The sequence below is a fragment of the Cucumis melo genome, chromosome 11, assembly GCF_025177605.1.
Source record: "Cucumis melo cultivar AY chromosome 11, USDA_Cmelo_AY_1.0, whole genome shotgun sequence".
NCBI classification, from domain to species: domain Eukaryota; kingdom Viridiplantae; phylum Streptophyta; class Magnoliopsida; order Cucurbitales; family Cucurbitaceae; genus Cucumis; species Cucumis melo.
Window position 1 is genome coordinate 30,242,637 of NC_066867.1, and position 280,625 is coordinate 30,523,261.

Genomic DNA, 280,625 nt, shown 5'->3' on the forward strand with positions numbered 1-280,625 from the left:
ACATTAAAAAAATAACATTATTTTTTTTTCCATTGAAGTGCAATTAGAGCTATTCAAACCCATGTCTAATTCAAACAACAACAACGATACGATGCTTTTATATACATTCCCTCTTTTCAACTCACAATTTTTCGGTATACGTAGGACAAATATTGCCTTCATATATACAAAAAACTTGTAAGCAATGAACTATAATAGGACATTTTAGGTAAATATAATTAATTATTATAATCTTAGGTTATTATAGTTTGTGTTTCGGGTGTAGATTAATTTAGTTTGAATTATAATAGTAAGTCTTATGTGTATAGATTATTTTAGTTTGATAAGAGAATAGCACGGTAACAAATAATAAAAAAAATGATAAATATCAAATAGTAAAAACTATAACAAATTACAAGTTTTGAAACCGTATTTATTATAGCTAATTTAAGTAGTCTTGTTGGTCATAGACCCGGGTATGTGGTTGTAAGGCATTCTCAACATTTTTCTCCATCTTTTTGCCACACACATACATATATATTCAATTTTCAAATTTTGTACTATATAAAATATATGTTGTCTTTTTTCTTCCCAACTTTCTCAATCTACAACCCCACCCCTCTCTCTCTCTCTCTCTCTTTCATGTTTGTATTATTTCACTTTTTTTTTCTTTTCGCTGTTGTGTTATGTAGTTCTCTTTTTTTTTTTTTTCACATTATTTTAATAACAAATTATTATCATAAATATTATAAAATAAATACCATTTATACTATTTGATAAAATCCGATCGACATTATCATAACACATGAAGATACCAATTTTTAGTGTCCATTTTGTGCTTGTCAAATTGCTTATAAATAGTGACATGTATTCGGTGAGACCTACGCATATCGGTGGAAATTCTAGAGAAATTAGAGATAAAAGAATATTTTAGAAGAATTTTTCTATTTTCATAATTTCACAATTCCTTACTTTTTTATTTTAATGTTATATTTTTTTTCAATTTCTATGTTTTCGTTGTGCCTCGTTTTTTTCAACATAAACCATAATTATTGTGGTTTTTTTTAACATACATGTTAATATATTCGTAAATTTGAAGATTAATGATTATACTAATATAAATATCATTATTGTTATCTTTATCGTTAATGTAATAAAATTTACATCCTATATTATTTCACGTAAGTATAAATAAATAACAAAAATACAAACTATGTGAATTTATTATATAAGTATGATAAATGCGTACCATTTTTTTCTCATTTTTAGTTTATCTTTAAGTAAAGAGTTACGTTTTTCAACATCTATTGTTGTTGCACTTTGGTCTTCAATGCAAAAAGTCGTCCAAGTCCGGCAAATAATGATGAAAGAAACGAGTCAGCAACTGAACGGATTGTTAAAAGGATCAAAGACTGCAAAACAGAAACTGGATTAAGGTTGAGTCGCGGAAAATGCTCTCGTTAAGATATTTCGCAGCTCTGCTCTAAATCGTGTAAACAAAAAAATGTCTCGTCATCCTCAGGATAAAACAGTCATTTTTCCGTCAATCAGTTTTGCACATAAACTAATTTGAACCAAAACACTCAAAAAAAAAAAAAAAACACAGCTCGAAAAACTTTTAAGAGAATGATAATTTGTGAGAAGATTGCTTTTTGTGTGTTGTGAGAATGAGAATGAGGGAACTATATATAGTATGGGGAGGATCGGCCAACAGTCAAATTCATTAAGGAAACGTTAAGAATTTAATTATTAAACGGTCAAAAATTAATAAAACGTCAACGGTCAACTAACGATCAACAATTAATTCAAAAAGCGTTTCCCAATTTCTTACAATATTTTCCTCCGATATATATATATATATATATATATATATATATATATCAAATTGAACATGTATGAGACTGTTAAATCCAACATAACTCAAGAAGCTCTGCCCACAATTGAATTTAGGAAATGGTATGAAAATCTTATAATATCTCAACAGTACTTTTCAATTTTATAATTGCACTTAACCCATGAAACATCTACGCAAATGCCCTAATTTGAATATGACTTTTCACAAATGCCTTTACTTCTCCTTTTCAGCCTTTTTTGACATATATCAAATTGCTGACATCATCCTTTGGAAAAAGATTTTATGGTTCCATTAATTTGCACCCTATATTTCTCAATTTCATTAATTTGTGGACCCTAAATTTGACGAAGCATAAAGAAGTTCTTAACTCGTGACCATTTTTTTTTTTTATTTTTAAATAGTTATCTTTATACAAATTAACTATGAAATAATTTTGCCAAAAATTGCAATATATATATATATATATATATATATATATATATATATACATACATATTCATTTTTCTCTACATTGTTATCAACTTAATATCGTATATAATGTTACATTGTCTAAGGCATGCATAAGCTATATTTTCTTTTAACAATATATATAGATAGTTATCTATAAGTTATTGGGAGGTTAAAGAAAATCTAAGATTAAAATTTCAATGTTTGTGTAAGTTTGATACATTTCCATGAAATTGAAAGTTTAATTAGAAATTAGACAACTTTGACAAAGGAAGAGGTCAAGATTGTGAAGTAACGTAAATGGTTCGACTTTTTTTATAAAATTGATGTTATTGTAATTTATTTATAATTAATGACTGTTGAATAAGAACTTTTGGAACCAATCACAAATTGCTACGTCATTTACTAAAATAATTGTATTTGGGATTAACTAAAAATTCACATGTGTCCCAAATTAAATAAAATTGGCATGTGTGCCAAATTAAATTTAAAAACCAATTTGACAATTCTAACGATGTCACGTGTCTTTATTATGTCAATTGGATCAAATTAATTATTTTGGTTCAATTAAATATCATTTAGTTGGGTTAAAATTCAATTGACCTAATTTAGCCCAAATCCATGCGATTGAGTGCATAGGTATGGTCCATGGACCAGACCAACCTAAGTCGCCTACCGGGAAATTCTCTTCGTTTGTAGGGGTTGGAAATTTTTGTCTAAAGAGAATTCTAGAAGCCTTTCAACTTCTGAAGTCATTCTTCCAAGACTCCAACTTCAAGAACACCCTCGAATATTGAAACTCCTTTGAAGATACAAGCTTTCTTCGAAAACTAAACTTCAAGAACACCTTCAAAGATTGAAGTTTTTTTGAAGATACAAACTTTCTTCCAAAACTACAACTTCAAGAACACCCTTGAAGATTGAAACTCCTTTTGAAGATCCAAGCATTCGTCCAAGACTCCAACTCCAAGAACATCACGCGCTTCCTTAAATCAAGCGTAAGCGTCTAGTCGAGAGAGAATCAGATGATCAAATTCTAGAGATCGGACCACATCGCATCAAATCAACGTAAATACAACATCAACACAAATTCAAGTCCACGAATCAAATTTCTTCGAAAATCTCGTGTGAAGAATGACCAATCAAACAGGATTTTAATTAAGTTCATCATTGTTATAATTTTACACGTACGTACATATGGAAGTTATGACACACCAACTTTTAAAGTTAAAAGAGTACTTAAACAATACATTATACATTTGTAATTGGCTTTTTAGTTTGGTGTATAATAAGCACCCAATCCTAAGAAGAAAAAAAGTCTAATAAATAATTGATCTATGTAACATTTTTCTAATCGACTGAATTGTGTACACTTTTTAAAATCAAAGAGGTTATATAGAAAAAACGATTTATTTATTTTTATTGAAAGACCATTATCTAAAGTTGTAATTAATAATGATGATAGATCATCCGTTTAAGCAAATTATTAGATAAAAAAGCGAATTACTATTTGACATGATTGATTTATCCTTATGATGAATCACTATTTATGCCTTTAAAAAGAAAAAGAAAATTTGTCAACGATAAAAAAGGTTTGACAAAATACTCGCACATAAAAATAAAATTGTGTGTAAATTAAATCATTTTTAACCGTAGTGATATTTTATTATTGTATAAATATTTTGTTACTTTTTATTATATATTTGAAACGAAGCTAAAACAATAGGTGACAAATAGTGTAGATTTAAATAAACTAAACAATGACAAATATCATTTTCTATTCCCCATATTTGATATCAATTTAAGAGACGAAATCAACAAAATTAATAAAATATAACCAAGATGACAATAAAAAATCCCTAATAAAAATTATTTGAAAGTGGCTAAATGTTTATTTTTCATTTTGAATATTTTAATGAGTTTTTTTTTCTTTCATATTTTTTTATATTTTGTTAGAAATATCCAGTGATGTGGATACCTTAGCCATATTTCTATTGACTCTTTTATAAAATTAGAATATCGAAATTTCCATTTAAATAATTTTTTTTTAAACAAATTTAAAATTTATCTTAAAGTATTTATTTCAAAATAGTTTAAAATTAATCAAGGTTTATTGAGTCTATTCATATTTGTATTTTTCCTTTTTATATATAGTTTTTTCCTTGATTGATTATGTCGTAGTCTATTTACAATTATTCAGTAATATACAAATTTACAAAATTAAAAGGATAACAGTAATAATAATTATTTAAAAATAACAAATCGTGAATAAATGATTTTTTATATTAAAATTTGTGAATATATTTCTTATTGTCGACGACGTGAACTCTTCATTTCTGAGAGGGAAACTCTAACGGAATTATGGGTTTCAAACTTAATTAATGAGTTCGTGGAAAATTAAAAAGAAAATAATAAATGTGATTAAGTGACTAAGTCTTCATTTCAAAAGAAAATAATAATAATAAAGATTGTGGCTGAATTAAGTGTAGAAGAAGAGGTAAAGTGAGGGATACACAAATCTCACGGCCCACAAACGGCAAGCTCTAGAAAAGCGTCCACTGTTAGATCCGTACGATGTAACCTTCCATTAAATTTCAATGTCTTTTTACAATCAATTCACACTTATACTCAACAAAAGAAAATAAATTTTTCCCATTAATACACTGACGTGTGTGTGTATATATATATATATATATGTAGAGAGATAATATGTATTTATTTTCTTACTTTTTTTTTTTTTTTATAGATTATTCGTTACTTCAAACTATACTTTTATGAGTCGACTCACATTTGAAGTTCTAACTATTAAAATTACTAATTTTTATGGGACGTTTGTAAAAATAGAAAAAAGAATTTTATGATAATAGAACCTATGTTACTGTATTTTCTAAATTTCAAAAGTAGTAAATTTAGAAGTAAATAGTCTTATGATATATCTAATTACTTGTCATGTTTGCAATATGCTAAAAAAAAGTGTTATGAGAATTTTTTTTTTTTTTTGTCATATGATGTAATTTTCTAATTTTTATTGTAAATGTTATTTTTCCAATTCTCAGTTAATTATACTTAATATTGTTTTGAAACATTTTTTATGTAATATTTACTATTTCTCAAAATACATCTCTTGTTTTGTAGGGTAGCTTTGCAACGTTTGTTTAAATTTTGAAAATAGTATTTGAATTGCCTTTGTTTAAAAGTACTATTGGTTTAAAAGTACATTGATTATTGTGATGGATATAAACCGAACAAAACTTAGGAATATAAAAACCAAAATTAATTCCAAAATGAACAAGTTTATTTACGAACATTTAAACCTTCAATCTTATAATGTTTGCAAATCAAATGTGTAGTTGAAACGTAAAGAAAAATATGAATCAATAAACAACACATATACAAGTTATAAAGAGGGAAAGCCTAAATGTTTTGATTTGAATTATGAATTACGAGTTCATTTGGTTGGAATATTTGCATTTTGAAAAGTACGAATTTTTCCGTTTCAATAAATTGTCGTTGTTTGATCGTTTAATCTAACTACAAACAAGCCTATTATTTGATCTCATGTGATGAGATCCGTTTTAGTCAAACAAATTGTTGGATTAATCGAAATTAGAAAGTTACTCAAGTTTTTCAAAAATTCTTTTAAATTGTATGTAGATTTTAAAATGACTTTAATATATTAAGTTTAACTACTTCAAGATCGAACTAATACACTTTTTAAATGATAATCGTTCACTACCTACCTAATTATGCTTGAATTGACAACTTTAATATATAATTTGATATGAGATCTCAATATTTTAATCAATATAGAATTTAAAGTTGAAGAATGCTTCATAACAGAAAGATAAACACACTTCTTATTAGACTTTCTAAAATAAAATTAAACTATAATTTAAGTATATTTTTTATTTTTTAATTCGATCACCATAAAATTGAAAATCGATATTCCACTTCTAAAACGATACTATCTATTTTTCAAATAATTATTAATTATAACTAAACAAGACAAACTTTATAACAATCTTAATTTTAAAATTTACTATTGACCTCTCGCAAATGCTATACCATCGTTTCATATTTCTCAAATAGACATTTGTTTTAAAAAACAACATCTATAATTTTAATTCTCAAAAAAATTAAGAAAAAGATATCTCCCTTTATGATTTCGTGATTTTGTAATTGTGTTCGGTAGGTGACATTTATTCATTTTAATCATTTTGTTTATTCCACTTTAAAAAGGTGATTAGAAATTTAGAAACGTGTTTGATCTCTTGTTTTCGTAGTTGTATTTTGAATGTAATTAAACTTTTCTCCTCCCTTGACTCGGGATTTTTTTTAATTATCTTTAAAAAAAAAAGAAGCTTAAATGTTTTTTTTTTTTAATAAAAAATAAAAAGTTAAAGGCTTAAAAGTTAAAGCAAATTTCCTTTGAAAAAAGAATAATAATAATTAAATAAAGATAAAGATACCTTTTACACCTTTAAAAATTAAGATTAAACCGAAGAAAAAAAAGAAAATCAAACAAAATCGAGGCCCCGCCAACCCGACCCAGGCTGACGGCAGTCACCGTCCATCGCTAAGTTTAGAGTACAGGAAAAAATTGGAAGAGAGAGAGATAGAGAGAACGGAAAGAACAAACAAACAAGGAGTCAAAAAGAAGATTATAATTGAGAGCTTCGATGAATTTCTTCCCTCTATTTCCTTACCAAATCAAATTTTGTTCATAATCAGGTAATCTTCCATCATCATCATCGTCGTCGTCATCAACATCGTCTTTCTTTGATTTTTGCTTCGCTTCACTCTTTGATTCATTCCTCGCAGTTTCGGTTTCAAGAATTCGATGCATTTTTAGTGTGGTTTAGCTTCTGTTAAGAATCATCGATGTCTCTCTCCATGAAAGCCGACGTTCAAGGAAGCCTTGTTGGCTCGGAGATTCATGGCTTCCATACATTGCAAGGTACTGTGTCAATGATCATAATCTGTTTACGAGTTCTGATTGGAGAGTATTTTGGTTTGCTGTCCGTTTATAGGTGTTGAGGTTTTGTGCTCTTGAACTGCGTTGGTGTTTTTGAGAACTTATGCTTGTCAGCTAGGCTGTGGTTTGGAGGAGTTTTTTTAGTTATCAGTGGGTTGATTGACAAAAACAAAATTGACTAACTGCTAACTGCTATGCTCAATGGCTTCATGCTGGAGTTTATGGAATTGATATATTACGAACAATTGTTTCAATTTGGTTTAAAATTTGAGTCGTGTAGGAGTTCAGTAGAAATGGGCAAGCAAGAGTGTACTTGGTTGTCGCGTCTTGGCTTAATTGTGTAATTTCGAAGAAAAATAGGTGCCAACACAGCATTGTAACCACCAACGAGAAGAATAGGAGAGAGGGGGAAGAATTGATTGATCTTCCCAGGAAGCTTAAAGTTTTGATGGGGAAGAAGGGAGTACTTGAAATTTCTGAAGTCAATTCTGAGAGACATTTGAGTTTTGATTTCTGAGTGCTGACATATATTGGCTAGGGGGTCTTAGAGAAATTATAGGAACAACTTTTGGGCTATTACAAGGATAGTAAAAACTAGTGCTTTAGGTTTACCATGCCTGATTACTAGAGAAGTAAAGAACATAGTAGCCAATTTAATTCCGGCCATTGGCAGAATCATCACCTCCCAACAGTGGGGGTCCTAATAACTATTATTGGATGGGACTTGAAGTTTCATCGAACAATTAATGAACTAGTTTGAACAATTATAGATTGTTCTAGTTAGCTTTAATGGTTCTCATTTAATATATGTTATCTGCTTTTTTAAAACCTAGTCTACAATTTCATCGGTTGTTTGATCTCCTGCGAGCAGATTTGGATGTTAAAAACATCAGGGAGGAAGCAAGTGCAAGATGGCTTCGCCCAAATGAAATCCATGCAATACTGTGTAACTATAAATATTTCATCATCCATGTCAAGCCAGTGAACTTGCCCAAAAGTAATTTTGCGAGCTTGTGCTCTGCCACCTTTCCCGACTCTATTTTACTAGTTATATATTGTACTCAGTAACTCAGAAATTCTAATGTTGGAAATGCACAACAGGTGGAACCATTGTATTATTTGACCGCAAGATGCTTAGGAATTTTCGCAAAGATGGACATAATTGGAAGAAAAAAAAGGATGGAAAGACAGTAAAAGAAGCACATGAACACCTAAAAGTGAGCGTCTTGTTTTATATGGCACTGTTTCATAATAAAAGAAAGCTGGTGGAGACCTCAGTTCTGTTTTCATTCTTTATGTAAACATTTTTCTGTCTCAAATAGTTGCATTTAAGGCATCTGGTTAATTCAGTCTCCCTCCTTTGAAAAATTCAACTAAGGAACATAACACCCAAAAGATTAGCTGAATATCTTGTAAAAATATGTTGCCGTAGGCTAAGTGATGACTGGTGAGAAACTAAGTTGTCTTTTTATGACTCTTAAACGTTGAAGTCAATCAATGAGTTCCAAATGCACTATTGGAACTTTTCTTAAATATTTTGATGCTTTTGCGTATTGTGAAAGAACTTGGTTAGATGTGACAAAGGGGTTTATGAGATTGGTTACTTACTATTCCCTTTATCATTGTCATTGCTAGTCAGTAGACATGCTATAGGCTCGTGTTTCTGTAGAATATAATGCAGATGCTCTTTTTCTAGAATATAATTTATATGTTCTCTCTACAAATTTGAAGTAATTTCTACGCCAATATTCTCTGAAGCATATTCAAAATGTAGTTGTTTAACGACTGTTCAGATTCAGAATATATTAAAGAGTTAAATTGAACACAGTTAATTAGCTTAAGCATTTGACTCTGGTGTTTTTAAGATATAAATTCAAATCCCTATAATTTTATTATGTTGATCTTTTCAATCTTCTCACATACCATCTTCATTTCATAAATCTTGCCTACTAGCTACGCATCATTAATCAAATTACCATACGAGTCCACACGTGGAGCAAGTTGTTGGAGATCATTTTAAATAATTAACCAGTCTATTCTTTTGAGTCTATTGGCGGTTTGAGTCTTTTCTTTGAATCTATTGGTTGTTCAATTGTCTAGTATTAACTATGTTTAGATTTGTGGTAATTTTCGTTCTTTTATAGCCTTAATCACCAAGAAAAAAGCGTGGTTGATAATCTTTTCTTTCTCTTCGGCAGGTTGGTAATGTAGAAAGAATACATGTATACTATGCCCATGGCCTAGATAGCCCAACCTTTGTTCGCCGGTGTTATTGGCTCCTTGATAAGTATGTTATGGTTGAAAGAACATTGTTAAATTGGTTGCTACCAGTTGTTTCAGTGGGGTCTATCCCCATCATGCCACAATCAAAGAAAAATGAAATTAGACAGTGGCACTATATTGTGTTCTACTTATATAATTAATGACTTGCTTATGCTTTTTGTTCAGGACTCTTGAACACATTGTCCTCGTTCATTACCGTGAAACACAAGAGGTTAGGTTCAGCATAATGCATCTGCAGTTAGTGAAATATTATCTTGAGATAAGCTTTTATCATTTGGAATGCTACATCTATTTAAGATCTGCTGACTTTTCCTCCTTAGTTGCGATATTAGAACTTCATTCAAAATAATGTTGTCATGCATGTCATTGAATTTTTACTGGTAGTCTGGCACCATATAGAACTAGCAGTTGTGCCTGTACGTCTTCCTCTCTATTCTCCGTTAAAAAACTGGATAATTATCTGTTTGTGTTTTATTTTGATGATTAAATCCAACATTTATTATGGATAAAGTCAGCCATAAAATACATATGTTTACTACTACTCTTTCTACATTTTAAATACCAGATTTCTTGATGTTTGTTGCCTTTAAGTTTCTCTTAATGCTATTGCATATCGAGAAATGCATTGTAATTTCTGTACCAATTCTATCACTGCTCTAACTAAATCCTCAAAAATCAAGGCACCACCTGGATGTAGAGTGCTATATGGTGATTCAAGTGATAAGGGTTCTCTTTCTTCTGTTATGCATAAATTTATGGAAGGAAAAGGCAATGATCATGGCACTATTTTTGTCAGATAAACACTGGTTTCATATGTTTCAACTCTGTGGTGCTTCACAGCACATGGATAAAACTTCAAAACATTCTGCACCCAATATCACCAGAATGCATTTGGACACTTCATGAACAACTTCTTACAATTAGTCTTTCTGTATCGAAAGTAAGTCGTTGTCTTAACCTCCTGTTGCTGCTAGTTTCAGATGTCTCCATCCACGTCGTTGAACTCAAATTCAGGTTCTGTCTCTAACCCACCAACTCCGTGGCTTTTATCAGAGGAACTTGATTCCAAGGCTGCTCATGTTTATTCTATTGGTGAAAACGAATTGTCAGGTGATAGTGGCTGAACCTGTCAAAAATAAATGAGCAGTAGTTTGTTTGATCATTCCTTTACTAATGTTTCTTCTTTATACCTTAGTTGTGGTAATTTATTTTAAAAAATTTATGGTTCATTTATAGTATATTTGGTAGTATGCATGCCTCAGCCCTTTTAATGCATGCCTCTTATAGTATATTTGGTAGTCTTTTAAGTGTTCTTTAATTTTTAAATGGTGGATTTGGTTAGTAATTTGCAAGCAAGGGATTCAAAGAAAATCTAGTATGTATTTGATAGCAAATTTAGAAATTGGATGTTAATTTTAATATTGGTTCATAAACATCAAGATAGTAGTAGTTACCAACTAAATATTTAGTTCAATCTAAATTATTATTAATTAATAAATTTATATATTTATGTTACATTATTTATTTATTTATTATTTTTTACATTTACCATACAATGTTATGCAATTTATAATTTATATATTATACATGTTTAATCTTTGAAAAACTAAAATGGGTTTATAATATGTCTTATTTCTCATACTTTCCCCTTTTTAGTTTAGCTTTGCTTCATCAAATTACTGAAAACATCATTGAAATTACTGAAAACATCATTGGTGTTCTCAGAATTTATATTGTTTAGTTTAGATCATGAAATCCAAAACTAGGTTAAAAAACTAATTCACTAAACAGATTTTCTTAGTGAATGCTTAACAAGAAATAGAATCCAAATTGCATACCAGATTGACCTTTATGATTGATAACCAAAAGCATTTTCTAATTGTGTTGAATTAAAAATTAGAAATAATTTTCAAAGAAGCGAAAAAAAAAAAAAAAAACACTGAATTGCTTTTCAAAGAAGCTGTTAATTGGTGTTTTATCAAAAGCTGTTGGGCTTGAAGCTTCATTTCAATTTCTCACAAGCACTTTAGTCCACTGAATACCCTGTACCCACTTTCTCTTACTAACACCTTTCTACGCCATTGCTTTAACTAGCTTTCCTTTACACGCTTTATCTCACTTATCTCGTTGACCATACTCTCGCCGATTTCCATGTTCTTTTCTCATTAGCTTTTTCCTATGCACACATTTTCTATTTAATCTCTCATTTCACTTGCAGTTCCTCTTAGCACTCTCTTTCGGCTCATATGCCCTCAGGCTAATCTCTCTGTGCACATACTGTCTCACTTGCTCAATTTTATTCTTTTATATATTGACAAGTTTTAAGAAATACTTATTCGAAACAGCTCATCTAACAAGATAAAATCATTTTTAAATTATTAGAACCAAACAAGAAAGTGATTGATTATCAGTTGTGCTTCAAAGTACCCGTAATAGAACTAACTTTGGTGAAGTTACTTTAAGAAACTTTTGGCTTTCTTGTTATTTCAAACGAGACTAAATTTTTATTTTGTTTTATTGCATGGATAATGAACAGAGCCTAGTGACACTACAACAGTCATGACTCATGAACAGCGGCTTCATGAGATCAACACACTTGAGTGGGATGACCTTCTTGTGAAGGACGAGCCTTTCAAACCTGCCATGCCTAAAGGAGGTAACAAAGAAAAAGTTCTGAATGAGGCTTGGGTAGATTACCAATTCTATTTCTATTAACTCTTCTCATCTCATTCACCAGACAAACTTTCATCCTTCGACCAACAGAACCAAGTCCCAATAAACGTGAGTTAGAATAATTTACTATTGAAATTTCAATTTCTGTTTGTTCCCTTGTGTTCCACCCTTTTGTATTCCACTTAAGGGAACATGTTACTCTCCATGGCTGGGCTTGATTTCTAATACCAATTAGATGGGAGGTAGAACGTGCTTCACTTTTTTGGAAGAAGGCTGATAGTGAATAGTGGTTAAGTTTGGTTTGCTTCGTTATCTAAACAATATTTTTTGTCAAACAATTAACTATTTGTGTTAAACATCTTTATTTCTACATAATTTAATAGAAATGTTTCAAATTTCTGCTTCTCTAGTAGTTATTGCCTTATTTATGACTCTTACAGTCCATCTTTGCAGGCGACCAGCAATTTTGTGGGGGAGATGTCTTCATTTAGTAATCCAGTTGAGTCAACTGGGATGGCCAACGGCAATATCAGTTTCACTGGAAGTGCCAATCTGTTGTTACGTGGTCAAACAAATTTGAATGTGGAGAAGAGGGATTCCATTGCAATTAATTCTATGGACAATTTGTTAGATGAGAGACTGCAAAGTCAGGACAGCTTTGGGCGATGGATAAATGAAGTTATCATTGAGTCTCCTGGTTCAGTCATTGATCCCGCTATTGAACCATCCATTTCATCTGTTCACAATTCCTATCGTGATTCAACATTATATCACAGTCAAACTTTGGCTATGGAGCAAATTTTTAACATAACTGAAGTCTCACCTGCATGGGCCCTTTCAACAGAGAAAACAAAGGTCTCCTCTTTTACCAGTACCAACTCTTCACAATTTCTATACTTATCTTACATTACATCTCCATCATATTTTGGGTGTTTTAGGCTTTTATCTGTTTCTTCTTGTGCAGGCAAGGAACACATTCCCTTTTATGTTACTCTGTTAAATCCTATTTTGGTCCTTGCCTTATTTTGTTCGGTAAAATTTTAAACATCCTGCTTTAACATCTAAATAGACTTTGAACCAATATTTTGTCAAGGTGAACAATCAAAGCTTTGAACTGTGAAGTTATAAGTTTATTTGCAGAAACTCCATTGATAATGGATGGATCGAATTATTATTTGCTGCAACAAGGGAAAAGAATGTTATTATTAATGAGTTTATTGGAGTGCGAAACTAGTTTTGTTATCTAACTATAAAACTTATTACTGCTATTAGCTACTTTTTTACTGGTCTTGTCAATACTACTTTTTGCTAGCTAGTGCTTTTTCTAGTGGCATACTTTTTTCTTTTTCTTTGTTTAATTTAGTCTATAATCTCTTGTAAAAAGAAAGTCTATGATTGACCTATTTCGCGTAGCTACTCCTAATAAGTCCCATAATCATATTTTTAACTAATTGAAGCAGACGGTGAATTTAATAATGGAGACATCCTTTTGTTTTTTGAGCTGTAAGTTTGATTCTGTCGAGCAGTTTACTGTTCTGAGGAGGAAAGGTTTTGAATCTGTTTCCTTTTTTCTAAATATTGACATCCGCTGAGTAATTAATTTGGTAGATGCAAGATTTGCTCTTCCCTATGAATCTACATAGTTTTGACTGTAGACATAGACTAGGTCGGTTCATCCATTTCCCATTTATCCTTTTGAATATCTAAACAATGTTCATTTCTAATTTGTTACAATAAAATTTTGAATTTTATTGGAAATGTCAACATGTAAACCATTAGCTATCGGCCTCTGGTTGGGTATCTGCTCCTCCATGATCAGATTGTGAATACTTTATCTTGCTGCTAATTTACAACTTGCAAATATTCTAATGGCGTTTCTTTTTGTACTTATTGCAGATTCTAATTATTGGATATTTTCACAATGACTTTGTACATCTAGCAAAGTCCAACTTATTGGTTGTATGTGGTGATACCAGTGTTAATCTTGATTTTGTTCAACCTGGAGTTTATCGCTGTCTGGTACCACCACATTCACCTGGACTAGTACATTTATATGTGAGTGTAGATGGCCACAAACCTATTAGTCAAGCTCTGAATTTTGAGTATCGTGCACCAAATTTAGAAGTGCCTGTAGTTGCTTCAGAACAGATCCAAAAGTGGGAAGAGTTTCAAATCCAGATGCGGCTTGCTCATATGTTATTCTCTACATCCAAGATTCTGAGCATGATGTCAACTAAATTGTCGCCCAGTGCCCTGCAGGAGGCTAAGAAACTTGCTATAAAAACTTCTGACATTTCTGATAGTTGGATTTATTTGTTAAAGTCAATTACAGAAAATAGAACTCCGTTTCAACAAGCAAGGGAAGGTGTTCTTGAGATCATGCTGAGAAGCAGGTTAAGGGAATGGCTGATAGAAAGAGCTGCTGAAGGCTCAAAGAAAAGTACTGAGTTTGATGTAAATGGTCAAGGAGTAATCCATTTGTGTGCCATATTGGGATATACCTGGGCTGTACATCTATTTGACTGGGCGGGTTTGTCGATAAACTTCCGAGATAAATCTGGATGGACAGCTCTTCACTGGGCAGCTTATTATGGAAGGTACAATATTATTTGTCAAATTGATGGAAAAAGTAGTTAAGCCTTTCAGTTTCATGCAGTCCCCCTGAATGATTGAGGACCTTTTAATTGGGGTTCCCATCATGCAGATAACCATTCGTTTAATATGCTTGGTTGTTCTTGGTCATGGGAAGATAGCATAGTTATCCATAAATACACACCCACATGGGGGTTCTAGGTTCCCAAAACAATGTTTGTTTTTGCTTTTTTTTTTTTTTTTTTTTTTTTGGTTCTCAAAATGGGAATATGTTCATCTTCAACCATCGATTCTAATTATAGTCAATCTCCAGGGGATTTTGCATACCTTTTCAGTCTTATTCCTTTAATTTTCAACTTTATCATGCCATAGTTTAAATTAGGAGCATGATTTATTTTTTTCATATTGTGTTAATGCTATTGGAAGTTCTTAATCTTAATAGACAATTTGTCTATTGTATTGCCTGATTGACACACCCGCCCCCATTGATTCAAAATTTTAGCTTAGCCAATCTTTTCATGCATATGAACATATTTTTCTTCAATCTTCATCTATCTTAGTTGTAGTTATCTCACAATATCTTGAACCAAACAGATGTTGATTCTGTATTGTTGATTGGAATTTCAAGTGAGTCAGTATTTCATAAAAAAATAGATAAAAAGGGTGGTTTAAAAGTTCACCGATACTAGATGATGCTTCTCACCTATTTGACCACAAAAAGGTTTTTGGTTTAGGGAGAGAATGGTTGCCGTTCTTTTATCAGCGGGGGCAAAGCCAAACTTGGTCACTGATCCCTCATCTAAGAACCCTCTGGGATGTACAGCTGCAGATCTTGCATCTATGAATGGTTATGATGGCTTAGCTGCTTATCTTTCTGAAAAGGCTTTGGTATCACACTTCAAAGAGATGAGCTTGGCTGGAAATGTCAGTGGCTCGTTGGATACTGGTAGTACAATAACTGATGCCTCTGATTGCATCAGCGAGGAGCAGATGTATATGAAAGAAACATTAGCAGCTTACCGCACAGCAGCTGATGCAGCAGCACGTATACAAGCTGCATTTCGTGAACATTCTTTAAAGCAAAGATCTGATAGAATTGAATTATCCTCCCCAGAAGCTGAGGCACGTAGTATTATTGCAGCCATGAAAATTCAACATGCCTACCGCAATTTTGAGACACGAAAAAAAATGGCAGCTGCTGCTCGTATCCAATACAGATTCCGTACTTGGAAGATCCGCAAAGACTTCCTTAATATGCGTCGTCAAACTATTAGAATTCAAGTAAGTCAATACCCTTAGTTCTTGCCATTGCCTTCAATTAATTTGAGAACTGAATCTTTAAGTCTTGAAAAGTCTCCTCTTTATGCTGGTATTGTTTGCAGAAATCCAACAAAGTTGTTGACAATATAAATTATATAATAGACAAGATCGATCAACTTTATCTTTTTGGCTTGATGAGATTTGGATAGTGTTGATAGGCTTAAAAAAGGTGTTTTCACCCTTTGTCATATAAGCATTTTTGGAAGAAAAAAATGTAGTTAAATATTCTCTAAAAGCAATTTAAGTGCTTTTGTGTAATTTATCTTTAGAAATTCTTTATAAAATATTTTACAAAGCACTTTGAATTGGTTAAATCAATCTCTAAAATTTTAACCTAACGCTACAATTATAACAAGATCATTTTTATTCTTCAGTAAGCACTTTAAAAAGGCACGTCAAATGCACATTTATATCATTTTTAATAATTATGAATACTTAAGGAGACTAACTATTTGATCTATTCAAACCATTCCCACGGTCTTTTATGGCCCTTTGTTGTATGATTTGACTTGAAAGAAATCATTAAGCTTTAAGAGAAAATATTGAAGAGACTTATGTATGCTTGGTTTGTTGAGTTAATTGTTCCAGATACAACTTTTACTAAAAGTTTTTGTAATTTAACTTGCCCACTCTAATTTTCTTAATACCGATTGGAGTGCTGTTTTTGCGTTCATTTCCTAATAGAGAGTTTTACGTTATTCTTTCCATGTTAATTTGATGTTTTTGATCCAAGAATTTTATGAAGCACTCGGTTTTTCTTTAATTTCATTTACTTTTGTAGAAAAACTTTAATAGAAGAGAACTGAAGGTCCTTGTCAGAATGTAAACATCTTCCTGTCATTGAACTATTAATTTATCTATATTAATTGAAACACCTGTTTTGTTCTAAGTTCATGTGCTTTTGGACGTACAAGAACTTTGATGGAACTCAATTCTCTATCAAAACATGAAAATATTTTCCTGCGATCGAATTTTTAGTTTGTCTATGCTCACTGGGGTGAAATTTCATGTAATATTGCTAAGTGATCTTGTTGTGCTATCATTGTAAATCGTGATTTTTGTGTGCCTGGTGATTGTTGTGAAGTGTTCATAAATTTTCATGCAACTATTGTGAACTGACGTGAGTGCTAGAGCCTTGACTTCCAATTTATTTCTTTCCTCTTAGGCTGCATTTAGAGGCTTCCAAGTAAGGAGGCAGTATCGCAAGATTGTTTGGTCAGTAGGTGTACTTGAGAAAGCTATACTGCGCTGGCGTCATAAGAGAAAAGGTTTCCGTGGGCTTCAAGTTGCACCTACTGAAGTGGTGGAAAAGCAGGAAAGTGACGTAGAAGAGGACTTCTACCTTGTATCTCAAAAACAAGCAGAAGAGCGAGTTGAGAAAGCTGTTGTTCGTGTTCAGGCTATGTTTCGATCAAAGAAAGCACAAGAAGAGTATCGTAGGATGAGGTTAGCCTATGATGAAGCAGCGGTGAGTTAAACCCTCTCATTAAAGTTTCCTGTGTAAGTTAAAAGCAGTTGAAATTTTTTTTTACTGTGTTATCTTTTTGCGCTATTGCAGTTGGAATATGAAGTACTTTCGCATCCTGTTTATGGTAATCATTAATGGTCTACACTATACAACGAATGGTTAAAGACATGAGTTTCCTTAGCTTGGGCCAACACGAGGAACGACTGATACCATACCCGGTAGTCAAAGATGGGAAGGTATCAGTCCCGGTAGTCAAAGATGGGAGCTTTCGAGGTCAGCTCTTTAGTGTGGCAATGAGTTCAGAGACTAATGAACTTTTTAGGTAGGGGAAGAACTAATGCCGTTTGTGTCATAGAAATTGTTTTAGGTAGGAGATGCTTATACTTGTAGAATGTACATGTTGTAATTATATGAATAGTTCTGTTTGATTTGTACTTTTTACTACTTTAGAACTGTTTTGTGGAATTTGGTGGATATTTTAATGTCCATAGAATTTGTAGAATATGTGATTTTAGGATTTCGTCCCGCTACAAACTCGATTTGGAAGAACCAGTTATTTTCCAGTAGTTAAGACATTAGCAACGCAAACGAAACCTTTGATGCAGCAATGGTGAGTTAAACGGCCTCCCATTGAAGTTCCTGCATAAATTCTATTGATTTGATTTTGTCATGTTTTTGGGGTATTGCAGCGCTTACCTATGCTTGAGGTATTGATTAATGGTCTATGCTATGAATAGTCAAAGACATGAGACACATGTCAAAATAAGTATTGGTATCAACCTCGAAGTCATATATTTAATTCCCTCACCTTTGTATTATCGAAATGAAAAAAAACACAAGGCAATAATTTCTTCGAGCTTATACTGACATTAGATTACTCTTAAGTTGAAGATGGGAGCCTTCTAAGTTTTACTCTTTATTTTGTGGCATTGAGTTTAGAGAGTGATGAATGGGTAAGAATTAATGCCCTTTGAGTCAATTAATCTTGTAGCCTCTGTATTATATGGATATAAATAGTTCGATTACTTTTCTACTTTTGTTAACATGAGCTCGTCTCAAATGGTAGCTATATACATCCAAGAACAAAAGGTACAAGGTTCAAATCCTTCAGTCCTAAGTTGTAAGGTGTATTACAATATCTTTAAAGGAAAAAAGGACATTCTATGATTTACAGAATATGCAATTTTCATGTTTATGTTCCTATTCCAAAATTAAACTCGAAGAAATTCTATATTTTCACAAATTTAGTTCTTTAAAGTTCATCAATTTGTCTATTTAATTATACTTTTTAAATATTAACTTTCAATTTTGCGTCTAATTAGTTTAAATTTATGAGAATTAATTTTGAGCTTTTAATTTTGCGCAAATAGATTCATAAAATTTGACAAATTTTAAATTATAGAGACAAAATTTGCAGCTCTAAAGTTGAATGACAAAGCAAACACAAACCTAAGTTTTGAGCTTTGTAATTAAACCTGAAAATAGTTTTAACAAAATGGAACCCACGCCCTAGCAAAAATTGAATGAAAAAAAATTGTGATCCTCAAACTGAATTTGCATTACTATAAAAGTCGTTGATCTATGAACTTTATTGAGAGTTTAATGCAATAATAATGTTCACAAAACAAGTCAAAAACAATAACAAATCCTAGTTCCAATCCAACAGAACAAATCTCAAGTTGCCAAACTTGTAAACAAATTTTCACCTCAAACTAATTTCAGTCTGGCACAGAAGATAACCTATACGAGCACAATGGATGCTAATTACCCAATTGTTGATACTATTTGATATATTGTGAGAGCCATTTGAACCCGTCCCCATAACCCATCTTTCGGACGATGCTGCACATATAAACCTCGAGCGGTCGAACGTTGGTCTGAGTAAGATTAACCTTTCCCTTGCCAGTTGTGAAATTGCTCAAACCCAGATGAAATCTTAGCTCATCCTCAGAAGCAGCATAGGGGATGTCAATCTTGTTTCCGAGCACAAGGAATGGAACATCAGCCAGCGCTTCATCTGAAAGGAGAGCATCAAGCTCCTTTTTCGATTCGGTAAACCGCTCTTTGTCATAGGCATCAACCAGGTAAACTACTGCATCCACCTAATCATGAAATAGATGTTATTTCATGTAGACACCCTCATATTTACAGATCATTATGCTAAAAAGGGAATTCAGAAGCCATAAATTATGACAAACGCTGGATTAAAAGAAATTATTTAAATCCCAGCAGTTACAAGAGAATATTATTAACTTATCAGAACCAAGTAAGAAGGAGAGATCACGAGATAAGATCATATTTGGAAAAACGATTTCAGGTTTTCATCACACCAGGGGAATCTGAAAGGACATCAGCTTTCAATAGTAAAAAATATTTAAAAGGGTTAACCGATCATGACAGCACGGTTCCAAATGCACGATTTACACTTATGTCGAGGAATTTGTTACTCAGAAAGTTTCCTAATCCTAGTACGAACAAAGTTTCGGTGGCGTGACTTTATGGGTTTTGTTTGGGGAACTTTACAACCGCTTAAAAGCAGTTTTTCTGCCACTTACCAACACTTTTTTAAAGTACTTGAAAAGTCAGTTGAAACAGTCTCTAAAACTAAGAGCAACCTTAAAAAGCGTTGTTACAAGAAAAGAGAAAACATGCCAATAATGTTTAAGTTGACGAAAGCTATGGAGTGCGAGGGAAAGTGAGTAGACTTTTCCACATTCTCATATGCATTTTGAGTGGCAAATATGCTTGTAACTTCATTTGATGGTATAAAATTAGGATGCATTTGCAACTTCGTTTTTTCTTTCTTAATCAGAGACTGTTGACAGTGTAAGGATTAGTTATTGAAACATGAAAAAGAAAACTTCCATAGAACCTAACAGCTTCTATATTCATTGTAACTTCAGGTTGTAAAAATACTGTAATCAAAAAATGAAGGAATGTTCCTTCTTCAGAAAAGTTTTAGCTTAAAAGTCAACTGCTCGAGGAGATTGAAACCAAAGCCTAAATCCTACAATGAAGCACAGCAAAAGCATCTGGTGAGTTTGAAAAGAAGAAAACTCAAACAACCATCACATTCAAAATCCATAAGAAACAAAACCCATATCATATGTCCAATCAATTACCAATTTAAAACAACAGATTAAACACAACAGCCGTCGTTGAGGAAAATCTTATTGATTCGAGACAAATCAAAGAGGGAAACTGAACCTAATTGAAAAGATCAAAGTATCGACAAAATGCAATAAGAATTTGACTAAAAAGAATCACCTTAGCATAATAATCTTTCCAGACTCTGCGAGCGATCTGGTGGCCTCCAAGATCAAACGCCTTGAATTTGATTTTCCCAATACTCAACTCCTCTGAGGTCGGGTGTTGTGTGGGCTGATGTTGCACTAATCTCTACACGGAATCATAAGTTTCCTTTAGAATTTTTTTTTTTAAAAAAAAGGAGTGCAAACTAGAGGAAGAGATAAATAAATGAAACTGACCTCATCCTTCAACATGTGAAGCAGAGTGGTTTTGCCGGCATTGTCGAGGCCGAGAAAGAGAATTTTAGCCTCTTTTTGCCAGAGGCCGAGAGATGCTAAGACGCCGTAGAACCAATCGACGAGAAACATAATCGCCGATTGATGATAGAATGTGTAAGGAATGAAGCCGGAAAAATCACCGGAGAGTGGAATGAGAATGAAGTATGAAGAGGAATGTAGATTCAAAGGAAGAAGAAAGATGGAGATCTGAAAAAGTCATTTCACAATTTTGTTTTTAATAAGGAAAATAAAAACAAAAAGGATTTGGCGTTACAAACTGTTATGTGCTGCAACGAACCATATGGACTTATTGGGTTTTCTTCTTGCTTGCTTTGATGACTTGCGTTATTGTTAATAAAGTGATTGAATTCTTAGTCCTATTCTAAAAACAAAACCAATTTTTAAAAGTTGATTTATGTTTAGTTTTCTAATTTTTGTTTAATTTTATAAACTTCCTTTGTGTTTGCAATTTTCATGTTTCTATTTTGTTATTTGTTACAATTATCTAGTTTTAGACGTTTACCTATAAAGTCGTACATATTTACGATACGTATCAAAATGTCTCTCATTAAATAATTTTGATTTTATTATGTAATGTAATTTAATATATGAAAAATAGGATAACATTTTTGACTCATGTTCACAATTCAAACATATACAAAGAGGTTTATAGACATTAGTGGATTTAGTATAGGTCTATGGGTTCAAGTCCTTCCAATTTTATAATTTTTATATAATATATATAAATAAAACTATTTAATTTTTAATACTTATATTTTGTTTGTCGTTTTCCTTTCAATCTTTCAGTTTCCACCTACACTCAAGAAATAAAGCCTTTTGTCAATAGATTTTCTATATCCGTTGTTCTATGTAGATTCAAGGAAAAAAAAAGGATAATAAATCTTAATTAGTGTATGGTTAACATTGTATTTTCTTTATTAAAAATGATGGTGATGATTATATTATTTATCTAATTAAAGTTTATCCTCGAAATATAACGAGAACTAATTCTAAAAATTGTTGAAAAGTTGAGTATATGGAACTAAAATAAAATGATATATATTTACCATTATTATTTTTATTTACCTTGTATTTAGAAAGGATAACTATAAGTAACCAAAATTTTGAAATAATAATTAAACATAAACTAAAATTTAAAAAAATTACAAATATATTAAATATATCAAAAGACATCTTAATTATAAATTTTTTAATATGTCTATATATTTTTAATCTAATTACTTTAGAGTTTATCGTTTTAGAAATTAGGGTGTGAAAATAGCCGCAACCTACATTATCTTTAGAAGGAATTATGGGCCCAAAGTCCAAGCCCACTGTAGAATTTGTAGGCAACCCAAATTCAGCCCATGGTAACATTAAATTAGGTCCTCGCAAACCCTAGCTTCAAATCCTTCGTCTTCCTATCGATTACGACAGAGATCGGATTTCACTCTCTCCTCTGTGCTTTTCCGTTCAGAGATGGCGAAGTCGAAGAATCACACAGCTCACAATCAATCCTACAAAGCCCATAAGAACGGTATCAAGAAACCAAGGAAGCACCGCCACACTTCCACCAAAGGGGTATGTGATTTTCTCATACGAACTTCTGTTCTTATCGAAGCCGTTGTTTTCTTTTTAATTTGTTTTAATTCTCGTTGATTTGTGTGCAGATGGATCCGAAATTCCTTAGGAACCAGAGGTACGCGAAGAAACACAATAACAAGAGTGGGGAAAATGCTTCTGGGGAAGAGTAAAGTAGAACTCTATGTAGCCGACATGTTTAGGGTTTTTATGATATGAGATTGTCTTGTATGGAATCTTTTGGTATCGCACTTGTTTTTGTTTAGTAGCCTTGCTATTTTTGACTCAATGTGGAAACTGTTTCTTCTGAGATCTGATTTACATCAATATATTATCTGATTTCCCATTTTTTGTGGCTTGAACTATTGGTTACATCTCCATACATTATCAATCTGTGCCATTGCTTTTCTCTTCACTCAACCAAGACACTGTCTTTATTTTAATTGTGGGCTCGATTACAACATTAGTTCCTTCACTTTTGTGTCTATTTGATCATTAACTTTCAATTGTGTCTAATAGGTACTCTACATTGAAAGTTCTGTGATTAAATAAATACAAACTCAGTGCCAAATAGATACATAATTAACACTTTCAGAGACTACCTTTGAAATTTAACCTAATGGTTTGAATGTCTGCAAAGCATTTGTCTTATAGATTTAGAGTAGATTTCTATGGTATTGATGTGATGGGGGCTTGATTTACTGGGCAAAAAGCTTTACAAATTTGATTTGTGAGTGTTTGAATGGAACTAATAGAGCTGTCTTCTGAGATTATGGATGGAACTTCCCGGATTTTTGTGAGATTATAGATTATATGGTTTCATTTGAACCCACATCTGATGGATTTTTAGTATTATTCTCTTCTTCACGTTTAGGTGTTGGGGAACATGTAGGAAATTAATTTTTAGGTAGGTGTCAATATGAATTAAACCTACGACTTCTTAGTCATTTATTGAGATAGCCTCGATTTCTACCGCCAACCTATGAGGCTTTTGGCTTTTTGACTTGTGTTAATGGAATGTTCTTTTCCTACTAATTTTGGATCAATAGTTAACTTATGAAGTATGAGGTTAATATATTGGTGTTGGGAAGCTTATGTTTAGGGTGTATAACTGTTACACAGCTTAGAAGTGGGTGGGTCAAATATTTCCTTCCTTACATTTTTATTCGTGTCTCGTCTTATTGCATGCATAGTTGTTTTGATTGAATGTTTCTTGTCATCCTTGGTTATCATTAAGAACTAGATGTGAGAGATCATAGTTGCTAGAATGTTTGGCTATGAGATCAAAGTTTTTTATGCCTGAAAAGATGCTAAGAAGCTTGGTGATAACGTGCTTATGGTCATGATGGTCATATTTTGTTTTATTGCTTTATGCGATCTATATTTTATCTAGTTAGAATGTTGGTAAGGGAGCATTAGCATTAATGATATCAATTTGTTTTGCATACCAATAATTTGGAAGTCAATAATTTGGAAGTCATACTAAAGTTTTTTATATAATTCTATAAGCTATAACGGTACTTTTTGCACGCATGGTGAAACTTATAAGAAGGGCATGAAGGTAAAATTCTAAAGTTGGGAGAGACTAGAGAAGCAACACTTGCAAAACGGTTGAGGGTTATGTTTTTAAATTGGGGAAAATAGGTCATAATTCAAATTTCGAGTTACATTATGGACAATTGTGTCAAATTTAAGGCAGAAAAGGTTTCAAGAATGGAAATTGCGATGTACAATAAATAGAAGCAAACTACTATATTACGTACAATTGTTTTTCGTTATCTAAATCATCAATGGAAGGGTAAGAAATGTAGTGTGGTACTTAGGTATATTTATCCACAGCGAGAGGGTGAGGACGTAGGTAGCTTTCTCGTAAAGTTACGAAAGGTCGACATGGTTTCTTTGAAAGTGCCATGAAGAACCAGCACTTTGAACGTCAAGTTGCTTGATGTGCTAATTTGAGGTGACTATCAGGGGTCTTTAACAAATTACGAAAACTTAGATTTTGTGGACCGGTATTTGGTGTTTTCTTTTAGGAAATTGTTCATTGTTCAATTGTTTTTGGAAAGGGTTTATTTGATCTAATTGCATAATCCTTTAAAAGTTGTCATGAGTGAGTTATTTCAGCTCCACACTTTCTTTCACTTGTATCAAAGTTCACCCTTCCATTTATTGGCATACTTTTATTGCTTCACATTTCATAATTAGATTTTTTTAGTGAAAAAAAAAATACCCAAAGAAATTAAATTAAATTAAATTGTTTGTTCCTCCACAATTCTCATTTAAATTAATAACATTCTTCGTGTAATAAATTTCTTCCAACAAAATTCTTAAGCACCTTAAATAAAATAAAATCTTATTTTATGTTATTGAATTATTTATTTATAAGAGTTTAAAATGATTCAATAAACTAGGTGGTGATTCAATCTCTCACCTCATAGTTTACTTACTTTTAATTTTTAAAGTTGAGCTTCAAATTTAAGTTAAAATTGGATCAAATTAAACCTTTAAACTTATAGAATTATATAATTTTCACGAGTAATATAAGATTCTATATCCAATTTAACACTTATAGAAAAGCAAGGGTCAAAGTTTTACTATTAAAAATTTAAAGGTGTAATTGCAAAGTTCTTACTTATGGAATTTGGATGAAATAGTTCTCTCATAAAAATTTCCATCCAAATTCTCTAATAAATTATGGGCCCAAAACGAAGCCCATTAGAATTCGGCAAGCCCAAAATCGAGCCGCCCAAACATTAAATTAGGTCATCAAAAACCCTAGATTGAGCTCGTTCAAATTCCTCGCTTCTTCATCTTCTCTTCGATTTCTTCTCCAATCTCTGTTGTGCTTTCCGTTCAGAAATGGCGAAGTCGAAGAATCACACAGCTCACAATCAGTCCTACAAAGCCCATAAGAACGGCATCAAGAAACCAAGGAAGCACCGCCACACTTCCACAAAAGGGGTATGCGATTTTCTCTTACAATCACTTCTGTTCCTGTTGAATCCATTGTGTTTCATTTTAATTTGTTTTAAGTCTCGTCAATTTTTATAGATGGATCCGAAGTTCCTTAGGAACCAGAGGTACGCGAAGAAACACAATACCAAGAGTGGGGAAAATGCTTCTGGGGAAGAGTAAAGTAGCCGCCGCCAAGTTTAGGGTTTTTATTATTCAAATCTTTTGTTATTGCTCTTGTTTTTGTTCAGTAGTCTTGATATTTGACTCAATTTGGAGACTTTTGCGTCTGAGGCATATTTTACGAAAATACATTATCTGATTTGCAATTTTAAAGCTTCTACTGTTGATTACATCTTCATCCCTTATCATCTTGTTTAATGATGGGTTTAATTGCAACTTCATTTTCCATCATTGAATTTTCTATTTTGTATGTCTTGACAAGAGGACCAAATTTCCAAACTTCAAAGATTTGAAATTTGACACAATATTTTCAATGGTGTAAATCTTGCTACAAAGCATGTTATAATGGGATGTGGTTTTTGATTTATTGGGCAGCAAGCTTCATATAAATCAAGCAAACTAGTATAAACCTTGTATCATGAGTTGGTCCTATAGGGCGACGACTTTGATATTGTATTGTGGATTCTATGGTAGCCTTCAGTTACCTTAGAGTATCAAATGTGGCTGGGTCATGTGGTTGTTCTCGTTAAGATATTATAAAAGAATAGAGCTTCGTAAGTTGGACATCGTAGATGTTTGGATGGAACTGAGTCTGGGCGCTGAGCGAGAATTTCCATCAAGAAGATGCGACAGGACAGGGTATTGGACCTTGCTGCCAGTTCCACTAAGATTCAGTTTGCAATTCAACCCTCTAGGAAAGATGTTTGGGTGCAACTCTTAGAACTCTCTGTCGATGTTTGGATGAAACTTCCTTGTAACCTCTTTCTCTAATGGGTTTTTAGGACTAATTCTTGCTGTCTCGTGCTAATGGAATATGCTTTTCATGGTAAATTTGCTTCGAAATTTATATATAATTCTTATTTCTTTCTCATTCTTGTTCATGCTTCATTTACTTGGATGTTTCTTTGATAGCATATGTTATCCAGATTTTTATGCCCTCTTAACTGAAAAGAAGTAAAGAAGCTTTGAGAGATCATACTAATTTCTTATGCTTTGGATATTTCATCAATTTACCAAATAAAGTTTCTTTACAAAACATCTCTTCAGCCATTGTCCCTTCTTGTTTTATGTGATATGTAAGTTGGCCTGGATTGAAATAGGAATTGTAATGGTCTGAATCGAAACCTAATCAATACAATATTAGAAGTCATGATAAAACCAAAATATACCCTTTGTTTTTTCTTTTTTTTTAAGTGCGAGAATAAAGGAGATGTTTTTCTAAGAGTGTGACCAAAATAATATTTGAACTTATTTTAAATGAACAAATAAATACTTTTGACCTAATATTAGATTTGCTGCATTTATATTGTAATCATTTTTCTCATGCTCTATTGTTATTAGCGATTTTCCCAAATACAGATACTAGAAAATAGCTGTTCGAATCTATTTGATTTTCCAATTAATCCTCCACATTTCAGTGTTTTGCAAAATTCATCAGCTTTAAAAATTCCGTGGTTGTGGAGATTTTCGGTGATGGATTCTGGTTCACCTTTGAAAATTCATATGCCAATTGTATTATTTCACAAAAAACATGTGAGGTGAGTAGAATAGCTTTTATTCTTATAATAGGATAAAATGGGAAATTACACAACAGTGTCACTGAAGCAGTTTTAGTAAATAAGAAATTTATTACCGATTAAGATTGAATGTTCAACTCAACCTATATAAGAAAAACGTAAACGGGGGTCTAAATATGGACAAAATTATAACTTATATGGCTTTCTATTGATAAATTACTTTGTCCGAAACCACAGACCAAAAAGCATCTAAAAGAGGAAGCAACTGCCAATTTATGTTCCATTTGCAAGGGATGGATTAAATCAATAATGTAAGAATAAAAACGATATTAAAATATTTTGGACCAAACCAACTGCATGATATCGGCTAATTCTCTCAAGACTTGGTTGTTTCTTCCAGTTTTTTGATGTTCCTGCTGATCACTCCATCTAGAAATCATGTCATTTCTCGAAACTCCCTAACAAAAGTAAAAATCTTCAAAAAGGAAGGCTTTGAGCGTGGAAAAGCTTACACTGCGAGCGGTTCACTTACTGCGCTCGGAACATGAGCTTCGACCTGTCGAAAAGGCCTTTTTGTATGAAATAATGTTTAGCAAAAGAAGGGGAGGGATACTAGTTAATTTCTGAAATTAAATATCTCCGGTGAAAGGGGTTCGTATAATTCATAGATTTTCATTGCACCAACAATAAATGAACAAAATTGTTGTATATTTGAGTTGGATCCAATTGACGTAAGAAATGAAGTCTTGAAGGTCAAGCATGATCTATAGAAATGGTAAACTGACCTTAGCTGATTTAAATAGTTCATCAAGCACCTCAGACAGGGTTGGATGTGCATGAACCGCTAATTTAATATCCTGCACCAGTATATTGGATGTCAAGTATGATTGGAGAAAATTATGCAACTCAAATACTCGTGTTTGTAGGCTCTAGTTCTTTTTATCAATATGATTAAATCACATCTATTAACTAAATCATTGTAGATTTAAGGCATTCCGACTTCAGACGTGATGACAAAAGGATATTGGTTATCGCTGTGAAATTTACCTGAATACGTGTTCCTAGGGCTATTGCGTTTGATGCTTCGTGGATAAGATCGGCAGCGTGCAATCCAAAAATATGAACCCCAAGGATCTCTCCATTATCGGGTCTATATATTAGCTGGATGAGGTGAAAATAATGGAATTATCACCAACTGAAAACCATCGACAAAGTACCATTGGAGAAGGGAATGAATAAAGGTTTCAGAAATATAACCTTGGCTAGACCCTCTCCTTCATTTTCTGCAAGGGCCTTTGTGTTTGCCTTAAAACTCGTCTTGGCAACACTTACTTCAAATCCCTCCTTCTGACCTTTTTCCCTGGCTTGAGGCTGAAATAATTGTGCATTTAGTTGATCATTAGATATTGAAACTTAAAAGTGCATGTGATCAAGTGAGGAAAGAAGGCTTGATAAGAAGTAAATGCAAGAATGGAATGTGCTCATTGTTAACCCAATGATATGAACAAACATAATATAATGTAATCAGTATTAGTTAATGCAGATCAACACAAAGTCTCCACTGAATGTATTTTTACCTCTGTTAGCCCAACCATACTAATTTCAGGATGAGTGAAACAAGCTGCAGGGACGCTTAAATGATTGAGCACGTGATCCCTTCCAGTAACTTGTTCAACCACTGTCAAAAGGTAGGTGCTTAAATAGTTAATTGTTTAGTTTGAGTTTATGGCACAGATAATAATTGGTTGCCAACTACTGACCCGAAATGCCTTGTGCACTGGCTGCATGTGCAAGCATCATCTTCCCATTTGCATCACCAATGCAGTACACGTGAGGAACCTAGCATGTACAATACGTGCAAACTATGATTATGATGGTAAAAATAAAAGGTTAGCCAAAATAAATTCTATTTGCTATATACCAGTTTTCCACTTGCATCAATCACTCTCATGCGCTCGTCAACAGGAACGAAACCACGTTGTGTGACCACATTGATCTACAAATAAATTTAAGAAATAGATATCAAAATTGTTTAATATATAACTAGAGATGGTCTACAAAAAATCAGCACTTGAGGAGGCATACATTCTCTAACCCAAGACCGTTGGTGAATGGGGCCCTTCCAGTTGCAATCAATGCTGCATCTACCTGTTGAAAGCAAAAGAAAGGCACAACATGTCAAGACAGTATCAGCAATGCAACCAATGCCTTTAAAAGAGAGAACGGCATTTAAATTTTGAAACCAGTTGAAGATTTGACGTTAGTTTCTCATCTACCCTTGATTATCCCCGGAGGCCAGAGCCTACCAGTATTAGGGAAGACTATATAAAGCCATTTGAGCATCATCAGTTCTCCAGTAAAGACAGTTGCCAAAAATATTAGTTACCTCTAGAGTATCTTTAAGTTCCTTAGTTTTTGCATCTATAAGCTCTATAGTGACTGGCTTCCCATCCTTTGCTGGAGTGATCTTTATAAGAACATCAAGGAAAACACAAGCCAATTTAAAAAATGTGCAAAAGAGAAGGGAAAAAAGTCTACTGAAGTACAAAATAATGCATAACCTTAGATGCAAATACTCCAGTATGGTAATCAATTTTCCGTGGATTTATTAGAACCCTCTGGGCCAATTTTCCAATCTCGGGATCAAATCCAGGCATGAGTTGATCAAGTGCTTCAATAAAGGTAACCTGCAAAGAGGAACATTATGATGACATACGTAGCACAGGATATATTTATCGCTAGTAATTAGCTATTCCCTTTTAAAAATAAAATTAAGAATTACATCCCTACATGGTTCACTATTGGTTATAAATAAACTTAAAGAAAATCCATGCATCAGTATTCGTGTTCCTATATGTCTTAAATACCTGGCTGTCCTTTGAAAGAAAAAGTTCGTTAAACTTTTGTCCCTTCTATTTTTGTTTAACATCCAAAAGATCGCTTTCTTCATGCCCACCAGGCCTTTTTTCTTTAATTATTATCATTATTATTTTCTTTAATGAGAAATGACGAACTAGCTTTTCATTTTTGGTAAGGGATTACAGAAGGGCTAAGTAAGCCATGGAGATTACAGATGATTCCTCTGTGCCCACTAAATGGACAGCCTCATCAGAATGCTAGTCAAAAAGTTCCAAAACATAGTTGTGATCCCAAAAAAAAGAAGAAAAAAGCAAACCTCAAATAGGATTGTGTTGCTGTCTAGAGTATTTAAGAAATGCCCTGAAGCAAACCTCAAATCTATGTTCCTAACGGTTTAAATCCAAAAAACCCATACAACAAAGTACAGGAATTATGATACAGCAACAAATATTCGACCAAAAAATTATAGTAACAGCCTAACAGTTTTAGAAGAGCTTCGAGCAACTTCGCGTTTCTTTTTTATTTGTGTATGCATCATGCAACCAAGAAACAAATACAAAAAAGTAAAAATATTGGACAACACTGTGGGATTTAGGTCTTTTAATATGTAGAGAGGAAGACAAACCTCACTTCCAAGAGCAGTATACACATCGCTGAACTCAAGGCCAATATAGCCACTCCCGACAATGGCGATCCAGTCAGGAACAAATTCCAGTTTTAGTGCATGGTCACTGGTAATAACAGTCTTCCCTGTATGAAACCATCAATTGAGCACAATCCCACAAATAATTAAACTTGAGAAAATAAAATTAATCCAAAATAAAAAGATTATTCCCTTTTCTTAAAGTGAAAACACGACATGATATTCAATCAAAAGAAACAGAGGATGGCCTAGGAGTAGAGAGAACCCCCTTAAAAAAACAGTAAAGGAAAGCTTTCTAGTTGTTCGCAACCATGGAAAGGTTGTAGTTAAAAAGAATCTTGTGTGAGTATAACTCCAGCAAGCCTATGTCCACAGAGATGACTTGGCACTAAAAGAATGTGAAGTTTGTGAAGTGCTGTAATGCTGAATATAAAATGAAATTTTCAAGCTGTAAAACTACACTTAACTCATGAAAATAAAGTTGTACACATCCCCACTGCATCTACGTTTTTCAATTCACCAAGTTCTTTTTCCTTTCTTTTCTTTTTTATCCTTTTTTTTCTTTTTTCTTTTTTTATGAATTATTCACTACTGGCATTTGTTGTCGAAGAATTGTGTTCAATGAGTAGGAAGCTTTAAACATCTTAACTTGCAAGATAATACAGTCAGAAAGTGCCCATGCCATTAGTCAGAGTCAACAACTCCAAATTATATCTAAACGCACCAACTTTCTCCAAATTCTGAAAGTTCCAACTCAAAACCAAAGTGGGGTACCTAACTCCACCAAATTCTGAGAAAAACGACTAAGAAAATTATTTTCTCTACGAAAGAAAGAAAGGAGTTCATTCCATCATCTCACTGGAGGAGCACTGAAATTTAAGTTCGACACTTTTGATTTTAAAAACAAATCTAGCAATTGGCTACAGCTTCATATCCTTGAATTAAAAACTTTTTTCATGGACACAATGATGACATGAAATAAACATTTACCACCTCCATAAATGTGTTTGGAAATTTCTGACCTTATCTGGTCGTAAGGTTAAGTAGTTGAGTGATTATAAACCAAGGACTGAAAGGACAAGAATAAAAAACTTCATGCAATTTTGTGTCTTTTCCATGACTTTGTACCCCAAGATTTCAAGAACTAAAATAATTGATACACTTCAAAGTAGTTATATGGACGAGAAAAGGAGTAAGATTGATGTTTACCATCAATTTCAATGCCCTTAGGAACAAAAGGGACAGAACCGGTAGCAATGATTATGTCTTTTGCAGTAACTATTTTGTCAGAACCAACCTGCACCTTTTGAGGGCCCTAAAAAATTCAAAAAGTGGCATGAGATAAATTAGTGGAATGGACATCCGTGGAAAAATCAATCCCTTTATATTATACGGGGGAATCCATTGGAATGTGTAATCTTGATGGCTAACAATTTTCAGGAAGTATGTTCAAGATGAAAAATTCCAAGGAATGGACCAAGTGATCAAGTTCGAGACTTGTTTAGACAACATAGCCATCAATTTTATCAAATAGATCAGAAGGTTTAATTGTCCCAATTCTTAAAACATTTCAAATAAACTGGTGACATGAGAAACAATAGTAGGCTCAGATTTGTCTAAAGCTATCTAGGAAAGGAACTTTTTATTCATGAACACACAAGTAAACTTACCAAAATTGTACCAACGCCTGTCAATATATCCACTCCAAGGGCTTTCATTGAGTTGGTCAAGTTATTACGGATTTTTGAAGCAAGATTATTGGCATGATCAGCCACTCCTTGTCTATCATATCCAGCAGCTGATACCTATAGATAAGTTAAAATAAAGAATGGGAAGAAGTCCCAAGATTATTAGTGGTTAAACGACTCCAATCGACCAAACAGTAATCAAGCACACAACTTATTATCGGTAAGGGTAGAAAATGCAGTTGCAAATAAACACGTATGAATAGCAATGATCCTTCAAAAAATTACTGTATGTTCTCCTATGTCAAAACCTCTGATTCCCTAAAATCAGTACCTGCAAACCCAAAGCCTTCAAGTGATGTTCATTCTGAAGTTCCCGCATCCTACCACTTACAGCCAGAAGAGCTTTAGAAGGAACACATCCTCTGTTTACACAAGTTCCACCCACCACATCTCCCTCTACAATGGCAGTTTTCAGACCCTGCAATCACAGCATTCTACAGGATTATACCCATGTCGTATCATCTTCTGATCAACAATATGTACAATCATTTCTAGTGCCAGTCAGATGGAAAAACTGGATTAAAGTCAAATATCACGAACATCACCAAAATATCTAAAATTTTCGGCTAAAATCATTTACCATATTGTCATCAAACAGTGATAAAATGACAATGAATGTACTAAAGCGACAAAAACAGCAGTAGTAGATACAAGCAGAAACAGTTTGAGCTGGCAACGAAAAACAGAGTCGAGCTACATTTGCAGACCCTTTCCAATCGAATGAACCATAGATATAATTGAATAACAACGATCTGGGTTAACATAACTACGCAATAACCAATACACCCAAACCTTCTTCACTGACCTTCTCAACAGCATGAAGCGCAGCACCATGGCCACCAACACCAGCTCCAATAATAAGCAAATCGTAGTCAAATTTGGAGGGACTTCCATTGGCAGAGAGAGCAGCAGAAATCTTCCTACTGGAACTGGAAGCAACACAGACATGAAGTCTATTGAAATGAGAGCGTTTAAGGGATGAAAATCCAAAGGCTTCACGCCTGAGGCCGCAAAAACGGAGATTGATGGGGGCAAAATCAACGGGGGAATTTGATCTGATAGGAGCGAGTGAAGAGGATGAGACTGAGAGGGAGATTGAGGAGTGCATTTCGAGATTGAAATGGGAAAATGAGGAATTTGAGAAAGAAGAAGTGAGGATGAGAGATCTGAAGAAGGGAGTGGGAAATGGTTTTTCTTTGTCTGGAGGAAGAAAGAACAGTTGAAGAGAGTAAGCCTCGAAGAGTCCGTTGAGAGCGGGCGGATATAACTAAGTGCGGCGGATAGACATGGAGTTGTGTTTGCTGTCCTACGTGACCATCTTTTGCTACTATGCGCCTTTCTGGCCCTTGCGGAAATATTGGAGGGTATGATCAAAAGATTTCGGCCTTAGTTTGATTATTATTTTAGATTTTATTTGTAACGATTTTGCTTTTGTTTGATCATTATTTAGAGTATTTGAAGTGTTTAGAGTTATAGGTTCTGTAGTTATAAAATTTGTACATAGAGTGGTAGATTTTAATTATTGATTGATGTCCAAAAGATAAACAATTCATCGGTGAAGTTTATCCATAGATATATAAACAATAAACTTCAAAGGTAAATCCTATAAAATGATTTTCATCTAAACTCTTGATCGAAGTCTAATAACTTGTTTCTTGAAGTTATATTTTTAGACCCTATTTGATAATTGTAATGAAACTTGTTTCTCTCAATTTCTTAATGATATTTTTCATGTTTATTCGGTAAGAGACCGTCGTTCTTAACCAAATTCCGCTGAAGACAATATTTTAAAAAATAAATAACGATAATGATTTTTTTTTTTTAGTTTTCTAACACTTTGTTTCATATTTTGAAATGTTAATAGAAAATAGATAACAACTCGTAAATTTTTAGGTAGAATGAGTATCTATATGCTTTGTTTTAAAAAACAAACAACATGAAATTATTGAAGTTGAAGGTAAGATTTAAGTCTTCAAATCTTAGCTTAGTTCTTCTTTCAAACTTTCGTAGAAAATATATGATGTAACAAATGAACTATAAGATATAAGCAAGGTTCAAAATATCGATGTTGATAGGTATGTTGAGATCCCAATTTCATTGAAATATCAATGAAAAATTTTATAGAAATTGATGAAAATTGATTGAAATTATTATGGTTAGTTAATGAAATGTTGATTGTAGCTCGATTATACTATAATTGACTATTTTAAGAGTCATTTCTACAAAGTAAGCTAATATTTAGATACTAGTAAAAAATGATGTGCAACGCACGTAAAATGTTGTAGTTTCAATTAGTTTCTTATTAATATAAGTTAAATGTTGTAATACTTTCTTAATATTTTCATACTATCATCTTTAAAAAAAAATCTTCTATCTTGCTATGAGAAACAATGTAATGATGAGAAAGCATGAAGTGAAAGAAAAATAAGAAAATAACTACGTATACGAAACAAATGTAAATCGTTTATCGTAAAATGTACATACAAACCTATCTACTTTACATATATATATATATAATTAAATTCACAATCTTAATAATTCTTATGTGGAACGACGTTAAATTTAATAAAAATAGTTTAAGCGAAGCTTTCTTTAAAAAAAAAAAGTGGTTTCTTGAAAATAAAAGTTACAATTCATAAAATAAACAAAACTCAGGTCAAATTAATTTTAAGGAATAATTATTTACTAACGTATGAAGCCTTCCATTTTTCTTAATCAAATAGTATTCTAACAACTTATCGATTTTTTTTTTTTAATCTCAAGACAAAACAAAGACGAGAAGTTTGAACCGCATACTCTGTAGTTACTAACACGTATAATGTCAGTTGAATTATGTTATCTTTAATATTTTAATAAGCGTTCTAAGTGATATTTTTGTTTGTATCGGTGTTTTTCAAAAATTAAAATTGTGAGGGAAACTACTACGAGTATGGTGGTAGTTGTAATTACACATCATTAAATTTTAAATTGTAAAAGTCGAGTTCTCAAATTTATAAGGTGCTAGATTTGGAATCTCAAGCTCTATATATATATATATATATATATATATATATATATATATATATATATATATATATATATATATATATATATATATATATATATTATAACATTTGTATATGTTTGAGGTTTCAATATTCGTCAATTCGAAAATTTATAATTATTTGAAGTTTGATGGTCTAGTTTTTAACACCCGTACAAGTTTGACCACTCGTTTTTTACAGTTGAAGGTTTAAGGGTGTAGTCGCGATGACTATTGCCCCTACTTTACGATAATTTATTGCAATTTGCCAAAACTTGTAAATATTGAACATACCTTATATAACTTATTTGAGATCTGACATGTTTGTCTAAACACAATAAACTTTAAACAAGGGACCAATTATAGTTATAAAAAAATGGTTTGATCTCACTCCATAGCAATATTTAATTCATATTAGTGTAGTGTCATATAGAGTTATGCGGTGCTTCAACTAGTACACAAAGAAATCAGTTCGACTAGACACTTAGATCACATATGTAGTGCGGCAAAATGAGATTACTGTGAGATCCATCACATGACACTCATTTGGAATGTGTGAAATATGCAAGTGTCGACGCGAGTGAAGCTATTGATATTGCAAGGTATAATAGCATTGAGCTATAATGTTCCTTTTTGACATGTGCAGTCTTCCCATGATTTGATTGTAGTTGGGTTATCGTGAGAACTCCTAACAAACTCCTACAATTGCGTTCTAAAATTATTTTATTTCCATAAATAGCATTTAAAAAACATGTATAAGAATTTAATTGACGTTGCTGAATATGAGTATCTAGTTTGAAGGTTAAAACGTTAATCAAATGCTTTCTTACAGAACATTCAACGCTCTATTAAGATTTTCATCTAAGTAAAAACCATATTTAGAATAGGTAGTTGTGTGTATTTTTAAATATATTTTTGAAAGACATTCCATTTAAATCTACGTAACTTCAAATGTCCGAATTTTGATTTTTATGCTTTCAGTAAATGTAAACACGAATTAGTAATATTAGTACACGTTTAAGTGTTACCATTCTATCTAATTAGTTGATATTGATACCTATCTTGTTTCATTGTTAGTCTTTTTTTTTATTATTTTACAATTGAAACCATTATTGTAATTTTAACAAACTTGATAACAACTATTTTCGATCATAAGAGTCCGTTTGGGTTGACTTAAGAAAAAAAAAAGTTTTTTCAAGAAATTTATTTTTGTTTGATTTTTTTCCCAAAAAAATACATTTAAAAAATATAATTTGAGTTACTTCCAAAGACACTATAAATTTGGAATCCACTTAAATCATATAGACAAAACCAAACAATTAAAAGTTAATAAGCCAAAACAAAAAGATTACTCAAAACTAAGATCGTATTGTAGTTATTTTTTTGTCCACATATAAATGTTTGTTCGAAGCCCAATTTACCAAAAAAAGAAAAAAAAAAAAAGATAAAAGAAGTTATAACAATGTATTTGAAACTTGTTCACAAGTTCTCATATTTTCAATAAACCTTAAATAATTTTAATTTTTCTATCGAGTAGTTTTCTTTTCTAAAATATTTGTAATACTAACTCAAAATGTACCCACTAAATTATAGGTAGATTTTGACACATTATATTCTAAATGTACCCTCTAAATTATAGGTAGATTTTGACACATTATATTCTATCTTGCACAAAATTAACGTAGTATTAACAAAAGACCAAAATCGACTAAAATTGTAAAGTAGACGAATGAAAATCACACTAAAATAGAGAAAAAAGAGAAACAAGAAAATTATTTTAAACAACAAGTTAAAAATAGGAAATAACTAAAGAAGATACATATAAAGTATGAAAAATTGTCAAAAATAACAAAACGATCTAAATACTTATGCTCGATAACAAAATTTTGTTTTTTAGTAGTTTATTTGTACAATAGTAATTATAATATGTAGTAATTTTTAAAATATTATCAAATATGTAACAATATTTAAAAAAAACGGTAAACATAGCATAGTCTAACTTCTATCGCTAATAAACTTTTACGGTTTATTAGCGATAACATTTGCTACATGGTATTGATAGATTTTGACATATTTGCTACATTTACAATTTTTTAAAGGTAAATTTTCATAAATATAACAAACGATTAAAATATTTAGGTTAGTCATTTTTTATATATTAAGGTTTACCCTTTTATTTTTGTTCTCCTCGTGCAATTTTTTTATATTCGTACGTCTTTCTCCATTCCTTTTTTTTTTTGTTTTAATTTATTTCAATCGTTTTTTTCCCTTTTTTTACGTGGTTTAGATCAGGGTAACCAAATCAGTAACCAAATCAATTGTGTATTTTTGTATGTTGTTTAGATCAGGGTAACCAAATCTAAACGATCTAAATCTAAATGTGTACCAAATATATTAAGACGTGGTTGACAATTTGGTACATTGTGGTCTATGGAGCTGTGAGCTTTTTCTGTTTCCGAAATTGTTAAAATATTTTATTATACTTTTGTAAGACGTCTACGCAATTGGTTTGTTTGATTATTTTGAAAAACCCTAGTAGGATAAATAGTAAAAATAAATAAATAAATAAAGGATAGTATTTTACCATATACTAAATTTGAAGAGAGGTCGAAGAAAAAGGAAAACTAAACGGAAGGATGAATACGGCAATATAACTCTTTGGGCAACAAAAAGGCGCGTAAAATTGGGGGGTAAAGTGCAAAGGGAAAAAAAAAGAAAAAGAGCGCGTAAATTTACGCGATTATAATTGGGGGAGTGGGTCAGTTTGTTATTTTACAAAAAATGAATGGCATAACTGAAAATTGAGCTTTTTCCAATTCCAATATGCGGGATTAGATATTTTTCTTTTTTTTCTTTCTTTTTCCTTACAGCACGAAAAGTGGAAAGAAACACACCGGAGAAGAAGGAGGAGCGAACAAGAAACACGAAGAAATACCAAAGATTCGCCATTGAAAAGCCTTTCTCTGCCACGTCTGTGCCGTCTAGGGTTTCTCTTCTCAACTCTTACTGAAGTATCTTTCCTTCTTCTCTACTTACTTACTTTCTTCTTCTTCTTCTTCTTCTTCTTCTTCTTCTTCTTCTTCTTTTTCTTTTTATTCTCCTCCTCCTCCTTCTTCTTCCTGTTTCATCGTCTTGCAAAAACCCTAATTCTTCATGCACCTATTTCAACTCTTCTTCACTCCACTTCAAGATTGCCTTTGAAGTTGAGTCAATCTTGCCTCTGTTCTCATGGGTGCCCCAGATAGATCTCCGGCGACCTCCAATTCTATGCAGGTTAGTTCTTTGTTTTCTTTTGGGGATCTTTTTCGCTACTTTGACACTGGAAGCTACTAGGCGCTTCCTGACATTTAGTCTAGCCTTGTAATTTTGTGGCTGAGATTGGTTTCTGAATGTTGCTATTTAGTTTTTAAGTTGAGGTTTAGTATCGTACTCTTTTTGCTGTAATTTGCGTCCGTTAGAGAGGGAATTGCTTGATTTGATATTTATTGTAATTTAACTTGCTCTTCAACCCAGAATTTATTTCTTGAAGTCGTACCAACCAAGAAGTAAATGCTATCTTCTAATTACTCAATCTGCATTACGTTTTCAGTAAATTATTCTATGAGCTTTACTACTTGCGGCATAACTGTCGAGTTTGACAAGTTTGCAAAAGATTAAACCCTACAGTGTACTGAGAAGCTGTATTAGCTACTGAGAAACACTGGATACGGTATTTAGTCGAGTATTTTATACTTTAAAAGCTTACACCAAGAGTGTAACCTATGCAAAACTGAATTGGCTAAGACATATTCCCTTGGCTAAGAGGATACGGTAGAGTATCGAGTCCTCCCACCCCATATGCCGATGATATCTCAAAAATTTTACACTAAGAATTTGGTATCCTCAGTGTGAACTGGGGAGGACTTTAGAGTAGAATAACGCTTTTACTTAAAAGTATTTATCATGTGATTGTCAACACTTTTTGAAGAATTATTAATTAAATGCCTCAATTCAAAGCACTTTGAGCGTTTTGTGGCACTGCTTGGAGTTGCATCAAACGGCTTAAATATAATGCTAGAGCTATCACAGATTCACAACAAAGACTCCTAATGCACAGTACGTATTGTTAACTCAGTTTTCCAAAATAGCGAGCTAGCACTTAACTTGTAATGATGATCAAATTTATTGGTTAATTTAAAGGTTTAAAACTTCTCATTTACAACTCCACCAATAAAACAAACTGGCCACGGGTTTCATGGTTCCACATTCCTAGAAACAAAAGTTCTGTTTTTTTGAAACGCCCAACATATTTTAGTGAACATCCCCTTGTATTCAAGGGATACTTACATCACAATAGTTCAATAATTTCTCACCCATTTTGAGATTAGTGAAATATTCAGTTCCTCTTGAAGGTCTTAAGATCACATCTGCTGCTTTCGGATTAAGAGAGGCAACCTTACAGGTTATAAGGCAAATTCTACCTTCCCCTGCTCAATAAAAGTCTCTAACCTTTTGTTCTAATGTTTGGGGATCTGTGTTAGGTTGTCTTTTGAAAAGACAGAAAATATAGTGGGAGTCTAGGAAAAAATAATTGGACTGAGCTCGACTTGGCTTCTTTAGGCCAACGGGAAAATAGTTCAACTGGTTAAGACATTGATCCTTGATCAAAAGGTCCAATGTTTAAATCCCTTCTCCACATGTTGTGGAACTCACAACATGTTTTCATTAGATAGCTGCGTTTCTCTGCACTTCTTACAAGTTTCTTCCACTACTAAGTCCATGAATTCAACTTTATTTGGGTTTTTCTATTTGGCCTTCTTACAAAATAGGATGCGATCCACCCCCTAGTTGGATGCACTTGTGGTTCTCCTCCTGCCGGGTACTGGTCAATATGTTTCTTACAAAACTTCCCGGCTCATGTTTTTAGTTGACTGTTGCATGCATTCAAACTGTCTATTTATTGACTTGTTACAATTGAATGTGTTTGTGATGATCTTGGAGAAGTTCAAACTCACTTAATTATTATTTTTTCAATTTTGTTTGCTGTAAGATGCTGTACTTGATCCTCATTGTTTGTACCCTCAAATTTCAGCGTGTCAAAGTATATCGTTTGAATGACGATGGTAAATGGGATGATCAAGGAACTGGACATGTTACTGTTGACTATTTGGAGGTTTGTGACTGGCTTTTCCCCCTTTTATTTGTATTGGATTGGATAAGAAACATTGGACTATCCAGAAAGAGAAAACAATAGAATAGAGGTTGTGTTCAATCTCTCAATCAATTTTAGTTAACATGATCTTCAAAAATATGAACGGCTGAAAGCAAATTTAATTCTACTCAGAGATCAGAGGAATTAGGATTGTGTGTTGTTGATGAAGAGGACAACGAGACTCTACTTCTTCACCGTATTAGTTCAGATGACATTTACAGAAAGCAAGAAGGTTTTTCTTTCTTTTCTTACGTACTTTAACAGTATTGTTAGCATGAGGCTTCTTTAAAATGCGTGCCTGCACTATTTGAAATTCCTGGTTGGTTTTGATGGAGGCTTATATTGATGTTTGAAGTACTAACAAAAGTCAGCTCTTAATTACACAGATACTATAATCTCTTGGAGAGATCCAGAATATTCTACAGAGTTAGCTCTTAGCTTTCAAGAGACAACTGGATGTTCATACATATGGTAACTATCGAGTGTCCAACAGACACTCTTAACATTTTTTTCTCGTGATAGACTAGTTGAAAGTTGGTTTATCTTTTTCAGGGATCACATTTGCAATGCACAAAGGAATCTACATTTTAGTTCTCTCAACAGTAAGTACACAGTTAGTGGTCTTTCTTTCAATGTTTCTAATTTTGTTTTTTGCACTGTGTTTATCATGATAAGAACTTACTGTTGTAGATGTACTGGTATAGAGTGGAGGCTACATTTATTGAACTGAGGTGTTCTAGCTTTTGAGTGGGAAATTCCCTTTGAGCTTAGTTCGTAGTAGAGGCGAAAATAGGAACGGGCTATGTTCTTGTTGACACCGAAACTCAAACAAAAAACTCTGTTGTACCAAAACCTGCGATGGTTACTGGGACTTCAAAGTATGATGACCTTTGGCCTTTGTAGGATTGAAGAGAAAATAAAATCTTTTATCTGTTTAGTAGCGCATGTTTTACTCTTATCTACAGTATTGTATAATTTATGAGTGTCAATAGTTCAAGAGTTATATTCAAGTAAAAAGTTGAGTAGTTTTCTCATTCCATTTCATCTAAACCAAACATTAATTTGAATATATTTTTGTAATATGAATTAGAGCAGTGTTTCCCCTCAACATAGAATCTAAAAATTGAATATTGTTTGTAATATATATATATATTTGATGGGAAACAGTGCGCTAATACTGAATTAATTTTTATTATTCTTATTTTTGTCCTTGCTGGCTTCTGTTTTAACTCCTTGCTGTGAAATTAGAAGAATAGCCTGTAAATCTGTTGCAATCTCATAGAAGTAAGCAGAGTGGCGAACATGATAGATTTAAGGATTAAGACAGTATAGAGTGTGGAACATGGTTTGTTTCCTTGTAATCTCTTGTACTTGAGGCTTTGTCTCTTCTCACTATTTCAATAAAGATTGTGTTTTCTTTTGGAAAAAAAAAAACATGGATGAAAATGGGAAATCTTGGGAAAGTACCACAATAAATCTTAGTGTGAGAAGAGGTGGAGTTTGTGCTGTTAGATGGGAGATATGCTGGAAGTTGGGAAATTTTTGAATTCTCAATTACTTCCTATTTCTGTTTAGAATTGTGGTTTTGTTATGGAAAATCATTGAGCTTTCTCATGGGAAGGGATTGATGGGGAGGTTCAGGTGGTTTGTTAGTCACTGGAGCTCAGATGTTTGGCATTGGTAACCTAAGATTATGTAATGAAACTCTGTTGGCACAGTGATTGTAGTATTTCTTCTAAAGAGCGGAAATGCCCAGTTCATTAGATCATCGCTAGTAGGAGCGATCCACACCTTTTTGAATGGATTTCTAGTTGTGGAATTAATGATTTTAGTAATTTGCTCTTGGATTGCTGTTGCTTTGAGTTTCTCGTTGTTCTCCGAATTTCTATTTGTAGGAGGGTTGTTGGTTGTTCTTTATTTTTGTGGTTATGTCATTTGTTGAATAAAAATCTGCGTCAAGTGGCCTCTTCATTGCCATCTTTCAATCAATTTCATTTTTCTTTTGGGCTCCCATCATCCTCTTTTTGAGATGATGGAGGTCGTAACCTTCCTTTCTATCATTTTGATTGGTTCGTTTGTCTTGGAGGAGGGATTTAAGAATTTGGGCCCTCAATCCATTTGAGGGATTCAGGTGCAGTTCATTTTTTCCACATCTTATGTGCTCGACCTCCCTCATAGCCAAGACTTGGGCGCATGGTTTTTCCTCTCTTTGGAAGGTAAAAATCCTCAAGAAAGTTATATTCTTTGCTGGGAAGGTTTTGCATGAGATAATGAACAACCTTTTTGTTGTGTTGCATTCTTGATGAATGCCACTAGGAGGATACCGACAATGTATCATGGCCCATGGGGTTTCCAGAATGCTTCTGCTCTAGGGAGCCCGGAGTTTCTTTGGACTTGTTTTGGCTCATAGCACAAACGGCAATCTATAACTGAGGAAGTGCTTCAAAACCCTCCCTTTCTGAAAAAGGCAGGGCCGTGCGACATGATTGCCTTTTCTTGCTATTCTTTGAGGTGCTTGGTTGGAGAGAAACAATAAGTTTTTTAGAGGGTTTGAGTGATCTTGAGAGGAGTTTGAGTGGTTTCCCAGGTTTAATGCATCTTTATGGGCATTCATTAATCGGGCTTTCTGTACCATCTCGGTCTCTCTTTTGGATTGGAGTCCATTCTTGTAGTCAGTAATAGTGTAGGGAGGACTCCTTTTGTGGGTTTTTTTTTTTGTATGCTTTTATATTTTTTTTTCATTTTTCTGAATAAACCTTAAAATGGAGAAAGCCTAATTAGGTACCATCCTGTTCTTGCACTGTGATTTGCTATGAAGGGTTGAATTTTCTTGTCGAGAACTTTTGCTTTGAATTACTGCCTCCCCAGCAAGGTTGATAGTTGGATGATTGAAGAGCTTAATAGTAAAGCTTTTGTTCCAAAAGGAAATATCCCGTGGAGATGTGCTACTAAAGCTTTTTTGTCGTTCCCTTTGGAATGAGAGAAATAGTAGAATTTTCGAAGATAAGTCTGATTCTTTTGATTCCTTTTGGACTGTGGTTCAACACATAGCTTCTTGGTGGAGCACCAATTATACCAAACACTTTTTTGTCTCATTGACCCTTGCCCTTAGACGGTCTTCTTTTGCTTAATAATTTCTGTTTCTTATCAAAATAAATAAATAAATAAATAAAATAAAATAAACGAAAGTTACATTTATTTTGGCAAATACTAGTTTTGAATAATTCTTTGTCTTCATTTCTATATGGCCAGATGATACGTTCCACAGCATGAACAGTGAGTTGAGAGAGTTGCCTGCAATTGAGCTATCAACACTCCCCCTAATACACAAGGTTAGTATGAAGGTTTCTAAAAAGCAATTATCCAAAGCGAATTTGGTAGAGAACTTTGTGGAAACCACTCTCAAACATGTTTAGCCTTTAATAAGTATGATAGCATGCTTTATAGCTATACTAGATTACTAGTCTCCTTTCAAACTGGAAAGGTATTTTCTAATCTCTCTTTTGGGGCATCCCCTTCTTTTATAATTCATACTGTCGATGAAATTATCTCTTATAAAAAAAAGAGAGAGCGCATGCTTTGTGGATCCCCCCCCCCCCCCCCCCCCCCCACCCACCCCCACATAAAACGTATAAAAATTTAAAAATTGACACTCAAAGAATCCCCCCCTCTCTCTCTCTTTCTTACACTCTCTCTCCCTTCTTGCACCCTCATTTTGGATAAACAAACTCTAAGAAACTACATGAGGAATTTGTTATTCAAATTCTATAGAAGTTGCCGAAGAGTAAGCTTAATCATCAATCCTTTGCCGCTCATCCAACTGAGTCATATACAAATTTACATTCGGCAATTTTCTGTTGTCTTCTCTCCCCTTTTTATGTTCTCCTTCCCTACTCTTGCCTGTCATAGGCTGCTTATTCAGTTGAATCATATTCCGGTTAGACTCAACTACACATCTTGTAACATTGGCCGATCTATCCTCAAATGGATTATTCCTTTTGTGCCTTGCATTAGGTAGATGAATAATTGTCGCTTTCTAATAATAAGGAACTAATTGTGTATGGTGCTTCATGTATACCCATTGTGATGTAGTCTCTGCCAGAGTGGCATGAGTCTTTAATACTGTTTGCATCGCGGAAGTATGAGTGATTGGCTTCTTAAGATAAATATCCTCCTTGCCAGGTTTAGCTTTTCTTTTTCATTCTTTGAATGCGGACAACCCATCATATTGATTTATGCTTTTTGTTTAGATTGTTGTTGAAAGTGGCATTACGGATCAGATGCGGTTAGTGGAACTCATAGTTGCCAATGTAAGATTTGGACAACTTTGTGATTTTCCATGTATATTTGGGTTCTCTTACGTCTTCTCCATGAAATCCTTATATTGGATTAACAAGAACAAGTATTTTGACTGACAATTTTTGATAATGCAGCAAGATTTTTTCAAAAAGCTGATGGACATATTTCATATCTGTGAAGACTTGGAAAATCTTGATGGTCTTCACATGATATACAAAATAGTCAGAGGGATCAGTCAGTATCTCTTCTGTTTTCATTTACTATTATTGGCAGGAATTATTTTATGTTGTTTGATACTTATTATTATTACTACTATCATTTTTCAGTCATGCTGAATAGCTCTCAGATCTTTGAGAAAATTTTTGGAGATGAATTAATCATGGACATCATTGGTTCTCTAGAATGTAAGCTATCATATTTTTTCAATTAATGCTCATGTATAAATGTTTTGCTATATTTAAACTAGAAATACGTTGTGCTCTAGTGGATATTCTATGTTATCCTGGTTTTTGCTGCTCTTATTTGGTCTAATTTTTGCAAGATGTTTTGTGATTATGACTTCTCTAACCTTGGGCTTATTGGAAGGTGGGTTTTATGGCTCTCTTAACGTGGGATGAGAACTTCTATACTCTTTTATCTTCTTTTATGTCTCTGGTTTTGTTGCTGAAACCAGGCTTAGTATAAAGTTAGTTATCTACCTATATATATTGCTCCTTTTTTAAATAGGTTCTGGGGACTCTTATCCAAAAAAATAAATTGGTTCTGGCGACAACCCTCAATGACATTGTACTTCTATTTTTTATGTGATTGCCAGATGATCCAGAGTTGTCTCATGTCCAGCATCATCGTAACTATTTAAAAGAGCATGTCATTTTCAAAGAGGTAATGCTGTTACCTAGCTGTCTATGTTCAAAATCGAGGGCAAATGACAGTGGGCGAGGGGTCTTGTTATGTAGTCTTCTGTGGAGACTTTTACTTGTTTATCACACACGTATTCACTTTCATTTTTGTAGGCCATACGCATCAAGGATCCGTTGGTTTTGTCAAAGATACATCAAACATACAGAGTTGGCTATCTAAAGGTTTGGGTCTTTGATCGATGCGATTTCTCTATTGTTTGAGCTAGCTGTTAATGTGATTTTATCTTGGATTGTTTTGCCATAGGATGTTGTTTTGGCTAGAGTATTGGACGAGTCCACAATTGCAAATCTAAATTCCATTATCCATACAAACAATGCGCTGGTAGGTTCTTGGAACCACATGCTTGTTTTTGAGCTGATGCATAGACTCTAACATCAGGTTTCATTGTAGGTTATTTCATTGTTGAAGGATGACAATACATTTATTCAGGAGTTGTTTGTAAAGTTGAAATCGCCAACAACCTCTGAAGAATCTAAGAAGAATTTGGTACTATTGCTTCTAAGCATTATTTTTTCCCCTTGTTATGTTGTGGCTACATGTAATTTCTTGTGCTTTAGCTCAGTCTAATTTTCTCTCTACTGTTTTAACTTCCTATTCTCAATTTCGTGAGGAATATTTTGAATTCTTTTGAATGAATGTGATCATATAACTCATTATCTTGGTGCTAGGTACATTTTTTGCACGAGTTTTGCAGTTTAAGTAAAAACTTACAGATGGTTCAGCAGCTACGGCTATTTCGGTACCTTCTGAATGACATACTATTCTTTTTTTCTTTTAAAAATGTATTTTCTGTTTGAAAATATTCAAAGTCATGAAAATCTATAACTTTGATTCTTTGAATATTTTTCTATTTCAAATTAAGGCGCTGATAGCCAGTTGCTGATTTCTTAAGACCTCTGGCTGAGTTGTTTTAAATGAACTTACAAATTCTGCAGGGATCTTATGAATGAGGGTATTTTCGATGTCATTGCTGATGTTCTACAAAGTCCAGATAAAAAGTTTGTGTTAACTGGGTAATGTCTACTTTCTGATTAAATTTTGGTTTTGTTTTAGTGTATTTCCCTAAACTATAGTTTTTGAACCATAAACTGTTTTACGAACTTATGTTTAAGAAGAAACTTTTACATTGTTCACTTGTTCACCATTCATTGCAAGTTTCTTTGGTTCTTATGAAAAGAACAAGAGCTTTTATCTAAAAACGATATTTATGGTTTGTTTTTCTCTTGTTAAAAGAACCATTATGATTACGAGCTTTTATCTCTTGTTTTTCTCTTGTTTTTATCTGAAAACACAACCTTGAACTGGGTTTGTTTTATTTTGAGCAGCACACTTGCGTTATTCCATCTATTTTTATCTCACTCTTACTGTGCATCTCAGTAATGCATTGTTTGCATGGATGCAGGACAGATATCCTTATTCTTTTCTTGAACCAAGATCCAAATCTTCTACGTTCTTATGTTGTTAGGAAGGAAGGAATTCCACTCCTAGGACTGCTGGTACGAGATTCTTACCCGTTTTGTCTGATTTGAACTTTTTTGTTTCTAAATGAAAAGGAATACTTTCATTGAGGAAAGTGAAAAAAAAATACTCGCTGATACTAAAAAAATACTAAAAATTGAGAAAAAGGCCCCTAGAAAACATCAATAGGGGAGGAGCCCAACCAAAAATACGAAGAAACAAATATTTTAAGAAAGGGCTCCTGTTCTTATTTACACCCTTGTTTGGTTAGCGGCACCTTCATGGAATGGGAAATGTTGTGAAAAGTAATGCAAGTGAACTTGTGAACATAATTATATCCCTTTATTAAGGCAAATGTGCTGTTGTGTAGTAACCCCTTTTCAAGCTAAATTAGTAACAGAGGGTTAACTCGTGAGAAATTCACCAGCATTTTATTTAACTATAGGTTGAAGGCTTGACTACGGATTTTGGTGAGGAGATGCACTGTCAGTTTTTTGAAATCCTTCGATGTTTACTGGATTCCTACTCACTAGCAGGAGCAGCCCAGGTTTGCTTAGCCATCTATTTTTGTCCCTGTTTACTTTGGTTAAAACTTAAAAGATCTCTTCTAGTTGAGTTTTATCTATTAATTGGAATGTTGCTCCACTTCGGAGGCGTTTGAAACGTGAGTGAGTTGTGAAGTTTAGAGAGTTGTAAACTCCTTGTGCGTTAATTGCAAGGAGTTATTATAACACAAAATTAATGTTTTTTAGTCGTGAGCCTACAAACTCATTGGGTCTAACAAGAAGTGGAGAGTTCACAACTTCACCCTCCTCAACTCCTATTTTCCAAACTTCTTGGACTAAACACCCCTTAGGTCATATCTCACTCTATTTTGTTCAACTTAGGTTGTGCATTCTTAGTATTGGCCTTCATATTTTTTCATATTAGGCTGCATGTTAATGAAAATGCTGAAAATGCTGTGATTTCAAAGTTCTGAGCTGCATAACATTTACGAAAAGAACCTAACGTCCTTATCTTGAAAATTTATTTGATTCCTCAAAGTCAGAAAGTAGCTCTCGATGCCCAATTCTATAGGCCATTGGCTTGGCCTTCAGATTGGCAATTCATGAGGGCTTCTAAAAGCCAATTACACTGACCTCATCTATTCAGAGTATTTTTGCAAATACCTCACTTACCTATGCGACATTATATGATTTCTCACCTTTTGTCCGAGGCATTTGTACCAGGTTTTTGGAAATACTGTCATTGATTTTTCATATTAGATGCAATCTGTGCTTAGACTTGCATAATTTCCGCTGTATCCACTTTACATTGACTGCAATATTATGTACTTGGTGTTGCAGAGAGAAACTGCCATCGAGACATTCTATGAGAATCATTTCGGTCAATTAATTGATGTTATGGCAGTGTCATGCCCTTCAGAAGGGAGGGTAGTAAAGCCCGAAATACTATCCAACATTTGTGAAATGCTTTGCTTTTGTGTTCTGCACCATCCTTACAAAATAAAGTAATGTTTTGTCCCCATTTGGTTATTTTATAATTGAAGTTTATTTCAATCTTAAAAGTTACTATTTTTTGTTTTTTCTTTCTGTTTTCAGGAGCAACTTTCTAGTGAATAATGTTATAGATAAAGTGTTGTTACTGACTCATAGAAGGGAAAAATATTTGGTTGTTGCAGCTATTCGGTTTGTTCGAACTATTTTGTCTCGACATGTAAGTTGAATCAGCAATGATATGTTATTTTTTATTTCTTACATCATGGTTATTGAATTGATGACATTACAGTCATTTTCTTCTCTTCCTAGGGAATTAAAATTTGGATTATTATCACTGAAATCACCGTTAAGGGTTTATACTTGACATCAATTCCCTAGTTGCTAATTGGAGTATTTTACAATCTGCTCAACTCTGCTGTTTTAGATTACAATCCTCTGCTCTCTTCCCAGGGGGATTAAATTTTTATTGTAATTACTCAGAAATAACACTCTTGAGGGTTTATACTTGATATCTTGTCGTTCCCTTAGGTCTAAGGAATAATAGTTGGTGTTTTTAGTTTGATTTTCTATGTTTACAGATTGAAATTGGTAAATATACTGAATTATTTTCTTTGTCATGCAGGATGATGAATTGATAAGTCATTTTATAAAAAATAATCTTCTAAAACCAATTATAGATGCCTTTGTTGCTAATGGGAATCGTTACAATCTGCTCAACTCTTCTGTTCTAGATTTGTTCGATTATATCCGCAAGGTCTCCATCTTTCTTACCACACCTTTGTTCTTTGGTTATTCCGGTAGAATATTGATTCAGTGGTTTTGTGTTTCGTGCAGGAAAATCTAAAATCTTTAGTTAAGTACATAGTTGATTCATTCTGGAACCGGTTGGTCCAGTTTGAGTATTTGGCTGCAATTCAGTCTCTAAAAGTAAAATATGAACAGGTATTCTCAAAATTACATGAGATAGTGTCCTGTTCTGCCTTCCAAAAGCTGTACTATTTTGTATTTAACATCTCTATTTGCAGTGCCTAGAAGATTTTGGTACAAGAGGCACAACTACTAATGTGTTAGACCCTAGAAAAAGAATCGAGGAGCGTGCTTTGGAGAAAGAAGAAGAAGACTATTTTAATGAAGAGAGGTAAGCTTTGTTTCTATTTTCTAACCAACATGGTAAACTGAATTGGAAGTTTTAAGGTACAACAGTACCCAAAAGAAAAGCACTATAATTTGTTAATTAACAGCAGGGAACTTTTTATTTCATAGTGTGCTGCATATTTTAGCGTATTTCTTTAAGTAAAACATTGAATCTGGCTGTTATTAACTCCACTACCGATCAGTGATGAGGAGGATACTGCAACTGCATCTGCATCTGCAACTGCATCTGTTTCAAATGTACAGAGAGCGCAATCTCCATCTGTTCTATGTAATGGAGTTCCTGCAAGTTACCCTCCATCAAGGTACTTCGATTTGCTTTGAACAAAAAAATTTGATTGCAAAAGCAGTTTTTGATTGTCCTCAATTCTTACAGTCCTCGACCTGGTGGTGGACTTGTTGACTATGACGACGACGAGGATGATGATGACTTCAACTACAAGCCACCACCAAGAAAACAATCAGAAGCAGTGGAAGAAGATGATGGAGCATTCCTCAAGTTGAAACGGAAACCTTTTCAAAAGGAGAAGGATTCCGAGAAGATGAAAAAGCAGCGACCAGGTAAAAACTCTAAGACAAAAGATGGTGTATTTGCTGCCTTGTGTTCAACACTGAGCCAAGCGGTTCTTCCGAATAAGAATGCAGCAAGCTCTCATTCTAGGTCTCGTCCAATTGAAGGGAACACAAGTTCAGAACACGAGAGCCCAAAAGAGACAGATGAGAATGCTTCAAGAAGCTCAACCGATGATGGCAGTAGCAGTTTGGACGAGGGGAACCAGACAGAAAAGCAATCAATTTCTCCTAAGAAATGTTCTGATCCAATACATAAACCTTCAGATAATAGACAGTTGAGTGGAGACGACTGTTCATTGATTCCTCCAAACTCCTCTCCTGAAATGACTGTAAATGGATCGTAGGTTCTCTCTTCATTGCAGGTGATTGCAGTTCTTCATTGCAGGTGATTGCAGTTCTCTTCCATTTTCGTTTGCCTTGTGAATATGCTTTGGTGCGAAAAGGGACCTGGACTAGTCTTGGATCGACAACTTCAAAAGGATGCTAGTCTTGGAACAAATTAGCTTCGAGGCTTTCCATCAAAGGCAGTGGAGCTAATTGATGCCTGTATAATAATGTACTGACAAAGTGGTGGATTGGAAGCCTTGTGTTGCATTCGAGCGCCCAAACAACCTTCCACCAAACCGTTTTTTCTATCGCGAGTTTAGAGAACTGTTGCTTTAAGTTGAACAGTTGTTGGCATCAATTTTGTTATCTGATTTCAACCCCTTCCCCCCACTCCCACCCCAAACCTAAAAGAGATAGAGGGGGTGTATACAAATATTTATATCCCATGGGTTCAGCTGTGTAAAACTAATGTCATTCAGTAGATAGGGACGAGCAAGCCCCTACCAAAGAATATGGATTTTATTACTTACATTGCTCATTTAGTTAGGGTTGGGTTGGGCGGGGTCAAATTTTATCTTTACGCTCTACCAAGCTTGTCCATCTGAAATGTAGTCTAGACGTCTGTATAGCGGACTTTGAATTCAATTACTCTTTTATCTTTGCCTTTTGGAGAGTATTTTTTGGGGAGTTATGGATCTGTTTTGCTTTGGCAGGAATCACTTCTTACTGCTAGTATCGTTTTTCTTTTAGACTTCTGCTTCTTTTTATAGTCGATAACTTTTGAATTGGGTTCCACGTACGTAACATGATGGAGGTTTGACCAAGCTAGTATTGCTTTTTCGATGTTTGTGAAACAGTTATGCTGTTTTGGCATGTATGATGGTATCTAGAACGAATGACTGGTTTCATTTTAGATCTGCTGGATAAATATGCTCAAATTTGGAACAAACGTTTCAGATTTTGAGATCCGAATCTTGATTTCAATTGGGAATGAATGCCTTGTTCGTTTCTTGGGCTCTAATGGCATTGCGACATGGGCTGGTTGGTAGTAGGGCGATGAATCGAGAAGAGAACAAGAGGTAGGAGATGACTACTTTAGCATTTTAATTAGCAAAACTGTTATAACCACCAAATTAGCCTAAGCTGATAAAATTTGAGGGCCTATTTTGTGTGATTGTCATTTGAATTTGTTGGAAAAGTTACATGTATACACTAAAATCAATCATATATTGAGATTTAAATCCCAAATTGAGAGAATATTGCCTTCAACTAACTTAATTGCTAGGAGTTTTGATTGAATTGCTGGAGTTTTGATGTCACAATGAAATAATTATGTATCTATTGGTTATATTTCAAATGTGTACTTTTAAGTTCTGTGTCTATTTGGGTTCAAACTTTCAAAATATTTGGTAAACATATAAATTTTCAATTATGTGTTCGGTAAGTTCTTACATTTTAAATAGGTTCCTATTCCTAATTTTTGTATGTAATAAATTCTCAATAATTCATAATTAATTTACTAGACATAAAATTCAGATTCAATACAATATTTTTTAATACAAAATGGATAAATTTAGATCTATTCTACAAAATTAAAAGAACTTTGAAATTGTATTTGAACAAGTCAACCACTCGAGCTCTTTTTCTTTCCTCTTTTAATTTTCTCACATTCAAGGCATTATTTTAAAGTATGGTTTATTTTGAAAAGAATTTTAAAATAATATGCAAAAGTGTCACGGAACTGATTTCGAAAAAGAGAGCTTTTTCTAAATATTCCAAAACAGATCCAAACATTTATAAAGTATCCTAACTTAAAGGACTATACATTTAAATGTTATTCGTGTATGTATTATGCAGATACAAACAATAGTTCATAATTTTTTTTTTATAAACACGACATTTTCTTAAACAAATACCACAATTTAGTCTTCATTGTAAAGATTATAATAAAAAATTAAACGCCAGCTTTTATTACTAACAACAATTTAATTTTATAGTTCATCGAATAAATAATACTTAAAATTCATAAAATTTTAATGATGAGAACTAAATTACCACCGAGAAGTAAATGCCAAATACTGCGTCTCATGAAAAGCTTCTTCTTTAACCGAAGAAAAAAGAAAAGAGAAAAAGAAAACAACACTTATTATAGAAAGAGAAGTATTTTAGTGTACATAGTCCGAGGGAAATCCACGTAACGAAATTCATTTCGTAAAATTGCCACGTAGCCGTTCTTTTCGTAGTTCTAAAAAGCGACACGTCATCATATCGTAACACGTGTCATACCGTTCTTATTTCTCTATTTCTTCGGCTTCTTCGGTATATATTCTTCATCTTCCTCGGCCCGGGAAGCGCATGCGAACGTTTCTTCTCACTGACTTTGGCGATCAAATCGACAGAAGTTCCAGATTTTGCAGTTTCAATCTCTGATTCCATACAAGATTCCGAAGAAGAAATGGGGAGTAGGAGTATTGACAATCTCTCTTTGGTTGATGAAATTCGATGCACCCATAGTGGACCATTCTTGTATGACCTTGGCCATCCTCTTCTCAATCGCGTTGCTGATAGCTTCGTCAAGGCTGCTGGGGTTCGTAACCTTTTCCTATCGTATTTTCTGTTGATTTCTTGATTTGGTAGTGTTTTTGCCTTGGAACTCAAATGTGGTAAACCTAAGATGTGTATGGTTCGTTTTTCAGATAGGTGCATTGCAGTCTGTGTCTCGAGAGGCTTATTTTACGGTTGCAGGAAGTATGATTTGTTTTCATTGAGTATTTCAATTTGATCCTCTTGATTTTAATTTCATATCTCTGCATGTCTTGATTTCGTTTCACTTTAGGAGACGGTTGATATGCTAACATTAGTTAACAAAAACTTGTAACGCTTGACTTGAAGAACGTTATCGTCCGTACAGGTGTTGATTCGAACAGTGTACCACCGCCTGAATTATCGAGTATTAGAAAGCAACGTTTTCCAGGTCTTAAAGGTAATCATTCTTTGTTCGAAGTGAGCTTCTATAATCAACGTCGATCTTCATTTTGTCTGTTGTGTTTGATTTTGTTTTTCTTGCCTGGTGAAGATTGAACTAAGTTGAAAATTGAGTTCTAATAATTCTATTTGTTTCAGATTGACACCATCTAATTAGTTATGATTAATTATAAATTCTAATAATTCTTAGTCCGAAGTTAGTTTGTCCTTTGAGATGATTGAAGCTCGTTTCTTCATATAATGTTGCAGGCGAAACCAACAAAGAGTCCCTTGAAGCCATGGTGAGTGTTTGTAACGGGTGATTGAAATGTTGGATCTTTGATTAATTATATGCAGTGGTAGTGGCCGACGAATATCTTTCATAAATTTTCATTTTCTGGTATCTTTCAGGTGAAGAGCGTGGGAAAAGAATCTATCCAATGGGGTCGGTTTTACCATTCTCTCTGAATTAACTGTTCAGATATATCATTCTGGCTAAATGTATTTCTTGCTTATCTGGTTCATGTTTTTTTGCCACTAGTTACACGGGTCATTTGGTTGAATGCGATCTTTTGCTTTCATGTCCTATGCTTTTCGCAAATGGAAGTATTTGGTTCTTTTTAAGATTTTCCCAGGGTAGCCTCTGTTGATTCTTCCTTGCACGTTTGGAGGTTGTTAAATTTACTTCAAGGGGCCGTTGAGTTAGGTTAATTTATTGGGGTTGAAGTCAGTGAGTTGGTGTTTGGTGAGCTTTGTAAGATTTGAGTCCTCGATATTTGCCAAAAACTGGAGGATGAAGTTACTAAATGAACTGCAGCTGTTTACGCCCTATCGGCCAAATGGGCCAGTGTTTAAAAGAGCCCCTGGGCACCGCCATATCAAGGTGCAGGTCTGGCGCCCAACCCTGGAAGAGCGAGCCCCACAAAATAAGGCGCGCCTTCTGTAAGCCCAAAGGCTTAAAGCCCTGGGCCTACCTCGGGCCTTTTTTCCCTATTTTAGAAAAAAGTGATAATGAAGGGATTCTTTCCTTGTTGGTAGAATCAAGTGTACTATGTCTATTTTTCCAAGAGTGTTTTAATATTGAAAAAAAAAAGGGAGAATCCGCTCTTTTCTGTGCGCTCTACGCATAAGCTCTAAAGGACCATTGCACCCTGGCTGCCTTGGGCATTCCGGAACTTATAATATGTCACGTTGTCCAAGCTTTTGGTTTGCTGATATTGCTACTTTTTTCGGCTGTAGGATTAGCTGCTGGTGTTTACTCTGGTCTCACGTACGGTTTGAAGGAGGCTCGTGGAGCACATGACTGGGTAGACCTTACCTTCTACGATTCACTAAGAAACATTTTGATGTTTTGATTGAAGTATGGTATAGGATAATCTTTTTTCGTTGGCTGGTTTCTTCTAACTATTATAATATATATATTCAAAGCAAATTTAGAGAACATAGAGATATTAGGCTATATTGTCGAAAAAAAAATAAAAAATGTATAACTGAACTGGAACTGGGTCTAGAAAAATGAAATATATACACAGAAGAAATACAAGAACGGAAGTAATGAATTAGCCAAGAAAGATTCTAATGAATAACCTGTCGCTCAATATATACGAATTCTTACCTGAACAAGAGCGAGGAAAGATTGTTTGTCCTAAAATATTGAGTCTCCATTTCTTCATTCTGCTGCAGAAGAATAGTGCAATTGCAGGTGCAGTGACGGGCGTAGCCGTGGCTCTCACATCGGACGAGTCTTCCCACGAGCATATTGTGCAATATGCAATCACTGGCGCTGCTATGTCAACAGCTGCAAATATATTTGCCGGCATATTTTAGGCTGGTCACTATTAGGAGGAGGTATGTGTATATGGCCACTGTAGCCATTTCATAAAAACTGTGGATGTTGGTGACGTTCATTCCGTATTTTAATTAAGTTGACTACCTTGATGCTTGCTTCTCTTTTGAATTTTTGGTTCAATATTACACAAGTTGTTCCCAATGATGTTTCATATTTCCTTGGTTAGACCAACAAGAAAATGGGTTTTTTTTCTTTTATAACTAAGTACTTATTTTTTGAGGGTTAGGGCAGTACGATTATTTTGCTAGTTATAAATCCTACAATATTAAAAAGAGAAGGTCCATATTATTATATCATCGAAATAATGACTTGGAGAACTCAAAACGCACCAGCTTCTTTTTTGATTTGAGAAGCATTTTCATGTCCATGGCGAATTTTCCACTACACTTGTCTATCTTCACGTTATAACTTAGGCCAATATAATTTAAATATCAGATTTAATTTGCAAGTTTGCGACTGTCGCTCAACGTATAGGAGTTTCGGCCCGCCGATTAATTGTTTACTGTCGATGTGCGCGTGAATGTCTACGACATGAACTTTGATGCTGGGGTGGGCTAATTTGCAACTTCAATTTTAGGTTGACTCGCAGTATTTTACTTTGGAAATAAAATAGAAGTACCTGGTGGTTTTATGTAATTTGAGTAAGTTCTTCCCGTTTAGCCTCTGTCAGCTATTCTCTTGCTAGTGCCATACATAAATAAACTATTCTCTAGTAATGCTAAGTAGACGTTTCATCAAAATTATTGATTGAATAAAATAGACTATTCTCTCAGAGTCGCAGTTTTCAAAGCAAATTATTATCTTCGAAATTATCAGGTAATAGTAATCGATGAGATGTACATTCCAATGTATTCTTCAGAGAAAGAAAGTAGTAATCGATGAGATGTACATTCCAATGTATTCTTCAGAGAAAGAAAGAAAGAAAAATACAGTGCAGTCCAGTATTCTTCGAAGCCAATCCACTAAAAATATAGAGCTACAATTCTAGATTTAAAACTAACCTTAATGAAAGCATTCAGAGGAAACCTCCGACACTGTTTCATTCTGCTGCAGAAGAATAGTGCAATTCCACTGTTTCATTAGACCTTGTACACTGTACACTTAAACTAGGAATTGAAAGCATTCAGAGGCAACCTAAACTCAACCTTGGATTAATTAGAAACACTTCCATTTCAACCCCCATCTTCTTCAAGATGGATTGCCAATATACAGGATTGTATTAAATTGAATGTACTTAAGAAAAAATGCTCAAAACAAATAATTGTAAGATTGAGACAACGGAGAAAGAGACTATCAAAGAAAACGAAATGAAAAACCGACAATGATGAACACTGAGAAGGGGAAGCTAGGGAGGAAAAGAGTAATACCGACAACGTCATTGGATGAGAGATTAGAAGTTGTAGGAATATCATTACATGAGAGATTAGAAGTCGAGACGAGAGGAGATGAGAAGCCAGAGACAAGATGGAGAGTGTAACATCTAGATTCACTTTTACTAGATTAATCAATAATGAAATATAACATAAATATAAATATATAAACATAATACGTATATGATGTTGGGTTAATCAAAGAATTTTTTTTAACCCAACCTCACCTTAGTTTTAAAATACTGTCGGTTTATTCTTGCTCCATATGTAATCAAGTGTGCTCTATATGTACTTGGTGTGCTCTATATGTGTATATGTACTTAAGTGTGCCCTGAGGAGACAGGGTACGTATGTAATAAGAAGGACGACATATAAGGACAAGGCTGAGATGCCAATACATTATGAAAGTTAATACTCAAAAACCACCCAAATATATGCATCTAATCCTTCTTATTTTCTCATTTAGAAACCTCCGACACTGGAGCACTCAGCGGTCCGGTGCGACGGAGGACGGATCATATTCCAAAATCCAACTTCATATTCGAGAACTCTCAACAATCCCACTTCTGCCTTTTTATTAACCTCTCCACTCCCCATTTCCAATCTCCTATCCGCAATCTTCTTCAATGTACTGCAATACTTGTCAAATCCTTCACTCCCCCATCTTTCACAGGCTTCTCTCAATTCCAATGGCGTCTTTGTCCCTTCTTCCAAGCAGTACGCAAAGCTCTCATGGTACACCGCTTCTATCGCCCAAAGTGCCGTTATCGCCACCGTGTATTCCACCTCCGGTCTCATCAGACTCTCTAAAAACCTAAATCAATGTCAACAACAACAATACAATGAAATTCATGATGATGTTTTACTGTGATTCTGCGGGACTAAGCCTTGATCTATACCTTGAATAGCCGGCAGTGGCTTTCTGAGGAACTATTTCGGACAAATTGATGTCGCGTTTTAGGGCCTCTTTCTTGAACCAGGCGAATTCGTCGTTTAGAGCTGCTAAACTTCCAAGAATGACTTCCTCGTCTGCTCGATCGTCTGATTCTTTCCATGCTTTAACCAAAACACTTCCGACGAATGCAGCGAAAGATCTCAGAAATTCACATTCCTGTTCCTGAGATTTTGGTTTGGTTGAGAAATCGATCGTTTTCGAAGAGACCTGATTTGAGAATTCTGGAAACTTACCAGCCAGGTTTTGAAGGCGGAGAGATCGACGGTGCCGTCGCGAATGGTGAGGATGAAAGGATGACGTGTGGCCCCGGTGTAGATGAGACGGTGCTTTCTGAGCCATGAGTCGGTGGCGGTCATTGCTCCGGCGAGTTGAGCTCTGGCTTTGGTGTCCGCCATCTGTTGTGCGCTTCGAAATTTGGAATGGAAGGGAAGAGCTGAGTGAAATAGTTAAGGCGACGCTAAGGAGAGAAATTATACACGTGTGATTAGAAGAAGGGTTTTTGTTGTAGACGTGGACAATGCTTATGCACCGCCACCGCCACCGCCACCGCCACCGCCACATGCACCACCCTCCACTCCACAGATCGCGTCCATGAGAAAATATTTGTCGGATTCCTTTAATTATGGGTTTTGCACTAATTATGAATTTTAATGCATTTATCACTAGATCTCAGGTAGAATTAAAGGTAACAACAAATTAGATAAAATTTTTAATTTGAAGCAAACGTGATAAAAACTAATTTATTTATATCTGTGATTATAGTTTATTGCAATTGATCGAGCAATGGAATTTTATTATACCTTTTGAAACAATTTGGTAAATGTGGTTTAAAGGCCCATTAATTATATGGAGAATAACAAGTTTTAGAAAATGCATGAAACATTAAGAATGAGCTAAGAACGAGCTTAGAGAGCCGCTTAAAGAACTCTTAGTATGCTTTTGAGTGATTAAATTAGAGATTTTCTACATTTCTAATGTAAGAGCCATTTTGTTAAGAATTTGAGTACTTGAGTTGTCCATATTTTCAGTTAATCTTAAATTTAATCTCCCATACAATGTTTATTTGGTTCTATTTTAAAAATCTTTTGTTACATATTAACGACTTAACTACAAAATTTGAAAATATGTTAAACATATGTAATTTGAATAAAAAAGTCACTATTAGGAATTATCAAAGTTTCGATTTCTTTTTATGATTACTTTCATAAAGGTTCAAGTTTGCTCTATGTACGAACATAGATTAAAACAAACATAAAACTATTATGAAAGGTACACAGTATTTAATACAGTTTTGAAACAACCTATTCACCATAAAAATGTTGGTCAGTTTTATTCAACATCTTTTCTAGCTCCGTATGTTTTAAGGATGTTGATTTAAGATTGCGTACTGGGTAGTTAATAAATACATAGTTTAAAAAATATACTTCGATATACGTATTTCTAAATGTTAATTTTTGAATTATATAATCTTAATATTGAAGATTCTGAATCTTATAAAAGATATTGAAATTTCTGAAACCAATTTTTTTTAATGTTCTGCTTATCTAGATCTTGCTGTTTTGGTTCTACCTAGAATTTGAACTTGAAATTTAACTAACCAAACCTAGATTTTGTTTATTTCAATTAATATGCAATCAATTTTATCAAACACTAAAATTATTAAAACTTTCCCACAATAATTATTAACACCTACAAAATAAAAGTGCTCTAATTGGAAGGAATTTTGGCATTAACCAAATACAACCCACCTTCAATCATGTAGAAGCAACATAAAAGTGCTCTTGGAAAAGGAAAATGAAAATGCACCTTAAAATGCTTGATAGTGAGCATCTGAATAGTGCATTTGTCTCATGTGCTCAAGTCATAAGCACTTTCAAAATCACATGATCAAACATCAAAAGTCATATGTTGTTGTGGTTGTAATGAAAAAGAGAAACTACTAAAAGACGAAGATTCTAGAAGTATCTCCAAAAACACCTATTAGTTGAATAATACATCTTCGATTGCAAATCCAATTGCCTTTCATTCATCTCTCTTACGTCCATTACCATTGCTAGGATTGTTTTGAGTCAGAGCGTTATGCTCCGACAACATCTTCAGAACATTGACCAATGCTCTTAACCGATCCCATATGTTCAGCCCGTATGTCGCTTCAACAAGTGACATTTGAAACTCAAAAGCGTTGTCTGCAACAGGATACTAACCGAAAAAGAACACGTACCGTTTCAAATATAAACGAACAAAATAAAGAACAAAATTAAGCACTTGTCAAGATTCTTCTAATGGCTCACCGTAAGAAGCTTAGGGTGCTTGGTCTGAACGAACGGCCACCACCTATCCTCAACTACTGCTTTGACAAGACAACAAGCTCGTAATCCTTCAACGCCCGCAAATCGACCGAATCCACTCTCTTTTACGCCACCAAATGGCAAGGACTGAAAAGCAAGAGACCTTAGTATAAATGTGAAACAAACCCTAAATAGTAGAGGTAGCTACGATAGTAGAATAATCTAAAAAAAATGAAGTTTGAAGATTAAAGATCCAAATATTGATATAAGACTAACTTGGATCAGCTTTTGAGTTTCTCTAATCAAGGATGCATATTATAAAATCCAACACAAGCAATTGTCCTATAACACTAACAAATTCTTCCTAGAGTATAGATGGTTAACTAAACTAACAGTAGACAATGTCTCGAAAAATGAATCCCTTACTAAAGTGGCGCACAAATGAAACTTTCTATGCCAATTTGTAATACAGTTCGCAAAAGTATTATGCTAAATCCATTGACCAAACAAGAGAAATCTATCCCTAAGTTAGGATATTTTCTCTAAGAACAATGTCCTTTGTTCAAAACAATGTTTCAAAAAGCTCCTAGTACAAACTATTTATAGCTTTACAAGGAAATAAGACAACGGACCAATTAATTCTAAAATAAACATTAAAAAAAATAATATAAATTAATAACTAATCTAAATCTAATAATTCTTCTCATCCATTAGCTTTTCAAACAAACTAGAACAAATTGGTAAAACCAACAAATGCACAAGAATGTTAGCGCGGAGTCAGTATCAACATATGTTTGATAAGATAATTGTACCAACAAATGACCAAAAAGCGAGCAACAAGTAACAACCGTGTCAAGGATGAACTAGGAAAATACTAAAGCATCACATCCATGCTTGAAATGAATATTACCTGGCACAAATAATTTGTAGCGAAGTCGTTGATTGCAACACTTCCCGTATGAATCTGAGAAGCAATGAACTTGGCACGTTCCGGATGGCGAGAAAAGACAGCTAATCCAAGTCCAAATCTCGAGTCATTTGCAAGCTTCACGGCCTCACCATCTGTGCTGAATTTCATTATAGGCAGGATAGGTCCAAATGCCTGTATGCCACCACTATGTTGTTAGCACATTTGCTTAACTTTGAAAGTAAAGCAACAAGTTTTAGGTTAATTGGGAGCCAGAAGATATTTCCTTGAGATCAGTTTCTCCGCAAATTTAATATAAAATATGAGATGGCCACTCCAGTTATGCACATTGATCTTTTTAGAGATCAGTTTCACAAAACTAAAATTCAAAAACTGAAAAGGAAAGGAAAAAAAGAAGCTTAGACCCCATTTAATAATAATATTGTTTGCTTTTTTTTTTTTTTTTTTTTTTTCAAAATCAACTTTAAAGGGTAAATAACAAATCAAAGAACATTATAGGGGGAAGGATCGGTTATAAACTTAACTAGAAAAAACATTAAAAACCAAGACAACAATAAGTTCTTAAAACTATTTCTTTTTTTCAAAATCAATTCTTAAGAGTAAATAACAAATCAAAGAAACTAGGTGTCGGATTGGTTATAAACTTGATTAAAAAAAAAAAAAAAAAAACCCAAAACTAACCAAAAGGGTTTTAGCTGTTCTATATTTCGTTTTTATAAGAGCTGTTCATTGTTTCTAATTCTAAAAGGTCCTTCAGTAGTCAAATACAAAAAAGCACCAGAACGTTGTGAAGTAGGGTTCCAAAATCTATTTGAAGAATTATTCTAACAAAATATGATATAGGCCGATAGAAAAAAGGATAGGGACTACTAAAAAATCCATTGCACAAAAGAGGATGTCAAGTATTACTACCTCCTCTTGCATTAACTTCATTTTATGGTTGACGTCAACAATAACGGTAGGCGGGAAATATTGATCAACGGCACCTTCAGGTAAATGTCCAAAAGTTCCACGAGCAACAATTTTTGCCCCCCTGTCTAAGGCATCATTTACAAGGCTTTGAAGTTTCTCAGATTGCTCTTGCGTACAGATGGCACCCATATCATATTTCCCAGCTGACGGTGGACCCTGAAATACATTTACAAGAAGAAAGTCTCATCTTTCAATTATAAAATAAGATTTAAAGTTTGATCAAAATTTTGTTCCACAGTCGAAAGACTTGAATGAAACCAGAGTGCGGTGAGAACAAAAAACGCTGGCCACACCCTAAGAAGCAAAAAGAAACTACTAAGAACCTTAAAACTTTTATCCCTGTAGAAGATTACGTAACGAGTTCAGTTTCAGCTTCCACTCCTGATGTCCATTTTGCAAGAAACCACATACCTTCCAGATGACCCGTAGATGCAGAAAGTAAAATAGAAATTTGAAATTGAAAAACCACATAAACCCTATACCTCAGCAGAAAGATGGACAAAATTCTAATGCATTTGTGTAATAGTATATGAACTCATACTTACAACTGTAATAGCCTTCACACGTTCTGATATTTTATCCACAAACGAAGAATAAATGTCCTTGTGGACATAAAATCTCTCAGCTCCAGTACAATTATGTCCACTTGATGTAATAGAAGCCCGGAGAGCAACGTTTACAACCTATATTAAGTAAAGAAACTCCCATAAGTTCTCTATAACACGAAAGCTACTAAACTAGTACTAGTAGAGCTATTTGTATATAATAAAATTGGAGAGTATTCATACATGATCCAAATCATATACATCCTCACACACGATAAATGCATCCTTTCCACCCAACTCGAGAGTAACTGGAATAAGTGTGTCAGCAGCACTTTTCATTATCTGCAAAGAGTCATGCCAAATATTGAACATATTGAGTAGAGGTGGGTGCTAGATACCAAGTCACTTTTTCCATCTCTTTTATTTTAAAAGAATATAAATAAAAGCCCCGCTGTGCAATAACTAGCATTCAAGGGGATACAACAAATGAACTTTTAAGCAGAATGATTATTAGTCTATTTCCTAAAAATAAGCAAAATAATCAGTTTACAATACTCATACAGAATGGAAGCCACTTCCTAAAAGCCTTCTTTCCATTGCTTATAAAACGGAGATACCATGGGAAAAAAAATCCCTGCAGGCCCCACTCATTTTTCAGTGGAACATGTGTGATGAGTCCCAACACTTTTTGGTTTGATCTTCTCTTTATTTATTAAAAAAAGTCAGATATAATTCTCATTCTTTGTAAACATAACTCTCATCCGCACAACTTTTAATCCAATGGACATTTATTCTGACATGCGACTTCAGAGCGTGGATAACTGTAATTATAAATTTGGAAGACACCTAAACAACACCATCAACAAATGACAATAACCAAAAATATAGGAGGAGAAAATTATAAAATTCCAGACCAAGTATAGTTCATACCATCCTACCCACACCAGTTGATCCAACGAATATCATTTTGTCTACTGAAGATACTAGCGCTTCACCTGTTTCAGCAAACCTGATAATAGATCACATTAAAGTGGACAAACTAACAGAGCCTCGTGAAGATGGTTCAAATGAGAAGTTAAAATCTCTACCCTGTTATCACATCAACCAAACTCTCAGGAGCTCCAACGGCAGCAAGTGCAGCTTGGATAATCCTAACATAAAAGCATCCTGACCAACTTGCATGTTCTGAAACCTACAATTCAATCAATTGAACGACATTAACCAGTACATAACAAATTTGTTTCATTAAAGATCAGGATCATGACACTGAACCTTCGCGAAATCCTTAGTTGAAGTTATTTGCTTTGTTTTTCTTAAAGAAAAACAAGAAACCAACTTTTCACTTGTAGATGTAGAGGAGAAAAAAGTGCAAGGATGGAACTCCCAAAGGGTGAGAATACAAAAGAAAACAAGAACAAGAACATACCAAAAATACAAGAGTCTTAAAAAACAACTAAATGAGGACCAAAAACACCAATCCAAACTACAAACAAAAGCTATTTGAACTTTTTTCATGAATAAAACTCCGATTTCATTTTATTTATTATTACTCTTTTAAATTTTAACAGAGATTTCAATAAGAAATATGAAAAACAGTTCTACACTATTGAAATTCCTTAAGGATATGTATCTATGTATCCTAATGATGCATGGCACCTTAAGAGCAGGCTAGGAGACATGCAATGATTGGTTGGAATGGTAAGACCTGAAATTTGTTGCAATAAGTAGTTTCGACAGATCATCACATTAAAAAGATAATATATCTCAAAAGTAATAGAGTATTAAAGGAAACCTTTAAACTTTAATACCTTAACCACAATGCCGTTTCCTGCAAAGACTGCTGCAAGCACTGGATTTAAAAGGTTATGGAACGGATAGTTCCATGGGACTATCGCCCCAATAACTCCAAGGGGGTGAAATTCTACTCGGGCTTTCTTGTGAAGTGTTGCCCTTCCACATGATCTGCAGATTTAAATAAGTTGAGAGATCAAATGCATAGCAAATTTAACCATCCAGAATTTTAAGTGCTTTCGTTCAATCTTTCTTAATTAAAACATAATCCAAATCCAACGCAGCTTAAAGAAACTGGGACAATATCAGTCACAGAGACAGGTTGAATGTCCGGCCGGAATGCATCAAAGATGCTTGGTTACTATTACTAGTATATAAGAGAAATAGAGGAATGTATGCAGCTTTATAAGAACAACAGAGGAATGTATGCAGCTTCTGCAGTCCACTTTCATCTATGTTTTTTTTGGTGCTTTTTCTCAAGGTTTTGTTGGTCCTATTTCTTCCCTATCTTCAATATGAGTGGGTTTTAAATTTTTTAGCAATGATGTTCACGCAAATGTTTAGCAATTTTTTTGTGCTCCAAATCTTTCCATCAAAGCCAAATTATTATGAATTAAATATGAATACTTCAAAAGCCATACTTTCGATTTGGTTCAATAGAAATCAAAATTTTTAAGAAAAATTTTCCTCTTGGTTGGATTGTTACAAGAACCTCAAGATTAAGCCTTCTCTTTGGTGTTCCTTATCAAAGCCTTCTTCAGGTTGCTCTTTCTGTGCTATTTGCAACAACTTGGAAGCCTCCCCTCTCTCTACCCCCACCCAAAACCATTCCAAAAAAAAAAGAAAAGAAAAGAAAGAAAGAAAAACACCATAGAAATGACTAGATGAGCGTCTATGCTGGTGGTCACAGGGAAAAGAAACAATCAAGTGCTGAAGGAAGGTTATAGAAGTAGTAATTTAACCTGTCTTCAACATGAGAAAGGAATGTTATTGGCTGCAACATCATATTTTCAAGAGGGGAAAAGGAGTAGAAAAGAGAGTTACCGGCTCTCAGGCTTCAGCCATTTCTCACCCTCTGAAAGAAGCCAAGTAATCTTTTCACATGTCGCCATTACTTCTCCCATATTAGCATCGACTATTGTTTTTCCAGTGTCACGGGAGGAGATCCTATCCCACATGATAAATAATTAGGCTGACAGAAAATACCCGCCTGGCAGCTTTGCTTGCCTCCTTTTTTACTCTTGGAGAATATAAAAATAACAAAAATCTATAATATATTAAAATAATGGAACTTACTCGCAAATGAGCTCTTGATGTTCAATTATGTACTTCAAAAGTATCCGTAAAAGCAAACGCCTTTGCTTGAAGCTACTTTTGGCCCATTCTTTCTGCGCTTTCCTGGCTGAAGCAACACGCTCCTTGACCTAAGCATAGAGTTTAACATAATAAGTTTAATGAACCACCTCAATTTCTCTCTCCCTCTCATTTAGAGATGCGAACAACTAATGCCATCAATATGAGAAATACTATATAGAGATGACAATTTTTATTTTTTGAAGACGAAACAAATACAGAGAGATGACAACTAGATAGATGAAAGAAGGAAAGTTGAGGTAGTGTTCATATGAAGCAGAAAATTGCCGATCCTTCCACTACCATCAATTATCAAAAGATCGAGAGAAAAATCACAGGGGAGGGTTGTCATGAAAGATGTAACACTACAGCATGGAACGAGATGAAAAACCTACCATCCATCCAAATTCAACAGAACTAAAAACAATAGAAAGGGTAATTTTTAACTAGTTCACCAATGAAGCTATTGCCTGGCCAGAAATAAGTACTAACCTCGTCTCGTGACAATGCAGGAAAATAGCCAAGGTATTTCATAGTTGCAGGCTCGTAACACTGGACTCTCTTGTCCTGCTGTTGCGTCTTTATCCTAGGTGGAATCTGTTCAGTAATCACCAACCAAGATTATGAAATCAGATAGTTCTGCCTAAGACAATTTAAAACATAAGTCTTTGCCTTCTGCAAGCTTTGATATGTGAAAACGAATGGTTCGTATTAGCCAATAAATAATATTAGCCTGAGCCAGCAAAATTTTCAGAATAGAACTTAAAAGGATTTCTAATCATCGAAGTCGTATGAGTAAGCCAGTAATTTGCTTTAACCAGGTCCAACAACATCCTCTCAAATAGTATGGTTCCAAAATAGAATCAAAGCGTGAGATATAGTTCCCGAAAAGAAATTTCAAAAGGTTACTCATACTTGTATCACTACTAAACAGGGTATAGAATCTACGCTATTTCAAAGTACGAGAATGTCAACATAAAACAAAAAACATAATGCTAGAAATGAAGCAATGTATCATCGAAAACTATTATAGTTAAATCGATCATATAATCTGTTTGGCTCAGTAGCCTAAAAAATCAAATCCCGAGATAGTGGTTCCAGCATATAGATTTCAAGACGAAAATTCGTATAACTCGGTACTAGACACTAGACAGTGTAACTTAAATCAAATAAGAGAATTCAGCCTTATTACAAAAACAAACAGTAGTTTACATAAATAAAACGATAGTTCCGGAATACAAATTTCAAGAACATGCTCATATTTTACTCAAGTGTGCAGTTTATACAGAAGGAAGAAAATACGGACAGTATATTTTAAAGAACCACAGCCTGAGACATTACTTCCTGATTACGAATTTCAAAAAATTACTCATATTCACATACCTCAGTACCAAACAGTTCAGTTTACATCAAAGTATGATAATGCCGACTAATTCCAAACACCAGCACAGAATAATGTATCACCAAAACTAAGTACCGGTAAAATAAATTATAGAATCTTCGGAAATACTTACGTAGATGTAGCTATTCTCCTGCGTTTGATTCCCGTCGTCCATAACTGGAAGAATATAAGTCGGAATAAATGATCGAACACAAAATTAGACGGAGGCAGAAAGCAGTGGTAGTGCGAGTGTATTCAAAAGCATCCAAATGTAGAGATAGAAGGAGAGAGTAATGAATTTGTCACCGTCAGATGCGTCAACTTCAATTGAAGGCACGTTGGGAGGGATAAGCATCAAGAGCAACCTACAGATCGCGTAAGCAAATCCAAGAACAAGCACAGTCCACCAAAATGCCATGGCGTTCACGGACGGAGATGGAGAAGAGTTCTCCGATGACCACGAGGAATTCTCCGATCAAATTGATTGGAGCAGGTTGAAGAGTGAGAGTAGAGATCGCGGGAAAACCCGAGGAACACATAGAATTGGGCTTTAAACAGTACAATCCCACTTGATTTTCTTTTTTCATTTTTCTTTTTCGCTCCTGATATTTTTCCATATTGTTCGTAACAAATTTTGTGATACGCTAATTTGTCATAAATTATAGTTTAAAAACTAACAAATCCGTTTAAATATAAACAACTTTCGAAATTGTCGGAAAATTTGATGTAAATGAAATTAAAATAAATATATCATGAAAGTATATGAAAATCATTTTAATTAATAAATGACTTTAATTATGGTTTAATAAATCGCGACTTAATTGGACTATTATTCGCTATTTTTAGTTATTTCAATACAAATTGTTTGTAAATGACAGACCAACGTAAAATATTTCTACTATAAATGTTTATTTTGGTTAATACAATAGTTCAAAATCCTTTTATATTTTACAAATATTTTTTTGTTTATTATTGTATTTGAAAATCTATTAGTATTAATAACATGATAATAGCTTAAATTGAATAGGAAAGTTGTTTAAATGGAAAAACTTATATAAATAGCTTATATATATATATATATATATATATATATATATATATATATATATATATATATATATATATATATATATATATATATATATATATATTTTGTTCATTTACTGTATTCGGAAAATTAAACAATCACATTTATTATAAACCAAAAATAGTATATCTACAAAGAATAAAAAGAATAAATAATAAAATAAGCCAAAATCAGTATTCACATGTCACTTTGGAAGTTGGTGGTTTGATTTCTCTATTTTTAAGTATTGTGAAAAAAGAAAACTAAGTACTAATTAAATGGTTAAATTTATTGGCATGCACTTTCCCAAGTTGAATAATTAGGTAGACGTAGAGTGCACAAAAAAGAGTGTAATACGATATAGAGTACTAAACTATTTTTTCAATTCGAACCTCTAACTTCTTAATATTATTACTTGTTTATTTCATGTTTTTGTTCGACTCTTTTTGTGTTTAATTTTAAAAATAAATCATTTTGAAAAATAATTAAAATGGTTGACTATAGTTTGAAAATACGTTTAAAACATTTCAAGATTTATTTAGAACCCTAAAAGACCCAAATGATTTAAGAAAATATTTTTTATCCATCGATTCAAATAGACAATTAATAGGGCTAGTTGCAAATTTGATAAAACAAGCTGCTGTAGCCCAAACCTTTTGGTTTCGTAAAAATGGCATAAAAAGCATGCTCAACCCACCATTTAAAACAAAAAATATTAAAACGTACAAATACATATTATACACTCGATACATCTCATACACCTCAAATACACATTTGATACCACTTGATAGATGTACACTTGTATACTTGATGCTTTATAATACACCTAGACTTGATATCCATATACATCTATATTTGATAACCTCGATGCATTACTTGATATATTTGACACACTTCGATCACAAATAAAAAAGATGGAGTTCTTCATCCTAGCAACAAACACTCTAGTCTCCCAACATCACTCCTCCACTCCATATGTCGTCAACGACTGCTCTAACTCCTCGCCAATCTAAAATTCAAACTAAATTAAAACAACCCATAACTAAAACACCTCATCTTGGGGTCCAAAGAAAAAATAAATTCAAATCAAACTAAAACAACCAATAACTACAAAAAAAAAAAAAAAAAGGATAGTTGCAAATGTAACAATTATATTTAAAATAAAATATATAACAACATTTTTAAAAAATTGTAAATATAGCAAAATTTATCAAAATCTATCAATGATAGAAGTCTGATAGACCATGTAACAAATGTTGATTTATCACGGATAAACCATAAGAGTCTATCAACGATAGAACTCTATCACTGATAGACTTTGCTATATTTGCAATTTTTTAAAAATATTGTTACATACTTAATAATTATTTTAAAAGTTGCTACATATTATAATTTCCAAAAAAAATAGTGTCCGCGGATCTAGAGGTGCATTTTGAAAAATATCATTTTTGTACTTTTTGAGTGTTTGTTAACCAACTTTTTTGTTCGGTTAGTGTTTATGACAAAATCAACATCTCTTAAGAGGCTCGAAAGATGAGGTTTATATTGTCCGATTGTTGTTTACCACTTAATATATAGAGTAATTATAATGTGTAGCAATTTTTAGAATAATTATTAAGTATGCAGCAATATTTTAAAAAAATTGCAAATATAGCAAAATTTGTCAGTGATAGGCTTCTATCGGTTTATCAGTGATAGACCAACATTTGCTACATGGTCTATCAGTGATAGACTCCTATCATTGATAGATTTTGCTATATTTGCAATTTTTTTAAAATGTTGCTATATACTTAATTATTTTGAATATAATTGCTACATTTGCAACTATCCCTAATATATATACATATATACTTCCTATTACACCAACTAGCAATGCTCCACACTATCTTTTATGTGCACTCCAACTAGCAATGCTCCACACTATCTTTTATGTGCACTACTCTACTTCCTTATCGATTACCTTCATTGATCGCCACACATCCTTTCGTTGGTTGTTTCTTCTCTCTTTTATCAATTAATTGTTTAGAAAAATATAGAATAATAAAGAATTATAAATCAAGATTTGAAGCTTTTGCTGTATTTATAAAATATATATCAAATATTGACAACACATCTACACAATAACATGTACGAAGTAGTTGCAATTTGACAAATAAAGTTGAAGTTGCATACCAAATAAATATCACAAACTAAATCTATTATCAGTTGGACTTGAACATTGTGATTTATGCGTCATCCAAAGAAAGGAAGAAAAAAAGATAAATAAATAAAGACATTCCCGATTTATCTCGAGACATCATTCTCTCCTCAACGGAAGAACGGGAAAAATCAAAATCAAAATGGCTTTGAGCTTGTCCTGTTGCCATGCCACTCTTCACCTTCAACAACATCAAGGTTTCACTTCCAGCTCCTGAGCATCGATTAATATCCCTTTTCACTTCCCTTTTCGCTTAATCTAATCTTCTTTTTTCTTCTTCTCTTCCCCCGTATTCTCAGTGGCTTCCAGGAACAACAGCAGCAAGAACCTCGACAATGTAAGAAGCCTCGTTAATCGAATTGGAATTGCTTCAGTTCAATCTTCTTCTCTTCAATCCCTTCAAAATGGCAACTGGGTTAAGCTTATTTGCGGTGCAAGTTTCGAGGTTTAAAAAATCCTTCAATTTCCTATCCCCCCATCCCCCCCCCCCCCCCCCCCCCACCCACCCACCAAAAAAAAAAAAAAAAAAAAAAGATTCTTTATATTGAATAAAATGTTTGTTTTCTTTGTAGGATGTGGTTGATATTAGGAATCTCTCTCTTGTCTACACTCTTGCTGGGGGTAAGAATTACCCCATTTGTATCTTAATGGAATTTGCTCTGTTTATTTTTTGTTCATGCACATTCAAAATGTTTGGTTCTTGTGCTTTCGATTTTATTCGTTTTAGTCCATGTTTTTTCAAAACGTCTATTGACATGTTTGGGAGTTATCCTGGGATGATTAAAATTGTTTTTGTCATTTTCAAAATTATTCGCATTCAAACCTCATTTAATGGTATGAAAAATGTGTTTAAGAGTGTAAAATTGAACACTAATTGATTTGAACCATTAAAATGTGTTTGAAGTGATTTTAAACTCCAAAAAAGGGGTTTTAACAATTTCAAAACTACTCCAAACATGCACTGTATTAATCCTACTTTTAGAAGGTGACCAACTTTGTTCCTATTTACAAAATTTTAACACCACATGCATACACAAAGAAATACTTTTAGTATAAATTTAAGCTTAGTGAATGAAGTAGCATGCCAACATTTTGATTGAAATAATCGAGATGGAAATGAGAATGAAAGGACCAACATGTTTACTTTTTGAAAGTAGAGGAATCTAAACAGATGTTTTGAAGGTATAGCAACCAAAATAAACGAAAATCAAAAGTGCAGGATCAAAATAACATCTAAGCCTTTATTGTTTTGTTGATTTTGCCGAGGACTTGCAGTTGATTGTATTGATTGTGCTGCTGATGCATCGGTTGTTAGTGCTGTAAATGAGGGAATTCAAGCGGCAAGAGGGATTATTGGTGTTCGCAGGCCTTGGGTGATGATTAGTGTCAATGATGACCAAGATCTTCACTTCCGAAAAGCTGGTAATTTCTTATAGCTTATTTCAAAGAGAATGTTGGGAGTAAAGGTTTCAAAATGGATTTGTGTTTTAAGTGGTTTTTTTTAATACAACAATTGTGGATGGATCGAACCCCAACCTCTAGGTAAGATTGTAAGAAGACCATGTCAACTGCCATTGAGCTAAGCTCATTTTGACAGATATGTTTTTTAGGTGTGATGAGTTAATTGTTTTGTTGCCAGAGTTTGATCCTGGGAATTGTCCAATTGACTGTTCAAGACCTTGCGAAATCGTTTGCCCTGCCAATGCAATCTCACTTCAAGAAGAAGCATTGAAAGAACTTTCACAAGTGGCTGGTGTATCTGGAATATTGAAGGTTACCTTTCTTGTCCTTTTTCTCTTTATTTTTCCCAGACTGGTTGGTCCTAAATACTACTTTCACCTCGTGTTTCTTTGTTTTCTTTTTATATTCTTTTCTCAAATATTTTCAAAATCCAATCTGAACTTTCAAAACTAAAAAAATAGTATGTCTATTGTTGCTTTTCTTGTCCCCTTTCTCTACTTTTTTTCAGCTGGTTTGTTATGTCTTGCTTGACAAGTAAGGCCCTGTTTGGTAACTATTTCGTGTCTTGTTTTTTAGTTTTATAGTTTTGGCTTGGTTTTTTAAATCATTGATAAAATGTTGATAACAAAGAAAGAAATTTTGGAGGTGGAAATAGTGTCTATATGCTTAATTTTCAAAAACAAAATTGTTATCAAACGACGCCTAGTTTTTGGTTTTTCATTTTTGAAAATTAGACTTACAAACACTATTTTCACCTATAGTTTTGTTCGTTATGTTATCTATTCGTTACCAACGTTTTCCAAAATTTAAACAAAACTTCAAAATTAAGAAAAGAAGCCTCCAATTGATAACCATTTGTTTTTTTGAAAATTGTGTTTGTTTTATCTGAATTTATTTACAACATTTTTTCAGTTTTTTGTAGGTAACATTTGAATTGTTTGTCAAATTCCAAAAAGAAAAACAAGCTTTTTAAAAACTCACGTTTTTCAGTTTTCAGAACTTTGCAAAATTTAGAAAATTATGTTAAAAGTGTATAACTATACAAAATAATATTTATAGATAGAAGTTTGCGTAAAATGAAAATTTTAATGGTTATCAAATGGAGTAGTAGCTTTTAAAAAGTTGTTTTTGATTTTGAAATTAATGTTTCAAACTTTCAAAGATACCATTATAAAGAAATGGTAAGAAAACTAACACCATATTCCTAGCCCAACTCCAAGCAGTATTCAATGGTGACTCTGGAGGTGGCTTCAATACTTCTATTGAGATATGTGAGGTAGGAGTGGGATGTTAGTGTATGTGTAAGGAGTGGAACTCTTGATACTCATTTATCTTAAAAACCTGATAGAACCTGAGTATACTGAACTATTAAAGATAACAAAAATATAAGACAAATTAAGTGTTCGAGGTACTTGAACTCTTCCAATCTTGAGAATAATCTCAAGCCTTAGTTCATTTCACCTGGAAAAAGACCTCCCTCCCTCATGCTCTGCTCACTCTATTTATAAACAACAACAAGTCTAACAAACTCTCTAACAAATAACTAATATATCCTTATAATATCTCAATTAACAAACCTATCAAAAACCTTATCAGCCTTGTGAATTTCTGCTGCCCTTTTTACAGGGTGGAGTAATCACGGAGCGTTGTTATGGTTGTGGCCGTTGCTCTCCAGTTTGCCCATATGATAAAATAAGTATGACTAGTCACAGATTTAGTTGTTGATTTGGTCGGAACTGGAAGAATGTAGGCTTCATTTTGAGCTTTTCTTGCTCTGCTGCTGATTTCGTTAGCTTGTTTGAATTGGTGCAGATCTAGTCACATATGTAAGGGATGCAGCTACCACTGTCAAACTTATTAAACGGGGCGATGTCGATGCTTTGGAGATTCACACCAATGGAAGGTATATATAAAACTCAGAATTTGCACTTGGAATGTTTAGAGAATATTTGGAGTATTTCTAAGCACTTTGAAAGTCAATTCAAGCATTCCCTTTATGTGACACTTGGGAAAATTGTAAACTGACCTCTTTCTTCTAGGCAAACCACTTATTTTCAAGAACTTTGGGATAAATTAGGGGACTCATCCAAATATCTAAGGCTAGTTGCAGTAAGTGTATTGATTTTCAGCCTTTTCTCTCTTTTAGAATTTGACACTTGCTTAATTTACTTTAACTTTTTATACATGATGCAGGTAAGCCTACCTAATATTGGCCGGGATTTAACAGTATCTACGATGAAAACGATGTTCTCGATCATGGAATCGCAACTTCATTGTTTGAACTTATGGCAGGTCTGCCTCTAACTCATGAAGCAAAATGAATTACTTCCACGTAAAACCTATATTTGTTTACACAATTATCCTTTCGTTAAACTGTTAAATGAAGTTAGATGGACGACCAATGAGTGGAGATATTGGACGAGGCGCCACAAGGGAAACAATTGCTTTCGCTGCTCAATTAGCTCGTACCAATGACCGTCCTCCTGGTTTGCATACATCCCATCCCAGGAAGCTTATATTCACGTCACTTCACTAACTAGCTTCTCGTTTCTTTGCAGGCTTCCTTCAACTGGCTGGTGGCACAAATTTTCACACTGTTGATGGTTTGAAGAAAGAGAGACTTTTTCAATCGACATCAACTATTGGTAAGTTTTACCTTTCAATGTATTTCATTCCCATCAATATACAGTCTAGCAAGGCAGGAATCTAGAATCAAATACTTCTTGTGCTACATCTAGAAAATTCGACAAACGAAGAGTTATCAAGTTCATTAAACGCATTGATTGGTGGTATTGCTTATGGGGGATATGCTCGAAAAGTAAGTTCATTAACATTTGCATATAAAGTTTAGATTTTCGAATCCAAAACTCATCTCTATAATCTATGTTAAATATGTTGTTTAGATAGTTGGAAGGGTCTTGAGTTCAATGCAAACACAAAATGGAGATGCCAATATTGAAGACTATCCAGACTCTCTGTTGGCTGCACTTGTGGAAGCCTTGACTTTGGTAGGAACTGTCAAATGTTATGATCCTTCTCATATCAGCTCAGCAACAAGTTAACTGATTTCATTTCAAACCGCATTTCCGATACTCTTGTTACTGTAGTTGTCAGCTTTTTGTCGACTACTTTGGCAAACTAAGTTCGAGAAATCCTAAGGTAGACTTAGACCACTGTAACAAACTTAATATATCAGTTTTCTTTCATAGAAAATCAATTAGCCGAAGCAACAACCACATAGCATACTTAGAATTTCAAGAGATTGTAAGAGCCAAAGTCTTGCGAACTCGGTTTTAAATTTGACGAGATTTTTTTTTGAAGAATACAACATTTTAAACACTAAACTAGTACAGATTATCATGTCAATCCAATATCAACAGCAGCTACCATTACCAAATAATTGAAGATTAAAAATTAAGATAATTGAACCGTTGTGATTTAGAGCGGATTTAACACATCTAAGGATAAATCAACTTTAGATTTAATAGATTAATTAATTTTTAAAATGGTATTAAAAAATTTATTAAAATTAATAAACTTTAGAATTTATTAAAACACAAAATCGAAATTAGGTTCGAGAATTATATATCTAATAGAGAACTTATAACTTAATTAGAAATGAATCGAGTAAGTTATGGGTAGAGGTGCAAAGAATAATTGGTTTGGTTTCATTTAAATGTTCTACGAGATTAAGTATTAGGCGATATAAACATGACTTCCATGGATAAGATATTAATTGAAAATCGTTATTTTGTTGTTTGTGTCTTAAATTTTTATGAACTCGATCCATGTTTATCTTGTTCACGTTTACTCAAAATAACATTGAAATCTTAGTTTATTAGATGTAAGATTATAATATTCAATTTCACTAATAATTCAAATATAATTTTAAATTATAAAACTCAGAAGACATAAATTTTTTAAAAAATTAAATGACAAAAAAATATAATACAACTGTGAATTTAAACCACAGTTTCATAGTTATTAACACACATTATCTAAAAAATAATTGAAAAAATCATAGCTAGAAAAAATATACAAAGATAAAACACCAAAAAGTAAAAAAATAAAAGAATATTCAAAACCTATATTTCAATCAGTAATCTTCGGTGAGAATATTGGACACAGAAACAGCAATGTCACAAATATCACCAATATTTTTCGCCTTCTCCGGCAGCTTCGACGGCTCCGGCGGTCGTTTTTTAAACATATCTACACATCCATCCGCGTCGACCACGGCGGCGCCAGTAGCATGACTAAGCGGAATATACTCACCTTTAGCCAATGCCGCTATAGCTTCTTCTAAACCCTTCGTCATTGAATCAAACCGTCGCGAGCACTCGGAATATCGTTGTTTGAGCAATGGATCGGTGGCGTCGTTTGCAAGCCGCTGAGCGTGTTGGAGGCCTTCGACTGTGGTGGTATGGGCAAGGGTAAGGGAATAATTAGCGACTTTGAGAAGCGCGGCGTCGGATTTGCCGACGGGTTTCAACACGGTTTTACACAAAGTAGAGTTTCTTGTTTTGGGACAAATTGTTGATGTGATAACATTCGGAGAGCCTGTATCGGCATGTAGAAGAACTACACTAAAGAAAAATAAACCAAAGAGGAAGATTAAGATTGAACTAACAACTCCAAGGTTTGAATTGAAACTTGAATTGGGATTTAGATTACTCCCCATTTAGATTGGATTCTTTTTGTGGGCTTCGTTTTCAATTTTGAAATCTAATAAATGGGCTGTTGAAATGTATGTGTGTGTGAGTGTGTGTGTGTTTATGTATGAATGAAAATTTGGAGGATTTTTGTTTTTGTTTTATATATTTGTTTGGATTGGAAGTAGGAAAGGAAATTAATGGAGGGAGATCATGGGAGAAGTTGGAGAAGTGGTTTTTTAGGAGAAAGTTTGACCTTCTAATGTGAGTTGTGAAGTGGGTTTTATTTGTTATTTGTTTCTTAATTCTTTTCTATATCTTCCAAAAAAAAAAAAAAAAATACTTTTGTTTTTTTAAATTATTATAAAGGGTAAAAACGGTTGAAAATATTTATAAAATATATTAAAATTTCAAATTCTATCCATAATAGATACTAATAGTACATCTACAGCGTCTATCAAATTTATGTTCTTTATTTATTGTTTTTAATTTGTCTTATAGCTAGCTAGTATCAAATAATTGTGTTTATTAGTGATAAGTGTAACATTTTACTATATTTAATTCAAAATATTTTAAGTAATTTTGTCATTTATAATAACTAGTAAAAGACACGTGCATGACACGTATAATGTGTAGCTTTATATTATAGTAAATATTGCATGTATATGTTTAGGTTGTGTTAAATTTAAAGGTATAAAATTTAAAATCTAATAAAATTAGATGAATTAAATTAAAATATAATAGTTTAAATGTAAGACTTGTATACATCAAAAAAGGATTTCTTTATAAACAATTTTTTTTTTTTTTGTAAAATTGGAAGGTAGTTTATTGTCACCTATGAGCTTGATCCAAAATTTTGTTATCTTCATTGAAATTTCTCTAGATAGTGTAACATATAAAGTTGTCCATGAGAAAACACATTTTTCAAGAAGATATACTCCAACATTAGGAATTGTTTGTCCTTTGTGCTTTGTTAATTGTCATTGCAAAATATAAATGAGTTGGGAATTGTTTTTTCTTGAACTTGAATGAATATCCATTGTCATTTGGTGGGCTTAACGGTATTCGTGGAAGAAAAACTTGTTTTTTTCCATGATCACTCATTGTTATTTCAGCATGTATAATATTTTTGCTAAAGGATCCACATATCAATCTTGTCCCATTACACAATCCATTGGATGAATCCAAATTTCTCAACAACGTTGGTAGAAAAAAACAAGAAATCTTTTATATAGTAGAAAAAAATGTTACAAAAACTTTTCAACTTTCGAGTTTTTAAATTTGTATTGTTAATTAAAATTAATAAGATATTTAATTTGTAACTAATTTCTAAAATATAAATGAAAAATCATTTGCATTCCAACTCTTCACATCTTATATATTTTAGTTTCATTAACCTTAAGTATAATTAATTCAAAAAGTAGTGGAAGAGGGTGTGTATTTTATAATTATATATATTACAAAAAAAATAAAATTAAAAATGAATATTTTACCATAAAACCAAAGAGTCATTTGGAATATAAAACTAAACTCAAGGGTATAATGGAGACAAAAAAGTCTCTCCACATTGAGGCTTTTATATATACTATAGATAATTAACCTTTATCAATTATAAAAAATGACAAATAAAAATAACAAATTTAACAAAATATTTACAAAACATACTAAAATTTTAGATTCAATCAATGATAGATATCGATAGACAGTAACTTTTAGTTTATTTTACTATATTAAAAACTAAAGAAATTATTTTAAATAAAAAAAATTACTAAAATTATTTATAAATATAACAAAAATTGTATGTTACGATTATTAGTAATAGACCGTGATAGACTATTTTTTATGTGATGAATAGTCTAACGTTAATATTTTTCAACGAAATTTTACTACATTCATTGATATTTAATTAGTTAATTTTCGTATACTTGAGAACGATAAAACAAACAAAAATGGATTGCAATTGTTAATACAAGTACAAATACAACTCACATCAAAAGGTTAAAATCCACTTAATACTGTTTTTGCAATTTGTTTATCCTCCAAAATCTCTTCTAATAGTAACTTCTCCATTTCCTCCGTAGATTATACCTTTATACTCGGAGACAAAAACAAATCATTTCTCTAAATTTCATCTATATATAAATATGTCTATGCAATAGTGAAAAGGGAAAAAAATCTATCATTATTATTATCTTTTAAGAAAATGATCAATTCCAATTTGAATCTTGGAGTCTATAGCTCTATTATGGTTTTTCTATTTGGTCTTCTTTTGTCTAATGTTTATGCCATCCCTTTGAATGCTAATACGATACCATCGAACGGCGATACCTTAGTATCGAATATCTGTCCACAAACTAGTAATCCATCGTTTTGTGCCAGTATATTGGAATCTGCAAACAGCATAGACTTGAAAGCTTTGATCGCTTATGGCCTAAACCTTGCTCATACAAATGCAGGAAAATCTATGACTCTAGCCAAAGCACTAGCAGTATTGACAACCAATCCTCAGCTTAAGAAACAATATTTGTCTTGCTTTGAGAACTATGATGAAGCCATGTGTGACATTGAAAAAGCTAAAAGTGATTTGGCCTTTAATGACTATAATGGTGTTAATCTTGCGATTTCTGATGCAATGATGATAGCCGATGACTGTCATGATAACTTCGAACAATCGTTGAAAGACATGTCATTGCTTCCAAATAATACAAGGACTTTGAAAGACATTTATAGCATTATTTTAGTTATATCTAGTATTCTACCTAGGAATATATAATGAGAGAAACATAACTCATGTAAGCTCTTATTAACATTGTAATGTCATGTTTTTTAAAATTACAATATTCATCTTTTATTATTGGCTAGAAAATGTTAATGAATCTTCTCTCATTATTCATCAAATTCATGCACGAGAAATAGATAGTTTTTTTTTTTAATAATGTAAAAAATGATAGAGATTTATTGAACGAAAAATTTATAAAAAAAAAAATTACTTCATTCTCCAAAGCATTTCCACATTGATTATTTTGGAATGTGGAGGCTCCTTCATATACAATCAATGAGTTTTGGGCCCTATGGACACATACAATCAATGAGTTTGGGCCTTTAGGACACATACAATCAACGAGAAATATATATACTTTTACTAAAATTTCTTTTAATTTTCTAAAACGTTTTTTTAGAATTGTGAAACGTTATACCATTAAGATTTAACGTTGATAACGTTTACTTAATTAATTTGTGACCGTTCATGTAATTAAGTGAATAACGTTTACTTAATTAATTTGACCGTTTTCTGATTGTTGGTCGATCCTCTACTACTATATATATGCCTCGGTTTTCATCTCTAAACACACACAAAAAAAAAAAGATCATCTACTAATCTAGTTTTTGTTTTGCAGTTTTTGTTCCTATATCAATCTGTTTTGTTGCCATACAGTTGCTGACCTGTTTTTCTTAACTACTGTTTACCGGATCTTGGACGAGTTTTGTGTTGAAGACCGAAGTGCAACAACAAGATTTACTTTTTGAAGTGGTTATTAATGTTTTAATTTAAAGATTACTTGAGGCTAAGCATTGTACGTGGTGGGTGATACTGGGAATAGTGCTTTGAGAAAAAAATGATTTAGGTACAATTGATATCGTAAAATTGATATTTAAACATTTTAAAGTAATTTCTTTCCAATATTTAAAAATGATTTTGAATTATTATGTTGGGTTGCAAAACTGATTTTAAAATTACCAAATTATTAAGAGGGGTGTTTTATGTTTGATCAAATTATTTTAAAGTTATTACTATAAATGTAATTTAATTAATATATTTTTAATATTAGGGCTAAATTTTTTTTATAAAATTGTGATAATATTTTTGTTTCAAAATTATAATAGCATAGGAAAAATGTTGGAGGTGATTCCCACTCAATCACCAATATCATCCGATAAAGTCTCCCATCCAAATGAAAAATTCTGTCTCCTCCATTGATATCCTTTAAATTCGGAGAGAAAAAGGGAAAAAAGAAAACATTTCTCTAAATTTCTTCTATATATTGAAATGATCAATATCAACAGTGGAAAATAAAAAGAAAACGAAGGAAAAAAAAAGATATATATATATAAAAGAATGACCAATTCCAGTTTCGATCTTCGAATCTTTGGCTCTGTTGCCATTCTTGTTTTTGTTTGTTCTTTTCTTTTCTCCAATGTTGTTTCTTCTCGAGCTAACACAATAACACCATCAAACGATGTAGCATCGAGCATATGTCCGAAAACTAGAAATCCATCTTTTTGCGTAGACGTGTTGAAATCTGCAGGCAGCACAGACCTAAAAGTGTTAGCCACTTACACCCTCAACCTTACAAATACAAATGCAGAAAAATCTCTAAATTTAGCCAAGTCGCTTGCAGCAACGACGACCAATCCTCAGCTTAAGAATCAATATTTGTCTTGCTATGAGAGCTACGAGGAAGTCATGGGTGACATTGAAATTGCTAAAAGCAATTTGGCTTCTGGTGATTTCAATGGTGTTAACATTGCAACTTCGGGCATCATGACAGCGGTCGATGATTGTCAAGATAGCTTCAAACAACCACCGAAAGATACATCAATGCTTCTAAAGAATGGGAAGACTTTAAATGATGTATGTAGCATTATTTTAGTTATATCCAATCTTCTTCCATAGGCTCCATTTAATGAAAGGTATTTATAAGTATGTGTTGTACATTTATTGCAATTTGGCATGATCTTTACTACCAATTTTTTTTAAAGATTGGATACAATTTATGGATATACGAAAGTTTGTAAAACCATTAATATTTGAAAGTTAAATAATGTAACGCTCCAAAAATTTGGGATGATTTTTAGTTTTAATTATCTTAAGTGTAATTATTGAAAATTTTGGGTGTTTGGGAGTTGTGTTTTAATTTGATGTATTTGAGGAAACTTGATTAATTATATTTTAGTTGTGTAATTAATTAAGTTTTGAGGATAATATAATTATTTTATTTGGATAATGAAATTGGTAAAAATATTTGTTTGAAGATAAAAGGTGAATTGGTTGAGGAGAGAGAAAATTGGTTTATTTGGTTAAAGATAATGGTGATATTTTATTTAGGAGAAAAAAGGTTGATGTAATTGGTTGATTTTGAATTTAAAATGGAGATTTGATGGATTTAAATGAAGAAAGAGAACAAGTGGTTTTATTTGAAGTAAATTAGGGAAAAGATATATATATATATATATATATATATAAAATAATGTGATAAAAGAAAATGTGGGTCTACGCATTAAAGTCGTGGACCCCGTCTACGCCTTCCAAACAAAGTCGTGTAACAAAATCGCTCTATTTTTGTCAATAGTTTGCCTTCTACCATATTTTTTACAATATTTTTAAAAAATACATTATTAAAAATAAATCTCCGATCAATTTAATTTGAGACTAATGAGTTGAGTTCAATGTTTTGGGTTTAGGCAACTAGCCCAACTAACTGAAGGAATAATCAAGTTGATCTCTGATGGCACCCTACAATCTATTCATGCATTCTATCACAAGAACACACACGAACAAAATTCTACAATTTAGAATTTTTAAATTTCATTCATCTTAATTCTTATTTTAAATGTGGAAATTACAACCATATTTATACTAATTAAAATCTTAAATGAAATGTCACAATATTTAATTTTATGACCTTTGAGTTGTTCAAATAACTTTTCAACTTCCAAATATTGCATCTCTTCAACTTCTTCATTTGATTCAATTCTAATTTCTTGGTTTGTATCGTATTATGTACTTTGTTGTATATGTATATTGTTAACCGTCAACAAAAGTTACATTTTTTAAGGCTATAATATTTCTTCACTTAGATTGTGTATTTCTATTGACCAGGTAAATTTTCACTTAGAAATTCTTCATGGAAAATTTATTTTTGGATTTGGTGCTTAGACAATAATAGTTGTTTTCTTTTTTCTTATGTTTCATTATTTTAAAAAACACTGTCATCTAAATTTCATTCCTTAAATAAAATCCAAAAAGTTCTTGAATAGTTAGACTCAATTAGAACACTTTTTCTCTATAGAAGACGATAAATTACCATTTTACTACTTTATAATTAACTTGACGGGTATACTTACATTTTACACCAAGTTTTTGGCATCATACATGGTGAAAAAAAATTCAAATTTTAACATTCTAGCTGTTTCTTTTTAAAATAATAATAATAATAATAATAATAATAATAATAATAATAATAAATAAATAAATAAATAAATAAAACACATCTTAGTTGTAATTATGTCAAAAAAAAATTGACAACTGTGATTATTCATGAATTGATTTTGGTTATTTTTTTAAGATAAAAACAACAAATAGAAAAAAACAAACAATAGACTAAAATAGGCTTTAATTATGTAATTACAACTACCTTTTCTCCTCGGTAAGAAAAAAAAGACCATTTCTCTAAATTTCGTCTATATATATGTATTGATCAAATGACCCATAGGACACAATATTGAGTAAGAACAAAGAAATTAAAATGGTCAATAACTCTTGTCTCATTATTGTCTCTCTCATTGGAGTTCTTTTGTTCACTATCAATGTGGCATCATCTACTGATGTCGTTTCAACCATCTGTCCAAAAACCTCAAATCCACCATTTTGTTTGAGTGTGTTGAAATCTGCAGGCACTACAGATTTAAAAGGCTTGGCTGTATACACCTTAAACTTCGCCCATACAAATGCTCGCAAATCTTTGACCCTAGCCAACTCACTAGCAAAAACCACCCCCAATCCTCAACTTAAGCAACGATATTCGTCTTGTACTGAGAGCTATGATGAAGCTATTGGTGATATTGAAAATGCCCAAAAGGACTTGGCACTTGGTGACTTTAACGGTGTCAATATTGTAACTTCTGGTGCTATGACAGGGATTGATGACTGTCAAGATAAGTTGGCGCAACCACCAAAGGATACGTCGTTGCTTTTGAACAATGGCAAGACTCTAAATGATATATGCAACATTATTTTGGTTATATCCAATCTTCTTTGAGGGCTATGTACTTTTGAGATTTATGTACTCCCTACATTTAATACTTTTAAATTTTAATCTATAATTTCATAAGGTTTTCCTAATCAATCTTTTCTAATAACTTATACTGTTTTCCTTAAATAAAGTCCTACGACAGAATCTAGAAAATTTAGGAGTCCAATTTCCTATAATTCTTGAGGTGGGGGATCATATCTTTGGGAGTTCAAGATTTGATCCCAATCTTTGGAAATTGATTTTGGTTAAACTTTAGAAGAGAAAAAAAAAAAATCAATCAATAGATAATTCCAACAAATCAAAATAACTAAATAAAAAATCAGACTCGAAAGATAATATACCTAATAACATAGATAGACGTATATTAATAGATAATTCTAACAAAAAAAATTACTGAAATTTTATAAATATTTTGTTATATTTAAAAATAACCATTAAGATAATTCACATAATATAATCTCTTAAGGAATGAAGCATTTTAAATATGTGCAATGTATATATTATCGTTTAAATAAGATCGTTTAACGTATATATAATTAAAGTAATAATTTAATTAAAAAAATAAAAATAACCAAATCAAAAACATCAAATCAAACTTAAATAATGTAAAAATTGCCCTGAGATGATGGCAAATCCATATAAAAATGTCAGTGAAAATGTCCACGTGTCAATCAAAATTCAATATCATGCTCTTATTTGAAGAAAACTAGGAGAAATTTAATCTCCATTATTACCGTTAAAATTAAAATTAGAATTATGTCCTAATGGTTTTGGAAGGTTCAAACACAATAATTTTTTTTTAAAAAAAAGTTTAGATATGAGGCTAGAGAAAATTGGAAAAGAAAACAAAAAAAAAAAAAAAAAAAAAAAAAAAAACATTATCCCTACAAAGTTAATCCAAATGAACACGAACCAACTTTTACTTGTTTGGTAAGAATAATCTCTTTAGATGGAACAGAGAAGTTAGCTTGTTAATCTGATAACAACATATATGATCATACAACAAACAAAAATTTAATTAAATTTATTAATATTATGAATATTCTACTTATTATTAGATATATGTTTTTTAACTATTATTCGCACAACCTTATAAATAAAGGTTGTAGAGATCATTTGTATACACACTACAATTGAGTTTAATTGTATTTTATTCTTCTTTCTCTTTTCTATTCTTGGTTGTTTCTTTGTTCTTTATTTTATAACCATTAAAACATATAAAATAAATAAATTCTTGATAACGTAGTTTGATAAAAAAAAATAATAAAGCATAGTTAATCAATTGATGGAATGAATTGGCGGTGCGTTGACAATTTTTGTTCTTTAATTTCACCAAAAATTATGAAATCAACTATTCTTAAATATAACTAAAATAATTACAAAATATATCACTGTTGGAGGGTGATAAAACAAGATGATCATAGACGATTCATTTTGGTCTATCATAATCTTATCACACATATATCGTAATATTTCATAAATATTTTTAAAATTTTTGTTAATAAAATTATAATTTCCATTGTAAAATACTTAATCATCCATCAATTTTGCTCTAGTGTTAATTGTCTAGTTTTACTTTTTTTAAAAAAAAATTGTTCGTTATCTAGATTGCATCCGTCTTGTTTGACAATCGTATCTATCAATATATTTAAAAACCAAATCAAAGTTTTAAAACTACAAAAAGTAATTTTTAAGCTCAATTTAGTAATTATCATTTGACTTTTAGTTTTAGTTTTTTTCCTTTCTCAATAATCCTATAAATTCTTTCTTCTATATCTAAATTTATAAATTTATTACTTCCTTATTTTCATTTTACCAATATTCTAAAACAAACTTGTTTTGTTTTTGCATCTAATTCTGAAATCACAAAAAAAAAAAAAAAAAAAAAATTTAATATTTAGAAAGTAAAAACCAAAATAATTACCGAACACAACTTTTAAAAAAAACTTAATTTCATTTTTTGAAATTTAACCTAGAATTCAAAGTTTTTACTTCATAAATATGAAAACTATCCTAAGAAATAGAGTTTAAATTAAAAAAAAAAACATTTAACATTTGTATTTACCTTTGTCTTATTAATTCTGTCTATCTATATATAAACCAAAATTAAACGATCATTACTATGAAACATAAATAATATTAATAATATGCGAATACTTGTCATTAGTTTAAATTATATATATTTAACATAACATGTGTATATATGTTTAATCAACAAAAAAACAATGAATTTGAAAATATATAAATTTATGAAAAAAATTCAAATGACAAATTTTAATTTTTGATTATTTTGTTATAGAATATTAATTATGAATATAGGTTATAATTTATTAACTCTAAATAATATTTTTAATTTAATGAAATAATAAATATAATACAAACCATAATATAATTATAATCAACATAAAGATATGCTTTGTGGAATCTCAATAAATTATAAACTTTTTCTTTAAGTTGAAGTTTTGAATTCCCCACCCTCACTAGTTAACTATTGCACTTATAATCTAAAAGAATATTTTTTAAGTTTTTGAACTAATGATTTTTTTTAACATATAGTTTAGATTGAAATAAAGGGTTTTGTTGACACGTCTCTTAGTGAAAATTAAACTTTATTATATTAGAAAAGTAGGTGAACCCTAATAAACAAATTATATATTTCTTAACCAACTACTAAGGGTAGACCAATTCTATATTTTAGGTTATTCTTTTACGTTCAAATTTGAAACAATTTAATCCGAACATTTTTAATATTCAATCCTTTATTAATTCATTTTGAAATGTTTAACTATCGATTAAAATGATGTTTGAAGTGTATTTTATGAAAAAAAAAGTCATTCCAAATAGATTCTTAGTTCCATATATACTTTAGTGTTTCTCGATGTTTATTTTTCGTTTCTTAAATTTTAAAATAATTTAAAATCATGTATTTAGGAATGACATAGTTTTTCTTTTCTTTTTAAAATCTAGTTTATAAGCTCTCGTATTTTTCACAATTAGTTTAGAGAGATTTTTACGAATAGCTAAAAAAATTGAAATTATTTGCATTTATAAAAAAAAAAACAAACAAACAAAACTTAAATGAATTAACTATAAAAAATTTGATAGATTTTCATATCATATTTTTGGACTTTTTTTTTTATCTTACAAATTGAAATTGGTAAGAAATCTCTTGACATAAACAAAAATTGGTACAATTTTTTTACCATAACAGTCAAACTATTAGATAAATGAAAGTATGGCGATAACATAAAAGTAAAAAACTAAAATCTCGAATATCAAATCTAACATACCACTTTCGAATTTGAAAAGATCGGGTAGTTGAACCTCTAACTTCATCGACAAACACACGAATAAATAAACAAATTGTATTCCTTGTATATTTGAGTTAAACGCTTAAAAAAAAAAAAACTTTTTTTAAAATTGTTGTTTGAAATATTTAAAACATAGTCCAAAAAATAGTGGACCAAGTCTTAGGAAAATAAATTAATTAGAGAGGGGGAATATTAAATATTGTGTTGTTTGGTTTTATTTAATTAAATTGTTGAATAATCTTGAAGATCTTTTATTTAATTAATTGTCAACGTTGTGTAAAACCCTCCACCCCATCAATTAAGCCCTTTAAATTAAATACCGCAACTAATTAAATATTCAATCATCACCCTCGCGCTATTGGATAATTTAATATTTTTTTTTCGTATATTAATTTGTATTATTTGTCCTAAAATCTATTTCTTTTTTTTTTTTTTAAAAAAAAAAAAGAAAATTATTTGTTCATTTCCACCCAAAATATTTGACTTAGTCGAATTTTAATAATTTAATCTTTCACGAGATATGTAAATAAATCATATTTTGTTGTGCAAGGGTGTCTCTTAGATGTAATTATATATATTTTTAAATGCAAGATGTAATTAATTACTTCTTTAGTTTATAATTAATAATTGGAATCGTTAGTTTAAGATTCCACATGGTTTTACATGTTGTATACTATTCTTTATTAGTTACAAATAAAATGATAATTAGGTTGATTAGCAAAATCTAGCCAAAAATAATTAAATAAAGACTATATGAGATTATAACGTCTCGTTGACGATAAATTATATTTTGGTAAAAAATCACATGCAAAATAATCAAAATGACACACCAAGAAGTGTTGTGCTTGCCAAACATTCTAACACTACTTACGTTTGTTTCCAACACGAGGGTCAAAACAAACCTTTTAAGAGAAATATGAATTTATGAAACTATAATTTTTGTATATGTGTGTAGTGGGACTAAATTTAGGATTTTAATTAATTTCTTCCTCCCTTTAGGAAAATGATTCGGGATTATTTTATCTCTTTAGAAATAGGATTCTTCGTACAAACAGGTTTAATATAGAATAGAAAATTATTATAAATAACAAACTAAAAGTATTAGCAAAATTTTTCAACTATCAATTATTTTAGTGGTATCTATCAATGACACTGATATATTTTGTAAATATTTCGGTTTATTTTGCTGTAGTAAAAAATGTCCATTTTATAATTTTGTATTTCAATATATTCGATCAATTTATTAAATATTGAATATGTTAAGTATTTATGAAACACATAATTAAAATTTTAAAAACATATTTAAAATTTTTAAAGTGACCTACTAAACATAAAATTAAAATTTTCTATATTTATTACATATCTTCAAAAGTTTAAAGATTTATTAGATATTATAGTGCGATCTTTTCCAAAAGGACTAGTTTAACCCCACAAAAAAACTATGGTGATAAGTATATTAGTCGAAAACTAGTGGAAGAACGAAGGCTATAATAGACTAAATTTATTACAAAAATATCTTCTTTTTAAGAAAAAAAAACATTATAAATATTTATACATTGGAAGCCCGAAATAATTATTAATCATATAAGCACATGAAACATATCATAAATATTAATAATATATAATCATATACTAAGTCAATCTCTAATAAACTATGAAAATAACTACGACGACGGAGAGAATAAATTACAAATTTTTAATCATGTGAAAATTTATTGATATAGTCAATCTAAAAATGTCATATTGTGGTACAATACGACGGTTGAATTTTACTTTTACTTTTAATTTCTTTTCAATAATTTTTTTTTTTGTTGAGGTTCGATTCTCGTTCTCTATGTGTTGTTGAAAAGATTTATATACATCACTATATTAACTCATGTAAGAGACCACGAGATGTTGTATTATACTTTTTGGATATTTTCAAATATATCGTAATATTTGTAAAATATTATAAATTTCATATCGTTTCAAACTATTTACGTGAGTAAAGACTATTATTAACTCGTTACAAACCAATATCGTATTTCTAATTTGTTTTAAGAACCGATTTGTTTAAAGAGAATTGCTACAAAATTTAGAAAAACATTTTAATATTTTTATTTGTTTCACAAGATTTCACTGTTTAAAAATATATAGCATGAATAATCAACACATTAATATTATTTAAACTTCATAAATTTTAACTAATACATTTATAATCAATATTCTAATTAATTTATATAACAACATATTAAATAATGTTAAATTTAATTATGACCACAATAATGGTTCTCTTACATTTAATTTATCAATTATTTAACACAATTTCTATATATATAAAATTGGTAAATAAAGCATATAAATTTAATTTTCAAACATTAATTATCTTATTAGATATCTAAACATATTTGATATATATATATATATATTAAACAATATTTATAATCATAATGAATTCTAAGATTTTCTTAGAAATCAACGTGTATGCCTTATGACCTAATAAACACGTCATTGTTGTTTGTGCGCTTAATTTTGAAATTCAGATGTAATAATAACTATCGACTATTTTAATTCTTTTTTAAGCACAATTTCATATATTCAAGATCGGTCTTATTTTCAACTGACATTTATATATCATGTCAACGTTTATAATTAATTTTAAAAAGATTACTCAATAGTGATATCTTTTAATTTTGGTTTTTAAAAATTTGATGACTTAAAAAATATACTGTAAATTTCAAGGTTCGTAGATATTTGTTGCAAAATTTGAAACTAAACGAAATTCGTACGTATTTGAAAAAGAAGAGAGAGAATTGAGATTTACTCTAAAACTCATAAATTGAGATTTACTCTAAAACTCATAAAAAAAAAAAATTCATTGATTACATATTTGAATTGAATGGCCTTAGTCACCTAATGTAACCAAAACAAAAATAATTGCAAATTGGATTTTACTTGTTTTGTTTATATGTTTCTTTGAACATTACAAAAAATTCCAACAATTTTGATGTAACATAAAGCCAAATGACGTCCGTTTATACCTAACATTAATTTTTTTTTATCCAAATTCTTCAATATCCCATAAAATTGGCAAAACTATATATTTAGCCACTTAGTCAAATGCAAAAACAAATAATAATTAATAAATAATGTTTATAATGAGAATTTATTTTAATGCTTAGATTTATAATTATTTTAAGAAAATCCCAAAAATGTATTAGACTTAATTATAGTTGGTTAATAACTCATTTAATTCATTAATGATCATTTTTATTAATGAGTTATTTTAAATGTGAATACTTAACTATCTATCTATATATATATACTAATCTCATTTTAATAACACAAAGAAGAAAAGAAGTTAAAAAGTTTTTAAAAATATATTAATAAAGAGTTGTCCAAGTAAACTTGATAAATTGGCATGCATGATCTTTCTCTCTAGTGGTCAAAGCTTCAATCTCCCATCCACATGACAGTTGTTGTGCTGAAAAAATCATGTTTTTCTTTTTAAAATTAAAAAATATCATGTTTTAACGTTGATGTTGAACAAGGCATGTGAAAATATTGATAGAATAATTCAATATAATCACTACATGGATTGATTTTAAGATTTATTGACAATAACTTAAATCGACTTTTTAAAGTATAGAAACTAAAATCTAGTATAAAGAAAACATAGCGGTCTGAGGCCGAGTTCAGGATTCTTCCTTCTCAGAGGTAGGTTGCGGGAGAAACCTAAAATCTATACACTTTGAATAATATTGTGGTCAAGATTTGAAGTAGTTATCCCTTCCTCTTATGGTAGTCGATATCAAAATGTTTTAACATGTTCTCGAAGCATAAGTCTTTCCATCTTATTACCCTCTACTCGAACAATTTTCGACGCTTATGTTTCATGATCTAGTCTTAAAAAATTTTAAGTGGTAATTCGAAAAAAAAAAAAAGAAGATAAATTAAGGGGGGGAAAGGGAACTATGAAAAAGAAAGTAAATTACAATTATGTTTCCGCCCCAAACATGAGAATCACGTGCTAATGGTCGTGAGCTAACTAACAGACGCAACAGCGAGCACGTGCCCCGATCACCCTCTTCAACGTTCTTGAGATTTTACCATTTTCTCCTTCTCTATATAAAATCCCATTCCCATTTCTCAACTTCCAGTGTTCAGTTTCCCGTTAATCCCACCACCGCCGGATTCCCATCCCTCACTCTCCGTTCAGGTCCGTTTTCTCTTCTTCTTCTTCTTCAACTACTCGTCATTCTACATTCATAATCTTCTTCTCTTCCCGTTTTCTTGATCTGTTTCTCATTTCTCTTCGGTTTCAATTCCTCTTTACCTCTCTTATATTACTTTCCTTTCTCTCGTTTTTACTCATAATCTTCTAACCACTGCGTTTTCCGATCTCTTTACACCTTAATTTCTGTCTTTTGAAGAGTTTTTTTAGATTTGAAGATCGTGTTTCTCTGCATTTGATTTGCTGATCTGCTGGATTTGGTAGTCGTTTGTGTTTTTTGAGGCATTGAGCTTGTTGAAACGTTTGGTCAATTTGTGAGGGTTTAGCTCTGTTGTTTTTTTCTTTGGAGTTTGAATTTTTAGTAGATTTGTTGTGGTATGTAGTTGTTTGGATTTCTTTAATTTATTGTCTCGTTAGATCATAATGTGATTTGTTGGTTTCCTTTCTGTTTTCGGAGATAGATTTGTTGAATTGTGTATGGACTGAATGTAGAACTATTTAATTCTGTAGACGTTATTGGGTTTTTTTTTAAAAAAATTATTTCGCTTTCTCTACTTGTCAACTTTAGATCGATTCGGTGTTTGAAAAGGTGTATTTAATTCGCGAAGGGCTTTTAGTCTAAATATAATGAAACGGAAGAATTATTAAGCTAATTGGATTTTAGATAATCGGTATTTGTGGTGATGGAAGATGTATTGATTGAGGAAGTTCATTTTATCTTAATTTGTGTCTTGGTAACTGTGTTCACTGAATCATGTGTTGAAGAACTTAAAACCTAATTTCTTTTGTTGTAAGTTCATTTCTTTGCTTTTTGGGGCAAAAAAAGTTATGTATAAAGATCTTGTGAAAAGGTATGATGAAAGATTGTTCCTGTCCTCAGGTTCCTTTGGCGGTCACCATGGCTACTGGACAAATATTTTCTCGTACGACCCAAGCACTGTTCTATAACTACAAGCAACTACCCATCCAGCGTATGCTTGACTTTGACTTCCTTTGCGGTATGTTTAATTTCTTATAGTTTCCTCTTTTTGCATACGTTATCTTCTATTTTGAGCACCATATCAGTAGTACAGAACTAAAATTTCTGAGTATTTGAAATTGGTTATCGTTTTTGTTCACTGTGGATTGTGGTTATCTGCACGATTAACTTTTCATTTTGACTTGTTACTCAGGTAGGGAAACACCATCAGTTGCGGGAATAATCAATCCAGGTGCTGAAGGATTTCAGAAACTCTTTTTTGGTCAAGAGGAAATTGCCATCCCTGTGCATTCTACGTGCGTAACTAACTTACACATTCTCTTCTATTAACTATGTTTTTTCACATCTCACCATAATTTCCATCTAATTCCTAGATATGATTCTGTAGCCATTGATCAATGACTTCTTTGTTGGCTTTTAGTTCCAGAAGCCGCTTATATAGTTTGCCATTCCTCCAACTTGTGTTTTTTTACTGTACCATGACATGACATTTTCATGAAATTCAACAAATAGTTTAGAGTGGTAGTTTTATCAATCTTCTTAAATTGAATTAAGCATCATTGACCATTATTACTTCTTAAATAATGAATAGATCGATTGACTTCTGGCTTTCTGTTTGGTACATTTTCAGGATTGAAGCAGCTTGTGCAGCACATCCCACAGCCGATGTCTTCATCAACTTTGCATCCTTCAGAAGGTTAGTGTTCATTGTTGTAACTTTATTATGAGAGACATTGAGTTTTCTGTTTCCACTCATAACTAGTTTATGCACCATGTGTGCAGTGCTGCTGCATCATCATTGTCTGCCTTGAAACAGCCTACCATCAGAGTTATAGCTATCATAGCTGAAGGTGTTCCAGAGTCGGACACCAAACAGTTGATTGCATATGCACGGGCTAACAATAAGGTAAGAACAGACTTTATGTTTTTAGTAAAACGGAGCTTTAAGCATCAGTAACACACAGAAATACATACTCGAGGGCACATACATGCACCAAGTGACAAGTAAACTGAAACAGCAAAAAAGGAATAAAAATCTATAATACTTGGGGCCTATTGATGAAGTGGCACCTCTTCTCCCTGCTTAATCTAAATGCAGGTTGTTATAGGACCAGCTACTGTTGGTGGTATTCAAGCTGGAGCATTTAAGATCGGTGACACTGCTGGAACAATTGACAATATAGTACAGTGCAAGCTATACAGGCCTGGATCTGTGGGCTTCGTCTCCAAATCAGTATGTGACTGTTGCTGAACTCTTTGTGTAGTCTTTTCCTTACTTTTCAGTGACTTAGTGGTTCAAGTCTACCAAAAGTGTCTGCTTAAGATGGAAAAGATTGTTTGATAGATTTATCACGCACCAGTAATTTGTGTTTTTTTGGAATATGTCATCAATTTGTATGCTTGCTTGTTGAATAATGAAATGTGGAACCTCGTTGCCACCCTCTAAAGTAAGTGATTTACTGAGAAAATATACAAATATGATAATGTTTTATAATTTCACAGGGTGGAATGTCTAATGAGATGTACAACACTATTGCCCGTGTTACAGATGGAATTTACGAAGGTAAACTTCCTAACTTTTCACTGATCTTAGTCTAGGCAGTTTTGAAATATTCAATCTGTTTCACATTCTTTAATTGCACAGGTATTGCAATTGGAGGTGATGTGTTTCCAGGTTCCACTCTTTCAGACCATATTTTGCGGTTTAACAACATCCCACAGGTATTGTGATTGACACCTTTGTGTTGTTTATTGCCTTTCGCTTTATTTCTAGTCAGAATTCCTCCATTCACATATACAAAAATGCATACAAGAACAGAAACACACAAATGCGTGTAAAAATAAAATGCTGCATGGATGGCAGCGATGATAACACTTGAGGATCACTTCCACCCTTCACAAACACACAAATGTGTGTAAAAATAAAATGCCTTGCTTAAACTAGAGTACTTGCCTCCATAATCGTGGATGGCAGTGATGATATCACTTCAATGAAGTTATTGACCAATTGGCTTCTTTGAGTAATCTCTGCACTTAACATGCCTTTATCTTTCTATTTCTTAGGTTAAGATGATGGTTGTACTGGGAGAACTTGGTGGCAGGGATGAGTATTCTTTAGTTGAAGCCATGAAACAAGGAAAAGTTAACAAGCCAGTGGTTGCCTGGGTTAGCGGTACTTGCGCGACATTGTTTAAATCTGAAGTTCAATTTGGGCATGCTGTAAGTTTACAATGGAAATGGACTCGTCCTGCTTCCTGTATTTTAATTGTATGTGATAGGATTTGCAGACACGTTATTTACTCCTTGACCTTACCTGACATTGACTATAGGGAGCAAAAAGTGGTGGTGAGTTGGAGTCTGCACAAGCCAAAAACCAAGCTTTAAGGGATGCTGGAGCAATCGTTCCAACTTCATATGAAGCCCTTGAAGATGCAATTAAGGAAACATTTGCAAAATTGGTAATTCATTAAGAGCTATTTTATACTGTATTATCCAATTCTTCGTAGGGAGAGGGATGATGGTCATTAAAAATTTATCTCCGACTACCAGATAATTTTTCTTATCCATTTGATTTTATGCCTAGGTGGAAGAGGGTAAAATTACTCCAGTAAAGGAAGTGAAGCCTCCACAAATTCCTGAGGATCTTAACTCAGCAATTAAGAGTGGGAAAGTTCGGGCACCAACCCACATTATTTCCACCATTTCTGATGACAGAGGTTTGTTTTTTAAACTAGTGACAACATTTTCTTTCAGTGCCTTTTAGGCTTTAATTGCTTTAAATAAGTTATGATTGTTTTTTTGAAACAAAATAGGTGAGGAGCCCAGCTATGCTGGAATTCCAATGTCTTCCATTGTGGAGCAAGGTTATGGTGTTGGGGATGTTATCTCACTATTATGGTTCAAACGCAGCCTTCCTCGATACTGTACACATTTTATTGAGGTAAGTAGCTCACAGTATGGAACCAAAGATTTTAGTCAGATCCCCCAGAGAAAGAGTCGGATTTGTCTAGTAGTATTCACAGATATTAGATAAACATGAAGTTTCATCTCAAAATCAATTTGCTCTAATTGACAATTAAGAATACCTTATAAAAAGTGTGAGGTGGTTTGACAAGCTTCGTACTCTTTTCAGATATGCATCATGCTCTGTGCTGACCATGGTCCTTGTGTATCCGGAGCACACAACACCATAGTAACAGCTAGGGCTGGAAAAGACCTCGTGTCCAGCCTTGTCTCAGGTTGTAGTTCAACTTATTAATACAAGGATGTTATGAGGTCTGTATTTGATTTGCCTAATCAATGACTATGCATTCTGAAACAGGTTTGCTTACAATTGGCCCTCGATTTGGTGGTGCCATTGACGATGCTGCTCGGTATTTTAAGGATGCATATGACAGAGTAAGATTTGTTGATCGCTGAAATTTAAATTAAGTTGGTGCTTTCTGAACCGTTTTTCTCCAAGACTTTATGCGACTTCCTGACTTTTTCAGAACCTTACACCTTACGAATTTGTCGAAAGCATGAAAAAGAAAGGGATTCGTGTGCCTGGAATTGGCCACAGGTATGAGGACGATAGTCTCTTTACAAGTTGCAACATTTTATGTTGTTCACTTTGGATTTTCTTATTGACTATTCAAGTGGCTAATCGATTGTTTGATTTTGTGGAATAAGGATCAAGAGAGGCGACAACCGAGATAAGAGAGTGGAGCTACTGCAGCGGTTTGCTCGAACGCATTTCCCCTCTGTGAAGTACATGGAATATGCTGTGCAAGTTGAAACTTACACTCTCTCAAAGGCAAACAACTTGGTTCTTAATGTAGATGGTGCAATTGGATCCCTTTTCTTGGATCTTCTTGCTGGTAGTGGAATGTTCAGCAAACAAGAGATCGATGAGATTGTCGAGATCGGCTATTTGAACGGTCTGTTCGTGCTGGCTCGATCTATTGGTCTGATCGGGTGAGTATAAAACACTCCACTAACCATTATTATCCAAGCTTTTCTGCTTCCTTTTGAACTTAAAAGTATATCTATACATGAGACTACAAATACACTAAAACACGCTTATTATAACATAACAAGTGCCCAATACGAGTCTTAACAAACGTTGAACAAGTATCGGGCACGGACGCACTATGCAAACATAAAGCATCATATTTCTTTGTTTTTTGAAGTTTTAGTTATCATTAATTCTCAATCTTTTACCTAATCCACTTGTTGTAATTGAAATTTCCAGACACACCTTTGATCAGAAGAGACTTAAACAACCACTTTACCGTCATCCTTGGGAAGATGTTCTCTACACCAAATGATGATCAAATCACAAATAGCAAGAGTTACAAAATATCAATCTCAAGTAGTATGTTTCTTTGCAATATTATATTTATATTATTGGTGCTTCTATGATTTGGTGGAATGTCTCTTTTTCTTCTTACCTTTCCCTCTCCCTTTAGACCCAACTGTTTGTAAGGCCTTAGTTACTTCATATTTCTTTCAGGTTGTCTAGTTCATAAAAGGAAGAATTGTAGTTCATTTTTGAAATAAACCCAAAAAGAAAAAAAAAAAAAAAAATGTCATCAATTACTATCTTTATGTAAAATTATGTCTTCATTTGACCACTACAAGAAACGGAAATTCTGTTCTTTATTTTTTTGGTTTCCCATTCATAAATTAGTCAATATTTTACTGCTTCTTCTAGCTGGTTTGGGTTACCAATAAAATTCCTCTTTTTTTTTTTTTTCTTTTTTCCTTTTACATATAATTTTTATTTATTTATTTTCATTTTTGGTAAGAGGATAAATACATTCCTTAAAATAATATTTTTAAATATAGCAAAATAGCAAAATTTTGAATTTCATCAATGATAGAAACTGATAAACTTCTATCACTGTCTATCATTATTACTGATAGAAGCATATCAATGTCTATTATTGATAGAATCTGAAATTTTGTTATACTTTGTAAATAGTTTGTTAAATTTATTATTCTCGATAATTTTTCTTCCTAAAATGTTTAGTTTGAAGATGAACTTAAAAGGAAAATATAGAGTATAATTGAATAAACCAACCCTCTCATTCATAAATACATTAGTCATTAGTGAGGTCCCATTTGATAACCTTTTTTCATTAAGCTTATAAACATTACTTCTAACATAAATTTCTATATTTTCTTGTTCCGCTTCTATTTCTACTTGTTTTGACAAAAAAACTTTCAAAAAATCATATTTGTTTTAAGAATCGGAGAAAATCATAATAGAACAATTTGAAGAAAACAAACATAAATTTCAAACCAAAATGGTTGCAAAACAAAAACTTAATAAATGCATCTGAGTTAAGGCAGGATTCATAGTCAAACAAGAACAAAAGTTAAGCTTACAATTACCACCTAAAAGTATTAATTTAACCGTAATAAATCTAAATTAACAACTAAACAAATATTGAACTCAAATATTCTAATTAATTTACAGGTCTCATAGATATTAATATTTAAAATAATGTTGACAGAAGGCAAGCATGAATTTGAGTGCACTTTTTTTTTTTTCTTTTCTTTTTAGTACAATATTGAGATGTGAGTTGGAGAGTAGTTGTTTTTTGGTAAATTTGATATGGCAAATTGGAAGGTTGAGAGCAGGAAATTGATGGCATTTATATCCAAAGCTGATTGCTCAAAAGTGGAAACTTTGGAAAATTAATAAATGGTTGTTTGGTTGGTTGTATATGTTTATTTATTTATTATATTTATATTTTTAATTTCATGGAAGAAAAAGAAAAAGAAAAAGAAAAAGAAAAAGAGGGCATCACCATCCACAATTAAAACCCAAACTACGTACAATTCAACTTTACAACTCTATTATAAAACTAACGAATTTGATTGGACTTTTTCCACTCTCTCTCTCTCTCTCTCTATTGATGTCACATATAAGCAATTTGCCAAAATGTATATATAATAGCAATATTAATAATAAAGTGAAAACAACATTTTAGCCTTTTTATAAGCTTTTTTTTTTATATACAACGAAGATAATGGGAATTGAACCTTTAGAATTCTTTGGGTTCTGTTCATTTTAGTCTCTCTTAGTATTTTAATTTGTATGGTTTTAATCTTTATCTTCAATTTAGTTCATGTATATATTTTTAATGAATCTAAATTAATCTTTCATAAATAAAGTAAAAAACGTAAATAGTAAAGATCAATAAAGATATAGGTTTAGTTATGTCTAGAGATAAATAAAGTGAAAAACGTAAATAGTTAAAGAGAGAATAATTTGTTATTATGGAAAAATATCATGTATTGTAAAGATGTCTTTAGAGTCAAAAGGTTTATATATAATATGTCCGAATAAATCATAGGTCTAGTCCAAATTCATAAAAATGAACGCATATCCTTTTTAGCTTCCACTAGGGTATATGACACGAAAACTCTGACAATTGGAATTAAAAACCGTTTTGAATATGTAAACTCACAATTTTCCATCACTAAAAACTCAAATCTATTTGATTTCAACCCTAGAGATTGAGTTAGACACAGATTTCTTTAAGATCAAATATCTTGAAAAGAGAATAAATTCATTGCCCTAAAATTCAAACGCTCCACAAATACATAGGATGATCAATCCACTTGAATGTTATTGACTTGCAACTCGACATGTTCCAAATTCTAGAAGCTCATTTGGCTATACTTAAAAGAGAAAGCACCGAGTTGGATTCAATTCATCATGAAACTTAGCTTCGAAAACAACCTAATGCAAGACTTTAAATAACTTTCCAATAAAAACTCTATTGCATCATTGGTAAAATAACAAAACTAACCCTACTCAAATGTCATCAAAAGCATATAATTGGAAGGTTACTAAAATTACATTTAAATTATTAAATAAATTTTAAATAATAAATTGAATCTGGACGGTTCACATTGTCATGCCGCCCTTAAACGTCGAATCTCTATGCTCGACAATTTTGACAAATGCACGACATTCCAGTCGTACTTTTCATGTAAATGAGTTAAATAACAATAATAATTTCAACATGAAAAAACATCCCATGTAAACATAAACTACATTAACTAAAATTCAACATTTAGACAATTGTATGGAATGCACAATTATAGTCGTAGAACAAGTAAAAATGTTAAGGGTATATTAAATTTGCTATGGGGATCATGGTGATTGTGGTATCATTTACTTTAAATAATATAGATTAAAGTGTCACACATCATCCTTATGTCATTAATTTCACTATATATTATTGAGTAGTAATTTGTTTCAACTTTGAAGCTCGAGTACAAATTCCAATTTAAAATACAAATAATATAACTAAAAAAAATTCAATTTTTATTACAAACTTTTTATATCCTCAAGTTTATATATATATATATATATAATTATTGTTTTTTTGAATGAGTCTACGTTTACATCTCAACGATGCACAAAGTGGCAATGTTAACTTCAAGTAAATTTGAAAAATATGGCAATTTTTACCTTACGATAAGTTTGTTAGAATATAATTTTGTATAATTTAAACGAACTATAAAACATGTAAATGAAATTTGAAGAAGAAAAACACTGGAATTACTTTTTCTTGCATCTTGCGAAAGTCATTAATCGTTTATTTTCTACGTTAACCAAACTTAAACTCGTAAAAAATTTATTATCTTTCCAAATGCGTAAGTTTAGAAAGATTTTCCATAATACATTTTATTAAAATTATAGGATGAATCATCTAAAGTCAAATACATGACAAGATTTGTAAAAGTAAAAAAAAATTACATATGTATGAATGAAGATTAGTATGGCCTGTGAAATCTTCATCACTAAGAATTGAAATACTTCCTTACATTTTAGCATTGAAAAGCAACTCAAAATGAAATGATAAGTTTGACTAAAACATATATATATATATAGAAGATAGAGTTGAAATGTGGTGAAAACAGAGTATAAGAACAGTTGAAAAGAGGATGCTTCTTTAAGACCCATAATCATGAAAGGATAGGTATTGTCTTTATAAAGAAGCAAAGTGTACCCTTTTTCTTTTCTCTACTTTTTGCCATATTCCTCTTATTCAATCCTTTTCTTTCATATACCCAATTTTTACTAAATATACTAATAACCCAAAAAGAAAAAAACCCTCACAACTAGAGGAATAAAATAAATATTTATTTTAGGACAAATGTCAAAATACAAGAAGTTGTAAAAGTAATTAAGATTTTCGAACTAATTGTATAAATTTAAATCTAAACTTTTGTAAGTGACGAATCGGCATTGTTTATATTCCCCCCAAATAGCAAGAAAATCACTCGACAATTCTTTCTAAAGTCAACACATGCAAATAGAGGACAAGGGAAAGTATCGTATTTAAAGAAGTATTGTCCACGTGTACAAGTTATATATTAACAATATTAAAACAAAGTTCTAATGAACAACTTAAATTGATACGAACTAAAGTTTCTTTTTGTTTTTGAATATACGAAAGAGTACTAATTTCTCTTTTAATAATCATTTTTTTACTCTTACAAACACAATTTCAAACGAAACCTAACTTAACCTAACAATTTAATTATCGAATTTAGAAACAAATGAATTTCTTCCCTACGACTTTCTAATCAAATAATTACTCTCATGCAAATAATAAGTTATCTAACTTAAACTTTAATTATTCAAACTCATTTAAGAAAAAAAAACATAATTAAAAAGTCAATGGCATTAATTGGGCAGACTATAGATGAACTAATAGCAATTTCAACAAAAGGATATTTGACTCATAAAATCACATCCAAACTAAAATAAAAAATACTTTATCATAAAGTTATATGATATATATATATAAATTTTGTATTACATGATATATATATATATATATATTATATCCTCATACTTAAAATTTGAGATTTTGTTCAATTTTCTTGTGCTTTCAATCAAAAAAGAAAAAATAAATAAAAACTAAATTTTTATCAAAATTTATATATATACAAACACATGAGAGTATGTTTTCAAAATTTTAATAAAATTATTTTCGAATGGAATAAACAATTAATTACGAATTTTAGATTTTAAAAAGAAAGAAACCAAAATGTTATGTAGAAAAGAAAAAGGCAATGGGTAGTGACATTGAAGATTTGAAATCCATCTTTGTTGTACACAAAATTATTTTCAAAACAAAGTTTTTTACAACACAAATATTACTTGTGTTGTCCGTAATGGTTAGAAAACAAAAGAGTGGAAGTCGCCCACAATTGAAGGAACATTTAATATATTATTTTTGAGAGACAGAGAGAGAGAAAGAGAGATGAAAAAGAAAAGTTGGATGGAAATTCCGACCGGAGAAGTTTGCCGGCGTAATAAAAATAAAAAGTGAAAAATTGGAGGTGTGTGATTGGCCACGATACCTCACTCCCAATTGTCGCGTTTTTCTCTTATTTATACATTTCCCCTTTTCCTTCTTTTTCTCTTCCTTTTTTCTTTTTTAATAAATAACTTTTTTTTTTTTTTTTTTTTTTATTTTTATAGATTCAGATGATAATGATAAGATAGAAAAACAAAACCGCCCAAATTGAACGAATAAGAGTTTGAGAAAAAAAGGAAAAAAAAAAAATTCAACATTTATTAAAACCTACCTCACTAAAAAAATATATTTGAATTTCTATTTATATATTATTAATTTGGAGTAAAATTAAATTAATTTTAGTTATTAAAAAAAAAAAAAAAAAAAAAAAAAAAAAAAAAAAAAAAGAGGCGGAGGTCTGTAGGAAGGCTAAAAGTAAGAGGGTGAGAAGGTTCTTGACCCATCAAGAGGAAAAACCCTTTCATTCTCTATCAAAAATTTTAGTATCAAGCGATTGACTCTGCTCAACAACAACTGGGTTTCGATTGGATTACGTTTTATTCAATTGGGTTGGTTGCTTTTTTTTTTTTTTTCTCTTTTTCTTTTTCTCTTGAGATAATGATTTATCAGCTCTGAGTTCAATGGAATTTCTTGATTTTGATGCTTTTTTTCTTTTTTGGGTACAGATTGAAATCTTTCATTCATCTCTGTGTGTATTGATTTGATGGTCATTTTTGAAGAGGGAAGAGATTTGAAAGATCAGAGGTAGATTGAAGGAAGGAGAAGAGAGGGGAAAGAGTTTGAGAGCAGAGAATTAGATTGGAAAACAGAGCATTGTTTTTTTTTTTTTTCTTGTGTGTGTATTTTGTTTCTTTTTTCTTTTGGTTTTTGTTTTTAAAAATTGCGGCAGTGGGAGTGTTGAATATTGATCCGTTGTTGGTTTTTATGGGAACTCCACCAGCAGAGGAGCTTCTGAGGAAGGTCCAAGAGCTGGAGGAGGGTCAAGCGCATCTCAAGAAAGAGATGTCCAAACTTCTTATCTCTGGAGCTGTCGCCGATTCCAACTCCGACCACCAAATCCACCATCACCACCATCACCATCAACGTTCTCAATCCATATCACCTCAACGTTCTAGATTTGCTGCCACTCGTAGAAGAGGTGGCACTGCCGGAGGTTTAGACGGCGCTGCTGCAGCCTGGAAAAGAGGCTCTTCCTCGTTTCGACATTCTTCTCCTCTTCAGAGAGAGAGTAGAACTCGCGACACTATGAATGCCGCCGCCTCCGCCGCCGTCTGCGGCGGCGGTGGCTGCTCTGGCCCCGCCGCTGTGAATTTCACCAACAAACAGTATCTAAATATCTTACAGTCAATGGGACAGCCTGTTTATATTTTTGACCTTAATTATCACATAATTTACTGGTACGCTGCCTGTTTATTTTGTTTCAAGTTTTGGACTAGAACCCAGTTCGTAATTTTCTTTGGGATGTGACTTTTTTGAAAATTAAATCTTTGTAGGAACCGAGCTGCTGAAATTGTATATGGGTATTCTGCGGCGGAGGCTCTTGGTCAGGATGCCATTGAACTTCTAGTAGATCCTGAGGATTTCGCCATTGCAAACCATGTAGTTCTTCGTGTAATGGCGGGTGAGAATTGGACCGGTCATTTACCTGTAAAGAACAAGATTGGGCAAAAATTTGTAGTTGTTGCTACCAACACTCCATTCTACGACGATGGTGCATTGGTTGGGATTATATGTGTATCCACCGATTCCCGGCCATTTCAAGATTTGAAGATTCCTTTATCAGTAGGTTCTAAACAGCAGGATGCAGATTCAAGCATGGTTCGATCACGAGTCCCGGTTTCAGTTAAGCTTGGTCTTGATCCTCAGCAGCCTCTTCAAGTGGCAATCGCTTCGAAGTTATCGAATTTGGTTAGTATTTTTGTTTCATTTCCCTATGATTTCTTTTGTAGTGTGTGTATCTTGATAGTTTGTAGCCTTGACATAGGCATCAAAGGTAAGCAACAAAGTCAAGTCCAAAATCAGCTTGGATCGTGAAGGTGGAAGTGGAGATGGTTATCATTCTGATCATGGCCATCCAGATGCAGTTCTTTGTGATCATCGGGATGATGCAAATTCGAGTGGAGCTAGCACACCTCGAGGAGATTCCACGGCTCATGGTGCATTTTCCCAGGTTGAAGAGAAGTTATCTGGGAGACTGGTGAGGGATTCTAGTGATGAGGGTAAAGGAAAACCTACCATCCAGAAGATTTTGTCCTCGAAAGCAGAAGAATGGATTGCCAAGAAAGGCTTATCGTGGCCGTGGAAAGGGACTGAGCAAGAAGGAGGATCTGAAACAAGAGCAGCCCGTTTTGTTTGGCCTTGGGTACAAATTGATCAAGAAGCTGAACCAGCTAATCATAAGAGTTCATCTATATCTGGTAAACCAGAAATGCAGCAAAACGACGGTCATCGAGCAGTCAATAATGAGGCGTCGGGATCTTGGTCATCAATCAATATTAACAGCACTAGCAGTGTAAGTAGCTGTGGAAGTACCAGTAGTAGTGCTGTCAACAAGGTTGAATCGGACATGGACTGCTTGGATCATGAAATCTTGTGGGAAGACCTTACCATTGGGGAGCAAATAGGACAAGGTAAGTGATGACCGTTGGAATACATTAGTCTGTGTTTGCAACATTCAACATTTTGTTTCTGCTTTACCATTTATTTTCTGCTCATTTCTCATCTACTGTTGCATTACATGATCAACAAAATGCTGGAAATTTAGAGAATTTTTTTAACCTATTTTCACGATTCACCGCTATACCTGATTCTAATTCTCCATCTGTCTAAACTGAAGTAATTCAGGAACTCATGAAACTGTTCTTTACGTTTCGTTTAATACTTGTGCTAATCAATTTGATTTTAATCCGTGAATTGCTTTCATGTCTGCAGGTTCTTGTGGAACTGTCTATCATGCACTGTGGTATGGATCAGTATGTTCACTTATCCTTTCAATTGCTTCACTTATGCTGTTGTGCAAATAGGATTCTGAGATTCTTTAGGTTTTTTTACATTCTATAGAAGTACAAAACATAAAGTGTTTGAAAAATGATTTGAACTGTTCTTGTAGGATGTTGCCGTTAAAGTGTTCTCCAAACAAGAGTATTCAGATGATGTGATTCTCTCCTTCAAACAGGAGGTGTGTTTTCTTTCTGTTTCTCTCTTTACATCCATGTTCATCAAAACTTTCTGCCAATAAAAGCTTGATTCTTAGAGCTAAATTCAACTTTTTACTTTTTTTTTGGAAGGTATCCCTGATGAAAAAGCTTAGACATCCCAATATTCTTCTCTTTATGGGAGTAGTGACTTCACCTCAGCGTCTCTGCATTGTCACAGAATTCCTTCCACGGTTTGTTCTTGACTACTACTTTTGGTTTAAATTATTTTGTTTTTATGCTTCCAAAAGAAGCATTGTTCATAGGCTGATTGAAGTGTCTGGTACCTATAAAAAACAGTGGAAGTTTGTTTCGTTTACTACAGAGGAACACAGGCAAATTAGATTGGAGACGCCGTGTTCATATGGCTTTGGACATTGTGAGTTTTTCCATACATTTCACAATTTTCTGTTTTAGAAATGATGGTTCTGGATCAACTTTCTCTTCTTTCCATATTGATAACATTCAACTAATTCTTGATAATTCTTATGGATCTATTGTTATTTCATGCTTTTACATGTAATCTTTTAATAGGCACGAGGCATGAACTATCTTCACCATTGTAATCCACCCATTATTCACCGAGATTTGAAATCATCAAACCTCTTAATCGATAAAAACTGGACCGTGAAGGTATGTCGTTGATTCCTTGAATAAATATACATAATACAACTACGATTTAAAGTCCTCTAATCTTTATTACTTTTGCAGGTTGGAGATTTTGGTCTATCTCGACTTAAGCATGAGACTTATCTAACAACTAAGACCGGAAAGGGCACGGTAAAGCCCAACATTTCCTTGATTGCTAGTTCCATTGGCATTCAATTCTAGAATTTCTGCTTTGTGCTGCTGCAAACATTAATTACTCAGTTCATTTTCCTTTATGTAGCCTCAATGGATGGCCCCCGAAGTTCTTCGTAACGAGCCCTCGGATGAGAAGTATGTTCTTTTCCTTCTAGCAAGCAATAAGACGTTTCATACTTCATTCTATTCTGAATTGTGAAAACTCAAAGATCGGTATGTTGATTATGGTTGCAATATATACAGGTCTGACATATACAGTTTTGGAGTCATATTGTGGGAGCTTGCAACTGAGAAGATCCCTTGGGAAAATCTCAATTCAATGCAGGTACTAATTTCTTCAAGTGATACCTAAGAACGTACTTCCAATACAAGAAAGCAGCAAGTTTATTGTGTTTGTTCTTTGTCAAATGCTGGCATTGCATATTTGACCATTTTCAGAATTGGTAGGTTATTGGTGCTGTTGGTTTCATGAACCAACGTCTTGAAATCCCCAAGGACGTGGATCCGCAATGGACTTCAATTATTGAAAGCTGCTGGCACAGGTACTGAGTCTCAGCTTTATTCATGGTTTTTTAGATGGATAGTTGTTGAATTTATTTAGGGGTGTATTTGATCTATTGAGTGGCGTAAATAATTCAGAGCCTAATATGTGGAGATACTAAGCATGTGTTTGGGGTGTTGAGTTGTAAGATGGAGTTCATCGATAATTATAAAATTTAAATTAAGAGAAGAAAAATGGAGTTCTACGGTAAAAGTAAATAATATAAAAAAATGGAATATGGAGTTGCTCAATAAGTATGTCGTAAATTTATTTATTAACTTGAGAAGTTAGTGAACCAAACAACCCCTTTCATTACATGGTCATACCAGAAATAGAAACATAATTTAAAAGTAGCGGTCGTAAGATAAAAAAACTTGTTACATTTTTTCTTCATAGCATACAGCTGAATTAACAAAAACTACCTCATACCTTTGCTATTTGTTTTTAAGCTTACACATATTCTTTCAAAAAGTTGCAATATTACTCGTAACCTATCACCAATGTTAAAAAAAACTATACCTACGGATTAGAAATCACATTAGGACACTTGGACAAGTGATTGGAACAGTGTCTCAATTTCCACTCCATGTCACATTCACGCTGTTCCCAGGTCTCATTTCATCCAACATTCGAACAGATTTCTTCTCGTAGTGTGTAGTTGTAAAAGTGAAACATTTATGAAAGGTGAGTATTATTGCAACTTTTGATAATTTAGCCGAGTTTTTGCAGTAGCTCTTAGCATTATTCTATTTGTTTCATGTGGACAACAGTGAACCTTCAAACCGGCCATCATTCCAAGTTTTGATAGAAAAGCTGAGAGACTTGCAAAGGAAGTATGCTATTCAGTTACAAGCAGCTCGTTCTGGTGGAGATAACAACAACAATATCCCTCAAAAGGAAACATAATAATAAAATTTAAAAGAAAAACCCAACAATCAATTCTTATGGGTTTATTTTTTGTGTTGTCTTCTTCTAATTGATGAAGAAGGCAAAAGTCAAAACAAAAGGTGTATCAAAGTTTTGAAGAGGTTCACAAATGGTGGCAGTAGGATTTGGACTCTCAACATTATTTGAACCACAAAGTGGAATGTAAGTTAATGGCTGTGGATTGGCAGTGAAGGATTTTTTTTTTGCTTGGCATTTGAGAGGGAAAAAAAAAGAAAGAAAAGGAAAATGACTCCTCTAACATTGGTGGTAGTCTAGTGGGTGAGACAGACCCTCCCCATTTTATTTTTCCCTTTTTCTTTTAGTAAAGTGCCATAATAAAATACCTTTTTTTTTTTTTTTTAATTTAGTGGTGTTTGATTGGGGATGTTCAAGTGTAACCCATTTGCCTTTTCATTTGGTTGTAAATGAGTTTTTTTCTTTCCTGACCACTTGTCAAAAGTTGTACAAAGATGATGAAAGAAACACCAAATTAATTTTTTTTAGAGTTTAGAATTGTGAAACTTAAATGCTTCTTTTCTTTTCTTATTGTTTTGTTTCTTCCTCTATTTTTGAAGAAAACAGCCTTGTCTTTATCATCGTATTTGCTAATTACCTATTCGTAATCAGTATTATTGGAGAGATTTTGGTGGGATTATCACTTCTGATTTGATTTAATTGTTTGGTTCTGCCCTTTGTGTACTTCATTGGAAAGATTAAAATCAATCAAAATCATGTGAGTTATAAACTAATTGAAACAGTAAGGTGGACTTGAAAAACTGTACATATTAACATGTTAAATTAAATATTTATAGAAAGTGTGAGACAACAAACTTATTTGTTTGATGAATACCCAAAAGAGAAACATGAAGCTATTCCTAAAATAATATTGAAATATATTTGAGTTATTCAACACTAACTTATAAAATTAATTTTCAAACGCCAAGTTTGTCCATTTGGAACAGTGCATTTAGTTTCTAAATTTATCCCAATTTTGAATACGTGAAGTAGATCTCAATGTATTTAAAATCTACAAAGCAGATTTTATCTAATTTACTTTTTTCTAACAAAATTAGATACGTAATTATTCAAACTCAAAACCTATTAGTCATATTCAAAAGTTTAACTGACCGTTAAAGTAAAAATAAAAAATTCATAACATAATTTTTTGAGTCCTATGTATTGTTTTCCATCTACGAAGAGAACCATTTAGAGGGTACCCTACAAATCCCGTGAACACATAGAGACGTTTTCCAACACTTCTACCTAACAAAAGATCATTTGGCCCTCATCAAATGGCTTTTGATGGAATCCCCTCCTTCAACAAGAAGATGTGTGTACGGTCAGGATAAGAAATAGTGTTCAAGTTTTACAAACGAAGCGGAAAAAAAAAAAAAAAAAAAAAAAAAAAAAAAAAAAAAAGAAGAAACTTCCAGCAAAAAAAAAAAAAAAGGGTACATTTCCATACAATCTGAAGTTACAAAAGGCTTTGGGTCTCTTCAAAGTTAGAGACTCGCTTAATGTAGTAAATACCGTATAGCAGCAACAGCGTCGCCTTTGTGCTCTCGCAACGTTCTTTCGGCAACCTTCTTGTCCAACTGTAAACGGAATAAGAAAAGATTATGGAAATGAATTAGAATTTGAAGTTTATAAGATGTTATATACATTGAAGTTGTGAAACAAACCTCGAGTTCATTTGCGATTATGTCGACGTCAGCTGCATTTATCTTGACAGCAGCAAGCTCTTTCTCTCTGAAAGAAGCAAAATACGATGATTACTTAGTAAACAATTCATGCTAAAATTTATACCAAGCATTGTAGCTGGAAAAGCTTAGCAAAGAAGAAAAACATGTATAGTACAAAGGTCTACTATCTCAATGATGAAAATTAGTTGTCACAATTATTGGTTTTACTGGATAGCTAAAGATTATGATAAATACTCATTATACCCACACATACGAGAGATGTAGAGAACTCACAACTTGGCAGTTTTGTAGGTAACTATTGAAATTTGGGCAACAAAACGAGTAAGGTAAGACAAAATAACAATAGTGATAGTAATATAAAATGAAATTACCAAGATTGAATATTGACCACAAAGTTTATATGACCTACATAAAGTTTTGTAGCATCAATGACGCGAGTGGGAAAAGATATAATACAAGGTGCACTAAAGGAAGAAAACATTTCATTGAGACTACGTCGAACAAACATTTGGATTTTGAAAATCATTCATGTTTTCTCACAATTTCTTTACCATAGTTTTGATCTTTTTTCCTTGCTAAGGATTTGAATTCTTGTTCAACCTTCAAAAGCAAAAGACAAGTTTGTGCAAAAGCAATTATTTTTACTTGACTTGACAGATCGATAAGATAACAAAATAAAGAAATCAATTGGTAATAGTGGTGTTATAAGCTTAATCTTCAAAAGTAAAAAATACAAAATACAAAACAAAGTGTAGGCTTGAAAGAAACAGAAAATGGAGCAAAGTTCATCCAAAAAGAATCCCTATGATATAATGAAACTCATTATTTGCAACAATTCCAAGTCGCATACAAACAAAAAAATTTATCATACCATGATCTTCACCATTTCCTATAAATTAAAGGGGAAGATCCAGGATATCTATACACACCTCAACATCATAGCGTTCCAATCGGCTTCAGCCGATGCAGCAATAGATGCCATTGCCTGCCAGCGATCAAAAAATGAAAGAACATTCAATTGATAATTGTTTCCACTAATTTGTTCATGAGAATTTAAACAGAGACTGCTAGAACAAAATGACGATACGTATATAAAATAAAAGAGGATAAAAACTACAAAACCATCTCAACTTTGTAGTCAATATTGCTAGTAAATTGCTAAATTAACTCCTAACTTCAATCGTAGGTCAGCTAAATTGCTAGTAAATTCATTCATGTTCTAAACAAGAACCGAAAAGCAAAAAGAAGTAGTTGCAGAAGTAAATACCTCCTGAACACGAGTGGAATCGAGTTGACGGTCTTCAACCCGATCAGTGAGCTTATCGAAGGCTTTGCTCTGTTGTTGCATATCCTTCGAATCAACCAGCCTCTCAATTCCATCATCTCCAGCTTCCATTTTCTGTAAACGAACAACGCAACAGTAGTTTTGGTGATTTTGCAGTGAGAATCGAAAGAATTTGGGGCGTCTCTGTTGAGAATCGAAAGAAATCGGCGACGGCGATGAGCAAAGAACAGCAAAACCCTTACCTCCAATTTCCAGCTCGTCGTTCACCGAGACTAGAGAGGAAAGCGGAGCCTAGGCCCAAAATGCAAGCCCAAGCCCAAGTTTTAGGGTGTCATGACTCAAAAGCCCAATCATTAGAGCGAGCCCAAGAAAGAAGTTAGGGTTTTTGTGGTTTATAATTAGGTTTTAGTTCCTATAATTTATTCAAATCATTGTTTCTATTATTGTTTCATCTAAGAGATATAGAAGAAAAAAACCATAAAAAGATATCTCATATATCATATAGTAAAGCTATGAACTAGAGCTAACAATTCAGTAGTGAAAAAGTTAACATGGTTAAGTTACAATATTCAAATACGAAGTTAAAAAATGAAAATTAAGTTCTTAACAAAGTAAAATTAGGAAGGGTGACCAATAAACATATATCTTTTAATTAAAAAATATCAATTATTTATAAATGAAATGGTCATCTAACCTAACCAAAGAAAAGAAGGAAATGACTCAAAGTCTAAATGACAACTTAAGCAACTAACCTTTGAGGAAGGTTTCAGCGAGTCCTGACCTCAAAGTTTGCTATGTCAACTAAAATTTTTAGCTATTCAAACTTCTCTCATGCAAGTTGAGATATGAAGTTGAATTGGTAAATATAAATTTACTAATTTTCATTTTGCAATCAAACCTTGAAATGTGTGAAAATTTTCGGAAGCAGATAGAATTGAAAGTGCTTTTCGGTCTTATCCAACGTCAAAGATGAGATTTCGACGTTTCTCATGATTTGCTCGTTTTTCAATACGCAATTATCCACAAACTTCCCCATACCTTTCTCAATTTCAATGCGGGAACTCTTTTTAATTCAATTTTCATTACCCAATTTCATCATTTCTTCGCCGGAATGGATCGTTCTTCGCCGGAAAATCTCATCCTCGTCAACAGAGAATCAAATGGGATCGCATTCATTACAATCAACCGCCCCAAGTCGTTGAATTCGTTAACGAGACCGATGATGATAGATTTGGCTCGGGCGTTTAAGAGCTTAGACCGCGACGATTCCGTCCGGGTCATCATCCTCTCTGGATCAGGACGAGCCTTTTGCTCCGGTGTAGATCTAACTGCGGCGGAGGATGTTTTCAAAGGAGATGTGAAGGATGTTGAATCCGATCCGGTTGCGCAAATGGAACTTTGCCGGAAGCCGATCATCGGAGCGATTGCAGGTTTTGCTATCACCGCTGGATTTGAGATCGCTTTGGCTTGTGACATACTCATCGCTGCCAAAGGAGCCAAGTTCATCGACACTCATGCTAGGTTTTTTCCCCCTTTCTTTCAATTAATTGGTTAATTTACTAGGATTAGGGGAAACAAAGTGAATTTCTGAAATCTATTGGCGATGCGTTGCTGTTCTTTTATTGAAATTTCTGGAACCAAATACTGTTATGACAGATTTGGGATATTTCCTTCATGGGGATTATCTCAGAAGTTAGGAAGGATAATTGGAGTCAACAAAGCTCGTGAAGTATCGTTAACGGCGATGCCTCTAACAGCAGAGGAAGCAGAGAAAAGGGGATTGGTGAATCAGGTGGTTGAAGGAAGTGAATTGTTGAAGAAAGCTCGAGAGGTTGCGGAGGCAATTTTGAAGAACAATCAGGATTTGGTACTGAGATACAAGTCAGTCATTAACGATGGCTTGAAGCTTGATCTTGGCCAAGCTCTTGCGTTGGAAAAGGTAATTCATAACTATTTCGAATCTCTATTCATCATTAAATTATGATTTCTTGTTCATGAACTTTGCTTCGAATTTGTCTGGAATGCAAGGATTTGGACTGAAAATTGATTGAAATGGATTAATTTCAACTAAAATCTGTAAAAAAAAGTTATACAAAAGTGTTGAATTGGACTCTCCTAGGAATTAGATCCTCATTGATGAACATTGAATTCTCAGATTTATAGAATTGTTCACCTCAAGCCTTCAAACTTCTAAGCTAGTAGAAATTTTTGTCTCTTGAACAATGAATTTTGTAGGAATATTATTATGTTCTTTTAGATTCATATATTTGGGCAATGGGGATGGCATGGTCCTTTCATTGCTTATTTTAAGTTTTTAACAATTTTAATTTTTGTAGTAGATGTTAAAAAGGGTCGAATTGTGTAACTCGGATAGTAATATTAGTATGTTGGTATTAAGGAATATATTGAGTGGGGAGAGACTATTTTGTGGAGTAATCTAAGGCTTGGGTAGGAGCACCCAAAGGAGAGGGTTCAGATATTGATTCTTGTTAGATAGTATCCTAATAAATTTCTTCCATAAATTTTATCTATTTTATCATTTAGGCTTTAGGGTACGGTTGTTGGGACGTTGAATTGATTATTGACTTATTAGAGTTCTTGGTTCCTATAGTTTATGAGTTATAATAAACTATGTTTAGAATGCAAACCATTTTAGGTACGGGTAGAAAATAATATCAAGAAAGAAAAGATAACTTATGGCAAACATTAAGGGTGCGTTTGGGGGAAGGAAAGAGTTATGAGGGAAGAGGATCCTAGTATTATAATAACATGTGTTTGAGGGAAAAGTTATTATTGGAAGTGTTATGGTAATATGTGTTTGGGTGAAAGAATATAAAAGGTAGTGTAATGATAGTATGTATTTGGAGGAGGGATTATGATAGTAGTGTTATAATAATATGTGTTTGGGAGAAAGGTTATGATCGTAGTAATTTAAAAATAATAATGGAATTTAGATTGGGTTAGTTGGATATGGTAATGTAGGGTTGTAAAAAAGTAAAAGAGATGATAAATAGGTTTATTTAGGGATTAGGATAACTCTGATCTCCATTTATTATAATCCTTGGGCCAAACATTTCCTTATCTTTTTCCCTTAAAACCTCAACCCAAACACACCCTAAATAATAATGTAACAAATAGTATAGGTTGTAGTTAAAGAGGGATTTGAATAGTAATATAGTAATGAATGGTAAGTTATAATATTAGAAATACCAATTTGAAGTTCACAACTTAAACACCTCCTAAATGTTTGAGATCCAATTTTGACAATTATATGTAAGTTTGAATGAGCAACTTTAACATTTGATAAGAGCTCAATTTTTATTGTTAAGGAGACATTTTGGACAAGGAGTTGATTATTATAATCCTGCGTCGTTATTGTTGTTGAGTTTAGTTGTGTTTGAGGCATGAATTGTTTTAGTTTGAATTGTAATAGTATATGTTCGAAATAATAGATACCCTAACAAATAGGGGTTTTGAAATAGTATTGATGTAGCTAATTGGAGAGTCCAAAACATTATGATCCTGTAGCAAGATGTGGCTACTATAGTCTTAGAATAACCTTTGTTCCAAACGATCCCTAAATGTTTGAGTTTATAAATGTAATTAACATCATACTTCATAGTGCAATAGAAAAAAATCAAATAGTTGTTGAACACGATAAAGTATAGTAATTTTGAAACATAATGATCATCGGACGTGGTGTTTGTGTTAAAGTACTCGAGTTTATGTCCAAAAGTTACTTAGTAATTGAGTGATTGTGTTTTGTGAATGCAGGAGAGAGCCCATGCATATTACAATGGAATGACAAAAGAACAATTCCAGAAAATGCAAGAATTCATAGCTGGTCGGAGCTCCAAGAGACCTTCCAAGTTATAATTAATTTGTCTAAGCCCCTTTCTCTTTTTCAATAATAACGAATACAAACCCCTCATCTTTTTTTAGCTGTTTCCATATTCTAAATAAGAATTTCATCTTCATCTTCGTAGCGTTACCATAACTCTTTTAACTTTTCTGACCAAATTTATAAATTATTAGGTTAAAGTACTATTTAGTTTCTAGATTTTTGTTTAATTTTAGAAAATCTCAATAAGTTTTAAACTTAGTTCATTTATTTTGTTTGGTTGATTTTTCAAAGTTGTTTAGTTAAGATTAGAAAGTTGAGTAGAGGTAGAGTTTTGTGCACCAAACAAAATGGTGATCATCTTAACCAACCTGAATCAAAGTTGGTGGTTCACACACGCCACTCAGTGTATTCCTTTTTTTTAATGAAAAATTTAATAATATTATTTGATTCATTTTAATAAATTTAATATTTATTGTAAGTAGAAATTAATTCAAAAATATGAAAGTTAAATTTAAATAAAAGAATTTTTTTATCAAACTTCGATAAAATTATTTTAATTTCATACAACAAAATTATTAAAACACAAAATTTATCGAACTTTATTTTGTATAAATATTTTACATTTGATAATTTTTATTTAAAAATTTAGATAATATATATATATATATGATTAGTTTTATAGATAATTTCTTTTTACTTAAAATTTATTTTTAGTAATTTCAAATTTAATATAATCTATATATATATATGTGAATAATTTGATAGAGAATTCTTTTTCACTTTCGTTCTAATCCTACAAAAGTTACAAACATTCATAAAATATCGAAAAAATTCTATATCGTTAACTATGAATACTATTTTTTTTTGCAATAAATATAAATATAAATTAAAATTTTGATATATGGGTAAATATTTGGAAATAAAAATTTCAATTTACCATAATCTTTCAAAAAGTTTTAACCATTTATTTAAAAAGTGTTTGATAAAAGTGATTTGACAGAAAAAAAATCTTCACGAAAAACCGAATTCTGGCACTGTCCTCTCTCAGTCCTGTGAACATCTCTCTCCCTCTTTCTCTCTCAAAAGAAGAATGAAAGTTGTGAGTTTAGAAAGAGAAGAGAAGAGGCCAAGAGGTGGGGGGGAATGCGTAGTGCGTGCCGCGTTGTTCATTCCTTCATCACCCATTTCCCATAAAAACACATTTATTATTTTGGCCGAATCCCACACCAAATTCAAACGTACAACACTCTCCCTTTACATTCATTGGATCATTCAAGTTTTCAAAAACAAAAATCCTTTTTATTTTTATCCTTTTCCCTCTTTCTTCTTTTTTTTGTTTGAAATAAATATGCGTATTTATAAGTCCATCATTTGACACATTTATATGGTCGCGTGTGATGTTGGATATGTTACAGATTTTTACGGTTGTATGTGATGCTAGATATGTTAAAGATGCTTTTAGTGCTCAAGGTTATAGTGTGTACTAGCCGGCCGTTGACAACTCCACTTGTTTACTTTCAATTTGATAGAGGTTTACCAGCTAGCATGATTGATCAAATTCCGAGGTTCTGATATTTTTCTCTTAGAAAATGTGTTGTTCTATGTCTTTTCTCGGTAAGACATGTGTATGTCTATAGACTTTGGGTCTTGTCGTAAACAACCACCTCAACATTCTTGTACATAGATAAAACTTAGTTTATGGATTATATTTGTAAACTTTAGAGGCTAAATGAAAAATAATACCCTTAAAATTTCAAAAGTTATAGATAAACCCCTTAAAGAAAAAACGATTAATATATCAATGAACCCATTTAACTTCACCAATAAAATTTTGTATTAGCCCTTAGGCCAACCCATTTGTTTTCTGTTTTTTTAACTGATTAAAAGAAACATGTTTGTTCGGTAACTAATTTACTTTTTTGTTTTTTAAGCAAGATTTCTTTTTCTCAAAATTACGAAGAAAAATGAAAAAAAAAAAAACTTTCAAGAACTCGTTTGATATTTGGATATTGAACCGATAAGGTTAAAGACTTTGAACTAGTCCATAATTTCCCTTCAACCTCATCCAAGTCGACTTAGGTAAATAAATCAAAATAATTATGAAAAGAAACACAAACCATTATAAAAAGGAAGCAAACACAATTAAAAAGTCGAAACCGAACTTTAAGAAGAAAGAAAGAAAGAAGAAGAAGAAAAGAGAATTTGACCCATAAATGTGGCGAAGAGATTTGTACAAAGAAGCAGAGAGAGACGGAGTTGGCTTAAGGTGTGGTGGAAAGGGTACGGCTTTGCAATTAAATAAAATTCGACGTGTCTTTCTCCCAGAGGCCCCCCCAAAACAACCAATTTATAAAAATTGCCCTTCCCCCCTCTCCTCTCTCTCTCAAGCTTCCCAAGTGCCACGTCACCATTTCAATAACCCTTTTCTTTTTATCTACTCAATATTACTTTTATTAGCTCCTATTTTGTCCTCTCTTTTTTTCAACTTTTAAGTACCAAATCCATTCATTTGTTTTATAGATTATATTCTTACAATTAATTTCAATATTTAATTTTTTTGTATTTGTCGAAACGTTCGTTTACAGTACAACAATAATTGACATGTACGACATTTTTAGAGAATATTTAGTTCAATTTTGTATCTATTTGGTTTTCCTTTGAACTTTAATTGTTTGATGATTATTTGGTAACATCATTTTTATCTTTGGTTGTGTATATTAGAGATTTTTTAAAATCCAATTCTAATTTTAAAAACTTAATAATTAAATTTTTATTAAAAATTTGATTTCATTTTTAAATTTAAAAAATGTTGAAAAAGAAGATATGAACACAATCTTCAAAAAAAAAAAAAAAAAAAATCAAAAGGTCATGATGGACACCTCAAATTTCAAAAGTACAAATCTAGTCTATGATTTTGAATATTAAAAAAAAACCTAAGATAGACTAAATAGTACACACAATAAAATTATGGATTTTCAAGTCAAAATTCAAAATTTATAATTTTATAAAAACAAATACTCAAAGCACATTTTCAATATCATCTATTTTTATAATATATCCACCAAATTAATATTTTAATAAACTTTTTATGTTAGAGGGCGAGAGAGCAACTCCATCTCCCTCCAATTATGTTAATCTAATTTACAAATCAAAGTATTTCTATTTTTTAAAAGACCAATTAATATAACAATTAAACACAAATCTCAAAGTTTATGAACTAAAATTATAATTTAAGGTTATTAAAAAGATAAATAATTTTATATATACATTTCATAATCTCAACCAGTATTGTTAACTAGATCACATAAGCAACCATGGAATATGACAAATGATGTTTTTGTGGGGGATGATGCATAGGCTGCTAGATGCTCACTAACATTTAATTTATTATTCAACCCTACTTGATTTTGAATCACTAGACTTTTAATCAAACTATAAAAAGTTCTCATTTAATTTTATTGTAAATCATGTTCAGATTCAAAATTAGCCCCTTCCCAACGGTAAATTTATTTGTAGCTACAAACATCACAACATAATATATAGCTTCATTTAAAACATGTATCCTATTTTTAGACACAATCATTTCCTTATACCATAAAGTCTAAATGACATCTCATTACTTTTATCTATTGATCTTTTATTTTATATTTACTTTTAAACAATAACAATATAATTATATATAAAGGTAAACATTAAAACTCTAATTAAACTTTTAAAACTAAATGGGTCTAATAATCACTTCATTATTATTTGTTTTGAATCTGATGTTTTAAATTTAAACGAAACAATCAAGGTAAAATTAGAGAGAAAGTTAGAAGCAAAAGGATAGCAAGCATCCATTTTTTTTTTCATTGATTTTAATTTCTTTTCAAAATAAAAGTTGAATTTTTAGTTCTTTTTGGAATAAAAAACAAATGGAAGAATATATTAGAAAAAACCATAAAATTTACTGTTTTGTTTATTTTTTGAAAAATTGTGAAAAAACTTTTATTCTTGACAGATAAGCAAAAATTGACAAATATGAAAGGATAAATACTACACACCATTGTTTAGCATATAGCGAAAGAAAAGGGATTTTTTTTGTAACTTAGCAGAAAAGAACCTGTTTTTCAAAATAAAGAAAAACATTCCGTTTTTCTTCTATTATTTAATTTCGATTTTGGACCCATTTTTTGGTTTTTAAACAACAATAGTAATAATAAATAAATATCTAAAAAACAGTAAAAACAAATTTTAAAAAACGTCCCCGTGATTCCCTTTTAGCCCATAAATAGCCATTCGGCATTTGGTACTAAGCTGACTCCTTTTCAACGCACCGCCAAAAACGTTTAGTTTTCCCGTCACTATCTTAAAACGACACCTCCTCCGTCGTTTTGATACCAAAGGAATCAAATCTCTCATCTCTTTTTATTTGTTTTATTTTATTTTTATGTTTATTTATTTCTCTCCCTCAAGAAAATAAAAAATAAAGACACAAAAAATGGCTTCTCCATCTCCATCTCCATCTCCTCCTCTCGACGGCGAAGACAAACATCCGACCACCGTCGATGGCGGAGACGAACCAAACAGATCGCTTTCGTCTCCGTCTCCATCGCCACCGTCGTTCTCCTTCAAACGCTTCGACATCGTCAGCGACTACTCCGATCACCATTACGCCGATTCAAACCTCTTCCCGAACTGCATTGGATCAGACGTCTCGAAGAAGATCATGAGAGAATGGAAGATTCTCGAAAGAAATCTTCCGGAATCAATTTTCGTTCGCGCTTACGAAGAGCGAATCGATCTGTTAAGAGCAGTAATCGTCGGTCCATCCGGAACACCATATCACGACGGATTATTCTTCTTCGATTTAGCCTTCACTTCAGACTATCCAATTACTCCACCAATGGTGTATTACCATTCCTACGGATTGAGATTAAACCCTAACCTATACGAAGACGGTTACGTTTGCTTAAGTTTAATCAACACCTGGGATGGAAAAGAAGAAGAGAGATGGAATCCATCAATTTCAACAGTTCTACAGATTTTAATATCGATTCAAGCGCTGGTGTTGAATGAGAAGCCGTATTTCAACGAACCGGAGTTGGAAGAAGAAGAAGCGGATGATCAAGGGGAGATTTACTCAGATGCGTATAATAAGGAAGTGTATTTGTTGTGTTGTGAGATGATGATGAGATTGATGAAGAATCCGGTGAAGAATTATGAAGAATTTGTGAGGAATTACTTTGGGGAAAAAGGGGAAAGGATATTGGCGGCATGTGAAGCATATTCCGATGGAAGAGTTAGGGTTGGGAGATACAATGAAAATGAAAAAGAGAACAACAACATCAACAACAACAATAATAATAATGGTGAGACCTGTAAACGAGGGGATGTTTCTGCCATTTTCAAGGCGTTAATGGAGAAGACACATCGGGATCTGCACGCAGCTTTTCTCCATTTCTGCACCTCCTCGTAGACGGTACGAACTTCCAGCTTTTTTGCCTTTTTTTCTTTTTCTTTCTTTTTAAATTATACAGAAATATTTCGGGTTAATCATAAGAAAATTATTACTTTCTTTTTAGCCACAAAATTACTCTTAGATTAATTGGGACTTGGAATGGTGTGACAGACATGTTTAGAGAAGAAGTCTCGAGTAATTCGAGCAATATTGCAATTTGAAATAAATAAATAGTTTATGAGTGTTTTCTTTATTACTCCTAGTATGAAAGGTAATGGGGGCAACTTATTTTATTTTTAATATATAACACTATAATAACTTAATTAAGAGGTTAAGTGTGTGTCCAACTTAGAGATGCAAGGAATCTCTAACTTTTTCAAGAATATGATATTAAATTAGAAATAAATGGAAGATGAAGTACTAAAGTTATAAGTTTTTATATATATATAAATGTGTGTTTGTGTATGCATGCATATAAAAATGGGGAAGCAATGGGTTAGAAGTTATGGTTTCTAGAAGTGGTAAATTTTAGATGTATATAATGCAAAAATTAGATACTATTTCTTTAAAAAGGGTTACAAAGGACACTTTCTACTTTAAACAAAAGTATGTGCTAAACTTCCCATGTGATATTTATTTATATATATATTGAAGTTCATTTTAGTTCCTTGAAATATATATAATATGTGAATATTATTTTTAAATTTAATTTATGATAAAAGTACAATCAACAATAACTTTATAAAATGAACTAAATATAAGATTTATTAAAATTCATTCGATATGGAGACTAAAATAAAAATTAAGAAAACTCTAAAATATATATGAAAGTGATATTTTAGTTTATATTAAACAAATTTTTTTCTAAAATAAAATAAAATCTAAAGGGTATGTTGCGTCCAAAAATAAAATGATGAATGAGGGCAAATTGGTCAGATCCACATGGTCATTATCAAAATTATTATTGCTTTTTTTTTTTCTTTCTTTCTATTAAATTATTTATTATGGAAACCAAAAAAGAATATAATGAGCAAAAATATTATTGGTGTGTGATTGATATCAACATAAAAAGTGCAATTAGTTTCGGAGTGTTTGGTTTCGAATCTGTGACCTGAAATAAACAAATCTAAATGTCAAATGTTAATAAAGTTTCTTCCACTTTTATAATACCCTAACCTAACTTTCTAAAATTATATATTTCACGTTTAGTGGCATTTAAATAATGTTTTTCTTAACTTATTCTCAACGATATATGTATATATACACACACGATAGACATTACGGTCTATCGTTATATAAAAAATATATTTTTGTTATGTTTATAATATTTTCAACAGTTTTACTGTTTAAAACAAATTCACGTATATATCATAGTTCTTCTTTTATAGTTTTAAATAAATTTAATATTAGATGATCGGACATTTTTGTTCAAACTGCAAATGAATTTGAGACACGTCTCTCAATTTTCTTTTAAGGAAATGCTTTGAGAACTGTAATTTTAATTAAAATAATGTTTGTGTTTGGTATACTTTTCTTAGAAAGTGATATTGATCATGAGTTTGTTTGGATGCACTTTGACCTAAAAGTAATTCTCCAAATTAAATGCTAAATTAACATAAAAGTCATGAAACATCAATTTTTGGAGAATCTTCTCAGTAGTGATTTGACAGAAATGATTTAAAATGAAAGTAATTTATTTCAAATGTGATATTTATCGTCCAACGATCTCAGTTCTATTAATATTATCAATTATATTAATGTACAAAACTATACATGTTCGTTGGATGAATGATCCAAAATTTAAGAGAAAATATTGAATTTCTTCTTGTTCAACAAGAAACGACGAGCAATATAGAATTGACATGCATATTTATTGTAGTTCATTAATATGACAAAAGATGGAGGACGACAAAGCAGTTTGATTATTATTAGAGAAGACGAATTTAGGCTATAAATCATAATTGTCAATTCTAAAGCTACAAGCTTGCATTCGAACCCTCTTATTTTAAGAGTTTGAGGATATGTTTTTTAATTTTTTGCTAATGCCATATTCGAGGGAAATTATCAAAACGAAAATTTGTGTAGGAAGATTAAGTTCTCTTTAGCTTACTCTGCAACACAAAAAATTCCGTGAGCAAAAGAGAGACTAATAAAAACCCACAATGAATAAGACCCCTACAACACAAACCCAAGAAGAAGATATTTTACAACACCACGGAGCACAAGGATAATCCCTAGGGTTAAAGCGATAATCCCAAAAACACACCAAACCAAACGTATATGTTACTCTTTCATTCAAATTTAATTAAAGTGTGACTGAACTCATTCATCATTCAAGTCCCTTAAAAGGAATCGTCATCCAAAATTTCATTTGAAAATTTTAGTCTTTTATACAATTGTCTCCACAATATAATCTAATTAGAATATAAAAAAATCGATAGTGTTCGATCCCAAACGTACCCTTATAATCATTGAACTAACAAAATAAAAAAAAGATAAGTAAAGAGATGTAGGAGAGTGTAGGGAAGAAGGGGATAATAATAGAGAGGACCCAATTTGATTGAGATATGGATTGGCCACAGCCCCTTGCTTCCTTCACACCTTGCATTACCCAACAATGGGCGACCCCCACAATTTGCTCCCACTTTTTTCTTTTTCTTCTTTTACAAATTAATCATTATTTTTCCAACTCCTTTATTAATTAAATTTCAAAATCTTACTTCCTTAGTCTTCCAAAACCATATTCTTCTATTTAATCTTTAAAATTTTGAGTTTGATTTTTTTTTTTTACTTCATAAAATTTAACATTGAGCTTCAATTAAATTTGATGTTGTCTATTAATTAGTTTAAGATAATTATGAAATCAACATTTTTTAAAAAAAAAATTAATTTTAATACCAGTAAAATAATAGTGAAATTTAACTTATTATTATAATTGCATTAACCTAGGACAAAAAAAGTTGAACATATCCTTGAATGCTAATATTTATTTTTGTAGGTTTTTTATTTTGTAGTTTTTGAAATTACTTTTATAAACACTACTCGGTTAATATTTACAAATATTAAGTTTTGATATGACTTAACATATTTTTAAATATACGTCAATATAAAATCCAACTATGTGTCCAACAATACATTAATTTTCTTTTAAGTTTTGTATTGAATAAATTTTTGAATTACAAGTTTGATCTAATGTTGCCAAATTTTTTCATAAATGTCCTAATGGGCTTCAATTTTACACAAATGTAAAGCTCAAAAGACCAAACTTCTCATTGTTATTATTAAAAATATATTAAAATAATAAAATAAGGAAAGTGGAACAAGATTTATATTTATTAGATATTTTATGTAAATATGGTATGTGTTTAATTCATGGAACATTATAATCAAAATTACTTCATAATTTTTTTTCTTTTGGTGATTTTGTTAAAAAAAAATTCAGTCCGTTCGATCTATTTCTCCGTCCATTCTTTCTTATTTCGTTCATCTCTTCAAATTTTTCCAGTGAATAAGGATTTATGGTTATATACAAAATTTGTTAGAGTATATAAAAAAGATATAGTATAATATGTAGTTTATGCTTTGAAATTTTTTTATGATATATGAAAAATATATAGTATAATATGTAGTTCATGCTTTTAAAATTCTATATGAAAAATATATAATATATTATGTAAGTATATAAAAAATATAAAACATAAGAACGGAAATCTGAAAAAATTAATCGAAGAGAATTTTTTACTGATGAAATTGTATAAAGTCAATTTGCATAAATTATTTAATATAATCTTCCTATATTAGATTCAAATTTATACCATATTAAAATTACTTCTCCAATAAATGATATTCTAACGTTGAATGCAAATATAAATCTATAAATATTTATTATATTAATTATGAAATTTATAAAATAGTTAATAAATGTAGTAAAATATAATTATAGTATTATATTATATATTTTTTCAAAAATCAATTTTATTTATAATTGATGTCAATATTAAAATGGTCCAAAACTATCAATTTAGCCCACAAATTACTTTTTGAAAAAAAAAAAAAAAAGATTAGCCCAAATAAAATGATTGGATGGGTAAGAGGCCCAATTCAGAACCATATAGATTAGATGACCATTATGTCTATAAAATATAGCAAATGCTTTATTGCTGAGTTGATGGTTTGGTTTTAATTTACTTTTGTGTTTTATTTACTCTTTTTTTCTTTTTGTAATTATTTAATTTTTAAATCACGACTAAATTTTTTAAAAAAATATAAATGAAAAAATAGGCAACAAAAAAAAATAAATTTAGAGATATATAGATGTTTATTTTTAAAAAATTTAAACCATAAATCAAATAGTTGTTAAACGGACCTTAATTATTAATACTTATTCTAATCTTGTTTTTATATAGTTGAAGATTTTTCTGCTTATTAATTGTATTTCAAAACTCCTTGAATTTTAAAAATATTTATAAAAGATAAATAACAAAATAAATTTAGAGATGAAAATAGTATTTATAAAGTTAAATAGGTTGACTCAAAATGGTCCATGTCTTTAGAATTTCTTTCTGATTAGAAAATAAATTTTTGATTAATTTAAGATTTTTAGAATGCATTTACATAATAAAGAGTCTTTTTTTTTTAGAAAAAAAATGACTAGTGATCTAAAACATTAAAAACCTATATTGTTAATTATTTTTCTGTGGTGCTAATAAAAAAAAAAAAAAAAAACTATTATGTTGAAGGAATATTCTTCTCTATTCAACCATGGAATATTTATCAAATGTTGATTTGTAAAATTTTGTGTTAATTAATTTTATTAATTGGTACTTTTACAAAATTAACTTATAATCCAACAAAATTTTAAATAGGTGAATAAATTGAACTTTACAAATTTCCTTAGAAAAACAAGAAAAAAAAAACACTTGAATTTAGATGGGTATGATTTTTATTTGTTTATTTGAGGTTAATATATCATTTTGCTCTCCAAATTTTATTACTCGTGTTTTTAATTCAGTTTAAATTTTATCCATTCACATAAACTTTATCAAAAATTTTAAATAATAATAATAATTTTCATACCACACAGGTATTCTTTTGGGTGATTGACTTTAAGATTGATTAGGATCATAATAACTAAAATTAGACATTTGAAAATACATGAACTAAAATCTAAAAATTAATTGATCTTTTTATAAATACTAAAAATAATAATTTCTATTTATTTTATTTATTACCTACGACTTAAGATAAAACTATAACAAATATAGTCAAAATCCACAAACAAAGGCATAGTTCAACTAACATTTGTATGTAGAACCAAGAAGCATCGGTTTCAAAAAATCCGGATACCTATAGGTGAAGCACAATCAAAATCTATCTAAACTTGTATTCATAGGAGAAAAGGTCAATTCCAAAATCCAAGGAAGCTCGGAAGAAAAAAGTGGTGAGTCGACCACTTGGCTCTCAAATTTAGAGGTTGAGGCCAACCAATGACTGATTAACCCGATTTTGCAAATAACCACTTTTTTAGAATGTTTGTAGTAAGCAACAATCGACTATTTTTGCAAATATTTCATTATTATCGACACGTAAAAGTCAAATAAATTCATTTGTTGGATCTTGAAAATCAACGTACATCTAAGTTGAAAAGGTGGAGGTTTGTTACTTGATTTGTGAGGATGGAGTAAATGCAATAAATTATGTAAAACACAAAGTCAATAGTAAATAGTAACCGTTCATACCTTAGTTTCTATAATCAATACATCAATAATTTATTAGTTGAAAAGCCTTTTTAATCCACTAATAATGATCATGATTATCATTAAAAAAAATAAACCTTTAAATAAATAGATTTTGAAAATTTTATACTAATTACAAAGCAACATAAAATATAACAACAAAAGTTATAGAAGGAATCAAAGACGGCTATGTTTTTGTTTGCAATATGATAAACAATTGTAAGATTATAATTAAATTAGTATAATCTAACCTTCAATTTTAACTAACAAAAAGTTCATGTCAATTACTCGTTGTTGTGATTACATCTGTTTTGAGTATATTTTAAGAAACTATTTAAGATTTAATAAATGTCATTAATTTTTTTTTAGAAAAAGTTTGATTGGAAGATGGACTATAGGTTAATATAAAATACTCAAATAATGCATAAATCATTAGAAAAAAATTATCATTAATTCTCCATCGATGATATCGGAAAATGTAGAGAAAAAAATAAATAAAATAAGGTTGAGAATAAATAACAACTAAACTCACATGGGAATATAATATACTATTTTTCTTAATACTTTTACGTTTAAAATATTAAACATTTTCATGTTGAATTTTTTGTTCACCAGCTTTAACTTTAAATTTAGTAAAAGTATCTCTTTGTTGTAAGTTTAGTTTAAAATTGAGTTTATTTCAAAATACAGCAAAACGAATTAAAATATTTACGAAGTATAGTAAAATAGCATAATTTATTTACGATAGACGGCGATAGATTAATATGTATATCTAACTGTATTATGATAGATCAATATATCTTGGTCTAGTGGTGAATCAAGAAATTTTACAGCCATTATATAATAAACACAGTAAAAAATGTTTCAAAAGATATATTAACGTTTCGCTGATGCTTCAATAACATTCACTATATTTGTAGCAATAATAAAAAAAAAAAAACTAGCAATTTTCACATAATTTTTTTGAATGTAAATGTGAATTTAAAAATTGTATAAAAAATAATAATACTTTTTTCATTGAATATTATTGAGAGAGTGAAAATTTAGATTATCGACTTTGATGTATTTTTTTATAAATATTTGTTTGATAACAAACGACGACTAGAAAATAAGTTAGGGTTTTATCTTAGTTAAAACTAGTTGCAATAGGAAATAATCGACTTTTGACCTAATACTTATACGAGACACAACCACGGCACCAAAACCAAAATTTAGTTAAAATAAAACATTATTTAATATAGATTACAATCTAACACTTCAAAATTAATATTAAAATATAGAAATCGATAATGTGAGGGAGACATGTGCCCCCGACCTTTTAATAAATCCATCCCTATGATTTGGTCTATTGTGATTTTTTTTTTTTTTTAAAATACTTTTAGTTGGAAAAAATAAATATAAAAAAAAAAAAAAAAAAAAGAAGAAAGAAGAAGAAAAGGTGAGAATCATTACGTGGGCGCCAAATGGGGGTTTGCACGTGAAATATCCACATGCGTACGTATGCCCATACGCACCACTTCCATTTAACTACTAATTAATTTCCCCTAATTAACAAACTTTTAATTAATACTTTCCTTTCTTTTTTTTTTTTTTTTAAATATAAATACTTATATGTTTTTTAATTTTTACTTATATATTAATTAAAAGTATTAATTTTAATCACCTTCTAAGAAACAAAAGAAATAAATTTGAAGGTTGATAAATTAAAATGATATTTATGCCTTTCATATTAACTATGTTATAATAACCTAACCTTTAATTATTGGTTTCATATTCAATTTTTTTGGGTATTAAAAAATTCTAAACAATATAGTATTATTTGCAAAGGAACACATAGATAGGGGTGTAGGATTTTGCATTTGTTGTCCCTAATATATATTTACGTCTCTCTTCCACTCGTATGAAAATTCCTCTGAACCTATTCAACGTAGAATTGAACTCGTAGCTAGCTTTGAAGTTCATATAATTTAATCGTCGAGAAGAAATCTGTGTCTTGTTAATATTAAGTAGTGACATTAATTTTTTTTAAAACCTTTCTTAACCATACTTTTATGTTATCAAAATTCCTCTCATTCATGTTATATTTGTTCATTTATGTTCTTTTCTAAAATTAAGCGTGTTAACGATACTAGATTTCAAATATTGGGTTGATAAAGAGGTGTATATATATAAAGTTCAAAACACTTATTTTAAACGAGAAGTTTATTAATGGAATTGAAACTTTATGATAAAATTGATGCATTATTGTAACATCGTGTAGATTAATTTTCTCAATTTTAAATTACAATAAAGACAGTGGACAAACATATAAATTGTAATATTGAAAATAAATATAGAAAGAGCCACAGGTTTAGTACATAAAAGCACTAAACTATGATATATAGTTTTTGATCCCCCCCAACACATCACTATAACATTATCTAAATCAATACAAGTATTAAAATTATATCATAATTTTCACCTCCTATAGAGATATAAATTATTTGCTATATTTACAAAGAGCAAATAGCAAGATGGTAATGGGCCGAGAGAGAGGATGGGCTAAGCCCAAATAAAATGGGCTTCAGACAAGAGAGAAAGCCCAGCCCAGGAAGAGAAAACGTGTAATCTAACGTAGCAGTTAGAGGGAGGAGGGAGAGAAAACACGGCTGACTTTTTTTTTTTAGCTGTTTTTCCTTTTTTTGAGAAACGAGAAAAGGAAAATCAATTTCCAATACGCGCAAAATCAAAAGAGAGAAAAACACAAAAACTATATTGTAAAAAAGTACTTATGAATTTTGTTGTTTTTAGATACTATTCTTAAATCTTTTATATGACTTGGAATGATATATCAGTGTTTATTTTCTTTTTGAGTTGTTGACGTAATGCTTGAGTCCTCAAATTTCTAAAAACATATAGCAAATTTATAATTTAATAATTGCAAGATACTTATACAAATTATAAATGTTTGGAAGTAATATTGTAATTCTTAAAATAATATAAGTATTCTTAAAGTTCGGGTAAATTATAAAGATTAAAGTATTAAAATAATCTGTTTTTAAAAGTAAAATAACGAAAATAAGTTAAGGAGAGATAACATGTACTAAAACGAACAAAATAAAGGAAAATTGTAAAAAATAAAACATTTGATAAAATATTTATCTTTCATAACAAAAAATCAAGTATAATGAATTTTGTGTTTTAGTGGTTTTGATCAACAAAAGGTAAATAGATTGTTAATTTTTTCTACCATATGTATATATATTTCGATAAGTCGATAAAAAAATTAAAAAATCAATGAACTATTTAATCTGTGTCAATTTTATTTGAAGGCAGATATAATACATATAAATGAATTTATAAATATAATAAAATTTATATTCAAGTTTGAAAGTTTTTTTTTTTTTACAATAAGGTCTATAAAAGTCAACAAATTTGTTATATTTATAATTTTTTAAAAATGGTTGGTGGATTTATTGAATTATTGATAGTAGAAGTGCTAATTTGCAATTATCTCAAAATATATTATTGACCAAAAAGTTGGGATGTTAGAAATTTCCAAAACCTTAAAAAAAAAAAAAAAAAAAAAAGAGAAAGAAAAGAAGGGAAAAATTAAAGGAAAATATAGAGAAAAAGAGAGCGAAGTGAAGAAGAGGGATTCCCCACTGCACCTTCTCCTTCTCCTTCTTCTTCTTCCCCACAAGAGAATTGAGGCGAAGACCTTTTGTTCCTCTACAACCCAACACACTAATTTTCATCTTCTTAATTTTTCTAGGGTTTCATTTCTTTTTTTGTCTTCATTTCTTCGTCCCCATCATCATCAAACCTTCCTAGGGTTCTTACTTACTTGGGTGGAGGGGGTTTTCATCTCTCAGAGATGTGGGATGCTCCGGGGATTCATGAATCTGCTCTCTCTTTGTTGGAAGCCTTTTGGGCATCCTACTGATAATTTCACCTCTGTTGGTGTTATTGGGACCAATTGTGGTGCCAAAGACACCAAAGACACCTTACTTTGGTTCTATGATTATGGTCATTATGCTTCCGGTGATTTCTCCATGGCTGTTGTTCAAGCCAACCAAGTCCTTGAAGACCAGAGCCAAATTGAATCTGGCCCTTTTGGTACTTTCCTCGGTATCTACGATGGTCATGGCGGCCCTGACGCCGCTCGTTATGTTTGTGATAATTTGTTTAGACGTTTCCAAGGTTCATTTCTTTTTTTCATCTTTCTTCTTCCTTTCCTGTTGTTTTCAACGCCCTCATGTTTTGTTTTCCCCCCTTTTTTGGTTTGATTTCTTGCGTTTTTTTAATCATTGTCTCTACTGTTACCCATCTTTAGATCCGTTTTCTTTTTCTTTGTTATTTGATTGTGGGTTTTCGCCTTTTGCTATTTTTTTTCGTTGGAAATTATCAGTGTTTGTGATTGATTGCTGTTTTTGAGTTTAGTGTAATATAGTTTATGAAGTTGAAGGAGATTGAGGTAGCTAAATGGAATGTAATTGTGTATTGGGTTTTGTTTGAAGACAGTGGGTACACGTTTCCTCTGATTGGCTGATGATTCTATGTTTGAATACATAGTATAAATAATTTTACGCGTATGTTTTCAAGTGACACTCGTCGTTGTGTTCCTTCCACTCACGACTTATTAAAAGCTAAAATATTTTTGAATGCCAGAAATTTTCTTTTCGATCGTTTCCTTCTTAAATAGAATGGAGGGGATGGATAGGTTGACATTCTCGTTTACTTCTTTGATGCTTTAATTTCAGAAGAACATCAGGGAGTTGTGACTCGTGAAACCATTCTGAACGCTTTCCGTCGAACAGAAGAAGGGTTCACGGCTGTTGTGTCAGAGTTATGGAGTACTCGACCCCAGATAGCAACAGTTGGGACGTGCTGTCTAGTAGGGGTTATACACGAGCAGACACTCTACATTGCGAGCCTGGGGGACTCTCGTGCTGTGTTAGGGAAGAAAGTTGGCAACACCGGTGAGATTGCTGCCATTCAATTATCAACTGAGCATAATGCAAATCTTGAGGAAATCAGGCAAGAGTTAAGCGTGATGCATCCAAATGATCCGCAAATTGTGGTTCAAAGACATGGAGTTTGGAGAGTGAAAGGAATTATACAGGTAAAAATAACTGTCATTTTTGCAGTTCTCAGGCATATAGTATCTGGCCTACAACTTTAGAGTCTGTTTTCTTGTCTTGTAGCATACCGATCTTAATATAATCACTCGTATAGGATAATTTAAATTTCAGATTAGGTATCATGAAAGGGTCAAGATATTTCAACTCTTTCCCCCAGTCTTACATTAAAATTGTAGTGGAACGATACTTCCTGCACACTCTAATTTCAGTGTATAGTGGCGATATTTCAAAACTCTATCTAATTCCCAAAACTATCGAAGCTTCCATTATGCTACTTGCTATCGTTTTAGTGTAAAATCATTGAACTGGTGCTGTAATATGAAATAAAAATACTATAATCTTTCAAGGCAAAGGCATGTAGTCGAGTTTTCTTTATGTTAAAAGTTGATCCTTTTCTTTTTGTGTGTAAGCTGACATGGGACCTCAAGGATAATGAGTTAATTCTTTTTTGGGGTCGCTGTCGTGCATTTCTGTCGTATTGGATTTGTCATTTCGTTTGTGTAATTTTTTTATGTTTTTTTTTAGATAGATATTGGAAATTGTTTCCTGTAATGGAGGAACCATAATTCATTGTTTGCCGTTAGTTAATTGTTCTTGTTGGCAGAACAAAAAAATTGTGGAAACACCATATCTATCAAGGTTTGCAGTCGATTTTTTCTTTACTTTTGAAATTTATTTTCTTTCTCTTTCAAGCTGAAATCCAATTTTTTTGTCACTATATGTGGTTATTCCACTGGTGCCAAGCTTATTGATGTTATTTCTTTAGATAGTTTTAGAAAATGGTTTCATGTAATTTATTATTAATCAAGGAGACCGTGATGATGCATATTCATCCACTAATTGTTGGTGAGATCCTTCGCATCGGAATAATTACTCTGTTGCTTGCGGTTCTTGTAGGTTGTGACAGCGCTCTTTGAAGTTCTCTACTATCAGTTTATTTTTATTCAATTTCTTAACTGACCGTTATCTAGAAATTGCTATAGACATGTGGCAAAATCCTTTATATGTCCTCATTATTTCAAATCCATTTTTATCTGTGTGGATAATGATTAAACTTTCTTCTTTGTGATGGCAGGTTTCTAGATCCATTGGGGATGTCTATTTGAAGCATGCTCAGTATAATAATGAAAGAATCAATGCTAAATTTAGGCTTCCTGAGCCAATTGATATGCCTATATTGACTGCTGTACCTACAATTATTGCTCACCCTCTTCATCAAAACGATTCTTTTCTCATATTTGCATCCGATGGACTTTGGGAACACCTAACCAATGAAAAAGCAGTGGATATTGTTCATAATCATCCACGTGCAGTAAGTTTCCCTCCACATTCAATTCTTTAGTTGCTTTCATATCTAGAATGATAAAAAAGGGTCAAGTTCTTGAACTTTTTAAGTTTGTATATAATTTGGTCTATTCGATCCACGAGCTCTAAAATGTGTCAGTTTAATAGGTTCTATAACTTTCAAGTTTGTGTTTATTTGGTCTCTATTCTATAGTAAAAAAAATGTATGATATATTAGGCTTGAAACTTTCAATTTTGTGTTGGATCCTTTTCCTATACGATCTTTTCTAAAGCTCATGTACCTGCTAGATGGTGTAATAAAAATTCATCTCTCTTTGCCACTGGGTTGTTTTTATTGTGGTAAATACTGAGCATGATGCTTTAGGTTCGAGTTTCGAACTATCTGTAAATAAACATGTTGATTGCTTGCAAGCATTTTCTGATGCACATTTGATTTGGTTCTTTTTTGCCATTTGCTTGATTGGATGCAGGGAAGTGCAAAAAGGCTTGTGAAGGCAGCCCTTCAAGAAGCAGCTCGAAAAAGAGAAATGCGGTATTCAGATCTCCGAAAGATTGACAAGAAGGTTCGGCGTCATTTTCACGATGACATTAGTGTTATCGTTTTATTTTTCAACCACGATCTTATATCCAGAAACAATGTCCTCCTAGATCAACCATTATCAGTAAGAAGTGCTTATGATCATTGATTAAAATTTTTGTTCCTAAATATTAAAAAGAAATCAGATAGAGAAAAACGACTAAATTAAAAAAATTACCCGTATAACTTTGCTCTTTATTTCAAAAGTACACATATTCTTTCAAAACTTGTAATATTGCCCCTTGATCTTTTGTAAATGTTTCAAAACTATTGTTGGGGTAGACATCATTTAGAATTGTGAATGGAAATTGAGATCTGAAATGAGGTGTTGGTATTCCGGTCTCTAGTTTCAGGTTCAATTTTTTTTCAACATTCTAATGGTATTTTCTGAAACGTTTATGAAAGATAAGTGTAATATTGCAACCGTTGAAACAATAGAGACCTTTTTGAGATAAAGGAGCAGAGTTGTGGAGTACTTTTTATAATTTAGTTGACAAAGAAGGAAAAACATCCATGTAATTTGATTGTTAGATACATCCGGATCCATCATAGAGAGGTTCACTGATACGAAGAAACATATTGAAGACTCTTCAAAAGTTTTTTTCTTTTTTGGAAAGATTTGTATAACTTGTTGCACAAATATTTACACTGCAGACCCACCCATGTGTAGAACCCAGATTAGATATTTAAAGCTCATCTGGGGCTGTTCTTTGGATTCAAGTAAAAAATTCAGTAACCCAATTTTTCTGATATTTCCTTCTGTTTCTCTCTTTGTGTTAAAACCTTATTTGTTATTTTATTTAGCTTAGGACCATTCAAATATGTCTTTTTAGGTTAATCTTTGTTCTATGTATGTCTAACAAAGTGTTTGTTTTCGGGGAGGTTTAACATTTTCAGGTTTATGGACTTTCAATTCAGTATCTAATAGAATCTTGGTGTACATCTCTAATGACATGTACTGAGAAAGTCCAAAATAATTCATAAGTTAGAAAAAGAACCAAATTAGGTTTGTTCGATGAACCGAGCAAAATTGTTTGATAGTTTAATAAGATGAAAACTTAAGCGTGTTAGTTCGTACCATTTTCCTTTAAAAAATGAAAGTTTTAGAAATGCATATGGTCTTGCTTGGAAATTATATATTTGAAATCTACTGTTTGATGTAAAAGTTAGTTGGAGTCCTTTTGGTTTATAATTAGTCTCAATGACTTGCTAAAATCCTCATAATTTGTCGCTGTCTCGATGGTGGAGGCTTATGAGCGGTTTTATCTAACTATGTAGAATATTCATGAGGTTTATCAAGTCATAAGGACTAGTTATGAAGATTATATTTTAACTCTCAAGCTTTAAGAAGCAAAATTACACAACAGAAATAACAACCCCAAGTCTTTTACAAGTCAATTATTAAACTTTAATTTGTATTACACTGACTATTACAAATTGAAGTTTAATAGTTGACTATATATATATATATATATATAATAAAGTGTTGAATTTAGAAATAGAGAGGTGTTGAGATGGAAATCTCGTAGAGTATGATTTTGTTTCCCATGATATAATTTTTTTCTTAGAAGATATTGATTGATGATGCGTTACAGCTTTTATTGGATAATCATAATCATGTATTTGTAATTACCTATTTCTTTTATTATAATATATTCTTATGTACATTTAATTTAATTAATATAATACATTCGTGGTTTTATTTTAATATATTTTCTTTTTCATTCCTCGAGATGGCGTTACTGTTGCCAAGAACACGCCCACATGATTCACTTTTTTTAAATTAATTAGTGCTCAAGTTGTAGCAACATTTCTTCTTTCTTTTGTCCATTTCAAATTCAAAATTTAGATCATATACGCAAAATTAATATCATAATTTAACATTCTTTTTAGATTATATTGATACATTAAATGTTAATAATTTGGGTTTAATTATTAATTCATGTATTTTTAATATCTTTATATCTAAATTACAAAAACCCCATCTAGATAGGGTGGTAGTTGTAATTATATCTTTAAACTCATCTAAATTTCAAAATTAGATTCAAATTTACATAATTATATAAATTGTATTGGTTATATTAATTAAAAGGTTCAATTTTTATGAATTACATAATTATATAAATTGTATTGGCTATATTAGTTTAAAGGTTTAATTTTTATGAATCATAAAATATAATGATGTTTCATATTAAACTTTGAGAAGTGAGAAAGGTTTAAGGATTGAAGGTGTTTTTTACTCGTGCACAAGTCTAAAAACAAAAATATTATAAAACGATTTTGGAATTCAGCCAAAATTTCACTTAAAAAGTAAAAAATCATGGCATAAATTTGTAAAATAATATCATTTCCAACGAGCAACTACTACCCACAAGTCTACGACTATCAATATAACTTGCAATATTGATGAACATATTAACCAATTGAGTAGGTTAACACACATGAAAAATATTGATTTTAGTGAAAATTAAGATACATTACTTACCTATCTTCATTTTTTAAAGAAAATATTTTGCAATTCTCTTCTCTCTCTTAATATTATTAACAAATGATAATCAAACTTTTGACTTTGAAGTTGATAATAAATATTCGATATCGGTTGAATTAAATTTATTTTGACTTTCAACTTCGATTTTGTATTCTTCCTATGATATAGATATTAAATTAAGACCGATGAAACAAAGGACCAATATATATATATATATATATATTAAACCAAAAGGAAAATTAATTCTATATTAATTAGTTTCACTTAATGATTGTTGATAGTGATTTTTTATACCAAAAAGTGTTAATGAACTAATTTACTATAATTATGAACAATAATTAACAAATTATACATCTTTGCAAAATTTAAAAATCACAGCCCATCAACATTAATTAAAAATTCACCATAAATTTTGATTAATGCGTAATACTTTTAATACACACATAAATTAATATTCTATATTGCATGTGTGGAATAATATTATTGTTTGCTAATCTTATTAAAACCACATGATTAACCATATAAATGAACCGTAATCATATTATTGTTCTTTCAAAATGGAAGGTTTGATTAATCCACAATTAAATGAAAAGTTTAGCTTAGAAAACTATGGTGTATTCTACAAGATAATCAAAATGATATAAATTCAATGTTTAATAAACTATAAATCTAGTCTTTAAATTTTTATATATTTTTAAAAGTTATTAGTAATCTTGTAAATTTAACAAAATTTGATTTACAATTAACACACAAAATAAAACTTAAAATCAGTAGAACAAGAACTCACAAGTTTCTTTTTTATTACTAATAACAAGATTAAGATCATCACCAATTTTGTATATATTAATCATTTTCCCTTTCACAAAATAGTTACAAGACCCAAAATCATAACACACCATAGCATATAATTATGATACACATTAAATCTTGATTTCATCCACATTATTCAAAATATATTCTATTTTTCACAACACACAACAATCATCAAACTCTATGAAATGCCAAAAGCTTGCATGCTTAATAAAGCCAACCATCTCTACTTTCAACTTTAGGGCTTAGCTCTTAAGCAGGCATCCCATGCACATTTCATACTTTATTGCAATAAAGAAAAACACTTCATTTCTTTTACAATTGACTAGTCACCCTGGACGAAGACGAAGACGACAATGGTGATGGTGATGATCTTAGAAAGATTTTCTAGGGCCTATACGGCTTATCACTCGAGAAGTATCGGTGAGTTTCGGTGTCAGAGCCCTTTCCGTAATTTTTATAACCAAGATTTACATCGTCGTCTTCATTGTCATCATTATCGATGTTGTTAGCTACAACATCGTCAGGAGCAACATCAGTCTTCTTAAGTTCAGGCTCATTTGCATCATTGAACACTCCTGCTTTGGGGATTCTTCGGTCACCGCTGCCTTGAGCTAGCTTACGTGCACCCTTTTTTTCAACAACGTTGGACATCGCGGCGTCTGCCATGAGGAGCAACAACAAGGCAGCAAAGAGAAGAAGCACCCTCTTCATCATAATCATCACTACAAAACCCTAAACGCAGAAGACCAAAAACAGAGCTTGATTTCGATAAATAAAAGGCAAAAAATCAGGAAAGAATTTGATATTAAAAGAGTTACCTTGTGATTTGTTTGAGAATTGGAAGGATATAATATGGTATGAATTAGGGAAAAATGAAGCATATATATAAAGGGAAAATTCTGACCACTGTTTTGTACACTGCAAAGAGATAATATATATGCAGGGGGGAGAAAAAGCAATAAAGATTGCGAATAACTTCTTAAAGCACTTTGTAGAATTCATCATCATGCAAGAAAAATAAAAAAGTGGAGTTTTACTAACCGCAGTGGAGACACCATATATGTTTGTCGCTTCACTATTGGCCTCTCTTAAATTACAAATTATATGCATAAAATATTTAATATATCATTTTTAGGGTTTACAAGCATTTTTAAATCTTAGTTAATTATTAGTTAAAGTTATAAATTATTCTTATTACTAAATTGAGTTAAAATGTTTACCAAATATATCTTCGATAAATTGAGAGAAATAAAGACATACTATTATTTTTTCTATAAATTTTGATATTTTATTGGATTTGTAAAAAAGATAGCATAATTATTAAGATTTTTTTTAAAAAAAAAACAAACAAATTTGACAAATTATTTAAAAATAACTCAAAAACAAAATTTATTACATTTTATTTTTTCATGAAGTACAAATATTTTGTTAAATATTCAATTTTTGACAAATTTTTAATTAATTAACCATTAATAATATATTCTATTTCTAATCTATAATAGAATGAGACATCAAATATATATATACATAACCTTAGAAAAAATGTATGTCAATTATTATTGAGCTAAATTCATTCAATATCTATCGGTTTAATTCAATAATAAACTTTTTTTTTACCTAAATTTAAAATAATTTTCATAGTAATTATATGTTTTTCAAAATGAATTATTAGTATTATTGTGTTTTGAAAACAAAAAAGGAAAAAGGAAAAAGAAAAACTAACGTGGGGGCAAGGGATCCCTCACTTCCCACCGAGAGGTAATTATGATTAACGCAATTTCCATCAATTTAAGTTTCAACGATTTAATAATTAAATCACGAATTATGTATTGTTTAATATTTTTAGATTTTATCAATGTTGTTTAAATTCGTCATTTTCTTACTAAGCCCACCAATAATTATGAGTAGAATTCTCTTTATATATTAGGATTTTTTAGGTATCAATATCTCTATCGCAATCATCTTCATCAACTTGGACTCTAAAATCCTAATATAAGAAAATTATTTTGAAAATCCCATCCACGTGTACATTTGGAATGATATTTTCTTTTCCCTTTCTAATGTTGGGAAAAGAAAGAACAATGTTGTTGGTCAAACGTTGTATACGATATTTATGCCTAATTAAGTTCTGTTTTGATAATAATTTGATTTGAAGATTAAATTAATCGTTTCGAAGAAATTAAAGTCTAATTTCTTACCGTTTGTGGATCTAAGCAAAGCTACTAGCTCTCCGTGAATTATTAAGTATATAATTTCGTGACCAAATTGGAACAAAATGTGATTGCTTAAGATGTCTATTCTTATGTACAATGTTTTTTTTTTTTTTATCAATTTTAAAAACCTTTAAAATAAAATAATGTTTTGAATTTTCTCGATCATCTCAAACAAATAACTAAGGAAAAAAAATATTGATATGAGAATTTGTTGAATTATGTGAATTCTATATTTACATTAATTATAAAGTAACGTAGAGAAAGACATGTTATATGGGAGTGAAGTTTAATTTACATCCTCATTTGTTCTTATGTTTTTTTAATACTTATTTTATTTTTTATTATATATTTAGGTCGAGGTTGATAGATGAAAGTGGTGTACTATTTTATCGTATATATGAATGTGATTTAGATAATAGATATAAGATATCTCAATCTCATGGTGAAAGCAGATATATGTTTGCACAAACTATCACATATTTTTGCTTTAAAATTGTGATGTTTTTTATATATATTTTTTGTGAATGAACAGTCATTTATCTATAACTATTCGAGTCAAAGCAGCTTTCTACTCACGTCTTTTACTCTTTAAAATGTTATGAATTCATATCAAGGTTTTTTTTTTGTCCGTAAACACATTTAACCCACAAATACCATACATATTTGTTGTTAATCCAAAATTGATGATTGTAATGTCCATTGGGCCTTGTGATCGTAGGTGGAGGTCCCTTCTAAATTGCTCAAACCAAAACATCACCAACCCTTTCTATAATGTTCTTACTTTAGATTTTCCAACTTTCTTTTCTCGTAATTATGAGTCCGGCCATACGTCCGCTTTTTCATTGTCAATTGTCGGTGATATATCGATCCACCTGCCTTTTTCTTTGGATGAGTACTTTTTCCCTTCATATTTGAAGCGGAGCAGAGTAGCGTAGTGATAGCTTCAATGCCTTTGCTCTTTCTTTTCTCCAGTGGAGCGGACGCTAGATACATTCCTTTTCTTTTCTGTTTTCCAGCGTAGGTAGCCTAGCGGATTATAAGATAGCCTAGCGGATTGATGTTTTCTCAAATTCTTTGACCCTTCTCCCTTCATATTTGAATACAAACAATCATTAACTGTAATTAGTTTTATTTTATACACTAAGTTATGTTTAGGTTGATGATTCAAACATTTGATCTCTAACTTCCTTGTTAATCTATATAAGTTAGAAAATTTTATTAGATTTTAATAAATTGATACAAAGTTAAGAATACACAAGATAAGTTATCATTTAACCTTAAACACTTATATATATATTCAAACTTTATAATAATAATTGACATATTATCTATTCAAGTTATACTTGAAAGTAACAACTTAGGTTAAAGAGTCTATTTAAGAACCATTTTGTTTTTAAATTTTATCCTTGTTTTCTTTCAAACTTTCCACCATGATTCAATTTCAGTAAAAAAAAAAAAAAAAAAAAAACTAAAATCGTCAATTAAATTTGTTTAAATTTGGAGGAGAAAACAAATTTTTGAAAACTCTACGTATATATTATAGAGCAAACTATTCAAAATCAATAAAAGACAAAATTAATTATACTTGAAGTGAAAATATTTTGTCAATTGTTTTATTTTTTACGATTTTCTTATAATTTTATATGTTAGTTTTCAAAATATTAATAAAAAATAGATCTTAACAAGACACAAAACATGAAAATAGTATTTATAAACTAAACTTTTAATTTATAAACCAAACTTTAAAAATAAAAAATAGAATTTTAACGAGAATTGTCAATTAAAAAATTTGACAAAATATTTACAAAATATATCAAAATTTCAGATTTTAGCAATGATAGACAATGATTATCAGTTATATTGATAGACAATAATAAAATTAATCCAAAATTTTACTATAATATTATAAATATTATAATTTATTTTATTATTTAAAAAAAATGTCCCATTTAAAAATTTTAAAATTTAAAATTTTGGCCGATAATAAAAGCAAACCGTTAACTTTTCTGTTTCATATGTTAATATAATACTAGACAATATCCCTTGGCGCCAAAGCTTAATTTCAGAACTTCCCCAAAGTTTTCCCGCGATATCAAGAATGGAGAAAAGGATGAAAGACCATCAAACTCCACAGAGAGAACAAACCACAAATCGTAGATCAAGGAAGCCTCAGAAGGTACGATTTCTCTGCATATCTAATTTGTTGTTCTTTCTCAATCTCCCTCATTATTATTCTCTAGTTTGATTTCTTGTTCCTTCTACTTCCTTCTAGATCGCCAAATGCTTGACTGCCTCATTTTCATCACTTTCCGAAGACAAAATCCACTCAATTTCGAAAGAGAACTCCTCTCCGATCTCTGTTGTCTCAGACGTCAATCAGATTTCAGATATTGATAGTGTAAGTTCCGATTCGTTTGTTGTTTTTTGGTTTAACTTTTCATTTTGTTCTTCTATTTCTATTTTAGTTGATCTCTATTCGTGGAGTAGTAGATTTGGAATCTGTTATTTGCTCAAGTTTTATTCGTATGGAGATTCACTTGATGTATTTAACGTATGATTAAACGATGAGTGGAAGTATACGAGACATTTACGGCATTGATCTCGAATCGTGGAGCAGTAGGTTTGTAATTTATTCTATGCTCAAGTTGTATTCGTATGGAGATTCATTAGATGTATTTAACGGTTAAACGATGAAACGAAGTATATGAGAGATTTACGGCACTAAATTTTTTTAGCGATCTAAGTTGGTTTTTATCAATTTTCAGAGTTTCTTGCAAGGTGTTAATCCGGAATTTTCTGCTTGCTGCGATACCTCGCTTTTTCCCGATTTATCTCCATCTTCAGTCGTCAGTTTTGACAATGAACTGCTTGACAAGGTTTCAGTTGATTTTTCTGGATCTAATGATATGAATGAAGCAAGCGCGGGCTCATTAGAGGCAGAGATTGCTGTGAATTCTCTACGGCGTGCTTTAACTCAAGTCCTGCTATCTACGGATGTTGATCATCAGTCTAAGAAGCTTATAGATGCATCTATGCGTATCATTGTGGACGACTTCCTTGCTATACCTCAAGAGCGAGATCGGATTGCTCAACTTATTTCTGTCAAAAATTATGTTCTCTCTATGTGTGTATTTCTGTGGATCATCGTCTTGGCTATAGCTTTCTTTGTCGGTTCGGGAGTCAAGAGCTCTTTCACTGGACCATTGCCAACTTGAACTTGAGAAGCAATCCATTGTTTAAGCATCAAAGGTTAGATATTCAATTGATTTTGCTGTAACTTCTTACCTTTGAAATTGGAATTTGCCTCTTTCCTCTTCCTACATAAGAAATCTGCTGAACTTGTCGGTGATCAAAACGTAGGTTTAACGGTTAGCGTATTATGATTTAAAGCTATTTGACATTCTCATGAACTTGTTGGTGATCATTTAACTGCTAATTAGCGAGTTGCTCTGCTTTCTGGAAGATCTTCTTGCAACTTGCTGAATCATTTGCATACATATCATTTCCAGCATTAATGCATACTTTTTGCCACTACTTTTCCTTTTTCGTGCATCATATATATGCATATTATATATGCTATTATAAAATGCATTTGCGTCTAATAGACGCGATGACTCAAACAATGAAATCATATGAATGATTGTAGAGAAAATGTTTGTGGTTGGCACAACCTGATATTGACAATGAAAAAATTACTGCCATGCCAGCGCTTTGAATGTGAATTTAGAAAGAAAATGTTTTGGATTTTCCATGAAAGACATAGATTTTAATTATCTCTTTTAGATGGCACAAAAGCATTGTTGTTCGGATGGAGGGACACGGATCTTTCATATTATCGATTTTTGTATTTTAATATTAATTTTGAAGAGTCAAATTACATTATATGCTAAATAATGTTTTATTTTAAGCAAAACATTGATTTTACTGCAGTGGAATATAAAATTCCTAGATCCACCGGTGATTGTTGCATGTTTTTGTCAACTCCTTTCTGGTGCATCAACTCATCATATATGCTATTATAAAATATATTTTCTCTACCAAAAACAATAACCTAAACAATGAAATCATATCATATATGATTGATTGAAGAGATCATGTTAGTGGTTGGCAGGCATAACCTGACGGCAACGACAGAATTAGTGCCTAACTGACGGAATATGGTTGAAATATGTTTTGGAATTTTATGTAAGGAATGGACTGTAATTAGTTCTTTTAGATGGCTCCATATACATATACCTTGTATTGATTGATCCTTTGAGTAACTTGAAATCTGAGAGGAATGACTTGTTTATTACATTGAATAATCAAGGCTCTGCTTTGCTCTTTGATGCTGTTTAGTTTTAACTTAAACTAACAATTTGTTACATGAATTAATGGTTGAGATGCTTTAAATCTATTTTTCAGATGTTCTAAACTACCAAGCACATGGTCTTCACTGATTCTTCGAGAAGTGTGTGCTATATAATTCTGAATTTGTAATATGATATTTTCTCTAATAATAACTAGTTCATTCTTTTTACTTGTCCTCCTAGTAAAATACATTGTCAATGAACTATGCAAATCTTTTTTCTTATTATTATTATTGCTGATCTCTTTTTGTGAGTATTGTTTAAGATTCTAATAGATTTGGTGGTAGTTGATACATATGAAATGATGATGGTAAATCCCAGTGGCTAAAGTCACTATGAAAAAGCTACTGGCCGTTCTCTGAAAGGCAGGACATGTACATGTTACCTTCCTTGTGGTAAATAATTTTTCTTTTTATAGAAAGATATTTTTATATATTCCCTTTCTTTTTTTATAGACAGACATGCTTTTATAGAAAGAGATATATCGAGATTAGATAGACAAAGACTCGACTACACCCAAATATTATATTGAAATAATTTGAGTTAGTTCACCTGGAGGTAACCTTTGTCATCTACCATTTACTTATCATCACAAATACTTGTTCTGTCATACATATAGAAACAAGGGGGATTAGGTCAATTATCATAAGATCTCATAGTTAACATTTTAAATTTGTACTCTCTAACTATTTTTGTAATGAATTTGCAGGTTGTTTTATTGCAAATAAATGTGGAATCAAATGACAATAATCAAGCTGTGGGCTCCTAAATCACCAGGCTTTTTCTGATGCTAATTTGCAATATATACAAATTTTACAGACCTGCATGCATGCAACTGTGCCAGGTATTTGTATATGATCTCTCTCTCTCTCTCTCTCTCTCTCAATATTAAATCTTTAATTGATGTTTTTAAATTATTTTTTTCTTTCCCCAATGTTAATGTGACTGGCTTTGGCATCTTCTTCTTTTATGGTACTTTTGAAATCCTATTAAACCTTCCAGTCCCCTCTACTTTATTGTGTCTGACATGGAGGGGGCAACTTCTCCTCTTAATCATAATGGCACTTATAGTAAAATTAAAGTTTAGGTATAATTTAAGGTTTATTTTCGGTGGCTTGTTCTCTAGTGTATTGATTACACATGGTCTCAATGATTTATTTGAGAAAAGAGGATTAGGTTCATCATTATCTATTCTAATTCTATAATATTCTAGGCCTACCTCCTCATAGCTACCCTTATTAGGGCCTATAAACATTTTGTTGGTGGAATGCTGACATGTCCAAACAAAGCTTTGGCTCTTCTTGTGATTAGGGTTCAACTAACTATACATAATGTAGTCCTAATTACATTTATCTTTATATAATTTTAAAAAAAATGAAAAGTATAAATAATTATTTTTAATAACTTTTTTATACATACTTTATGATTCGATGCTTAACTTGAAATGTATCTAAATATCTTTTTATGTAAGTATCTTTTTATCTAGATATATTTTAGGCTTGAAATCACTAAAAAATAGAATTTAACATTTCTAATAATAATACTTAGTATTGATATTATAAAAAGATTCATTCATGCAATTTTAAGTTCTAAAGTTTGAGATCATAATAGTACTACTTGTCTTGACTTTGTAAAATAGCAAATGGATAATTATATGGAAGTAATTTCAGAGATAATAATCAAGTATCTAATAATATTTTGAAAAATTGTAAATATAACAAAATTTATCATAAGCATAATTTAGATAACAAAACAAAAAATTTAGAAGTAAAAGGTGTTACCATAGATATAATTTTAAAAAATAAAAAATTGAATAGTTATTAATAATAAAATTTAAAGTTTATAGAGTAGCTAGATAAATTCAATAATAATTCGAAGAGTAAAGTTAGTGAAGTTGTTTTGATTATTGTTCTAGTCGGTCAATCCCAAGGCCCAACAATAAATGTTTAATATATAGCATGTAACTAGACTATGTAAAAGGACGGGTTATAGACATTTGTTGATTTGGAGATTAAATAGTTGCTTTTTAGGTTGCAATTTTGGATTTTTACCTCTTTATTTGTATTGTAAAGTTAAAAGGTTATAAAAAGTTGTGTAAAGTGATAGGTTGTCAAAATTGGTTCAAATATTATTTTTAATTCATATTAGTATGAAGTTTGTAATAGATACGTTGAATTTTGATATTCAACTTTTGAGTTTTATTACGAATTTAATTTAAGTATTTTAAGTTAATAAATAATATACTTAACAAAATAAATAAATAAATAATTTGACAATCTCAATCCAATTGCATTGGATCGAGTTGAGTTAAAGATCTTATTTGGATTGTCAATTTAACCAATTGAAAATTTAGGTTGATTCAAAATATCTCCCTCATCCAACACACTTACATCCCTTGATTTTAAAATTGACATTTAATAATAAAAATCAATTTTAATGAAATAAAAATTGTAATTAAAAGTGAAAACTTAAATATTGTATTTATCTTTGGTGATTAAGTACATCTTTTAGAGTTATTTATCTTTAACCATTCAAAATTAATTTAATATTTTTAAATATAATTTTCATACTTTTAAAATAAGATAAGTTTAATCATATAAGAATATGTTTATGTTTAATATTAAAAATAAAGAATCTTGAAAAAAATTTCAAACTTTATTTCACACGCTTTTATCTATAAAGTTTAAACAAAAATCTCTTTTAGATTTTCTTTTTTAGAATTTTTATTGATGGTAAAAAATTTAAAAAATTTGAAAAAAAAGTTAATGATTTCGAGTAAATTTGATATAGTTTGTTATATTTGATAATTAGTTTCAAAATTTTTTTACTATATTTGACTTTTTTTTCTTTCTTTCTAATTAATTTAAACAAGTTGTCAAAGTTTTAATGTAATTTAAACGCGACAAGCAAAAGGAACAAAATCATTGCTAAGTATATATTAATTAGGGTGAAAAAGGATTTATGTGAAGGAAATTTTAAGGGTGGGGCATAGCTGAACAAAACAAAACAAAAAGGATTGGAGATAAAGACACGGCCAGATAGACGAAACCCACATACCACATGCACTTTTTAAATTTATTTTTCCCCCATTTTCTAAACTGTTTTTTAAATTATAATTTCAACATATTTCATGACTAACTTGACCTATTGATAAAGTTAAAACACATGTACTAAGAGGTCAAATTACATTTTCTTTTCTCTTTTAGTTGACGGTTAATTTTCTTCCTTTGATGTCTAGTTAATTTGAAGATTGTCTTCTAAATGATGATAGGATGTTTTTTTGATAGTTTGTTATTTTCTATTACTTAAAAAAAAAAAGAAGATTGAAATTTGAAAAAAGTGATGGTATGTAAGAGTGAAAGCATTAAAAACAAGTAAAATTACTTAAATTGATTGAAACGGTAAAAACTAATTTATTTTTATGGTTTTGATATGGGTATATAGCAAAACCATTTAAATTGGGTCATTTTAAAATTTTAGAAATAAAAGATCGAATATAATCAAACTTCTTAAAAATATCTTTATGTAAAAATTTGTAAATTTTGATGATTTAGTTTAGTTTAAAAAAATCCTTGTAATCATTGGTGGCTTATGTTTGAGCCCCATGAAATACCGCTCTTTTGGTTATAAGCAAATATGAAAGACAACCAATTCAAAAACACAATAACACAAAGTTAACAAATCCAATTTGTGTCTACCTTCACCTAACCTCTCTCATCTTGCCCTTAAAATGCAACTAAATAGCAACATGTAAATTTGAGTAATTTAGTTAGCTTTTGTCGCAGTTAGACTTAGTTCTCTATTTTATTTTATTTTATTTTTTTGACTCTGACATTAAAACAAAGTCAATTATTTGAGTACAATAAATACAAAAATACCCAATACGATTGAACAAAGCCCACAACTAGACTATTGTTGTTATCGAGCTTTAAAAAAAGTTGACCATAGCTAGAATTTAAAATCAGTATTTTGTGGGACCTACTACTATGTGAGTAAATTAAGTAGCCAAATTGTGAATTGGTCTACCCAATCACTAGATAACACGTCATCAAGGCATAAACTCTTTCATGACACATAGTATTTAGTGATTGGCTTTATGTCTTGTCACCAATAAATTATCAAAAACCACAAAAAGCTATCTACATCGGGTGGGACTAAACAAACTCAAATAAAGACATTGAGATCGAGAACACAATTTGAAACTACTAAGAATTGTCAATTGCAAGCAAACATATGTAAAATTACTCTCATAAAAAATTCCACATCATTTTATAACCTTTTCTTTCCATCATACTCTATTTTCTCGCTAGCTTCTTTCTTTTTAACACATTTTGATTTCGTTTATATTTTTGCCCCTAAATCTTAGAATATTATACTTTTAATCTTTAAATTTCATATAATTTTAATTTCTTGTTTTCTTTGAATTTGGTACTTATAGTTTCGAAATTTACACTTTTAACCTTTAACTTTTCAATTAATATTCATATTAGTTTTTCAAAATAAATGTTTATAAACTAATTTTAAAGTGTAGAGACTAAATTTAAATCAAAACAAAAATTTAGAGGGTATTTGACGTAAAGACTAATATAAGACTCTCCAATTTGCTATGGTCAACCTTATTTTAAACCTCCATTTGCTACGGTCTTTATTGTTTTACATTTATTAAAGTTTTATTATTTATGCCTTAAATCTATACTATTACAATTTGAACTAAAATAAATTTCGATCTCAAACACAAACTATTATAACTCAACTATAAGAACTTATAACTATAACAATCTTAATTGTGAACAATTTGAAAATTATTGATCAAATAAAATTACATCCAAAACATATTTATTTTCTCCCACTCTGAATCAATACATGTTTGGTCTCTAAACTAACTATTCACACAAATTTATTGTTAGGTTGTGAGGAATTAGTGAAGGAGTTTCGTGCAAAATTTTTTATAGAAAGGTTGAGATGATTTTTTTTTTTAATTTTAAAAAAATGGAGGAACCCAATTAAAACATTTTGAAAGTAAAAAATATTCCAAAATAATATTTCATTTTTTTTTTGTTAATTGTAAATTGATATATCAAGACCCCAATCTCTCACTCAATTATAGTAACAATAATTCCAATTTTTCTTTTCTTTTTTCTTTTTATTTTTTGTTTGTGATGTCTTTTCAAAAGTTGCAAATCTTACTTTGAAATGAGTAATTAATATAGAATAAATTAAAAGATACCATTCTAGATTTCATCAATAGTAACTTCTTGACTATTTTCCTACTACATACATACATACATATGCATATATATAATAGGAGTAAAGACATAATTGAAATTCTAAGGGAAGTTCTCCGGAGCTTAAAATTAAATAGTCAACTATTTAAAAGAGTTTTCTCGCTCTCTCTCTCTCTCTCTCTTTCAAATTTTTATTTTGGAAAAAAAGGAATAAATGAAATTGATTGATGCATTGAATATCCTTCCAAAGTTCGTAGGTCTCTTTAATGCACACGTGTATACTTTTAATTGGACCACGCTCCTTAATACCTATCATTTTCTATTAAAGCTTTCATGTTCCTTCCTGTGCTTTCTTCTTCTTTCTTCTTTTTCTGTAATTAATTTATTTATTTCTATTTAATCTTATTGATACATCTTTACATTAACACATATCTTTTAGCTTTGTTGCTTTTGTTTTCTCTTGATTATAATAGAATAGCTGCTTTTGTAGTCTTTTTCCTGGAGTAGAAGTATTCTTCGAGGGAGTAACCTTTCATAGAAGTTTATATTGATGAATTTTGACATAAATTCGACAAAATGTCAAAAGAATAGATTATCAATAATTTTCTACCAATGTCAGCCACGTGTAAAATTCCATTTAACTCCAAAACAAGTGTGAGGGTATGATGTTCCAATGAGATCTAGTTCCTTCCCCTTTCTTATCAAACAAAACTACAATTTTTTCCTTCATTCGAATTCCTCTCCTTTCTTCTTTGCTCTCCTTCTTACTTCTTCTTTTTGCTCCTTGGTCTTACTCTGATTTGTTATACATTTTCGAGCTTATCTGATTTCAAAGATATCAGAAGAAGTACGAGGAGGAAAAGCAGCAAAGCTGAAAAAACATTGTAGAATCAAAACCAAATGGAAGAAGAAAAATGAGTGGAAAAAATGTTGCTAAGAAGAGAAAAAAAGTTGCAAATCGAGGACCAAAAGAAAAGAGCAACAAGAGAAGAATAAATCGAGATGGTTTTGGCATTTTCATGAAGAGATTGCAAAGTAAAATGCCAACAAAACATATGTTTTCAAAATCAATCAAAAATTTCATTTTATCCTTTATTTTAACTGCTAATGTCATTTTATCCCATTTTTATTTTCTTCTTTCTCTTCCTTATTTGGATGAATTGTATTTGAGAAAAATTATTTTTTAATGTTTTATTAGACACAACATTCAATTATATATCTAATAAGTTTTTTTAATAAATAAAATTGAATATACCTTGAGTTGCTTAATGTCTAAAGAATTATTGTAAAAATCATGTCTAAAGAATTATTGTAAAAATCATTTGAGACAGATAAGAATCGTGATTCATAGTATTAAATTTTTATAGACATGTCAATATTTTGATTAACATAAAATATAAACATATTAAAAATAATAGATATATGAACCACTTTTTTGTTTACTAATTTAAATTGATTTTTATCATACTTGGAAAAATATTGATCCAAAATTATTCTCTCTCATCTCTTTACTTCTTCTCTCTCCTAAACACCATTTATCTTTCTTTCTTTTAACTAATCTAACTGTGTTCGATAGTTAAAATTCGGCCCAAACCAAAAGTGAATCAAAGTTTATTTTGTTAATGGGGATTCAATTTGGTCTTAAACAAAACAAAATCAAACCAAACTGAAAACTCTTTTATAGAAATAGCAAATATTTATAGTAACGTTCACTAGTCAGACCCCCAGTGTGGACCCACTCGAGTCATCACTGACCATGAGATGAGCCCCAAGCCATTGGCTATGATTATGGCTCCATAAAACACGAGTCACATGGTCCAACCTCAAAGCAATAAATCTTAGTTTTGGTTCATTTTAACATCCCACACTACAAATTTCCCTTCTTCATCTTCTTCCCCCCCCCTCTCTCTCTCTCTCTCTCTCACACCACTTGCAGAAGAAGACGCCATAAGAACGTGTTCCATTTATTTCTTCTTCAATTTCAACCATCTCTCTCTTTTCCCTCTCCTTAATCTCTAATTCAATCTTCTTCATAGTCTATCTCTTTCTCTTCATTCTACAAGGAATTCCCCTCAAGGTACACATCTTATTCTAAGTTTTTAATCTTCTTCTAATCATCTACAGCCATTTTCAATCAAGATTGTTGATGGGTTTTTCTTGTTTTTCCTGATTATATCAAATTCATCTCGATCTGGGATTTCCCGTTTTGTTACGGAGTTTTTCGCTTCTGCTTTGCTAAATCCGTCATACCCTGATGATCTTTTTTTCTTTGTTTGCTTAGGAATTCGTTGTGTTAATTTAGAGGAGGGAAATTGGATTATGGGTTTGATGATCTTTGAATCATTGATTTATTGAGGGAATCAATTTTTTGTTTTCTGAAGATCGGATCGGTGCGTCTTGATGGCGTCATCTGTTCTTTCGAACTCCGATCGTGCACGGGAGTCTTCTTCGAGGAAGCAAAAGAAGAAGAAAAGCCATGGCAATAGAGATCATCATCAAAGCCAGAATCATCATATTAAATGGAAATCTCAAGCTCAACAGGAAATTTACTCATCCAAGCTAGTGCGAGCATTGAATCAAGTCAGACTCAGTCCTTCAAACGAGGCGCCGCCACGCCGCGGCAGAGCTGTACGTGAAGCCGCCGATAGAGTCCTTGCCGTTGCCGCCAAGGGGAGAACTAGATGGAGTCGAGCCATATTAACGAACAGGTTGAAGCTGAAGTTTAGGAAGGCGCCAAGGAGACAGAGATCAACATCCAGCGCTGGAAACAACCGCTCAAAGAAACCTAGAGTCAGCGTATTGCGGTTGAGAGGGAAATCCTTGCCGGCGGTACAAAGGAAAGTTAGGGTCCTTGGTCGGCTGGTTCCCGGTTGCCGGAAAGAACCATTGCCGGTTATTCTGGAAGAAGCTACCGATTACATAGCTGCACTTGAAATGCAAGTTCGGGCCATGAGTGCCCTTGCTGAGTTGCTCTCGGCTTCAACTTCTGCTGCAGGCTCTAGTTCATCTCCTCCAAGCTGATTCCTCGCTTTTACCACTGGTGTTTACCTTTTCCCCATAAATCCTACCATTTTTCTGCTTCTTGTTTCTTTGCTTTGCTTGCTTCTATACAAGTGAAGCAATTATCTGTTAAATATGATTGCTGCGTATTTTCATCTTCCTCCATGATATTCTATTTTTTTTTTTCACTCTTCTTCTTCCCCATCCTCTTGAATAACTTCTTTGGAATCCTATGCCCATAAAGGAGGGAAAAAAAAAAGAAGTAAAGAACAACTTGGAATTCGTATATAATTTGTGCTGTAATCTTCAGCTTCCTCAAGTTGGTTTGTTGTTATAGGTTTACTGTTGTGAATTTATTAACTCTCTTAATAACACTCTTGATTCTACAGAGTTAAAGAGAAGAAGGAGAAGAAACAGAGTTTTGATGAATGTTAGGCAGTATTTTGCTTAGCTGATCAGGAAAAAGCAAAAAACAAAAGGGGTTGTCAAGTTTCTTTCCTTAGCTTTTAACATCTATTATTCCAATTCTTCCCACTGTGTGATTGGATTGTGTTCGATTTGGAAACTCAATGTTGATTTGTCTGAAAAAATTGGCTTCATTTATGTTCTGTTCATAAGAAGTCTATTTTTTGAGCTCTAGGATCAAATTCCTTACCTCCCTCCTCTTCTTTTAATTATTACAGTTGCTGTGCTGGTTTTGTTTTGTGGTGGGTAAAGTTTAGAAATGGGGAAACTGTTGTTCCAGTGGGGCTAAAACAACCCACGAAAGAGACAATGGAAAGAGAAGGGTCAGTGGTGGGAAGGATGTAGAAAGGATTTTGTCATGTCTGAGTTTAGTAAAGCGCTGTTTGTGGGGGCAGGGCAGTCCTAAATCTGGTGCTTGAGAATTGTGTTCAAGTAACACATCATGGATGTTTGAGGTCTCCAATTGAGTTCAGTTTTTGAAGTCTATGGTTAATATGTTAGAATTAGAAAGTTGTTTATGTGTGTTTTGGTCCTAAGTTTCATTCTCTTCATCTCTCCCCTTAATGTTTTCAAACTCTTGATGCCAAGAATTGTGTTCGGATTTGGAGTTGTTTATTTTGAAAACATTAGAGAGAGAGAGGGAGATGGAATTACCTTGAATAGTAAACACTGTTGAAGTTAATAGGGATGGAATTATTTGACACGATGATAGTAGATAGAGAGAGAGAGGGGGGAGAGGGTTGTTGTGGCAATGATGTGGGTTATAGTTGTTATAGTACCCACGCTGAACAGTGACAGCCCTAGATTTTTGGGGCATCCATGTGAGTTTTTCAGATATATTGTATTTATGTGAGAGGTAATTTTAGGTTCCACCTGCTCTATTTAATATCCAAAGGACCTTTGTGTTTTGTTTGGTTTGGCATTCAGATAGATACAGCTCATAGTCCTAGTGGTCTGCCACTTCTTCACCTCTTTGCTGGCTCCCACATCTCCCATTCTTCCCTTTTCTTTTTCTATCTCCTTTCCCTCCCCTCCCTCACCCACCTCTTCCTTTCTTTTCTCAATTTGACACGCATGTATTATTAAAAATTCATTTAAACTTTTCTTTTCGTATTCATCTATCTAGAAGATTTTGAAATTACTCTTTTCAAGTAGAAAGTCTTTATGATATCACATGGATATGGGAAGTTAGAACATTGTGACGGTGTGTTAAATTATCCTTTTAAGTTATGGTTTTTGTTTGAACCTCTATAGAATAGGTATCCCAATAGTGACGATTCAATCCTCCATTGGAAATTCTATAATCTTTCTACTGCTAACTGTAAGTAGTTTATTATCCCCCGTTGCTTGTCTAAGCTCACTTTCCTATTTATAAGACCATAACATTAACTTCTTTTAATATTATGTTATTGTCTACTTCAAGTTTAGTTTGATTCTTTTAAAATTTACCACAAAATTTCGATGACTATGGAGTCTTTACTTATCCATTGAAGAATTCGTTGTACTCTACTCTAATTAATGTGAGATTAGGTTCACATTTTTCAAACATTAACATCAAGAGATTAGTTAGTTGTTGTCATATTTTAAATGGTTAGTTAGTTCTTCCAATTAAATTGATAGCCTAACTAGAGAGTAGACCTTATTGAGATAATCTAAAGAATATATATTATATTAGGTGGAGAGTTAGACCAAAAATTGATCTTAATTGATCCCATCACTTAGTGATTGAGAGTGAAATGGAAAACATATAAAATTATACATAAAATTCTAATCAAATTGACCCCTTCCTTCTTTCTTCCATTACAATAGATTAATTTTGGAACACAACCACACACAATTTTGCCAATTCAACAAATCTAACACATCCATTTAACTTTACATCATCCATTTTCATCGTCTCTCTATTTTGACGTTTGTTCAACTTCAACCTTTTGTTAATTATCAATTTCTTTTTTACATATAAATAAATTTTGAAAATATATTCATACACTAATATCTACTTAGATCTCTCACGATCAATCACTAATAAATATTTGAAAATATTTTCAGTAATTTTATTATATTTAAACACAACATCTTTCTTGAATCAGTCGGTTAGAACTTAAATCTCAATTAAATACTAAATTTGTACATAATTGTATATTTTTTGAATAACACTTTATGTCCATATTGTAAAGATCTTTTGTTATTATTATTATTTTTAATATGGGGTATTTCTCATCACAATAATATTTAATAAATATGATGAGAATACATTATTTTATGTGGCCCACAGTCAACTAGAGAAGCCTTGCCTTCATGCCCAAGTTTGAGAACTTTGTTTCACCTAAACCAAAAAGGCACACCCTAACCCCAATTTAGAAAAAAAAAAAAAAAAAAAAACCTAATCATTCAAGTTGACGTGTTTATCCATTTTCTAAATGAATTATCGTCTTAACTAACGAATTGTTGATTCGTTCTAATAGATTTTTTTTTTTCATTTTTTCTATACTTAACAATGTGTGAGATGAGAGAATCGAACTTTTGACTTATCACTATTTTTAAAGTCGACAAAATTAAGTGAATAGTTACATTTGAATATAAAAGTGTCGAGTGTGATAGCAACGAAATATATTCTAAAATATAGTATACTTAGCTTAATTTAATTTATTAAATTTCGTATACATATATTTGAGTTTTAATATACAAAATGTTGTTCTCAATCATTCATCTAATCTTGTCTCCCACCTTCCACTACTTTTGTTCTCCCAAAGATTTCATTATTATTATTATTATTTAAAAAAAAAATTAATTTGGTTAATAAGGGATTGTAATGTAATTTAGGTATTTGTTAAATCAAACAGCTCAACACCTTCCCTTCCTCCCTAAGTTTTTCAAAAAAGTCTATGATTCTTTTTCATACAATTCTTTTCATTTGGTTATTTTTAGCTAAACAAATTCTTTCAAAATGATAATTACTCCCATCATATTTTAGGTCAAATATTTCCTTTTTTTTTCTTTCCTTTTTTTTCTTTACATATATAAATAATAATTTCAAAAATACATCTCTATGGAAATCGCGTCAAAAACATAATTTCTTGATTTAAACGTAATTTAAATGTGATTTAAACGTTATACATTTAGTCTTTAATTAGCTTCAACATATTACAAGTTTTATCCTTAAGAATTGAGTTTTGTTTCAATATGGTTTATATATTACAAGATTTATACTTTTGACTTTAATTTTTCAATAAAAACTTACGTTCAATTGTTGGCGTTATGACTATTAACCAATAATTATGAAATAAAATTTAAATATAACTTTAATAGTGATGAAAACTATATATATATATATATATACCACTTTTAAATTAATTAATAAACATTAACACTAAATACAACTAAAAATTTAAATTGAAATAAAGCTCAAATTTAAAAGAAAAAAAATTAAAATGACAAGATTTTAAAATCTAAAAATTAAATTAAAGCAAAACTCAAAACTCAAACGGGTTGGGACAAAATTAAAAAAAAAAAGTAAATAGGAAATGTAAGTTTTTCTTTTTTATACCTAAAATAGTTGAACATCTATAGTTTATATACATAATATATAAATTGGGGGTGGTGAGGTGGCATAAATTTGAACCACTAACAATGATAAGATGGAAAGATCATTAGACACACATTGTCACATCTCAATACCATACTCTAAACTCCTTAACACATTTCTCATTTTCCCCTTTTCTTTTTCTTTGACTTACAACCAACACACACCTATTTATTTTCTTTTCTTTCTTTTCCAGAAAATTGAGTTTCAATAATATCTTTCTAATGTGAAAAAAAATAATAAATCTTAAATTTATTTACACAAACATCTTTTAGTTTACAAATGTTATGGAATAAAAAAAACTAAGTAATATAGAATTTACATAATTCATTACCAATATGTTAGTTTACACTAAGTTCATAAAGAGAAGAAATTTAGAATTCGTATATATAATAAAGACCCGTTCTCGGGTTAAAGTTGGTTTGGTTTAGAGATGAAAAATGGTTTGGAGGATGTGATTGAATTAAAAGAAAAAAAGAAGGCAATAGAAAATAATATCTTTCTTTCTTTTAATGTTAAGGAAAGTTTTGGAGGACAGCACATTGCACATTGCACATTGCACATTTCACATTGCACATTTCACATTGCACATTTCACATTGCACATTTCACATTGCACCATTGCACATGCAAATGGCCAGTGGTGGGGTGTGCTCTCTCCCTTTTTCTTTATTTGCATTTAACTCCAACAATTACTTATAATATCATTCTTATACCCCCAGTTTTGATATAATTAACATCCTCTTCTCGATTTAGTATTAAAATATCGGACAAAACGTATAATTGTTTTAATTAAAGTCTAAAATTTTTATAAGTGAATCAATGTATACGTCATATTATTATTATAATTGAAACTTGTTTGTGAATTCAATTCTTATACATGTGTAAGATTTTTCAAATATTGGACGATTAGAATTGATGTGTGGATAAAAGATTCATGAAAAAGAAAAAAAAATCTTATTTGTAAGAGTTTTTAAATTGATTTATAGACTTTACTTGATAAAATGAACGTAGTAAAAGTGGGAGTATATTGATATATTTACGAAAGTACAATTCAAAGTTTAAATTTATACAATTTCTAGAGGATTGTATGATATCATTCTTTTTTCTTTTGCTCTTCTTCTTTTGTCATTCTTGTTAATTCTTTTTCTTAGGTTACCATTATTTATTTTTTTTGTTACTTGTATTCGTAAAAGTCTTCTAATCACAAAATCACTTCGTTTGAAATTGTTGTAACGATTATTTTGAAACGATTTTCTAACCACAAAAATTAAAATAAAGTGCTTCGTTTTTTTGAGGGTCAAAGAATGTAATTAGTATAGGAATGTTTAGGGTAATGTAAATGAAACCAATTATATAGAATTGGAAGATATTTTGATGATTTAAGGTTTTGAATAATAAATATATAGAATAAAAAGAGTGTGGAGAGGTGTTCACTTTTGATGGGTTGCATTTATTTGAATTGTTGAAGCAGATGAACATTGGCATTAATTGAATAAATTCAGTGATAATAATTAAAAGTACTTTGGAGGTATCACTCCCTCAACCCCATTTTTTTGATGTACACACTCATAAATTAGATAGGCCCCTCAATCTCTCATTTGTACGTTTTACCGTAAGCTCTGTCATTATAAAACAGAAAGATTTGTACAACTTATATCTTTCGTTGCTACTTTATAGAAAAACATTATATATATACATGTTAGATACTTGTGACTCGATTGATGAAATAGTATCTCTCTTAAAAAAACTTGTGTTTTTTACAGCCTCGTAGCGAAAAGAATTTTGTTGCGAATGAATAAGATATTGATAAATTGTCTATATGTAAAACCATAATTCATAATCCACATAAGAAAGAAAAGAAATATCTTTGTATGTCTCTTTTACCCCTACATTTTTCATAAAATTTTCATGATACTCTTTGTCGAGTGATTCTGATTTTTTGAGTTAAGTATTCGGTAATTTAGTGCATTTGATGTTGATGGGACATAACTCGTTGAGATAGTATGTGTCTGCTCAACAGAGATGGTTACATTAGTGTAGGCTATATAACTAGTGTATTCTTTCAATGTATATGTGAGATGGATGTGTAAAAGAGAAACAAAATAAATACATTCGTTTTTATATTTTTAAAAATAATTTAATTAATGAAATTCAAGATTTAAAGAAAACATTAAAAGAAAATTGATTGTAATAATTAATACGATAAAAAAAGTACATTATTTTGAGTTATTAAGAACATTAAAAAAAAAATTATTGCTAGAATATTTTATATGTGTTTCTCAACTAATATATATATATATATATTGTATTATAAAAAGAATAAAAGTTTTTTTTTTCATTTTAATAAGTTTATCCCTAATATATTAAGTTAATATTTAGATATATTATATAAAGCAATTAGAGATATTGTATAATATAATAAAGCATTTGAAAAACAATTAGAGGCATTTGTTCACAAATTACATCAATCAATCCTTTGCATTAACACCCCATTTTAAAACAATTTATATGACAAGATTGATGCCTACTTTTCCTTTTTATTTTCTTTTTTCTAAATAATATATATATATATATATATTATATTTTTGATTAATTAGGGAAAGTATCCATCAACCATTTGTTTGTGGAGAATCTGTCTACCATTCCCACATTTTCAATTGCATATATTTCACTAATAATCATAATTAAACCTGCCAATAAAATTGTACTATTGATTTATTTGTGTACTCACAATCAATTTTAAATTAAATAATTGCAAATTCATGTTTATTAACATTGTTTTCATATAAAAAAGATATATTATGATAATAATTTTAAAATATATGAACCAAAATTTATCGATAAGTATCAAAATGCATAAACAAAAACCATATTGTAACGTTTATTTATTTCATTTTATTTTATGAAAAAGCATTTATTTATTTATGTATAGAAGAGCACAACTTTGCTTTAACATATTCTCCCTCAATATATTATTAATTAGGTCTCTACTTTTATTAAAATAATGTTCTAACCAAATTAAATTTATTGTTAGAGAGTCCTTATCAATTTGATTCGACTAATAACAAAGTAATAACAAAGTGTATTGAGATCAAGTGGTACTATAAAAAAAAAAAGAGAGGATTTTCCGATAGATAAAAGAGTTTTCGAGAGAATAGATGTCTCTCTTAATAGACTACAAACAATGTTAAAAGTAGGCAACAAAATTTCGAAGACATGTTGGAATTTAGATATCTAAAATAAAAAAAGGTGAGGATAACTCTCGACGCCATACGTAGAAGGTGTCGAAAATTAGTGATAACTCCTAATGTGTCGGTTTGGAGAGATTAATAAATCCTCATGAAAAGAATACTGCATAACAACATGATTGCACAAATAACATATATAAAAACTATAATTTTAATTTTTTTAAACGAACATTTTGTCACTTCTTGATCGTGTAGCCATGGCAGAAGCTGATCTATGTAGGGTTGTTTCCAAAGGTTGAAGACGAGAAGGGTAAAGAATAAAATAATTACAGCGCAATAACAAAAAATAAGCATTTACAATTGTTTATAACAAAATAACTAAGCCATTAATAAATTAAAATATTTGAAACGATTGAAATTGGGAATAGAAATTAGAAAGAGAGAATGGAAGATTGATGGTATGGTGGGGCGGTGGCAGAGGCAGTGTCGCCACCGGCAATGGCGGCGTCTGTCTCCCAACCCCACGAAGTGCATTCTTCTCCCATTTCCATTCCCATACCCTTTCCCAAATTCCTTTCATTTTTTTTTTTTATATATTTTATTTTCTGAATAGTTAAATTATATATTCTCTAGAATATTTGACTACGAATATTTTTTTAAAAAATAAACAACATCTCTTTTTTTTTTTTTTTTAATGGGATATTTAAACTAAGAAACCCTTTGGTTATCACTTATCACTACAATTATATGCTCTAACCTAATTTCTTATTGGCATAAATCAAACTTCTTAAAGTGAATGAATCAATCAAAGCGTTTATTTAAAATATTATGCATTAAGTGAATAAGAAATGAAAATAATAAATAATAAAGATAAAGTCAAAATTCGAAAAAAGAAAATGAATTCCCAAAAGTTTTGCATGGGAAGGGTATTATCTTGATGTTTAAAGTCCGGCCCATTATTCCTTATTGTATCTAACCACTGGGCCCACATGGGTGGTGGATCACAGGCCCAATGGGCCTACGGATCAATGAGGAATAAGCTCCGCTAGACACTGCAATAAGTGAATTGTTGCAAAAGGGAAACATAAACGACTTTTTCTTCTTCTTCTTCTTCTTGAAGTACAATCACGGATTCAAGCCAACGGATATTTGAGGTTATTAACGTTATATCAATTGAGCTATACCGGGAACGTCGTGAGTTGTATTGTTGAAATTTTGCGTCAATGAAGGTTAGGTCATCGTCATAAAGTAAACGTTCTTAAATCACTAGTTGATCCTATAACTTAAGTTGATAGGTGAAGACAAATTTAATATAATATCTTACAAGTTTATTAAACTACAATATAAACGTCTCTACGTTTTTTAATTTCAATATCGTATCTAATAATATCCTAAACTTGTCGTATTTCACTGTTCGATCTATTTTAAAATAAATGAAAAGTTTTGAATTCTATTTGAATTTAAAATTAATCTAATAGATATATATTTTAGGAACCTATTCTATACAAAATATAAAATTTAATAACACAACAAACAAGTTAATACGACCCACAAATCACACACGAAACGACTTTTAAAGGGAGTTTTCTTTAGGCTAAAATAATGTTTTAAGTTAAATATACCCAAACTTCTCTACTAAACTTCTACGTTGACTATTACATTAAACTAAATACTAAAAATAATATTACAATGACAAACGCGACCTCTTTATTTCTTTTCTTCCATAACCGTCTATTTAAATTTTTTAGTAGGTTAGTAATTTAATCTAATATAAAAAAATTTTGAAAGTTGTATAAAGTTTCAAAATCGTGTAAAAATTAGATTTCATAGGATTCTAATACTATACGATAAAAGCATGAAGTTCTATTTCGTTAACCTATATACATCTTTTAAGGATTATAAAGACTGTCCGATTTCTCGTGTTACGGGGACCGAACAAGTTTAAGATGATCAGGTAACGGAATATTATTATAATTAAGAAGAAATTGAGGGGTAAAGATGTGGAAAGAAAAGAAATGATAATATGGGGAATTTAGGGGTAAAATGTTGGATATGTTGTGAGATGAAGAAACATATTATGAGATTTTGTTTTTATTTGGTTAATCTTTTGAATTCCAAATAATAATAAAAACACACTGCCCGAAAGCAACGCGCTTTCTTGGAAGCATTTTTAGGGTTTCCTTTTCCGCAGCCTTCCTTGAATTTCCCTTTTCCACTATATATATTATATATAATTCCAATTTCATTCTCCAATAACAAAACAACCTATCATTTTATCATATGTATACACAAAACAAAATATCATAGTTTCCTCTTAGGGTTTTGAATATTGATGGTCAAATTGATCTTCCAGAAATTGCACCAGAATTATTCTTATAATGCGATTGCCAGTTTTCGTTCGTAAACGAGCTATATATACATCGTTAAATGTGTAGGAGAGAAAAACAACGAAAGTATCTTGAATTTGTATAAACTATTATTATTGGAAGAGCTCTTGCGAATTTGATAAAGAGGAGGCAGCCACGTTATAAGGGTCGTTGATCGGACAATTAGATTTGGTCTATGTGATAGTGATATGGTGTTGTGTTTGGGAGTCAAGGTTACGATTTTAGGAACCGACCTATTTGACCAACCAATATTAACTCATAAGAGATCAGTATGGTCCCCATGTCTGTTTTAATGTCTATCTCTCTTCTTCTTCTTCTTGTCCATCACTTTCCAAATTTCCTTCCTCCATCATTCCAACATTCCATTGATATGTGTATACAAAATCCTCCATTTTGTGTTTGGTTCTCTCTCTCAAAAAATAAATAAATAAATAAATAAATAAATAAAGAAAATACTTACTCTTCAAATAATCATAACACCTTCTTACTAAGAAGGTTTAGGAATTAGGAGCCGATCCGAGTATATCTCGATAAATAAAGGTATCCATTACCATTTTGAAAGTTGACAGTTCAAACTCCATATTTTTCGATTATTAAATTGAAAAGAAAGAACTTCTATATTTTGTACATATAGTCTAAATAAATAAGCTTAGTTATACGTACAATTTGTATAAACTTTTCTATTTTTCGTATGAATAGTCTAACGATGATCCAATTATTTTCTTTTACAAAATCCCAACCCAATTTACTTTTTCAACCCTCTTTATACCATTTAATTTTAGAAACATATATATACAGTAGTATTCATAGCAAAAGAAGCATTTAAGGGAAGAAATGCTATTCTTTTCAAAACCTATGTATCAAGTAAAAGAGTTTTTCCAAAAATCCCTCATAAACAAAAGCAATAAGAAGAAAGAGGTCTCAAATGAGAAAATTGATATATTTGACATATACAGCATAATATAATCCATACTTATATGAATTAATTTCTATAAGTGATGGTAATTAACCGTCATATATGACAAGTACTATATGAACAAAATAATTTGTACGATACATAGTATAATATGTCAACCACGTATGGTTATATTTTTCAATGTATTTGAACGTTCTTAAAATTTCAAGGACGACGTGATTCAAACCTCTAACCCAAATAAATTAAATGATAAAGGAATTATAGGGTTGGCCACCTAAAACAAATGGCAGTAATTATGTGTATTAATTAATCTCACTTTGTGAAAGCCTAGTTTTTAGTTTTATCTTTTTTTATTATTATTATTATCATCATCATTATTATTTTAATAAGAAATATTATCTATATAGACCTAGCTCTTATACATCACTCTCATAATTAAATTTGAACTAAATTCCATTGGTAAGAGTCAAGTTTGATAGTTTTGTTAAGAAAAATAATTTGACACCACACAACTCAAAGTAAGAAAAGAAAAAACATCATCACACTATCTATATCCATATGAAGGAGAAAGAGACAATTCATTAAAATGGAAGATAATGTACTTTTTTCTTTTGTGTGTGTGTGTATGTGAGAAGCAGTTTTGAGGGATGGGTATGAGGATTTTTCCTTTTACATAACTATTAAATCTTTTATATTCTTTTAACTCAAAAAAGATATTACACAAAACCCTAAATTTGTGTGTGAAACTTTCCCTCCTATTTCTCTTCTTAAAATTACACACATACATTGATGTCGGAAGGAATATTTAGGTACGTACAATGGCCTTTCAAAATCTTGATCGATCAAGAAAAAAGTTGTTCTTATAAAAAACAATATTACTTAAGTACATCTCAACATTCACCGTTAATTATAGTTTTGTGTATCGATACATAATTTTTCAACTACGGTACATCTCACTATAATCACATACAAAGAAAATTTTAAAATAATAATCGAGAAGAATTCGTCGTATGTGAAAAACTATAGTCGAACAATTTGCTTGAACCGAACATAACAAAGATAAACATAGGTACTCCTTAAACATATATCTTGATTTTCATACAGACAAAAAAAAATGATGGGAGAGAAAAGGGTAAGATCGAATAATAAAAAGATAAACATGAATATTACTAGAGATTGATGTGTACGTGTAGTAGTACTTGTAAAATTAAAAAGGGTTAAATTAATTGTTTATTTTAATTAAAAGTCCTTCAGTACTCTATTAAGTATAGTAATACATATCATTTTCCATTTAAATTTTTTACACATTTTTAAATTACATATATACCAGTACCATACTATCATTTAAAAAAACCAAATTTCTGGTCTTAAAAATCTTAAATCATCAAACCCAAAAGCTTAACTAAAGAATAAAAATAAATAAAAGGTTAAGAAAGACTCAATAAGTAGAAATCAATATTAAGTGAAAAGAAAAGAACGATTCAAGTTATAAAACTTCTTTGAACCACTGCATACTTTGATATCATTCTAAATCATTGATTGAGTTGTTGAATGGATGATTTACAAGAGAAATGTGAATATAGTTTTGTTTTGTTGGCAGAGGCAGGAAGATGGGAAAGAAAATGAAGAACGTAGGAATTACTCACATGCAATCATAAGTCCATAAGAGTGAAAGGAATAAAGGAATCATTTTTCTTTTTTTTTATTATTATTATTATTATTTGTTTAGGATTAATGATTTTAGTTTTCTTAAGAATGGTTTTTAAAATTGTGTGTTTGTGTGTGTTGGGGAGAGACGTGCACGTAACCCTATGCTGATTGTCCTTATTGTCCTCCTTCTTAAACCCCTTTTCTATAATTTTGTCCATTTCTTCTAATTAACGCGTTTTACTTTTTTTCACATTCATTACTATGTCTCTCCCACTCTTTTCACTCTTCTCCCTTCCTCTTCTAAATTAGAAAAACAGGAGTTTTTGAGGATAAGGACAAACCAACTCAATCGCCTTTACTTTCTCTTTACTTGCGGCATATGAAAAAGATAATATAAGCTATAATATTACCAGTTGTTTTGTTGTCTTTTCTAGATATGTGATAAAGAAAAAAAAAAAAAAAAAAAAAAGTGGATTGTTAACAGAGTTTATAATACAAATAATGCTTTGAACACTATGATATTTAGCTAAAAATCTCTCTTTCGTATAACTCTCAAAGCATTAGAATCCAGTTCAAGCGGTGGATTCAACCTAAACCACTTATACTCGACTACCAAGATACCTTACAAATAAAGAATCTTTGGCCTCTAACATACTAATGTTCCACCTCAGGATTGTTAGACCAACGTGATCATGAACAATCTACTCAAACTTGTCCAAACCATTATTTTTTGACCAGGTTTTACATCAACATTTAACTTTCAGCGACGATCCAACTTGTTATATATGTACACACATAAAATTTGATTCATATTTAAAAAGAATATATATATATATATATATAATTGCAAAAAGTAAAATCTAATCTATATAGTTTATGAAATATTTCTTTTCCGATGAAAATATGAACTTTAAATAGGTTTAAATCATGCATGGACTATGATAACTATTAACTATATATATTATTAATATAAATGGAAGTTGATTCCACAAATATATATGTGTGTGTGTGTGTGGTCATATGTAACTAAAGGGGTCTAGTTTCAAATTTGTTTGTAGCTATAGATAAGGTTAGTTTAGGTCTAACTAAATGGAAGTTGTGATATAGTTAGCTAAAACTCTTAAAGAAAACATCCCTCTTTATTCAACTATATAATTGAAAGTTTGGATGTTATATATATATATATATATATATATATAATATAATAATTGACTTAATTATTTCCTCATGTACTTAGTACTCTAATTATTACGTGGAATTAACATTGTTGACTTTGACTTTCCTCATGGGTTGATGCTTCTATACTACTTGTGCTTTAAGAAACTGTAAAGCTTGTTTAAGAATGATTTTTTCCCATACCTTTTTACTCTCTACGATGAAAAATACTATCATGGATTAATTATTTTTTTTAAGAAAAACCCATAATTAATTGCAATTTACAAATTACAATGAAAAAGGAACAATTTTTCTTGTTATCTATTTATTTTATTTTATTCCTTTAATATATGGATTAGGTGAAGTTGGGAATGGCGCAATCACCGGTTCCTAACTATATTTACTTTTTCTCTCTCTCCTTCGGTCAACTCATTCTTTTCTTTCCACCTTCCTATATTTTATTTATTCTTATTTCTTGTGTTTACGTCGTGGTCGAAGTAGTAATCGTAAATTTATAATTTAGAGAAAAATGTAATTAGTTAGATTAAAAAAAAAACTCATACATTGTTGTGATGTTTATCATATACATTTCAAAAATATACGTGTGTATAGCAACTAGAAAGATGTTGAGTATTATAAATAGATTTAGTTCTCTTTCAAGCTATCATAATGTACAGTTAAATCTAGATATGTCTTTTCATATAGGTTTTAGTGTTACAATATTGGAGCGGAGTTATTCTTCTCCTAGCCATATTTTGGACTAAGATGATCTATTTGGTTAAGGTATGTGCAAGGTATGCACCATTAGATATATATATATATATATATATTTTTAAGGTTATGCTCAGGCTTAATAATTGAGACTAATTAACTTGGATCGAGTCTCTTTTTTTATACTCATTTGATTCTTAGTAAGTTGTCATTTTATTTTGCTCGAATCTCATTGTTTGTTGACTCTGAGTTTTTTTTACTCAAAGACAATTATACCTTTTGGTTCAAAATCATCCCTAAGAAAGAATATCATTATTAGTTTAATCAATTAATATAAAATATGTACTAATAATCGAAATATTAGAGTCCTCAATCTCTCTACTTGTATTCCACGTATATTATTGCAATACTTGGAATATATATATATATATATATATATATATATATATGGTGATTTAAAAATAAATAATTTTTTCATCTATTTCATGTTCATGCACAACAAACGTTGACCAGAAAGTGATAGTCACTTAAATCACAACCCAATACTAATACTAATGAAAATAGAAGCAAATAATGGTTAATGCCTCTTGACAAGATCAACTCTATGTGTGAGTATGACAAACTTTTAATAATTTTATTCTTTTAATAGATAATTATACGAATAACATTTAGTCTTGAAAATTTTTATTAGTCTTCTCTTAATTGGTTTAATCTCTAACTCAATCTCTACTTTTTTTAAAAAAGTTCAATAATACGTAGAGTTAAAACTCAAGTATTTACCATTTTAGTTGAAGATGTATCTAGAAATTCATATATATATATATATATATATATATATATATATATATATATATATATATATATATATATATATATATATGTCTAATAAAATGACTTTACATATAGCAATAATGACTTAAAATCTCAACCAAACCTAGCTAGATATGGTGAAGTGTAAGCATACCAATAGAGAGGGTTTGAATCAAAATAAAAAGTACTTTTGATATGTTATTTTTGGTCAAAGGATAAACAAGAATCAATCAAGACCTAAAGTCTTAGAGAGAGAGGGTTTTAGATGTTGATTTTTCTTTTCTTTGAATATATAATAGAGGTTTGGATGTTGATTATATATATATATATATATATATATATATATATATATATATAGATATATATATAGGAGATAAGTCTAAAAAGTTGATGGATCCCACTTATGAAAGGAATATTTATGTATTTATATATTTTTATATTACAAAAGCTTTTTTTTAAAAAGAAAAAACAAATAAATTTCTCCATCATACAAACAAAAAGAAAATGCTCATATTATAAAAAGAAAAAAGGGCATGTAGTTTCCTAGAAACTTCTCTCCCTCTCTCTCCCTCTCTCTCTAGAGAATATCAAAGCAACCTCTTATGGCTTCTCAAGAAATATGCATTATTATCAAAGGAGTTTTGTTAATTTATTGCATTTTTTTGTTTGTATTTAAAGTCACTTTCTAAATAATTAATACCAATCTTATCTAAACTTTCATGCCCTAAAGAGGAAATTGAAGTGTGTTAGATAATAATTTATTTTCACATGGAATAAACCTTCCATATTCATATATTTGGGTTTAAATCTTATTTTTTTTACTCCCATGTGCACCTTTTTTCTTTTTTGAATTTATATATTCTATTTTATTTTACTATGACAATTAATCTTTTTCAAATGTCTATTTTAGTTTCTCTAACCTTAAAGTTAGAAATGACTATTGAATAAAGTGGAAGAATATATCATGGAAATGATAGGAATAGTTATTTTTTAGAAAAAAGAAAAAAAAGTTTAGAGTAGGAATATTTTAAAAGTTGAAATCTAGTTTGTTTTTCCTTTTTATTTTAGAAAGAGGTCTAATTTTTATTTTAACTCCACATTTTTCCAAATATATTATATATTTTTAGTATCTAAGTCTTGAAATATATTTCCCTAAATTTTATAATGTTAGAAATTTTTGTCTTAAAATATAAGTTTGATTCTTAAGTTTTGTTGGATAATAAATTTAATCTTTAGTGATATTGTTTATTATTTCATTCAAAAATATCAAAAATTTCACTACACAATAATTTAAAATTAATCAATCGACACATTAATGTCAAAAACTAAGGTAGTAAAAAAATCGAAATTAAAAAGTGTAAATCATAAAACTTAAGAACCAAATTGAACCAACACTTAAATCTATATGAAAATTTTAGGATTTTAAAATCGTTTTTTTTTTCTCCAATCAAAATTTAAGTTTAAGTTTAAGTAAATTGTAAGTAGGAGTTTTTTTTTATTTTTTTAATAAATTATATATTAATTATGTAGTAATAAATATATAGTTGAATTGAGCATTCCCAAATGCATTAAACAAAATAAAAGTGCCATAATTGGAAAACATGCAACACACAAATAAATGAAAAGTGTGAAAAGTTCATTTTTAATGCCTTATATGTTATAATATTAATACACTTGAGGTAGCTTTTTGAACAATCTTTATTTAATGTGAATGCCTTTTAAAAGGTAGATTATATATATCTATATTATAAAGTATAAAACTTTTATGATTTTAGATCTTCCGATAGTTCAATTATCTCGAATATTATTAAATTTTTATTCTTTTTTCTTTTATCACGTCATATCAAATTAAATTAATTTATTTTAAATGTAAGGTCCTAAAATAATAATAATAATAATAATAATAACAATAACATACTAAAAACTAAAGAAAAATATTTAAAATGTGCAAAAACTACACAAAATTAATCTTATATTTAATAGGTCAATGTAAAAAAAAAAAGTTAAGCAAGTGGAATCAGAGAATAATTGTGAAAAACAATTTATTTTAGTTATAAAGAAAACGAGACCGAATATTGATTCGTGTTTGTGATGTAAGTACCGAGTCATGGAATCCAAAATTTACAAAGATGGTGAAATAACTTGGGGCGGAAGTAATTAATTAAACATATGTATAGTTCAAAAACATTTTCATTTTTTTATCCCGTCGTATCAAGTTTTTATACCAACTTTTATCTCACACATAATTAAATAAATTCATCTAAAGGTGAAGTAAAATCTATAAATATATATATATGTATACATATATAATATGAACGTCATGATGAAAAAAGTTAGGGAAGTAGGGAATAAAAGAATAAGTTTAAAAAAAGGATTTATTGAATAAGAACAAAGGAACAAACTCAAAGGGATAAAAGAAGAGAATGGAGAGAGTTAGTTGGGTGAGTGATTGAGTTGGGGAAATTGTAGTGTAGTGATTGGGAGACTTGGAAGGGAAGTAATTGATATGATAAACATGTGATTTAGGTTTGGAGTGGGGGAAAGAGTGTCCCTTTTAAGTAGCTGTTTTGGTTGGCTTTGTTTTTCTTTTTGTAGAGTTGACTGATAAGCTCATTATTCAAAACCTTTGACTTTTCACCTTTGACCGATGCATTTTAGACACGTCTTGATCCCTCATATCGCGACACCTTGGACCGCCTTCCTCCCCCCCCCCCCCCCCCCCCCCCACACTAAATTAATATTTTTTTTTATTTTGTGTAGGACCCACCCTAGTTTTCTCTCTCTTTTTATTTTTTTCTTTTCTTTTGACTACCTATAATTATAAAATTTAAATTTTATTTATAAGATTTTTTCTTTTTTTTTTTTAAGTTAAACTAAATATAGTTTTGGTTCATGTATTCGAGGGTACGGTTGGTTTAAATTTTAGGAGTCGTTTGTCTATAGGATTAGAGAGGTATGACTTCATGTTTGGTCTTAGTATAATGATAATGTTGAGATTAAGAATCCTAATCTTAGTATTATAATGATATTTGTTTTCACTTTTCTTTCTCAAACGCAGACTATTATAATTCTCATAATATTATAAGACACTACTCGTCCCAAACGTCTTCTTTGTTTTTAATATTTTTAAATGGTCAATTTTAGGCAAAGTACTTTTAATCCATTTTTAATTTACCTAGAGATAAAGATTCTACGTACGTCTAAAAATATATAAAGAAAATAAAATCGAACAAAGCTACATTTTAACTTAAATTTAAATTTTAAGTTTAATGAAATTTGAGAGGTTCAATTTTAGGGAAGTTGGGAGATGAACTAAATACAAATTTCAAAATTTATGACTAATGAGTAAATATATTATAAAAAGTTACTCAACTTTTTAATTCTAAATCTATGTTAAATTATCTTTAAAAAAATAAAAAAAAAATATTTTCACTTAGTGATAGGAGTGTTCCAAGAATAATTGAAAATCGATTCGAAACTTAGACACGTGGTAAAAAAAATAAGATAAAAATAACAATTACAAATGGAAAACTTTTGCAAATATAACAAACTATTAAAATATTTACAAATTTGTGTAACAAAACCGCTATTTTCTAAATATTCTAGGCTTGTTCTTTTATTTCTCTTATTTTTCTCTTCTTACCCAAATCTGATTTTTTACTATCGTCTTTATATCGACTTTCTCTTTCTTTTCGTTGTGTGCATGTCTTCTTTTATTTTCTTTTTCTTTTTTGTTCACTGCATTGTCTTTCTCCTTTTCCTTGTTTAGATTGGGGTAACTGAATTTAAAATTTTGTGGATGAAAAAAATCATTTAGCCAAGATCGTGTACCAAATTTTGAAAAAAAAAGTTTAGATTTGATTACACGATCGTTCCCAAATTTTGGAAAAAAAGTTTAGATTTGGGGTAACGATCATTTAGTCAAATCTAAACGATCGTGTAACCAAATCTAAACAATCGTGTAATCCAATGAAATTATAGAATTGAAAAAACAAATATAAACGTGTACCAAACAATAGTCAAATCTAAATAATCGTGTACCAAATATATTAGGGTTATTGTTGACGGAACGTATTTTCTATAGCGGGTATGTGGGTTTTTTCTATTTTTAAAATTGTTCTAAACAACGTAAATATTTTACCATTTTGTTATATTTTTGAAAAGGACCGTTACAAATCACAAAATATTTACACAAAACATCGATTACAATTTTTCTGGTAGCATTTAGATTATTTATTTTAAAATTTCTATCTAATTTTTTTGAATTTCTAATATTAGAAAGGCAGTTTTGACAATTTATGAAACTATTCAAATAATAATAATAATATTGCAATCTTTAAAAGCAAATCACAAAGTTATGGGTTCCTCTTTTGGTAATTTAGTATTTTTCCTTTTCTTTTCCGATCTAGTCGGTGACCTTTCTTTTTCTTTCTCCTTAACAACCACGCTTCACATTAGGTGGTGAAAAACACGTGCCTTTTGAGGGCTAACTTTAGAGCGTGCATCTCACGGAAATACCTTTGCAAGTGGTGTTGATCCAATGTGAAAAGAATAAAGACGTTATCAATTAATATTTTTTAAAAAATAAAAATGACCGCGCGCTTAATATTTGGTCAATACCTGACTCTTTCCTTTCAAACTTACTTCTTCAAATATCTGGCCTTCCCATTATCAATCTCCTACTCTCTCTTTTTTTTTTTATTATTATTATTTTTAATAATCATTCTTATTTTATACCTTCACAAATCAATAACAGCATTCAACTCAACCCCTCAAAACCTCTTTACTGCAATTCACCTATCAATTTTCATATTAGATATTCAATTTTGATCCATGGTTTATCTTAATCTTATTGTAAGTTTCCTAATTATCCCGTATAAACCATGATCAAATCTTATCCAATTTTATTTCATATGTATACTTAATTCACCTGCAACAAGCGGTGTGATTTAAACGTATTTTTTTTTTGCAATAAAACTTTGTCGTTCAAGTGTTTTTTTAAAGGATATGAAAGAGTTGTTTTATTTATATTATTCTTAAATTTAAAATTGAGACGTGGGAAACCATTTATATGAAAAAGTGTGAGTGATTTTTGGATAGGAAGAAAGCAGAGGACAATAATGCAATTCAATAGTTTTATGGTGCAAATGGGTTTTTGACTGACAATACTGAACTGACCTTCCCCTTCACCCCCTGCCATTTGAATCTCAATTTTCTTATTCAGATCTTCCATGGTCTAAACTTTCCTTATTTCATATAATTCATATACACACACACACACACACATAGATATATATACAATATGAAGAGATAGGATTAATTATTTTATAAGATTTATGAAAACGAATCATTAAAATTAAAACAAAAAAGAAGTGAGGGTGTAGTTGGATTGCGGTGAAAGCAACCGTAGACGATGAATCAAAAACCAACCTAAAAAAAAAAAAAGAAGAAAAAAGAGCACGTGCACGTTAAGAGAGCCGTCCGATCAGACACGTAGGAGACAGGCTAAGATGAAGGATGTCGGGAAAATGAATCGGTGGGCAGACGTGTAAGTGAGCGATTGGTTTGTTTTTGTTGAATTCAAACTTTGGGCGGTGGGGGGACGGCGGCCGAGATCTATGCGCTTCACGTACCCACTCCCAAGGTCCGCCGGAAAGCAAAATAATTATTACCAAATTGAATTCAAATATAATAATTTCTGTTCAATTACACTTTTACCCCCCTTGCATTTTCATGTTTATTTTTATTCTCTCTCTGATATTTTTTATTTTAAAAAAGAACAAAATGTAAAAGTATATGATACAATTTTTTAATATGGTTCTCATATTGTAATTTGAACCAAATTAAATCAAGTCCAAAGAACTTAATAAATTAAACAAAAAAAAAAAATATATATATATATATATATATATATATATATATATATATATATATAGCAGACACAAATTTCACTTCACCAAACATAGTGAAGTGTGACTCTAGATGGTTGGAAGTTGATGAGATGGATGAAATGTCAATATTTATTGCCACCTGTCATTTAACTTTCTCTACTTAATTAAAAACATTATTACAATAATTTTTCTAGTTCGACAAACTCGAAAATGAATATCTTTCTTAAATTAGGTCTATGATCTTGTAGTACCAATATAAAATTTAACCAATTAAACTAACTTGAAACAATGAAACGCCTACGTGCTTAAAATGTGGCTTATATTGTTAATTAAAGATTTGATTAAGTAATTTAGGAAATATTAAGAAAAAGTAAAAGAAATAATCATTAAAAAGAAGATAAGTCTATTATGTAATCATAATTATTGACTTTTTATATTTAATAGCTGTATATTTAATATATTTTCTACATAGTTCGGTAAAACTACACGACCTTTTTATACTTCATATCAAACCCTAATTATTGTTCGATCATGATAGTTTTAGAGAGAAAGAATAAAGTTTTGGTAGTTGATCCGGATATATATTTTTTTTAATCCTTAAACATCATGATTGATCTTAAACTACTAAAAAAACATACCATAATAAATCAAAATATTTATACAATATAGTAAAATATGTCTATGATAATCACAATATAATGAAATAGATTACTATCTTTGTCTATCTTTATCATGAAGTTTTATCATTTAAAATAATTTCTCATTTAATTTTACTTGTATCATTTGAACTTTAAAAGTAATTTTTGTAAGAAGAGATATCACTTGAATATATTTTTGTAATTTAAAAAAAAAAAATACATTTTGGTTCATGTAATTTGATGTGTATACTATTTTAGTGCTTTCATTTTTAAAAATTTAAATCTATACTTTAAAATAGTCTATATCATAGTTTGTTGTTTTAAAATAAAATTTTAAAGTAGTCTATATCATAGTTTGTTATTGATTTATTTTCGTAGAAAGTAGAAATAATGTTTACTTCTAAATTTTTAGGGGGCGTTTGGGGGAAAAGTTGAGTTATGGAAGAGTTAGTGTTATGATAAACCTAGTTTTATCATAACCCTTGTTTGGGGGAAGGGTTATGATTATGAATAAGATGTGTTTGGAATAAGGATTATATGGGTAAGTTTATGGAGATTTTATATACATAGGGTTATGAAAAATTTTGTATTACTTTTTTTTTTTTTCAATTTTGTTTTATTACGAATGTGTGGAAAAATTCTTATTGCAGATTGTTTTTTTCCATGTCTAATGTTATTAAATTATGAAATACAGTAGACCAGTTTCCAAATTATACGTCCATATTTACATATTATATTTAATGATGAATTAAAAGTCCAAAATACAGTTCACAAATAATACAATTTTAGTATGGGGTCTTTTAAAAAAATATAATAAAGCAGTAGAATATTAAAACTGTATAGAACTATTCCGATAACATTTTCCGTCCTCCATTGTTTCCTTCAAAAGGGAGAGAATTCCTAAAAATAGGTGTGAGTTCTTCAAATTTCCTTTAAAGTATTGTGCATTAATATTAAATTGTAAGGATATGAGGTAAAATTTGAATTCAAATTAATGAGTATAAGGGATGATCCAAAATGTACATTGAAGAAAGAACAAACTTAATAAAAACTATAATTAATATGCTACGAAGCGAAATAATAAATAATATACGAAAACTTTAATAAAAAAATACTAAACATGTCGCAAGATGCAAATAGAAGGAAAATAGAAAAAAAACAAACTTTCTTCATAGTAGTCAGAAAAAAAAAAACCGCTTTCTTAGAATCTATATCAGTTAGAACTTTGAACTAATAATTGCATCAAAAAATCAATTTTCGCTTTCTTTCATATTTTGTTTGATGTAAACAATATTGTACGAAATTTATAATAAAATTATTCCAATCAAAAGAGACCGTATAAATTTGAGGTTTAAATTGATATTGTTAACATGAATCTTCATTAATACACCAATACTAATACAACCGAGAGAGTTTAAAAGTATAAAAGGACAAGTTTTTCAAAATAATATATACACATAGCTTCCTTCTATAGATTTTAGAAACATATGGCCATCTATGGTCGATGATAGTACTCTTTTCCCTTCCAAAGCAAATTATTATTTTGTTGAGGATTATTAGGCTCAAGGCCTAATGGCAGGTCCTTGCCCAAAGATTGGGATACTGACATGACTCAAAAACATGTCCCCGAAAAGAAATTTGTAGTTCTAGGACGATCTAACGCAACAATATACCTAAATATATATATACCAACAAAAAAATAATTGACTCGTATTTGATTGGATGTCCTACAACTTCAAGCAACTCAAATTACATTAACGTTTAATTATACTATACGCTCTTCATAATAACTTAAATATTAGAGTGTATAGTGGAATGAAAGTTTCATGCATGTTATTACAAAAACGAGAACAAACTCCAACAATTATTATCGTTAGGCGAACTCCAATAAAATTCATTTTGAAAAACTAATGTAAAGTTGGTTATAAATAAAAATATTGAAATAAAACAAAACTTTAAGTACCGAGACAATTTTTTTAGAAAAGGAAAAATAATAAACCAATAATTTTTAATGAAGCAATTAACAATGAGACATGCTTAGCTTACTTAAGAAGCACGATTTTTTTTTTTTTTTTTTTGAATTTTAAAGGAAAAAAAGAGTTTAAAATTGGACAGAATATTAATTTATTATATGGACTAAAAAAGAGTAGTTGAATCCCAAATTTCGAAAAAAGAAAAAGAAAAAAATCCAAATTTCGAAATTTATTTAACTAAAGGGAAGCGAGTGGTAAATTGGTAATTTAAACGGAGGCGTAAGAGAATAAAATAAAAAGAGAAAGAGAGGAGGAAGTAATCAGATCAGATGTGAAGAAGAGTATACTTATTAGTTACCGAATGCCACGTGTGAAGGCAGGACAAAGGAGGTCAAAAAATCCGCGTATAAGAGAAAGGGCCACCTGTGGTCCCGGTTGCATTTAATGTTAAAACACCGTCCCTCAGTCGACATATTCCGTACACATAACAACCGACACCTGCCGGTCATCCTCCCTTTCTCTCTCTTAAAACCCCCACCCCTTCCTTCTTCTTTCACATTTCACCACTCTCCTTGTCTTCATTTTTCTTTTCTTTTCACACAAAGCTTCAAAAAATGGAATATGTGCTTTTATTGTTACTATTATTTGTAAATTAAAATTTTATTTTTATTTATTTATATATATATATATATATATATGTATGTATTTTGTATGGAGGAAGAGAAGAAGGAAGAAGTTTTGGGAAATAATAGAGATCAGAATTCGATGGGAAATCCTGGATTGTTATTCTCCGATGCGATTATTCCCAATAATCATAATAATAATTTGTTCGATTTTCCATTAATCGACTCCATTGATTCTTCTTTCAAGCCTTCCACTTTCTTGGATTTGTTAGCTACTCAAGATTATACCCCTTCTTTGTTCGATCTTTTCTCTCCTCCGCCTCCGCCGCCGCAACCCCCGCTTCCTCCGCCATCCTCCGCCGTACCGGAGTCTTCTGAAGTTCTTAATACACCTCCCACTCCTAACTCCTCCTCCGTCTCTTGCTCCTCCACCGAACGTGCTTTCGACAACGATGACGTGGATCGGGATAAGTCCCCTTTCAACAAACAGTAAGTTTCTTACTCTATCTTCTATATTATATTTGCCATTTTTTTTAGATTTTGAAATTATTCTTTTTAAAGACAAATTAGGAGTAACCATTAAGCTAAAATTCATTTGAAAACATAGAAAATAGTTTCAAATTTTGTTAAAAAAAAACTAGCTGAAAATTCAATTCAATTCGTGAAAGATGCATATGAAGAAACGAACAAAAATAATAATGTTTAATTTTTCAAAAAATTATATATAAAAAAAATTGTTACCAAAATTTCTTTTATTTTCGTGTTGGGCTTTTTTCCATTAATTTGATGGGGAAGAAATAAAGTAGCTTTGCATATGATGAGGCGTAATTTAAGGACCAAATCTAGGGGTAGTGTTATGACAAATAGTTTTATAGAAATAAAAGGAAAAAAAAAAAAAAAAAAAGAACCTATGGAAATTAAATAATATAATATTTATTAATGTGTGAATAATGTGTAATTTTAATTTTATTTTTAATTAATAAACGCAGATTGAAAGCAAAAAAGAAGAACCAAAAAAAAGGAAGAGAACCAAGATTTGCGTTCATGACAAAAAGCGAAGTGGATCACTTAGACGACGGTTACAGATGGCGAAAATACGGTCAAAAAGCCGTTAAAAACAGCCCTTACCCAAGAAGTTATTACCGTTGCACCACCGCCGGCTGCGGCGTCAAAAAACGAGTCGAACGATCTTCCGACGACCCTTCCATCGTCGTCACCACTTACGAAGGCCAACACACTCATCAAAGTCCAATCATGCCACGTGGAGCTTTATCCTCCACCGCCTACACCGCCTCCCCACAACAACACCAACAACAACCGCCGCTTGTTTTCTCATCACAGCCGCAACAATTATACCGCAACCAATTTACGTACGCTCCGGCGCCGCCCGTGGACGTTGTCACGTGCGGCGGAGGGTTCGGTCACGTGTTTCACAGTTTTGGAGAAGAACGACGACGCATCGATGATAGAACTACACCTGATTCTTTCCAAGACCATGGCCTTCTTCAAGATATGATCGTACCGTTCCCAGAAGAAGAAAAAAAAAGTTAATTGATTAATTAATTTTGATTTCTTTTTTTAATTTTTTTCCACGGTACGTCGTCGTATTTCTCTAACAAAAATTATGGGATTATCACCATTAATCAAAATCATCTTCACTAATCACACAATCCCCATCACTGTATAATATTATATAATTAATTAGTTTTTTCTTTTCTCTTTTCTTTCAATTTTCCTCCATTCATATGGAGGTGATGTTCTGATCACCAGTTTGGGGTTTTGGATTTGAATTTTTCTTTCTTTCTTTTTTTTTTTTTTTTTTTTTTTTTTTTTGTTCAAGCAATCTAGTTTCCTAGAAAGGATTCAATTTCTGGAAACATATATATATATATATATATATATATATATAGATATTCGTTTTTTCTAATTAATTAGTTATTTTGTTTAATAGCGGATTATTTACTGAATTATGATCAAATTGATCGCTATGATTTTAGGAAACTATCAATATCATTAGATGTTGTAGTATAGTATTACGTAAGCTGGGATTTATGAAAAAGGAGAGTTGTTTATTATTTATTTTTTTTAGTGTTCTTAGGGTTAGGGTTTTAAAAGCCATTACGCAAGGCCAACGCAAGAAGTGTAGAGTTATTGTTTTTACTTTTTGGTTTGTTGTCTGTCTCAAAAAGTAGGGTTATAGGTTTAGGGTTTTGTAGAATAGAAATGGTAGGAGTTAGAAAGAAAAATATTTAGGTTTGTTCAAGGATTGTACGTAGAGTGATTAGGAGCGTAAAGGTGAGAGTAACTTAAGTTCGACTCGAGTATTACTAAAAAGGAAATTATATAAAGCAAAGGGAGAGTGAAATTTTGGAAATGAGAATAGTTGGAAGCTAGTTTTGAGTGTGGGGTAGAAACCTAGGATTTAAGCTAGGAGAAGAGAGGGAGAGAGTGGTTGTGAACAACAAAGCGTAAAGAGTTCAACATAAATTAAATGCTATTGCATATACTTGGTCGAGAATAGTATTGTTTCATAAAAATATTCGATAAAGTCATCACAATATGGTTGTCTTTTAATAACTATAATTAATTATATTAGAATTCTAATAGTTTTTTTCGTTCTTATTGAAGATTCAAATACTTTTGTAGTTTTTTCATATCTCTATTTTTGAACATCTCTATTAACTGAAATCCTTACGACGTTTTATTTATGGCTTCTTTTGAAAGTGATACAGAGAGTTTGAATTCCTAGTAAAGTTCTTATGTTATGGTGTGGGTTTATATAGATATTTCTTTATTGAGAAAAGAGATTATGAAAGAAGTATATATATTCATAACATCTTGAAATGCATCCTATGAGTACATAATATATAGGTGCAATTAATGTATCCTCTGTTCAGGACTTTTGCCTTAGGGTTATTTGTTGAATTTTCAATATATATATATACATATAACTCTCTAATATTTTGTTGTACTTTGCTTTATAATTCCTTTGTTTAACATTAACAATGTATTGGTTGGATGAGAGAGTTTTTGGTATCATTTAACTCACCATTAAATAAATATTAATGGATTATTTAGAAGCAAGGGTTAGTTTAAGGTTGGAATAGTTTAAAATCTTATTTTGTTTACTTTAAAAAAAAAATTATTTTTGTTATGTATTGAGAGAGATAAATGGGTTAGAAATATCTATAGTATTGTTTTATTTTAAAAATATTGCATTTAATTAATGAGGATACTTAGAGGGATAGACTTTATAGTATACTAAATATATAAAGTCAACCTTAATTTCTTGAAGAATAAAATTGAAAATTTGGTAAGAATATAGGCATTTGACTCCAGAAGAATCTACTTTTCATCTATGTGTTCAAATAGAATAACACAATACAATATGAATATGAGTTTAATTTTAAGAATCTCTTTCAACACTGCCTTAGGTAGAGATTATGATCGTATTGTTCATTGCTATTATGATCATAGATTGCAATAGGTACTTTTTTTTAACGTTCAAAATGTGAAAAATCATAAGCGAATGTTGATAGATACAACTTCACTATTAGGCTTTTTACGTCATGAATGTATGAGAGATGAATCACGTAAACATTGAAATCAACATTTTTGGAACCAACATGTGCAAATGTTTAAACCTAATGTTCATTAAAGAGCAAGATCAGCATGCAAAATTTTGAACCTGACTCATCCTATAATTACTACTATTATTGTTCATAAAGGATTGTGTATGGTTATCTATTTTAAAAAAAAAAAAAAAAAACATTGATGAAAAGTAAGATGCTCATACATACAGAAGGTATTACAAAAAAAATTCATAGAAAAATAGTTTTTGATTAATTTTCAGATGCCAATTAAAAGTACATTTTCTGTGATGGAGTTAGAGAGGATGTTATTCAAATCTATGTTGAATGGTCTTATTGACATACCTTAAAGAAATGTTCGGGAGTGATCACTTTTTTTTATCATGGTAGTAGAAGATTATATCGTAGAGAAAGATTTGTTGTAATCACGTGTGGTTAGATTCATTTGTAAAACTAAATTTGACTTGTACGTGTTTAAAAAAGATAATAATTACCTTGGTCAAAACATTGTTATACATACTTCGGTTTCTCCAATATTTTCCAACGTCCCATACTTTTTTTCTTCACTTATAAATTGAACACGAATTGCACATGAAGATCATATAGAAAAAATTGAGACATTTTCCAAATTCTAAATCACCACAAGTCATATTTTCCTTCTAAGTCTAAATGTGCATATGGATTTATGATAGCTTCACTCAAGAGATCTCAAAGTTTTCCTAATTTTGAACGAACATATATGTTGAACTTTGTTCATATTTCCAACAAATATTAGGTACACATTCATCCATTGAATCTTATTCAATCATTAGATGAAATCATATGGATGATCACCATCCTTGGACACAATATCTTCTTTCTTATATATGCCTCTTTGTACTTTATTATGATGTTAGTGGGAAGGGAATCTAGAGGTTAATTGGTGTCTAAAATAGGTGTGACAGGAATCAAAGAGGAAATAGGAAATAGGAAAAGAAAGGTAGGGGAAGAAGCCATTGGCAACAAAAAGAGAGAACATTTTGATTAAATGGTATCAATATGATATGATAGATGAGACCTAATTAAAGAAACTCATGCATATACATTGACATCCATTTCCATCCCATCAAATTGCTTTGCAGATAGAACCAATTTTTAAGAAAGCAAAGACTCAACATCAAATCATTTTGAAGATCATAAAATTAAAATATCGTTGGTACGCATATCTCGTTATTGAGTGATTGTGGTTGGAGAATGCATTACATTCACCTTTATCTATAGAAGAACTCATATTTATGTGGTGTTGAGTTGAACACAAAGCGTCCAGTTCGAATAAACACTCATAATAATGATTACCCCTTAAGGTAGAGGAATAAAACTATTTATATAGTTCAACGTTTGATATTCCTTGGGATGTGTGCAATATTAACAATATCAGTGTTTTTGTAGTTCTCAAGGTTACAGAGCTCCACTCGATTATCATTCCTTCTCATGATAAGAAACAAAATCATTTAGACAAACCTAACTAAGTGACTCGAGACTTTTAACTTTTGGACCATCGAATTTTCCTTGGACTTTGACATGCCAATGGGCTTCCAAAACATCACCAAGGAAGGTGTTTAAAGAACATTAAGGAAAAAGAAAAAAGTGGAGTTGTTGGACTGTTGATTGAAGTGGTTAAGAACTGTCCACATATCATAACAAACAAAGAGCTTGGAAATGGTCCACAACCACTACAAATATATCTTTTGGCTCATCAAATCCACTTACTACCCAAAAAGAATAAACCTTTTTAGTCTTTAATCTCTGTTCTCTTCAGACATTCCACATATATCTCTTCAATGGAGACTAATTTATGGAAAAATGATAGCCTTTTGGCTCTCTCTTCAAAACTCTCAGCTAACATTTTGGGCACAAACCCACATTGTATCCCTTTCTAAGTAATTGATTGGCCACCTCAACAAATCTTTATGGCTAAATTATAGAAGGAACAACCTTCAAATAGGCTTGTTGTTCTAAAAAATATATTTGTATTTTTTCTGGCCTGCATTATTATATCCTTGATGTCTTACAAATATTTGAGAGATAACATAATCTTGGAGGGAAAATCATGAACAAAAATTAGGATCAAAACAGTGTGAGTGACCAAAAACAAAAATTAGAACTTGGTCACGGTCACATAAGTTTCTAGTCATCGTCATATTTGTTACAAGTCCTAATTGGAAAGACGAGGGTAATAGTGTAACTTCGGATTAATGTATTTCTTTTTTCACTTTCGTCTAATTTTAACATTATTACCGTTTCTTCATATTCCAACTAACACTTTGCACTTAGCCCCACTCAGTGCCCATTTTGAGATACTTCACTTTTCTTCCCAACAACTCACTGGTGGTGTAGTAGTTTGATTTCTAGCATACTTTATACATATATAAGCGAACCACTACTCCATCACCCTCAGCATTTCATTTCATTTGCATTTGGAACTCAAAAATGGCCAAGTATCTGTTTTTCCACCTTTCTCTAGTCATGTTTAGCTTCACTGCAATCGCTTTGGCAAACATGCAAGCTTCGTATGGAGGAGACGAAAACCTGCCAACATTCGGCACACCCCCTATATGCCCGGAGGCAGAAGCCATCGTCTTCTCCTGGGTCCAAACTGCCATCTCCGAGGACCCCCGGATGGCGGCATCTCTGCTTCGGCTCCACTTCCACGACTGCTTTGTCAATGAAAGTCATATTATTTTACCTTTTCATTGCATTGAAAGCTTTCCATGAATAATGTGAATGAATTTCTAGTTTTGATACAGGGATGTGATGCCTCTGTCTTGCTGGATGATAACGAGAATTTTGTAGGTGAAAAGACAGCAGCTCCAAATGTGAACTCACTTAGGGGATTTGAAGTGATTGATGCTATAAAATCTGAGATGGAATCTGTTTGCCCACAAACAGTTTCATGCGCTGACATTCTAGCCCTTGCAGCTAGGGACTCTGTTGGACTAGTGAGTTTCATTATTGACTTGAGTATTTACAAAAGGATGTTATATTCACACATCACGTTTTTTTCTCGTTAAATTGTAAATTTAGAATTTAATCTGACTTCATCAAAATTAGCCCTTATAAATAATCTCTATGATTTGGTATAATTTTCCATCCAATTATCCATATTAAATTTGAACTTTCTTCAAACTATTTGAACTAAAATTTAAATTTGAAATTTGACCTTCTCCATGCAGTCAGGAGGACCCTTTTGGAAAGTGGAATTTGGAAGAGGGGATAGCATAAGTGCTAGCAAATCAGCAGCACAAAACAACATTCCGGGCCCAAACTCCACTGTAGCTACCTTAGTTTCTAAGTTCCAGAACCTTGGCCTTTCTCTAAGAGATATGGTCGCCCTCTCAGGTAAAATTCTTAGTTTGTTTCATTAATCTTTCATTTTGGTTGATTGTTTTAACAACTTGTGAAGGGGGACACACACTGGGAAAAGCTAGATGTGCTTCATTCAGTTCTAGGCTACAAGCGAATGGAGGCAGCCCCAATGAAGGAGCAAACCAAGAGTTTATAGAGTCATTGAAACAGCTCTGCTCGGCACCCGGTAGTAGCTCAACACTGGCACAGCTCGACGTTGTAACCCCGGCTACATTTGACAACCAGTACTACATTAATCTTCTCTCTGGAGAGGGGTTACTCCAGTCTGATCATGTCCTTGTGACTGAGCATTACCAAACAAGAGAGATAGTCGAAACCTACGCCATCGACCCAGTTGCCTTCTTTGAAGATTTCAAGCAGTCAATGGTGAAGATGGGAAGCCTCAAACCACCTGCTGGAACACAGACCGTGATCCGAACTAATTGTCGAACTGTTAGCTAGATTATGTTCAGGTTTAATATCTACCGAACCGAAAAAATAGAATGAAGAAGAGATTAGATAAGTTGCTAAATTGGAGAAGGTACTATTGTCAACTAGTATTTCAAGTGAATGAATCACGGCTACAAAAGAAAGTCTACATATCCTCTTTTTAACTCCCAACTTTTACGATGTAACATAACAAAAGAGCCGCCAGTATCTGCTGAGAAACTAAGATGGCAGCACAAAAGACTAATTTATAAGTACATACACGTTTGTGAGCAATACAGGAATTTTAAGCAATATGATACATTTATAGCATTGTGTTAAACTAAGCCGATGCATTTAAATGTTCTCTATGGTGCCACACTATTAACTGCAATAGAATATCATTTCACAGTAAAGAGAATTTGTGGCAGACAAACTCCCTTGAAGCATTGCTCATCTTATCTGTGGTTTTTGTACCTTACAAAGCTGTTACTCTCTGCCTTAGAACTTATATCTTCATTTCACTACTTGAATGGCAGATGCATGCAGATCGCATTGTTCCACTGCAAGTTCCTGAAGACCAAAACGTTCTAATTTTTATCATAGAAAACGAGGCTAAGCAATTCACAACATCGTTCTAGACCCAGTTTATCATTTCTCAAGTCAAGTGGTCTTGTTATAAGGAATATGAAAAGAAAATATAGACACGTCTCAAACATTAATCAAACAGTGTGCGCTTGACACTTTGAATAATTGAGCCCAAGAAATACGACATCCAACTATCACACTTGCTTTCATTTGTCTTTACTTATATACAGTTGAGCACAAGGATGTGGAATCCAGACCTTATTAATTGGAGAACCGCATGCCTGTTAACTACACCATTTCGTGTCTTTTGCAACATATATATCAACTCAAGGTTAGAATTTTCACACTTCATTAATTACTTTTACATATGTGTATATGTTTGGGCATGCATGTATATCACGATGTTCATCCTAATCCCCACCCTAATGGACTCAACTCTTACTAACTAAACACACACCACATGGAATTAGAAAACCAACCTGCTGATTATTTATTCTTCCATGCCCACTCTTGAGTTGCGGGAAATCCCTGAGGTACATAATCAATTACATGAATTTGACTCAACAGAAGTAAAATGTTTGCATTAAAATAAAAGAACAACGTACCTGATGGAAGCGAGTAGGATCATTTACTGAGTTATTCGTTGGCTGCATTTGTGTATACGCACCTTCCTACATCATGAGAATAAAATAAGCTACAATATACGCAGTCTGAATAGCAAGTCATAGTGGTAGTAGTGTAACAAAGGCCGTAGGTCCCCAAGCAAAATGAAAGAGAAAAAAAAGATGAAGAAATCATTTGAGAATCCAACAAAGATATTGCATTATCTAAAGAGTCACTGTTGTATAATAAAGTGAAACAATAAAATGAAATAAGAATTTCCAGAACTCTCAAATCCAATAATGAAAAATGGAACTGCCAATAAAGTAGACTGACCTGTGAATGGAATGAAGGTTGCAGCAGCGGCTGAGGGTGAGGCATCGGGGACTGTGTCTGGAACTGAGTTTGAAGCTGCGGTTGGGGAGTTTGAGAAAGTTGCTGGGTTGATAGCAGTTGAGGATGTGGCTGGTTATGAGGCTGCAGTATTGGTGGCTTTTGTTGTTGTTGCTCAATCACGGAAAGCTCTTCAGGTCTCTCCCACTGCAGGTTTACACATCAGAACACTAACCAAAAAAATAACTGCAAAGGTTCATAAAGTAGGAACTTCAATGAAACTCACCTTACTCTCACCAGTAACACTGTTATAATAGTATTTATAGCCATCAGGAGAAGTGTGCTCTGTCCAATTGCATTTTACAGGAGCTACAACTTGGGTATTTCTAGCTGCAGGAGGAACTGTAGATGTATGTGCATCTGAAGTTGCAGAAGTGGCACTGGCAGCTGTATGTGGCCCAACCCCTGCCCAATGAGGCTGCAAGGGAATTTAAAACAAACAGACATTATGTGTTTAACCTGAAATTGGGGGTTAAAATGTCTTGACAATCCAAACTTATTCTATTAGTATAGAGATATCTTCTTGCTATTACTCAATACCTGCTGCTTAATAGGCTGGGAACTCGGTTGCAATGTTGAACTTTGATTTGGTGGTTGTATCTGCTGCAACTGCTGTTGTAGCTGAGAGAATGCCTGCTGGGAAGACTGGAACCTAGCCTGTAGAGTTTGTTTTTGTTGTGACAGCATGTGTGCTAACTGAGAAGGTGAATTCTGAGGTGGTTGAATTGGCGTAGGAAGTTGCTGTTGACTAGGGGCAGCAGCATGGGATTGTAAGTTCATACTCAAAGGAGCATGTGTAGCTGCAGCAGATGAGGCACCCATAGACTGAGATACCGCCAACTGCCCACCTAAGCCAGGTGACTCCTGGGAAGGTGCAGGCTGACTAAAGGGCAACTGACCAGAAGAATTGAAGTTTTGTGGTTGATTATGCTGTTGCGCTAAGGCTGGAGATGTATGTGTCTGAGAATAGGCAGGGGCATGAGAGTGCAATTGATTCGAAGGTGGCAATTGTTTAGGCGACTGAGAAGTTTTTAACACTGGCGACACTTGCAGACCAGGTGGTGGATGTTGGCTTGCAGACTGATTAAAATTCTAACAAATGCAGATAACATTAGAAATTTTTTGGAAAGCCTAGAATACGATCTATCAGGTAACCTAAAAACTCATATATCGGCATCCAATTACCTGTTGAGAAGCTGAAGGTGCTGGATTGGCTAACCCTTGATTGGGACCTCTAAACCCACCAGCAGGACCACCCTAAAAATTATGCAGGCACGTTTGTTAGGCAGTGTACACCCATACCCATAGAGTACTGCTAAGAGTACAATCATGAGTGAAATGAAAAATAGGCCACAGAAAGAAAAGCCAGATCAGGAAATGAAATTTTGAAAACCAAACTCAATTATTACACATGATGATGATTGATTTAATCATTCATAACTGAACAGTCCAAAATATGATCATAACATCAAATGATTTGATAACCAAAACAGTTATCATTATTTTCAGTACCAACAGTAAAAAATTAAGAAAAAGAAGGCCGAATTAGGTGCAAATACCTGAACCCTAGCAAAACTAAACCAGATAACTGACTATTGAACTACCAGATGCAGCAGTGTCCTCTAGTAGATAGGAAGCCTACTAGAAACAAACATATTTCTTTCTTGTGCAATTGGTTGCCGTTTATCAACCCTAGTGCTGCTATCTTTTCAAGAAATTGGCAGGCATTCCATTCAGGCTATCTACTGCAATTGGTTGCCGTTTATCAACCCTACCTAAGTATTTCTTTCTTGTTTTAAGTCTCTTTGTTTGTACACTGATGTAACCTTTTGTACCTCGAAGCACTAGTTTCTTTTTATTCTCTTAGTAAAAAATTTGGTATCTTTTTCTTGTCTTTTCTTTTCTTTTTTCAGAAAGAAAATCCTCATGCCATTGCTCTTTTATGATAGATAAGTAGGTTCTCATATCTAATGTCCCTCTTTAGAATGGGACTCAGATGAAAAGTTTAAGGCTTCTTATAACAGCCTCTAGTTTTCTATGACTTTTAGCTAGCTATCCTTTGTTCTCTCAGCACATGAAATCTTCAATTGGGGTGGACCGAATACCTATATCTGGGAGTCGGAGAGAAACCACCCCGTTACTTGTTCCCTCATCTTTACCACCAGTAGAAGAAAAATTTTCACTAGTTAGCCTTTGTCTAGCCTTCCTCTAATAGTCCTTCCTTTTCTCTCGGTTTTAGTTGTGCCTTTTTTCTTTGCGACCCTCCTCGTCAAGAGCCCTGCATTTTTCTCTCTTTGGATGGTCAAAGGTCTTAAGAAAATGAATCTTTTGCCCACCAAGTTTTGCATGGGAGAGTGAATACTCAAGATCGTGTCCAAAAGCTTTACTCCATGGTGTTGCAACCTTAATGTCAAAGGTGTATTCCTTGTAAGAGAGTCAAAAAGGATCTTGACCAATTACTCCAGGATTGTGCGTTCGTTACATCTTTGTAGAACAGGTTCTTTAGAACCTTTAGGCTTGTGCTTGCTCGTAATAGAGGTCATTGTTCCATGTTTGAGGAGGTGCTACTGGATCCTCCTTTTCAAGACAAAGAAAAGGTTCTCTGGCAATCTTGTGTTTTCTTCGTTGTGAGACATTCAGCTTGAGAGGAATAGTAGAACTTATTGTGGGGTCAAGCAGTTTAGAGTGGATCTTTGGTTGTGGTTAGGTTTAACTCACCTTCGTCAGTGTTTGTTAATATGGTTTTTTCTGTAACTATCAGTTCAGTAAAATTCTTTAGATTTGAGCCCCGTCTGTAATTGGGCGTTAGAACTCTCGTTTTTCGAACTCTTGTTTTTTGGATTGGCCTACTATTTCAACAATTTGATCTATCTCAATGAAAGTTTAAATTCATATGATATAATATTCAAGAACTTATAAACCCTAAATCCTAATACATCAAGATAAAATGACATGTTAACTATTATAAGTCAACCAATACTAAATGGAGCAAGTTGAAAATTTTGAGGTTGTGAGGTTGATGATTTCATGGCTATGTATTAAAATATAATATCATATTAGTTCTCCAGTTACAAATATGATTCGGTTAAAGAAGGTGAAATGACCAGAATACTGCTTTTACTATACATAGGCCTACATAAATAACAACATAATTAGCAATCAGAATGAAATGTCAAACTCAAAAGGTAAAAATAAATTACCAAATTCAAAGGTAGTCCCATTTCACTGGACCTAGGTGGCAACTGACCACCAAAGGGATGAATACCAGCATCAACGGGTGGCCTGAAACCTCGTACATCAATTGGAATTCGATCACCCATAAATTCACCAAAATTTGGTGTTGGTCTGCTAAAAGCACAAAAAATCAACAGCATGATTAGAAAATGTCAAGACAATGCAAAAACAAGGAGTAATATCGCATGCTATGAACCACGGCTCAAGAAGGACGTTATAGACCATGTACTTGTGGCTTTTCTATGGGAAGTTTTTTTGGAAGAAGCCTGCCAATTAGGAAGATGCTTTGGTAGGTTGCCAGATTTGTGGCCCTAACTGGAGCTCCCTTTTAGAACCATTTTCCAACTATGATTACTTTTGGCAAATGCCAGTTGGAGAGTGTTTTTATTCTCTTCTAGAGGGTTGCCCAGCTTTTGTTTTTCTCATTTGATCAATGAAATTTGGTGTTTATTTATTTATTTATTTTTATAAGAAACATCAAGCAACTTGATTCAAACCCCCCGCAAACTAAAGACAATGGATATCATCCACAGAGAGTTTTACCTTGGCCCAGGAGGTTGAAAGCGAGAGCCAAAGCCTGGACCTCCAAATGCAGGAGTGCCCCTGAAAATGAAAGATCCTCAAGTTATAAGGATTTTTAGTGGTTGACTTTTTTATTGAGAGAGAGAGAAAGAGAGAAAGAGAGAAAGAGGGAAAGAGAGACTGAGAGAGGGAGAAGAAGAAGAAGAGGGAGAGAGGGAGAATACATGAAGTGAAGTTAAGGGTGTCGGATACATGAAGTGAGGGCCAGATGTCAGAATAAGACAATAAGGTGATGTTCAAACCAAGAGTTAAGAATATATTAAAAGAAGAAAATAAAGGAGCAAATCCTCCAAAGAATCTACTTCAATTTCAAAATTTGATCATAAAGCTACATGATATCGAACCTCGAATCTCCAGGTCTGGGCTTCTTTGGGTCAGCAAAGCGGACACTTAATGGTTGATCACAACCCTAAATATAGTTAAGGAAATTCATTAAGTAATAGGCTTTGGTAGTAAATAGTGTTCAGAAGAAAAAAAAATATCATGAACTCAAGAATATAGACTTACTCTCATTGTAAAAATTCCATTTAGAGCATTTATAGCCGCCAGTGCCATGTCCCTATGTGAATACTTCACAAATCCACACCCTAAATTGCATGATTAGAAACATACTGAAAACCAAATAACGGTAGCAATAGCAATAATGACGGTGATTATAAATTTTGGAACTAATAGTTGAACGGCCAAGCATAGCAGTGAATAGCTGAAGATGAGCAAAGTAGACTGGACTAATATTACATTGCCACCACTGGAAGCAAATTTATTCAGTTCAATTGACTACATTCTATTTTATCAACTTTTGACACCAAAGATCCATCTTGCATTGATATTGGAAGACACTTTACAAGTTTCCATTAAAAATACTAAAAATAAACCTCTAAAATAAATATAATAATAAAAAATAAGCAATTGGTGTCATAAAAGATATTGAGACTAGTTTTCATATTTTCACCTTACATTAGTAGATCTAGGCTAATTTTTAATCCTCCCTTAGTATCTTAGAATTTTGTCGGACAAAAACACGTAATCAAATTCCTAGAGTCTGTTAGTTGTTGACAAACTGATGGAGTAGCCATAGTTGGTCTCCCATGGCCATCGCGGAACTAATCAAATTCCTAGATTTCCATATTGATAAACGTTGAATCAAAGTAAAGTCATCCATTCATTTTAAGCATGAAGCATCTATGACTCCTTTCAATATAAAATAATGAAGAATTCTAACCAGCAGAGCATCAACATCTAAATAATTTACATTTAACAACAGTGTCCATACTACACAATAACAGGACCAAAAATGCATATTAATATCTAATTGTGAAAGTAACACTTAAAACAAGATCAAATAAATTTGAAAAGCATACCGCGACTCTGTTTCATTTCATCCCGCATAAGATAAACATCTTCGACTACTCCGTAGGGAGAAAAGATCTGAAAATAAAAATATTGATTAATGTCCTGAAATACTGGAAGTAACCCACATGATTTTACTTCGTGCAGAAGCACTAAGATGACCAAGGCATACACACCACCACAACCAAAAACCAAGTGACCATATACAAAGAAAATAAGCTTCAGCTCAATGATACCAAACTTCATAATTTATTTGATGGCTCAAAAAGAACAGGAAAATAAGTAGAAATGGATAACATGTGACAGTAATATTGAGATAAAAAGGGTTTAGCCACACAGTTATGACATACTTCCTTGACTTCTTTTTCTGAAGCTTGTTTATTTAGTGAACCAACAAACAATTTGTACTCAACTGCACCTGCAGAAATTAAGTAAAGAAAAAAAAATGAATTAAATGATAAAAAGGAAAATTTTATAGCAGACAGTTAGATTCAACATTCTACTGACTTGGAATGTTGGTGTGCCTAATTCCAGATCCATTAAATTATTCTTTAAGCTTTTAATTCTCACTCACAAAAATAAAAGCTAATTATTAGAAATAAGTTCCACCAAATTGACTATCTCGCACTATACTTCAATCATGCTATGTCCAGATTGAACTTCACATCTTAGTCCAACTTCTGTTTGTCGTTATCAAAATTGAATTTCTCAGATGTAACAAACAAATGTTAAAAAATAACAAAGCTCATAGTACTGTCTCTAACCCCCCCCCCCCCCCCCCCCACACACACACACACACACACCCTAGCGCACAGAAAAATCAGGGGAACGGAAGAAAAAAGAAGATGGCAAGGATTGATGAAGGTTAATAAATACGACACAAGCCAGAAGAGTCGATTACCAAGGCGCTCTCGCTCACCATCAGCATATCTAACTTGAATTGGGCCCACTCCCTGTAAACATTTTTAAGATATATGGTATCATTGAGACGAGGTATATATCAATAATACTTGGGAGAATGGAAACTCACCCCAGGAAGGGTATGTTGATTGTGCAGGTTCCTAATTGCTCTATCAGCTTCTTCTGAGGTAGTATATTTTACAAAACAACATCCTGCATGAGTAAAGGCTATTCTGATTGGGCTACGTTGAATCATAACTTTTAAATAATGGAATAAAATTTATGTGAGAACAGATAGGTAAACACAGACATTTACATCTAACCATAACAACAAGGCAAATGAAGAGGCTACAACACAGTTGCATGTAAAATTAGTGCTACACCCACATTTATTGTTTCATTACAGCCTACAGAAAGGCCGACTTTACAGTTCCCATTAAAAAACATATTTCTACTACAAAATCATGAAAATGTAGTAGAAAGGGATACAAACACACACAGAGATCTTAAAGGAAAATGAATATCTATAGATGTTGATGGTCATGTTGGTTACAACCTGCCATCTACAAACACACAAGAAGAAGTAGGTAAAAAACACCAAGGACCCCACAGCTTTCATAAAGATAAAAAGCCAGTTAAAACCATCCAGAGAATATAAGCACACAACTTTAATTCCATTCATTCAGTACAAATAGACCAACTTTAGAGATAAACTATAGCAGACATAGGCGTGAGGTTCTATATTTAAATGTCAAAGAATTGAAATCCACTGATTAACCATCTTATGTGAAACAGAAACTAAATGGCTGGGAAGAGTTCAAATGTTGGAAAAGCCAGCTATCAAGAAGTTCTCAGCATCAAGCATTCGGAATAAGCTAGTAAAAACACTGACATGCACATTATGACAGCCCAAATGATCATTATGATTGATCGTTATCTTCATCCATCAGCACAGCCACCACAACCACCATTGATACATTGATTATGATGGTAGAAAGAAGCCACAAGCTCTATATTTAAATGTCATTGACAAATTCTTTTACCATTCCATGTCAAAAATATCTGTCTTACGTTAGCTAGAGAATGTCTCGTTTACAAACTTGAAGAAAATATCATATTCCAGTCCTAAAAACTTTAATTTAGCAAGCTAAGCTAGTAATAATAAAGACATCGAGCAGCCTACTGTGAAACAACTTTCACTGAGATAAAAGTGAAAGAATATAGGGACATAAGAAAACCAAACCCACCAAAAGAGAAGCCCTATAAAAGAAAGGACTCCAACTATACAAAATAGAGCCTGTAGTGCAGTTACAAAAGACTTTGAAACCATAACCCAAAGAGAAACATGATATCTAACAAGAGACCAACAACTTTTTATTACACTCCCCCACAAAACCCAGAAGACAACACACATCGTCCATCCATACAAAGCACCCTTTCTCACGAAAATGCAGATGGAGGAGAAACTACCCCTTCAAATCACTAGAAACCCTATATCGAGCAAGTGAGAACCCAAACGTTTGAAAGAAAATTTCTCACATAGCTCTCGCAAACTCACAATGACAGGCGTTATGATCCAAGTGTTGCTCCACCTTCCAAAAAAGAATACAACAAAATGGTCCAACAAGCAAGGAAAGCTTCCTCATAAGCCAATCAATCGTATTAGCACGGATCACATTCACTCAACGAATAAAACGACAACTTGCTGCAATTTAAAATCACAAAAAGTACATACTGATCACTGACTACATGCAGCCATGAAATACGTTAAGTAAAGCCATCAAAAACCACCTCAACTACATTATTCTACCTTATCAAAATTTTTACATAACAAAATTCCAAAAGGTTTGATAATGACCTAATACTGCGTACTACAATCTAACTGAAGCCGAGAACTTGAATGGGAAGACACAATATCATCATCCAAGATAGAGTGAAGTTCCAAATGTGTAAATTCAGGGACTTGAGCAAGTATCCATCCAACAAAAGTATTGAAATTCATACTTGACACAGAATATATAACAAAAGAATTGTCACTTAGCACGCCAGTGAATAAAAAATGAATCCTCCAAGTAGATTGAAGGACATATCCTGAGAAAGTCAACATGGTTGCATTGACAGCAGCATCATGTTGCTCAAGATAATTCTACAGTGGGGCTATACTAATTATCCAAGCCCCCAAAGAAAGTTTTGTAACTCCTATGGGCTAGGCCTATGTACGTACTAGGTTCTACAAATTTCCAACATTTACACAAGGTAGTGTTCATGATAATAATAACATTTGCATGGACTACAAAAAAGCACCATCATACATCACAACCAACACACAGGATATCTCCTTCTGCAAGAAGGAGAAAAGGTCAAGACTTCAAACAACAGGAGATAAACATCAGTGCTGAACACTATAATGTTTCATGAGTTCATAATTCATGAAAAAAAAACAGCAAGCCAGATAAAATTAGCACGAACACAGGTACAAGCAAAAGATACAAGTTAGCAGTGGAGCTAAGTGTTCCTTTTACAGGCTACTGTACAGGTACAAAAGGGAATTTTAAAACATCACTAGATAAATGTGGGGAAAAAGAGGATGATCAAGTGGTCAAAAAGGCAGAGTTTCATGTCGCAGCAAAACTCCTGAAGAGTCTGGCTTGAGACAGCATAATTTGTTACAGAATCACATCTATCGTCAGACATGATGGGTCTTCTTTCATTTGATGGATAAAAATGAAAAACATAATCAACAAGGCCACAAACCAATCTATGTGCTCCATACTACAATAAACTTAACCTACTCAGAGAAACATACAAGCAGCCTGAAAATCCCGACACTCATCCATTCATTCTTTGAATATCATAAAAGTAAGCTACCAGTTACCAACTATCCAACCATACACACACCGCACGAAATCCATCACAAGCCACTACGAGATTCAACTTCATACCCATCACCATTTTACATTCCACACCAATAACAATCCAACGTTTGAATCCATTTAAAAAACATCATTCACCACAACTGAAAAGGAGTTAAAAAAGAAAAGAAAAGAAGAAGCACACACTCACACACATTCAAATCTTCCAAACATACATTATATATGAACATAATTTTTTTATAAAAAAAACGTGTATTTTCTAAATTAATAATTCTGTACATTTGTCACTATAAATACTGACATAAGAAAACCCAAACTGCTGGCAGCAGACACTCCCATTACAAAAGGAAAACAAAAAAGGGTTATATCCTTCATTGCTGCAGCTAGTCAGCCAAGGCACGGTCTTTTGTGCTCCACTGCCATACAAAACTTGATATTATAGCAGGTTTACATGCCTTGTCTTCTTCTTGTTTGGCATGGTGGAGAAAAAGTTAGGATCGCAACGAAAACCAACAAGCACCAAACTTGTTGCAAAAACAAACTGAGACGAGCTCACGATTTCCTCGAGCCTCTCAAAACCTGAAATGACATGCGTATGAACCAAAAGTGATTCATACAAAATAGAAGTTATGCTTACCTTGTTGTTGGCCTGTTCTCTTATCCTTTATCAAAGCTACTTCAATCACATTTCCATGTTCTTCAAACAATGGGCGAATCTGGTATCAAATAAACAAAGTTTTATCTAAGAAACCCATGTAATTTTTTTTAATTTAAATAACAACTTTCATTGAAAAAGAATGAAAGAATACATGGGGCCATGCAAAAAATCCAAAAATCATAGAAACCCATCTGCACACAAAAGCAATAAATTGAAGCCCCCAAAATTATACTAGCTCCAGGAGTTAGTGATCATAAGGATGACAACAAAAACAATTGGTCACACGGAATAAAAACTTGGGATTGAAGTGAGCTAAACGTCTTTTCCCAAGTTCCCTCCATCTCTATAATCCTCCTCTTTCTCGCAAACCATATACCCCTTAGCACAAAACATTGCTAGCCACAAAGGACTTATATCCAAAATAGAGGGTGTGAGACACTTTCCTCCATCATCCCATATTATCTTTGACGAGGCAACAGCACCCCCATACATCCACTAAAACTTCTCCTGTAATATAGCAAACATGTTGCAAAAATCCTTAATTGATTGCTCACAAAGTGCCCTATCACACTAAGAAGCAAGCATGCCAGAAGATTATAACTGACAAATATCAGTAGTTATCTTTTTGGATAAAAACAAACATCAGCCGTATCAAGGCTCCCAAGGGCAATGAGACCAAATAGAATTTCACATTCTTTAGGATGTTAGCCTTTGAAAGGTACGTGAAGAAACAAGAAGAATACAAGAAAGAAAAACAAATCAAAAAGGAAAATTTATAAATAAAAGCCAAAAAGCTCGAGAGACCTATTATAACTATTTTCAATTAAAAGTCCAAATTGAACCCTTTGAACAACAGATGAAAGGAAGGAAAGCTCAAGAAATTATAGTCAGATAAGACCATTATGTAGTTGAAATTATGAGATACAAATTCTATTAAAAAGTATATGAAAAATAAAATTGAAAAATTGTTTGATAGATAAAGTCGAGATGAGCACTTGGATCTAGTTCTCCATAACATCCTTTAATCGCCAATTTTCCTGCAGCCATGCTTGTGTCCCAACAGTTGTAAGTATTAGTAACATTAAGTTTCACATCGATAATGTCATAATACCTTCTTATGAAACCAACCCACCCAACACCTTGAGGAAGTCCAATTTCATAGCATTCTAATATCCAGAAGAGAAGGGATGGTGGGAAGGGACAAGGACCATTAATTAACCATCAAGATCTACAGCATTAGAGCCCTAAAACCACTACTTTGCCCTCCTTATCTCTTCCAATGTGAAATGATCCTCTTCAACTCCCTACCACAATATAAATGGGCTACCGCTCAAGACCATCAGCATTGATGTGTTATTAGGGAACCTCGTAAAGCAAGAGGATCTCTCTCTCTCTCTTGATACATATGTATAATCTTGGAAAACAAGGACAACATCCTCATTCCTCCATAACAACAGAAACAATTATGTTTCTCTCTTTCTTAACACAGACAATCCTACGAGAAAGATAGGAATTGTAAGAATAACCCTATTGTGCCCTCTTGACCTAAATCTTCAACATCTTCCACCCATGAACAAACCATGCATCAAACTTATTAAATGTACATTCCCAGAAACACCAATTTGTATGATCCGAATCTCTCACCATCTCTGATTCTCTCGTACAATAATAATGCTTCGAGGCCTGAAATTCCTTAACCTCCACCAAGAGCCCATTCTATAATACAAGTAAACTTAACCACAACCAAAGAATATAATTTAGACATGACTAGCTTCAATTTTGTTGATACAACGTAAACAAGTGGAGGACCGACTTCGAGGATTTTCAACAACGTAATGAATACTTAAGACTTACAATTTCCTCCGTTGCAGTCCTTGGAACCGATCCAACAAATAGCTTGGCAAAATTGCTTCCATCGGAATGATCTGAAGATAGAAGATGACGGTATTAGCAAGCTGCAAGATAAGTGCTGCCTGAATTACATGAGAACTACAACAAAAAATTATGTATCACACATTGATCACACTGAAAGAAGAGTAGGTGTTCCTCATATATACGTTAAACATTGTCTTTTTTGGTGTCAATTTCATTGATGAATGAAATAGACGAAGATATAGAAGGAGTCCATTAAAGGGTTGTGGATGTTTCCCATTTTACCCTAAAGAATGAAAGATTATGGCTTTTTATACCCAGTATATCTGTGCACCAAAATGTTTATCACTTATCACATCACACGTGATACAAGAACTAAAATGACAGCACACTGAAAGGTCAATGCATCTCAAAAAAAGGGGAATTACGATCACTAGAAAATGAGAAGATATTAAATAGACTTTAGAAAGTTTACCCCCCCCCCCCCCCCAAATTGATGCCTAACAGTTACAAGAAGCTTTCTTTTCCTTTTCCCCCTTCTGATGGGAGCTAATTATGATCAAAGTAATCAATATATCTTCACATTAGCGAAAAGTAATCGATTTTTTAAGAACATAATTCAGACATTGTATAAAGTTTTAATGATATCTCAAAAAACGCCCGAAAGGGTGAACTAAGCACAGAAAACATTTAGAATCAACAAAGCGAAAAGTGGCACGAAAATAACTGCAAAAAGATTGCCTAATGCTCTCGTCAAGAAACGAAATAAAAGAAACAGTAATTGAATTAATCCACAAAATCTAACCTAACCTGGAGAACTTCCACGGCCGGCAAAAGGGTAACCCCGTTTCTGTCCAACAACAGGTGGCGCCTGGAAACCGGACCCAAAACCACCACCCCCAGGACCAGGAATTGGACGGAATCCCCCGGCAGTCCCCATCGGGCGAAACCCAGCAGCAGGTGGAGTAGAGTATCGAGGAGGGCTGTCGAAAGGCCGACGGTTAGCTCCAGCAACGCCACCACGGAAGTTGCTGGGACTCCGTCGAGCGTCGTGGTGGTTCACGGGGGAGTCCGAGAAGCGAGAAGGAGCTGCAGAGTGACGAAAGGGGTGGGAATCTTGGTCAGGGCCATAGCGGTCTCCTCTGTGCCTATCCAGCTTTGCGGAAGTGAGAAAGCGAATACCCAAAATTTGTCAAGTCCTGTTGGAGGATGGTGAAAGGGAAATTCCAAAATCTTAGCACTCGGTCGGTATCTTTGAGCGAGGCGAAGAAGAGAAAATGGAGTCAGAGTCGGGAGCAAGAAGAGGAATCCCGCGCTGTCACGTAGAGGAGAGAAGTACATTAAATAATAAACAACGATAATATGGGCCATGATAGACTGTAGGCCGGAAGGTAAATAGGCCCATCAAACCCATTGGCCCGTTTTAGAAGCCCATTCCGATGTCGGCTGTATTTTTAGCCCATCGTGGATAATATATTTGAAGAAGGGCTAAACTGCAAACAAACCCACAAAAAGAAGAAAAAAAAAAACTATGAAGTTTTTAGTTCTTTAGGGGTATGCATCTAAGTTTGTTCGATTTTAGTCTCGGGCATCGATAAATGGTACATTTTAGGGTCCGTTTGGTAACGTTTCTATTCTCTGTTTCTTGTTCTCTGTTTCTTCTTTTTTTAGAACAAGAAACAGTAATGTGTTTGATAACTGTTTCTATTTTTTGTTTCTTGAAAAAAAAAAAAAACAGAAACAAAAAAGTGTTCGATAACTGTTTCTTGTTTATTGATTTTCTTCTAGATTTATTTTTTATTTTTCACATCTACTTCAATTAAACATTAAACAAAAATATAGGTCTATCCATCAAACATAACAAATAAAATTATCAAAAGGTTATTCATTTAATACGAAGAAGTATCAATGCACGAATAAAAATAATAACATAAACATAAAATTATATTTATCCTTCAAATGTTACCAAATTTGATTGGCAATATCATCTCTTACTCAGGCAATTTCTCTTTTTAATCCATCAATTTCTACAATCTCATCGTTATTTCATGACATCTAGAATTTAATATTAATTTTAAAGTAAGTTATTATGTCTTCAATATTCAGAATTGAAAGAAACAAAACAAAATTTAACATTTAACTCTTAACCTATGATGCTTTAGAGAAAAACCCACAACGAAAATCCAGATCTGCACAAAGAGAAAGATGAAAACTGTGGATCCGACGAAGAGGAACAATCAGGCAAAAACTATGGATCCGACGAAGAGGAAGAGTTCGGGTTGTCAAGAAAGACGGTGAGAGGTGAAGAGGAAGACGGTGTGCAAAGAAAAACGATGAGTAAAAGAGGAAGATGATGATTATTTGGAGAAGACGATGGAGATAAAAGGAAAAGAAAACCAATAAAAATAATTGAAAAAAGAAAAATGAACCAATAAAAATAATTGAGAAAAAGGAAAATAAAAGAAATAAAAATAATTGACAAAAATGAAAAGGAAACCAATAAAAATAATTGAGAAAAATAAAAAAGCCAATAAAAATAATTGAGAAAAATGAAAGGAAAAAAAATAATTGAGAAAAGGAAAAGGAAACAAATAGAAATAAATTGAGAAAAATGAAACCAATAAAAGCAATTGAGAAACGGAACAGAAGAAACTACTTTTTTTTGTTCCCAATAATTTTTTATAAAATGAGAAACGTTTCTACTTTTTTTGAGAACGAGAAACAAGAACGTTATCAAACGGGCCCTTAGTTTCCACGTTGGCTTAAAATAATGGTCAATTGCATAAAAGGCATTTAAGCTAAAAATATTTAGATATGTAGTATAAAAATTGGTACAAACTAAAAAATTCATTTACAACTACCCTTTTAAATGGAAGGAGGTGACATGAGATATTGGGAATCATGTCAAAAGGCCTCATACCTATCTCATACCAATGAAGATAGTTGTCATCACTTATATACTCAAGATCATTCCCTTATCTAACCGATGTGGGACTATGGTCGGATCCACATAATTTTCCTTAGTTATATTGTAGTAATAAAATATTTTTGTTGTTATGTAATATAACCTTGGACGTTTTAGAATTTGGTGAACTATCAAATATAAATTTTAACTTTCTATCTAACTACCTAATTATCAAAATTTTAAACAACAAATACATTTGCAAACCTATGATACACGAAATTGAGAATTTTAAAACAAATCAATCATTATATTTATATACAAACAAACGTAAAATTTAAAATTTTATAACTAATATACTTTTTAAGATTTAAAAACAAAATAAATAACAATTTCAAAATATAAAGATTAAAAGTTTTTTTTTGCTTTACGTCTTCCATTTTCAATAATGAAGAGAACATTTTGGTGTTAATGAAAGGTGACTCTTTTTTTCCTAAATCATGAAGAAATGTGTTCTTTTAATTCATTAAACCAAAACAACAATACTAACCGAGAACGAAGATAATACAAATAAATGAACTAATTCGTCGAAAAAAGACGGACACAACAAAATGAGAGGGGCACGATAAAAAAAAAGTAGCCAAATTTCACAAACCATTTGCAAAAAATAACAAAATTTTAAATTTTATCGATAATAGATCTTGATAGACATTGATATGCTTCTAGTGACATTGATATAAGTTTATCGTTTTTTATCATCGATAAGATTCAAAAATTTGTTATATCTTATAAATACTTTAATTTAGTTTGTTTTATTTTAAAATGTTATAACATAAAAAAAAAAACCAAAATGACTAGATTATTATAGAAAAATTATATAAAAAACGAAGAAAATAAAATCACAATTTAGAATTAATCATATATATTTTTTAGTATATAATAATTATAGACGAGGATCTCGAAGATTATACAAACTATCACTAGTTAGCTAACCTCACTTTAACTTAAGAATATCGTACTTAGAAATATGAAACGTTGAATCATATAATAAAATTATACATTTTAAATAATGTCACAATCCTTAAAATGAAACACAGTTTACATTTTCCTTAAAAGTTAAATTTTATTTTAAACAATTTATTTAAAACGTTTACACATTCACATTGTTTGGTTAGATATTTTTATAAGAGTTTATATACATAATTTTTTTATAATTAGGTTGCGAGTGTTTTATTTAAGATAGTTTATTTTTCAATATTATTTTTAAAAATATATTTTGAAAAGTGACCGAATAAATTTTATTTTTTTGGTTGAAATTTGGGCTATCTAAGTTTGTTATTAATTTTTATAATCGTAATTAGCGACATAATTAACCGTTAATTATTAATTTTGAAATACACAAACTTGATTGTATTTGAACTCCCATGCATTTGATATAAACGTAGAAAATAAATGAACAAAGGTTTGACTAGACCGCCAACGTCGCCGCCGGCCATGGCGGTGCAAGACTCTCGCCGCCTTAAGAAACTCCGGGCGGCAGCTTCCGCAAATTCCTAAACCAAATTCATCTCGAATTCACGCCGAGACAAACTTCAAGTTTTCTGTAGTGGTCATCTTCGGCGTTTGCAGCGTTTTCTCTGGAATCGGTTTCACTCTCAGAAACTTCTACGTTAGAAACTCTTTAATTTGTAGTTATGGTTCCATTTATTGTTTAGAGCTTTCTTCTTTCTTTGATTTACTGTTTTTCTTTCTCTTCTACATACATATATATATACACTTCCAATGGAACACTTCTCTTCACTCGCCTTCTTCTGTTTTCTTCTTTTCGTTTGCCAGCGCCAAAACGTTATCTGTAATGCTTCTTGTTGTACTGTAAGCATTTTTTCTCATCGACTTCTTCCATTTCGGATTTTGTCGGTAATTGACTGCAATGGCTCTACTAGGCCCTGTGACTCACGCTCAGGTTTGTATTCCAGTCACATTCCAACTATTTCAATTCATTGGATTATATTGATACCTTGATTTGGAAGAAGTTAAATTCTAATGTTGTAGTTTTTCTTAGACTTCGTTCGCCAGCTCCATTATCGATTAACGACATTTCATTATGAATGGAACCTAGTTTAATGTCATTATGGATTTATACTGTCTTTGTCACTTGGTTGATACAGGTTTCATGTCTTATCGGATTTGTATCCGTTTTCATTGCGTGGATTTATTCGGAGTACTTAGTATTTATAAAGAAGTCGATCTCTTCCAAAGTGTAAGTTGAACGATTCCTTGCTAACTGTAAATTCTTGTTGTCCTCTCTTTTCTTAAGGCATGTTCATTTTTACGTCATCTCTCTTCTTTTAGCATTCTTCTACATCTGTTAATCAAGAGGAGCGCTGAAATTAGGTTTATTAGGAAGAGCTACATGATTATAACTTGAACTTAACTTTTTTTTTCTTGTTGACCGATTAGATGATATATTATTAAATTTGTCTTCACTTATCAGGTTACCCTTTTGGATTAAACGGTGATTTAAGATGACATGAGAGCAAGTGATTCAGTAAATCTTAAGTTACTTCCTCCCCAATTAATATTGATTTCTACCTGTTAGGTCTATACATATTTCAAACTTATAAGTGAGAGAGAGTGGTAGACAATTATAAAATTAAATTTGATTTCACCCCTTAGTTTAAGCCTTTGAACCTGCCCCATTTCTTGTTTCCTTGAACTCAAATAAAACTTTTCAGTGATCACTAAAAGGTTTGGTTTCTTGTTGAAAAAGTAAATCAGCTTAGTCAGTAAAAAGAAGACTAATAATTGCTAACATTGAGAGAATGTTGTTAATCAGAAAGTGGAAACATCTGGTGCTTTTTGTTATATATGTTGGCTTTAGATGTGAGGATATTTTAGTAGAAAAGTTTTCATGTTTTAACATCCTCCATGCTGAAACTGGATTATTTTTCAGAAGGCATTCTGATATTGGCTTGGCTGAGGTAGAAAGTCTTACTGGAAAGGAAGATGATAGAGCTACCTTATTAGATGGGGAGGCCATCAAGTCTATTCCTTCTGGAGCTCGAATTCCACATTCCTTCTCTAGTTTTATCAGGTTTACAAAAGGAAGCATTAGTTTCTTCACACTTCAGCTGCTGTTCCTTTAGGTTTGCTTATGTCTGTTTGTTTGTGTTTATTTTGCTTGCTAGGTTCATTATGCTGAAAGAATCATTCTTGATAGAAAATCGAATGTTACTCAGAGCAGCGTACGTAAACTCTTGCATAGAATTTAGCTAAATATTTACACGTGCACCTCTTGAATGTTGAATTTTGTTCCTTTTTTATTAATATGAAGTTCTCTCTTTCTCACTTTCAGATCCGAACTTGGTCTTCTTTTAGCATACTTCTACATCTGTGACCGTACTGATATATTTGGAACAGGAACAAAGGTGTCTTAAATTTAAGAACTCTTTTCTTCCAATTTCTTTTAGTAATTTATTTATTTGTTTGTTTTTCTTTTTTCATTATTCATTAGAAAACCATTTAGATATGTTCTTATCACATTAGTTGTCCCTGCTAATATTTCTTACATCGTCAAATTTTGCAGAGTTACAATCGAGATCTTTTCGCCTTCCTCTTGCTTCTTCTCATCACAGTTTCAGCAATTACTACATTCAAGATACATCAAGATAAATCACCATTTTCAGTGAAACCCTTGCTCTTTTTGAATAGGCATCAAACGGAGGAGTGGAAAGGATGGATGCAGGTCAGTCACTCGTACACATATTTATTAGCCTTTTCTTCATTTCTCCCGATGAAAGCAAAGTTTTGTACCAATACGTGTGTATGTTTGAAATAAGTTTTGACAGATTTGCATCCATTTGACAGGCAGTGGTTTTTATATCTTAGTTGCCGACTCACATCAACCAGCAGATTTGAATTTAAGCATGCTTCTTATTTACGTTTTGTTTTATTTTTATCTCTAATCTTGCTGGTCTTAATGTGAAGTTATTTATAAAACTACAAGTGCTAACTTCATTTTTTTGTCCTCTATAGGTAATTTTTCTGATGTACCATTACTTTAATGCAAGAGAAATTTACAATGTGGGTCGTGTATGTGTTGCTGCTTACGTGTGGATGACTGGATTTGGAAATTTTTCATATTACTATGCTCGTAAAGATTTTAGCCTCTCTAGATTTGCTCAGGTATGTCTTCTGTCGATTCTTCAGTTTCTTGCTAGTAAATTTTGAATGAAAAAGTCTCTGTGATCAAAACTATTATTTCATTGACTTTTTACATCTTTTTTGTTGAGCAGATGATGTGGCGGCTTAATTTCTTGGTGTTTATGTGTTGCATTGTCCTGGACAACAGTTACATGTTATACTACATCTGCCCCTTGCATACTTTCTTCTCTCTCGTGGTATATGGCATTATTGGTGTTCTTCACAAGTACAATGAGATTAGAGCCGTCATTGTTGTGAAATTTTTTGTTTCCTTTTTGGTCGTTGTCCTGGTGTGGGAAATACCTGGAGTGTTTGACGTCCTTTGGGAACCATTTACCTTCCTTCTAGGTAGCTTTAGATCTATTTTATCTATTAAAAGATGGAGAATTTCCACCAACCAACCTAAACTTTCAAATTTTTATTGCAGGATATAAAGATCCAAATCGAAAGGCAGAAAACTTGCCCCTTATGTATGAGTGGCACTTCCGCACGGCGCTTGATCGATATATTTGGATATTAGGCATGATATACGCATACTATTATTCATCTGTAAGTTTAAACGTGCTCGATCTTGTACTATCTTCATGTTTTTAGTACTTGAAAATTTTAGTTTTTTCATGGCAACATAAGCCATCTTATCGTCCATTTTCCTTTAAGAAATTCTTTACAATGGAATGCTTTTGATAGATTGAGAAGTGGATTGAAAAGTTAGATGATGCAAAACAGAAGCCCAGGATACTTATCAAAACGACAATTGTTGTGACATCTGCAACGGTAGAATGTTTATCACTTTAACATATAGCATAGTCTTGTCCTGGTTTTACCTTCCTCTATTTCAAGCCGTTTTTGTTACTTTTCAGGCCGCATATCTATGGTTTGAGTACATATTCAAATTGGACAGCATTACTTACAACAAATATCATCCTTACACTTCTTGGATTCCCATCACGTATGTGAAACTTTTCTTATATGGAATTTGAAATAGAAAAGCTATATATGTTTGTTAAGTATTTTCTCGTTCACGTGGAGCAGGGCCTACATATGTATACGAAATGTTACCCAGAGTTCCCGTAGCTATACGTTGACCCTTTTCGGGTAAATCTTCTTGTTTACTATTTTTATTTATTATTTAAACCCATTTACTGCTTTGTTTTATCATGTAATTTAACTTTTAATTACTTTAAACCCATCCAGTTGGATTGGAAAGATTTCACTGGACACATACATCTCGCAGTTCCATATTTGGTTAAGGTATGAAACTATGAACCTCCTTTTTCCGCTGGTGTTTTGTTACATGCATAAATTAGTTTACAAGAAACGTAATTATTTTTATGAATTCCTAAATTCCAAATTCTTTAAGGATAACAACAAAACTGGTCATACTTGCTACCTCTTTAGATGGGCTATTTTGTATATCCTTTGGATTATCTCATTCATCAAATGAAATCGTTTCTTATCCTAAATACGATCATACCCTAATACATGTATACTTGCTAACTCTGATAATGGTCTCTACTCTATGCTTTAACTTTATCTTTCAGATCAAATGCTCCTGATGCCCAGCCGAAGAAGTTGCTTATTATCATCCCAAATTATCCCTTATTGAACTTCATGTTTACGAGTATCGTATTTATGACGGTAAATAGTAGTAGTTATTTACTTTTACGTCTTGAAGCTTTTGAATGTGCACATTTTGATCCCATGTTTTCATTTCCTCGCCTACAGATTTCTTACAGGCTCGCTGAGCTGACAAATACATTTAAAATGGCTTTTGTACCCAACAGGGACAATAAGCGCATTATGCATAACATAATTACCGCAGCAGCAATCATGGGCATCTTATACTCCTTGTCATTTCTATTCCTTTAAGTTTCTCCAATCTTGGTAAGTCACCCTCTACTCGGTTTCTTAAAATATTATTCCATTATTTTTCTTCATCAACCCACAGGCTTAAAACTTGATAAAGTTTTGAAAAAGCACAAGTCAAAGAGTCTAAAAGAGCCTAGTTCTGTCAAATGCCAAGTATATACTTTCAATATCGAAGTTTAACGTTGATCTCTCCACACTACATATTGTGATAGAAAAATAAGAGAAAGAGACACTCATTTGTGTAGTAGGTGGAAATATTGGGACATGGAAGACTCGTATTTCCTCTTATTCTTTAGTATGATTTCCAAGTGTCATTTTCATATTTTGGAAGTTGATTTCAAATGGTCAAGACATAAGACATAAGTGTGGGATGAGTTTATTCATTTCAAAACAAAATCGGAACTTGCTTCTTTAAGTTGAAATATAAAATTGACCATTGGTAATCCAAATTTATGGTGTAATGGGTTGTCATTGCTGACATTGCAGGTTTGAGAATCGATGATAATGAAAAATTGTACAGAAAAGAAAAGCACTGTAGTGCACTATAATTTTATGTGGAAGACACAATGGAGCAGTGCTGAATTACATAATATTCTCATAAGAAAAGGAGAAGAAAAGAAAGAAAAATGGAAATTCATTTGATTGGTTAATCCACTTTGTTCTTAGTAGTTTATTAATTGAAATAAAGTACATTACTGAAGATTTAGACGAGGGCTCCCCCTTTTGTGGTAATTTTGTTATGTTTTCATAGTGAAATAAATTCGCAAAATCACCTTTTTTATGTACATTCCTATGTACTTGCAATGATTTGTAAGTTATAAGTTATATAACTGCTAAAATCAAGCATACACTAATGTAGCTTTGACCATAAAATTGTTCATTATAAATAATGCTCCTATCTTTTACGAGCCTAAAATAAACGTGTAATGTTTTTTTAAAACTTTATAGAGTGTTCTGTTAGTTAATAAACTTCTTAAATATTTTATTTTTGTCTGATAAATCTTTAAAATCTAATAGTGTAATCTTTAAAATCTAATAGTGTATCACACACACATATATATATATCTAAATATATGTTTGGTAGGCTTTTGAATGTTGAAGAACGTATAACACAAGTCTATGATTATTAGTTTTAATGACACACCATACACAAATTTAAAAATAAATATACATTCACACATATTTAAAATATTATGTTTTAGGCTACAAGCCGACGGTGAAAATATTATTTTCAAATCGAAAATTTTTAAAAAGTATATTTAAGTGTAAATCGACCCAATCCTTATTTATCGATATTAAGATCGATTTAACACTTTACTAAATGTTTTAGGCAGGACGATCACGCCTAAATCATCATCGTATGTATCTGTGTTAATCACTGATTTGTATGTTTTTGTGTTTACCTTTTAAAAATATTTTCAATATAAAAGCCAAATTTTGAAGAGAGAAAAAAAAAAAAAGGGAAGTTTTTGAAAGAAGAGGAGCTGTCCCGAAGTGTATGGAGAAGGTCTATCTCGGCAGAATCATAGTTTGGATGAGCTGAGTTCTTCGGATTCAACCATTCTTCAACAATGTATTTGAAAGAAGGATGCTCCTTATTGATGAAGATTCAAAAACCCCTAATACCCTTCGTGCTAAATTCCAACCCCATCATCAATCCCCGTGATCCCAACAAACAACAACTTCTGCAAGAATCCGACGTGCTCAAACGATTGAAAACGGATCGGAATCTCTCGTCGGCGTTAGGATTCTTTACCGCCATAGCCAATTCAAATGCCTTCCAGCACACCGCATCGACGTACAGAGTCATGATCGAGAAGCTCGGCCGTGAATGTGAAATGGATGTGGTGCAGTACATTTTACAGCAAATGAAGATGGATGGAATTAATTGCTGTGAAGATTTGTTCATATGTATAATCAATGGTTATAAACGCGTTGGCTCCGCCGAGCAGGCGCTTAAGCTGTTTTATCGGATTGGAGAATTCGGCTGCAAGCCGACGGTGAAAATATACAATCATCTTTTGGATGCATTGTTGAGTGAAAACAAGTTTCAGATGATTAATCCATTGTATAATAATATGAAGAAAGGTGGGTTAATTCCTAATGTCTTCACATATAATATACTTTTGAAGGCGTTGTGTAAGAATGGTCGGGTTGATGCTGCACACAAGCTGTTTGTTGAAATGTCAAATAAGGGATGCCCACCCGATGCGGTTACGTATACGACTATGGTGTCTTCACTGTGTAAAGCTGGCAAGATTGATGATGCTAGAGAGCTTGCGGGAAGATTTAAACCGAATGTTCCTGTTTATAATGCTTTGATTGATGGGATGTGTAAAGAAGGAAGAATTGAGGTAGCAATTAAGTTGTTGGGTGAAATGATGGATAATGGAGTTGATCCCAATGTGGTCTCGTATTCAAGTATTATAAATTCTCTTTGCGTTTTTGGGAATGTTGAATTGGCTTTTGCATTATTAGCTCAAATGTTTTCGAGAGGTTGTGATGCTAATATCCACACGTTTACGCCATTGATAAAGGGTTGTTTCATGAGAGGAAAATTGTATGAAGCTCTTGACTTGTGGAAGCTTATGATACGAGATGGTTGTGAGCCAAATGTAGTTGCTTACAACACTCTGATTCATGGTCTTTGCAGTAGCGGGAGTTTGGAAGAAGCCTTACAAGTACGTGATCAGATGCAGAGGAGTGGCTGCGTCCCTAATGTGACTACTTACAGCATTCTAATTGATGGTTTCGCTAAAAGTGGTGATTTGGTTGGTGCATCCGAGACATGGAATAGGATGATATCTCATGGCTGTCGTCCTAATGTGGTGGCTTATACTTGCATGGTGGATGTTCTTTGTAAAAACTCAATGTTTGACCAAGCCAATTCACTTGTGGAGAAGATGACTCTTGAAGGCTGTACTCCAAATACTATAACATTCAACACGTTTATCAAAGGTTTATGTGGAAATGGAAGGGTAGAATGGGCAATGAAACTGCTTGAACGAATGCAAGGACATGGGTGTCTTCCTAATATCACAACTTACAACGAGTTACTTGATGCTCTCTTCAGGATGAACAAGTATGAAGAGGCTTTTGGGCTATTTCAGGAAATTGAAGAAAGAAATTTACAGCCGAACTTAGTGACATATAATACCATTTTATATGGTTTTTCTCGGGCTGGCATGATTGGGGAGGCGTTGCAGCTTTTTGGTAAAGCACTTGTGAGGGGAACTGCCCCTGATTCCATCACGTATAATACAATGATACATGCCTATTGCAAGCAGGGGAAGGTTAAGATCGCAGCTCAATTGGTGGAACGAGTTAGTTCTATGAAGGAGTGGCAACCAGATATCATTACATACACTGGCCTCATTTGGGGGGCCTGCAAATGGATTAATATAGAAGAAGCCATTGCTTTTCTTGACAAGGCAATTAATCAAGGAATCTGTCCGAACTTTGCCACATGGAATGCATTAATTCGGTGTTTCTTCGACTCTTTAGGTCATATGGGACCAATTCATATTCTGGATGATATTTTGAGAAAGGGATAAGATGGCCGAGTTTGGAAGATGATCAAACTATCAACTTCAAATCTTGCTGTGACCTCATATTACATATATATTGAGAGATTTTTTCTTGAACCCACTTGTAATTCTCGACAAAAAAACTGGAGGATTATGTTCACAATCATCAGGTATTCCTCTGCTGCAGTTTTGACCGCTTCAATTTCATCTGTGTATAATCCAAATTTCTTTAGGACACTCGCCTGACACATAAATCATACATATATATATATATATGCTTGGTAGGTTATGCCCATCTTCTCTTGCTCTCTAAATAGATTAGTGGTGAGTCAACTTACATGGCGCTCATGCCAGTGTAGCAACAGGCCAATGTTAAGTTCTCCTCGCGGCACACTCTCGTTATCATGGATAGCATCTTCTTGAAGTGTGTTGTTTTATTGCAAAAATGAATCGACAAGGTAATGTCAAATCTTCTGGCCTCAGTCAAGATGCGTATATCTTTTCCCATAAAATGCATTATTTGTAGGTTTGCGCTACATTCATTTTAACGTGTTCTTTTTTTCCTTTTTTTGTTCTAATGGAAGAATCTTAATAGGATACAGACTTTAATCGTGATTACTATTGGAACATTTTTTGGTCTAATTATTACTATTATTTCGGTAGAAGAGCTAGGAGGAGAAAGATGACTCCATGACAAAGCAAGTGAAATCCCTCTTTATTGATGATCTAGAAGTAGAAAACACGTAGAATAGCATTATTTGCTATATGCCATGGACTTAGCAATGTGGCCATCGGCTCCCTTTGGATAGAAACCCCCAGGAGCATGTTCATTACCCCCACCATACACAATCCTTAGAATCTCCTGAGGGGTTCTTGGATATGCGAGTGAGTCCTTATCTCCAGCAAGCACGTTCCCTGTAATCTTACCCTCAGCACCCTCGTTTTTGGGTACCACAATGCCTTCATCTTTTATACCTGCGCGTCCTAACTTATTCCGCAGATCTGAAATGCGATGTGTGAACACGGCCACTGTCACTCCATATGGTTCAACCTTTTCTGCTGCACGTTGATAAAGCAGTGCTCTGATTACTGCATCTTGACCCGATTCAACACCCAGAAGTCCTGCAACAAGCTGAAACATTGGCTCGTGGAATTGTGGTCAGTGTATGTAAGAATTAAACTTGTCTTTGAATTTCAGGGAATATAAAAGGAATACTAAGCATTCTTAGGGATATTATAAAGTATTTTAGTGATTAGTTAGAGAGTTCGTTATGGAGTTTTGGTTATAAATAAAGAGAGTAGGAAAGGAGGGCGTTAGACGCTGATTCAATTGGTTGAGAGTTTGAATGATCTTGTAAGTTCGCTAACACTTGAGTTTATCTTGTAAGTTCATCTTTTACATTGGAGTATAATTCTAGTTTTCTTTTGGTTCTATTAGAATACCTTCTTGGCGACAGCAGATTCAAGTCTTGGATTTGCTCCAACATAGCCAGTGAGTCCAACATAAGGAATCAGGTAGGATGCGAGAAGGAAATTCAAGGCATTAGCATAAGGATCAAAAGGTGGTCTCAACTGATGACCAAATGCTTTATCCATCACTTTGGCAAATGACGCTGAACTCAAGTCTAGCAATGGCCTTGGAAATCCTTTGACTGTATTTTTAATTGCCCTGCATAAATTGTGTGATGTGAAATGACCTGCAGAGACTCATATGAAAGGAAAAAGTCATTAGTGGATGTCAACTAGAAAAAGAGAAAAAAAACCAATACCTCACATGACCAACTTCTTGGTAGCCGAATTGCAATATGATGTCCCTGATGAAAGGATCCAACTTAGCCCTTTTAGCACCAATAGGAGGTGGCCCTCCCATGGTTAGATTTGGTGCAACTTTATCCAAACCATATCCCAGAGAACCATATAAGAAGAATTCTGCTTCTAGGTACTCTAAATTCAGTGGAAATTCTAAAAGATCAACATCTCCTTGGGGAATGAAATTGTTCTCTCCTCTGACAATTGCATTACAATGAATTGGCAAATGAAGGATGATGAGGTAGCTGACAGCGGCAGCGGTAATAATGCTCATATCATATTCTCCCATGGTTTGATATTTTACTTTTTTACTGTTGTAGTGTAATAATATGGATTTCAACCTCAACTTATGCCCTTTTTATAGGCCACTTACTGCTTGGAGTTGGTAAATAAATGAGAAGATTAGATGGCAGGCAGATGGGGGCAGATTTAAAGTTTGATTGCCATGTTGATTTGATATGCTGACAACAAGACCAACTGATGCAAGAAAAACAAGGTAAGTAGGTGGGTTCTAACTTCCTCATGAATGGATGTTGTCTTTGCATGGCCATTAGGCAATCTTGTTTTATGATTACCAAACTTAAAACTCAAAACTCAAAACATTGGTTCTACTCAAGGAAAAAATAATTCAATCAGCTCGTCTGTCTTAATACCACTGTCTAATTTCGAGTTACTTCACCCTACAACTAATTGTGAAAAACCAATTAATCACATTGTTATTGCAAACAATTTCTTTCATTCTTTCCCAATATCTCCCTCTTGATCAATGGACCGCTTTCTTCTGAAGTAATTGTTGTAAATAAATAAATAGTTGCCATGAAAAGGCAACCTCCATTGTTGTGTCCTTCTCACCTTTCATATTTCTTCGGTTTATTGGTTAAAATATTTTAAAGCATTTTAGTGTTCTAACTGAAATTGCATTTCATTACTTTCAAATGAAATTTTAAAATTAGTTTTTTTTTTTCTCAAACGAAATTACATCTTATGATATTAATATAATGGTATACATGTTCAATTCCATGAAAGAAATGACTTGAAGATTTCTTTAATAAAATCACTTTATTAAAGAAAAAGAAAAGTTGCTTTTAGATTTCATAAATAATATGGTACAGGTTCATCTTTTTTATGCTTTTAAACATATTAATGTTGTACTTATTATGTAATAAGTCATCGTGTCAGTTATTTATTTATGAAACATATACAAAGTCAACTTTCATAAATAGGAAATTAGTATATTAATTATTTTAGATGTTTAGGTGTTACTTTTTAGATTTCATACATATCAAAATCATTTTATCAAAATCTTATTTGCTATGAGGTCATGTCTAATCTAATTCGTTCTTATTCTTTTACAAAATCATAACAGATAAGAAGGTTATGTCTAATCTAATTTGTTCTTATTTTTTTTCAAAATCGTAACAGATAAGGGGTAATATTCTATTCGATTTGCTCTTTACTGCTAATTTTTTAATTTGATTTGATCTTATCGGTTAATTTTTTCAATTTAATTTAAGTTTGATATTCGAGGTCTATAAAATATTTACTAGTTGCATAGCACATTCCAAAATATTATTGAGTTATTTCTCTCGTAAAACTCCTAACATTCCGATCAGTTCTTTGCAACATCAATTCGAATTCTCTTCGATAAGAAAACACAAATATGAATATTCTTCCAAAATTTATCAGAGAAAAAGGTAAATAGAAATTAATTTGTTTTAAGATGTTTAAAATAAATATTAATTTTAAAGATATATTTTAAAAATGTAAACTAAAATTAGATATTTGAAAATAATATCATATTATACAATACTAATTAAAATGATATTTTAAACTATTTCTTTAAATGAATAAAGGTTGAGAAGCGGCAGACAAACATCAAAATTCATACTTATAATTGCAAGCATCATCCATGATTGAACGTTTACTAAAAGTAATAATCGCTAAAGTTCTTAGATCAATTAATGGTTTAAGATGGATATTGAGTCAATAAACAAATAAACAAATAGTAACAAGTTCCTTTCAAAGTAAGCTCGTGTTTCCTATGTTCTATTGAAATGTGTTTCCTCAAGAGATGGGATCACTCAAATTTTGACTAAAATTTTGAATATTAACAACTGGTTTAAAAAACTTGACAGTAAAAAAATATGTAGGATAAACATATCTCTTAAAAAGAGTACCTTTTACTGATTTGAATTTAGTCGTATATGGTTAGGCAATATTTCTAACGAAAAGAGAACATGTTATATCAGATTTTCAACACGGTCTAATGTTGCAAGGTGACGAGATTTTTAAGGTTTACTACGTCTTCTCTTCTTCCTGTTAGTCTCACTCTTATTATCAATTCCCTTAAAAAATGTTAGTAACTTCCTCATCTGACTTTCAATATCTTCTTATTTTCATCTTTTTGCCAAACAATATCTTTGCTCGTATTTTGTCCACTTGTCCCTGATATCTTTTACTATATTTATAAAATATCTTTGAACTGTTTTGTCGATTAAAACAAAATTTCTATTTAAGAAATATATATTCAAATGTTTAGATTTACTTTTTAAGTGTTTATAAATACTTATGTTTTTTCTTGTTACTTATAAACACTTATTTAAAAGCGTAAAGCCAAGTCAAACACACTCAAAATAAACTAAGGATGTTAGAAGTGAATTTTGACAAAGTTAAAATTCAAGATAAGATTTTTTGAACTTGTCTGGGATTAGAGAAATTTCTGAAATGCTAACTCTATCTATAACTCTAAATAAAATAGTAAAAAATTAGTTTAACTTAACAATAATTGTCACGACCTTCCTTTCAAATTCCAAATTCTCAATCCATGTCGTTATTGTACTAAAAAACACTAAACAAATATAATCTCAAATCCCACCTAACAATTTTGAAACCCTAACACTAAATATTTTTAAAGGAACTGTTTCAAAATAAAAATAAAAATAAAAACAATAACAATAACAATAGCAAAAGCAATATTAATGTAATTAACATCGACCAGAATATTAATAATTGAGAACTACGATCCGTCTCACAAATACGTCCAACTTTGCAAGCTCAACTCGTAGAAAACGACCTTCCTAATTGTATTTATCATTTTACTTCCATCCATATTATGACACTAAAATTCCTAATTTTCTCATCCATACATCACCACTATGTTTCCCTTACAATTTGACATGACTTCAATATCGATATAAAGAATGATTCGACATGTACCTTTGGTTCCTACGGAGAAAAACTGGTAATGAAGATGACTAAAAAATCGGTTGGCATGTGGTTCTTTGACATGATCTACAACACCTCCAAGCCTTTTAACTGTGAAAGGGCAAATAATTCAGGGAAGAATAATGGCAGTTTCAGTAACTTAATACCTGAAATGAAGCAAAACGCCACCATGGATTCGTAGAATTAGCTCAATGCATTCATAGCCAACTTCAAAGCCAATGCCATGAAACTCACCACAACTTCTACTGCCAAAATTGAAGCTGTCCATTCATTTTTTAGTTTTATTTCTCAAGCCTATGTTCCCTGTTGCAGTTGATTTGGAAGTCGTACTTTTGCTGGTATCGTCATTGTCACTGTCAACAATGATAATCCCATCATCAAAACCATCGTCATAATCATCCAGCTCATCCTCATCATCCCAATCCATTTCATCGGCACTGTTGTAATCATCCATGTCATCTTCTTCATTGTCATCATCATCATCTACTCCGGCACGAAGGGTGTGAAACTCAGGAGGGGGAGGACAATCTTCGGTGATGGCAGTATCCCTCTTAATCACAAGATGACGAATTACTCTTTCATCCATATCTAACATGCTCTTAAATTCATTAATCCATTTGGCCTCCAGTTCAAAATTCATCAATATGTAATGTGCATATTTGGCTTTCTTTATCTTGTACGCTAATCTTCGCATTCCCCAGTCACTCAGTCTCCACACCTTCCCTTTCTTCTCCCTAAGAAAACCTGTAATAGCGTTTATGTTTCAATCAGAAACTAAAGGAAAATTCTACCAAACTCAAAAGAAACATGGATGTAACTAGGATCAACGGGCTGGTCTTGAGATGTTGAGCCTATTTTCGACTTGCACAAGGAATGGAAATCACATTCACTTCAACAATGCTGCTTACAGAAAACATATAGCACTAGAACTCGGGAGAAAAGAAAACAGTTACGAGATTTCACATGCCGCACAAATGGGCAGCAAAGAAACATGGAAACATGGATGCAAATATCAATAGGCTGTTCTTGAGATGTTGAACCTGATTTTGGACTTTGCACATGAAATGGAAATCACATTCACTTCAACAATGCTACTTACAGAAAACATATCACGCTAGAGCTTGGGAGGAAAAAAAAAAAGAACGGTTATGAGATTTCACATGCTATGCTACACAAATGAGCAATAAAGTGGAAAAACTGTACAAGGCTCAGACATGCAACTTCAGCCAAAATGGAGTTTTGAAAGAGCACTAAAGCTCACGACCACTTTATTCAAACTAACACCTTACAAGCAGCACGAAGTCACTGCACAAGAAAACCAAAGTTACCTTGAACTTTCTCAATTACACTCTCGACCTCTTCTGCATTCTTCTCGTGAATTAAAAAGACTACCTCATAGTGACGCACTGCAGTAACAAGGAAAGCAACGCAACACATCACTTCAAATATAGGATAAAAAATTTTCTTTCTTTAGAGAAAAGTTGGACTAGAAAATTACATAAACTAAATGAACACAATATTTTTCTGCTTGTGTCTGTAATTAGAATATCAACTCCCGATTCGTTGTGTTATATCAATCATACTTGACCAGAATAAACAGAAAGTAGGCTTACTTTGTTCAACTTTCGATTCACTTTCCAACTGGAGGTTTAAATATTCATAAAGCTTTTCTGCAAAATGAGAGCAAAAGTTAATTTGATAACTCCTGTTCATAGCCAAAGTAATAATTTTCTAAAAGGAAAGCAAATGAACGGATCCAAATTGGAAGAGAAATAATCACCTTCTTCCGCATCTGCAAATTCGGGAAGAAATTGACCATCTTCTGCAACTTTTTTCTGCCAATTAAAACCAAAAGTACAGTCAAGAAATTTATCACACTTACAAAAGTATATAAGCAGGTTAAACGTCAGTATATCTGAGCAGGGTACGAAAAGTACAACATCTATCCTTCCTACCAAATTTTCAATTCTCATTTCTTATACGTTTCTCGAGTGGCATATCAGAAGGTAACCAAAAGAAACCGAATTGTTCTCAGACTTCTTACATAGGCAACCACATTCTAACAAACCACCAAGAATTCCTGACTTATTTAATTTCAGCCTCTCAATTCTTAGGTCGAAACTGGTTGGAAGTAGCTCAAGAATGGCAGAAATTTAAAGATAATGAACATAAGTATGAAGAAGGAGTAGCATAGAATTTCACCTCCTTGAGTAGAACAGCTTCGGGGAAGAAGCCGATAGACTCGTCGGGTTTGGGAAGGGAGCGGTGACCGTCGTCCTTGTTAGGCTTAGCGTTGGTCTTCTTAGCTGCGAGAATGATGGATTTTCTAGAGAAACGAGTTGGAAGGTTGAGAGTGGGAAACGAAGAGCATACATTCGGAAAATCAGAGAAAGAGCGAGAGCCATTTCGAAGAAGAAACAGATTATTATGAGACTTAAGAGAAGAATGAATTGAAGAAGAAAAAGAAGAAGAAGAAGAAGAAGGGGAGAAGAGTGTAAGAGCATCCATTGGAGCCAAACTTGGACGTTGAGAATGGAGGTTTTTGGGCTCTTTATCCGAAGTACGGAAATGGCAGAAGAAGAAGAGGAGCGATCCGGCTCTATTTTTTATTTTTTATTTTACAAGAGTTAAGATAATAAACTATGCAAATTAAAATAATGTTCTTTTACAAAATATAGTAAAAAAAAAATGCCAAAAATATTTCGCCAACTATATCTTCAACAATCTATTGCCTCCAAACAATCCATTTAGATTTTGTTAATTTTCTAAACTTTGATTGTTTGTCCATAATCTTGAACAACCTAACAAAAATCACAGAGGTAGAGTCAAAAAGATGAAAAGGAAATCAACCTAAAATATTTAAAAATAATATTATTATGTAAATATTTCACCTATTTATTATATTTATGAAAACATTTTTTAAAAATAATATATTTTTTTTATTTTGTAAAATTATAACACTATAAAGTGTATTAATGTCGGTTAAATATGAACTATGAAGTGTATTAGTGTAAGTAATATGAAGGGTAATAGTATTATATTTTGTTAATATTTCAACATTTTTGTAAGTTTTTCATTTGTATACATCAGTTATAAATACCACATTTATAAAATTGTGACAAACAAAATATAGAAATCTATCCAAATCTATAATTTATAATACAGGTTATAAATTATAATTTAAGTTCATCCATAAAACCAATCTAAGTGAAAAAGAAAAGAAAAAACCATCATGACACGAAATGAATAAGTGGATGGTAAAGAAATAAAACTGTCGGCCTATTCACAAACAGCAGCAGAAGCAATTGCATTGTTTCGACTTCTTTCATCGAGCAATGGGAATCGAGCTAGTCCTCGAAAATGCTCGATCATATGTAGGAGGAAAAGTGGAGAAAATATGCAATGGGGACAAGGAAGGAAACAGCCATTTTGAGGCCATCTTCCAAATAATTCTTCATATATAAGGTTAGTTGTAATTACCACAAGGGTTCAGGATACACATTTCCAACCTGTCTAAACTTTGGGGGTAAATCAAGCCATTTTATGACAGTTAAAACCGCTACGCTCTCTATATACAAACTCTTAATGCCATCCTTCCCTTCAATGGTTCTCCAATCTTCTCTTCTCTACACCCTTCATTTTTAAAATTTCCTATAAGAGCTACCTTAACTTACCTTGTCTTACCTTACCTTGTTGTGTATTTAATAATTACTCGCTACCATACACTTCAAAATTATTAGCATGTTTAACCAAATAACCTCTCCATAATCACCACTGCTTCTTTCCTTTCTTCTTTTTCTTGTTACCACTGCCACTATTGTTACTGCTCTTGCTAAAACTTCCTCCTGCTTTAGACGGCGGGCTCTCCGTGGCACTACCACCAACGTTGTCGAATGCACCTGTCTGCATGGCATTCTGAAACCACTCAAAGAACTCTTCTTCTGTCATGTTCTCTTCCATATTTGATGCAGGCATCTGTCCTCTTTGGCTAGAACTTGACCCTCTAGAGGTGTTTTGCTTAGAGGTTACACTTGTGTTTACGTGAAAACTTGGCTTGTGGGTGTTAGCTGGACATCTCATTCCCTGCACCAAAGTTCACCAATATACAAAGTTTTTGTGGGTGATGCTATATAGGTAAGCATGATATCAACATTACTTGACATGATCGTTGATGACATTACCTGACAAATATACCATCCGGTTGCATCATATATTCGGCTCTCTGCACATACGTATGCACAAGGAGCATCTACCTGCACAGAGAACATAGTGTCTAGCGTTAAGGGAATAATATAACATGCATCCTTCAGTGTAACCAAATTCCACACAACTTTTTCACTGAAATTAGCACAGTAGGTAGTCTAATCGGATAGGAGTATTTGGTTCATTGTACCAACAAAGAGTTCAAAGTTCTCAAAAGTCAAATTGTGATGCATGTTACTTGAATTTCTTGATAAATCACAGTATCACACTACCTAGTTTGTGTATCATCAAATATATCTACGTGAATACCCTTAAAATCAACATTAGAATCATCGGTACGATACCACTATAGCATTTTCTATAAGCATCGTATCAATGGAAATAGACAAGTCAAGTAATTGAACAGATGGCCACAAAGAAAATTATGTCACGTCTTGATAAGAAGCCAATCCACAAGTAAGCAAAACATACCTTCTGCAGCAATCCAAAAAGAAAAGGCTGGGAAGATTGCTCCACCCACCCATCCCCATCCTTTGCTTGATGAAAATCTTTGCATTCCTTTAAAGAAAAAAAATGTACAAAACAATACACAAAGCAATCCAACATAAGAATCTATCTTTTCTCTTAGAAAACATGAGCATACAGTACCATCAGATGCATCACTAGGATAATAGATCAAACCTAATTAAAGCAAGAGTCGGTCTAAAATATAAGGGAAAAACCTGGCACCATCTTGCTTGAGATTTCAATTTCCTAGTGTGTATCCATAAATGAAAATTGTTGCACTTTTTGCAGGCTATTCGTCTTGATTCACCGAAAGGATCCTCTCTATTTGTTGCCGATCTTGAAAACCCAAATGGACCACTCTAAAAAATTGAATGCACCCATAATTTGTATAAGATAGTCGGAAAAAAAAACTTGGGCATGGAAGCTATCATTGAATACTTAACACACTGCCCAAGTACAAGTTACAATGGACAACTTCTTTATGAAAAGCCAAGTGTATTCCACAGAAAAGGTTCAGGTCTTCTCTGATAGGCTGATAGCCTTGTATTAACTTCAATTTTATTTTCCTTTTGTTTTCGAGTGTTTTTGCCTGTGTGTTTTTCTCTCTTTTCTTTTCTTCATTTTATTTGTCATGGTAGTTTATCAGTAGGAGCCAAATACATACATGATGCAACTTAATTTTTAAAACCTCGGGTGAAATAAGTCAATAGAACATGCTGAAATGTGAAAAGAAAATTATGGTACCAAAGCAAGATTATCAGCTTTCCTTGAAAAATCAAGTCCTCATCATTGTAGCTCAATTGATGTTTTTTGTTTTTTTTCTTTTGCTTTGTGTGTGTGTGTGTGTGTGTGTCTCTCTCTCTCTCTCTCTTTTTTTTTTCTTTTTTGTGTTTCTTTTACGGCAAATGAATGGGTTCACAGAGCCAAGATCCCAAGTTAAGTCGTGGTTCATGTTTCTCAGCAGCTTGTCTTATAATTTAATTACTGAAAAGACACTGTCACTCAATTTCGTTTTTTTTTTTTTTTTCACCTTTCTATAAATGAAGATGGGTCAGGAAGGCTAAAAGGAATTTTTACAAGGAAAATCTCTCTTCTATCTTCTGTGGGTGGGTGGGTGGGGATGGGGGTTATACCTTCTGTGAATCACTCTGAAACCTCCGGAAAATGTTTAGCAGCTCTTCCCTTCTCAGCTCATCATCATAGGTTTTTCGTTTTATCGAATCAAGTAAAACCTATGAAAAATAAATAAATAAAAATGACTTGCAACTCTCAAGAAACAAAATAATAGAAAACTCAGAAGTATTGCATTATATGGATAAAAGTGTTACCTCGTATGCATTTTGAAGTTTCTTAAATGCTTCGGCAGCCTTTTCATTGCCCATATTTTTATCGGGATGGACCAACATAGCCTGATAACCATTTTACAAGCTCATTCAACAAAAATAGAAGGTAATGATAATCAAGACAATATTACAAAAAACACCTACTTTCCCAAAAGTAGGACACCACTAATAAATGCAAGTGACATTTTCTTCCATTAATCAATACAAAATGCAGTGTTAAATAACAGAAGGTCATGATCACCAACAAGACAAACAAAAAATACGCCAATCCAACAGAAATATACACGAGATGGAGTTGGAGCCTCATGATTATAAACATTAGAATTGTGAATAGATCATGCAAACTGTAGCAACATTAATGCAGAAGTTCACCTTTTTCCTATACTCCTTCTTGAGTAGGGAAGTATCTATATTTTCATACCGAGACAATCCCAAAGCTGCATAGTGATCTGAGCAATTCAGCAAACGGACAACTTCATCTTCGGAAGATATCTCAGAATCAGCTCCACTGGTTGAGGGTGTGCCTGAACACCGATCAGCAGCAAAACCTGTACTGCTAAATTCAGAAGATGATGCTTGCATGGGGTCATCATGAGAGAAGCTAGACTGATCTTGCATCCCAGTTGTTTGTTCAGGATATCTGTTTGATCTCCTATGCTCATTCATGTTGTTCTTTAGGACATAAATCAGTGCATCGCTTGAAATAAATGACAAATTCAGGCCCAAAAGCAAACCAAGCCATCCAGTGCATACCCATGCACAATAAACCGAATATAAAGTGGTGATTGAAAGTGCAATTCTTTCGTGGCTCAATATAAAGGCCAATCCTGAAAATTGTGATGTAACACCTCAATGAATAAGCCTTGACATGATGTTGGATGGAAAAATTATGCACGTTCCAAAGGTAAAGAATTACCTCCAAGGAAGATAATCAGCATTGTCATCCAAAAGTTTCCGTAGAACCAAAGGAAAGCTGCTCCAGAGATGGCGATGACCAAAATAGCAAAAGCAAACCCGACAAAAATTCCAAGGGAAGCAGCTACTACCTGATCCCATAAATTATTTATGAGTAAACATGGAGAATTTGGCAGCATAACCAATACATGGCTATCTCAATAGTCAATATTATACCAACATCTTTTTGTATCAAATTTGTCGATCAAGTAATACAAACTACAAAGTATTGCTCCAGTTCGGAACTTTATCACAAATCTACACAACAAACAGTAGTTAGGACAAATGACTCCTTGATGCATTTCTTTCCTAAGGATGAGTAATTAAGTTTTCATTGAGAACAAATGAAAGATTACATGGGACATGTAGAAATAAAATCTTAAAAAGGCTTCAGTCAAGCAAACTAAGAGAACCAAGGATAGGAATAAAAAAGACTTATATGCCGAAGCCCCAAAGGAAATATGAAACCTAACAAAGGACTACATCCCCCGTTTAATTGAAGAAGAGACTACACATCCTCCTTTAGACCTCTCAACCCTTCTTAACAGTCGATGTTTCTCTGACACCAAAGATCTCATAAAATAGCACAAACACCCACAAGCCAAACAAAAAAAAATAACTCATGGATGTGGTTATACATAAATACACAAAGAAAAAAGGATCTCAGCATAATTTTAGTGGGATATCTGTCTCCATGTACATCAGTTGTGGCCATTAGAGGATTTTCAAATTGTACTTCAACTTGAAAATGAATAAAATAATCTTAAAAATAACTAGGAAAAATTGTCTTTTTAGTCAATGAGATTTTGCAATAAATGTGTTTGGTCCCTAAGAATTCAAAACGTAACCTTTCTTAAAAACTCGATACTAAAAGAATACATTTTGCAATCTTAAGACCCAAATGCACCTATTGTTAGAAACTCAATGACTAAAAATGTAGTTTTTCCAGAAAACTTATATGCTGAGGGTCGAGAGTCCATAAGGAATTTTTTTCAATAAATGCTTGAAAACAACTATGCGTACAGCCACATAGCATTGTGTTTCATCTGATATAAAATTATAATGAACCCCATTCTTCACCTGGTACCGTTCCATAAATTATGATTGGACTAAAAAACTTGGTGACTTAATTATTTTGAATATCCACAAGATGGCTGCTGGAGACTTTCTCTAGAGGGAAAGATATAAGAAAGTAAAAAAACTAATATTCATTTTCAAGATACTAAACAAGACAGGAAGCAGAGAAAAAAAACGTAAATAAACAAGATAAAACGAGATAGGAAGGACACCTATGCAGGAGTATTTCAAGAGCTTACCAAGACAACAAGGAATTTAAGAAATCCAACCATTGCAATTGTTGAAAGAATGGAAAACCATATAACTGCAAAGAAGGATGTTGTCCCCATACGAATAAAGGAATCGATGCCCCTGAGGGCACAGTCCAACCATACAATCGAGAAGAGAAGTATTATGTTCCCAAAATGCATCATCCATTTCAGAACAATGGGATATGCTGTCATAATCTTCTTTACCACATAGTCACTTGTGTTTAGTAAGTTGTTCTTCATAGAATTCAACAGAGGTCTATGATGCTCCAAAAACACATGGGATGCTTCAAATATTGATGACATAGATTCCACAAAACTTTTCACCAAAACATTATCTGAAAAATTCAGATTAGCCATCACACTTCTGATGTGTTCTCCATTCAAAAAGAAGTTGAAGCTACCATCTACCTGAACCTGGTCCTTATCACCAGCAGACCCCTGTTCTCCTACACTAGGGCCCCCGTTATTTCGATCACAGTTCTCGGATTCTTCGGAGGGAAATTTGGGTTCCTCTAGAGTATGAAGTCCTTCAATTCCTTGTTTTTCTTTTCTCAAGGACTTTGCAGACTTCTTTAGATTCTTCAAACCCTCTCCAGAGTCATTATTCATCATCCCTTCCTCGAAGGGTCTACTATTTTGGTTCTCATTTGGTAGTTCCTCTCCGGGAAAAACCTTTATTTCTCGTGCTCTTCCCTGCCCCTTGGACTGAAAATCTGAAACTTTTTTTTTACTGTTCGATGCATGGCGCTCTGACCCTGTTTTCTGTTGATTACCCTTACGAGCCATTGAAAAGTGAATTTAAGGTACAATTTCAAGAAATATTCAACTCGATCATTTTTAATGACAACACGAGGTCCAGAGCAACCAAGCAGGACTGTAGCCTGTAGACAAAAGAAGTATCTAGTCAAGGCTGATTTTTTTCCCTTTGATATTAAAGTAACAAATACGTTCATCAAAATATGGCCAAGCACATTAACAGATTGAAACGTAATCTAGCATTGCAGAAAAAGAAAAAATTAACAATAAAAATAAAAAAATAAAATAACTGACGGAGATCAGTTGTGAACATTCACGACCAGTGTTGTTAGAGGCAAAACTTGCACATTTTGATGGTGAGGTTTCACTACGGTGCACCTAACACTCACAATCCTTTCCCTTTTAACTTTTGCAGGTCAAGGTTATGTAGTAAGTTCCTTTGCTAAAAAAAAAAAAAAAAGAAATGTAATTACTTGGTGTGTGCTTTTACATTGCATAACTATATAGTATTGTTGTACTTATTTAGATTTTATGACCAATTGTGTAATAAATCCTATACTTATTGTATTTCTTCCTGTGAGAAACATTTAAAGATTTCTTGATCCCAAACGACACAAAATCAAGACAGGAGTACCCATTTTCCAGAGTACAGCTGTGGTGAAGAGCATTGTCAATGAAGTAGAGCCGTCCAAAAGCAAAAAAGAGAATAGAAAATCAAAAAATTAGAGTGAACTAAAACGAAAATAACACAATCTGATGAATGATACAAGTCCATAATCCATATTTAAGGAAATCCCTCATTTCCATTACCAATGTAGTAGACAGATGGATACGAGCGACAAAGATCAATCACAAAGTTAATTTAACACGCATTCCCCACCTGAACCAACTATGAAAAAATTGCATATAGCAATTTAAGAATCACATTTTTCCGAATCAAAATATACCCAGGGAGAAGCACATAATTCTTTTTTTTTTTTCATGATTTATCCATATTGCATTTTCCAAAAAGACTAGGTAAAAGTTAAGAAGCAAGAAAAATTCAAAACAAACAAAGAACATCGATATTTACGATGTTAGGCAGAAAGAAAGAATCCAATGAATGAGGAGAAGAAGGAAACAGCAGAAGAATCCAAAACGCCAAAAAAGATAGAGAAATGAAAGAAAGATACCTCAAATTTCAGCACAACTACGCCAATGGAAGTGAGAAAAGTGCAGCCAAGGCGAAAGAAAACCCTAATAACCAGAACTCAATAAGAGCACGAAAAGCGAAATTTCGAGTCTAGATCTTAACAAACAGTGGAGTTGATAAGAAGGAAGTTGTGGCCGCGGAAGAAGAGTTAGGTTCTGCAACAGCGACCGGAGAAGAAGAGTACGGAGATAGGGAAAGAGTAAGAGCGGACGGCGGAGAAGGTGGGCTTGAATCCAATGCCCAAGAAGACGGCGGGAGAGGCGGCGGCGGTGGGGGAGTGGAGGTGATAATAATATAAGGGTGTCGGAAATTCAATTTGTGCGTTGAAAACACGGCGTGAGAATTCCGTATTCCGGTAAAAGCTATCTCCCCGACCCCATTATCAACGACAAAAGCATAAAAGAGTTGGAAATCAGCTTCCCCCAATTAAATTTTAGATAATTTTTTATTAATATTTTTTCTAATAGTCACGTGATTTCTCACGTGACTTTAACTGTTTAATAGGTAAATTACTCACTCCTCCAAAATGTGGGATTTTTTTCTTCATGGCTTCCACTTTAGATGCCGAAATGAAAATTGGCTCACAATTAAGTTTTAATGAGGAATGGCCTTAATGGTGATGTCAATCGCCTGTGAAATTACTGAAATGTCTTCACACGACGAACTTTTTCTCGTTTCTATTTCTCGCTTCTCATTTTCCGTCTTCGTTACTCTTATTTTTGTGGTGATTTCGTAATTGGAGGTATGTGCACCAATTTTGTTGGGAGTCGCCACAATCTAGCCTTAAGCAAAAACTCCTCCTTAGAGAATTTGACATTCATTCCATTGATGTGATCGAATACCGTCGCGTCATCTCTAATGCTTACAACTTCCCTCAATAGAATGTGATGGACAAGAGGGCTATTGAAGACAATGTTTATATCTGCGAATCGGCCAAACACCGTCTATTGTAAAGTTGCCTTTTTTGTTAGCTTCTCTGTGTTTATGTGGATTTATGTGACAAAGGTTCAATACAAAACTTAAAGCTATAGTTCTACTTGTAATCAAAATAGGAAATGGGAATGGAAAATGGAAAATGAAGAAAAAAATGTTATCTTCACAAAAAAAAAAAAAAAAAAAAAAAAAAAAAAAAAAAAAAACCTTTAAACGGTGACTATTATATGAGACAAACGGAATTCACTCACTCGATCGGTGAATGATGGAGAACGGAAACCATAGATAATTTGGTCTCATAAGTGAGTTTGAGAGTAACAAATGAAAGAGAAATTTTGTATTTTATTAGTTCAATAAATAAAATAGAATAACTCCAACTCTAGCTTTTAAACAACAACATAACATCCCTTTAAACTAATTGAGTCATGCTAACGTTGATAAATAATCTTGCATAATAAAATAAAATCATATATAAATATTTCTTTTTATACAACCATATACATATACCTGGTCGATCAAAATATAGGAATATAATCAATTGATGAGACTGACCATTGATTTGATAATTTTGACAATGGCTATTCGTGAAAAATTCTATAAAATCTAATCATCCATATTCTTATTCCTTATTCTAAGAGTCCTCCAATGTAGTTTTGTTGATTATCTTACGTATTTATCATTTATCTCGAATATATAAATTAAACTCGTATCCTTTATTATTATTTATTAATTACTAATTTATAAATTTTCTCTCGTATTTATCTTTTTAATTCCATACTAGTGATTAACACAATTTAATTGTATGATATATTATAATTTAATCCAATTAGTAAATTCTGAACAAGAAAAAAAACTATTAAAATTGCATTGATTATTATTAAATATAAAATTTTTACAAAAAACTTTTTTCAGATAGAAAAAATATCAAATTATTTAGAGGTTATTTTAGTGTATTAACCATTTTCATGAAACGATTTTTATGAAATGAATCTTATGAAAAGTTATTTTTTTACGAGTCAATCCAATCAAACCATCCATCGATGGATTGGATTTGTAAATTAACCTAAATAATATTATGTCAAGCACAAAAGTAGATAGATAACAAGGCCTTTGTGAAATTGAACATATTTGGAAATTATTTTGAAATCCGTAAAATTACTTCTCACTTTAAAAGTCATTTCAAAATACACACCTTTAATACCCAAAATCAATCCAAAATATAATTCTAAACACTCATAAACAACACAACCTTCATGCTATAAAAATTAATCATTTTCTTTGTGATTTCTATGATAACAAAACTAATTTTAACCCTTTCATAATATCTCTCAAACGCGTATGAGCACCGACAAATTTAGTATAGCCTCAGGGCTCTAACCTCTTATAGACCTAAGTTCATTCGCTCTTTATCTTTATTCCATATTGTTTTCTTAAACTATAAAGTTGCGTACAATTAAAAGTTCAAATATTCAAATTATGTAACTTTTAGCTCGACAACTGTGAATTCTCATTATCATGTCCACCAGAATGCAAGTTTTGCTTTCATAAACAAAATTTTAAAAAAGAACGGTATGGACTACAAAACCAAAAATTTGTAGAGTCTAGTGTTCTTGGTCAAAGCCTAAAAACATATCCTCCAATTCCTACAAACCTTAAGGTATGAAGCACAACAATATCTCCATCAATAGGTGCAAAGTTTGGTCTAATTGCTAAAAAAAATACAACCAAACCAGTTTTAAAATATAAAAGTCAACACCATTTATTACAAGTTTTAAAGAGAATTTAATTCTACATCGAACCACATTTAAATAAGCAAAAGTCTCAATTAATTCGAAAGAATGAGGCCTAGATATTATCAAATAAGTGTACTAATGGAAAAATTAGTTTGTTTTGGAGGACTTGAATGTAACCAAAATTGCTAAGAATCTAAGAAGTGTTGGAATGAGTGAGGAATTGAGAGCGGAAAGAAAATTGAATCATGAAGGATGAAAACAACATACGGTTGGATAGAAAACTGTGGTAGCAAAATGAGTTTAGTATTATAATTCGGGCTTAAAACGTTCAATCTAAACATGAACTTTAGATTACATTATATTGCAGACACCTTCCATTACAGGTCCAGGTAGAAGTTTTCTTAGATATCAATGCACATGCAGCAAACAAGTAAACATACAGACACTTGAATTAAGATGGTGAATGATGGTTCAATTTGTCTATTGACTACAATATCACCCATATCATCTTAACTTTGTCCGTTCGTTACCTAATACGAGGAGAAAGGCTCCCCCTACAATTTCTCGACTTGCAGAATTCCTCAAGAACAAGCTGAGTACCTGCGATATTTTTTTTAAAATTATTCTTCTAATCAAAGTTTAGAGTTCAAGAGGTCTAAGAATAAGCCTTGTCTTATCCTTGGCAGTTTTCTTTTTCTTTTTCCCTAAAACAGAAAAAGGCCTAAGAAAGGATCTGTATAAGCGACTTAATGGGTCCTGAAGGCCTTCCATCTCATAGTAACCAAACCGCCAGTCTCTTTTGGCATAAGGCCGTTGAATAGGCTCATCAAGGCCTCCTGTAGCAAAAATAAATAAGAATCACAATGATAAATTCTAGTTTAGCAAACTGCAACTCAACACACTTACCTGCATACATCAAACCGTGTCTATTAACAGCCCGATAAAATGGTCGAGTCATCTTCTGTTTAGCAGCCAAGTGCAGATCATTCCATGCTTGAATACGATCTTCGCGAGTAATTTTACCTGAGTTTACTATCTGTTTATGATAACCACCAAGTGTTCTAAATGTCAGAAAACAATTATTAGGAGGGGTATATTTTAACGGGGGCAAAAAAAAAAAAGAAAAGGAAAAGAAAACAGGAAAGTTATCTACTTTAGAGAATAGGTGATAAGATTGACGTGGTATTCGGGCAAGATCATTGGCACGATCAACTGCTACAAGTCCAAATTTAGGACCATAACCATCAGCCCACTCCCAATTGTCAGAGATAGTCCAAAACAAATAGCCAAGTACAGGAACACCCTACGAAGGTAATAAGCAAACTTGACTCTTAATCCAATTTTATTTGTAAAATTAGAAAAATTAACTAATAATGTGAGAAGAAAGCTGAACGCAGACCTTCATCATGGCAGCATAAACAGCAAGCAAATGTTCGATCAAATATGGCCGACGAATCAAATCGGTTTCATCGGATACCCCATTTTCAGTGATTATAAATGGAAGATTCAAATGTTTGTACCTTTCATGGTACTGAAGCAACATGCGATACAACCCATCAGGATACACCCCACGTCCAGATTCACTATACTCGTCTGACCCTACAAGTTTTAGTCCAGACCCAGATACCACTTCCTGATTCATGGAAGAGCAATCTCAAGACGTCAGAAGAGTACAAAAGCATTACTTTATAAGTGAACCGATAAGAGAGAGAGAGAAAAGAAAGAAACCTGCCCGTAATAGTTGATGCCTATAAAATCAAGTTTTTTTGAAATGCTATCTATATATGGGAAAAGTGTCAAAGTGTTTGCCAACGTAACAGCAGCTACATCGAAAAGACCATACGGCCGCATAAAAGAGACATGGTGTGCGACTCCGACAATGGAACTTGACGAGTTACTGCAAAAGTAAAAAAAATGAATTTCAACTCATACGTGTGGGAGAAGGGACTCTTCAAAGATGGAAAAGAGAACAGACTGAGATATGGGTTCCAATGTAATACTGACTCCAGATGTTATCTGTGGCCAATGAACTTTTACTATCCTTCCCCATTGATAAAGCAATTAGAAAGGTCTTTTCGAATCTCCAACTTCCTCATCACAAGAAAATATTGCCAAATTTTTTCTATGTATTTGTGCTGTTATTAATTATTAATATATGTGCGTGTGCGTGTGAGAAGCAATTGTAAAACTTTTGACGTCTTCCTGTTGGAAGGCTGTAGCTAGACATAAAATGAAGTTCTTCCAACTGAATTGCTATTGCAACGAAGTATAAAAACTGAACTTCTTTCAAGTGAAATATAAGTAAACTGGAAGTATGACATAGGTAAGCATGAGTTGCTGCAGATATTTAGAGAATGCAGCAGTGCTCAAAATATTTTTACGCACATTTTTCATAGTTTTTAAGAGTGAATCATACCTTTTCTCATGGATATAGTCATAGGCCTGCAAGTGTGCAATGGTTATCCAATGCATTGCCTGTTGAAAAACACCAGTAGGCAGTGCAGAGGTGGCAACTTCAAGCATATCAGGATGACCTCCAGGCCAGGCACCAGCACAGTAGGTGAGCATGCAAAAGACATGAGGCTCATTAAAAGTGACCCAATAATCCACCATATCCACTGTGTTGTCGACAACTAGCCTGCAAAATAGGAGCTAATAGTATTGGATCAGCAGCAAAACAAAAGAACCCACGGGAGATCTACAAAAGTATCATCAACAAACAGATGGTATAAATCTAGACTTCACTTCATAAGCATGCATTCCTTTACATTCTCCAAAAGTTATACAGTTACATACTGTCAGACGCTTGGGTAAGAAACGAAGGAAAAGAACCCAAAAGTTAAAAGTAATTTAGATTACAAAAGAATGATACATCCGTTAGCAGCTTTTCTAGCCGCTACAAGGTGTCTAGCAACTTTTCTATCAGCTAAAAAGCCAACATCACGTTTCTAGTAGCTGCAGGGCATCAATACATTGGGGTCAAAACACTATCCAAAAAATAACCATGCCCTATGGATGGAATCTTGTGGAACCACCATCCATAAGCAAATGCTAACCAACTAAACTGCAAGGACAGAATTTTGCTTGCCTTTCATGACAGATTTCCTTTACCATCTTTACAATTCAATGTTTTGATGAAGTTTGACAACATGAAGACATTTGTAGAAGCTGAGTTGAGCTCTGAGCTTTGCTTATTTGGCTGAGTTTGCTAACTGAGAGGGTTTGGAATATGAGAGTATTTTGAGATGTCCGAAAGTCAGTTTGTATATCCATCGCTCTGAAGCTTCTTCATTAATAAGATGCATGAATGCCTTGTGAAAGTGGATGCAGACCAACCTTGGTCAAACCAATATATAAGTCCTATGTTTCTTTTCTTCTCTTACACTTCAGTTCTTTTGGTTGCTAATCACATTCACAGTGAGCTAGTTTTAGTAAAAGATATCATTGAATATATTACTGAAACATCCTTATATTGGTGAACTTGAGTTCATAGTCATTCATATCGGTTTGATGCATTTTCCAATTAAATGACTACTAGGACTGAACCCCATTCATTTCATGCAACAAAATTCTCAAGAAAACTATCCCTCACATAAAAAGTAGGCACTAGAGGGGGGGGGAGTAAAAGAGAGATACACCCAACCAACAACTAACTACCATATTCTATATTCGAACTCAAATAAAAACTAAACCATATAGTTGAATAATTTTTTATTCCTAGTCGCCTGTATAGCATACATGCAGCTACATGATACAACCCGTACAGCACTTACAAGCACTAAATAATAAAGAAGGCAGGTAAAACCACCATCTGAAGGAATACGATTAATCACAAACCTAGTGAATTCCAAGAAATAATCAACGGTTTTTTCTAGCTTCCACCCTCCATACTCCCCAGCCCACGGAGGCAGGGAATGATGAAACAGTGTAAGCATTACTTTCATCCCATATGAACGAACCCTGTTGATGATCCACTTATACCGCTCCAATGCTGCATAATTAACCTGAAAGGTAACATCATGAAAATGACTTGGACCATGTTACATCAATTAAAAACTTCTCCAATTATAATATTTAGTGCATTGTCATTTATGAACAAGAGTAAGTCATTTAATGTGCTTCACAAAACTATTCAGCATGGACTAATTAATCGTATTATTCCCAAGCAATGATAAATGCATGTGAGCAAAAGTTATGGAAAAGTATTTGTGCATCACAGTATTTGCAGTCTACACTCAATAAAAGAGATGAGGGCAAATCAAATGTCAAGCTAGGCTGACAGATAAAATTGAACTCACACTTGCTTTAAGTCCATTAACTGGTTCTTGAGTCATGATTCTAGACCAATCTATTCCCATCCTAAACACGCTGCTCCCAGTATTTTTAGCCAGTTGCAGCTCTGTATCAGGATCAGACCAAAACCTAAGTCTCTCTTCTCTGAAATAAGCCCAAACAACTCATTCAACATTCTGAAAGACAAATAATTTTTGCATTTATTTAACAATCAATACTAAGCTAGAAGATATGATTAATCACGACGTTGATTTACAAGCGTGGAGGCTTAATGGATTTGTGCTTACGGGTGAGGGACATTGTGCCATGCAGCTACGTTATGATGGCATTCATCAACCTCCTCTTCTTCTCCTACATACTTCTTAAATCCTCTAATCATGGCTTCCATCGCTATTTTAAGAGGCTTTCCTTTATCATTTTTCTTTTCAGGATATGCAGCCTGCTGAGACCCACCATCGCCAGCAGCAGATGCCATCAAAGCATCTGCTGGCTGCATCCCCTGTTGCGATTCCGATGTATTACAGGGTTGTTCTTCAGCAAACTGAAGCCAAGCATCGTTGAGCCGATCCTCAACATGGGCAGGGGCAGTCGCGAGACCAAAGAAGAACTCACGTTCGCCCTCTACAAACAGACAGAAACAAAAAATCAAAATTGAAAAATAACAAAAATCAACAATAAGTATTCAGATACACCAACTGTAAGTACACAGATAAGCTCAAACCCTATAAACATACTTCGAAGTAGAACCAAATAACACCATGAGTTAAGAAGACACCTCGGAAATGAAGTCTTCACGAATCACTCGGCATTCAAGGCATATAATAATCACTGAAATTATAGGGCTGTTGAATGAAGAAACAAAATATATGGTGCGGAATTTACATGAGGAGTAGGGAGTGGAAGAGAAGAGAGATACCGGTTAGAGTGAAGTCGGCGAGAACATCAGAGGAGTCATCAATGGGGGAAACGAATGGGCGGAGATTCTTTCTCCGGTAACGGTTGAAGGAGAAGGCATTGGCGGCGACGGTGAGAGTAACCAAAACGCCGGCTAACTTGGTGGCGTTAAGGAAGAGAGCCACAAGCGTCATTTGAAGGAAGCCGGGAAAAGTAAAGGGACCAACGGCGATAATAAAGGAAGAAGAATTTCGATAGTTGCTTCGGTTATGTTCTATCCACGTGTCGTTATCAGATTGAATAGTGGTTCAAACTCGCCGATAATTTATTTCGGTCGTTAGTCCTCCGAAATGGTTCGATTTTTTTATTTCTTTATTGGTTTTTTTCTTTCAATTAACAAATATATCTAAATGTAAGATCCAAACTTTGGTTATATTTCATAAATATTCATATTCATAGAAAAATATTATCCACTTTCAAATATTAATATTTCATTTCATTTCAAATTTTTTAATTTTCGTTATTAAACAAATTTTACGTTTGAGATTTAAGTTTTATTTCTTAAATTTCAAGATTTATACTCTTAACTTTAATTTTTCGCTAAACTCATATTTTGGTTTTAGTGTTAATATCTATTGATTAATTTGAAATAAAAAATATTTTAAATGACGAAGCAATTTTAAAAAATTACACACATAACAAAATATCATGATTTATCAATAATAAATAGCAATATATTACAATAAACTATGATTTGCATCTATCACAACATAGACGATAGTCTATCGAGATAAGAAAGTAAACTTTTGTTATATTTGAAAATATTTGAGTCAATAAAAATAAAAACTTTTAAAATAACTATCACAATTTTAAATCTAATTTCAATATTAAAAATTAATGTGGTTGTTTTAAATAAGTTAGTAGAATTCTCACATCGACACTAACAATATCCTGTAGTGAACTTTTGAGGTTAAAAATATAAATTTTGGGTCGCAAAAGTTTTTTTTCCCCATATTTCAATCATACAATTTAGGTCATATCAATTTAGTTAAATATCATAACCTTGAAATTTTATCGTATATGTCTGGATTATCTTTAAAAAAATAAAATGTTTTTCTTTTTATTTTTACTTTTTTTATCAAAACTATTTTAAATACACTCCGTATTATATTTTGAGTGATGGTTAAAAATCCTACTTTAAAAAAATTATTTTTTTAAAATTAAATAACTTGATAATGTATTCAATATGTAATTTTTTTAAAACTTTTGAAAATATCTATAAGTTTCTTAGACGTTAAATTTTCTCCTCCACTTGTCCTTCAAATTTAAATTTAATGGCTAAAAATACCTAAAATTGGAAAGTTACTAATAAATTTAAAAATCTTTATGGAAGGGGTTGGGAAAGCAAGAAAAGGCTTCAAGTTGGAAAATTCATGAAAGAATTTTAGTCTATGTTTCGTCTAGAACTCTCCTACTCGTTTTGTTATTTTGTTCTTTAGGTTTTGTTTTATTCGCCAACTTTATATGAAATATTTTTTTTTTAAAAAAAAGTGTAATTTTCATCCTTCTCTTCTCACGTTTCTATGTGTCACTTTATTATGTCTCGTTATTTAATGAGGCTATATCTACAAAAACGTCTTAGTGAGGGTATGATACCTTTTTTTCTAATCAAAATTATAACGAGTTAGATTTTGTAACTTTTCAAACTTGAAATTAGAATATGTTGAAATATTTGATGATCTAATCCTTCGAAAAAAAACAAATCTATGTCTCTTCCTAGTGCAAAAAGAACGAGGAACGATTAGAAAGGTATTTTTCTTTTATATCTCTCACATAAACGTTTAGGAAGGCATGAATTTGCCTCGTAGAGAGAAGACGAACGATCATGGGTCAACTGGTTCGTGAAGTTGTCAATAAATTGGTGTTGTGTTTGATGAATAGAGAATTTCAATATGTTTCTTTATGGTGTGGAGGACTACTTGACCCTAATTTAATGATACAATTTTTGTCGCAACACATAAAAATATGGTTTGGAACAAAACCGTATATGATCAACGAATAACGTCGTTAAGAGTCCTACAGACCTAAAAATTTAAGTTGATGAGTGAAAATAATTTAATATTATGTCATCTAATACTATATAATTTATTGGTACTTGACAACCTATGAAACAATCATTAGTGACAACCCTCCAAACATCTCTACAATTGTATGACATTGTTTACTTTAAGACATAAATCAATATATATTTTCGTTTTTTATTCACTTAAATAACCAGTATGGGTCTTTGATAGCATTCCTAACAATCTATTTCAAAAAGAAGATCTCTAGTCTCCCCCAAATAGTCATCCATTAGCCTAACAACTCTTGTACGTATAGGCTAACTCCTCTCCACCAATACCAACAAAGTAATTCAGCCATGAACCATAATGTGGTCCACTTTTAAGGCTCCACTACATCTCTATTGATATCTTATATAATTATCAAAAGTGTGACTCTAAAATATGGAGAAAAAAAAAGTAAATAATCAAAGTAACATAAAATACTAAACAAATTTTGAAAACAAACCGAGTGATAATGTTTTAAATAAATTTAAAGTATACATTCAAACGTCAATATTAACTTGAAAATCATTATTTATCATCTAAAACGTCAAACATATCGTTTCCTTAGGTTAAAAGTACATTAAAAAAAAAAAAAAAAACCGTTCGCTTATACCAAATAACCATATTATTTAAAAAGGAGTAGTTATTGTTTTTATCAAATATAAATTTGATTAAATTCTCTTTTTTTTTTTTTTTTTTTTTTTTTTGACATTTATTAAAACCAAACCCTAAAATTTGCTATCTATACCAATTTCCCTACTGGTTAATGGTTTAGAAAGGAAAACGAAGATAACGGACGCGGAATTAGAGTTGCCCAATGGGCCATTGGGCTTACCTTAACGGGCCTATTTGAAAAGCCCATAAAAGGATGATAATAATAAATAAATAAATAAATAAAAGCGACACGACATGACGGCAAACATAAATCCAAGAGTACGATTCGTCGGATGGCATTTCTCTTCCAAGGTTCCAAATGTTTTACGCTTTTTCTCATTTTACAACATTATTGGTTTCCCGATTTGGTTAATTTTATTTGTTAATTGTTATTTTAAATTTAAAATTGATTTTACAGAAATACCCTCATTCATCCATCAGATCCACTTTTCCCTTCGGTTCATGTATTGCCATTCTCAGTATTTGTTATTCCTTTTCTCCTTTCATTCATCCGTCATTTCCATCTCCAATTTCGTCTTTTCCTTCTTCTTCTTCTTTTCTTTCTTTTGTCTTTTTAATTGCACAAAATATTTTATCTACTTTTATTTTTCATAAACTTCGCTTTAACATTTAATTTTTTAAAAAAATCTTTTTACTAAAAAAAATATTTTATGAGTAACAATATTTTTTTTAAAAAAATCAAATATGGCAAATTTCATCCACCATAGACTTTTATGGTTTTAAAATCTCATGGTCTATCAGTCTATTATTGAAACTTCTATTATCGATAAACTCTTACGAGTTTTATTATAATTCTAATTTTTTAAAATTTTGTTTTATATGTTAATAATTTAAATCTAATTGTTATATTGATAACTATTTCAAACTAAAAGGGGTGTTTGGGGGAAGGAAAGAAATAAAAAAGGGGATTATGAGAAGAAAAGAATTATAATAATCATTGTTTTGAGAATGAATAAGTGAGAAATATTATGGAAAATTATTTTTTTAAATTCGTACAAGTGTAAATTTTTAAAATTCGTATCATAAATTTAATATACAAATATTCGTATTTTATTTATTGAAATTTAGAATTTTTATTAAAAAATATGTTTCATTAGCTTTCACAAATACGATGTCAATTTTGAACGTTTTGTATGCAAGCTTTCCATGCCAAAAAAAATTATTGATGCGTTACCTGAGAAAAAAATTACATATATTTTTTTAAAACTAATGTTGTAAGTGTAATATCGGGAAATTGTGTATCGTTAACAATCAATTTAAAAAACGACAACCAACATAATAGCATTGAAACGAAATAAAATACGAAAAACAAATGTTTTTTTTTTCTGAATGCCAGTAAACATCAATTACATCGTACAACTCTATTTTGAAATATAGTATTAAAATAATAATAAAATAACAATAAAAATAATAATAAATTTCTTAATTTAAAATAATAATAATACTCATAGATTTCTTAATTTAAAATAATAATAATAATAACAATAATATAACTTTTGAAGAAAAGAGAGAGGGATTGAAGTAAAAGAGAGAAGAATTAGGAAGGAACACGAGGGATTAAACTTATTCCTTTTCCACTATTATTTTATGCGACAAACATAGAAAGGATTATTTCAATACTTTTTTTCTTCCTTTTCAAACACTCCCAAAAAATGTATGTGATACAATTTACGATTGATTTTCATTATATACATACATACATATATTATTTTTTTCCAATCAATTTAACTTAAGAAGACATTACAAATGTCGTTTATGTTTGTCATTTTTGTGTATAGATGGTTACATCTACTTACACGAATTGTAGGCCTAATGTTTACCCATCAATTACTTTGCTAACTATTCATCCTTTAAAAATAAAATAAAAATTTAGGGTTGTACTTTGAAAAAATAATTAAAAAAGACCTTGAAATTTAATTTTGAATTTTAAATCTATCTAAAGTTTAGTGTTATATATATATAATCAGTTAAAATTTTGAACCTCCGATTTTATTAATTGCCATGAAAATCATAAAACAATAATTAAACAGAAAATTATTAATTTGATTAGTTTTTGGTTCTTCCTTTGCCTCTAAACTTGAAACGGCGCAGTTTTGGGCGGGGCTCGCATTTCCACGGGGGACAGTGGGGTTTCCAAAATGAGATTTTGTTTTTGTTTTTTTTTATTATTATTATTTATTAGGCTAATCTAAACAAACTCAAAGTTTGATAGATAAAGTTGTAGCATTTTTTAATATAAGACTATGATAATCACGTCTTGCTACAAAAGTTTCGAGTATTGTACAACAAACAATATTTCAAAATTCTTGTTTGCTGCTATTCACTATTTGCTACATTTTTTACCATATCACCTTCATTTACTATTTACTCCATTTTTCCTAAACCCTAAACCCTAAACCCACATTGTTATAATCTAAATTAACATAACTTACACTTCAAACATAAACTATCACAACTCAACTATAATGATCCAATATTATAATAGCTCACTGTTTACTACAAACGTCACCCAAAAATGTAGACTAATATCAAATAAAAACAACTCAAACATGAAAACCTAATTATCAAATATTCTTACCTTGGTATTTTTAAAAATGAAAAAATTGACTGAGTACAAAACTAGTAAAAGGCTAAATTAATTATACTTTGTTTTTTTTATTAAGAATATATATTTTGTCAAATGTTATATTTTTTACGATTTTATTTATTTTTCTCTGTTATTATTTAATTGGAATTTTCTCAACTTCCCTAATTAAAGTTTATTTGTATTTAATATATATTTAAAATTGGTATTTTAAAAAATGGTTAGAACGCAGGCCAAGGCCTAGAATCGGCTGTGTGTGTTTGTTTGACTTTGACTCACCCTCGCCCTTCGAGTTATGTGACGCAACCCTCTCCAAGTACCTAACCCTTTATTTTAATAATTCATATCTTAATTTAACATTCACCTTTCTTTACTTTTATAAAACTTCAATTTCTTATACTTTACCTTTCATATTTTCAACATTTCCCATTCCATTATTGCCTATAAACTTTGAAAAACTATTCGTATTCGTGAGTCCGTGACGTAAGTTAAGAGAATACAATAATCCATTGAACGATGTTCGTTCTGTAAAGTTAAGTTCAAGAGCAATATGTACTCATCGAAGATCACTGAATCCATGACTATTTTTTAGTCATCTGCTAATGCACAAACATGTGATTGTGAGTCACGTTGTTTGGACGTGTTGAATTTTATTGAACCATAACTGAAGTGATATTATAGAGGTGGAATTTGACGTTGTTGACGATATGAAAGTCCTTGGCTTAAATTTTTTGAGGAATCTTCTTCACTTACACTTACAATTGATGTAACGTCTCGGTAATACAAACGTAAATAATCCTAAATTTAGTCCTAGAATTATAATTACTTCATCCATTTCAATACAAAGGTAATTTTGAATGACTAATTTTTGATTTAATAAAAACAAAAAGAAATATAAATAAAGAAACTTAGATCATTGAAATACATAGAAACAAAGTAAAAGATACCAAAGTGCTATTTAAACTTTTTAATTAATCATCTCATAAATGAATAAAATAGACAACACATTGGCCAAGGAGTTGCAGCATTTGTCTTATTAGATATTCACTGTTGTAATAATTAATATATAAATCACTGCTCCAAAACATTATCATGTGGATGCAAATCTTATGCTACTCAAATGTGGGGGTGATAGAGCAGTTTGAAAGTGATTTTTTCTTAAATCTCTTCTAACCAAACACACCTTACCTAAAATATTTAGTTAACTACATGCAACTTTATGTCAAGAAAATATCATTAAAAGACAAAAATCTATTATATTTGATTTTGTCACGAAGAGTAAATATTTTACATGTTCTGTCGTTTTTTACAATTCTAACTTTTTAAAGGAAATATCCGCATATACTATTAAATATGACGGTGTAACATTTTAAGTTCTAGAGGTATATCAAATTATCTCGTTTATTAGGTTTACGAACTCTAGAATCATTATTTGATCTAACAAGTGGAAATCAGTGTTAAATAAAGAGAGGAAACAACAACGCAAGGGTTTAAACAAAGTGAAAATCCTAAATGCGTCGATATACATTAATAAAAATCTATTAATATATATTTTAAATAAGAAAATTATTATAAATAACAAAATAACATGAATTATTTACAAAATATAACAAAAATACTTATAGAGATAAGAAGTCGTGGATAGACTTCTTGATAATGGAATCCGCGGACAACCAATGATGGATGACTATAATAAGGTTTACAAGTCGTTTTTCGATGAATTTTGCTATATTTTATAAATAGTTTCAATATTTTATTATTTTTCAAAATGATATAAATAATTTTACTATATTCTAATTCAAATTGTATTTGTTCTTGACTTGGTCACACACACATATATATAAAGTAATAAAGAGAGTATTTTAGAGATAATGAAATGTAAGAGCCGGAAAAAGCCGGAAGTTAGGGGCCAAAAAGATATGTTGAAATCTTTGAATTCTAAGCAATAACCAACGTCGGCAGTCGGCACCCATATTTATAATTTTTAGTATTATCAATTTTGAATGACAAACCTTATTTGCTTAAATGTGTAATCATATTTTATCCTAACAATATCGAGATTGCTTCTTCAGCACTTTTGGATAAAATACAATCTCAATCTTTTTTAGAACCAACAACTTTTGTAAATATAGTTTTGATTTCATCATTGAAAGTTGAAGGAGAGGTATGTGATTGTAATATATATTCAAAATGTATTTAATTTTTTTTCTTATATCCATTTCAACTTTTTTCATTTATTATAAATCTCAAAATTCATTTTTTAATTTTTTTTAGGGATTATGATTATCCCTCTATTCTCGTTTGAATTATCTTTCATTTAATTGCAATGTGTGATATTTTTATAGATAATAATTAATAGCAAAAATTATCGTTGATGAACTCTACATCGATAAACTTCTATCATGATAAACCACGAATATGCTATAAGAATTGGATTGCATATACTAATATTTTAAGTTTTATTGTGATATTTACAACCGCATGTCACTTAAAAGAAAAAAACTCAAAAACCCAAATAAAAACTATATATGTTCACATCTTAAAGACTAAAAGTATGTATGAGTAATTATAATCGGTGACAATGTAAAGAATAATAATTAAGTATATAGCAACATTTAAAAAAATTACAAAGATATCAAAATCTATCAATGATAGATCAATATTTACAACATAGTCAGATAGATTTCGGTAAATTTTACTATATTTATAAATATTTAAAAATATTGCTATATATTTAATTATTTTAAAGGGAGAAAGTATAAACGATAATATGGATAGAAAGATTTACAATTATTTATGGGCCTTTTAGATAATATGTGAGAATAAGGGGAGCCCAAATTTTCATTTTGGTATCTAATTATTTATTTTAAATTGTGTGTGTTCCCCTTTTGAACCTCCATAAAATCCCATCTTTCCCCTTCTCATTTCTCTCACTCCCACACATCTCAACAACAACAACAAAAGCACCAACAAAAACCACTTCCTTCCTCCATCTCTCTCTCTCTCAAAAGGTCAACAATTCTACATCTCTATACTTCCTTTAATTCTTCCCCTTAATTTCCTTTTCATAATCAACACCATCCTTAATCTCAACTAGTTAATTCTACACTTATAAAATGGTGTAATTAATGTGAGATTTTTCTTTTCAGGTCTCGCATGCATGGACGACCAACCGACCCAACTGCCATGGCCGGCGTTTCCGGTGGGGTTTCTCCATTGGCATCTCCTTCTAGGAGATACAGTCACTGATTCTTACTAGCCATGGCACTATCCTAACTGAGCTTTTTATACATCTTTTCTTCCTTATTTCCGTTTCTATTTCTCTTTTTTTTTTTTTTTTTAAAGCTTTTGAAATGGAGTCTTCTTGACCTTGTAAGACCTTTTCTTGACCTTGTAAGACCCAACACCATAACCTTTTCCTTTACCATCCATTTGATTTCATACTCTATTTTGGGTTATACCCATATAGAGTTTGAATACAATCTATCCCTATTTCCACCCAACTCATCTTCTCCTTCCTTGTCTATCCCTCTTGAGCTGCATTTTTATTAAATTAAATTAATTAAATTAATTAATTAAATTAATTACCTATATATTGATAATAAATAAATTTAATTAAACCCCCCACCAAGCCAGCCGGTCTAAGAAGATCAAGAAGAGCAAGCAAACCGGAGGATCGATGATTGAGTTGAAGAAGAAGAAGAAGAAGAAGAAGAAGAAGAAGATTTGTGCTCTTTTTGGCTGTGAGGAGTTTCTTTTCTTTTTTTTTTTCTTTTTTAATACATTTTTTTGTAATAATAATAATAAATAATAATAAAGAGGTATTGGTTTATATATATATATATATATATCTTTATATAAACAATTGTTTGTAAAATTGAAATTGAAAAAAGGGAATGAAATTGAAATGTTATTGCAGGAAAAAATTGAAATAATTTTGTTTTTGTTTGAGGTGTTGTTGTTAATGTTGAGGAAGAGAGAGAAAAGGAATAATAAATATTCTCTGGGAGAATAATAAGTAATTGGAATAGTGGAGAGTCCCACCACCACTCGTGACTGCTCTATTCTCATCACCTTTGTACGTTTTGTGTGTGTGTGTGTGTATATATATATATAATTATATTGCAAACTTACTCTCTGTCTCTCTTGTTTTTTAAAAGTTATAATTTAGTATTTATAATTTAATAAAAATTTCAAAAATATAATATTTTACTAAATATTTACACTTTGTAGGATAAAAATGTAATTTTCTTTTTGTCTAAATAGTTTGTTCTATTTTATTTTATTTTTGAGAAACTCATTTTTTTTTTAATATAACAAAACGAATCAACTTTTTTATAAAATATAGTAAAATTTTACTATATTTTGAAAAAAAATATTTTAAGTAAAATATTTACAAATAATAGTAAAAGTTTAGATTTTAAAGGTACTTTGATACTAATGAGTTTTTATTATTGTCTTTTGGATATTAACGAGTTTCTATGATTGTCTTTAAACATTTATAATCAATAGAATCTGAGAACTTTGATGTATGTTATAAATATTTATAAATTTTGAGTCATTCTTAATTTTTTCAAAATTTTGTATTTTTCTCTCTTTGTAAACAAAAAATGTATACACTTTTTTTTTGCTTGGTTTTGATAGTTTTGATATTTCTTAGGTAGACATTTGAATTTTAGTATTGTTAAAATCGGAATTTTTTAGTATGATTATTATTTTATTCTTATATTTCAAAATAATACACCTAATTTTTTGAATTTCGAGTCTACATATTAAACCTTTAAATTTTGAAATATTACGATTCTAACTTTGTCATCTTAAATTTATTTGACGAATGGACTTCGATCGAAAGATTTTACTTGAAATTAGATAAGAAAATTGTAACATGTTGAAACCGAAATTGATTAAGATAACGAGGATGAAGATTGATGGATGGAAGTTAAAGCCACAACAGCTCAACTGTGAAGAAGAAGAGGATATATTCATACTGTATTTTGTATTGAAGGCTGAGGTGGGAGAAAAGTGCGTCCATGTGGGACAAACTCTCTTTCTTTCTACTCATAGAGCTAATAGTCAATCCCTCTAATTTGACTTCTTTTTCATATATATATATATATATTGATAATATATTATTTCAAACTTGAGTGAATCCAAAATGTCTCAGACATACTCTCAAGCTAAGTTCAACTTTTTTTATCTTTTTTTTTCTTTTAATTGTTATAGTTGTAACAAAATTTAATGGAGGACTCGGTGATATTGAATTTGAATCGTAATTGAATTGTTTTTTTGTCGTATATACTCGAGATTATGAATTTCGTAAAATTTACTATTATTATATTATTGTTACCTCTACTCTGAAGTCAAACGGTATTAGTAACAATAATAATAAATATGTTAAAATTGAAAGAAAAAAAAACAGTTCAACAGTAACAATAACGATAGCATGAACAATAACTATATTAGTAATAACAATTATTATTATTTTTGTCTCTAATTAGTTTTGTTTTCAATATTTTTAGAGTACGAACATTTTTGGATTTGTTATATAGCATGTGAATTATAATTGTCTATATTTGAAATATATGATATATTATGAAGTGTATTAGAATGGTCTAAACAACAAATACGGTAACATATAGATAAAAACAAATACGAGAAGGAAATAGCAAATACTGTAAAAAAAAAAATTAAATAACAATATATATACTGTAATTAGTTCCAAATTACAATCGTTGAAATTCTAGAAACTTCAAACACGAAGTGAACTATAAAGATCTACTAAACTCGAGCATCAAACGCTCCCACGGTTAAAATTTGTGAAGAAGAAAAACCTAAAAATGTTTCTTTTACACCTAAAGATAGCATAAACTTTTTGGTGGCAGCTGAGGATGTTTAAAGTCAATGTCAATAATTATTGGCTCATGTGAGTCACTACCTCAAAATGTTAGTTAGCAGTCAAGAAAGTTTCTTTTTTTTTTTTTTCTTTTTTATCTTTTAAGTTTTTAATTTAATGAATTATATATTGTTATTATTGTTTACTTTATTGTTGCTTAAAGTGAAAATAGGAAGGAGATTGAAAAAGATTAAATATTTGTTTGAAGACTCCTAAAGTAAGAAATAGAGAGTTGATATATGTAGTCAATGGACTAAAATAATAGGGAAACAAAATGGGGGAGAGTCTATTATTTCTAATGTTGTTGTAATGTAAAAAAAGAAAATGTTTTAGAAAATAGAAAACAAAATATTTTGGTTAATTATTTTTAATTTAAATATAGAAAAATGAATATCATTGCTTAATGATAAATAATAATTAAATTATTACCATACGTCGATGTATATTGTTGTTTGTTAGTGGTAAAACGAAATTCTTTTTGATATATTTGTAAATATTTTATGCAGTTTTGTTATTTAAAACATTATATTTGTTTTGGTTTCTAGATCTATTGTCAAATTTTCATTTGGTTCTCAGGTTTCCGATTTTTAGGGTTTTAGTCCTTAAATGTCCGATTTCAATTACAATTTAGGAATTGAATTTCATAATATTATGAATGTTGGTTTAAATTTTGTTTTTTAGTTTAGTCTTTATATTTCACAAGTTTCACTTTTAACTTTGATTTTCAGTAAATACTTATTCACTCCATTCTCTACTGTTAATGTATCTTGAACTTATATTAAAATAAATATTATTTTCAAATACAAAAAAATGTTTATAAAATATCACAATTTATTTACGATGAATCGAGATAGATCAAGAAAAACTACTATATGTATCTATTTATATCACGATAAGCACAAATAGTAGTATATTTTGGTTTATCATTATGAAATTTTATTATATTTATAAATAATTTAATTTTTTTTGTCATTTACGATCATTTCTCTTAAAAGAAATTACACGTATGAATTAAATTTCACTTCGTAATTACTAATAGACATGCAGTATTTGACGAAAACTAAAGTTGAAAAATGTAGATCTTAAAATTCAAATACCAACTTCAACAAATTGAACCGTAAACTAAATCGAAATCAAACTAAAAAAACGGTTACACTAGAATTTTATAATTTAAATTATTAAGCAAAATATAAATTTTTGAATTTTAAAAGAATAAGAGATAATTAAGAATTGATATGGACATCCCACTTGCCCAAAATACAAAGGGGGGAAAATTCACAATGATTCACGGGGATTGGTATTTTTTGTGAAAGAGATTTTGTTTTTGGTAGCATCACATGAACATATTATTATTATTACTTATGGAGATTGTGACTCTTTCTTTTCTTTTCTTTTCTTTTCTTTTTCTTCACCCCATAAATATTGTTTTCAATTTATAGTTTTACTCATAAAGATTCCCACTCTTTACGGTTCCACACATTCATTATTCACTAATCTTATTTTCCTTTCCAAACATATTATTTAAATTTTTTTAAAAAAATTTCGATCGATACATGGAATGAGTTATAATAGCCTGTTTAATTAAAGGCAAGTTGAGAGATCAAGTGCCGTTTTGATTTTTTTGAGATTTGTGTTTTTTAAAAAATGAGTTATTTTTCTTTCTTTTCTCGCAGACTCGGTTTAATTTTTCTTAGGTGGAGGCTTGGATTTATTGTAAAAATTTTAAAACAAAAGGACATGTGTTTTTTATTCGTTGAAGTTTTGAAAACTTTGTTTTGTTTCCAACGCATTTATGCAAATTAGCATACAAAAACAACAAAACTCGTGAGTAAAAACATAGGAATTTAAGTTTGGGTTTTCTAAACAAAGTTTAAAATTGGTGGCTTTTATGGATTTTATATTTATTTTTTTATTATTTTAAGTATGTCTCACAAAGTTATTATAATTACTTCATAAGTTTTAATCTTAGTTATAGAGTATTAACCAAATGTACCTTAAAAAAAACACACGTATAAATCATTTAAAAAACAAAGTGAAATTTTACATCAAAACCACTTTTTAGAGTATAAATCTTTTTCAATTTGAACAAACACAAGGTCAATTGCATTTTAAATCAAACATTACGAAAATCAACTCCTTTCGACGATTGTACATTTTGGCTTTGACCAAACTTCGACTAACAACCAAAACTATAAACAGAAAAAAAAAAAAAAAAAAAAGTCTCTTCCAAAGCATTTTTGTAATTGGAAAAATATAAACCCTTTCTAGTGATGACTATGCAACAACAACGACCATCAACGAAAGAACTTTATAGTCGTTCAAGTAAAATCTTTACCGATCGATTCAAGTCTAAATTTTGATTGAATTGGATATCGTAAGAGAAAGTATTGTATTTTAAAATTTGACGGAGGGTAAAATGGTAATAAAAGATGAGAGAGTGGGGTAAAGAAAGATGAAAAAGGTAAAGCTGCAAAAGAGGGAGGACATAGTGAGTAGTGGGAGATAATGATTATGTTGCACAAGTGGGGTTGGGAAAAGCTAAATTCCTTTTAATAATTTGTCTTCAAGTGAAGGAAGGGAAGAGGAAGTGTGTAAGTAAAAATAAGTAATAATAAGAACAATAAAGGGAATAAGTGTGTATTGCAATGGGGAATGGGAAAATGGCAGTCCATTCCCAAACCCCATATGTGACAACAATAAAGTTACAAACTTTCAATTTCAATTCATCCACTCTCATCATTTCATTCTCAATCATCAATATACCCCCCCACTCCAATCCAAACCCTTTTCCACTTCCTTTTAAATCAAATTTTTGTTTCAAAATATACCAAACTCTTTGCGTATAATTAATAATTCAGTTCTACTTACGTGTCTAATTCTCAAAAATTGAAAGATAACGTGGAAAAAGTCAGAATTTTAGGTCATAAATTGATCGGTCGAATCGATGAATTTATACCGATCGAGAAATAATTGAATTCACGCCTTGCAACCTCATACTTGCCAAACTACCATATAGTCACATGTGATTGTATGGAGAAAGAGGTTAAAATAACTTCATTCGACGACTATAAACGAGAAGATTAAGTCATATCTAAATAAGAATCATTGTCTTACGACTCTTACCTTTATGTGCTTTATTGAAATAGGTAGCCTAGGTACTGACTTAGGTATCAAGGTGCAATATGCTCAACATACACGTTGATGTACTTGAAAGGAGAGATAAACCTAGGAAAAGTGGGATAACGGTCAAGGATGCTAGAGGATGACAAATATGTGTGTGAGTTTCTCGCGCCAACAAGCTTGCATTGATTTAGTCAAAGTTTATGGACTGGTTATATATATATATATATATTTTAAAGGTGATTATTGTTACGAATTTGAGACGGTGGGAATTTACTTATTATAAATCAAAGTTTATGGACCAAATTGTTACTTTTACCACCGTTCATGAACCACAAAAATAAAAACATGTTTGATCTTGTCGGAACACAATCCGTTTGTTTCCATTTTTCAAATTCAATTATTGTCCTTTTAATCAATCTTAGGTTAAAAAGTCAATTTGATCTATACAATAAGAAAGTTAAATTTTAGTTCATCTTTCTCAAAAGATATAACTCATATTCATTGCTTGATAAAGCTCTATGAAATGTTTACTAGAGTTTTATCAAATCTCTAACACATTGTTAAAATACTATTTTAGTTTTATTATTTTTAGTATTTCAATTTTTTTTTAAAAAAAACCTATAGTAGACGAAGTCCACTAACTCCTCTATGTGCTTATTGAAAGTAAGTCTAAAGTTAATAGTTTTTTAATCTAACAGCTTTTGATGCCCAAAACATATGCAGTTTAAACATTTTTCCAAACATCATAAAACGAACGTCTCGTCAATCGTGTAATGTTGACCATGTGTTACGAAGAAATATAACACATGTATATCTATACGTAAGAATGGTGAAATGTTTTAACAGTATACTTAAATTAAAGTATATTACTATACAATCATTTCGATATGTGACCATATACTCTATTACAATGAGTTAGTGTTATTTAGTCTAATTCTAGTTTTATAGAATAAGTCTGCTTTATTGACTCCATTATCTTTCTTTGTCATTGCTCTTAAAGAAAATCCATTAACTTCTTTCCAACATTCACCTTCATTGACCTACTAACTATAGGTTACTTTCATATGTCAATGCTTCTTTTAATTCTACTAACTTTTTAAAAGTTTGTTTGATTGTTGGTGTGAGTAAATATTTGAGTCTCTCATTTTATTTTTATTGTTCGAATGATTTGATATTAAATTCGTCTTCGCCCATTAGTTTAAGTTTGTAGGTCAATTGATAATTTAAGATAATATCAGAGCATATGATTCATAGAGGTCTTTTGGTCAGATTCCATCAATGTTATTTCTTCTCAAATTAAAATTCATTTATACTTGTGGTGCATTCTCTATATTTCCAACTCACTAAGACGTGTTGAATGATCCTTTCGCTGAGAGATCGTCAGGTTATTGGGGGCCACTACCCCGTCCAATACTTCCCACATCTCCCGTACGACCTCCTTATTTGTTCTAGGCGGTAACCATTCAACTCAGCTCATGTCTCACGAGAAGGCCCACTTCAGTAGATTGCCCTTCATCATCCACTTCGCTTGGCATGTGAGGATCAAAGGACAATATTAAATTTGTTTTTACCTAATAACTTAAAATTTTGAGTCAATTGATAATTTAAGATAACATCAAAGCATATGCTTAAAATTGATTTTCACTTACGAGGCATTATCCATGTCTCTAGTTCATAAGTTATGTTTTTCTCAACCTACTAAATTAAGTTTTTTGATCAAACGATGATTCATCGATTAAGGCATGTTTCATAACTCAAACTTACACAAAATATATATATACATATATATTTTTTTTTTTGATGAATTTTAGGTTCAAACTTAAATTTATATTATTTATTTGAGATGTAGTGACGAAAAGTATTAGGTTTGTTGGTAGGTGGGGTTAAATGGGTTGAGCTATAGTTGTGACTTGGGAGTGAAGAGGCCACGTTGGACGATGAGCCATATGCAGCTGAACCCAAGTGTTGAGAACCATAGAGCCCACGTCGTAGAGATCAAACTCTCGCCTCCATTAAATGGAACGTCCCTATGGGCTCGTGGGAGCCCACTTTTGGATCACCTTTTATATGCATTGTGTTCCCTATGTTTTCCAAATATTTATTTACTTTCATTTTTAATTTAGTTATTAAATCTTGGGATGTTACAAATTTATCATTTCATTTTTAAGATTTGTTTCTTTCGGTTTGGTAAGACCTATCATTTTTATTTTGATTTTCTTACCAAATGGTCGTATTTTTCATTTGTGAAAACGTTCGTTTTCTGTCTCTTGTTTTAGTGATAATATAGATCGAAGAATTCTAGAAAGTGAATATTAAATTTTGAAGACCTACTTTAACTGTATTTAAATTAAGATTGAGTGAGTACTCGGTGAAATTCACCTAAAGGTTTAAAAGTGCAAATCTTCAAACTTATGACCTGAAACAAAGCAAAAAATATTGATAGTAAAATTGTAAATTTGAAAGATTAAATTGGAATTAAACTTAAAACTCAAGAACTACCGATGTGTTGCTTGAAAACCTAGGGATAAGTAGGGTTTTTTTTTGTCCTTTTGTTTTTATGTTATGTGATATGAGAAAACTTAACAATTGACTTCAACGTCAAACTATGAATTATTTGTCATTTGTTTAAGATAAGTTTGTCTTGATAGGGTTAACTTCTCTCTTAGAGATGTGTGGTGACATCTCGCTTCCGATATTATTTCAATACCACTTCAACCCTCTGCTTTTACTATCTCACTTGATAACTATTTATTAATTATATAATGAAGTCGTAAGAAAACAAACCCGTTTTTTAAAAGGCACATGGTAACCATACGAGACCTTCCACACACCATCTTCATAGTGAATACACCGTGCAAGCCCATATACCATCCACGTATCTATTTTAAGCATAAATCTCCATGGCTAAAATGTCTCGCATCAATATTTCTACAAAATTTCCTCATCCAACTAATACGATAATTAAGAATAAATCTCAAAAGATTGAGATAGAATTCCCCAACTAAGATTGATATAAAAGCCAGGGGACAATTTGATGCATTTGATTGTGTCATGTAATGTATCCATCAATAAACATGTTACGTGGGCCGATGTCATTTGGTTTCTAAATTGGGCCGACCAATTCTGCTTTTAATAGACTATTCAACTTTTTAATTTATGTTATATTTACTTACATGAAATATAAAAAAGTGGACCTTACTGACATTATATACGTACTTAGGTGTTTTGAGAACAAACCATTGCATCGTAAGTTAAGTTTTGCAGGTACAAGTTTAGTTATTAGGTGTTTTGAGAACAAACTATTGTAACGTAAGTTAAGAAAGTAGGTATATATCGTAGACCTAAGGTTCAAATATTTTTAGCTCGAGTTATGAGTCACATGTGTTGGATTGCTGGTTTGTTTAACGTGAAGTTGTTAGCTACAAATTTAGGGATTACGAATTTTTTAGACATTGCATCATACAAGTAAGAGTAACTTATGTTGCAGATATAATTTTTAAATGTCTAACAGTCTCAGATAAAAAAAATTACCCGTTACAATTTTAACGCACCATATTTTTGCAAACACGTTGCTTTAAGTTAACATTATTCTCCATCTATCAGATCACTATGATTAAGTTACAAATTCATACAAATAATTACTCTTAACAAATTCATACATTTGCTTAACGTGAAGTTGTTAGCTACAAATTCAGGGATTACGAATATTTTTTTAGACATTGCATCATACAAGTGATTTTTTTAGACATTGCATCATACAAATATTTTTTTAGACATTGCATCATACAAACATTGCATCATACAGATATTTTTTTAGACATTGCATCATACAAATATTTTTTTTTTTTTTACTTAAGGTATAAAGTATGATTTCATGTGATTTCCCAAAGCATTGAATTAAAAAGAAGAAAAAATAGAGGACGAGGAAACTGTATAGCTGGGCACCAAAACAAGAAGACCAAAGATTGATTAATCAAGAAGAGGAATTGCCAAAAACCCATTTGGATTGATTAATCAATGATCTCTTCTTCACTTTCCTACCATTTTCTTCACAACTAAGTCTCCCTTATACCTTTGACGAAATTTGCACCTCCAACGCCTCCTATTCTCTCTTTCTAGGGTTCTACTTCTTCTTCCTCAATTCCTCTATTCCAATCTTCTTCTTCTTCAAAATCCATTCGCATTGAATTCGATTTCCTCTCCATAGTCGTGTTGCCACTGCTAATCTGCTAGGACTCAATCAGTTCGATTCCCGACTCGGCGGCAGATGTTCTTCACGGGCGATTCATCTACTCGCAAGCGAGTTGATTTAGGTGGACGGAGTTCTAAGGAACGAGATAGGCAGAAGCTTCTTGAGCAGACTAGATTGGAGCGGAACCGCCGATTGTCATTGAGACAGCAGAATTTTGCTGCTCTCAAAATTCAGGTTCTATTTTATTTTTTTCTATTGCGTTTTACTTCAATTTGAAGCTGAGTATTGATCATGATACGAGTTGCCGAGTTGTGAATTTGTATTTCGCGGCATTTGTGTGTTAATTTCCGTTTTGGTTTGACGAACTTCATCTCTGATTCGTCCATGAGTTTTTGATACATTCGACGTGCGGAATTTTATGATAGTAGATAGAGGTGTGGTTTGCTACGCCTGTTTTGGCTGTGTCTCATGTTCTAGGATGGCGTGTAATGAAGAGACGGTGAATCGGGGTTGGTCTTCAGTTACGCTTTCCAGCTCCCCGCCATTTCATTTCAGGAGGAAATAGAATGTGGAACTCTTTTCCTTTAATATACCATGGGAATTTAACCAACTTGTCTCTTTAAGCAAACGTCTTACGGATTAAGTATCAGTAGGAAGATATTTGATCCAGACTGACGTTAGTTAAAGAAGGGGCAATTACTTCCCAGCTAGACTCAATTCTATATCAAGTTAAACCCAGTCAAAGGCTCCATCTTATACTTGGTTTGAGTTTTGCCATATTTTATATCTTAGAATTCCAAGTTGGAGATACATGGATATCCATGAAGGAAAGGACCATATAATACGATTAAATTTGAAATGTACCAAGACCACAGATCTCTGTCACGGTAGATTCTGGCATGTTTAGAATATCCTTGCTTTGCTCAGTCCTGATATTTACCTATTGTTTTCAAAGCTGATAAGAGAATCTCCGACTTTCATCAATATTCATGTATAATTGTGTAAAGAGCAAAACATGTACGTCTTCTCGAACAGGATTCTGTTCTTTCTTCCCCTCCCTCCCTTCTCTTGAAGCAGGATTATTCATTTCATATTTTATATTCTACTGATTATTTATTCACCATATACCCTTAAATGTAGCTCTAGTCGTATGGATTTTAATTTACTAAATAGATAGGTTTGTGGGGCTTTCATCATGTGAAGTCACCTGTTTATCTACTAATCTTTATTTTGACGAGTTTATTTCTACAGAAATGCTTCAGAGGGAGAAAGGCCTCTGAAGCTGCACGTTTTAGAGTACGAGAGCAATTTCACGATACTTATGGAAAACATTGTGAGAAAGTTGACAGGTAGAACTTAAGATCTTTATATGATTGTTCTTAGAATGTAAACAGTCTTTCTCCTTTTCTTGTTGCCTTCCATTTCATTCGAGTTCCTCTAGTTTTCTTGAGGTGATTTGTTCAGACAACAATAACAATTGTAGATACTGATCTTTAATTTGATCATTGATATATACATATTTTTAATCTCGAATTGTCACTTCAACTCAGGCATTGTTTTGGTCCTGATTCAGAGTTTTTCCACCAGCTACTCTTTTTCTACAATGCAAAACACATCGATGATTTTTCGGTTCTTGTAGAGGCTTGTCGGTTACTTCGGAAATTTGTTCAAGAAAATGGTAATTATACACATTTCCTTCTATGAAAACCAAGTCAATTATCTGGTGTTTTTTATTGACCATTTTTACTAAGTCCAGGTTTGCCACATTTCCTCGTGTGGTTTTTTCATAGTTTGTATTGTATTGCCTTCATCACCTCTCTAACATTTAAAGAAGTAAGATAATTGCAGATATGTTCTTTGCTTGTTTATAATTCTTCCTTCCACACGGAGGAACAGTATATCATATATGTTATAATTCTTAGATTATGGGGCAGTACCTTTTTCAGAAACTTCTTACCTTTGCAGCATATTTTTTACCATAATCCCTTTTGTCTTAATCTGTTTTATTTTCTTGAAGTTGGACAAAACTAGATTTAGCCATATTATTGTTATTTGGTGGTAGCTAGTTGATGACTTTTGCTTGTCATATAAATTTTAGGATCACTCATTTTTTGCTTGTGGTAACATTTGAGCACGTTATTAGGTGGTACTCAAGCTTATTATGGGGATTTTCCCTTGGGAAATTATTATAAAAGCGAAAAATGAAAATATTGATTGGTCTTTGAACCATTGTAGTGCCCTTGTTTGTTATTTGTCCTTATGTTGCTTATATACTTGGTTTTCTAATTGGTAACCCGTTAATCTTAAAGTATTTCTAACCGATAGCACATATTTCTTAGTGTTAGTACTTTCTAACCTTTCTTTCTCTTACATATATAGGGGATATTTTGAGCATTTTTGCTGGCAAGGATTATTTACTTAACAAGGCCTTGGTGGATTACAGAGTTAAGAAATTTGCATATGCTTGCATCCAGACTGTACATCATAATAGGTAATTAATTTTTTCCATTTCATTCCTTATAAAAAATTTATCCTTTTTAACAATTTGAATGGAAAAACAGATGTTTGATCCTGTCATTGTCGATTTTGTTGGCTTTCTATGCTTTTCTCCTTTAATTGTATATGATATATTTCTTTTGTTAAAAAGTGATATATTTCTTAGATTTTGTTTAGATATATCTAATTGACATAATGGTTTTTTCACCTTCAGCTAATGAATTCAAATTAATCTCATTTATATATGATAAATTGTTGCCTTTTTTTTTCTTCCGAATTATTCTTACGTGATGTTGCTCTGGATAGAAACCAATTGAGGAATCAACTTTTGGCTGCACCTGTGAACCCTAACACACCTGCGACTGTACTGTTAGACACAATTGTTTTCTTATTACAACCTGGACTCCCATGGGTTTGTAAAATTGTTGGCTACTTTCTGGAAAGAAATGCATATGCGTTGATTAGGGATATCACTTTGACAGGGAAGGTATAAATGTGCTTCCTTTTTCTTCTACTTGCGAGTGGTTTTTTTATAGTTATTCTGTTTTGCCAGGGATTGTCCTCTGCAGGCTTTTTCAGAGAACTAATTCACATTCAAACTATTGCAGGAAAGTGCAGATTCACATCCCAAAAGTTCATTGGTTTCTCTAGAACATCTGCTTTCTCTTTTGAGTTCTCATGTTGGTGAGAAGCCATGCTGTTGCCCTCGTGTGGATCCCAATTGGAGTTTCTCCTCCCAAATTCTTACTCTTCCTTTACTGTGGCAGACATTCCCTTACTTAAAGGAGGTAGGTTTATTCCTAATTTATGCCAGAATATATTCCCATAATTGGTGGAGTTCAAATCACAAATACTTCTCTTGTACTTTCTATGATTATTTGAAACGGGACACATTTCATTTCATGTAGTTCTTTTATGGGTGGGGGGTCCTATGGCTCTCTTGCTTTTCATAGTGTCAATATATTCAATAATACGTTTCTTATGGAAGGAAAAAAAATTATGCCAACAGTACATGTTTGATTGGCATTCGACAACTTCACCTTATTTTATCCTCCTACCTTACGTATATTAATGGTACATGTTTGATTGGACTTCTTCGTACCTCTTTAAACGAAGCACACACTTGCCCTTTTTTCACTAACCAGTGTACCTCATTTTTTTAGGTTTTCGCTAGATGGGGGTTGATTGGACATTACATTCATCAGATGGCATCATGTGTTCAGCATTATGCAAATGTACTCCCAAAGGATGTAACAGCTGACATTCCTGGGTATGCTTGCCTTCTTGGAAATGTATTGGAAATTTCCAGAACCGCTCTGTCTCAGCCTGACTGCTCATCCGAATTGGTAAATAAGACGTATATTAGAGTTTTTCTTTACACATTTCGCACCTCTCTCTACCCAATTGACAAAGTTGCATGTGTCATCCTCCACTAAGTTTGTGTATCTTGCTGTTTGGATATAATGGTGTTACGGATGGTCTAAAGGTCATGTTTTCTCAATAATGAGAAACAGAATATGCATGTACTTCATTTAAAAAAGAAAAAAGAATCTTCATAGATTTTAGTGAGAGCAATATTGGTTACTTAAATTCAGCACACTCTAAGGTTCTGTAGTAATTGAAATTTATTTTTTAGCCCGCTTTTTATGTCCTTTGTTGTGGATAGGCAGTAGATCTTGCTTCTGTCACGACATTCTTGTTGGAACTTCTTCCGTCGATGAAATTGCCTCATAGAGATATAAAAGATAGTACGTACTCACCACCATCTTCATTTATTTTTGGGTTTTAGGTACCAATTGATGAAAATTTTCTAATTCATCATACTTTCCGTTTTAGCGGTTGATGACATTTTGTATATTTATGCTGTCAATAGGTGCCACATTGGGCGATGATGATGTGGTTGTGTCTGATCAAGAAATAGAGTTAGCATTGAATAAAGATGTTGAGAAGCAGATATGTGATGCTATTGATCCACGATTTCTTCTGCAGTTGGTATTCCATCTTCTGGTTTTTATGTTATTGACGGAAACATTTTAATTAATCAAAACATCTCTAGTTCTTTCAACAATTTGTAATTGCTTTGTGCTTCCCAGGCGAATGCTTTATTTGGACAGATTTCACGAGTTAGTGGCCCTTATGATGGTCCTGATGATAAAGAGGTCAAAGCTGTTGGTACAGCCTGTGCTTTTCTGCACGTCACTTTCAATACCCTGCCTCTGGAGCAAATTATGACTGTTCTAGCATACAGAACGGAGTTAGTTCCAGTACTCTGGAGTTTTATTAAAAAGTGCCACGAGAATCAAAAATGGTCATCCTTTTCAGAGAAGTTGGCATATTTATCAGGAGATGCACCTGGTTGGCTATTACCTTTGGCTGTTTTCTGTCCTGTGTACAAGTAAAGATTATCTTCTTTATTCCTATATATCTACTTTTGAATTTCGTTTTAATTCCTCATCTGATGCTATATAATTATATGGTATGTTATAAGATTCGGCATGCCCTGATTACTTCTTTCCTATCGATCAGGCACATGCTGACAATAATTGACAATGAGGAGTTTTATGAGCAGGAGAAGCCACTATCATTAAAGGACATCAGATGCCTGATTGTTATTTTAAGACAGGTGAGCTCTTGAAAGCCACCTGTAATACGGTGCTGCAATGCTGTGCTCAGTAGAAACTTTCTTACCAGGGGTGTTCAAGTTTTTTCCCATTCCTAGATAAACACAGATTCTTAGATTTTGTTGAAAAAGAAAGGGTTACTTAGTTTAGGATAGTTGTATTCATAATGTTGCCATTTACTGGACTTTCTGCAGGCCCTATGGCAGCTTTTATGGGTGAGTCCTACGGCTCCTAGTAATTCTGCAAAACATGCTGCTAGTGGCCATGCAACTAAGAGGCACACCGTTGAATTTATTCAATACAGGGTTACAATTGTTGCCTCAGAGCTCCTGTCACAGGTATATCAGTTTTGTGTTTTTCCCAAGTTGGTTGCTTTAAATTCAAGTATCCCATTTGATATTTTATGCTGCTATTTGCTGATATGAGTGCAAAAGATTTACCTGGCAGAAAGTCTTTTCTTCCTGCCGTTAGCTTCTTTGACGCTTCTTGAGCAAGGCTTGTGTGTAGTTTTGCCTAATTTTGTCGGTCTACTAAGATTAAATTATCTCATTATCTCATTTAGTTGCAAGACTGGAACAATAGACGGCAGTTTACACCCCCAAGTGACTTCCATGCTGACGCCGTGAATGATTATTTCATTTCTCAGGTAATTGTTCTCAATGAATTTTTTGGTTCTAATGACAGTGCTATCTGATTCTTGTTTTAATTATTTACTTGGCCTTGATTCTTTGTAGGCAGTTATAGAAAACACCAGAGCAAATGACATACTTAAGCGAGCTCCCTTTTTAGTACCGTTCACAAGCAGGGTTAAGATTTTCACTGTAAGCAAGTTACTGTATGGTTTCCTTATCCACAATATTGAATTTTGTTGGATGACTGTGAGTTATAGAAATATGTAAGATATTTTTCATTTATGATTACTTTTTCTATAACTCATTTCACAGTCACAGCTAGCAGCAGCTAGGCAAAGGAATGGATCTCATGTTGTTTTTGCCAGAAACCGGTTTAGAATTCGACGAAATCATATATTGGAAGATGCGTTCAGTCAGATGAGTGCATTGTCTGAAGATGATCTTCGAGGATCGGTAATTTTGGACTTCCATGATTTATGAAAAGATGAAATTGTTACCTTACTTCTTTTCTATCTTTTTCTTTGCCCTCGTGAAAACAGCCCCTTGCATCCTATAGTTGTAGAGTTACTTGTAATTGTTTAATAGTTTTTTCTTGTTTGTGTTGGGTCAATTGCTTCACTTTTCCGCATGCAGATACGTGTGTCTTTTGTTAATGAATTTGGAGTTGAGGAGGCAGGAATTGATGGTGGTGGTATTTTTAAAGATTTCATGGAGAACATTACACGGGCAGCCTTTGATGTGCAGTATGGTTTATTTAAGGTTATCACGACATTCTTTATTATTAGCATGGCACGACTTTGTTAATCTTGTAGTATTATTGTTTTTTGATAAGAAAGTCTTGTAGTATTATTGGACAACATTAATCGCAATGAGACTGCCATAGTTGTTTGAAATCGCTTTTCAAAATAAAAATAGCTGTGAGATCACATTTCAATATAAAAATTGATTGTTTGAAATCTATTTCATAAAATTTGAGTAATATGTGGGTATCTATTGTTCAGTATTTTCTGCTTGGTAATCCAGGAAACAGCTGATCATTTGCTCTACCCCAATCCTGGTTCGGGAATGATACACGAGCAACATCTCCAGTTTTTCCATTTCCTCGGAGTTCTTTTGGCAAAGGTATGGCCATAACTCCCAATCATATATGGAGTTTACTTTGGTTGATTAGTTTTTTCTTTTGGATAAGAAACCATTTCATTGATTGAATGAAATATCCAATGTCATACAAAAAGGTCCCAATCAAAGGGAATACAAAAGATTTTTCCAAGTTGCTATAGTGAAAGAAAAGCTGTTACTTTTGATAGTTTGTAAGTTCCGACACCAAGAAAATGCACAGAAAATGGCTGATTCAAGGATATCCTTCACGGTGTTGGCCTCATCATGGAAGATTCTTGTATATCTTTCATTCCATACTTCGGTTGAATGTTGAAACATTAATGTATCTCCAGACATTCATAAATACAATGTCATAATTTGAAATCTGCTGTCTTCCTACATTATGCATGTTTTTCTATTATTGAAGTTGCTGCCCGGTCGTGCTAGAAGATCTCAATAACATTCTAAGTTTTTCTTTAGTTCTCAAGCAGTCATGCTAAAAGATCTCAATCACATTAAGCGAATTTTGACAGGGTGTTGTTGTTTACCCTTCTTCCTGTAGGCCATGTTTGAAGGAATTCTTGTTGATATACCTTTTGCAACATTCTTCTTGAGCAAGCTAAAACAGAAGTAAGGTTTTTGAAGATTTACTGTCTTACTGTTTTGTATTTTGTGCTGATCCACTAAGCGTAGTATTGATGGTCATGACAATGACTAGTTGCAAGTTACTAGAATTTTTAGGTTTCTAAAAATCTTACATTTTATCCTGGGTGCACTTCCCACTAATGAGGTTGTAAATTGCTAACTTCCAAATGTGGAATTTGGGATTTCCATGCTACATTCACTTTCTTGATCTGCAATTGCAGAGTTACTCTGTACTGGAATAAAGTCTCATCTGACCTATACACTGCTTTCTATATAATTTATGAGAGTTTAATATTGCATGGTTGCATGGTATAAACATGGAATATCATTTCGTGTAGGGAAAACATGTTAATCTTTAACCCAACATTGAATATTTCATCACAACAGGTATAACTATCTGAATGACTTGCCATCCTTGGATCCTGAATTGTATCGCCATCTTATTTTCTTAAAGGTGTGTATTCCCTGGTATCACTTTTAGCTGATACCACACTTAGCCTCTGATCTATGATCTAGATCAATCTCGTATCCTGGTAGAATCTTTTTCTCACTCCTTATCTTAAATTCTGGGTCTTCCCTTCTGATTTTTCTGGACAGCATTATGAAGGTGACATTTCTGAACTGGAGCTATATTTTGTTATTATAAACAACGAATATGGAGAGCAAACTGAAGAAGAGCTACTTCCTGGAGGAAAAAACCGTCGCGTCACCAGTGAAAATGTCATCACATTCATTCATCTTGTTGCCAATCATCGTTTGAACTTTCAGGTATTACCACAGCATAGTTTGTCCTTGGTTTATCCAATGTGCCCTCCCTACTCCAATGTTGATTGAAAACATGTCCTCCTCAGATACGGCAGCAAAGTTCTCATTTTTTGAGAGGGTTTCAGCAACTTATACAGAAAGAATGGATCGATATGTTCAATGAGCATGAATTCCAGGTATCACTGACTCACGGGATTAGTAACGTGGTTTGCATGAAAAGGCTGTTTTGTTGTTAAATCATCTCTTGATGACTCGTTTATCATTGCACATCTACTGCCTCATGTGCCTTGAATCCTGTTTCTTGCTAGTATTAATTATACTCTTTGGGAAAGAAGTTAGTTAGAGGAACATTTTTTCTCCTAGACCATACAAAGTCAGTAGGGTTAAGCACTTAGATTTGCATTTTTATTCTTCATAGTTCATATTCTTCTTATTGTATGGGTGGATGGGTGGGGGGAGGGGGTTAGTAGTTTTGATAATGTGCCACTGTTGACCTTCAATTTTCATGTGACGTGAAACACTTAACTAGTTGAAACAAGAACCTACAATGATTAGGAGTACACTTGATCTTGTGATCTGGGCAGCACCCAACCAAAGCCTAAACCCTAGGGGCATTCACCTGAAGGTTTAATCATGTGACTTCTGATCACTTGCATGCCTATCAAAAGTCCGATAAACCAATTTGGAATCAGTTCCAAGGGAAGGATTAAGGAATAGATGTGGGTTTCCTTGATGATGTGAAGATTCAGGTTCAGGATAAGGAAACTAGTCTATTCCTTAAGATTGAAGTTGATCATTTTCGAAGAGGCATAAGGCTCATAAAAGTGTAGAGGCAGAATTTTACAAATCACTAAAATCTGAGAAATATACGAAGTGAACTAGATTATTTTTTAGCCCTACATGGACTCTAAGTGGTGACAACTGAAGTCCTTGAAAGGGCAAAAAAATGTGGCAAGAAAAAATCCCCTTGGGCCAATGGCTAAATACTATTGATAAGAAAAACATAAAGAGAATCCTAATTTAGGTCATATCATGGGCCAATGGCTAAATACTATTGAAGTTTTGTTGCTAGTCTTGTGGTTCCAGGATAAATCGTGTTTCTGTCTTTGACTGGTCTATTTCATTTCAGCTTTTAATATCCGGTTCACTGGACAGCTTGGATGTTGATGACCTACGGACACATACTACTTATTCAAGTGGTTATCATAGAGTAAGTTCTATTAAACTCTTTTTTCTGCATGTGTATTTTCTTTTATTTTATTTGTAGCGTAATTGTTTTGCATATTGTGTTTGATAAAATTTTGAAAATTTGAAAATTTGAAATCTAGAAATAAGATTAGTTACAATTTATCTTCATTTGGAGGCGGAATAATTATTGGTTTAGGATATCGAATATGAGATTTATTATAGTGCAATCTGAATTATAATGTCAAGTCGAGTAAATTTCATAATTGTAGATGATGTTGGAGGATCTCACCGGGGTAACTGGGAGATGGTTTTGAAGTCTTTGGAGTTTAGGGAGTTGGTCATCGTTTACATTCTTTTTAATATTTCTCAATTAATTCTCGGGTTCTTACAATGTATATGCCTGTATTAATGCTTGAAATTGAGCGATAAATTGATTACCATTATTCAGACTTCTGGTCCTCTCTCATGTTTCTATGACTATTGAAACAAACATTTGCACTTGTATTCTTATAATGCACTGTTTGGTCAGGCACAACCTTGATAAAGAAATTTGTGATAGGAAACGAAGAAATGTATTCACTTTTTTAATCACATTCTTTTGTGCTTCTGTCGGATTGAAAGACCAAACGTGGGAACTTCGGAATCTGAATTTTTATTTCATGCTTTCAGGAGCATTATGTCATTGAGATGTTTTGGGAAGTTATCAAAAGTTTCTCAGTGGAAAACCAAAAGAAATTTCTGAAGTGAGTATTTTCATTACACTAGCAGTTGGTTACTTCTTGTTTCTAGTTGGCTTAAAGAAAAACTGAACTTCAGAAATATAATAATTGGATCTTGCTTTTTCATCAGGTTTGTAACTGGTTGCTCTCGAGGACCGCTTCTTGGCTTTAAATATCTTGAGCCATGTTTTTGCATACAAAGGTAATTGGTGTTTTGTTCATTTTTCTCCATTTCCTGAGTAAAAGTCTTATCCTCATTCTTAGTTTTTTGTTTTGGTTTCTCCAAAAGGGGATAAGTTTTTTCCTTCTAGAGCCTAAACTAATTTATCCTGCAAGCAAAAATCATGTGAAAAAGTAACTCAGTTTGAGACAAGGTACATTGTCGTCTGACAAGTACTTTGCGAGACATTCCTGGCTACATGCCTGAAACTGTATTCAGGCACAATTAGCATGGGACATAAAAAAAGGTAGTTGCAAATATTGCGATTAGATTCAAAATAATTAAGTATATAGCAACATTTTAAAAAAATTGCAAATATAACAAAATTTGTCAATGTCTATCAATGACAGATCGCTAATATCAGTGACGGACCATGTTGCAAATATTGGTCTATCACTGATAGACTTTGTTATATTTGCAATTTTTTTAAAATTTCTCTATATACTTAATTATTATTTTGAAAATTACTATCCATTATAACTATTCTAAAAAAATTGATGTTTAGGATCCAATTTAACATCCATGGGCACAAATATCTTGGCCTACAAGGACAGTTGTATTCAAATTTATATTTCTTTGATCTAGATTGGTAAGTTATTAATTTGGCAGTAGTTTCTTCTTTTTGTTTCAGGGCTGCTGGCAATGCAAATGAAGAAGCTCTTGATCGCTTACCTACATCGGCGACTTGTATGAATCTTTTGAAGCTTCCACCCTATAGAAGGTATGGAAATTGGGTTTTAGTATAAAATTGCAAATATAGGTCTCCGCTCTCTATCAAGCTTCCACCCTATAGAAACCCAACTTTTTAAAGTGATTAAAGTCACGTGTCATGTTCAAAAAAATACTCTGAAAAACACGTTTTAATCATTCAAAATCAAATTTGGTGGTATTAAAATCAGGTTTAAGTATAAAATCAAACATTAAATTGATTAAGATTTTGAATAATTAACGACATGCCAGTGTGGCTTCTAACATGGACAAAGTGATTTTTAACTCCAAAAAGTCATCCTCAAAACATGCACCAAATCTCCCACTTTTGTTTTCATTTGCGGCTTGCCCGTTTTTTACTTTGCCATACAACACCCGACTCCACCAAGAAGTTTTTATTTAACGTTATTATGTGAAACTAACACCAATTTGGTTCCATTACTTGGTTAAGTTTATTAACTCTATTGATTTTGAATGAACTATAACACATACACATCTGTTTCTTATCAAAAAGGAAAAAACAAAAAAAACATGGTTAAGTTTTCATTTCACAACTCTTTGATTTGTGAACAATGCAGCAAGGAGCAGCTGGCAAACAAATTGCTTTATGCCATAAATGCAGATGCTGGTTTTGATCTAAGCTAATGGTAAGTCGTACCCTGCTTGCTATTCCTTCTATTCTCCGCTTCGTCCTTCGCCTTGGACCGGTCTTATTAGAAAAAAAGAATTTAAGCTTCTTCTATGTGGAGCAAGTTGGAGGACCAGATAACCTGCAAAAGTAAATCACATTCGATGTTAAATTATTACAAATGCAGAGGGAAGGAATAAATTGAGCATTAGATCAAACACTCGAAACCCCATTTTCTGGCCTGCAAGATTGGTTGAAAAATTCATAAAACGAAGAAAAAAGAAACGGAAAATGATTGAAGCCAGAGATTGGGTCAGGTACGATGGATGATGAAATAAATTTGTACAAAAATGGTGTAGGGTTATTTGGTATGATAAGTTTGATAGAGAGTAGGGTAGAAGGGGTTTATAAGAAATTCTATGAATACAGTGATTGAGATGGATGTACATAGTAAATATAACTTCAAAGTTTTATGCATATGCGTATATGTATATTTTTGTCCTCAATCTAGCGGACGAATAAAGTACTGATGATTCAATGTGATTGAGGAAAAGCCTCAAATGAATTCAAGCAGATTACTAGAAACAGGAGAAGAGTACTTGAATTGCTCCGTTTTAAACTTGATTCTTTGATGCTTGCTTGTTCATGTTTTGATGGTTTCTTCCTTCCTTTCTTTTCTACTCTTCTTGGTATGGTTCCGCAATGAGATTGTCAAATTAAGGAGGGACCTTAATATTTTTACTTTTTAAAATATTTCTGACTCATCTTGATCATGATATTTTTCAATGTCCTATATCAAATGTCGAATTAATTAAATAGTCAATTTTGAATTGATTCTAAAGGAAATATGAATTTTTAGGATTCTACTCTTGAATTGATTAGTGCTTACACTCTGATATAAAATCGAATGATCCCAAGTCAACATGAGTTTGAATTTTTTAGAAATATGATTAATTTGAAAAACAAAAGATAAATATTAATTATTATCTCAAATATCGATGATTCGAATGGAATTGTTAATATTATCTTAAATATCGATGATTCAAATGGAATTGTTGTTAAAACGTTGAGTAAATCACACTTTCAATTTTTTTTTAATAAATCTTAAAATTTGAGCTAAATTGGATTTTCATAAATTTATCAAATTTTTTGTTCAATAAATCTTAAAATTAAATTTCATAAAATTATTGAACGTTAACCTAATATTTTCACAGTGAAAATATATTAGTAACAATATTTAAATATTGGTTCAATAACAAAGTTAGTCCTATAATTTGTAAAAATTTAGGATTTTAATCGTCACTGTTTATCAAACTTTATAAACAATTCAAAAGTTGGATAATATTCTCCTAAGTGTAAATCAAATGATAAAAATTACATTATAATTATGTCTATTTTTAGACATGGTATTTGTTCCCTGAATATAATAAAGTATTTATAGTTTATCTACAACCGAACTTGTGTCTATTTTCAATTATACAAAAGAAACGAAATTGTTTAAAAAATGGTAAAATTTATTTTTTTTTGTTTTTGGGTAATTAGTTTCATCTTTTTTTTTTCTACTTCTAATAATTTCTCTAACTTAAAAATAAAAATATTTTAGATAGCGTCAAATTTTTAGCAATTTATTTTAGACACAAACTCATTTATTATAATGGAACTATTTTTTAAAAACAACAAACAAAAACGAAAATGAGGACAAAATGGTCAAAGAAAAGTCAGCAACCGAAGGTCGGGTGCAGGTCGAAGGGAGAAGAAGGTGAAGGCGCCTTATTAGCTTAGTTCTTCCATTACTCAATCGAAAAGAACTCTTTCTCTTCCATTCAGTTTCTCTCTTCTTCCAATTCCCAATTCCCAATTCCGTTTCGCTCGCAGAATCCCACAAGATTAAATACAAACAATCCAAGCTTCTTCAACAACATTAATCATGGTGAAGGTACGGATGAACACCGCCGATGTCGCCGCCGAGGTGAAATGCCTCAAAAGATTAATAGGCATGCGATGCGCCAATGTCTATGATCTCTCACCCAAGGTTTTTCTTTTTATTCCCTCTTCTTTTTAGTGCCCCAATCAATCATCGTTTCATTTCGGACTGTACAACATATTAGTGAAGCTGCTTTATTGAATTTGATCGGAATGTATGTTTGGTTGAATTGTTAAATGTTGTTGTTGTTGTTTGATGGGGAGTACACTTGTTAGATTTCAGTTTTGTTATCTAATATTGAGATTACGTAATAACAGTTTTTCTCTTTCTCTGTCATCTTCTCCAATGTATTGGTTTTTGAAGACGTATATGTTCAAGCTTATGAACAGTAGTGGAGTTACTGAATCGGGTGAGAGTGAGAAGGTGTTGCTGTTGATGGAAAGTGGAGTTAGGTTGCATACGACTGAATATGTTCGGTATGGCATGGTTGCGTATTGTTATTTATACTTGGAATGTATTTGGAAGAAATGTTGGAGGATGGTGGCGGGAAAAAGTCGATAACGGATTAAATTTTTTTCCATTGTAGAGACAAAAGCAATACTCCATCTGGGTTCACTCTCAAACTAAGAAAACATATACGCACAAGAAGACTCGAGGATGTGCGGCAACTTGGATATGATAGAGTACGTTTTCTTTTGTTTGGTTTAATTCTTCTTCACATATCTTTATTCATTACAGGCCTCATTCTTGGAGTTCCTATGTCCTTTCAGATAATCCTATTTCAGTTTGGGCTAGGTGCTAGTGCACACTATGTTATCCTGGAGCTGTATGCCCAGGGTAATATCCTTCTTACGGATTCTGAATTTATGGTCTTAACTCTTCTGAGATCACACAGGTTTGTAAAGCTAATTTCTTGTCTCGTCTCTTTACTTAGCATGCACAGGCATGCATGATGAATTGATGATACATATGCAGCGGCATAAGTATGGAGATAAATTACCTTGCCCGTATTCTATACTTGCTATGAATTTATCCCCAACCTGCTTTTTTTCGTTTTTGGTTTTTCTCCTAATTTCCTGATGGACCTGTGTCTTGGTTATTGATTGTATATGTTTAGATGCCTATTACTTATCTCTTGAATTGCACTTTGTACGGTCAAAGAGTTTTTAATTTTTTAATCTTCCTTAGCTTGGGTTTTGGCTTATCCCATCAATGAAATTGTTTTCTACTTAAATAAAAAAAATGACAAAAGAAAACTACTGTGAATGTAAAAAAAACTACTGTCAATGTATAAAAAAAATCCCATCAATGCCTTGTACTTCCACCTTCCAATGGGCAACAAAGTTCTTCGATGAATTTTTATCTCATCAATTGTGAAAACATCATTTTCAGGGATGATAATAAGGGGGTAGCAATCATGTCACGGCATCGATATCCGACTGAAATTTCTCGAGTGTTTGAGAGGACGACAGCCGCAAAATTGCAGGAAGCACTCACTCTTAGTGACAATGTAGTTAATCTTACAGGGAATGAGAATAATGAAACAGATCCTCCGAAGCAACAGGCTGGTAACCAAAAAGTCTCAAAAATTTCTATCTCAAGTAAAGCTCAGGGCGATGGTAATCGATCCAAACAGTCTACTCTGAAAGCTGTTCTTGGGGAGGCCCTGGGATATGGAACTGCACTATCTGAGCATATTATATTAAATGCCGGTCTGATTCCAAATATGAAACTTTGTAATGATAAAAAACTTGATGATAATAGTCTTGATCGCTTAATGCAAGCTGTTGCAAATTTTGAGGATTGGCTAGAGGATGTAATATTTGGTACTAGAGTTCCTGAGGGTTACATTTTGATGCAGAAGAAAGATGTTAAAAAAGAAGAATCTGAGGCTGCAACTGCTAGCGAGGTAGCATTTTCCTTGATCTGCTTTAAGCTGAAAAATTGTTATCCTGTCCCTACATTAGTGGACAAAAGTGCCATGCCTATATATAAGATTGTACAGTTGCTTGCTATTCTCATTCGCAGGATTTTCTTTCCTTTTTCGTTTTAATTGCAGATCTACGATGAGTTCTGCCCAATTTTATTAAACCAATTCATGTCTAGAAAGTATACAAAGTTTGAGACATTTGATGCAGCTTTGGATGAATTCTATAGTAAAATTGAGAGTCAAAGGTCAGAACAGCAACAAAAGGCCAAGGAGAGCTCTGCAACCCAGAAACTTAATAAAATACGTATAGATCAGGTGTGTCCAGTGAATTTGAGTACTTAACAACTGCACCTTAATACATTTCTAGATTCTACAGTGTTCATCATGTATTGAAGAAAACAATTGTAATCATGGTTGATATTTTAAAGTGTATTACCCATGGATTTCAGATTCCTTCTTGAGCATTTTCTTTGTTTTTTATGGTTAGAGAGAAACTAAAGAATTTTTTCTAGAGGCCGAAAGACCTTTGAGAGAATTTTGCTTTTTGTGCACTGCTGCGCTTCAAGCCTTTATAATTGTTGGTTTTATTTATTTTTGTGCTGATTCAAAGACATTTTGATGACCCTTTTTAATGCAGGGTGTTATACTCTTTTGAGCATTTCATTCTATTTATTAATGAAATAGTTTCTTATGAGGACAAAAGGATTATTCAAGCTTTCAGTGTGTATTGATATCTCTCAATTGCTTGTGTAGGGAAACCGTGTAGAGTTGTTAAAACAAGAAGTTGATCATTCTGTCAAAATGGCAGAATTAATTGAATACAATTTAGAAGATGTAGATGCTGTTATATTAGCTGTCCGTGTTGCTCTTGCTAAAGGCATGAGTTGGGAGGATCTTGCACGAATGGTGAAGGAAGAAAAGAAATCTGGAAATCCAGTAGCTGGTCTTATTGACAAACTTAATCTTGAAAGGAATTGCATGACTTTGCTGCTGAGCAACAATCTTGATGAAATGGATGATGATGAAAAGACACAACCGGTTGATAAGGTGAATATCATATTGTAGTTATGGCTAAGGCTTCCTATATGCATTTGCTATATGAACTTTGACTGATGCAATAAAATAATTGTCCTCTTTGGATGGTTCTGATTCCTTGATGTATTGAAGAAGGGTTATAATCAAACTACTTCATTATATTTTATTATACCTACTATTACCCTTTTTACTTCTTGCATCGTTATCACTATTATTTATTTGTCTTAGATGCTTTTGATGTGTTTTATCTATGTGCGTTTTGGAATCCTTTTAAATTTTCACATTTCATAATCTTTCTTAGGTAGAGGTGGATATATCACTTTCAGCTCATGCCAATGCTCGGCGATGGTATGAACTTAAGAAAAAACAAGAGAGCAAACAGGAGAAAACAATCACTGCACATGAAAAAGCTTTCAAAGCTGCTGAAAGAAAAACTCGTCTTCAACTTTCCCAGGTAGCATTATGATGGTGGTATTTCCCCCCTCATATAGTGGTGATTGCGTACAATTTATTGTATTTTTGGTTTATAAACAGGCATGATAGTGTTATCACACTAGATGCTTGACCATTGAACCAACGGTTATCTTGTAGTCTTAAAATTTGTCATATCTGGTTTGGACTCTGAAAATATGATCTATTTGAGGCGAGAACCAACTAAACTTTTAGCAATTTGATGTTAACCCACTTGATGATAGTCTTGCCAGCATTTTAGGTTTTACTTCTGGTTGAAGGCTTGAAATTGTTTTACAAGTTAATACAAGCAATAGCCATATAAATGGATCTTGATTACGTTTCATGTCATTCGATCTTCCACTGTTTGGTATCTGTTGTTCTATGTTCATATGAGTATAATTTATTGTATCTGGTTATTTGACTGACAAACATTTATTATTTAATAGACTATGTAAAGGAATTTATTATTTTACAAAATTGGACGTGTAACTTCTGTTCATTATTTTTTTTCAGATGTACTTTAATTCCATGTGCGTATTTGTCTATAGTATTTAATTAGGCCATTATCTATGAGTACAGGTAGACCATCTATAATATGAAAAATGATCTGCAAAATAGAACTCTCGTATTCATTTTGCATCTAAATGCTTGTAGCCGGTGTGTTTGCTTCCATGTTACTTTAGAGGGATGCATTTTTTAGACATAAAAGTGTATGACTCTCTCCATTTCATAAGAAGGTAAGAAAAGAGAAAAAGAAAAACTTGTTACACATCGAACTATGTGGATGAGAATATAAAAATCATGTTTTTTTTAAATGAGCAATCATGTTAAATTACAGGGATTAATTATGGCATTCTCTTATGCTAATTCTGTAATAGTCAATTCTTTTTAAGTTTTAAATTTAAATGTGCAGGAAAAAACAGTTGCCACGATATCCCATATGCGCAAAGTTCATTGGTTCGAGAAATTTAATTGGTTCATCAGCAGTGAGAATTATTTGGTCATCAGTGGTCGTGATGCTCAACAAAATGAGATGATAGTCAAACGTTACATGTCAAAGGGAGATTTGTGAGTAATTTTCTTGACGTTCATAATTGCTCCACACTCAAACTCAAACGAATAAACTGTTTTGACTATGTTGCTGTGTAATTGCTGTAAAGCTGTTAGTGTTAGTAAGGCTCTAAAGCTACTTATATTCAGCCATCCCTAGTGAGATGCAGTTACTCAACATTCATGTTTTGCGCATAACATTAGGTTTCGTAATAACGATAATGGGTTAGAGTCTAGGTTTACCCTTTTTGTAATCGCCTATTGGTGTTTGGGGCCTCCCCTTATTTTATCTTTTCAATGAAATGTTCATCTCTAAGAAAATAAAGGCTTCTGCTTGTGATGCTGTTCCGTTATTTCATAGGTATGTCCATGCTGAGTTGCACGGAGCTTCTAGCACTGTGATTAAGAATCACAAGCCTGAACAACTAGTGCCTCCGCTCACGCTCAACCAAGCAGGATGTTTTACGGTAAGGTATCCCTAGTGAGACTAACTTAGATTCAGTTAAATGGTGAATCATTATTTTTTTTTCTCCCTTTTGTAAAAGGTTTGTCACAGCCAGGCATGGGATTCAAAGATAGTCACTAGTGCCTGGTGGGTTTATCCTCACCAGGTTAGTAAAACGGCGCCTACGGGGGAATATCTTACAGTTGGGAGTTTTATGATTAGAGGAAAGAAGAATTTTCTTCCCCCACATCCTCTTATCATGGGTTTTGGATTGTTGTTTCGCTTGGATGAGAGCTCCTTAGGTTCACATTTAAATGAAAGAAGGGTAAGAGGTGAGGAGGATGGAGTGAATGGTGTTGAAGAAAATGAACCTCTTAATGAAGAATCTGATACTGAATACGAGAAGAGGGAATCAGAAGAAGTATCCAATACATCTGCAAATTCATCTATACCAGCTATATCTGGACCTGAAGGCACAGAATCACTTGAAATTCCCATTGAAAATATAATGACATTGAATGGTGTCAATAAGGATACACAACCTGATGTTAGAGATAATGTTTCCCTTGTCACACCACAACTTGAGGATCTCATTGATAAAGCTCTTGAGCTTGGATCTGCAACTGCATCTAGCAAAAATTATATATTAGAGACTTCTAAGGTTGATTCGGTTGATGAACCCCGTCTAGATGATAAAAATGCTACAGGGAGAGAGAAACCCTACATCTCAAAAGCTGAAAGAAGAAAACTTAAGAAAGGTCAGAATAGCAGTTCTACAGAGAGCAGTATCAAGCAGGAAAGTGAACAACCAAGAGATATTGATGTTCCGTTGAATCTTCCTCAGAACAAGGTTAATAATCCAAAGTCGGGTTCTGTGAAAATTAGCCGTGGTCAGAGGGGTAAACTCAAGAAAATGAAAGAAAAATATGCCGATCAAGATGAAGAAGAAAGAAGCATCCGCATGGCTTTATTGGCTGTAAGCATTAACTTTAATCTCAAATTGTTGAATATTTCAATTAAAATTGGGTTTCATTCGTTTTTTTTTCCTTTTTAGTCTGAATTGGTGAGAAATTCAGTTCACGCTTCTGTTTGCCTCACAGCAATATATTTCCTCATTGAAAGATCCCACAACTGTGACAGCCCGATATCCATAAACAAATTGTTCATTTTGTGTGAATGTCTGCTCTGCATGTCTATCTTTTTTTTTCTTGTACAATTATACCAACATATGTCCAAATGAGTGTTACATCTGTGTTCAACGATTGTCTGTGCTTCTCGGCTTTGCATTGTGACGCTGGTTTATTTCTCTTGTACTCTACCATTGTGAATTTGTTGGCTGTAAATGATGTTTTCTATAACTTAGAGCTCCAACTTTCTGAAGTGTATGCATAGATCCCTTGGCACCGATCGAAAAATTACAAAATGAGGAAAAAATATGACATTCCAAATTAAGTTTCTTCATCCATAAGGTTATGAATTTATCAACGGATATGCTCGCATGGAACCCTTGATCTAGTTAGATAATTTGATAGGAACTGTATTTATTTATGTACTGAGAGAAGGAAAAGATTATAGAGTAGAGAAAAAAGTTCGTCTTTCCTCTACCTGGAGTATTTGTCTAATTCTTCGTACCTTTAATCCCAATTCCCATCCACAGATATAAATTACCTATGTTTACAACGGCCTTCACTCAAATTTGTTTCTTAGAAACTCTGACGAGTGACTAAAATGTCTCTAATAAGTATCCTACCAGACTTAAAAATGTAAATGCATCTCTCGCATGAAAATGATGGAAGTGTATAAAAATAAGTTTTTTTAATAAATAATTTATTTTAAGTTAATAAAATAATAATAATTTATTTATTCTTGATTTTTGATAATAATAAAACTTGGGCAATTGTTTTAAACGACAAAAACTGCTGGAAATATTTTCAAATATAGCAAACTGCCTCTATCAATCAATCAGTGTTTGTTTTGGTATCTTTTTAAATAAGTTGGCTCATTTTTTTATATTTGAAAACAACCCTAGAGACTTTCGATTGTTGATCTAATACTCCATTACTGATAATATTTTTGGTTTACAGTCCTCAGGTAAGCTACCGAAAAATGAAGGGAGACAAAATCTGAAGGAACCAACTTCTGAAGTGAAGAAACCTGATGGAGGTAAATATTCTTGGTTTCCACTACTTTAAAACGGTGACCATTTAGTTTACAGTTACCAAGTATCAATGTTAGAGGCTGTTTCTAGAAAACAAAAATCGATGTTGGATCCTGTTCCACGATGTTCTACTGGTCACTGCATCTTGACATTTATCTGGAAAATCAAATGGAAGATTGAAAATTGAAATTAACAACTGGATAGGCATTGTCAAAAGGAATAGCCGAGTATTGCTCTTGAGATCACGAGTTCAAACTTCGTGGAACTTTCTTAGATATTTAATGTCTTGTTAAACTTGCCATATCAAATGTTGTAAAGTTATTAGTTTTCGTATGAATTGGTCCAATTGATAGTGTAGCTAGGCTATCTAAACCCTCTAAGAAATATGAACTTCTCATCGATATTTGAGCAAGCTGAAGTCTTTCTATAAACAAAAAATCTCACAAACTGAAATTATTTACACACCTGAAAATTACAATAAGATGTACTTTCTGTTGAAACATTATCAACAGAGCCCCCAAGTGTGGTAGACGAGCAGGATCTTTGAGAAGTTACAAGCAAAATATCTAAATGCAGATGTTAGAGGTGGGAAAAAAATTATACGTAAGGTAAAATGTGTTTCATTTGGATGTTAAGACTCAAGAGCTGGACTGCTGGAGAATCTCTTTGATCTCCTTTATTATTTTCCCAAGAGAAAGTCTTAACAGTGGGTATTTGAAAACCTTTTCTGATGGGACCCTCTCTTATAAAGCAATTGGTAATCTTGCTTTATCGATAGTAACAAATGAATTACAATATTGAACTCACTTCCTTGCAATTCTATCTTTCAAGAATGAACAAAGGAACTTTCTCTCATGAAATTTCTCATATCGAATCTCTCGTATTCATGTGTTATTTATACTTTTCTGCTAACTAACTTTCTAACTGTTTCTGTAACAGATTTCTATAACAGCCTAACTATTTATCTGACTGTTTGTTATCTGTTTCTTTCCTCTATGGCTGTACTGATGTATTATAGGGGTTGGGGATCTATCATTTTCCTTATCTTTTTGAAGAGGATGTCTGGACTATAAATGGCCCTTGAAAGATACTTTCTATGGGTTGGACAATGTGGTTATTTCCAAAAGGAGATTTGTTAAACAATGTCAAGGACCCAAAAGTTTGATAAGTGATGGAAAACTGTGTCCTACTAAAGGAGGCCGCTTAACTCTTGCTCAAGCTTCTCTTTCAAGCATTCCAACTGCAATTGGACGGATGATTTCCTTAATGGATATATTGAGAAATAAGTCACCAGAATTCTGGTCTGAATGGATTATGTGGAGTCTGAGTAGTCACATTCATACACTATGCACTCTTCCTTTGTCCATTTGAATTCTATAGCACCCCCTAACGCAGATCATTCTTGTGGTTTCTAATTAAATGGCCATATGGAGATTTATGTACCTCATAATGCCTCAAGCTTTATGCTTGTACATCTTCAAGGAAAAAAAATGAGTTTGAGGTGGCCTTTAGTTTCCATACTATCAATGAATTGCTTGTCTAAAATGAAACAGTCGTATGATTCAATTCAACATTTTGGACTTTCATTTTTCCCCGGTAGATGAACTTAGACAATGGTTCTTATTGAATCATTGATAAATCATGATATTAGTGGTTATATATATTGACGTCATTTATTAGTATCAATACTTTCAGAGGAAAGATATTGTAGAGTGTTTCTCTCTGAATACGTAGAGTTGTCTTTTCTATGACAGGTGCTGAAGAAGCTTCAAAGATATGCTATAAATGTAAAAAGCCGGGTCATTTGTCTCGAGATTGCCCAGAACATCCCGATAATCTTTCACATAACCACTCAAATGGTGCAACTCAAGATGATCGCCATGTTGTCTTGGATAATGATGCTGAATTGGACAAAATAACAATGGAAGAGGATGATATTCATGAAATAGGCGAAGAAGAGCGAGAAAAACTGAATGACGTGGATTACTTGACTGGAAATCCTTTGGCTACGGACATTCTTTTGTATGCTGTGCCAGTCTGTGGTCCGTACAATGCAGTGCAATCTTACAAATACCATGTCAAGATTGTCCCAGGACCTCTCAAGAAAGGGAAAGGTAAACTAGCTTTAGTCTTCATTACTAATACCGTATTTATAGATAAAATAGAACCTTTAGGTTAAATTGAAGTTTTAAGTTTATGTCTATTTAGTCTCCAACCTTTAAAAAATGTCTAATAAATCCTTTAGGGCTCTAACCATTTGGTTTGTAGGCTTCAGAATTTGACTTTATTTTCTCACAATTCCTTACTCATGTTTTTGTATTTTCCATTCTTAGTCGACTTTTAAAAACAAGAACAAGATTTTCAAAGTTTGTCTTTGATTTTGAAAAAGATACTCTTAAAACGTTGACAATAAAGCATAAAAACCAATGGATGGAAGTTGTGTTGATAGGCTTAATTTTCAAAAATCGAAAACCAAATAGTTAACAAATATGCTAGGATTTTCAAATTTGTTTATAATAAATTCTTCAATTTTAGAAAGATAATGTTAATAGGTCACATAACTTTCCATTTTAATTTTGTATTTAATAATTGTTGAGATATTTGAAAATTTAAAAATTATATGGTCTATTAGATATATAATTAGATTTTATGTATAATGAAGTCTTGAACTCTCAATTCATGTCTTGTAGATTTCTGAAGATGTATTAGACATAAAAATGGAAATTTAGAGACCTATCGGAGAAAAATTGAAAGAAAAAACTTTACTTATTAGACATTTTTTACGGTTCAAGGACTAAATAGATTCGAACATGAAAGTGAAAATAACCAAACATATAATTTAACGGAACCTCTATGAGCCAATGACATTCCAATTTCTTGTGATTCCATTACATAACCTTCCTCTTTGTTCACTTGTTTCTAGCTGCAAAAACTGCCTTGAACCTGTTCACACATATGCCTGAAGCAACAACAAGAGAGAAAGAACTGATCAAAGCATGCACAGATCCAGAGCTTGTCGCCGCCATCATCGGGAATGCCCGAGTTACCGCGGCTGGTCTTACTCAGTTAAAGCAGAAGCAGAAAAAGGGAAAGAAAAGCAGCAAGCAAGGAAGCTAGCTGTTGCTGCTATTGTCTCATCGCCTTCTTCCCCGTTTAAGCATTTTGCTAGCCTCTGTTAACCTCTCCCAACTTCCGTTTGAGAAATTTTCATGTGGATCTCATTGTCATTACTATGAAAAAATCCTAGGAATTTCTGTACAGTGCATATATGTAAAAGTTTAGCCTTCGGAAACATCCGATAAAATTAGAATGATACAAAGAAGATTAGCATGATTCGGGCACATGGATGACATGCATAAATGGAGAAATGTAAAAGTATTTTGGTGGAAAAAACGAAAAAAGAAAAAGAAAAAAACCTTGCAGATCTCTTAATACAAATGCTGACATATTCATATGAATAGCAATACCATTGGTCTCACTTCCGAGATTAAAGACGTTTTTTTTTTCTCTAAAGATGTTTAAGTGCGAATTAGTAGGATAAACAGACTATTACTTGTGTTGTACGGGTGGGGAATGGATCTAATACTTAATTATATAGTATCTATAGTGTATTTTTATGTAGATTTTGTGTTTTTATCTCGAATTTAGAAGTTTAATTTTCCTACATGTCGTTAAAAAACTCAATTGTTTTAAGTAATAAAAGAAATTGAAAAATGCATGTATTTCTTTCTCCCATTTCTAGTGTTGGAAGGATTTTGAAATTGTTGAGATTATTTTGTTGGATTCACAATTATTAGAATGTTAATTTGTCATAATTCTTCGTTGTATTCAAAATATATGGAGAGAGAGGTGAGGAATCTAAATCTTTGGTCTAAAGTACATAATTTATTATTATTATTTTGACATAAAAAAGCATATTTGATTGCTGGTTTGATCTTTTTGTTGAGCTTTTCTACATTTGGAAGGTTTGGAAGATGTGTTAGCTTTATATATTAGGTTAACTAAGGTTGGAAGATGATCCTTTTGTATATTTTGTGATATATTTCATTGTTTATTTAAAATGCTCTAACGGCCAATACATGGTAAATATATTTGATATGTACTCAAATACTGCTGGTTTCACCACTAGATTCATGGTTATCTTGATCATTGCATTATATATTTGCAAATGTTTTAATCAACAAACGAAACATACAAAAAAATATATTTGAAATATACTCAAATAGTTAAAAAGTATCGATATTAAATTATTCAAATGACAAGTATATATTCACCTCAACTACAACTCAGCCAGAAAAATGAGAGTTTGAGAAATGGGAAGTGGAAGAAGGGAGGAAATGAAGACGAAAGAAGATTTTTTTTTTTTGGAAAGAGTTGAAAAATGGTTTACACATAGGGAGAGAGAGGAGAGGAAAGATTTTAGGAGAGATGAAATGTATGAGTAGAAAGGTTTAATAGTAAATAGCTAATGACATTAGTGTAAAAACTATTTTCAATTAAACCATTTTTGTAAAAGTTCAAATCTTTAAAGACAATAACTTTTGTGTGTGTGTTTTCTTTTTTAGCTTATATCAAATAAATAGCTAATGCATTTTTTTTTTGTTCTTTTTTATTCCTTTCTTCTTCTTCTGTTTTCTTTTCTTTGTGTGTGTTTTCTTTTTCATTTTTTCTTTCGTTTTTATATTTCCATGCATTTTTTCTTGAGTTTTTTTCCCCATTTTTTAGCGTTGTTTCTTTAAGAATCGAATATCGAATGATAAACATATACAACATAATGAAACGTAGAGCATCAAGTATTATTGATCATCAAACATCGAACAACTAGTATCAAATATCGAGGATCTAATATATCTAGTATCTAATATATAAACGGAGCATATGATATAAAACATAGAGCATATAACATCAAATATCGAACATTGAGCAGCGAATATTAAAAATCAAATGCGTAAATGGTTTTCATAGACAAGTTCAAGGTGCTGATATAAGCAAAATGCTACTTTTCATTGACTCTTAAGAACTAGATCATTTTTCATAAATGAAGACCATACGAACAAATCGTTCCATGTTTTTTTTCATGATAATTGGATTATAATATATATAGTATAGCACTCTAACAAAACAATGACATGTATGGCATAAAAATGGATAAAGAGATTAAAAGGTCCGACGTCCAACAACTACTCTTATGCTATCTTTATGAACTTTTAAGCATTTAAAAAGAATTAATTGATGTTGTTGTCACGTTGAAAAAACGAGGGCAAATTTGTAATATTAAAAAGATAAAAGTTGACGCGTCGATTCGTAAAATAAATGCAAATATTTTAAATTATTTCCTGCGCTATCTTTCTCCTTCATTCATATCTACTTCTTTTAAATGAAGTCTTGAAGGCGGAAAAGGTTGTGCGTAGTCCACTCCGTGACTCCGTAGGGCTTATTAGTTTCCGAGACATCAAGGGTATCGAACAAGTGAGTCTTTGAATTCGAGTAGGTTTCTTTTACGATTAGGCCTTCTCTATTTATGATTTGTGTGTGGGTTCATCAATGCGGACTTGAAAACTCCTCGATTTCATATTTTGATATTCACCCGTCTTTTTACTTTCATGTTGATTGCTTGTTTGATCTCTCTGTATCTGTTGACATTCTGCTTCTTTACATAAACTCTATTGCTGATGCATTTCGAAGGTCGGAAGATGTGGTGGTATGGAGTTCTTGTCCGGTTGAGGGAGACTTTTTTTTTTAAAAAAAATTTGCTGATGTGACTTTCATTGTCGATGATTAAATAAAACATGCCTTGTCATGCTCGTTTTTTAGTTGTTGAAGTGTGTAATCTGCTCTTGAGATTTGGTATCTAATTTATGTTGTTTCTGTCTTCAGGCGTCATCGATGGGAAGTAACAATGAAGAGAAACTCCGATTTTGTATTGATAGAGGAGGCACATTCACTGATGTCTATGCTGAAATTCCTGGCCGTCCAGATGGTAAAGTTTTAAAACTTTTATCTGTTGATCCGTCGAATTATGATGATGCTCCGGTTGAAGGAATTCGGAGGATACTTGAAGAATATACTGGCAAGAAAATCCCGAGGACGTCAAAAATACCTACTCAAAACATAGAGTGGATACGGATGGGAACAACTGTGGCAACTAATGCACTTCTTGAGAGAAAAGGAGAAAGAATTGCTCTATGTGTTACTAAAGGTTTTAGAGATTTGCTTCAGATTGGGAACCAGGCCCGCCCGGATATTTTTGACCTAACTGTCTCAAAACCGTCAAATCTTTACGAGGACGTCGTAGAAGTAGATGAGCGAGTCGAACTCATTCATGGCAAGGGAGATGGTAATCAAGATTCTTCTACATATGTAAAAGGAGTTTCTGGCGAGCTTATTCGCATTGTGAAGACTCTGAATGAAGAAGCTTTAAAACCGTTACTTAAGGATCTCCTGCAAAGAGGAATCGGCTGTTTGGCAGTTGTCTTAATGCATTCATACACTTACCCACAACATGAATTGGCTCTGGAGAAATTAGCTCTGAGTATGGGCTTCAAACATGTTTCTTTGTCCTCAGCTTTGACCCCTATGGTTCGAGCTGTGCCACGTGGTCTTACAGCCAGTGTGGATGCGTATTTGACTCCAGTCATCAAAGAGTACTTATCTGGATTCATGTCCAAATTTGATAAGAGCAGTGGGAAGGTTAATGTGCTATTTATGCAATCAGATGGAGGACTTGCACCTGAAAGTAGGTTTTCAGGCCACAAGGCAGTTTTATCTGGTCCTGCTGGTGGAGTTGTTGGTTACTCGCAAACACTTTTCGAGCTTGAGACCACGAAGCCTCTCATTGGGTTTGACATGGGTGGTACATCAACTGATGTTAGTCGCTATGCTGGAAGTTATGAACAGGTTCTGGAAACCCAGATTGCTGGTGCAATAATTCAAGCTCCTCAGCTTGATATCAACACTGTGGCAGCTGGTGGTGGGTCAAAATTGAAATTTCAATTTGGAGCTTTCCGCGTGGGACCTGAATCAGTGGGTGCACACCCTGGTCCAGTTTGTTATAGAAAAGGAGGTGAGCTAGCTGTTACTGATGCAAATCTAGTTTTAGGGTTTGTTATCCCTGATTTCTTCCCTTCCATCTTTGGTCCCAACGAAGATCAACCTCTAGATATTGAAGCCACAAGAGGAGAGTTTGAGAAACTTGCAACAGAAATCAATTCTTACAGAAAAAACCAAGATCCATCCTCAAAGCCTATGACAATAGAGCAGATTGCTTTGGGTTTTGTAAATGTTGCGAATGAAACTATGTGCCGCCCAATCCGACAACTGACTGAGATGAAGGGCCATGAGACAAAAAACCATGCTCTCGCTTGCTTTGGAGGTGCTGGACCTCAACATGCATGTGCTATTGCCAGGTTATTGGGTATGAAAGAGATATTTATTCATAGATTTTGTGGGATCTTAAGTGCTTATGGTATGGGACTAGCAGATGTTGTTGAAGAAGAACAGGAGCCGTACTCGGCTGTGTATTGTTCCGAGTCTTTCCTGGAGGTCTCTCGAAGAGAGGCAAGTTTACTTAAGCAAGTAAAGCATAAGCTACAGAGCCAAGGATTTAGAGAGGGAAGTATTAAAACTGAAACATATTTGAATTTGAGGTATGATGGTACAGACACTGCCATTATGGTAAAGGGCCAAAGAGCGGATAATGGAGTAGAATTCGACTTTGCAGCTGAGTTTGAGAAGCTTTTCCAACAGGAGTATGGGTTTAAGTTACAGAATAGGAATATTCTTATATGCGATATAAGAGTTCGTGGTGTAGGAGTTACAAATGTATTGAAGCCACGAGCTTTTGAAGGATTTTCAGGTGACCCTAAAATTGAAGGTCACTACAGGGTCTGCTTTGGAAATGGATGGCAGGATACACCTTTACTCAAGCTTGACAATCTAGGATTTGGTCATATCATCCCAGGGCCTGCTATCATTATGAATGGGAACAGTACAGTGATTGTCGAACCTAGCTGCAAAGCTACTGTAACTAAATATGGAAACATCAAAATTGAAATAGATTCAACCTTCTGCACAGAAAAAGTATCAGAAAAGGTTGCTGACGTCGTCCAACTATCGATTTTCAATCACCGGTTTATGGGTATAGCTGAACAAATGGGAAGGACGCTACAGAGAACTTCTATATCAACAAACATCAAGGAACGTCTAGATTTCTCTTGTGCCCTCTTTGGTCCTGATGGAGGATTAGTTGCCAATGCTCCCCATGTACCTGTGCACTTAGGAGCAATGTCCAGTACGGTTCGATGGCAAATTGACTACTGGGGTGACAATTTGAATGAGGGAGATGTATTGGTCACAAATCACCCATGTGCTGGAGGTAGTCATCTTCCTGATATAACAGTCATCACACCAGTATTTGATAATGGAAAATTGATATTCTTTGTTGCAAGTAGAGGGCACCATGCAGAGATCGGTGGCATAACTCCAGGAAGCATGCCACCATTTTCAAAATCCATCTGGGAAGAAGGAGCTGCAATAAAAGCATTCAAGCTTGTTGAAAAGGGAATATTTCAAGAGGAAGGAATTATCAAGCTCCTGCAGTTCCCTAGTTCTGACGAAGGTGTCATCCCAGGAACTCGAAGACTCCAAGATAATTTATCTGATCTTCATGCACAGGTTGCTGCAAATCACAGAGGAATTTCACTAATTAAAGAGCTTATTGTGCAATATGGTTTAAATATTGTTCAGGCTTATATGACATATGTACAACTTAATGCTGAAGAAGCAGTAAGGGAAATGCTGAAATCTGTTGCCTCTAGAGTTTCATCTAATTCAGCTAGATCTGTGGAAGGAGGCTCCATAGTAATTGAAGAAGAGGATTACATGGATGATGGTTCTGCAATTCATTTGAAACTCACAATTGATCCTAATAAAGGTGAAGCCAATTTTGATTTTAGTGGAACGAGTCCAGAAGTATATGGCAATTGGAACGCCCCAGAAGCAGTTACAGCGGCAGCAGTTATATATTGCCTCCGGTGCATGGTGGATGTCGATATTCCTCTCAACCAAGGCTGCTTGGCTCCTGTCAAGATATATATTCCACCAGGGTCATTCCTTTCCCCGAGTGAGAAGGCTGCGATTGTCGGGGGAAACGTTCTCACTTCTCAACGAATAACGGATGTCATACTGACAGCATTTCAGGCATGTGCCTGTTCTCAAGGCTGTATGAACAACCTCACTTTTGGTGACGATACATTTGGATACTATGAAACAATCGGTGGAGGAAGTGGAGCTGGTCCTTCTTGGCATGGAACAAGTGGAGTTCAATGCCATATGACCAATACTCGAATGACGGATCCTGAGATATTCGAGCAGCGATATCCTGTCCTTCTACATACATTTGCATTGAGAGAGAATAGTGGAGGAAGTGGAGTCTACAAAGGGGGTGATGGGCTCGTCAGGGAGATTGAGTTCAAGCAACCAGTTGTGGTGAGTATTCTTTCAGAGAGACGTGTCCATGCGCCGAGAGGTTTGAAAGGAGGAAAAGACGGTGCTCGTGGAGCTAATTTTCTGGTGAGGAAGGATGGAAGAAGAGTTTATCTTGGAGGCAAGAATACTGTAACAGTCAAAGCTGGGGAGATTCTTCAAATTTTAACTCCTGGTGGTGGTGGATGGGGTTGCGCTTAATGGCTTTTGGATATTTCACTTGGGTATGTAATACGCTTGGATGTTTTTATTTAGAATTGAAACACCCTAAATTAGAGCTAGTTTACAATGCTGATGTTGACAGAAACATCGAGGTCCTAATTTTACAAAAAAGGTTATTGCTTTTTAAATGTGTATTATTCACATTATTCATGGTTTTTTAGTGATATGATAGAAATGTCGATTCACCCTTCAATTTTTTATGTTGATATCAACCCATAGAAATGTGCAAATATTTACACTTTGGCTGGAATTTAATACACTTTTGCGTGCATTATGCTGCTGTCTATTGGTGTCTATAATTGGTTTATAATGTCTTTTGTAACAGGTACCATATATAAGGAAGCAGATTAAGAAGAAGGGTTCTGCTGAAAGATAAGTTTTCTTATTCAATTTACAAATAGTTCTATGACACACAAGAGTTTACGTATACTGATAAAGGAATAATTGGATCTTGGTAGGAAATGTCTAGGTTTCAATAATGTGGGCATATGGATATCAAGGAATGTTTCTTCAAAATGTAAAATAGTTGACGTTTCTGTTGAATAATAAGCCCTTCATTTTCTATTAATAGAAAATTCATGTACTTGGGGTCCATCAATGATCAAATAAACCAAGATTTGATCATGGTTATAATTTTAGAAATTACTAAGTTTTGTCATTAGTAATTATATTCACACGCGTACATATATATTAAAAAGATACAAGCCTCTTTATTAAATGTCTTCATAATTCAAGGTACACGAGAATCATAACAAACAAAACAACAGATGAATTGAACAAACAAAAGCAAAACAAAAGAAAAATAAGAACAAAGCAAACTTTAAAAAAAACTTTGCACAAGAAGCCCAAAAAACAACTAATGATCGCAAACTAAAGACTTCAAAATGGTTGGGAGGAGAACACCAAGTGAGAGCAAATAGCCAAGCAGCTTGTTGATGAAAATATATGCTCCTATGCTTCCTAAGTAGTCCTTTAAGTCTTTGAGGTAGTAACTATAACCATAATATTTGAGAAGAACTTTCTGGGGCCAAAATAATAGAAGCATCCATCAAACCTTTCATGATTCGTCAAACCTCTCAAATGAAAATAATTCCACCTTTCTCAACAATGGACTTGCTGAGCTTTGTGCAGGAAATAAAGAGATGAGCTTTGGGCAGGAAATAAAGAGATTTGTTTCTCAGTAATTAGATCCTCCTTTGTTTGAAACTAAGGTATTGAGATCATATTCTATAGGGCCTCTGGTTGACCAATTTGATGTACATGTAA

General features: G+C 32.1%; 35 protein-coding genes, 2 long non-coding RNA genes and 1 other non-coding gene across 90 annotated transcripts; 26 read left to right on the forward strand and 12 right to left on the reverse strand.

The window, feature by feature from the left end:
• The first annotated feature begins 6,836 nt into the window (after positions 1-6,836).
• Positions 6,837-18,262, forward strand: LOC103497801 (calmodulin-binding transcription activator 5). Of its 4 annotated transcripts, none has more exons than XM_008460151.3 (14): positions 6,837-7,012; positions 7,103-7,238; positions 8,128-8,253; positions 8,358-8,473; positions 9,455-9,543; positions 9,705-9,750; positions 10,514-10,649; positions 12,076-12,195; positions 12,277-12,320; positions 12,666-13,067; positions 14,109-14,809; positions 15,539-16,085; positions 17,290-17,592; positions 17,683-18,262. In XM_008460151.3, the coding sequence occupies exons 2-14, from the start codon at positions 7,163-7,165 to the stop codon at positions 17,725-17,727; spliced, it is 2,751 nt and encodes a 916-aa protein (XP_008458373.2). In that variant the 5' UTR covers positions 6,837-7,012; positions 7,103-7,162; the 3' UTR covers positions 17,728-18,262. The 4 variants fall into 4 exon arrangements, with proteins under 4 accessions (XP_008458373.2, XP_050947849.1, XP_050947850.1 ...); XM_051091892.1 differs by having other exon boundaries at positions 10,520-10,649; XM_051091893.1 differs by lacking the exons at positions 8,128-8,253; positions 8,358-8,473 and having other exon boundaries at positions 6,850-7,012.
• Positions 18,263-19,151: 889 nt separating this feature from the next.
• LOC103497799 (GTP-binding protein SAR1A-like) lies at positions 19,152-21,224 on the reverse strand. Its single transcript, XM_008460150.3, has 3 exons — positions 21,081-21,224; positions 20,860-20,991; positions 19,152-19,694 (listed from the first exon to the last, which is right to left on the reverse strand). Exons 1-3 carry the CDS (start codon positions 21,207-21,209, stop codon positions 19,374-19,376), a joined length of 582 nt encoding a protein of 193 aa, XP_008458372.1. The 5' UTR covers positions 21,210-21,224; the 3' UTR covers positions 19,152-19,373.
• LOC127151745 (uncharacterized) lies at positions 19,528-21,526 on the forward strand. The gene is made up of 2 exons (XR_007824920.1): positions 19,528-19,676; positions 21,105-21,526. It is a non-coding gene; the product is annotated as an uncharacterized LOC127151745 (long non-coding RNA).
• An 882-nt stretch (positions 21,527-22,408) lies between these two features.
• LOC103497798 (60S ribosomal protein L29-1-like) lies at positions 22,409-23,046 on the forward strand. The gene is made up of 2 exons (XM_008460149.3): positions 22,409-22,700; positions 22,790-23,046. The coding sequence occupies exons 1-2, from the start codon at positions 22,599-22,601 to the stop codon at positions 22,871-22,873; spliced, it is 186 nt and encodes a 61-aa protein (XP_008458371.1). The 5' UTR covers positions 22,409-22,598; the 3' UTR covers positions 22,874-23,046.
• A 2,418-nt stretch (positions 23,047-25,464) lies between these two features.
• On the forward strand, positions 25,465-26,005 carry LOC103497797 (60S ribosomal protein L29-1). The gene is made up of 2 exons (XM_008460148.3): positions 25,465-25,661; positions 25,752-26,005. The coding sequence occupies exons 1-2, from the start codon at positions 25,560-25,562 to the stop codon at positions 25,833-25,835; spliced, it is 186 nt and encodes a 61-aa protein (XP_008458370.1). The 5' UTR covers positions 25,465-25,559; the 3' UTR covers positions 25,836-26,005.
• Positions 26,006-27,529: 1,524 nt separating this feature from the next.
• On the reverse strand, positions 27,530-34,012 carry LOC103497796 (dihydrolipoyl dehydrogenase 1, chloroplastic-like). The gene is made up of 15 exons (XM_008460147.3): positions 33,408-34,012; positions 32,874-33,020; positions 32,525-32,659; positions 32,064-32,169; positions 30,837-30,961; positions 29,914-30,039; positions 29,739-29,819; positions 29,438-29,500; positions 29,274-29,348; positions 29,113-29,191; positions 28,930-29,030; positions 28,610-28,723; positions 28,400-28,513; positions 28,138-28,209; positions 27,530-27,908 (listed from the first exon to the last, which is right to left on the reverse strand). Exons 1-15 carry the CDS (start codon positions 33,708-33,710, stop codon positions 27,861-27,863), a joined length of 1,689 nt encoding a protein of 562 aa, XP_008458369.2. The 5' UTR covers positions 33,711-34,012; the 3' UTR covers positions 27,530-27,860.
• A 4,438-nt stretch (positions 34,013-38,450) lies between these two features.
• Positions 38,451-51,760, forward strand: LOC103497795 (uncharacterized). Of its 10 annotated transcripts, XM_051091896.1 has the most exons (27): positions 38,451-38,610; positions 38,815-38,897; positions 40,696-40,776; positions 40,948-41,047; positions 41,202-41,286; positions 41,368-41,417; positions 44,068-44,147; positions 45,066-45,125; positions 45,249-45,348; positions 45,441-45,518; positions 45,929-45,996; positions 46,128-46,196; positions 46,279-46,356; positions 46,426-46,521; positions 46,704-46,774; positions 46,971-47,048; positions 47,438-47,531; positions 47,939-48,040; positions 48,840-49,003; positions 49,095-49,209; positions 49,615-49,746; positions 49,827-49,934; positions 50,018-50,130; positions 50,330-50,449; positions 50,521-50,705; positions 50,806-50,991; positions 51,080-51,760. In XM_051091896.1, the coding sequence occupies exons 2-27, from the start codon at positions 38,853-38,855 to the stop codon at positions 51,202-51,204; spliced, it is 2,583 nt and encodes an 860-aa protein (XP_050947853.1). In that variant the 5' UTR covers positions 38,451-38,610; positions 38,815-38,852; the 3' UTR covers positions 51,205-51,760. The 10 variants fall into 10 exon arrangements, 9 of the variants coding, with proteins under 9 accessions (XP_050947853.1, XP_008458363.1, XP_008458368.2 ...); XM_051091897.1 differs by having other exon boundaries at positions 38,469-38,897; positions 50,790-50,991; XM_008460141.3 differs by having other exon boundaries at positions 38,452-38,610; positions 50,521-51,760.
• Positions 51,761-53,283: 1,523 nt separating this feature from the next.
• Positions 53,284-55,998, forward strand: LOC103497794 (outer envelope pore protein 16-2, chloroplastic). The gene is made up of 7 exons (XM_008460138.3): positions 53,284-53,631; positions 53,741-53,792; positions 53,956-54,027; positions 54,279-54,310; positions 54,420-54,453; positions 55,248-55,315; positions 55,692-55,998. Exons 1-7 carry the CDS (start codon positions 53,500-53,502, stop codon positions 55,833-55,835), a joined length of 534 nt encoding a protein of 177 aa, XP_008458360.1. The 5' UTR covers positions 53,284-53,499; the 3' UTR covers positions 55,836-55,998.
• A 1,326-nt stretch (positions 55,999-57,324) lies between these two features.
• LOC103497792 (probable bifunctional TENA-E protein) lies at positions 57,325-58,713 on the reverse strand. Of its 2 annotated transcripts, none has more exons than XM_008460137.3 (3): positions 58,416-58,713; positions 58,127-58,338; positions 57,325-58,041 (listed from the first exon to the last, which is right to left on the reverse strand). In XM_008460137.3, the coding sequence occupies exons 1-3, from the start codon at positions 58,575-58,577 to the stop codon at positions 57,690-57,692; spliced, it is 726 nt and encodes a 241-aa protein (XP_008458359.1). In that variant the 5' UTR covers positions 58,578-58,713; the 3' UTR covers positions 57,325-57,689. The 2 variants fall into 2 exon arrangements, with proteins under 2 accessions (XP_008458359.1, XP_008458358.1); XM_008460136.3 differs by having other exon boundaries at positions 58,127-58,344; positions 58,416-58,708.
• Positions 58,714-59,963: 1,250 nt separating this feature from the next.
• Positions 59,964-67,995, reverse strand: LOC103497791 (aldehyde dehydrogenase 22A1). The gene is made up of 14 exons (XM_008460135.3): positions 67,747-67,995; positions 67,574-67,617; positions 66,552-66,656; positions 66,003-66,130; positions 65,751-65,873; positions 64,724-64,877; positions 64,004-64,107; positions 63,846-63,924; positions 63,159-63,257; positions 62,916-63,053; positions 62,311-62,526; positions 61,381-61,572; positions 60,474-60,617; positions 59,964-60,381 (listed from the first exon to the last, which is right to left on the reverse strand). Exons 1-14 carry the CDS (start codon positions 67,856-67,858, stop codon positions 60,205-60,207), a joined length of 1,815 nt encoding a protein of 604 aa, XP_008458357.1. The 5' UTR covers positions 67,859-67,995; the 3' UTR covers positions 59,964-60,204.
• A 2,736-nt stretch (positions 67,996-70,731) lies between these two features.
• Positions 70,732-75,377, forward strand: LOC103497790 (uncharacterized). Of its 5 annotated transcripts, none has more exons than XM_008460132.3 (13): positions 70,732-70,900; positions 71,003-71,148; positions 71,276-71,324; positions 71,979-72,125; positions 72,343-72,476; positions 73,791-73,860; positions 73,977-74,067; positions 74,204-74,273; positions 74,358-74,456; positions 74,551-74,650; positions 74,723-74,809; positions 74,903-74,982; positions 75,068-75,377. In XM_008460132.3, the coding sequence occupies exons 1-13, from the start codon at positions 70,846-70,848 to the stop codon at positions 75,224-75,226; spliced, it is 1,287 nt and encodes a 428-aa protein (XP_008458354.2). In that variant the 5' UTR covers positions 70,732-70,845; the 3' UTR covers positions 75,227-75,377. The 5 variants fall into 5 exon arrangements, with proteins under 5 accessions (XP_008458354.2, XP_008458355.2, XP_050947856.1 ...); XM_008460133.3 differs by having other exon boundaries at positions 75,072-75,377; XM_051091899.1 differs by having other exon boundaries at positions 74,551-74,629.
• An 883-nt stretch (positions 75,378-76,260) lies between these two features.
• LOC103498015 (pectinesterase inhibitor-like) lies at positions 76,261-76,845 on the reverse strand. The gene has a single exon (XM_008460464.1). The coding sequence runs from the start codon at positions 76,843-76,845 to the stop codon at positions 76,261-76,263; it is 585 nt and encodes a 194-aa protein (XP_008458686.1).
• Positions 76,846-79,061: 2,216 nt separating this feature from the next.
• On the forward strand, positions 79,062-79,589 carry LOC103498014 (pectinesterase inhibitor-like). Its single transcript, XM_008460463.2, has one exon. It carries the CDS (start codon positions 79,062-79,064, stop codon positions 79,587-79,589), a length of 528 nt encoding a protein of 175 aa, XP_008458685.2.
• A 1,344-nt stretch (positions 79,590-80,933) lies between these two features.
• Positions 80,934-81,491, forward strand: LOC103498013 (pectinesterase inhibitor-like). Its single transcript, XM_008460462.2, has one exon. It carries the CDS (start codon positions 80,934-80,936, stop codon positions 81,489-81,491), a length of 558 nt encoding a protein of 185 aa, XP_008458684.2.
• Positions 81,492-83,343: 1,852 nt separating this feature from the next.
• Positions 83,344-83,856, forward strand: LOC103498012 (pectinesterase inhibitor). The gene has a single exon (XM_008460461.2). The coding sequence runs from the start codon at positions 83,344-83,346 to the stop codon at positions 83,854-83,856; it is 513 nt and encodes a 170-aa protein (XP_008458683.2).
• A 7,386-nt stretch (positions 83,857-91,242) lies between these two features.
• On the forward strand, positions 91,243-96,997 carry LOC103497789 (ATP-citrate synthase beta chain protein 2). 2 transcript variants are annotated; one of them, XM_008460131.2, is made up of 17 exons: positions 91,243-91,359; positions 92,255-92,372; positions 92,547-92,649; positions 92,985-93,050; positions 93,137-93,260; positions 93,453-93,587; positions 93,857-93,917; positions 93,999-94,075; positions 94,418-94,573; positions 94,684-94,812; positions 94,938-95,070; positions 95,167-95,294; positions 95,487-95,592; positions 95,676-95,752; positions 95,845-95,915; positions 96,026-96,310; positions 96,588-96,997. In XM_008460131.2, exons 2-17 carry the CDS (start codon positions 92,273-92,275, stop codon positions 96,661-96,663), a joined length of 1,827 nt encoding a protein of 608 aa, XP_008458353.2. In that variant the 5' UTR covers positions 91,243-91,359; positions 92,255-92,272; the 3' UTR covers positions 96,664-96,997. The 2 variants fall into 2 exon arrangements, with proteins under 2 accessions (XP_008458353.2, XP_050947858.1); XM_051091901.1 differs by lacking the exon at positions 91,243-91,359 and adding an exon at positions 92,144-92,164.
• Positions 96,998-102,040: 5,043 nt separating this feature from the next.
• LOC103497785 (uncharacterized) lies at positions 102,041-107,692 on the forward strand. Of its 7 annotated transcripts, none has more exons than XM_051091903.1 (15): positions 102,041-102,236; positions 102,354-103,085; positions 103,182-103,596; positions 103,673-104,318; positions 104,620-104,660; positions 104,798-104,866; positions 104,976-105,076; positions 105,183-105,261; positions 105,417-105,515; positions 105,594-105,662; positions 105,772-105,821; positions 105,930-106,011; positions 106,134-106,228; positions 106,838-106,911; positions 106,998-107,692. In XM_051091903.1, the coding sequence occupies exons 2-15, from the start codon at positions 102,613-102,615 to the stop codon at positions 107,030-107,032; spliced, it is 2,328 nt and encodes a 775-aa protein (XP_050947860.1). In that variant the 5' UTR covers positions 102,041-102,236; positions 102,354-102,612; the 3' UTR covers positions 107,033-107,692. The 7 variants fall into 7 exon arrangements, 6 of the variants coding, with proteins under 6 accessions (XP_050947860.1, XP_050947862.1, XP_008458347.2 ...); XM_051091905.1 differs by lacking the exon at positions 106,838-106,911 and having other exon boundaries at positions 102,042-102,236; positions 102,354-102,523; positions 102,629-103,085; XM_008460125.3 differs by lacking the exon at positions 106,838-106,911 and having other exon boundaries at positions 102,042-102,236; positions 102,354-102,432; positions 102,629-103,085.
• Positions 107,693-108,262: 570 nt separating this feature from the next.
• Positions 108,263-110,411, reverse strand: LOC103497787 (uncharacterized). Its single transcript, XM_008460128.3, has 4 exons — positions 110,125-110,411; positions 109,787-109,842; positions 108,837-108,903; positions 108,263-108,749 (listed from the first exon to the last, which is right to left on the reverse strand). The coding sequence occupies exons 1-4, from the start codon at positions 110,251-110,253 to the stop codon at positions 108,669-108,671; spliced, it is 333 nt and encodes a 110-aa protein (XP_008458350.1). The 5' UTR covers positions 110,254-110,411; the 3' UTR covers positions 108,263-108,668.
• Positions 110,412-110,854: 443 nt separating this feature from the next.
• Positions 110,855-114,124, forward strand: LOC103497788 (probable enoyl-CoA hydratase 1, peroxisomal). Its single transcript, XM_008460130.3, has 3 exons — positions 110,855-111,663; positions 111,799-112,081; positions 113,917-114,124. The coding sequence occupies exons 1-3, from the start codon at positions 111,254-111,256 to the stop codon at positions 114,016-114,018; spliced, it is 795 nt and encodes a 264-aa protein (XP_008458352.1). The 5' UTR covers positions 110,855-111,253; the 3' UTR covers positions 114,019-114,124.
• Positions 114,125-117,428: 3,304 nt separating this feature from the next.
• Positions 117,429-119,679, forward strand: LOC103497784 (putative ubiquitin-conjugating enzyme E2 39). The gene has a single exon (XM_008460122.3). The coding sequence runs from the start codon at positions 118,467-118,469 to the stop codon at positions 119,442-119,444; it is 978 nt and encodes a 325-aa protein (XP_008458344.2). The 5' UTR covers positions 117,429-118,466; the 3' UTR covers positions 119,445-119,679.
• A 9,028-nt stretch (positions 119,680-128,707) lies between these two features.
• LOC103497783 (probable protein phosphatase 2C 42) lies at positions 128,708-132,918 on the forward strand. 2 transcript variants are annotated; one of them, XM_008460120.3, is made up of 4 exons: positions 128,708-129,343; positions 129,904-130,265; positions 131,360-131,596; positions 132,060-132,918. In XM_008460120.3, the coding sequence occupies exons 1-4, from the start codon at positions 129,025-129,027 to the stop codon at positions 132,273-132,275; spliced, it is 1,134 nt and encodes a 377-aa protein (XP_008458342.1). In that variant the 5' UTR covers positions 128,708-129,024; the 3' UTR covers positions 132,276-132,918. The 2 variants fall into 2 exon arrangements, with proteins under 2 accessions (XP_008458342.1, XP_008458343.1); XM_008460121.3 differs by having other exon boundaries at positions 128,724-129,343; positions 129,907-130,265.
• A 2,618-nt stretch (positions 132,919-135,536) lies between these two features.
• On the reverse strand, positions 135,537-136,445 carry LOC103497782 (uncharacterized). The gene is made up of 2 exons (XM_051091906.1): positions 136,286-136,445; positions 135,537-136,199 (listed from the first exon to the last, which is right to left on the reverse strand). Exons 1-2 carry the CDS (start codon positions 136,346-136,348, stop codon positions 135,852-135,854), a joined length of 411 nt encoding a protein of 136 aa, XP_050947863.1. The 5' UTR covers positions 136,349-136,445; the 3' UTR covers positions 135,537-135,851.
• A 3,278-nt stretch (positions 136,446-139,723) lies between these two features.
• Positions 139,724-143,088, forward strand: LOC103497781 (uncharacterized). Its single transcript, XM_051091907.1, has 4 exons — positions 139,724-139,856; positions 139,953-140,078; positions 140,446-142,424; positions 142,739-143,088. Exons 1-3 carry the CDS (start codon positions 139,779-139,781, stop codon positions 140,893-140,895), a joined length of 654 nt encoding a protein of 217 aa, XP_050947864.1. The 5' UTR covers positions 139,724-139,778; the 3' UTR covers positions 140,896-142,424; positions 142,739-143,088.
• A 5,788-nt stretch (positions 143,089-148,876) lies between these two features.
• On the forward strand, positions 148,877-150,573 carry LOC103497780 (transcription factor bHLH147-like). Of its 2 annotated transcripts, none has more exons than XM_008460117.3 (2): positions 148,877-149,331; positions 149,636-150,573. In XM_008460117.3, exon 2 carries the CDS (start codon positions 149,655-149,657, stop codon positions 150,273-150,275), a length of 621 nt encoding a protein of 206 aa, XP_008458339.1. In that variant the 5' UTR covers positions 148,877-149,331; positions 149,636-149,654; the 3' UTR covers positions 150,276-150,573. The 2 variants fall into 2 exon arrangements, with proteins under 2 accessions (XP_008458339.1, XP_008458338.1); XM_008460116.3 differs by having other exon boundaries at positions 148,903-149,331; positions 149,536-150,573.
• A 23,617-nt stretch (positions 150,574-174,190) lies between these two features.
• Positions 174,191-176,057, forward strand: LOC103504515 (probable WRKY transcription factor 48). Its single transcript, XM_008468855.3, has 2 exons — positions 174,191-174,735; positions 175,236-176,057. The coding sequence occupies exons 1-2, from the start codon at positions 174,320-174,322 to the stop codon at positions 175,795-175,797; spliced, it is 978 nt and encodes a 325-aa protein (XP_008467077.2). The 5' UTR covers positions 174,191-174,319; the 3' UTR covers positions 175,798-176,057.
• Positions 176,058-180,263: 4,206 nt separating this feature from the next.
• LOC103497778 (peroxidase 40) lies at positions 180,264-181,830 on the forward strand. The gene is made up of 4 exons (XM_051091909.1): positions 180,264-180,546; positions 180,612-180,814; positions 181,049-181,214; positions 181,279-181,830. The coding sequence occupies exons 1-4, from the start codon at positions 180,306-180,308 to the stop codon at positions 181,680-181,682; spliced, it is 1,014 nt and encodes a 337-aa protein (XP_050947866.1). The 5' UTR covers positions 180,264-180,305; the 3' UTR covers positions 181,683-181,830.
• LOC103497779 (flowering time control protein FCA) lies at positions 181,745-196,073 on the reverse strand. 6 transcript variants are annotated; one of them, XM_008460113.3, is made up of 18 exons: positions 195,507-196,073; positions 194,679-194,749; positions 192,804-192,882; positions 189,424-189,506; positions 189,295-189,346; positions 188,744-188,811; positions 188,405-188,471; positions 187,551-187,630; positions 187,388-187,452; positions 187,005-187,064; positions 186,428-186,572; positions 184,413-184,484; positions 183,768-184,319; positions 183,454-183,645; positions 183,171-183,374; positions 182,840-182,905; positions 182,714-182,762; positions 181,745-182,219 (listed from the first exon to the last, which is right to left on the reverse strand). In XM_008460113.3, exons 1-17 carry the CDS (start codon positions 195,634-195,636, stop codon positions 182,721-182,723), a joined length of 2,028 nt encoding a protein of 675 aa, XP_008458335.1. In that variant the 5' UTR covers positions 195,637-196,073; the 3' UTR covers positions 181,745-182,219; positions 182,714-182,720. The 6 variants fall into 6 exon arrangements, with proteins under 6 accessions (XP_008458335.1, XP_008458337.1, XP_008458336.1 ...); XM_008460115.3 differs by having other exon boundaries at positions 183,768-184,307; positions 195,507-196,005; XM_008460114.3 differs by having other exon boundaries at positions 183,768-184,307; positions 186,428-186,575; positions 195,507-196,005.
• Positions 196,074-199,039: 2,966 nt separating this feature from the next.
• Positions 199,040-204,379, forward strand: LOC103497777 (protein REDUCED WALL ACETYLATION 2). Its single transcript, XM_008460110.3, has 17 exons — positions 199,040-199,267; positions 199,435-199,561; positions 199,767-199,858; positions 200,552-200,692; positions 200,787-200,843; positions 200,954-201,026; positions 201,185-201,343; positions 201,634-201,783; positions 201,894-202,149; positions 202,229-202,350; positions 202,489-202,575; positions 202,662-202,750; positions 202,834-202,896; positions 202,996-203,052; positions 203,343-203,439; positions 203,527-203,685; positions 204,157-204,379. The coding sequence occupies exons 2-16, from the start codon at positions 199,529-199,531 to the stop codon at positions 203,668-203,670; spliced, it is 1,620 nt and encodes a 539-aa protein (XP_008458332.1). The 5' UTR covers positions 199,040-199,267; positions 199,435-199,528; the 3' UTR covers positions 203,671-203,685; positions 204,157-204,379.
• Positions 204,380-205,111: 732 nt separating this feature from the next.
• Positions 205,112-209,755, forward strand: LOC103497775 (pentatricopeptide repeat-containing protein At3g48810). 17 transcript variants are annotated; one of them, XM_051091919.1, is made up of 6 exons: positions 205,112-207,367; positions 207,483-207,655; positions 207,864-208,082; positions 208,198-208,355; positions 208,636-209,266; positions 209,371-209,755. In XM_051091919.1, the coding sequence occupies exon 1, from the start codon at positions 205,242-205,244 to the stop codon at positions 207,222-207,224; it is 1,983 nt and encodes a 660-aa protein (XP_050947876.1). In that variant the 5' UTR covers positions 205,112-205,241; the 3' UTR covers positions 207,225-207,367; positions 207,483-207,655; positions 207,864-208,082; positions 208,198-208,355; positions 208,636-209,266; positions 209,371-209,755. The 17 variants fall into 17 exon arrangements, with proteins under 17 accessions (XP_050947876.1, XP_050947879.1, XP_050947872.1 ...); XM_051091922.1 differs by having other exon boundaries at positions 207,483-208,082; XM_051091915.1 differs by having other exon boundaries at positions 207,861-208,361.
• LOC103497774 (desiccation-related protein PCC13-62-like) lies at positions 207,889-209,371 on the reverse strand. The gene is made up of 3 exons (XM_008460102.3): positions 208,967-209,371; positions 208,641-208,866; positions 207,889-208,329 (listed from the first exon to the last, which is right to left on the reverse strand). Exons 1-3 carry the CDS (start codon positions 209,293-209,295, stop codon positions 207,952-207,954), a joined length of 933 nt encoding a protein of 310 aa, XP_008458324.1. The 5' UTR covers positions 209,296-209,371; the 3' UTR covers positions 207,889-207,951.
• Positions 209,756-211,967: 2,212 nt separating the features above from the next.
• On the reverse strand, positions 211,968-215,451 carry LOC103497776 (protein REGULATOR OF FATTY ACID COMPOSITION 3, chloroplastic). Of its 3 annotated transcripts, none has more exons than XM_008460108.3 (6): positions 214,434-214,832; positions 214,012-214,066; positions 213,845-213,901; positions 213,560-213,637; positions 212,466-212,975; positions 211,968-212,321 (listed from the first exon to the last, which is right to left on the reverse strand). In XM_008460108.3, the coding sequence occupies exons 1-5, from the start codon at positions 214,737-214,739 to the stop codon at positions 212,500-212,502; spliced, it is 972 nt and encodes a 323-aa protein (XP_008458330.1). In that variant the 5' UTR covers positions 214,740-214,832; the 3' UTR covers positions 211,968-212,321; positions 212,466-212,499. The 3 variants fall into 3 exon arrangements, with proteins under 3 accessions (XP_008458330.1, XP_008458329.1, XP_008458328.1); XM_008460107.3 differs by having other exon boundaries at positions 211,968-212,377; XM_008460106.3 differs by having other exon boundaries at positions 211,968-212,975; positions 214,434-215,451.
• A 183-nt stretch (positions 215,452-215,634) lies between these two features.
• Positions 215,635-222,933, reverse strand: LOC103497773 (uncharacterized). Its single transcript, XM_008460100.3, has 10 exons — positions 222,495-222,933; positions 220,555-221,447; positions 219,201-219,330; positions 218,657-219,111; positions 218,270-218,350; positions 218,075-218,173; positions 217,157-217,300; positions 216,906-216,992; positions 216,413-216,484; positions 215,635-216,314 (listed from the first exon to the last, which is right to left on the reverse strand). Exons 2-10 carry the CDS (start codon positions 221,350-221,352, stop codon positions 216,000-216,002), a joined length of 2,181 nt encoding a protein of 726 aa, XP_008458322.2. The 5' UTR covers positions 221,353-221,447; positions 222,495-222,933; the 3' UTR covers positions 215,635-215,999.
• A 2,534-nt stretch (positions 222,934-225,467) lies between these two features.
• LOC103497772 (beta-glucosidase-like SFR2, chloroplastic) lies at positions 225,468-230,618 on the reverse strand. Of its 2 annotated transcripts, XM_008460099.3 has the most exons (10): positions 230,390-230,618; positions 229,761-230,094; positions 229,479-229,617; positions 229,018-229,184; positions 227,597-227,818; positions 226,909-227,077; positions 226,580-226,813; positions 226,334-226,483; positions 226,087-226,216; positions 225,468-226,016 (listed from the first exon to the last, which is right to left on the reverse strand). In XM_008460099.3, the coding sequence occupies exons 1-10, from the start codon at positions 230,559-230,561 to the stop codon at positions 225,820-225,822; spliced, it is 1,914 nt and encodes a 637-aa protein (XP_008458321.1). In that variant the 5' UTR covers positions 230,562-230,618; the 3' UTR covers positions 225,468-225,819. The 2 variants fall into 2 exon arrangements, with proteins under 2 accessions (XP_008458321.1, XP_016902278.1); XM_017046789.2 differs by lacking the exon at positions 225,468-226,016 and having other exon boundaries at positions 226,087-226,241; positions 230,390-230,612.
• A 7,953-nt stretch (positions 230,619-238,571) lies between these two features.
• On the forward strand, positions 238,572-239,569 carry LOC103497771 (uncharacterized). Its single transcript, XR_539478.3, has 2 exons — positions 238,572-238,742; positions 238,881-239,569. It is a non-coding gene; the product is annotated as an uncharacterized LOC103497771 (long non-coding RNA).
• Positions 239,570-248,660: 9,091 nt separating this feature from the next.
• LOC103497770 (E3 ubiquitin-protein ligase UPL6) lies at positions 248,661-261,244 on the forward strand. Of its 2 annotated transcripts, XM_008460098.3 has the most exons (27): positions 248,661-249,173; positions 250,191-250,288; positions 250,490-250,617; positions 251,319-251,430; positions 251,742-251,922; positions 252,044-252,223; positions 252,599-252,781; positions 253,102-253,183; positions 253,309-253,427; positions 253,529-253,830; positions 253,962-254,058; positions 254,251-254,394; positions 254,619-254,702; positions 254,791-254,877; positions 255,001-255,141; positions 255,322-255,447; positions 255,712-255,810; positions 256,349-256,416; positions 256,819-256,885; positions 257,029-257,199; positions 257,283-257,372; positions 258,326-258,406; positions 259,054-259,127; positions 259,234-259,305; positions 259,955-260,044; positions 260,610-260,678; positions 260,847-261,244. In XM_008460098.3, exons 1-26 carry the CDS (start codon positions 249,015-249,017, stop codon positions 260,674-260,676), a joined length of 3,102 nt encoding a protein of 1,033 aa, XP_008458320.1. In that variant the 5' UTR covers positions 248,661-249,014; the 3' UTR covers positions 260,677-260,678; positions 260,847-261,244. The 2 variants fall into 2 exon arrangements, with proteins under 2 accessions (XP_008458320.1, XP_050947884.1); XM_051091927.1 differs by having other exon boundaries at positions 249,024-249,173; positions 250,513-250,617; positions 260,610-261,244.
• A 1,071-nt stretch (positions 261,245-262,315) lies between these two features.
• LOC103497766 (uncharacterized) lies at positions 262,316-273,112 on the forward strand. The gene is made up of 15 exons (XM_051091928.1): positions 262,316-262,418; positions 262,535-262,691; positions 262,947-263,059; positions 263,170-263,266; positions 263,354-263,478; positions 263,976-264,492; positions 264,643-264,828; positions 265,267-265,560; positions 265,850-266,002; positions 266,915-267,069; positions 267,413-267,518; positions 267,597-268,472; positions 269,581-269,659; positions 271,409-271,768; positions 272,578-273,112. The coding sequence occupies exons 2-15, from the start codon at positions 262,587-262,589 to the stop codon at positions 272,769-272,771; spliced, it is 3,360 nt and encodes a 1,119-aa protein (XP_050947885.1). The 5' UTR covers positions 262,316-262,418; positions 262,535-262,586; the 3' UTR covers positions 272,772-273,112.
• On the forward strand, positions 272,931-273,036 carry LOC127144106 (U6 spliceosomal RNA). The gene has a single exon (XR_007815727.1). It is a non-coding gene; the product is annotated as a U6 spliceosomal RNA (small nuclear RNA).
• A 1,854-nt stretch (positions 273,113-274,966) lies between the features above and the next one.
• On the forward strand, positions 274,967-279,942 carry LOC103497767 (5-oxoprolinase 1). Of its 2 annotated transcripts, none has more exons than XM_008460094.3 (3): positions 274,967-275,123; positions 275,532-279,361; positions 279,685-279,942. In XM_008460094.3, the coding sequence occupies exon 2, from the start codon at positions 275,541-275,543 to the stop codon at positions 279,336-279,338; it is 3,798 nt and encodes a 1,265-aa protein (XP_008458316.2). In that variant the 5' UTR covers positions 274,967-275,123; positions 275,532-275,540; the 3' UTR covers positions 279,339-279,361; positions 279,685-279,942. The 2 variants fall into 2 exon arrangements, with proteins under 2 accessions (XP_008458316.2, XP_050947886.1); XM_051091929.1 differs by having other exon boundaries at positions 274,994-275,141.
• Positions 279,943-280,625: the final 683 nt, after the last annotated feature.

Bases quoted from the DNA above. Each gene is read 5' to 3' on its own strand.
- LOC103497770 (XM_008460098.3), top strand. From the start codon at position 249,015: ATGTTCTTCACGGGCGATTCATCTACTCGCAAGCGAGTTGATTTAGGT. The intron at 251,431-251,741 runs GTAATTAATTTT...TGCTCTGGATAG, and splicing joins CAGACTGTACATCATAATAG to AAACCAATTGAGGAATCAAC. The intron at 254,878-255,000 runs GTAAGCAAGTTA...CTCATTTCACAG, and splicing joins GCAGGGTTAAGATTTTCACT to TCACAGCTAGCAGCAGCTAG.
- LOC103497785 (XM_051091902.1), top strand. From the start codon at position 102,613: ATGGGAACTCCACCAGCAGAGGAGCTTCTGAGGAAGGTCCAAGAGCTG. The intron at 105,077-105,182 runs GTTTGTTCTTGA...TATAAAAAACAG, and splicing joins GTCACAGAATTCCTTCCACG to TGGAAGTTTGTTTCGTTTAC. The intron at 106,229-106,997 runs GTACTGAGTCTC...TGTGGACAACAG, and splicing joins ATTGAAAGCTGCTGGCACAG to TGAACCTTCAAACCGGCCAT.
- LOC103497801 (XM_008460151.3), top strand. From the start codon at position 7,163: ATGTCTCTCTCCATGAAAGCCGACGTTCAAGGAAGCCTTGTTGGCTCG. The intron at 8,254-8,357 runs GTAATTTTGCGA...AATGCACAACAG, and splicing joins GCCAGTGAACTTGCCCAAAA to GTGGAACCATTGTATTATTT. The intron at 17,593-17,682 runs GTGAGTTAAACC...GCGCTATTGCAG, and splicing joins TAGCCTATGATGAAGCAGCG to TTGGAATATGAAGTACTTTC.
- LOC103497795 (XM_008460141.3), top strand. From the start codon at position 38,853: ATGGGTGCCCCAGATAGATCTCCGGCGACCTCCAATTCTATGCAG. The intron at 45,126-45,248 runs GTAAGATTTGGA...TTGATAATGCAG, and splicing joins TGGAACTCATAGTTGCCAAT to CAAGATTTTTTCAAAAAGCT. The intron at 50,131-50,329 runs GTAAGCTTTGTT...ACTACCGATCAG, and splicing joins GACTATTTTAATGAAGAGAG to TGATGAGGAGGATACTGCAA.
- LOC103497787 (XM_008460128.3), bottom strand. From the start codon at position 110,253: ATGGAAGCTGGAGATGATGGAATTGAGAGGCTGGTTGATTCGAAGGAT. The intron at 109,843-110,124 runs GTATTTACTTCT...GATCGCTGGCAG, and splicing joins ATTCCACTCGTGTTCAGGAG to GCAATGGCATCTATTGCTGC. The intron at 108,750-108,836 runs GTTTGTTTCACA...TTCCGTTTACAG, and splicing joins TAATCGCAAATGAACTCGAG to TTGGACAAGAAGGTTGCCGA.
- LOC103497799 (XM_008460150.3), bottom strand. From the start codon at position 21,209: ATGTTTCTCGTCGATTGGTTCTACGGCGTCTTAGCATCTCTCGGCCTC. The intron at 20,992-21,080 runs GTCAGTTTCATT...GATTCCGTGTAG, and splicing joins TTCACATGTTGAAGGATGAG to AGATTAGTGCAACATCAGCC. The intron at 19,695-20,859 runs GTGATTCTTTTT...TTTCATGATTAG, and splicing joins GGAAAGATTATTATGCTAAG to GTGGATGCAGTAGTTTACCT.
- LOC103497781 (XM_051091907.1), top strand. From the start codon at position 139,779: ATGGAGAAAAGGATGAAAGACCATCAAACTCCACAGAGAGAACAAACC. The intron at 139,857-139,952 runs GTACGATTTCTC...ACTTCCTTCTAG, and splicing joins GATCAAGGAAGCCTCAGAAG to ATCGCCAAATGCTTGACTGC. The intron at 140,079-140,445 runs GTAAGTTCCGAT...ATCAATTTTCAG, and splicing joins AGATTTCAGATATTGATAGT to AGTTTCTTGCAAGGTGTTAA.
- LOC103497774 (XM_008460102.3), bottom strand. From the start codon at position 209,295: ATGGGAGAATATGATATGAGCATTATTACCGCTGCCGCTGTCAGCTAC. The intron at 208,867-208,966 runs GTATTGGTTTTT...CAATTTATGCAG, and splicing joins CAAGAAGTTGGTCATGTGAG to GGCAATTAAAAATACAGTCA. The intron at 208,330-208,640 runs GTATTCTAATAG...CCAATGTTTCAG, and splicing joins AATCTGCTGTCGCCAAGAAG to CTTGTTGCAGGACTTCTGGG.
- LOC103497778 (XM_051091909.1), top strand. From the start codon at position 180,306: ATGGCCAAGTATCTGTTTTTCCACCTTTCTCTAGTCATGTTTAGCTTC. The intron at 180,815-181,048 runs GTGAGTTTCATT...TTCTCCATGCAG, and splicing joins CTAGGGACTCTGTTGGACTA to TCAGGAGGACCCTTTTGGAA. The intron at 181,215-181,278 runs GTAAAATTCTTA...CAACTTGTGAAG, and splicing joins AGATATGGTCGCCCTCTCAG to GGGGACACACACTGGGAAAA.
- LOC103497779 (XM_008460112.3), bottom strand. From the start codon at position 195,636: ATGGGGACTGCCGGGGGATTCCGTCCAATTCCTGGTCCTGGGGGTGGT. The intron at 187,631-188,404 runs GTATGCTTTTCA...CATGCAATTTAG, and splicing joins TGAAATGAAACAGAGTCGCG to GGTGTGGATTTGTGAAGTAT. The intron at 187,453-187,550 runs GTAAGTCTATAT...AACTATATTTAG, and splicing joins ATGGAATTTTTACAATGAGA to GGTTGTGATCAACCATTAAG.
- LOC103498014 (XM_008460463.2), top strand. From the start codon at position 79,062: ATGGTTTTTCTATTTGGTCTTCTTTTGTCTAATGTTTATGCCATCCCT.
- LOC103497775 (XM_051091910.1), top strand. From the start codon at position 205,242: ATGTATTTGAAAGAAGGATGCTCCTTATTGATGAAGATTCAAAAACCC.
- LOC103497783 (XM_008460120.3), top strand. From the start codon at position 129,025: ATGCTCCGGGGATTCATGAATCTGCTCTCTCTTTGTTGGAAGCCTTTT. The intron at 130,266-131,359 runs GTAAAAATAACT...TTGTGATGGCAG, and splicing joins GAGTGAAAGGAATTATACAG to GTTTCTAGATCCATTGGGGA. The intron at 131,597-132,059 runs GTAAGTTTCCCT...GATTGGATGCAG, and splicing joins TTCATAATCATCCACGTGCA to GGAAGTGCAAAAAGGCTTGT.
- LOC103497784 (XM_008460122.3), top strand. From the start codon at position 118,467: ATGGCTTCTCCATCTCCATCTCCATCTCCTCCTCTCGACGGCGAAGAC.
- LOC103497791 (XM_008460135.3), bottom strand. From the start codon at position 67,858: ATGGCATTTTGGTGGACTGTGCTTGTTCTTGGATTTGCTTACGCGATC. The intron at 65,874-66,002 runs GTAAGTTCCATT...CATGTGGGATAG, and splicing joins CATCAAGAGCTCATTTGCGA to GATCTCCTCCCGTGACACTG. The intron at 64,108-64,723 runs GTATTAAAGTTT...ATTGAATTGTAG, and splicing joins GAAACGGCATTGTGGTTAAG to GTTTCAGAACATGCAAGTTG.
- LOC103498015 (XM_008460464.1), bottom strand. From the start codon at position 76,845: ATGGGGAGTAATCTAAATCCCAATTCAAGTTTCAATTCAAACCTTGGA.
- LOC103497766 (XM_051091928.1), top strand. From the start codon at position 262,587: ATGGTGAAGGTACGGATGAACACCGCCGATGTCGCCGCCGAGGTGAAA. The intron at 264,493-264,642 runs GTAGCATTTTCC...TTTTAATTGCAG, and splicing joins AGGCTGCAACTGCTAGCGAG to ATCTACGATGAGTTCTGCCC. The intron at 271,769-272,577 runs GTAAACTAGCTT...ACTTGTTTCTAG, and splicing joins ACCTCTCAAGAAAGGGAAAG to CTGCAAAAACTGCCTTGAAC.
- LOC103498012 (XM_008460461.2), top strand. From the start codon at position 83,344: ATGGTCAATAACTCTTGTCTCATTATTGTCTCTCTCATTGGAGTTCTT.
- LOC103497776 (XM_008460106.3), bottom strand. From the start codon at position 214,739: ATGGATGCTCTTACACTCTTCTCCCCTTCTTCTTCTTCTTCTTCTTTT. The intron at 213,902-214,011 runs GTGATTATTTCT...CTCATTTTGCAG, and splicing joins ATTTGCAGATGCGGAAGAAG to AAAAGCTTTATGAATATTTA. The intron at 212,976-213,559 runs GTAACTTTGGTT...ACGCTATTACAG, and splicing joins TGTAATTGAGAAAGTTCAAG to GTTTTCTTAGGGAGAAGAAA.
- LOC103504515 (XM_008468855.3), top strand. From the start codon at position 174,320: ATGTATGTATTTTGTATGGAGGAAGAGAAGAAGGAAGAAGTTTTGGGA. The intron at 174,736-175,235 runs GTAAGTTTCTTA...TAATAAACGCAG, and splicing joins AAGTCCCCTTTCAACAAACA to ATTGAAAGCAAAAAAGAAGA.
- LOC103498013 (XM_008460462.2), top strand. From the start codon at position 80,934: ATGACCAATTCCAGTTTCGATCTTCGAATCTTTGGCTCTGTTGCCATT.
- LOC103497767 (XM_008460094.3), top strand. From the start codon at position 275,541: ATGGGAAGTAACAATGAAGAGAAACTCCGATTTTGTATTGATAGAGGA.
- LOC103497794 (XM_008460138.3), top strand. From the start codon at position 53,500: ATGGGGAGTAGGAGTATTGACAATCTCTCTTTGGTTGATGAAATTCGA. The intron at 53,793-53,955 runs GTATGATTTGTT...TCGTCCGTACAG, and splicing joins TTATTTTACGGTTGCAGGAA to GTGTTGATTCGAACAGTGTA. The intron at 54,311-54,419 runs GTGAGTGTTTGT...GGTATCTTTCAG, and splicing joins AAGAGTCCCTTGAAGCCATG to GTGAAGAGCGTGGGAAAAGA.
- LOC103497782 (XM_051091906.1), bottom strand. From the start codon at position 136,348: ATGCTTCATTTTTCCCTAATTCATACCATATTATATCCTTCCAATTCT. The intron at 136,200-136,285 runs GTAACTCTTTTA...TTCTGCGTTTAG, and splicing joins ATTCTCAAACAAATCACAAG to GGTTTTGTAGTGATGATTAT.
- LOC103497790 (XM_008460132.3), top strand. From the start codon at position 70,846: ATGGCTTTGAGCTTGTCCTGTTGCCATGCCACTCTTCACCTTCAACAA. The intron at 71,325-71,978 runs GTAAGAATTACC...GAGGACTTGCAG, and splicing joins TGTCTACACTCTTGCTGGGG to TTGATTGTATTGATTGTGCT. The intron at 74,983-75,067 runs GTAAGTTCATTA...TATGTTGTTTAG, and splicing joins ATGGGGGATATGCTCGAAAA to ATAGTTGGAAGGGTCTTGAG.
- LOC103497792 (XM_008460136.3), bottom strand. From the start codon at position 58,577: ATGGCGGACACCAAAGCCAGAGCTCAACTCGCCGGAGCAATGACCGCC. The intron at 58,345-58,415 runs GTAAGTTTCCAG...CCAAAATCTCAG, and splicing joins CCGCCTTCAAAACCTGGCTG to GAACAGGAATGTGAATTTCT. The intron at 58,042-58,126 runs GTATAGATCAAG...ACATTGATTTAG, and splicing joins GCCACTGCCGGCTATTCAAG to GTTTTTAGAGAGTCTGATGA.
- LOC103497789 (XM_008460131.2), top strand. From the start codon at position 92,273: ATGGCTACTGGACAAATATTTTCTCGTACGACCCAAGCACTGTTCTAT. The intron at 94,076-94,417 runs GTATTGTGATTG...TCTATTTCTTAG, and splicing joins GGTTTAACAACATCCCACAG to GTTAAGATGATGGTTGTACT. The intron at 94,813-94,937 runs GTAATTCATTAA...TTTTATGCCTAG, and splicing joins AGGAAACATTTGCAAAATTG to GTGGAAGAGGGTAAAATTAC.
- LOC103497798 (XM_008460149.3), top strand. From the start codon at position 22,599: ATGGCGAAGTCGAAGAATCACACAGCTCACAATCAATCCTACAAAGCC. The intron at 22,701-22,789 runs GTATGTGATTTT...ATTTGTGTGCAG, and splicing joins GCCACACTTCCACCAAAGGG to ATGGATCCGAAATTCCTTAG.
- LOC103497773 (XM_008460100.3), bottom strand. From the start codon at position 221,352: ATGGCTCGTAAGGGTAATCAACAGAAAACAGGGTCAGAGCGCCATGCA. The intron at 219,112-219,200 runs GTAATTCTTTAC...CACAATTTTCAG, and splicing joins GCTGATTATCTTCCTTGGAG to GATTGGCCTTTATATTGAGC. The intron at 217,301-218,074 runs GTATAACCCCCA...TCAATTTTTTAG, and splicing joins TTCAGAGTGATTCACAGAAG to AGTGGTCCATTTGGGTTTTC.
- LOC103497796 (XM_008460147.3), bottom strand. From the start codon at position 33,710: ATGCACTCCTCAATCTCCCTCTCAGTCTCATCCTCTTCACTCGCTCCT. The intron at 32,660-32,873 runs GTACTGATTTTA...ACTTATCTATAG, and splicing joins TGAAGGCTTTGGGTTTGCAG to GTATCAGCTGCTGGATATGA. The intron at 29,820-29,913 runs GTTATGCATTAT...GTTCTTATAAAG, and splicing joins CTGGAGTATTTGCATCTAAG to ATCACTCCAGCAAAGGATGG.
- LOC103497780 (XM_008460117.3), top strand. From the start codon at position 149,655: ATGGCGTCATCTGTTCTTTCGAACTCCGATCGTGCACGGGAGTCTTCT.
- LOC103497772 (XM_008460099.3), bottom strand. From the start codon at position 230,561: ATGACGCTTGTGGCTCTCTTCCTTAACGCCACCAAGTTAGCCGGCGTT. The intron at 230,095-230,389 runs GTATCTCTCTTC...GTCTGTTTGTAG, and splicing joins CGCCGACTTCACTCTAACCG to AGGGCGAACGTGAGTTCTTC. The intron at 226,814-226,908 runs GTTTCTTTCTTT...TCCATGAATCAG, and splicing joins GCATCAACTATTACGGGCAG to GAAGTGGTATCTGGGTCTGG.
- LOC103497788 (XM_008460130.3), top strand. From the start codon at position 111,254: ATGGATCGTTCTTCGCCGGAAAATCTCATCCTCGTCAACAGAGAATCA. The intron at 111,664-111,798 runs GTTTTTTCCCCC...CTGTTATGACAG, and splicing joins TTCATCGACACTCATGCTAG to ATTTGGGATATTTCCTTCAT. The intron at 112,082-113,916 runs GTAATTCATAAC...TTGTGAATGCAG, and splicing joins AAGCTCTTGCGTTGGAAAAG to GAGAGAGCCCATGCATATTA.
- LOC103497797 (XM_008460148.3), top strand. From the start codon at position 25,560: ATGGCGAAGTCGAAGAATCACACAGCTCACAATCAGTCCTACAAAGCC. The intron at 25,662-25,751 runs GTATGCGATTTT...CAATTTTTATAG, and splicing joins GCCACACTTCCACAAAAGGG to ATGGATCCGAAGTTCCTTAG.
- LOC103497777 (XM_008460110.3), top strand. From the start codon at position 199,529: ATGGCTCTACTAGGCCCTGTGACTCACGCTCAG. The intron at 202,150-202,228 runs GTAGCTTTAGAT...TTTTTATTGCAG, and splicing joins ACCATTTACCTTCCTTCTAG to GATATAAAGATCCAAATCGA. The intron at 203,053-203,342 runs GTATGAAACTAT...TTTATCTTTCAG, and splicing joins CAGTTCCATATTTGGTTAAG to ATCAAATGCTCCTGATGCCC.